Source organism: Acomys minous (assembly GCF_964271855.1).
Source record: "Acomys minous genome assembly, chromosome: 3".
In the NCBI taxonomy this organism is placed as follows: domain Eukaryota; kingdom Metazoa; phylum Chordata; class Mammalia; order Rodentia; family Muridae; genus Acomys; species Acomys minous.
In genome coordinates this window covers 124,755,120-125,043,477 of record NC_140485.1, presented here as the reverse complement: position 1 = coordinate 125,043,477, position 288,358 = coordinate 124,755,120, and the positions used below count along the sequence as shown (strand labels likewise).

The 288,358-nt window shown below is 42.2% G+C and overlaps 1 protein-coding gene and 1 pseudogene across 15 annotated transcripts in view; both read left to right on the top strand.

The window, feature by feature from the left end:
• The window catches only part of LOC311593840 (zinc finger CCHC domain-containing protein 9-like), an 849-nt pseudogene extending 731 nt beyond the window's left edge, over positions 1 to 118 (top strand). The window contains exon 1 of the transcript in view: positions 1 to 118. This exon is cut by the window's left edge and continues 731 nt beyond it. The product of the transcript in view is annotated as a zinc finger CCHC domain-containing protein 9-like (transcript).
• A 58,134-nt stretch (positions 119 to 58,252) lies between these two features.
• On the top strand, positions 58,253 to 247,458 carry HIVEP2 (HIVEP zinc finger 2). Of its 14 annotated transcripts, none has more exons than XM_084777038.1 (11): positions 58,253 to 58,662; positions 99,807 to 99,873; positions 115,780 to 115,823; positions 163,564 to 163,663; positions 223,921 to 223,965; positions 224,700 to 230,244; positions 231,220 to 231,374; positions 235,390 to 235,565; positions 237,867 to 237,968; positions 238,700 to 239,595; positions 244,993 to 247,458. In XM_084777038.1, exons 6-11 carry the CDS (start codon positions 225,088 to 225,090, stop codon positions 245,815 to 245,817), a joined length of 7,311 nt encoding a protein of 2,436 aa, XP_084633164.1. In that variant the 5' UTR covers positions 58,253 to 58,662; positions 99,807 to 99,873; positions 115,780 to 115,823; positions 163,564 to 163,663; positions 223,921 to 223,965; positions 224,700 to 225,087; the 3' UTR covers positions 245,818 to 247,458. The 14 variants fall into 14 exon arrangements, with proteins under 14 accessions (XP_084633164.1, XP_084633152.1, XP_084633155.1 ...); XM_084777027.1 differs by lacking the exon at positions 58,253 to 58,662 and adding an exon at positions 95,372 to 95,441; XM_084777026.1 differs by lacking the exon at positions 115,780 to 115,823.
• The last annotated feature ends 40,900 nt before the right edge of the window (positions 247,459 to 288,358 follow it).

Here is a 288,358-nt window from a genome sequence, read left to right as displayed (position 1 = left end):
CTGGACAAAGGGAAGGAGTGTAGATGATGAAGAAGTTCTCGATGTGCCCAAACCACTGAAACCTAAAATAAAGTGCCCAAGGTTGTCATTTTTTGATAAGAATCAGTACTGTTGTTAATTATCACCTTACTGTTACTTTCCAAAGTAGGCCCTTAGAGGTTACAGCGGGGCACCTATGGAGGCGAGCCTGGGTCACAAACTCTGACTGTAGTGGGGGCAAGTTGCTGTCCATCAAGGAGTACAGGATGATCAGTTGCACTCTCTAGATTCACACGCACATGTGCATATGCTGTGTGTGTGTGTGTGTGTGTGTGTGTGTGTGTGTGTGTGTATCTGTCTGTCTTGTCTGTGTATCTATCCGAGACAGATTGTATGTAGCCCAGGTTGGCTTCACACTAGGGATCCTGCATCAGTGTCCTGAGTGCTGAGATTAAAGGCAGTGAACCTAAGAACGTACTTTAACAGACAGAACATAGACATACCTAAATGGCTATATACCTGATTATGGATGTCATCTCTATAAATGTAAATTATGAATCAAAATTGACCACTTCTAAACAAAGCACATAACCTTGAGTTTGTAAATAAGTAAATGTTTTGTTATATGTTGTTTAAAACTTTTAAATATTATTAGATACATATTTCACCCATTGTGCATGTGTATACAGACTACTTATAAGACTATTAATCTGATTCCTATTAATAAACTGCTTAATATCCCAGCAGTGTGTTATTTATATAACACAGCCACTGAATAGAATGCTTCACACATATTTTGATTCAGAATGTATAAGTTCATAGAAAAAGCTCACAGTCAGTATAAGGAGGAACTTTTACAAAGAAAAAGAAATGATTAGATTTATAATAATTTAAAGTATATATCTATAGTTATATAATATATTTGTACAATATATAGTTATACAATAAAAAATAAATAAAATTATAAAGTTAGTATAATATAATATATTTCTTTGAAATTTTACAAAAACTCTATAGTAAAAAAATGGAAAAGTAAAATGTAATATAAGAAATAACTAGAAATCAAGAGGCAGTTATTATTAATACAAATTTTTCTATTTTTTGCTCATGTAAATATGGTTTTGTTTTATTTGGGACACTGATTATGTAACTCAACAGGAGATGTTCTTACAGTGATTTTCAAAAATATAATAAAAATATTATACAAAAATAAAAATACTGGACATATTAGTTATTTGTTCTCTTGTTGTGCTAAAAGACCCTGACAAAAACAGCTTAGGATCATCATTCAAAAGTACATCAGTGGCAGCAGAGAAGTCAGGACGGCTGGAGCTGGAGGCAGTGGTCATACTGTCTCCACAGTCAGGGAAAGGAGAGTAGTGAGTGGTCCGGCTTAGCTGGCCTCCTCCATTATATGAGATGTAGGAGGAGGGCCAGTGTGAGGATCCCACTCTCACCCAGGCCTGCTCTTTCTAGCTCACAAGCATAATCTAGAGCATCCTTCACATGGAGCCCAGAGGCTTATCCGAGGAGACTCTAGGTCCTGTCAGGCTGACACCTGTGTTAACCAGCACACCAGGTTCCACAGAAGCTCAGTAATGCATGAAGCCAAATCCCTGGAGGCCATAGGAGCAGAAAGTAATGCAGTTTACCAGGCTCCATGTGCTGCGGAGAGAGAAAACATGAGTAGATGCTAACCAAGGACACCAAACTTCAGTTAGGAAGAATAAGCTCAAAAAATTATATCACACAAAACATTGAGTGGAGTTAAGGACAGTATATTATATTATTGAAAATCACTGTAAGAGTAGATATTAAATGTTCTTATTGTCAAAATGGTATGTGACATAATGCTAGTCATTTACTGTATTCAGTCATTTTACAAGATGAATATATCTTTCAAAGTATCATAGGAACATGATACATATATATAATGTTTATTGATTTAAAATTAATTTTAAGGTGAGAAGTGCCTTTAAAAATTAAATCTAGTTTTGCTTTCAAAGTGCTTATTTTTAAAACAATATTTTTCTTATCCTAATCATATCATCTTCTCTTCCATAAGCTTCTCACAGCTCAAAGGATAAAATTGCTATGTAGAAGGCCATAAAAGGCATTCTTAGGAATCCAAGAAAGCTCAAAATTCAAGTGAAACATCACTATTCACACACACACACACACACACACACACATATGTCAGCACAAGAACCCAGTAAGCCAAACAAGGCATATGTCAAGCAAATAGGAGGATGACAACATAAAACAGGCATGTGCAATAAAACACTGAGAAAACTGATTCTTCAGGAGAAACTCGAAGTGTTTAACAAACAGGTTTTACCTTGGTTGGATGGAAGGATGTGAGCATGCCCAGGGATCTGCTAATCCAGGAATAAGTGATGAGGTTTCTGTCTTTTATACCAAGTCATCCTCATGTTTCTTAAAAATATAAAGACGGTGGGCCCATGAGAGGGCTTGGTGGACAATGGTTCTTGTTTTACACATTGGTGATCTAAGTTTCTACCCAGAACCCAAGAAAAAGTAGACAGAGAGAACTGACTCCATGGCATTGTCTTCGGACCTTCACACATGTGCCACAATGTATACACATGGCTGTATAATATACCCATCTGTAATAATGATGATGATGATGAGCTCATAATATAAATGCATCTATAAAAGGGAACAGTTAAGCTGATGAACACAGACCTTAAAGTTTATTGCTTCTTTGAAAATGTTACGCTTGTTCTTAGTGTATCTTGATCATACCTAAAGGGGCTCTGGCCAGCTGGAGCACCCCGAGATTGGCTCTGGCAGGCCTTGTCCTTCTCCCCCATTCCCTTCTGTCTTGCTAAAAACCATTAGATGGCATTCTTAAATCTAGCCACCAAAGTCTATTCCCTTATTTGGCCACTTCCTCCTTCTGAGGCTCATTACCAAGGTCCAGCTATCAAAGTATTGAAGTCCAACAATTAAATGTCCCCTTTTGGTTTGCTTAATTAACACGCCCAACTAAAATTGAACACTTCATCCTAAACCAAGTTTCCCCTTGTACCCTTATAAGGCTGCCATTTTCCTATGGGTCACAATGGTCTCCTCTCTATCCAAAGGCACTCCTTTGTCCCCTGGGACAAATTCCTCTCCTTCCTCTCTCTTGTTCCCTCTCCTTCTTCCTCATCCTCTGTCTCCTGTGTTTGTCTCTTATTCCCTGACCTCTGACCTTGACCAGGGCAAATAAATCTTTCTGTTGAGAACTTGGTCTTGGGGTGACCTGAGCCCATACTTTTCCTTCCAATACCCACCCTTTGCTTCCCACTGCCAGCTTTTGCCATGATCTCCCTGAACATCTCCCTCCTAACTCCTTATCCCCCTTTGGTGTTTGCTTCCTTGTTTGAATTCCATTGAATTCAAATAGCAATGCCCATATGCCCACAAACTGGAGTATGGAGAACCTAACCCTGGCCATACTCCTAAAGAAAAATGACCTTTTCTCTGTGCACGGAGGAAAGAACAAGTTTATGGTTTTTCTGGAAGAATAACAGTACATGCTTTTAACCATTGAACCATCTCTCCAGCCCCTTAAGTGGCATTCAGTGTAATGTGTTAAGATAAAGTCAGAATAACGTCAAATGCAAGCAGCTGGGTCAAAGCGGTGTCCACCATCACAAACGGAGGAGGAAAACAGGACATAGTAGATGAAGAAAGATAGTTGGGACAACTGGCGTGAGTGTATAATACACAAGGTATGGAATATTCATGATCTTAATTGTTGGGATTGCTTCCCAAGCCCTGAGACGTAATAGTGGAACCATGCTAAACATCACTCACTAGAAGAACAAAAAGCTGTCTGACATGCTCTGCTGAGTGAAAATCGTTTCTATTGGCATTTGAAAATACACTTCTCAGAATATCTTCCCTCCTCAGCATGATGAACGTGCAATTCAATAAACTACACTTGCTCTCTCAGGTCACCTAACCTACATTCTTCATTAATTTCTGGAAGGTTTCATTTAATATTTTTGTATGGATAGTTGATAGTTAAATTGTTGATAGTGGATAGCTGAAAGAGGCCGGCTAAGTTGTGGTTGGGGGCTAAGTTTTAAATTATTTAATCCGGTATGTGTTCAGCACTCTCCCGCTGGATGCTAGGGACAGACAGAAAAGAAAATTAAAAGAATTTCATGGCCATCCCTTACTCTTTGCATTTTAGTAATGGGTGAGAGAAAATGAGTAGTGAACAGAAAGATTTTTTTTTTCAGAAAAGCATAAGTACAGTGAATAAAATTAAGAAGACGGGACAAGAATAACTGGGAGTGCAAGGGAGAGACACTCTCACAGCATTGCATCGAGCCATGAAGATGATTGTGAGTGCTGCCCGGTGGGGCATCCAGGAAGAACACATGTCAGCTAGTGCAAAATGACTGAAGGCTGAACAAAAATAAGACCAGGGTGGTAAGAGTTGACTCAGCAAGGCAGAGCTGACTCAGCAAGGCAGGAGGTAGAGCACAGAAGGCTTTGGTCGTCCTGGGAGGGTATGTATGTTTTATTCTAGGGACAATGACACTTAGGTTTATTGACACTTAACAACTTGGCCTGAGCATCCCACTGGAATGGAAAATAGAAGTGAAGGAGAGAAGCCATAACACTAATTAATACATCTGACTGGAATCCATATTAAAATATATCTATAGGCCTGTATCTCTCTCTTCAAAAGAGTGTTTAGTCCAAGGAGAATTGTATCTAAACTCCTGTATTGTGAACAAAGGATCAGAATCCCTGAAACTCTTGTTTATAGGTCTGGTGTTGTTATTGGTAACAGAATTGCTTGTCCAGACTAGCATTAGCTTTGCAAATACCTTCAAATTATTTGAGTGGACACACAGAAGTAGTAAGCTAGCTTCAGGTAAGAGTAACCATCTCTTCTGCTAAGAGCTTGGCACATACAGTCAGGTTGGGGTAACATGACTTGGGTTTCTATACTGAACTAGTGGCAGGACACAGACACTCCCTCGAACTGGTCCTTTGTCTCTCTCTTCATTAATCCTGTGAAAAGATCCTCCAGAGGGCTGAGCAGCTGGCTTAATAGGTAACATACCTCCTACAGATGCATGAGGGCCTGAGTTAGAATATCCGGTATTCATAGAAAAGGTGTGACAGTGTGTTTTAGTAGCCACACCTCTGTGGGTCAACACCCTGGAGGCCTTGCTGGTCTTCCAATCTAGCCAAAAGAGCCCCAGGTTAAATGAGACACCCTATTTTCAAAACAAAGAGGAAGGTAAAGTGCCATAGGTGAAGACATCTGGTATCAACCTTTGACCTCCACACATGCATACATGCGAAAATGTACCTGTACAAGCGCAAGTACCACTCCTGGGACCTCACATATGTTATTCTAAAAAACTAAAGTACTGATTCAGGCATGTCACAGATTTTAACTCTCACTGCAAAGAAATCCAGAAGGCAAATAAATCTGGGTATCACAATCCTTTTAGTCACACACACACACACACACACACACACACACACACACACACACACAGAACCTCCTTCAAATTACTAAGATTTCAATATTCCAGTTTTCTCCTCAGTTTGTTATTATCATGAGGACTCTATGGACAACAGAGGGTTTTTTGTTTTGTTTTGTTTTGCCCACTATGCTACCAATTGCAATGCTGTGTTCAAAAAAATAATTACAGATGGCAATCTATTTGGCAAATATTATCTATACAAAATAAAGTAATAATTCTCTAAATTGATTTTCTGGTCCATCAGACAATTAAAGCAGATGAGTTTGGGGTTGTTCGTTTTTTTTTTTTTCTTTTTTTTTTTTTTTTTTTTATGCTTTGGTCAATTATGCACAGAAAGCTGGCAGAGGAAGCATCAGTACTTTCCATTTTGAGAAGACTGCCAAGAAAAATCCCTTTATTTCCAGAGTAACCTTGAAAATATTCCTTTAAATTTTAAGCAAAAGAAGTTTTATTGTGAAAAAAAGCACCTCTCTTAGTGAGGATCTTTCACTTGGATAGCATCCTTAATGCTTGTTTCCCAATAGGATTATAAATCATTATCACAGATCGCCATCCACTGATCATTCCTCTCCCCAAAGGGTGTGGCTCAGCAGGAAGAATGAAAATCTGATACTTGTCTGGAATGCCCATTTGAAACATCACCCTCTATGCTTCCATAAGTTTTCCTCTGGAAGCTATCGCTCTTTTCCAAAAGTGTTACACAGGGGACTCATAAAGGGCAAGTAGACAAAATGGTACTGAATGAAAAGTCTGTAAGAGGCATGACATGTGGGCCATGTAGGGTAGAGTGCATTTGAGAGCTTATTTAATCAACATCGTTTTGAAAGCTGCATGTGTATACAAATGTGCGAGCACACACACACACACACACACACACACACACACATGCACACACATGTATGGACAGTCAAATGCTTTGATCCTAAGTATTTATCCATTCTTGGTTACAAGGTGGAGAATGCTGCTAGGAGAAAAATATTCATGGCTTACTCTAATACAGAGTCACAGAGTCATCCTGAGGATAACGCAAGTATCATGTCACAACCCCATTACACTAACCTTGAGTGATAAATCAGGCATCTTTAGTTTTAACACTAAACAAACTTAAAATGACTTAGACACCAATATGCATATTGCATTGAATGACTTGAGTGACCACTGGTAACCCACCAACTTATCACGCCCATTATATCCTATAGGCTGCAATAGCTACCGTTAGATGCCCCCAGCCACTAATTCTACATTCTGTGAAGGGTTACATTTCACATTGAATAGGAACAGAAAATCTTAAATGAATACAAAAAGCATTACTTTTTTTTTTCAAAAAAAAAAACAAAAAACAAAAAACCAACAAACCAAATTGAAGTTAGGGGAAGAAAAATAAGTCAGTGTTTAATGGATGGAACAGAGAGTGGAAACATGTGACAGAACAGTAGGAAACTTCGCTCTGTTCTGAATGCCTCACCACTACTCGCACCATCTGTCACGCGTTTCTCATGAAATAAACAATTTCAGAAATGTTTTTAGCCACGGGAGAAGCGTTTTGCACTTACCCATCTATTTGTACTGTATGGGCTAATGATAACGGCCTTAAAGAAAAGAAAATCACTGTGAAGAAGATACTTTGACCCCGGTAATGAGTAGCACTTCTATTTGGAAGTGCCTGTGAAGGACATAAGCTGGAGATGGAATAGGAAATGGGAGGGGGCTCTTGAAGAGAAAGGAATTGCTGCCAAGAGCAAACACTGAATTTCCTGCCGCTTTTATTTCCCGAAATCAGAGTGGCAGCAAGAGTGCTGGCTGAGAGAAGGACCTGGGGATGGGAGAGAAATAATGACTCCTCTCTGGGGGGGGAGGGGGGGAAGGGTGTCTTCGTACAAATTTTGAACTATTTCCACAATCTGGCAACACTTTTATGCCAGAGGAAAAATGACACTCTCTTCATTATTTACAGTTTTTTTTTTTACTATGTCTTAGTGACTGTGCAACTAACTCTCTTCCCGTCATTCCATATGCAAAACTTAGCTTTTCCCCCTAGCATCCGCCCTTTAATATTCTGAGAGCGTTCCTTGTAACGCTACAACGTCACCTTTGAGTTTGGCCATTAGTGGTTACTGTGATATTTCAATACCACACTTGAGAATGTTTTCTCTATTTAATGAGTCACATTGAGTTTTTCTCCTATGCATCTTCTACCCTGGAAATGCACTCTTTCTCTCCTAGTGAGAACACTGGGACAACAGATGCTGGACACAGCTTCAGCTTCCGTATTCCTCTGTGTTCATGGCGAAGTCACCTTATCCCCTGTTTCTTCAACTGTCCTCTTTGTTTCTCGGGGCTATGGTAAAGGTTGAATGAGATAATATATGTACAGTGTCCAGTGTGTATTGAGAGATAAACATCCATTCCCTCTTGCACATCTTTCCTCCTTGTTCTCATTACTTTGTGCCTCTTTCCTGTCATGCTCCCTTCCCTGGAATTCTTTTTCTTCCCCCTCCTTATTGTTCTTGGCATAGACCGATCCAAGAGCTGATACAATAAGGGCACTTTAGGCTAAGAAGCTCCACCTCTTTTATAGTACACTACGGAGAAAAAAGAATTGCAAGTTTCTATAATTCATGCTTTATGGATCAATAAAAATAACGTTTTTATCAAATAGCTTTAGTGTTAGTTACCCCATATATAACTCTCTCCCTTTTCCCTGCTCTCCCATCTATCTTTACACTAAAGTTATTCCTCCATTAGTCTTTCTTCTCACTTCTGCCTAGCAGGGTATGCCCACTGGTGCAATAACGGCACAACCGTTACAGTGGTAACCAACCATTTCCTGCTTGAATTTAAGGCTCCACAGGAGAGAACTCATGTCTGGTACATGTCAAGAACCTGTGGCTTGAGGCTCATCATCACCAGAGGAGAACAAATTATTATTGCTTTATTAAATGTAGGTAGTATCAAGCTGCCTTTGAAAACCTTTGTTGTTGTTGTTGTTTGTTTGTTTTTGTTTTTGTTTTTTTAATACCATGAATTAGTACATCCCTCAGGCCTCATCAGAGATATTTTTGCAGTGAATGGAGGTTCATACAGACTAACACAAAGGTTAAAGTGAAGAGAATAAGTGATTGTAGAGTGTGTAGTTGTAAATAGCACATCATTGCACACACAGAGCGGCTCTCCCACCAACGCTCAGGGAATGCCAATGAAGAGACAGTGGAAAGGTTGTAATAATCAGAGTCAGAGTTTGAGGAGGACCTGCTAACTCTCAAGGCAGGAAAGTGGCCAGGCCCAAACCGGAAAAGCTCCAGCAGCCAGGCCCCACTCCCTAGACTCCCCTAACAGCCCAATGGTCTACTTCTAGTGGCTGTAACTGTCATTTCCCAGCTCAGAGTGGGAGAGTGCCCAGCCTCCTCCCTATAAGAAAAATCCCACCAATCCCTGAGCTTGCCTGTACTTGGGAATTAAAATCTCACCAATCTTCACCCTGGAAAACTCCACCCTGGAGAGCTCTGGCTTGTAAGAAATCCAATATAAAATCTGTCTAGTGTTCAGTTGCCTGCTGTCTTCTGGGAGCAGAGGTATCAACCCCTGGGTTGGTCCCTCCAAACCCTGGATTCGTCCTTCCAATAAGCCTCTTTTGTGTGATTTAGCGTCTGGTGTGATTGTCTACTCAGAGGAAGCCAAGAAGCAGAAGAAGGAAGAAGTGGGCGCAGGGCTGGGCTTCTGAGCTCCTTAGCTAGGCCTGGGATGTCCTCTCCTGGAGCTGCCGTGTTGAGGAAGTGGATTGGCAGAGCTGCTAACACTAAAGCACTCCACCTCAGCCAGGGAGATCCTCCCTCAGGGCTGCAAGGCCTCTGCTGAGGAAGCCTCCTCACACAGCTGTGTTCCTGGCCCCCCTAATCCCAGGATACTTTCCCATCTGAGCAGGAGCACCAACAACTGTCCCCTAATTGTGGACCCATCTGAGATTAAGAATGATTTTTTCTCTTTGTGTTCTACCTTGGCCATTGAGCGTCCCCAAAAGCCTATGTGTTAAAGGCTTGTCACCAGATGGTGCTATTGAGAGATAGTGGAACCATACAGGCGGGGCCTATTGTGAAAGGGGACACGCCCTAGAAGGGAACTGTGGGTCAGGTTCTCTTTCTGTTTGCTTTTCTCTTGGATTATGAGAGGTGAGCAGTTTTCACTCCAGTGCATGTTCCTGCCATGATGTGCTGTTTCTAAAGAACAATGGGACCCACTGGATCATGGACTGGAGCTTCCAAACATGTTCCAAAGCAAGCCCTTTCCCTTTGTAACTTCGTTACATCATGTGTTTTGTTATAGTAACAGGAAGCTGACTAACATATCCTGTTTGTCTAAATTTGCCTACATGTACTGATGCTAATGCTAGCTGCCGATTACACTTACCTGTTTCTTAGTGGGATAAAGCTCGCCTTCACACTTTTTACACTCATAGGTGGCCTACTTTCTAAAACACTTTTATAGCCACTACTTGACTGTTCTGCTTATTTCAAGTGCTTGAAAATCCCTCAACTTTATCTTTACCCATGAACCTTTTAATAGGGTCTTCCTCCTGGAAGTTCCTATTGGTCCTTCTAATCTTTCCCTCCCCTCAGCTACCCAGTAACAGCAACAATAATAAAATTGTAAAGATTAGTACATTGTTCAGAAATTTGCTTTGCAGTTGTTTGTTTCTGCTTCTTCAAGCTAGCAATGAAGTCGGGTTCCAAGTCTTCCCAGCCAGAAGAGTACTTTGTGTTTATTTCTTGTGTAGTCTCCTGTAATGATGCATGCTTCTACCTAAATAGAAAAGAATCCCCTGTGGTGATAGGGCCATTACTTTAGACTCACTCTGGCCAAGAGTGAGAGGTGGGGGAGCTTATGTAGTATTGCTAGAAGCCATAAAAGAGAAAGTAAAGAATACAGATTGCTTTGTGGCTCAGAATCGTGATTTACATCAAGATACCAATAAGCCTGCCTGTAAATGAGCTCACTCACTTTTTTTTTTTAAATCGGAGATTTGCTTGGGGCTATTTAAAAACATTAAGAGTGTAAGCTATTACTTCATACAAGCAAGATAAACCAGGTCCTGGCCAAGTGACAGTAACCCAGCTTTCTAGCTCCGTTTTATAACAGCACCAAAGCCAAGTGCTTCTCCCAATTACTTTCCAACCCCATCTAATGCACTCCACACTGCTTGTTGTGTGTGTTTATGACCAGTGAAGGTAACTTAGGACAGAGTAGCTTAGAAGCAAATATTCTGGTGTTTGCTTCAGTGTGCCACGATCCCCAAAATTCTGCCTAAGAACAAGGCTAACTGGCTCTTGTCCAGCTAGCTTTTAGAATGAAGCATTAAGGAGTTCTTTTCTTTTCATCTTTTTTCTTTACAGTGTGTCTTGAGCCTAGGTCTTGATGTATAACCCTGGCTTACCTGGAACTCACTGGTTACAATCCGCTCACCTTTGCCTCCCAAGGATGGAGATTATTGGTATGTACAATCATGCCTAGCAAGTCTTCCTATGTGTTGTATCATCCCACAGTCTCTTTATTGTCCTTTTTTTATTTTCAATAGTTACAGAGCATCATATGTATGCCTTTCCCTATCATGTTTGACTGGAAATCAATAAGTGAGCCTAGGAGTCAGGATTAGAGGAGAGTAGAAGATATAAACTGAAAACAGAGAGGCCAAAGATGCCTTGAATATAAAGCATTAAGTGTCTTGGGAACTGTGGGCACATGCTGGACCACTGTAGGACCCTGTTTGTGCCACTAATGGGATACAGAACAGAAGGGGTTCAAGTTCAGGAGCAGGTCAGCCAGCTCAGGTGTACAACAGCTTATCTTTCCCAGGAAGGTAAAGGATGTCTTGGTGACAAAGAGACCAGCCTAGCTCCCACAGCCAAACATGATGGGGGAAAGGCATAGAGATGATGCTCTGTGACTACTGAAAGGGGAGAACAGTAGAGAAACTGTGGAGCAATAGAATGCCTACGAGAACATGCTAGGCATGATGGTGCATGCCTATAACCTCAGCCCTTGGAAGGCAAAAGGAGGAGGGAGGGCTGCTTACAATCAGCGACTTCAGGCAAGCCAGGGCTACGTAGCTTAAACAGAGGCTCGAAACACATGGTGCATTTAAGCTTTCGTCTTGAAAAAGTATCTTGTACTGCTTTGATTTCTAATCATTTGCTAACAATCTCACTGATACAGGATTCTTTAATGCTCATGTCTGAGAAGCATATCTTGTTCCTTGTGCTTACCGTTTTGTCAGTGTTCCAAGGGCATTCACCAATTACAATCTTCTCGCATTTTCATCTACAACACTTCTTTTATTCTTTCCTAGTAAGCCATCAGAACAGGAATGATATATTAGGTTCACCTTGACCAGTTAAAATCTGGGAGTCAGGAAAAAGGAAATGGCAGGATGCCATGTATGACAATTGGCTAGGTGAACGTATTAAAGTAACATATTCAATTTAGCCTCCTTCCAAGCATTTCTTACTCCCTGTGAAGAGAACACAGGCACAAAAAATCATTACGATCCAGCCTAACACAAAGTCATACACTTACTTAAAGCATTATGAGATTTTTCTCAGCAATTTTTTTGGTACCTCAGTTGTATGGTTCTCAGATGTGAACTTTGTAGATGATATCATCACGTTACAACGTAAAAAATATCCCCCCTGTAGGCTGAGACCCATTGTACACACTGTGGCATGTGCACGCGTTCATGGCCTCATGTTGGTCTCTTATTCCAGCACTTGAAAGGCTGGTCATTGGTTTTAGGATGTGCAAATCCTTATATCAAAGGTTCTCAATCTGGGGGTTGTGATCCCTTTGGAGGATTGCATATCAGATATTTACATTATGGTTCATAACAGTTACAAAGTTACAGTTATGAAGTAGCAGTGAAATCAGTTTTATGGCTGTGGGCCACCATAACATGAAGAGCTGTATTAAAGGGTTACAGGATTCGGAAGGTTAAAAACCACTGCCTTAAAGGATCTGACATCTAGAGGAAGGACAGCAGGCTACCAAGAAGAGACTTGATACCCTATGAGCATATACAGGGGGAGGAGGTCCCCCTCAGGAACAGTCATAGGGGAGGGGAATAAGGGGAAAATGGGAGGGAGGGAAGAATGGGAGGATACAAGGGATGGGATAACCATTGAGATGTAACAAGAATAAATTAATAAAAAATAATTATTTAAAAAATTATTTCTTTATTTTCCAATAAAATATTTTTAAATTAAAAAAAAAAGGCTCTGACACCTATTTGTTTCTGTAAGATTCATTTTATTCATCATCTCACACTGGTTTATTTTAAATATTTGAAGAGTCTTTGCTCTCTTTATACCATTTCTTTTTTGAGACAGGGTTACTCTGTGTAGCCTTGGCTGTCCTGGACTCACTTTGTAGACCAGGCTGACGTTGAACTCACAGCGATCCGCCTGCTTCTGCCTCCCGAGTGCTGGGATTAAAGGTGTGTGTCACCATGCCCAGTGTCCTTTAAACCATTTTAATAGTTGTTATTGCCTCTGCATGATGTGATATGCGAACACTTTCACTGCTCTTCCTCCATAAATAATGCCAACATATTCTGTGGCTTTTAGCTTGGACCACATTTCTTATGGGAACCAACCTCTCCCCCATCCCCAGACTATTCAGAATAGGTATCAGAACATTTGCAAAATTCTTTTACCCTCCTTGTGTTTCTCTAGCATGGTTCTGTATGGCTACTGTCCATTTGTCACCACAATTCCCTCACCGGATTAGTTCCAGGAGGACAGGCCAGTACCTGTCTTGTGTGCTTATTGTAAATCCTAACACACCTTAAGTCAGTGCATTGGTGTAAGTAAAAATGTTGCCGTAAGGATCCCATACTTGAACACTTGGTCCCCAGTTAATGGTGATGTTTGGGGATGGAGGTTGGGAGTTCAGCTTTGCTGGGGGGAGGTATGTCACTTGTGAGGGGATGGCTTTGGAGCTTAAGGCCTTCCTGCTACTGTCATGTACATACATGGACATGTATATACCAGATGTGGTGACATGGTAGACACTCATAACCTTCAACACCACAGGATGCCTTAGACTAGGTTTCTGGAAGATTCCAGATACAATTCAGTTATATAACTTTCTTGAAAAGTTTTCACTTACATGTATAGACTATTTCATGTTTCATTCTAACTTCCTCCTTTAGAATTACTTTCATTATCGTCCTTGGGTATCATCCCTCGCTTTAACAGAATGCGCAGGTCATCCATTTCACACATCATCTCAGGCAAGTATTGTTTTCAAAACCACTTTGATTTGAAATAAACTGAACTGGAACGAATCTTTTCACGTCATCCATTCTGCCCTTTGTTGTTTGTGCATTCGGCATTTTACTTTTGCAAGCTCTCTATAGTCTTAAGCCCATCAGGAAATCACTTCTTCAAAGTCAGGTAAGTGTGGGCTCCGGGAGGTGGTGCCCTCAGCTTATCTCATGTGCACATTTTTGTGAATCTTTGAAGGAAGATTTGCCAAGACAAGTTGACACACACAAAAATAGAAGTGGTGAAAGTACTGTAAGGTATAAATGATGAACTTACAAATGATGCTTCAGTGCTTTCCTCTTCTCTTCATGCCCATCAACACAGAAGCCTTGAGAAGTCCCTGTCTCACTTCTTATCTCTCAAAGGCCAGATGATGCCTTTAAAAAGCCATGAAGCAATAACTAGGTTTTCAGCAAAAGCACATAGATCTACTAGCCCAGCCAACACAACAATGGGAGCCTGTGGCAGAAGGACTCCCACATTTTCTATCGACACGTGATCCAGCTCACTACACTGTCAGTCAACTACTCACAGTGACTCCCTCTTAGTGTGCTTACATCACTAGATTCTTCCCTGCCACTCCCCAGGCTTAAGGTACATTCTTTCCTTTCTGGTGTGCGAAACTGGAAAGGACAACAAGATTATTTGACGGCTTTTACTGGATAAATGCCCTTTTTCTCGTAGGAATTACCCTGGACACTGTTGCCTCTCCGGTTCTGGTTCTAGAGGGAATCGTGTCAGCTACTGTCCTGAATGTCTGTGATACCCACAGTGATAAGAAGAGTGGAAGACTTGCACTTTCATCAGTGTCACTGTTGGGCAAGAGAAAGCGTGCAATTGTTGAAGCTACTTTACATCACACGAGGCATGTCCCTTCCAGAATGTTTGCTGCAAGTGAAAATATTTATGATTTCCTAGGCTATTTCTCAACCTATCATTTCCTCTACTTAATCATAAATAATTTATAATATTTTTTTTCTTTTTGCAAGACAGGGTTTCTCTGCATAGCCCTGGCTCTACTGGAACTCACTCTGTAGACCAAGCTGGCCATGAACTCAGAAATTCCCACCTCTGCCTTTTGTATTGGGATTAAAGACATGAGCCACCACCACCCAATAATATGTTCATAATCCTGAAATTAAAAATATGGATATTACACATCATTAAATAAAACAATACAATGCATAAACAAATTTAAAGGAAGCAGAGAGAAAATTTTTTTTCCAGCAGGTTAGTACAGTTTTATGATGTAAATGCAAAGGAGTTGGTACCCTAGAGGCCATGGTGGTAGAATGAGGGGTCTGTCAGCTAAATCAACGTCTGACAACGACAGAAGCAGGTGGAAGACATGTTTAATTTGGAGAAATGCAGGATTGAAAATAGCATCAGAGGTATTCTGATCAGAATAATATTTTTATTAAAAATGTGACCAAGACCAAATAAAGTGTAGTACAGTCTTGAATAGGAAGCTTGGGAAGCATTGTATTGCTGTATAAAATGGAAGCCTCTTGTAGGCTCAAATAATATGAGCAAATTTTTCACTGACACAAATAACCACTGGAACATTGAAAAGTTAGATAGGATGCTGCTATTGTTTGTTTGTTTGTTTTATTGTCTGGACCTATCTGTTCATTTCAGGACCACTGCACTCTTGGAGCCAGGATAGATACACAATCGATGTCAGTAGCTTTTTATCATGATAATAACCAAACCAAACCAAGCCAAAACAAAACCAGAAACAAGCCAAAAATACTCTGTTGATTACTAATATGTCACAAAGGGGATGACGAAGCACTCATGGAGAGCCACTGTCAATTGCCAAGCAAGGAGTGTGGGCAGGGTGGCAGAAGATGTGGTAGACGTGATGACACAGGCTTAGTTTGACGTTGGTTGTGACCCATGATGTTGCAGTGCTGCTGAGGGAATGTAACGTGCTTTTGAGCTCCATCGCAGAAACCGGCCCTGAGTTAGGCATTCTGAAGAGGCTAAATAGCCTGCTGAAGTTCATACAGCAGGGAAGTAATGAAGTGAGTGGAGCTGGATTCCATAGCAGGAGCATTCTTGGCTTCCGTGACTGAAGAGAAAATGAAGAAATGGTCAGTACCACACACACAGCCAAGAGGCCCCTTCATGGAAATTTCGAGGGGGGTTCCCAGCTGAGCCATGCCAGATGCATGAAAGCCCAGTTTGGGCAGAGAATGTCAATCAAGCTCTTCAGAGGCTCCAGCTGAGGGAGGTCCTGTCCACCGCTGTGCAGCAGAGTTGGAATCTTGGCCCGAGACCCAGCCTGGAACAATGCCACTCTCTATGGGATTTTTTTCATTCTCTCTCTTTTTTCTTGAAAAAAGAAAAAAACTTCATTGTTTTCCCCTTTATAATAGAAATAAAAGATGTTCGTTGTAAAATGTTCCTACAGTGTAAAAAAAAAAAAAAGCAAGAAAAGAAAATTCTATAATTCCATTGCTTAAAATTAATTATTGCTTACAAGCTTTTGCTTTTGTTTTCTTTCCTGTGTGTGTAAAAAAAACCATTAATTTTAAAAGACATCATATGACAATACTGTTTTTAGCTTGTTGTATTTGTCTTTCAATGGATGTATTACGGCTCTCATCGTTGCCATCTGCCGCCCACTGAGTCCTCTCTTCTTCTTGGTGGATACAGCATATAGAGTTGTGTCTGCTTTCGGATTAAATCCATGAGGAAAACTGCTAAGGGGCATAGATTTCAGAAATAATTATTTTTCACATTTTTCCCATCACAAACAATTCTACAATATGCACCACTGGGTGTGAATCTTTGTGCAAGGATAAAAATACTTTTATTATTATTATTGTTGTTGACAAATAGCCATGAAAGACTAGCTTTGTCAATTTATATTCTCATTAGCAAAGTAAGCAGACTTGTCACTCACATTTTTTTTTATAGTTATTGTAGTTGTCCCAGTAGGGATTTATCCCCAAGCTAAGAAAAGAGGCACCCAGTGAATCCTTCTTACCCAGTGAGTTCTTCTTCAGTGCTTCTATAAAGAATTTGCCTTCTGACATCTTCGGTTTGAACTTCTCTTGCCTCAAGATCTGTGAGAGGATAAATTTATGTTGCTGTTTTATACCATGACATTTGCGGCAGTCTGTTTCAGCATGCTAGGAAACTGGCATGTCTCTAAGCCTCTGGCCCGCCATACGCACATGTACACACAGGTGGTAAATACGGCATTGTGTACCTGCTATTTTGCATAGTGCTTTTGTTTAATATAATAGTCAAATGTGAGCTCCAACTTTTTCAAACCTACCTTATTTGGAGTTCTTTAAATGCATATACCCACCAACCCTAGAAAGGAGAGAAAGGAAATTTAGGGGAACAGGAGAAGTAGATCTTGTTGGATTAAGTTCCAGGGAGCGATTCCCCTGGTGTACGTTGTCAGGATTTCAGCAGACCTGCAATTCCATCAAATTTTCTTCTGGAATCTGAAACAGAGCCGGAGCCTCAGGAGCCTCGAAGGCTTTGCTGGAACAGTTCTGTCTTGGAGCTTCTGGAAGTGCAGCGATGAACAGCCAAACAATACCAAGACCCAAAAGCCCCACCTCTTGGTGTGTGTATGTGTGTGTGTGTGTGTGTGTGTGTGTGTGTGTGTGTTTGTGTGTGTGTGTGTGTGTGTGTGTGTGTGTGTGTGTGTGTGTATTTCCTCTCAGAGTCTGTACTAGGATGTTTTTCAACTGGCAAAAACCAAGCCTCCACACGAGGTGGTTCGACCTTTAAGTGGATAAACATCACCTGCTCTCTCACAAGTCTGTTCCCCATCCCACACTTGGGATCAAAACAAAAATATGTTTACATCCATTACGTATCTCACACTTGGGATCACAACAAAAACATGTTTATATTCACTACATCAACATATCCCATTAGTTAAAAAAGAGTCACACAAACTATTTGTAAGCATTTATGTGAAAACCTTTTTTTAGTGAGATAGAACTCAGATGCCATAAAATTAATCATTTAAAAGCATATACCCAGTGAGATTTATATATTCACAACATAATAAACTATCAAGTAACTAGCATCAGAATGTTTAGAGGTTCATGGGAGTATGTGTATGGTATATGTGTGCACGTGTTGTTTTATATGTGTATGTCTTTGCTGGCATGTGGCTGTGAGTGCATTTAAAAGCTAAAGGAGGATGCTTAGTGGCCTATTCTGTCTCTTATGGCTTTGTTTTTCTTAAGGCAGGAGCTCTCACTGAACCTAGTGTTAGGTTAGAGGCCAGCATGTCCCAATGGTCCTCTACAGACTCTCCCATATATTTTTGATATTCCTTTACACAGTAGGCATTTCCACTAACCTCATAGATTCACCTATTTAACACTTGGTATTCATGGTATCATATAATATGTAGCTTCTGGTACTTGGCTTTTTAAATTTTAGATCAGTATTCTCAATAGCTATCCCAACTGCCTTTTTTAGAAATATTTCACTCCTTTTTGTGACTGGATAATATTCTATCATACCAGTATAACCCAATTTATCAGTTGGTGGTGTTTTTTTTTTACCACTTCCATTTCTGGCTACATGAATAGTATTATTATGAACATACATGCACAATTTCATATAATCACATGGAATTTCAAGGTCACATGACAATTCTGCTTAGCTTCAGAGAAAATGTGGTAGCTGTATCATTTTGTATTTCTAGAAATTCGCAGTTTTTCTCTTTTCCATTTGTCCTATTGTTCTAGGTACCATGGAGGGTATAGAAGTGTATCATATTGCCATTTTGATTTGCATTTGCTTATAACAAATTATTTTGACAAGAAAAATCACTTTCAATCCTTCAGAGTATTCCATTGTATATATGTACCATGGTTTTTCCAATGTTTATTTAAGTAGTTCCTTGTAAATGGGTATATTGTTCCCAAACTCTTTCTGCCAGCATAGGTAATTGTCAGGGCATCTGTTTTCTTTTATCAACAAAGAAGGCTTCTTGCTGTAGACCCAAGATTAAGATCACAGGCAAAAAGTCATCCCCACTCCCCACTTCCACCCCCGTGCCTCTGTCATATATGGCCACACAGTCTTCCTGAATAAGTGGGTTTGTTTCCTGGTGGTGTTCAATCTCTCCATAGTGATGAACAATGCACCAATTAAGCAACTATTCTAGGTTGCAGAAATATCACATTTCAGTATGGACTAACAATTTCTTTATTTGTTTTGAGACGAAGTTTTGTAAGGTGGCTCATGCTGGTCTTAAAACCAAGGTCTTCTGGCCTCTGGACGCTCTTAAATTTTATTTCAATGAAATGTGCTGGTGCATATTGTTCCCATTGTGTGGGGGACAGCAAGTCACAACCCAACACCATGTTTGGAAAATGTGAAAATGTGGCCAGAAGTTCACGCATTGGAATCCTATGTCCAAAATTCCGATGCTGTTGTTTAAACATGACGTTGTAAAGTTGGTCCTTCAGTGGTCTTAGGAGAGGAGAGATGCACTTTAACACACTTGCTCACTCTTTCCCATCGAGAAGGGCTGTATGGATAGCCTACACCGTGTGATGATCTACTAACAAGAAGGACCTAGGGGATGCCTTCACCATCCATTCTCTTGGGCCTCCCAGTCTTCAGAACTGCTCACCAAATTGCTTGTACTTTATAAATTGCTTGGTCTTGTTTGTCTTGTTACAAACCCCTAAGATACTCTAAATGGGAATTTTAACAGAATTTATGCTGGGCTCAAAGTCCCAAAGTCGTTCTTAAACGATGTCATGGAGCTTGCTCTGCTCACAGGGTGGACACAGGGCTGCTTATTTTCCATGTCCTTTGGATTTTTATGAGTATGCCCTTTCTTTGTCATACTAGAGAATCTTCTGAAAATTGAAACGCCTATGGCAGGGTTCTCACTGTGTAGGGAGTTGCTCCTAGGTAGGTGTTCTCTTGGGAGTCCCGCTCCCTCCCCACCCTGTGAATTAGAGCTCTCTATTTCAATCACTCTTTCTCTTCTTCTCTCCCTTTGCAGCTTTCCCCACCTCCCTGTGAGGCCAGGCATACATTTAGTTATGTAGAAAAGAAAGGAAAATTCAAGTAGACTTTCTATCCCAAAACCTAGACAAATCTATGGGCTAAGAAATTCGAAAGGTAATAGCTGGCTTAGAACATTTTTACATGGGGAATTAGCATAAGTTAATCTCTCTAATTGTTCTGCTTCTGTCTAATGGATGTTTGGCACTCCTTCATGTTTGCTAATTTGGCATACTTTTCTCTTTGCTCCTTTTCCATTGAGGTTCTTACTGCTTTGTGTCTTGATTGTAGATGTTATAATCTTTGTGAATCAGGTGAGTATTGCATGAATTTTTGTCTATCCTGCTAAATAATATCAATTGACTTTTCACCTTTCTTACTATTAATTTTATTTTGTAAATTACCTTTTTCATTTTTAATAACTTTGAGTTTTTCTTCCTTATGTGTAGGTGCTCACTATATTATAACAAAGACATTCAGCCTTCAAGCATATCACAATAATTTTCCCTCAGTTTGTTATTTCCAACAAACTTTTCTATTGTCTTTAAGTCTCTATATTTCTGTAGCCAACAATACTTTTTGTAGTCAATCAAAAACTTACTTTTTAGTGTTTCAGTTTCTTACGTTAGGGTCACAATTGTCTTTTTCAATACCAAGGAATACTCTTCCAAACTTAGTTGTATTTCCAACTCACTTTATTTTCTATAGCCTTGGAGTATTAATACTATCTGGATTAGTGGAGCGCTCTCCCTCCCTCTCCCTCTCCCTCCCCCCTCCTCTCTCTCTTCTCTCTCTCTCTCTCTCTCTCTCTCTCTCTCTCTCTCTCTCTCTCTCTCTCGTGTGTGTGTGTGTGTGTGTGTGTGTGTGTGTGTGTGTGTGAAGTAAAAGCATGCTTTTCCCAAAACTACATTTTGCTCATGCAATCAACTATAGGCTGGTTTAAGTTGATGCATTTACTCTGTTGTATTTCCTAGATTTTTAGGTCTGTATATTTTCATTATTTTTAAATGTCTTTCTAAAATCTGCTTATTAAAAGAATACCATATATTTCTTTTTGCTTGATACATATACATAAGAATAATAGGATTATAAAATAATAGCTTTTGCCTTCATATAAACTTCAATTAAATTTTAGTTTCTTTCATATGGGTTGTACACACTTCTTGTTACACTTATACTAAATGTATGTGAATCCTTGTTCTTATGTGAACTAGAATAAACATACAAGCCAGGTCTGTTTGTCATATGGCTCAGTAGGAACTCTTGTCAATAAAAAAGAAAAAGACTGCAGTAGTTCTGCTTTAAAGATATTATTTTAAGAAGAGATTTTAAAGTGGTGTATCTCTTTAAGGGGAGTACCCCTTTGAAATATGAGAATTGTTCTGTTGTTCTCTCTCCATTTTTTTGTGATTTATACTAACAGAAGAGCACATGAGCATCTGCACCCTACAATCATGTTGAGAAAAGGTTTCTAAATCCACATATACACGAATAAAACAGTTCCCTCTGTTGATAGCTGACCCATTGCTTCCCTGATGCCTGACATTTTTTTCACTATGTACCAAAATAAGGGTTAAAGTACTGTTCATGTCATAGACACCGTCTCTATTGAACTCACCAATTTCTAGCAAGTCTCTTCCTTGCCTTTTTTTGGGTAGTATGTTAACTCCGCACCAACTGTGGGTGATGCAGCTGCCATGATCAGTCAGATGCTGAGCAAGGAAAGCAGAAATATGCCAAGGAAGGGGCTTTCCAAACCAGATATAGAACTAAGTCTGAGTCTATAGCATGGAGAACAGAAGAGTCTGTGTGTAAACAATGGGGAAATCATGGCAATGCTGGATGCAAGCTCTAAACCCCCAGAGCAGCCAGCTCTAGAGCCTGTCAGACTTGTCTGATTTGCATGCAGACACAAGTCTGGCACTGGGATGGTGATTTGGTTGTACAAAGTCTCCCTGGACTACAAGTTCCTTTTGACTTTCTAGTCAACCATGCCAAGAGTCACTTTGCCTCACAACTACATAATATACACACTAAGCTAAGAGTCTAAAATATGTGACACAAGAGACCAGTAAGTGTCCTGCAAAGGTCCATATGTTCAAGTCTTCTTTACCAGCCTGTGACTCTAGTGAGACCTGGTGGAACCTTTAAGAGGTTAAGTCCTGATAAGAGGGAGGTGAAAGTTAGGTCACTGAAGATGCTCCCTTAAAGGAAAAAGTTAATGGTAACTCCCTCCTCTCTCCATCTCTTTAGCTTCTCCCTCTCTCTCTCTCTCTCTCTCTCTCTCTCTCTCTCTCTCTCTCCCTATTTCTTTCTTCTGTCTGTCATGAGGAGTTCGGGCTTCCTACACCACATGCCCTTGTTTGATATGCTGCATTAGCATAGGCCCAAAGCAACAAGGCCAAGTCAACACAGATGAAAATCTCTGAAGCCACAAGCCAAACGAAATTACACAGTGATAAAAAAGCAGATCCATGCAAAGGACTAACTGACAATCGGCCCGTGAGTTATGCTGGTAGTCGTACAAGGCAGAAATGAGTTATACATGCTGAAGTGAACTGAGACAGTCTTCAAAGCTGGCCTCATATAAATATTTTAGCAGCACCCTGCTCACTTATAGCTCTTGAGAACACAATGCCCATTTTCCCCTTTACTTCTTTCATGTCTCTCTCAGCCCAGATTGAGGGAATATGTGATTCTACCTTCTTACAACACTCGGTTTCAGGGGTCAAACTGTGAATAGAACTCATTTATACCGATACATTATTTATACATTTATGCAAATAAACAAAAAGAATACGCTACAGTGACTTGTTAATCTTTTCCTAGAAAGAGTCCCTCTAGCTTCACATATTTGGTGGAAATAGGCAAAGTGACATATAGCACTTGTTCTTCCAAAGATAACCTGAGAATCCCACTGCACGGCAGACAAAGTCTGGGAACCTTGACCTACAGGTCCTTCCCGTATCCCCACTCATTGCTTGACACTTAGGGTTCATAGGCTCCAGTAGCAACTGTAATCTTTCTATGGTCTAAGATTAGAACAAACAAGCAGCTCGCCTAAACTGGGTTCTCCCTCATGAATGAACAAGAAGTGCTGCTTCTTGCTGTGTGTGTGTGTGTGTGTGTGTGTATACTTACATCAATGAATGAAAGGCTCTTTCCTCCTAAGTTTAGATCCATCTGAAGGATTCTGCAAGCGCTTTCCATGCCCTGTGAATCCATCTGTGTCTCCGGTTGAGTCTACCTCCAATGGAAGATAGAAGCAGGTGCTAATCTCTTAGCAAGGGCCCTTCTGTGGAATCAGAGAGCAAGTCTCGGAATTAGCTCTAACCAAAGGGATGGGTTAGTTGAAAGGTAAAGGAGTGAAAGCACACACAGGGCTCATAAATAGCTCTGCCTAGTGGCGCAGACCCTCAAGTAAATCCCATGGGATTTCATTATTGTAATTCAATATGAGTAAACCTATGTAAAATACAAAAGCAGAAGGAAAAAGGTAAAGAGAATTATGAGGGTGATAGCCAAGGATTGATGCAAACTATTGAAAAGCAATGGCAGATTGTACTTGTATCTTGTTTTTATGGCTTGACTCTCCTCTGTTGGGCTGATGGATTATTTCTCTCTGGGCTTATTTAGCTGGCATCTTCAGTAGCTGGGTTAGGAACCACCAAGGGTGGAAGCAGGGAGGGGACTGGTCCTACCCAAAGATGCTGAGCTGAAGTGAAAATGACGACAAGGAAGGATGCAGTGTTCTTAAAGCTCTGAACTAAAGCATGGCAGGGAATGGAGAGATGCTTCAGCACTTACAAGCATTCCTTGCTCTTGCGAAAGACCTGAGATCAGTTCCTTGAATTCACATGATAGCTCACAACCATCAAAAACTTCAGTTCCAGGGGATTCAACACCTTCTGAACTCCATGGGCACCAGGCACACACAAGCAAAACACATACACACAAAACAAGATAAATAAATCTTTTGAAGAAATTATGGTAGCAGAGGAATGAAGTCAGGTGGTTGCCAAGGAAATAACGTCTAATGTCTTTAGTTAGTGGAAAGAAAATTTTCTCACTCTTGGTTTTTCCATTTGAATAAATGACGGCAAATTGACTTCAGTTTTCCATGGAGATTTTTGTTTGTGTGGCCATAGTTGTGGTAGTTCTCAAGCTCTGAATATGTTTCCATAATCTTCCCTGAAGACGGGTTGTTAAGAACTGGTAGATTCTAGGGTTCTAAATTTTTTGTTTTTATTTATGTGTACATGTGAGTGAATATCACATGTGGGAAGGTGCCTTTGGAGGCTAGAAGAGGCACCAGAACCCTCACAGCTGCAGTTACAGGCAGCGGTGAGCCATATATATGGATGCCAAAAACTGAGCTCAGGTTCTCTGAAGGAGCAGTAAAAGTTCTTCAACACTGAGCCTTCGCTCCAACCCAGGTTTTAAATTTTTGACTAAACAGCAAACGAATAGAGGCTGAAATAACATTTAACTTTGCAATCTTCGTGTGTCCCATTGGAGAGCCATTGCTGTTTCTATTGGACCAAAAGAAACTGAGACTTGGAGCGGGAAGGTGATTCTTCTGCTGGACTTTAGAGTCATTTTCTTCCCTGAAGTCACTCTCACAGCCTTCTTATATCCTGTATGTGACTCTGTAGCTGGCATTTGCTACTTTGTGGGTGCCGCACTCTCTTCCACCTTTCTCTACCCCCTAGTCCACCCTCCCAACACCACAACACTAGGTAGGATAGAAAGAAGAATAGAGGGGAAAAGGAGGCACCATTATCATTCTTGCTGATTAGGGGCATCGAGTTCCTTGGGGCAAGTTTGATCTTTACTGTCAGTGACCAGCCACCTGACAAACCACAACAATGGCAATCAGCAGCCAGCAGCGAGCAGCTGCAACAGGAGGAGCAGCAGCTGTAGCAGCACCTCTCAGGGCTTTAGTGTTTATATACCCGCCTCCTAGAGTCCCCCAAATCCCAAGTGTTATACCGTTTGCAGAAACTATCTGCAGCTGGCAAAAATCACGCCTCTGCTAGAGCACCAGGTAAATCATAGTCGGCTGCTGTGAACTATCTGAAGCAGCCTCATATCCCACACCTGGGATTAAAACAAAAATCATATTCCCACAACATTTCTGTGTCTTTAAAGAAACCAAAACCTCTCGCTACATGACTGTGCCTGGGCCACAGATTCTCCCAAGTTGTTGTTTGGAGGGAGATAGGGAGACGGGCAACGGGTTGACAGTCTCATGATGAACATCACATAGACTGTGATGGTGTGCCATTAACATTAATAACTATTGCTTTTTTCTCATTTTTCTGAACAGGGTCTCATGTAGCTCAGGCAGACCTAGAACTTACCATGTAGACAAGGATAACCTTGAACTTCTGATTCTCTTGCCTCTACTTCCCCAGGGCTGGGATTATAGGCGTGTGCCACCATGTTCAGTTTTATTTGGTTGAACTCAGGCTTGTGCATGGCAGATGGGCAGTCTCCCAATTGAGCTATATTCTTAGCCCCACTATTGTCTTCAGAGGAATACAGTAGAGAATTAGAGTCCTGAAGACCTGGCTGGACACATGTTTTTGCAGTACCTCTGGATGGATCTAAAGCAAAGCTCATCTTCATGTTGCTTTGGAAGAGAATGTCCCCTTATATCCTCGGATAAGTGTAGTCCTCAGACCGCATCAAGGAAACCTCTCTTTGCAACAGACACCATGACAGAACACCACAAGCAATCAAAATGCAGAGTTGTGGAGCCCAGTCACAGCTAATATAGCTACAATACAATGTCTGTACCTAAGGCTCAGGGAACATTGCAGAAGAGGGGGCAGAAAGTTATATGAGCCTGAGGAAAACAGGAGTATGCTATGAGATTGTGTCTCCTAGTAATGTCAGAAGCTCCAGCCCTAAAGTCTCACCAAGACGACTGTCTAAACATGAGCTGAACAAGGACACATGGAAAACAACAACACACATACTAACACGGATGCGAAAGGTGACCAAGGGGGGCCAAGGAGGCCTCAACTCTCCAGGAAGAACTACAGGTAATTAAGGAATGCCGAGGATGAGGGAAGTATTCTTACCTAAGGAACAGCATACCAATTGTTTACCCAGTACCAAATGGTCAGCCATGAAAACATACATACAGGTAACGTTGTACAAACTGAGAAGGTTTTACCTATGTATTTGGGAATGTGTGTGTGTGTGTGTGTGTGTGTGTGTGTGTGTGTGTGTAACAACAATTGGTAAAAGTAAAAAAGAGGCCATCAATTTAAAAAAGAGCAAGGAGAAATATATGGGAGAATTTGTAGAAAGGAAAGGGAAAACTGATGTAAATAATCCTAGTATTAAATACATAGTAATATATAATATATGATAATATATTTTACATAAATAACAAATGATGTTATAATCTCAAAGAAGAAACAAAAATGTAAAAGAGAAAATCCTTATCACTCCTTTTGAGATGTTGCACATTTTGCTTTTGTTTGTATGTTTTTCTTTTTACAGTGTAGGGAACTAACCCAGGGCCCCAAATTCTAAGCAAGTGCTCTGCCACTAAAAGTGTCCCCAGATGTCTCTGTATTGTTTTGAGATGATGCCTCACTACATTGTTCTGGTTAGACTTGAATTCACACCACAGCCAAGGCAAGCCTTGAACTTGAACTCCTTCTGCCTCAGCCTACAAGTTGAGCCAGCAAGCCTGTTTAGCTCTCTGATTTGTTCTGAAGATTATGGTAAAATCATCCACGAAGCAAACAGGATTGGTGAAAACAAAAGAACTCAGTGTCAGGCTTGAAACCTGGCAAAGACTTCTAACTCTCCCTATGCCTCTCCTTCTGCTATGCTTCTTTGGGTACGCTGAATTTTTGCAAAAAGTCAGGAGGTTTAGAAACCACACGGAGAAGCATTGCTTGGAAAGGGGAACTCTTCAATGGTCTAAGATTACAGGTCCTTGAACAGAATGGTATGCAGCTGAGTTTTCCATTCACAGTTCCAGGAAAAAATGGGATTTTTTTCCCATTAAGAATACTGTTATTTAGTTATTTTGAAGTATACAGTACATACATGTATTTTTTTCCAAAACCACTAGATTTCATAAGTAGCACACATCTGAGTATCATGAGCCTTCACTATTGATTTTTAGAACAGTCCTGGGCTCAAGTATAGAAAAAAAAACTGTGTTTCAAATACAGAACAGAAGCCGGGTCTTTCATCCTTTGGTTCATAAAGCACTTAAGTCTACTATTTGTTTCTTGAGAATGCCTCAGCCACTCGTATTTATAGTATTAAAATCTACAAAACAACTGCCAGTAAATCCTGAGAGGGCTAAATGATCTACATACAGTGTGTTAATTTTCTACCCTAAAAAAATTTTTTTTAAAAGTCTCATTTGAAAAGAAAAATGCTTTAGCTTTAAAAATCCTAATTAAATAAAATATAACTAAAGCACTGTACATTGTCATTTTGTCCCTTCCTTTTCTCTCAACTAAGTGGAAAGAAGCTGTGCTAGGTAGTTTTTGTCAACTTGACACAAACTATAGTCAGCTGGGAAGAGAGACCCTCAATGAGGAGCTGCTTTGCTTCTATTAGAGGATCCTGTGGGAATATCTGTAATGCTATTGTTGTTGTTGTTGCTATTGTTATTGTTATTACTGTTTGGTGTGAGAGGGCACTTCGAATAGTGTTACCCCTGGGCAGGTAGTCAGTCCCTGGTGGTATAAGAAAGCAGACTGAGCAAGCCAGTAACCAGCTTTCCTGCTTACATCTAACTTAGTCAAAAAGCATTTTAAAAAGGGGGTTTATTTCACAGCCGTGATCATAACTGTAGGATAATTCATTGGAAATAACCCCAGTGGGAATGACTTGGATTTTATGTTTATCTTTGAATCCTAGCAGATGTGAGATTTTATTGGCCACGTCTAGGCCATAGGCCAACTTGCTAAGTTGGAGGTATCTGGAAGGCGATCAAAGGAATAGAAGGATTGGGAAAACGAAAGTGGATAAAGAGGAAAGCCAAAGATAAAATAGACGAAAAGAAAATGTGTGGCCAGTGTTCCAGGTGAGCTCAGCCTATGAATCACCCCTCCTAATGGAGCTTTAAAAGGCTTGCGCCAGATCAATAGCTGCATATCAGGTGTCAGCAGCCACAATAATCTGGTTTAGGGAAGCTATCAGGCACAGCACAGCAGTTATAACTGAGACTATTGCTTGGTTATATTTCCAGGGGTTCACTGTAGTCCTCTGTGCTCTACTTCTATCTGGTGTCTTGAAGACGCCATAATGGTGAACTACACAGGAAGAGGAAAGCGATCGCGGCCCTCTGTGTTCTTCCAGCCTTGGGAGGCATAGTGAAGGGGATGTTGTACTGCTCCCAGTTGACTGCTGTGTTCAGTGGGAAGGGAGGTGATGGTGTCAGTGGTTTCTACGTGGCCTCTTCTTCTACATCACAAATCCTATGAGTCAGGAAAGCAATAAGAGGGCCCTGCCAATAGCTAAGTACGTCCGTCTTGTCTGTGCACTCAGCAGCTGGGGTCACATACACAGGTGGGTCCTGTGAGGTGGATTCGGGCCAAGCTTCTGTTACCATCTGTTCTCTGCTCTCAATCTAAGTGAGAGGATCTGCTCGCCTTTTAGGCTTTCTGGTACGTGGAGGAGCTGTGGTTTATTTTTCAAGTTCTAGAGTTTCACTTTAAAGTTCTGCCTTATAGATCTATCCATGGTATCACCTTAGCTTAGATCTTTCCCCAAGGCCCCAAGATAAGAATTAGCGTGCAGTGGTCCCAAAAGCAATGAAGGGATATGGAGGGAAAAAAAAAAAAAAAAAGGAAAACAAGGTCGAAGTGTAAATAAAAGATGATAAATCTGTTGATGAGTGATAAACAGGGGTGCAGCTTCACTGGGACCTTCTGAACATCTGTCTAGGTCACATCTTAGCATAAAGCCATAGAAGAACAACCACAAAGCTGGCAAGTTTCTTCTTATCTCTGATGTCACAGAGCTTGTGTCTGTCGGTGTTCTTGAGGCAGAGAGAACCTCAGCTGGAGGGTCCAGCTGCAGAGGTAGAAAGAAATGGAAAGGACCTAGTACGTCCACAAGAGCTTTGAAAAGAATACTGATAACAGAGCGCCACTTGTAATTTTCAAGATCAGCAGCATCCAAAACAGGGCAGAGCGGATGTCAAAAGAAATCGCTGAGCAGAGGATAGAGTAGACTATAATGAACAAAGCCCTCAGGGAAAATTCAACAAAGCAGGCAGGAGATGTTCCTCTCAAGATTCAATAGTTGTTACCGTAACGAAGTTCACAGGACACAAAAGAAAGTTAACTTGGATTTATTCTATATCTTCTACCTTACTCGAAAAATAACTGAGCAGATCGTAGAGCTAAATGCGGACCCTGAGATGTGTGTTTCAAACTTATAAAGACAATGTAATGGATTAGAGATTTGTTAGATGCCATGAAAAACATAACCCATAGGAAAAAAAAAGACTTCTATATTAGAATTATTAAAAACTGGAGTTTTCTAAAAAGAAGACAACCCACATGCTGGAAGAAAGCTTTTGTAAGCCACATGTCTGATGTAGTGCTTAGCCATGTGTGGAGGCACGCTGAGTTATCTGTAATCCCAGCACGCAGGAGGCAGAGGCAGGGCAGCTTCACCTACATAATTAAGTTAGAAGCCAGCTTGGACTACATGAGACACTATCCACAAAAAGCATTAAAAAAATTTCCCCCTAAACAACAAAAATCTTTCTATATATGACATTTAATGAATGTTCAAAATCCAACAGTAAGGAAAACTTTAACATTTTTAACTTGGACACAGATCTCAGCTGACCCTACAGAGAAGTAGATGGATGACAGCAATGAAACATATGAGATGATGCCTAACATCACTAATCCTTAGAAAAATGCAAGTTAAAACCACCATGTGACTGCTGCCTAGCTATTTGATACTTGTGTAGTAAGTGTGAAATGTGAATTCTCATTCAGGCTGGTAAGGATGTCCAAGGGAATATTGCCAATTTCTTTAAAAGTTAGACATTTATAAACCACATGGTCCAGCTATTGTTACCTGCATTATTACCCAGTGAAAAATTACATACATACATACATACATATCCACTCAAACACAAATAGTCATAGCAGTCATTTTTAGTGATCAGAAATTTCAAGCAGCTTAAGCGTGTTCATTCACTGGCAAATGGATTTTTATTTTTATTTATTTTTTAAAATATATTTTATTAATTTATTCATATTACATCTCAATTGTTATCCCATTCCTTGTATCCTCCCATTCCTCCCTCCCTCCCATTTTCCCCTTATTCCCCTCCCCTATGACTGTGACTGAGGGCAAATGGATATTTAAAACCCATATAATCAGCCATAAGAGAGAATAAGAAGAAAAACAGGAAGTAACCTTTTACAGCTTGCTAATATTCTACCTTCCATAAAGGATGCAGAGTGAAAGCTGTGATAAAGTGGTTTTCATTTTATAATGAAGCATTTTATAATGCGTATACAATCTGCATTAGGAGGTGGCAAATTGTTAATATAAAAAGCCATATGAGCCAGAGGGTCTTAGCCACAGACTAGCCAGTCAACTGTGAACTTAAAATGCATAAAGCTGCCATTAAGTAGATAGGCACACGAATGAATGGGCATAACACCTCAACAAAGCCTTACTTATAAAGACAGGTAGTGAGTGAATTTGAAGAACCAATCTTATTTTCAAACTTATCCATTTACTATGTTATATCTGTTTCCTGTCACCTATTGATCTTGAGTAGCAGTGGACAGCCATTTCTGTGGTGACAATTTGTTTGGGTACTTAGCACTACCTGGGGACTTTTCCAGTGACTAGAAGCAGATTCCTTATCTCACAGGATTCTAAGACGTGTGGAAGGTGTGATAGGCTGACTGCAACTATAAATTCTTGAACATCTCACCTTCTCCTGCTTCGTGGAAAGGTGGAGTTTATTTTTATTCCCACAGAATCTAGGCTGATCCTGTAGCCAACAGAATGTGACGGGATTGAGCTTGTACTCATGCTAAACCTAAACCTTAAGAAGACCTTAGAAACCTCTCAATTTTGAGCTTTCTGCTACTGTGAGCCAAAGATCATGCTGCACAGACACGGAAAGAGCTAGAAGTGCCAAGACCAGAAACCCAGAGAAAGGCCTAGCTGTGCCAACACTCAACCTAGCCTTTCAGTGTAATCAAGCCCCATATAATCTGCCCACTCAGGTAACTCTATGTGAGAAAGGATTGCCCAGATGAACTTCGTTAACCAAAATGTAAAACTGTCTTCTATTATGGAGTTTAAGCAGCTGAAACAAGAAAGCAAGCCCACCTAGTGATACTGTCAGTAAAGGAGCGTCTGGCTGAGTGGATGGAAGTTTTCAAAGTGAATCCAGTCAGTGGCACATTTCCCTTCTCAGAAGATCAAGAGTGGTGCTGCAAAAAAATTAGTTCATGACTACAGAACTTTCCAGAAGCTTCAGAATGACTGCCTAGCAATAGCATTTTGGAAACTCCGAGGAGGAGGTAGATAAGAGTTGTCTATGACTTTTCATTAAAGTGAGCTTAGTCACCTCCTGAGGATTCACAGCAGAGGTGACATAATGTCTAAACTGTGTCCTCACCAACGAGAAAAGTTTTGAATGTGTTGTATTTACAAGGTAGTTTGTAACTCCATGGTGCTGTTGTCTAGAACCCACGAGATGGTCTCCCTCATGGTGTGTAGCTCACTGATACCAGGTGGGGAGCAAATACGTGGAATTTTAGGGGAGTCCAAACTCTAACACAGCCTTCTCTCAGCTCTGCACGCTACGCAGACGCCCTCCCTTTACAATGCCCAGTTTCTTTTGCGTTCTAAACCTGATCATGCCTTGAAATGAATCAATATCACTGAGATTGAAAGGGAAAACCAACAAATCATGACTTCGTGGACTGAGACCTCAACAAACTTTTAAATTAAACCTGTGTCCCTTGTATCCTTTAATTCTGCCACATGCTGTCTTCTCTCTGATAACTCCTGCTCCTCAAGTTGAAAATAGGGTTAGCTGTTTTTCTTTCCTGGACTACTAAAGACAATAGTTAAAGGAGCAGGCCATCATCTAACTCAACAAGATCGTCACTGTCGCACTTGGAGTCTCAACATCAAACACTTGAATTACTGTGCAACTCTTGCTTCCTCCTTTCTCTTCGAAGTCACCCTGTGATCTACTGCAGTCTTGCCCCCTTTCAGTCCTTCTGTCCCTTTGCAAAATGGCACCTTTTCTTCAAAGGTTCTCACTGAATCCCAAACTCTCAACAGTTACCATTAGACTATGGGGCCCACCCCATTTCCTGCCCATAAGCCCAGGACGTGAACTCAACACACGTATTGGTATGGACTACTTTCACCTGAAAACCTTGAAGGATAAAAATCACTTGCCCTACTCTTTTACAATGACATCAAACCTGTGCAAGTATTCATTCTCTCACTTACCTGATATTTGTTAAGTACCTACTCAAACTCAAGAACTGCTAGGTGTTAGCTTCTGTGAGAAGCACTCAACTCTGAGAAGCTTAGATTAGAGTGGGGGGCACTATAGATAGTCGGCTTAAGTGGTTAAGAGCACTTGCTGCTCTTGTAGAGGACTCAGGTTCGATGCCTAGCACCCACATAGCAACTCGGAACCATCTGTAACTCCATTCCCAGGGGATACAATGCCCTCTCTGACCTCAGCAGGAGCCATATATACATACATCCAAGTAAGCAAGCAAGCAAGCAAGAAAAGAACTCATATACATAAAATGAAGATATTTTTATAGAGAGCCACATGGACTATATGGATAAATAACCAAACAATATTACGGGGAAATACAGGTTTCCATAGCAACACAAAAGCAAAGCACTTAATTCAAGCTGATAGGGATCAGAAGAGGATGGCACAAAAGGTCTCTCAAAAGAGAGAATGACTAAATCAAGGTGTTAGACTGGATACGGCCGGTGAAGGAAGTGAGACCAGCAGTCATACATTCAGGAAATAGTAGGGCATTCTTCATGATGGGTCAGGACAGAGGGAGGGATAGAGGGAGAGCTGGAGGGAGGGAGGGAGATATGCTGGGGTTGAAATGAGGGCATTGTCTGTGTATACCAAGGAAGTGCTCTATCACTGGGCTACAGTGCCAGGCAGAATTAGTTGTTATGGAACTCTAATCCGTTGTCCACTCTCTGTAAGATGCAACCATTGATGCTTTGGTTTTATTTTGTTTTTTTCTTCTTATAGATGGAATGTTAACATACAAGATCTTGATTCTGACAAAGCTCAATATGTGCCTATCCTTGGATGAACAATTTTATTTTCAGCTACTTACTCAAGAGAAACGAACATACATCTCCATACAGAGCTTTACACAAGAATTTCCAGCGTGGTCCTATTTATACCAGCCCCAAATAGAAAGAACACAAATGTCCACCGAAGGATACACAAATCACAGTTTATACAATGCAATTAAGCTTAGTAATAAAACAGAGCAAATCATACACACACACGGTTGTTCCTCCAATCATTTTAAACTAGGTAGGGAACATAAATGATTGTTTACTGCAGGATTACATTCATGTGAAGTACAAGCACAGGAAAAATGTTTTATGGTGGCAGAAATCATAAAGTGTCTGCTCGGGGTGTGGAGCAGATGAAGACGGAACTGGACAAAAGGAAGTTGCTGGGGCAGGGGAAATGTGTTCCCTCTTGTTTTAGGTGACGGTTACAAGGCCTTATTCAAAACTCATCAGATTGAAGACTGTGAAATGTGCATTTTATTGATTGTAAGTTATACTGCAGTTTTTAAACATGCTAACAGAAATATTTTGTTCATGTTTGCCTTTACTGATGTGATTGAAGACTTTTAAACCATGCACTGAAAATTCACAATTCTAAACTATATGTTCAAATATATATAATGATTGAAGACTTTAAAGTTATACACTGAAGCTGGGTGTGGTTGTGCATACTTTTAATCCCAGCACTCAAGGAAGCAGAGGCAGGGGCATCACTGTGAGTTTGATGTCAGCCAGCCTGGTCTACAAAGTGAGTCAAGAACAGTCAAGAATACACAGAGAAACCCTGTATCAGAAAAACAAACAAACAAACAAACAGTACACTGAAAGCTCACAATTCTAAACTATATATTCAAATGCATGAAAGAGAAGTAAATAAAATATTAAAATGCTTTCAAAAAGTTAATCAACCATAAATATTTTATCTTAATTTGTATAGATATAGTTCTGACAATAGTATGTAAGTTATAACAGAAGCATTTTCAGACTGTAGAAGAAACAGTAATTTGTGGCAAGGAACAGCTATGTACCAACTATTCGTTACTGTGATTATTCATGTAAGTGTATCACAAGAACTCACAGGAAATTTGTTTTCCTGCAAATTTGTTACACAATATTGACATTGATAGATACAAATGAAGCTAACAACATATTTTTGTGACAAGGGTGTCAAAAACAAGCTGGTTAATTAATATCATCAACTGAATGGGTACCTTAAATTTCTCATGCACAAGAAAATGTACTGTGAGTATATGCCCAACACTGGATAGCTGAATCATGTGATAGACCATTTCCAGCATTTTGAGGAACCTCCTCCAAACACTGCTTTCCACAGTTGCTGCACCAGTTCACACTCCCACCAGCAGTGAATACGTGTTCCTCTTTCTCACATTTATTTCAGCATTTCCGGTCATTTGTTTTTGTGATCTCAGCCACTGTGGTTGTGGTTAGATGAAATCTCAAAGTAGTTTTAATCTGCATTTCCAGGAGAGCTACAGGTATGGATCTGTTTTTGTTTCTCAACCATTTGTATTTTGTTTGAGAACTCCTTATTTAGTTTCATGATCCTTTTCTTTTTTTAATTGGGTTGTTAGTTTTCTTGGTGTTTAATTTTCTGAGTTCTTTGTACACTCTACATACTAATCCTCTGCCATATGTGTAGCTCATAAATAATTTCGACCATTTTGTATGCTGTATTTTGCCACTTTGTATTTACCCAAATAGTGGTGTCCTTTGCTGCGCCAAAGCTGTGCGGTTTCATGAGGTCTCATTTATTGATTGTTGGTATTCATGCCTGCAGTATCAGGATATCCAAATGCTGCTGTCTCCTCGTATAGAGAGCCCTGCTATCCACTTCTATTGCTGTTTTGTCCACAATAGCTAAGACATGAAAACAGCTTAGATGTCTACCAACTGATGAATAGTTAATGAGAATGTGGTCTATTTACAAAATATCATATTGTTTAGCTGTTAAGACAAAAATCATGAAATCTGAAAGTAAATGGGTGGAGCTGGAAGCATTATTCTGAATGAGGCAACCTATATCCACCAAGACAAATGTTGTATGCTCACTTTCATTTGTGGGTGTTAGCTTTGTATCTTCTGAGATGTACTTTTCACTTAGAATGCCCATATTCGGGAAAATAATAAGGGGCTATGAGTGATTTTCCAAGAGAGGAGAGATAGAAGGCAATGGTGCAAAGGTTTAAGAAGGAATAATGGAACAAGAAGAGTTAACTGGGAAGAGCGGCGGGAGGCAAAGGTGGAGGAGAGAACACTGGGAAGGAACAACTAACATTGAAGACATTTCAAGAAATTCATATGGAACCTACTACTGCAGAAGCTCCCTAAAATGTATACATACATGTGTTTATGTCTATAGAATGACCCTATCATAAGGCATAAATGCCATGACTGGACACCACACGCTAGTAAATAAAAATCCCAGTGCCCTAATGGGTTGTGTTACATGCCCTAGTGTATTGCCAGTGCCCATGGTTATCCTCTAGAACTTGCCAGAAAGATCCTGTTTCGGAAGAGAAACCAAGTTCTTGAGTTATCGAACACAGAGAAGTCAAGATGGTGGTCACCTGGAAGCTTTGTCCCTACTGGCTAGCTTTACATAGTGCTATAAGGTGCTGTGCAGCAAAGAGAAGAGCTGCCACCAATTTCCTTGACCAGCTGTGGAACATGTGAGAAGCAACAATGACTGGCCTGGCAAGACATGCCTATAAGTACAATACTTATAGGCAAGAATGTTATGGGGGTAACGAGCCACTTCTGCTTTGATCTAAGGCCCACTCTGTACATTGCAACCAATAACTGTACTAATGTTGGGACCAAGAACTTTTGGCTGAACAAGTCACAGGCCCTAGTGGAGAACCTACCACTGTGGTTCTGCTAAATAGACATAGCATTAAACCAGTTCGTAATGACTTATTATACCTGTAGACTAGTACAACTCTCATTAAGGAGGTTTTTGTTTTGTTTTGTTTTTCAGATTGTAGTTAACACAGAGATCCATAATTGGTCAAGGTGCAGAGAATAAGATTAATAAGAGCCAGAAGCAATAGATTACCACAATGAAAAAGCTTTTTTTCCCCTAGACACTACTGGGCAGTTGCACATATTAATTCACAGCAATGGAGTCAGCATGCACAAGATCAAGCCAGGAGAATTTTCAGCAGGTAGAAAGGAGGTGGCTGTACAGAAAATTCAAACCTTAGCTAAAGAGCTATTGGTAATCAATTACCACCAGGAGACAGAGGCTCGGTTTTTCTGTAAAGGTGCAGCCTCTGCTAGGTTGAGCATGCTTCACTGAGGACCACACATCCAAGAGCATGTTGGCAACTCATTTGTGGTTGGTGGATTTCAAAATAAGAGGTAAGTGGACACAAAACTGAGTGGGTAGAAAAGGGAGACACAGCAGGAGGATTGGGGTAAGGGGCAATATTATCAAAATACAATGCACATGATTAAATTTTCAAAGAACTAATAAAAATACAAAAATGCAATTAAATAAAAACTAATAGGAGGGGGAAGAGAAGAAGGGAGGAAGTGAAAAAGAAGGAATAAAAATAAGGGTTTTGTACCGTTCTGAAATCTTAGCAGCTTGGGCAATTACATACCAAAGAAAAACAATAGATGTTTTCCCTCATTTACCAAAAGACTTGAAAATATAATGCTGTAATTGTGAATAAATTTGAAACCAAAAAGAAATTGCATCTTTAAAAAAGAAATTCTGCCATAAGAAGATGACTGTAAGTATATTAGTCTTTTCTTTCTACAGAAAAAGATATAAAAATATTCTTGACACATGGTCAGCAATATACAATTGAAATGAGGAACAAAAGTGTAAATGCAGATCAAGCAATTAATAAAATATGTTTTCCTTCTCAGTTTTGTGATTTTTTTTCTGGTTTTAGAATTTTTGAAGTAATAGTTTATTTTGCTAGTCACTGTCACTGATTTGGTTGTTGTTTTCATTTTAAATAGCATCTTTAAAATTACACTAGAGTAAAACCCCAGGAGACCTGGGCTCATGGGTTTATTTTTTCAGACTGTCTTCCTGAAGGGCAAAGGCTGTGACTTTTTTCTCTCCATTGATAGAAAAGTTGGAAGCTTTCACAGAGGTGTGCAATGAGGAAAACAGTCTCACATGCACAGAGAAGTTCTGGGGATGCTGGGAGCCTTTCAGATGCACATGGACCCCAGACTAAGATCCCCTCAAGAGAACAAATATGTGTTTACCTCTAAGGATGCCAGAACACAGACTCAGGTTTTAATTAGGTTTACCCAATACAAACTTCCGGTAGTCCCCACCCCACTGGATCCAAACCTATACCATTAAAATAAAAACCTGACCATGGTGGGGTTGGATGTGTGGCTCATTGGGTAGAGTGCTCTCCTAGGATGCTTGGAGCATGGAGTTTGCTTCCTCAGCACCACATAACCCTATACGTGGTGTGCACAGCTTTAATTGTAGTTCTCTGGATGTGGAGGCAGGAGGATCAGAAGTTCACTCAAAGATGAGATATATGAGACAATGTTTCAAAAGGGGGAAAAAGTAAACACAAGGTTCTCTACAGTCGCCTTATTTTCAGCTTTTGTGTAAATGACATGAACTTGGTCCCTTACTAGTCTCTGAATATTTGGGGAGAAATGTTACAAAGAGGTAAGTGAGATTTCGCTTTTGCTAAGTCCCTGTCCGCATAGCCTGAATAACTCAGTTAGCTATCTTAGCATTGGAAAAAGCAATAAAAATGAGAGTATTGTCTTACGTTTTCCAGGTAATCTGAAGTTATGTTGCTCATAAAGTTAAAGGGAGACTCACCAGTGGGCAGGGGTTCTCAAGGAGCTGCCTAAACAGAGCTTCCCACTAGTGTCCCATCCGCACACATGGGAGCCTATTTGTAAAGTCTTCTGCGAAAGGGAGATTGTCTATCTCCCTTAGCAACGTTTCTGATGTTTAATAACATTTGCTGTTGGGGGTGAAGGTTCTTAGGGCTGGCTTGAGTGTTTTTTTTTTACATGTTTCTACATAGTAGCAGTTTTCTATTTGTCTTTCTCCCTTTTAGTATTAATTGCATCCTCTTGTTTCTTTGCCTCCTTCAGCTAATTTTGTTCACAGACTTTTTCCCCCCTTGAAAACAAAGAGTTTGAATGATCAAAATCTGAAAATAAAACACGTGGAGCATAATTTTAAATGATACATATTATCTGTGAGGCAACTAAGATTTTACACAAATAGTCCACAGACAGTTGATGTTCTGTCCCAGTGTGAATCTGTAGGAGAATGGGAGACATGCTGTTTATTGAAACATCACTTTGATTATCATTAAACTTGTAACCTGTTTGTAAACTTATTCTGGTTTTAAAATTTCTTTTGAATGCTCTGAAAAATATCCGTACTCATTAATTAATTTTTGTTTATTTTATGTGTGTGGGTGTGTTGCCCACAAGGTCAGATGAGGCTGTTTCAGTTTCCTCTGAAACTTGAGTTGTAACTTGAGTTGCGGGTGGTTGTAAGCCACCATGCATGTGTGTGGTAGCTATTGAATTTGGGTCCTCTTAATTGCTGAGCCATCTCTCCATCCACCATACATATTGGCCGTAAGTTGACAATTTTGGAACTAGCCTCGAAGATGCACTAAAGGTCTGAAGAGCACACAATATACCCATTACTTCTGCCTTGCTCCTTTACAGTGCTTTCTTCTTAATCCATCTGCACACCTATTTAATCAATAACGCTTAAACACACAGCTGGTCACAGCTCACAGATTTGCTAGTTCCAGGGAGATAAAGTGATTTGTAGTAGTTTTGCCTTTTTTTTTGTGTATAGGTGTTCATGCATGTGAGAGGGTGCACTTGTACATGAGTGTATGTGTATGTGTGCAGACCAGAGGATAATGTCAGGTGACTTTGCCAGTAGCTAATTTATTATTGTTATTTTTCTCCCATGTGTATGGATGTTTTGCCTGTATCACTTGTGTGCCTGGTACTTGTGGAGGCCAGAAGAGGCCATCACATCCCCTGGACCCAGAATTAACAGACAGTTGTGAGTCAGGCTGTGGTGCTGCACACCTTTAATCCTAGCACTCGGGAGGCAGAGGCAGGCAGATCTCTGAGTTTGAGGCCAGCCTGGTCTACAGAGCAAGTTCCAGGACAGCCATGGCTACAGAGAAACCTTGTCTTAAAAAATAAAAAACGACCTAACAATCTCAGAGCTCTCTGCCATTGGGCCATCCCTCCAGCCTCTTCTACCTTATATATTTGCGACAAATTCTCTCACTGAAACTGAAAGTCACCAATTTGCTTAGACTTGCTGGCCAGCAAACCCTGGGGAATCCTCCTATCTTGCCCTGCTCTAGCGCTGGAGCTGCAGGCGTTTGCTCACACCTGCCCAGCTTTTTACGTGAGTGCTGGGTCCTTGTGCTTGTGTGACAGCTACTTCACCAACTGAGTCGTGTCCCCAGACTGTTCGGAATACCTCTAATCATCAAACACTAACTACTGCAATTCTGCCCTTAGTGACTCACACATTGAACCTGTTCCCTTGCAGGAGCTATTAAAATGAAAGGACATTTTAAAATTACAAACTTTGATGAATACGGTCTAAGAAACCGGTCCAAAGCTTTCTACATTGGGTGCTGGGTGGCTGGACACTGGGAAACGTAGACAGAAGATGAAGCTATCCCACAGGTGGCCCTGGCCTATCCTGGTTCATGTCAACTGTTGAAATATATTTATTTGTATTTCCTTGCTCACTCATGCATTATTGGTCACCTTAGCCATGCCAACCAAAGGAGGTCATTATTAAGGGGCGAATCTTTGAGGGGTTTGAGGAATATCTTTGAAACTCTTAGCTCTCTTATAGGCTGGAGGGTCGTAAGCAGCATGCTTAACCTCTCCCACTCCCCCATTTGCCTTCTCACTGACAAATATTTGCTCTCTTTCTTTTTAATCTTTGAACTTTTTGTAACTAATTGATTTACTTTACATCCCGGTCCCAGCCTCCCTCTGTCCTCTCCTCCCCGTTGAGGAGCTAGTCTCATCCTCTCCCACTGGAGGGAGGCAAGCCAGCCTAGCTGGGGGAAAGGGATCCAAAGGCAGGCAACAGAGTCATAAGCAGCTCCTGCTCCCACTGTTAGGAGTCCCACGTGAAGACCAAGCTGCATGGCTGTTGCATATGTGCCGAGGGCCTACGTCAGTCCAATGTATGCTCACTTCCTCTTTCTTTTAATTACTAATTTTTAATTGAGTCTTTGTGAATTTTGTTTCATGCACCCCAATCTCACTCATCTTCCAGCCCCTTTGTATGTGCTCACTGCTCTTGTAACCTCCTCCCAAAAGAAAACAAGAAATGAAATAGAAATAAACAAAACAAAACAACAACAAAAGAATGCAACAATAACAAAACAAAAAAACACCTCATCTCATCATGGAAGCTGTGGTGTGTCACACAGTACACCCTTTGGTCTAAACATCTTTAAGTGCAAATGTTCATTGCAATGAGTCATTGGTCTGGTTCAAGGCTTCTGGCTTCCACTACTGACACTTCACAAGGACTCTTCTTGGATATCCTATTGTTGCCCTGTGTCATGGAGACCCTGCAGCTTTGGATTTGCAGGACTGGCCTCTAAAATATTTACTTTTATTTATCCTTTGAATGAACACAGCAATGAGGTAAACATTAATATTTGTACCTATCTTGTATCCACACTAAATATATCTATGCTATTAAAATATACTAAGCCAAGCCGAGAGCAGTGACACACTCCTGTAATCCCAGAACTCAGGAGGCAGAGACAGGCAGATCTCTGAATTTGAGGCCAGCCTAGCCTACAAAGTGAGTCCAGGACAGCCAAGGCTGCACAGGGAAACCTTGTCTCAAAAACAAACAAACAAACAAACAAACAAACAAACAAACCCAATATGTATTAACCTACAGATACTTTTATACTCTGGAGTTACTTTCTTGTCTTTTGAATTTTACTTCTAGCCATTTTCCTGAGTTTCACCTTTAAAATCATACTGTTTGTCCTCGTTCTGGCTGCCGGAAGGCGGTATCCATAAGCTGAGTGGCACATAAGCAATGAACATTTTGTTCTTCATAGATCTGGAGGCTGGACATCAAGGGTCAAGATGCCAGTGTTGATGGGTTCCAGTAAGAACCTTCCTGGTTGTAGAGGGCAGACTTCTTGTGTCCTCAAATGGCAGAAGGACAGCAAGCTAGTTCTCTGGCTTCTGCTGTTCCAGCCATATTCCTGTTTCCGAGGAGGAGTCCACTCTCCTGCCTAACTACCTCCCCATGGCTCTACTACCTGGTGCAGTCATCACCAGTTCAGGGATTTGGTTCCAATATATGACTTCTTGGGAAACAGACTCAGTTCAATCAGTTTCTCCCAAGAAAATTGATAACAGTTGTAATCTGCACTGCTTCTGTTGGCCCTTGTTTTTTTCCTTTGTCCACCTTCTTATTGATTCTCTTCTCGAACATAGTACAAGTTTGTGTGTGTGTGTGTGTGTGTGTGTGTGTGAGTGACTCATTTTGCCTAGCACAACATAAAACACAGTATTGCAGCACTCGTGCTATTTCGTTGTGTTAAAATCTGGGGCCCGCGCACACCACTCTCAGCTTCATTTTCAAATTGCTGTACCTGAGGACAAAAGGTGCTAAAAATCATTGCCATCTTGGAAAGAGTGCCAAACAACCACAGAGATTCACACTTTCCTAAAAAGTAAAGGGACTGTGTCCTTACGGACTGAAGTGCAAAATAAAAAGCCACTTCAATAGTGGCCATTTCTTTGCAGCACAAAGAAAGAAAATGAGCCCCACTTGACCTAGAAGGTTCTGCAGAGTTGGAGATGCGTCTTCATGGATCATTTGGTTCCTGGCCTTCTTCTTGCCAATGAAGACAGTTAGGAGAGTGCTTTTTTTTTTTTTTGGCACAGGAGCCCTGCCTGCCTGAAATGAGGCAGACATCACCCAGGCACATCAGAGGCAAGACACCAGATGGCATGACACATTTCTGCTCTTAGATATCTGGATCAAAAGGCTAAAGGTGAAGGCCTTATCTCATTTGTCCAATGATGTAAGTCATTATTAAATCAGGACCAACCAGTTGAAATCTGAAGTATAATTTTCGTTGCTATTTATAATGCACTGGCCAGTTCATTTGGCCTGCCTAGCTTATTTAATTGTGTGTGGCATTTTGCAGTTGTTAAAAGCTTAGGGAGCACAAGGAAATGACCTACACAGACTGCAGTTCAGGGTAATGCAAAACTTTTCTTCGCGCCAATTAAATGTTAGCAAATTTGAGTTGCTTGATTACTTAAAATAATGCAGACAAGTTAACTACAGGAGGCTCCTCAGGTAACCCTGGTAAGTTTTGACATCACTTGTAGAATTTGGTAGTGGTGGTGGTGGGTCTACATTTGCTTTTTAGAATAGAAGTTAGCACATGTGTGGACTCAGAGAGAAGGGGGGGGGGTGTTGCATGTAAATGAGTCAACCCACTTCTTACTACATTGATATCAAAAGGAAAACAAAAATGTATGCAGAAAAACACATCTACACTAGAAGATCTTAATATATTTTTTGCTAAGTGAAAGAGTTCAGTCTTGAAGGGCCGATAAAGGATAAAGTCTTGAGAATCCATTGAGCCCATCAGTGGATGTCTTAGGGTTTCTGTGAAGAAACATCATGACTACAGCAACTCTTACAATGGAAAACAGTTCGTTGAGGCTGGCTTACGGTTTCAGAGGTTTCGCCCACTATCATCATGGTGGGAAGCATGGCGGCATGCAGGCAGACACGGTGCTGGAGAAGGGGCTGAGGGTTCTGCGTCTTGATCTGAAGGCAGCAGAAGGAGACTGTGTTGCAATGTGCGTAGCTTGAGTATAGGCGACCTCAGAGCTTGCTGCCACAGTGAGCCGCAGTGACACACTTCCTGCAACACGGCCACACCTATTCCAACAAGGCCACGCCTCCTAGTAGTGCTACTCCCTAGGCAATAACCATTCAAACACATGAGCCTATGGGGGTTCATTTCTTTTCAAACCACTACAACTACACTGGATAAAGAGTGCTGTCATCTTCATCATTACGCTAGTACAAATAAACTTCTTCCTATGTACTAGACACTATGCTAATACAAATTTGCTTATCTTTTGTGTATGTGTATATGTGTGGAGTATGTTTGTGCATCTACGTATCTGTAAGGGTACAGGCACTTGCAGAGGTCAGAGGTTAACACAAGGATTTCTTCCTCCATTGCTTCACTACTTTATTGTTTTGAGACAGGGTTTCAGAGTGAACCGAAAGCTTAGTTTTCATACTGGATGGTCACCATTGGGCCAGGATTCTGCCTGTCTTCTTCCAGCACTGGGGTTACAGGTGTGTTACATGTCTGGACTTTTAGGTGGTTGCAGGGGATTTGGACTCAAGTTCTCACGCCTTCACAGCAAGTATGTTAGCCACTGAGCCATCTCCCCAGCCCTTTTGCAGATCTTAATTCCATCTCCTGAGATTGTGGTCTTTTCCTCCCCATTATCAGGACAAGGCAAGAATTCAGAGAGATAGCAAGAATTAAGCAGAAGGGTCGTCTGAGAGAGCAGAAAGAACTCTCAAATCTGTGCTACCGCAGAGTTTTAAACATGTCAGCTGACCTTCTAGCCGATAACTGTTAAGTTTATTTACATGTATCCATGTGACCTAAAATAGTATTTGCTAAAAATGTGTGAAGTGATTTAGGCATCTGAGATCTATAGTTCTATCTATGAAACTCTTAGTGCTTGATAAGTTAAATAGCACAGTTATGTATCACATATTTTGTGTGCTAATGCCCACAGAAAGAAGATGAAGAAGAGGAGGAGGAGGAGGAGAAAAAGAAGAAGAGAAGAAGAGGAAAAAGAAGAAGGAGGAGGAGGAGGAAAAGAAGAAGAAGAAGAAGAAGAAGAAGAAGAAGAAGAAGAAGAAGAAGAGATAATTAGGTTTTTAAAAGGGAAGTATCTAAGAACAAAGTAAATTTGGGAGTTGTTATATTAACACAGTGATGTGATTTGAATTTGCATCTTAATGTAGAGAAAGGTACCCTTTAGATATCCAGAAGGCTATTATTTTTACTCATCTATTCTGATAATACAATAGATGTTCCAAGACAAGGCGGGGGTGGTAACCAAGGGCTTCATTTATCTGAAATTAGAAGTGCCCACAATAGGTTGGCAGGGCTGTGGGCAGCATTGTGTGTTTCCCGGCTCTCTCTAATTAGTCCTAGAAAAATGTGCAGAGTAGCACCCACTTTCTGGAGGGCTTGTTACCTGAAGAACTATTTTCCCTTTGTTATGTTCAGTGTGTATAATTATGTTTTCAGAAAGCCCTCTGCTTTGGAATCCTTCCCTCGCTGACCTGCCACACTGCGTACCCAGCAGCCTCTCTTTATCAAAGTGCTAAAGCTTGAGTCTGGGGATGTGGGGGGTGCATGTGTGTGTGTGTGTGTGTGTGTGTGTGTGTGTGTGTGTGTGTTCATGCCTTCCTGCCATTATCCCCAAAGTCTGTATATTTCCCCTTCTTTGAAAGTGGCCTAGCTGGGCAATTTGGCGCACCCTTTTAATCCCAGCACTAGGGAAGCAGAGGCAGGTGGATCTCTGTGATTCAGGGGTCAGCCTGGCCTACAAAGCGAGTCCAGGACAGTCAAGGCAACACAGAGAAACCCTGTCTGGAAAAACCAAAACCAAAACCCAAAACTGGCCTGCCCAATAGCTGTCCTTGCCTCCACCTCCTGATTTGCTCTCTCGGTGACCTCCCAGGACCTTTCCTCCCTCCAGCTACCTAGGCCCAGCCACACTGGCCTCTCAGTTCCTTCTAATGCTGAGCTGTTTCTGTCTTGAGCCTTTGCACTTTCTCTGAGGGCCTCTCTCCTTGCTCTTTGCCAGTCAGTTCTCAGCCCCATGCCAACTCTGCAGTTCCCACTGCTACTGCTCACATCCTGTACTGTTCCAAAAACGTATCTTGTGCCTTTTGATGACATTGTTTGTTCTTGCCATTTTTCATCATCTGAAACTGTCTGGTTTACTTATTCTGGTTTCCTCGTAGACCCCAGTGTCTTTCTCTGCCTTGTTCTCCCCTTCACCTCTAGCCGTTAAACAATATCCAGTGTGTGGCATTCGAAACTAAGTATACACATCCGTTTACTCAAAAGTCAACCTATGGAGGTAGAAGTTAGAATACAGATGACTTTGGGGAAAATTGACAGGGAAAGGGCATAGAAGGCATCCTGGAGTGTTGAAAGTATTCATCATTTTCATCAGGATAATTAATGGTCATATGAAAACACACATATGCAAAAGTAATTTAGTTGTACACTTCTGGCTTGTCAGAACTTGGCACACTACAGACTCCTTTGCCAATTAGTCAAAGGATGATCTCCCCAAATAACATTTGGGGAAAACTTTTCACACCTGATGCCCAGGTCAGGCCTCTCTACATGCTTTTTAGAGAATCCTTGATTGTTGGAAACTCACCACTGTCTGCAGAGGAATTTTAATTCAGAACATGGCTGCTCTGGCAAGAGATCAATGCCAAGACCTCCTGGTCTGTGTGATCTGGCTGGAATACAGAGACACTTTTAACGCAGGGGACAGAGGCAAGCAGATCTGAGTCCAAGGCCAGCCTGGAATAGAGCAAGCTTCAGGTAAAGAGTAGTTTAGTGATTGTTGGTACATGCCTTTAATCCCAAACAGTAAAGGCAAAGTTAATTTGTGGTAGAAAGCACCCATGTTTGAAAGTGATGTCTAATTCAGTGGCTGAATAAGTGACAAGCCAAAAGATTTGGCAGAATAGGATACACTCATCTCTCATTAGAAGAGAGAGAAAAGGGAAGCTACTTAAAGGGCAGGGGGGCGGGGGGAGGCAGTTTTACCAGGGCAGTTAATAGAGAGATGGGTTGCAGAGAGGGAGAACTCAGGTGAAGACTGAGTGAGCCAGAGAATGAGAAGGAGCCTGAAGATTAGAAAGTATTGCTGGAGTTAGTTTGAGGCCAAGGAGAACAATTTGGGTGAGAGAAAAATCAGATTGTATAAGTCAGCTGGGAGAGGAGTTTGAGCCAGAACAGCTTAGTTGAACCAGCCAGACCAGAGCTCAGTTAGAACAAGAAGGGTGAGCTTATTAAGCAGTAAGTCTCAGCAGCTGAAAACATTCTAGGCCTAGGTTAGATTGTACAGAGGTTAGAAGCTTCCAGGACTAGGCCTTGGCTAGCAGACAGAGGCTGTAATCCTCTGAGACAACAACTGAAACAGGCGAATAAAAGTTCCTTTTACAGTTGTCTTAAAGGACCAAGCAAAACAAAGCTGGTCCCCAAGGATGCATACTGCTTCTTTTATGAGGGCCTGCTTTGAGTGTGGCTCTAACTGTATTAGGTAAGGTTTTATTTCACGGGGTGAGCCTCACACGTTTCAGGGGCAGTACCATGGCGAATATACAGAACCCTGAAAAAAAAGATAAGAATGGAGGATTAAAATACAAATTATGAGCTGGGCATAGTGGCATATACTTTTAATCACAGCACTTGGGAGTCAGAGGCAGGCCGACCTCTGTGAGTTCAGAGTTCTAGGCCAGCCTGGTTTACATAGTGAGTTCCAGGACAGCCAGAGTTACATAGTCAGATCCTGTCTTTAACAAAACAAAACAAAAATTCAAAGTATTTATTTAATATGGGGTATCATCAACACATCTGCTAGTTGAAGATTCTACGTCTCATTGAGAAGTGATTAGAGAGGAAAAAATTTGAGGACACTTCCTGGGTGTGAACTATATTAGTTTTTTGAAATGAAAAGTTTTGATATATTCATATATATGAATATATACACATGTACATATATGAATTATATATGAATATGTATACAACCAGAAAGGACATACTGAGTAAGTAGATCCTTAATTGTAAATATGCCTTTAAAAGATTTGCAATAAATGCTTCTAGTACTGAGCTAGCATGTGAAAACAACCAAGAGCTATCTCATCTATGTAAGTTGATTTTTTCAACTGCAGGGAAATCTTATCTCAGGGTACAAAGTGTTTTTTTTTTTTTTACAAATTTGTTTTTTAATCTCATGAAATCTTTCTAAACAGAACATGAATTTCCTTTTTGTTTTTGTTTTTTATTTATTTTTTGTTTGTTTCTGAGACAGGGTTTCTTGCTTTACCCTTGGCTGTCCTGGACTTTCTTTATAGACCAGGCTGGCCTCCAACTCACAGAGATCTGCCTGCCTCTGCCTCTGCCTCCCGAGTGCTGGGATGACAGATGTGTGCCACCGCACCCGGCCGAATTTCCTCTCTTCAGTATACAAAATGTATTGCTCTGGTACACTGAGATTTCCAAGTTTGGGTTCATGATCCACAGTGATGGGCACAGGGAAGGGGTTACAGGTGTTGCTGTCACTATCCTGGTAACTCCTGACTGCGTGTGTCTGCCCCTCTTCACTTTCTTCACATCTGCACAATGTTAACAGCCCTCTTTTTGTTGGGCATGTCCCTCTGGGTCAGAGTAATACTTACACCGCCACTTCTTCCCTGGATGAAGTGCTTTTCATTTTCTATCATAGTCTACATTAAGTTTCTAGCTAAGAGCATGTATTACTGCAAAGCTCAGTGGATTATCATTTAACCCCACCTCCTCCTCCTAATTCAGGGTTCAGAGCGATACAAAACAGCTTCTAGCTCATCAGAAAGCAGACCAACAGAAAGCCTAAAAGTAAATGAAGTCATTTTTATCAGAAATCCTGAAATAGTAAGTAAAAACAAAAGACTTAATTGGTAAAAACAACAGCAATAGCAACAACAAACAACAAACAAAACAAATGAATGAAACAAAACAAAACAAAACAAAAACACAGTACCATGCCATATCATGAAAAACAACTTCATCTCTGAGAAGGTAGCATATTGAATTCTTACTGCACTGCCTTGAGCCCAAATCTCTGCCTTCTGATCCATACTTATTCCCAACCACTCCATAAGTACCAATTTCTTTGAAACTGGGTATTTCTGGTGGATTGAACAGGAATGGCTCCCATAGGCTCACTCATGTGTTTGAATACTTGGCTCACAGGGAGTGTAACTAGTAAGAGGTTTGGCCTTGTTGGGGGAAGTGTGTCGCTGGAGGCAGGATTTGAGGATTTATCAGCTCAAGTATGGCCAGCATAACACAGTCTCCTTCTGCTGCCTGCAGACCAAGCCCTGGAACTCTCAGCTTCTTCTCCGGCACCATGTCTGCCTCATGCCGCCATCTCCCATCATGGTGATAATGAACTGATCCTCTAAAACTGTAAGCCAACCCAAAGAAATGCTTTCCAAGAGTTGCTGTGGTCATGGTGTCTCTTCCCAGTAACAGAAACCTAACTAAGACAGTATCCACGCTTTTCGATGAGAAGAGCTTGGAGGATCCAGAAGGCTAGCTATCTCACCTATGTTCTCATTTCTCTCTGATTTCTTTTTCTGAGTCTGTTCCTAGCAGTTCAGATTTTATAATTTCCTTATTGGGAATTCCTAACCTCCATGTTATCCAGATTAGAAGGTGGAAGTCTAACTCAGGCTCATTGCTGGTACCAATATCCTGATAATGCAGCCATCTTGCTCTTGCCTAGGAAGCCTGGATCCTCATCATTGCTCCATCCATCCACAGGTCCTGAGCAAAGGCGTTCTAAAAGACTGGATTTACTAACTGTGATAGCTAATCCTGTTTGTCAACTTGTCTATGGCTGGGTAAGATAAGATTGGGCACCTTTAGGGTAGTGTGGTTGTAGACTTGATTACATCTTGAATCATCTAAAACCCAAGGAGCTGGGAGAGCTTGGGAGGAATGCTCTTGACTGGATTGTTTGACCTTTCAAGACTCACCCTAGATCTGGGCCACTCCTTCTGGTGGCAGTCCATACAAGAGGACAGAGAAGAAGGACAAAGAGGAGGAGAGGAGCAGGAGGAGAAGAGGAAGGGGAAGAAGGAGGAGGAGGAGGAGGAAGAGAAGGAGAAGGAGAAGGAGAAGAAGAAGAATAATTTTGCTTTTTTCCTGTTTGACCTCACTCTCTGGTAAGCTCATCTCTCCTGCTGATGAAGCATTCCATTGCTGGTATTAGAACCTAGATCTTTAGGATTCCAGGAGCTTTGTAGGAATCCTCTAGGATCAGATAGGGACTGCTGAGGCATCCAGTCTCATGGACTGAATAGCTATCATATTCACAGTTTTCCCATCCAGATGAATTGGTTTACGTCATAAACTAGCTGTTTCTCTGGAAAAGCAATCTAAGAAAATCTCATTGATGCTTATGTTGAAGAGATTGCATTGCCTAAATTCCAAGAACTCTTTTTTTTTTCTTTTTATTTTCAGACAGAGACTAACAAAGTTGCAGGGACCTGCCTCAATGTAATCTGTAGATGACTATAGTTTTGAACTCAAAGTCCTTGTACTGAGGCCTCCCACATACCTGGGAGTACAGGCCCTGATACAAGCTCAGCTTCTAAGCAAGCGTTTGGCACAGCACAAGCCTGTGATACTAACACACTGGTGATAGAGACAGGCTCTCATTAAGTGTGAGACCAGCCTGTGTTGTACAGAGACCAAACTCCTGTCTCAAGAAAGATAAATATAAGCGTAGGATGTTATGGGATCAACATTTGTAATTAGCTTGTAAGGGAAGGTTTCTATAGAACAAAACATCAGTTCAATCAGGGACTACTGAAAGCATGAATCTTAGCCACAACTGATTCTGAAGCTGTTAAGAGTGTAGTAGAAAAGAGTTAATATCTAATTGTGTGTGTGTGTGTGTGTGTGTGTGTGTGTGTGTGTGTGTGCTGTTTCATAGTAGTTAATCCTAAACCACTAATATTTATCACAGGACTATGGTTTTTTTCCCCTAAACTTGACATTTTAGACATTAGTAATACTTTTAGTTGAATGGAAATCAATTTTATTTATTTTCCCCAGACTCAGGTAGTAAGCTGTGAGTGTGTCTGTGTGTCTGTCTGTGTGTCTGTCTATCTGTCTGTCTGTCTCTCTCTCTGTGTGTGTGTGTGCCTTAAGCATAATATTTATATGTTAGATTTACATAAAATGGTCATGTTAACTGTATGGTTCTCATATGGATGTGAGAAGAAAGATGAAGAGAAAAAAGAACAAGGAAAGGTGTTTAAAATTGTTTCATCTTTTGTAATCCAAGCTGACTGCTGGAACTGATTGTGGCCTCTGTGAGTAGTTATATGACGGACAGAGAATCCTTCGATGTCAGTTTTTTTAGAGTGTAGCACAAGTAGCACAAGTTTTTTTTCCTTTTATTGGAAATATTTTTTCACATACTATATCCTGATTATGGTTTCCCCTCCCCCTATTCCTCCCAGTACATCTACCTCCCATCTGGATACACCCTCCTTTCTGTCTCTCATTAGAAAACAAGTGTGGGGGGGAATGATAATATAGAAAACATAATATAATAATATGACAAAACAAAAACTAACAGCAGAGTTGGACAAGACAAATAAACAGAAGCAAAAGAGCCCAAGAGAAGACACAAGAAGCAGAGACCCTTCTTGTTCACACTCTCACAGAGCCCATAAAAGCGGCAGCCTTGAAGCCATAATACATCCACAGAGGACCTGGTACAGACCCGTTACAGGCCCTGTACCTCCGTCTCTTTAAGTTCATACTTTGATGACTTAGAGGGCCCTGCTTTTTTTATGATCTCCCTTCCCTCCAGCTCTTACACTCTTTTCTGCCTACTCCTCAGCAGGGCTACCTGAGCCCTGGAGGGAGGGATTTGATGGAGACATCCTTCTCGGGATCTGAGTGTCCCAAAGTCCCTCTTTCTCTACATAATGTCTCACTTGGATCTCTGTATTTGTTCCCATCTGCTACAGGAGGAATTTCTTTGATGATGGCTAAACAAAGCTATGAGTTTAGCATAATGTCATTTTATTGCTGGGTTTTATTTTTATATTCCAGAACAGTAGTATCTGCTTTTTTTTTTTTTTCTCTAGGTCCCTGGGCTATCTAGATTTGGGCACTTGGTCACCCAAGCAGTTTTGGGTATGGGTTTCCTCCTGCGGAGTGGGCCTTCAGTCAAGTCACGTAATGATTGCTTACCCCCACAAGCTTTGTGCCACTATTGCACTATCATATCATGCAGGCAGGACATCATTGTAGATCAAAGGGTTTGTGGCTGGGTTGGTGTTTACAATTCTCCTCTGGTAGTGTGCAGAGCACCTTCCTGCGTCAAGAAGTTAGCACATCGGGATGAAGGCTCTACGTAGGCACCAGCTCAACTTCTCTGTGTTTAATGTGTTGTGTAGCTGCTGTCTTCAGCAATGGGGCCTTGCTGTCAGTTTGTGGAGAGCAACGTATAGCCCAGGTTGTTTGGAAAAGACTGGGTTGTTTGGAGATTCCATGGGACCCTTTGGTCAATGGCTTAATTAGATGTCACCTGGTCCTGATCCTGAACTCTTCACTTCCTGGATTCACTAGGAGATATCCATTTGGGTGATCTGTCTCCTCCATTATTTAGTGACTTCATTCAGATTGCCTTCACATATGTATCTATTTTAGGAATCTTTTACTGTATTAGGTACCCACACTACCCCTCAAATGGCCTTTAATTCCAGCTGTCTCTCCCAGCATTCCCTCCTTGATTTCCCTCTTGCCTTTCTCCTGCCTTGATCCTCCTTTGCCCATTTTTCACTGCCAAGTTAACACAGCCGAACATCATCTGGGAATAGCGTCTCAGGTGAGGGCTTGCCTAGACCAGATTGGCCTGTGGTCTTGCCTGTGGGGGACTGTCTTACTGATTCAGGGCCTACCACTCTGTAAGTGGCACCAACCCATGGCAAGTGGTCCTTGGATATACAGAAAGACACTTAGACATGAACCTGCAAGTGAGTAAATGTTTTCCCATAGTTTCTTCTGCAAGCTGCTGCTTTAGTTCCTTCCCTGATGTACCTCCGTGATGGACGTATGACCCAAATAAGCTACCTTTCCGAAGCTGACTTGGGCCCACTCGTTTCACCACAGCTGCTAAAAGGAAACCAGAACTTGGTGGCTGCCCTTTCCATCCCTCCTTCTCTCAATGGCCTCCCCTGCATACCGTATATTTGTACAGATCAAGACTAACTTAAAAAAAAAAAAGCGAGACATCTTTTAGGCCGAACAAAAGATCCATTTGGTCATAAAGTATTAAATGGGACATAGGAAAATATGACCAAAAGAAGAGAGGGGTATTTTAGGCAGCCAGCCAACCCAGTTTCATCATATTCAATGTATAAAGGGTTGTCTCTCAAACTTTGATAGGAATTGGACTGATGTGAAGGTCTTATTCACCACAGGGCTTTCCAGACCCTAATCCAGGGGGCAACACAGACTTTTGATTAAACATATCAAGAGATGCTGTTGCATTTGAAAAGCACTTAGGGACAATCTAGGGCATGAAAGGACACACAGTTAGTTGAGTGTGGATATGTCCAGCCTGTCTTCTGAAGGCACGGGATAAGCACTTTAATATGGAGTCGCTTGGGAATTTGGGAGAAGGGCCATTTATGTTATTCTTTGGCAAGTAATTGATTCATGCACAGAGAGTTTGAGTGAGGCAAAATCTGAAAATACTGGAGTAGTTAGTTTGATAAAGAAAATTTTAAGTCAGCGCATGGCTCAGGTGGTGACAAGGTTATTATTAGATGCTTTCAGCCAGTTTATAATGAGAACTGGAAGCAAAAATGAGAGCCAGAAACATAGTTTTGTAATGAAAGTGAGAATAAAGTTAAGAGCTAAGGGTCATGTGGTTTCTGAAGAGATTAGCGCAAGTGCTGCGTGCACACACAAAGACACACAGACTCACCGAGACAATAGGGAAAAGACGTCCTTGAGGTACCTTAAGAATTGATCAGATGCCACCCAGGGCTGACTCAAAAATATTAAAAAGTCAGCTCACTTGATAATTTTCCCTTGAAAGGAGAGAGCCTTGGCGGTGCCCTGCTCGAACAGGGTCAGGCTGGGGCAGGCTAAAAGCTGTCTCCACTGGGCTCATTTCATCATGTCTAGTCCCCCAGGTGCTTAGAAGCTATTGCAGCTACGGCCAAAGGCGATCCAACGGATGGAATTGTCAGCAGACCTTGGTATACCCATGTGATGCCACTATAACAGAAAGAATGCAAGCGTTACAGGGTCATGAAGGCTTCCACCCTGATTTCAAAGGAAAGCCCCAGAGGCCGGACAACACGTGATAGGCTACTCTGCCCCATGAGAATAAAAGATGAAGCTGTAATGATGAAAGTGAATGGGGAACCCCAAAAAAGTTGTGGAGGACAAGATCATGGACTATCTATCAAGGACAAGAACAGGTAGCGAGTTGAGTCAGTCTAATATAAAAGTCACTTGGTTACAAAGCAGAGAGTTGGAGAATAGAGGTTACCTCAGGGGTTTGGGTCTCGTTTCATACCACAGCATGGCCAGTGTCTGGACACTGCTGTTTGTCCTGCTGGGTTTCAGTCTTGCCTAGGTCTGATCCTACCTTCCTGTTTTCTCAGTCTTCCTTTTTAAGGTGGGTGCATTTACTCTATCTTCAAGTATGTGATGTTCTTTTCTTTCTTTCTTTCTTTCTTTCTTTCTTTCTTTCTTTTTTAACTTTAGAGGCTCTTAGAGTTAAGAGTTTGTTGGTGAGTCTCATGGGAGACATTGAATTTGGACTTTCGAGCAAAGTATTGTACCTCTGGAGACTTTGGGGAATATTTTTTGGAGAGGCTAAACATCTTTTGCAGTATGAAATGGCCATGAACCTTGGGGCCCAGGGGTGGCATGTTCTTTTCTTAAGTCTGAAGTTCCATCTTCAGCTTACTAATTGAACACTTGTTCCCCAGACTGTTTGTGCTATTTGACAGGTGGTGTGGAAACCATAGGAGGCAGGAGGCTAGATGGCGGACACTTATCTCTGGAGGTTACATCTTGACGCTGCTCCTCTCTCCTTATCTTGGCAACATTTCTACTGCTGTGGTAATACACTACGACCAAGGCAACTTATGAAAGAAAAGGTGTAATTAGGAAGCGCAAAGGCACAGAAACAGGTGGCCACGGCCATACCTCCTAACGCTTTCCAAACATTACTTGAACTGAAGATCAAGTAGCCAAATATGTGAGCCCTATGCGGACCATTCTCACTCAAACCACCACAGGCCCCTTGCTGCTTCCTGTCCACCACAGGATGAATAGCTTCCTCCTTAGCATACTCTTGGAGGTGAGGATTTGACTCCAGGAGCCTCAGCTAGAAACCTGGCTGATTCTAGACACTTTCTGTACAACGTCCTCCTGGTGGTCAGGCTTTGTCCACTGTTAAAATAGGTCTTACTCACTAGAATGCCCTAAACGTCAACTGTGTTACCTGCTAGAAAAACCCAGAGCCGTGTACAACTTGTTCTTTGTTCCAACTTGTCCTAGAGGGAGAGAGATTCTTAGAGAAGTCTCTTCACTGGCTTCTCTCTCTCTCTCTCTCTCTCTCTCTCTCTCTCTCTCTCTCTCTCTCTCTCTCCATGCCTAAGCTTTTTTCCGTGAAGTCTACATACATTGCAGGTCTGGAAGCCTTCTGCTAGGGTTTCCTTTTTCCTGAAAACCTTCGTCCTCCAGATATCTGCCAGGCTAAACCATTCCTTTAAGCCCGGGTAGCAAGTTTCTTTCTCAGTGTTACTCTGACCCCAGTACCTGACACAGTGACAGGACTATCCCACTATCCCACATTACCTAGACTCATAATCTAGTTTTTTCATTTGTTTGTTTTGGCTTTCTCCCAGGATCTCTTTACCTTTCAAAGTCCCATACAGTTTGATCCTCATATTTAATCATACGCCCTACTTCTCCTCTTTCTTCTTACTAGAAGGCAAACTCCTTGAACTCATGGTTGTTTCATTTGCTCACTGATGGGTCAGAAGTTTCTCCAAGGACACAGCATGCGCGCAATAAGCGTGTTTTGAATGAAAGCAATTTTCTTGAGACAGGATGAAAATTTTAAGTGTGCCCAGATCCATTATTGTTTTAATTTCTTAATACCTCATAATCCAGGTTGCTAAAATCTCCTTTCCTTTGAAACTGAGAAGTGTTTAGAAGGAGTTGAGTGATGGAATGGAAGTTCTCTCTGGGTGCTCGGAAGGGTGCCCCAGCTGGGTCCCCTGCGCCTTACTTAGCCTCACATCCCATGGGGCTTTTCTCTGGGTAGCACACAAAGGAAGCTTTTCTGTTACTATACCATCTATCCTGTAAGCAACCAGATTTCCCCCGATAGTAAACAGCATGCATGGGACATACAATATGGGTTATAAGGGAGATTTACTTAGAAGGCACTGATGGTACAGCCATTCCAAGAGATGCGGAAACAGCAGGCCAGGCACATGAGACCTTCCAGGAGGAAGAGGCAGGAGCCCCAAAGTGCCTTTTAACCAGAGTCCCATGGGCATATGGCTCTGTGCATGTAGCTTGCACCCAGCAACTCTTGGGCATATTAGACAGGGAGCAATGACAGATGATAGATGTATTGAAAGACAGTGGGTGTTGGCTCCGTTCACATTTCACGGTTATTGGTGGTACACCTGCCGTAAAGCAGAACCATGGTTCTCTTCTTGGGCTAGGCATTCCTGCGGCTAACTTCCACCTCTCCCACAGGGTCACCTGTTAGCTTGCATTAGCATTAATACCTGTTTTTCACATCTCTTCTACTCAGTGCCAACTGTCCTCCTTGAAGATTGATAATTTACAAGATAATCACTTAAAAACTGTCAAAGATTGATGAGGGGCAACGTTTTCAGGGGTGAAAGCTATCCTTTGGTGTTAGCTTCAAACCTTCATAATTGTTTATATAGTTAAAGTACTTACTTCAACTACCCATTAATCTGAGTGTAGTAACAGGCACAACATACTACCTTATTTAGCCTTTTAAAGAACAGTTAAGTTTTCAACTAACATTCACTCCACTGAAGCAAATGTTGCCTGCTACTTTATTTGCTCAGTTTCTGAGTGCTTGGGCAGCTGCTGTGTTTTGTTTGCTGAAGGGAAATTGGATTCTTAAAGAAACTGAGTAATCGTCTCTATTAAGCAATTAAATAAAATGGGCTTTGGGCACATTTAGGAGGTGGGCTTGAAAGTGAAAAAAAAATGAAAATCACATTTTGATTTGAAATGGATATTTTAAAATGTACATGTAAAAGAAAATGATGCTTGATTTGTTTTCCTATTAAGGCTTTCCAGTTAAGACAAAAGGGGCTGAGTATCAAGGAACTTATACAATGAAAAGAGAAGCTGCTTAATGAAAGCAGGCCCTGAATTTAATTGAGATCCATCTAAAAAAAAAAAGTGAAGTTTTTCTCCATTTCTCCAGATTTTCTTCTCCCAAAAATGATTTAAAATGTATTACCGTTTTATTTTGTAGAGTCGCTCTACACAGCAATGCTGTCACAACATGAGGATTCTCACAATACTGTTTATAGGTTAAAAGCAAAACCAAAACCAAACCCAAACCGAAACCAAAGGCGTTAGTCTCTAACTCATTAAAGAGGCGGCCCTTCCTTTTTAATATATTCATTTTTTAATGGGAAGGGTAGCTGTTTTCCCCCCTATGTCTTGAACATTTGATAAGTGCAAAATCTGAGACTGGAGACGCAAAACATCCCATAGTTATTTGTGATATACCTGCTTTAAAAGCAGAACCACAGTTCCAGTCTCTGGCCCGGAATTCCAGAGGCTAATTTCCACCCCTCCCACGGAGTCACCTGCTCCGGGGGAACCCCGGCCAGAAAGCCGGGTCGCACCGGGTCACATCTTGTGCGTCTCTTGTTTACTCCGCCCCGGGCTGGGCGGCGGCGCGGACAAGGGGTGGAGAGAGGGTGCTACGGCCCTGGGGCGCTCCGGGACGCTTGGTTCCGATTGCCAGAACAAAGCAGCTTGGGTACCTGGGGGTGCTTAGCGCGAGGTCGGGCTTCGCATTGAGCCCATCCGGAGGAGGCGCTCCGGGCACCGGCGCCGCCCAGAAGCCTGTGTCTGCGCTCCGGCGCAGTGACCTCCTGGGAACCACCCTCGAGGGTGCACATGAGTCCACACACGCTGGGTAACGGCCCGAGGGAGCCCCGGTGTCCCCCGGGTGTTGCCGGGCTGGGGAGGAAGCCAGAGTCCCGGCCCCTACTCGCTTGGGATTCCCTCCGCCTAACCCCCCCACCGCCCCGCCCAGTTCTCCCAGGGCTGGGTGTGATTTCAGTCCCTACCAAGGAAACAGAAGCGCACAGCTGGAGGTGGCAGCTCGCCCCCTTTCCCCTTGCGGCCCCCCAGGAAGCCGGCAGCTGCTCCCCGCGCCGCTGCCTTGGTCCATTTGAATACCCGGACGAGGGCGGGTGGCTTCCTGAGCAGGGTGCACCCGGGGCGCCCTGGGGAGTGACCCCGGGGAAAGCAATTGGGGCGCTTGGAGCGCGTGAAAACTTCGTGCTTCCGCTGGGGCACGGAAAATGCTAGTAAAACACTTTGAGAGTTCCAGGGGCTGAGGCGTAATTTTGTTTTTCCTCAATTGATAACAAAATCGTGAATACAGCCGGGAGTGAAGAGGCGAGAGATTACTGGTACTCGGGCAAAATGTGATCGGGCCACAGAGATCACCTAATTCCGTTTCTTAGGAAGGCAAGGAACCGGTACGTGGGAAGGGGGTGGGGTGGGAAGGGAATGGGCACGAAGGAGGTTTCCACACCCTAGTAGGAAATTCGCAGACTGCTCCAGACGCCCCAGTGTTTCTGCGTGGCAAGCTGATGCCTGCTCTCAGGGGAGATCCGTGCTCCGAGTGAAGGGAGCGCGGCCGCGACCTTCCCTCCCCGAGTGCCACCACCGGGGCTAGTCCGGGTCGCAGGGCGCACCGCACTTCCTTCGCCCCGCTGGCCGGCTCCAGACTGGTTTTTCTGGTTCAGCCTCCCTCCCAGGGACGCGCTGGGGGATCCGATGACGTCGCTGGCTGAGTCTCTCCCTCTTCCTCCCTCCCTCCGCCTCCTCCCCCCTCCCGCCCTCGCCGCGCACTCCTCCTAGTAACTTCTGTTCGGGGAGGCGCTGCCAGGAATAACCCGGTGCGTCCACAGCCCGGAGGGGAGGCGGCCGCTGCGGCTCCCGCACGCCGACGAACTGCGGCCCGGGCCCCGCGGCTCAAGCCACAGCCTGGCGGCCCCGGCCCCTGCCCTGGCTCCATCTGCTTACGGTGTCCGAAAATAAATAAATATATAAATAAAGACGAGAGGAGCCTGGGCTGGCGGTGGGGATCGCCTCCCTCCCTCTTCCCTCCCTCCGCGCCCGCCCTCCCTCTGTCCTTAAGGAAATGCTACCAGACACCCCCCACCAGACACGCTCAGCCTGGGCGAGGAGCGGCCGCGGCAGCAAGAACAAGGGCATCGGGGGGCTTTCCCCTCCTCCTCCTCTCCCTCCTCTTCCTCCTCCAGCACAGCGGTGACTTTACAGGTGAGCGGCCGCCGTGGCTGCGAGGAACCCCCCAACGCCCGCCGCGTCGTGCCCTCCTTCGGCCGCTGTCACCCGGACTGCCGGGAGCTGACAGCCGCCCGAGGGGCTCGCGGCCGGGAGGCTGGCGGCCGGCGGGAGGCGGGCTGGAGGTGAGGGGGTGGAGAGCTGGAGAGCGGGGCGCCGCCGTGCGCTGTCTCTCCCCGGTGGAGGAGGGTCTCCGCAAAAAGAAAAAGAAAAAGAAAAAGAAAAGAGAGGGAGAGGGAGAGAGAGACATCTTCGGTGACTGTGGCACAAGTATTTGCCAAGTTGAGTCTTGGACATTGAAGCTTGCAGGGAGCCCGAGCAACTTGAAAGGTCTCCTGGCAGGGTAGCAGCCTCCCTCCACGCCTCGACTCTTGGGTACTGGGTGCAGCCCGGGGGTGCGTGGAGGGCGCACCGGCCACTGGCAGAGCAGAGCGGCGGGAATCTAGGTCCCTTCTCGGCTCGGTAAGTGGCCTCGGCGCTGTGTTTTTCCTGCCAGCTCCAGAGATCGAGCTTGTTTCACTTTACCCTGAAATCGCCGTCGCCCAACTCCATCGCCCCCTCCGCTGCGCGCGCTCCCGGCCGGTTTCCCGGTGGCCCAGGGGTGAGGGTCGGAGGGGGCGGGGATGGGGGAGACCTCGGCGAGGGGGGTCGGGCGCGTTGGGAAATGCGGGGAATACCCTGGCTGAGGATCTATGCAGATGAGGGGAGGCTGCTTTGCGTAATGTCCTGGGGGGGGGGAGGGGGCCGCGCGGGAGCGCTGGAGGCAGGAATGTGCCTGGTTACTAATGAGGGACGTGCACCGGCGCGCACCGCCCGGCCACCGCTGCGGCTGCCGCGGCTGGCGGCCCGTTTGTCAGGTAGCGGGGGAGGGGGCGCGGCGCGGGGCCGGGGGTGGCGCGGGCGAGCGAGCGGGCGGGCGGACGGCAAGGGCCGGGCCGCCGGCCTGCGGCCGAGCGAGCGCAGTGGAGGCACTGGCTGTGGGCATTTCGGTGACTCCTTTCTCCTCCCGAGCGAGGAAGGAAGAAAGGAGAGAAGGAAGGAAGGAAGGAAGCGAAGGAAGCGAAGAAGGAGGGGACTGTCTCCATGGAAGGTTCAGGCGGAGGCGTCCTCGCCTTGCGGGTGCACCGGCCGCAGAGCGGCTCTAGCCGCCGCCGGCTAGCCCCGGGCGCGTGGAGACGGGTGGGGGCAGATTGCATGCTTGTTTGTGCTTCTGGTCGGGGGATCGGGAAGAAACATGTGTGTTTGGGCTGTGCACCGTGAGGAGCTGGGTCTGCGCCTTTATGTCTGTTCCCTGAAGTGGGTGGAACGTTGGCCCGTTCCGGGAATGTTCCATGACGTGGTGCAGCCACAGGAAGGGGGTTAACGAGGGGCTCTCTGCCGCGGCGGCTCTGCTGGCTGCTATCAAAGCAGATGTGCTGCTGCCGCCGCACCTCTCACCTCTCTTTACCCCCAACCCCCCCTCCTCTCCCTTCTGTGCGTCTGGTACTGGTAGGGCTAAGACAGGAAAACATAGCTCAGTGTGTGCGTTTGTATGTACGTGTGCGTTTATATGTGTGTGTGGTGGGGGTGATGTGCGTGTGTGGTGTCTGTCGTATTTGGTGGGGGAACGACTCCAGATCTGCCCTGCCATCCCAGCTGTTATCACAGATCGGTGCGCGTTATACGCATGTGCCTCCCGCGTCCTGTCCCTCTTACATAACACATCCAGTGCAGCAGAGGACTGGAGAAAATGCGACCCCCAACCCTCCAAGCTCACTCTGTGTGGAGGCTAGAAGGTCGGAGAGAGTCTTTGGATGTTGTGCCTCAGCGATGCAGCTCCCAGAGGAGAAGAGACCTAGGGGAGGGAGGGTTTCTTGTACTGGTTCCTCACTCGCCTACTTGAAAGCATCTAAGTGCAAAGGACTGCAGGAACTAGTTCTCTGAATGCGAAAGCTTTTGACTGTCATCAGCGAGGGAAGGAAAGGAAAGTGGGTGCTCTTACTCCGGAGATGGAGAGAAAAGAGTCTTAATAGAGACCCACTGTAGTGTGATTGGGCTGGGGGCTAGCATGGAGGCGCAACCAGAGGAATCTCTTGATGATCGGTTACACTGCAAACCCCAGGACACCTGTAATGGTTTAGAATTCACACAGGAAGCTGTGTGTGCAACTGACATTGCAAAACCCTTATGCTCTGCACAGTTATTTAGGCCTAAAATGAACACATAGAGTCTTGCTTCCGGTATTTTCATTATAATAGAAAAATTGAACTGATTTTTTTTCCTCCTTCCTTTTCTGCCATTTTAAAAGTAACTCAATTTATTTAAAAAAATTATATTGGTACATTCTTCCACTCCCAACGCCAGGCTTTAGTAATTCATAGGAGGACTTGTTTTTTATTTTTCTCTCAGTTCAGAGTCCTTGTCAAGGGCTATTGATTTTTTTCTTTTCAGCACAGTTGTCGCTTTTGCGTGAATAACCAGACCCAGAAATTACTTGAAATATTAATAAGATTCATAGTAATTAAATTGGTAGTCATCTGTCCTTCTAGAAAAAGGGCCATCGAACTTTATTAGACACATTTTCTCTAGCGATAGTGATAATACTTGTCCTTCAGCAAACCAGGCTCTTTTAAATATGTGTATATACTATGACATACATATATGTGTTAGGATTTGCAAGTGCGCGTTTGCTTATAAGTCTTATAGACCATATGAAGATACAATTTTGCCAGTTTCCCAAGAGGACTGTATAATGACTATGTCGGGTTTGAGTATGTCCAGCAGTTTATGAAAACAGGAATGCTTTTCATGCGAGTAAGGTGGAAATCATTTTTTTTATTACTAAGAGAAAATTCTGGTGGATCCCTAAGAAGGCATGGCGCCAGATTACAGCTGCATTTTTATTCTGAGTGGGAAGGAGTTGTCTATCCACATGACTGCGCGCTGCAAGTGCCATAATCTCTTTGACCACTAGGTTTGAAATGGGCGGTATATTTATTCCTCCTGTGCTGTATCACAGAGCTGAATCTTTGGGGGAATTTTCTGAGAGAGCTTGTTGCCTTGAGAATAGGAGTAGAGCACAGGTTCGCTTATTGGCATCTGTAGTGTGTCTCAGTGATTGTGTTTTATCAGATTGACTGTTAGCAACAACTAACTGCATCTCAAGTTGTTTAAGATTAAATTGCTGAAAATTGGTTTACAGACAGTTGGGGGAATAGTAGCATATTAAAGCATTAACATATTTAGAATGTACTGCCTGCACACTGTAAATATAAGATACCTTATATTTTAAAACTGGTTAGATCCTGGGGGTGTGTTTCAAAAAATAGTATTAATGTAGATAAAACATTTCTGCAGTGCGTATCAGAATAATTTATTTTGAGTAACATACCACATAAGTACATGGTCCTCGATGACGACACTGGAAGGCTAGATAGCAGAATCTCTTGATCAGCTCCCTTTCCACGGGATGCGTTTACAAATCTTGTTACCATGAAACAAAACAGGAGACAACATACATGCAGGCGTGCCTTGGAGAATGGTGGTACGTGTGTCGGCTTGAAGTTTTGGCACTGTGACATTATTCAGAAACCAGGTTGACTGCCTGCCTTATGCTTATTCCTGTAAAATGATGAAATTATTTTTTATACTTTGGCAGTATTGTTTTTTTAAGATGGGAAGGACTTCATTTCAGCCACAACAAATAATAAGTCGGCTATCTGTGTTTCTTTGCAGTTCCTGACTTAGTGTCAGCAGTTAGCAGAAGTTCATTTGAGGGTTCCAACATAAGAAAGATTGGTAGAAAATATTTGGCACGGTGAAAGTGTATTGGATGCGAAATAATGGAAACCTCTGGTGTGGTGACTGTTGTATTAAGAGGAAAGTGGCTCACATCAACCCCATAGATGGCTGTGCCTCTAAGGGTTGCTATTCTCCTGTGGCTAAAGTACAGGTTTCCCATGTTAGTTCACACAGGCATGGGGAGAAGCTTCTCCTACGTTAACTCCCGCTTCATCAGTCCTGTAGGTGAAGCCGCCCTTCTGTATGCCTCTCTTGGAACATTTCAGCGGTAGACTTGGCCATTTATGAAGTTTCCTGTGAATTCACTCTGAGTTCACATTAACTGTTGTGACTTTTAGGGTAGTATCAGAGAGTGGAGCAGAGGAAGTTGGCTAACTCAGCTTCAGGGTGTTCGGGTTTCTTATGGAACCTCAAGCCATCCTGGGTAGGTGGGTTTGCTATAATCGCCGGAGGTCTTCAATAATACTAAGTAAATACTTTGGTTGTGAAACTGTGAGTGGGCATAGAGTAATAAAAACAGCAGGGAGACTTGATGGTCACATACTTGTACCTGTTTGAAGGCAAATGTCTGAGAAATAGTATTACTTTATTTGTCTCTGCTGTCACAGTGGAGTAGTGCGTGCGCCCTTTTTTTGCAAGTTATGGTAAAACCTATTGAGCTTGAAAATCAGGGTTTGCAAAAGGTCTTGGATACCTTTAGGTCCTTTGGAAAAGTATTGTAGCATTTAATTATCGTGATGTAAATCCAAAACTTCGCAAAGAGGATGTGTGTGTTGCCCTGTGCAATTGTGGCTTTTCTGAGATGAGCCAGCACTAGAGTGACGTAGGCCTTTACTAGCTACGTGTTTACATTAGACCACAACCAGAACTACTTGATATTTCATCCACCATTGGTCTGGACCAAAGATCTGGTCATCCTATCATGACCCATCATTTGAGGGATCAGCTCTGACAGGTGATCCATTTTCTGAGGTAATCTGTAAGTTTAGTTTTCCTTTTAGCTTAAAGCAGGGTGCAAACCGCTTAGACACGGAGAGGAAAAGAAAAGATGAAAACGATGCTTCTGTCCCCGAGGCAGAAAGCAGGTAGTGTCTCATCACTGTTGGTTCATAGGATGGTTGATTGCAGGGGCAGGAATACTTAGGACCATGTTTTTTTTTTTTTTAATTTTTTAACTCTCCACTCATAATCTTAGCTGTCATTTCAGAATACCATGACAGATGTTCTCTCATCAGGCTGATTATTTAGTCATTGTATTGTGTAAGCAATTCCTACGAGTTGGGCCTTTGTTAGCCACTAAAACATAATGATAGGTCAAATCAGAAAGGGAGTAAGTGGACAGACATTAGTCACTTGGTGAATTTATCTGTAAGACAGAATTTGTTTTCAGTGCTATAGGAGATATAAAGAGGTTTATATCATCCTGCACTAGGAGCTGAGAGTCAAGTAAAGAAAAATGGATGAGGAAGTGTTGAATGAACAGTGCAATTTTCAGGAGGGTGGGGGATCTCCATGTGCGCTGGGGCTGGAGGGCTGATAACAAGAGAGAAGTGATAACAAGATAAGGCTAGACCTTGAGGGTCAGGCCTCGGAGGCAGGTTGACTACATAAGTGATTATCCAACCAGGCATAAGGGAGGCCTGCTCTTAGCAAATCAGGCCATGCTAGAAGATGGCTGTGGAAAGTGAGTTTCCTGAGACTGGATGGAAATGTGTAATAGACATCTCCTTCTTTATAGTGCTTTTTTTTTTTAACCAATTGGTTCTCACCCCCTTTACATTTTTAGTGGCACTGAATGAGCTGACTTCAGTTTGTACTTGTGTTTGTAGTCATAAGGAATTTAAATTTCAAAAATACTTACCTGGGGATCTAGTAAACTGAATTGGCCAGTATCATTGATGCAATTGGTGGATAATTACCAAGTTGGAGTTTGATTGTTTGTTTTGTTTTCTTTAAAAAAAAAACAACAACAGGGTCTTTGTGTTAAATAACCAATTAATTTTTGGAGTCATTAATGTAACTGGACCTATGTATTTCTCAACAACTACTGAAGGATGAAACTTGCAATTCTCTAGAAAACATATTTACGTGACTGCAAATATCAGGATTTAATTTCATACAATTATGAGTTAGAGTAATAGGGTGTGGATGGAAAAGAACAGGAAGGAAAGGCTTGTGAGGATAGCTTTCCTTTCCTTTTTCCATGGATCACTTTGTTAAATTACTCTTCCCTCACATCTATAATGTTGGACATGTGAGTGGCAGTCCAAGCTTGGACTCTACAGACAAGACTCAACTGCAAGCCAACAGGGAAATTATCTCCAACTTCAAGATTTTTTTTTCTTTTCTTACAATCTTGTGATGTATCGTCTACCAGTAGACCTTATTATTTATATAGAGTTAAAGCTTCCAAGGCCCGGTCGAATATAAGGGGAAGCTTCCGGCTTCCTAAACTGGAAAGAACTGAAGGTCTATGCAGGAAAGGGGCGATATGGAACTGGAGCTTTGAGGGCCAAATAAAGGAAGTGACTGGTATGGTGGGGCAGAATGGTGGTACCAGGGAGGGGGAAGGGCCAGGAGAGCTTGGAAAGGTTGTAGATCCCCTAGGACAGTTAGAACGGTGTGGAGGAAGCTGGGATGCACTTGAGTATTGAGGCAGAGAAACGATGCTATGAATTGTGTTATTTTAGAAAGGCTATAGAGGTCTTGGTGGTAAGGAATTGGTCAGAATGCCATAACATATATTCATATTCTTTCCCCCCCTCTCATACACACACACACACACACACACACACACACACACACACACACACACACACACTATGGAAGCTGACTGTTGAAAATGCCATAACATCTAGTATGGAGGCTGACTCTGTTGTGTGACAGTGAGACTTTTTTTGGTCTTTGTCTTAATATTACCTTGACATGCAGTAAATAAACAAATGACTAAAATAGTTTATTAACCATTAATTGCTTACGCAGGCTGAGCAGCATTTTTAAGGGTGGTATGTCGTTATAATTTTAAGCAACTCTACAAAGTTGTAGAGAAAGCTGACCATCAACTACTAGTGTATAAAAGTGCTCATAGTTAAAATCATACAACATTCATAATTTGGGGTGGATTCATTGGATAGCTATTATAGAACATGTTTTTAAGTTGGTAACCAGTTTGTATCTAAGTCATGATAGCGTTGGACAGTGAGTTTAATGTTCAAAATGCAAAGCTTCATTTGGCAAAAGAAAGCAGATCATGGGAGGTTTTATTTGCATTGGGGAAGACCCACGTGATGTTAAAAGCCTAGCAAAAACCTGGGGCTTTGGCGTCCAGGCTTTCAGTAAATGTGGACACACCCTCATTTGTAGTAACTTAAGGTTCTGTAAGTATACATGCCTGCCCTCACACAACCATATAAAGCACCATAGAAAATCATATGTGTTCAGCGAGAGAGAAACTACCGATAGTTACAAAATAGCACTGTGAATTCTTACCTCGTTAGGAACAGAAAATATTTATTTTAAGTTAGAGGTATCGTCTGATTCCATGTAAGGAAGATTATTGAAAAGGTAATTTAAATTCTAAGTAGCTTAGTGCTCCAAAATGGGAGATTCGTTTGAAACTATGCTTTTATTTCTTTTGGAAGCCAGACAACTAGTTTAATAGTGTACATATGAAGCGCTAATTTGCCTTGTTAATTGGATGCAATTAAATTGAGGTTATTTTATACTTCTTAATTGTCTGAAAATTACATGTGTTGCCATGCCTGTGTAATGGGAGGCAAGAGCCAGGAAAGGTATAGCAAGAGTGCAGTGTGAGAGGACTGAAGGCCTGGCTCTGTGTCGGCAGTGAACGTTCTGTGACAGCCTGGAAGCCAGTCACCCCAGCTCTCTGGACTGCATTTGGAAACGAAAGAGATTGGAACAGATGGCTTCTAGAACCCTCTTCCAAAGCATATTCTATCAGTTTGAAATTCTACTTTGTCGTTACAGGGGATGCAGTGTCATTTTATTCTGCAGTTATGGTATAACTCGAATGAACACACCACTTAAAAAACAAATTGGCACAGGGACAATTTAGCAAATAAGTTAAGAGGAAGGTATTGGAAGTTTAAAGAACCCTTGGCCTATGACAGGGCCCACAGCAGGCACTACGCCCCACTTGGGAGCTCACCACCACCCCGAGAAGATTTGGAGTATTATCTCTGTGTTGCAAGTAAAGGAACTGAGTCATTAGTGGAGCAAGGTCTGAACTCCAGGCCAAACCGTGCCAAACCATGGTATGCAATTGTTCACGCTAAGACTCTTTCAAAAATTAAAAAAAAAAATTAGACTAACCATTTTTACCACCAAGTACATGTCTATGGGAATGCACCAGGCAGGTGAAGTGGGTATCCCTATGGGCCAGGAGCCTGGGTTTGAAATCAGAACAAAGGGAATGTACCTGGTGAATTCCAGTTTGGGGTTGGTGGTGTTAAAACTTACCCAACTGCCCCGAGGATATGAAAGGAGGGAATATCTGTTGTAGGGTCACCGTGACACTTGCTGTGGGGACATGGGCTCTGATCCCTGTGAGCTTGGTACCGGGCAGCTGTGATGCTTTTTGAGGGAGGGATTGCCCTGAAATAAAAACACAAAAGAACTCCAGTTGCTGTGACAGTGAAATATTCCTGAAATATTTTCAAATGGTCCGTTAAACTCTTGATTGAAGTGGTTTAGAAAACAATGTCATAATGTACAAGGCTTCAACAGTTAACAAACGGAAGCACCAATTAAGATCTTGGATATTTCTCATTCAGCCCCGGCAGTGTGCTGTACCAGTGAAGTGAACTGAATTCGCTGCTGTGGGAAGGTTTCGGTTTAAAAATAGCCCTTGGTGCCTGAATTACCCAACTTGAACTTTTGCCTAAGTCTCAATAGCCAGGGAAGCATTGTTCAGCCCTGAGGCCTTGGGTCCACTTAAGAGACACCATAGGGGCATTTTGGGGAATGCTGATTTTAAAATGGTTTCCTTATTAATTCAGCAAATATTGGTGATCTGAGAAAGATGGTGGTGCAGACATAGAGGCATCTCCAGTGAACAAAATAGTAAAAAGAGAGTCCTGGCCCTTAGGGACTTTGCATTTTATTTAGTACATGGATTTAGAAATATTTGCTGGCAAATTCAGTTACTATGATATGCTTTTTCAAGGTGTTCAAAAATTCCTAGTTATATAATGAGTCTCTTAGTCCTAATGGGATTTAAAGAAACAATGAAAAATACTTAAGTCACTACTGAAATATTTAAATATGTGCATTTACACACATATATGTAAACACATATATACACATATGAATATATATGCATAACACTATTTTTAAGTTTTCTTTCAGAGTTGAGGCTGTATGTAGCACAGCATGCATCAAACGCATAATTTCATCCCAAAAAGAAAAGAAAGAAAACAAACAAAGAAGGGATTCAGTAGTATGTAAAACTTCAGTGCTACCAGGCCCTGGCAGGGGAATGAAACACCATCTTTTATTTTCAAATGACAGATCACATTGTATTATAAAATGCCTTTATGAGTGTGCTGACATAAAGATTATATTTGGAACTTATATTTTAATCTTATTTAAATAAGTAACATTTTTAGTAGATTAGGCTGGCTACCACTTCCACTAAAGCATGCCGACCTCCAGTGTGTGACGCTGGGCACATGGTATAGATTAGATTTGCCGGGTTTCCAGAAGCGACCTTTGAAAGAAAATTTATCTCTCTGCTGCTTTGGGTATGCATACAGCCAAGTGAAGGATCCTTAAACGGACCAACATCTTGACTAGACTCATTCTCAATGGTCAGTTCACCAGCATGCTTTCCACCAAGTGTGTCTGGCTGTTTTCTGGTTTATTCTATGTTCTCTACTTACAAAGACCTCTTGAAGGCATGGTCTGACTTTCCTGCTTGCTTTCACCGGGCCATGGTTGAGAAAGAGACTTAATGGTTAAATTGAGATTCTTGTATATCGAGAGTTAGTTTTCTGTGCCCATTTTTCTGTTCAGGAGACTGAGAAAGAGCTGTGTGAAGGAGCTCTTGCTCACAGACTGGGAATATAAGGAAGTTTCTTGGTCAGCCAACTTGGATAAATCCAGTGCAAAGCAGGGAGTATATGCCTCCCCCCCCCCCCACCACTTACCCTTGCCCCATGGAGGCCAAGTGAAAAGGAGGAGGGTAGAATTGGAGTGAAACTTTGCCCCGTCTTACAAAGCTGGTGATGAAATTCTCCGTCTTGGGCACTGGGCAGTGTCCCAGGGGACAGTCCTGATGGCCAGCCCAACACTTTGTAGATAGGTCATGGGGAGTTCAGCTTCTAATTGCCCGTGGAGCAATGATCAAACTTTGTTTCTTGCTTCCCTTGAGTCTTACATATGGGTTAGTCTCCATTCCTTTAAGCAAGGAAGAAGACAAGGTAATAAACATTCGGTTTATTTTCATGTCATTAGCCACGTATCAAAGTTTATTCTAGAAATATAGAACTCCTGGGATAAAATGAGGATTTCAGATGCCAGCTCTACTCTTCTGAGGATGTGCTCATTAAACTTTATGCTAGGGCTGGAGGAGCCACCAGAATGGGTGACTCTAAACCCTGACCCCAGCACTTCATTCCTTGCCTCATTATTGATTTTCAAAATGACTCAGGCCAAGTGACTGCACCTCTATCATATTTTTGCTGTTTTTTTTTCATCATCTGTGAAAGCCAAGCTTTGCTGGTACCATTGCTCTGCCTCCTGGGAATAGAGCAGGGCAATACAAGAGAATCAGAGGGGCTATTTTTTAGAGGGCGAAGCAACACTAACTTTTGACAATAATTCAGTTGTGAGGAAAAAAAAAAGGCAACTCAACACGCAGCAATATGCTTGTGAGAAGCGTTGGCAGACCCTTCTTGAGGTGACTATTACTGCTGTGTTTTCAGCAAGAGAATGAGCAGACTCCACAGCTTCTGATAATGTCTCCTCATGGTTTTAACCTGGTGTAGACCATGACCACGCAAGGCTAATAAAATGTCCAGCTAGTTACAGCTGTATTCAAGCAGTAAAATAAAATAAGGAAACCGGGTGGGGGAAGGGGGGGAGGGGAAGAACACATCCAAAGGCAATTGTTTTTGGATGTGTAATCTGTTTACTTGTTAAAATGACCTTAGTAATATGCATGATGAACTTGGTCCCAATTTTAATCAAGTATAGCCTTTAAAATGGGCCAAGTGGCTCAGAATAGTCTAAATGACCTTTTGAAAAACACATCGCTCAACAGTATTGAATGTAACAAATAATTGGACCCGAAATGTGGATGGTAGATTTTTCTAATGGACAAACTCCAAATCTGTTAAGTCATCAGTTGAGTTTTGGCTGTGTTTGGGGCGAATTCGCCAGTGTTAAACCTAATGAAACCTGACAGTGGTCATTAGCAGATGGAGAAGTTTTACCCCTTAGTGGATAATCTCATGAATTTATGTCATGAAGAAATTGCCCTGACCACATTTTTTTTTATTCTTATTTTTTTATTCTGATACAAGAGGGGATAATTAAAGAAAAGGACATTTAAAAAATAACAATAATCACTGTGGTTTTGAAATTGGCAAAGATTATATGAACCTACCTTCTACCTATAAAAGCAGTGCCTCCCTATGAATCTAACACTTATGATAGCCTTTGAGCCAACTGATTTGGGTTTAAGTTCCTTATGAGATTTTTATGCTACACTACTTCATAGGGAAAATGACAGTTCTTCTTTATATTTGACATGTGAGTGTTCCTGGAGAATGAGACAGGAAATGGGAGAGAGATGAAGAACAGGTTCTTTTGGAATATGCACATGGCGTGGTGTTTTACTCCCTGGAGGGTAGTTCTTGGTGCTTTTGTCTAGTGGGTTAGTTTGTGTATGAGCCCCCTGTCCCTTTGAGGGGAGCAGAGCATCTCATAAGATGTTTGCATTCTTTCACTGTGATACATCGGGTACTAACTGTGGCTGGGGTGACTTGTTGAGCACATGTAAGTGTCTAAAATGACGGTGACTAATGTCCTAAGTATAAGATCTGATATATTGAGTTTGAGCTGTCAACTGGTGACAGGGTGCCTTGCAATGTAGTATTTCTTATACGATTTTAGGAGAAGATAAGACCATTAGAGGCATCGTTTAATCCCCAGCCATGGGCAAATTAATTCAGGACAGTTGACTCTGGACTGCCTGTATTCAGCCTCTACTTAGACACCATTTTCTTGGGGAGGCCTCACCCGCTTCCGGACATTTCTCTTCATCAGCAGCAATGCAGAATATGTTTACCCATTGTCTGGCAGACATTCCCTCAATTATTTAGATGATAATAGTCACCTTATTTACTCTCTTTCTTCCAGGCTAAATATCCTTAGTTCCTGCAACTTGTAGGACACTTTAATTTTTATTATTTTGCCAGTGATTGTACTGTTCATGTTTGAACCCACTCCAATTCTTTTTAATTTAAAAAAATTAAAAAAAAGTCAGACCTCAAGAATAAGTTCCTTAATTCCATTTACCTTTTAGAAGATGGCCCCAGCTGGTTTAGAAATGTTTCATAGAAAGGGCCCAGCCATGCTTGCTGAGATTTTGCAGATACCATATCTAGAGCAGAGAGAGGTGCCTTGTACAGTCGTACAGTGCAAGCTGATTTTTAGCAAGTCTCATTATACGATTCCGGTCTATGTAAGATGCATGGGAAAGTAAAATGCAATAGGAATATGAACTGGTAGAAAATAGAGTGTTTCACTGCTGTCATCAAACCCTGCACAATCTCGCGTGCTTCAGAGAAGAACTGTGGAGAGGAAGCTATTTTTAAAAGAGACGGGGTGAAGAAACAGCAGAGGGGCTGAGGCGCTACTTTAACAAGGTGCGAAATAACCCTTGCGGGAAGGTGCGGGAGAGGTTTCTTGGAAGAAAGGGATGCTTCAGTGGGGCCTTGGCTTTGGCAGAAGCACCGCAGCTCAGGAAAGTGTCAGCACTGCGCTCAGAAAGGCCTGCCCAGTGAGGGCAGCACCAAATAAATGCCTCTGCGAACTGAAAAGAGAGAGAGTGGAAGGGGAGGCTCTCAAGAACTTGCATTCCAATCCTCAAAACCGGGAAAAGGGAGAGATGTGCTGTGCCGAGCGCGGCCCTCAGCCCTGGCAACTTTACAAACCCAGTTGAAAAGGATGAGACAAATAGGTGAAAGAAATGTATCTAGCAATTCCTAGTCAGGAAATCCGATCGTGTTTATAAATAGGTGGGCATGTGAAGACATTGGTTCTGCTTTGCTTACTGCCAGTATAGACCGCCTGTCCTAAAAACGGAGCTGTCTCAAAATAATGACTTCAGTCTTTTTTTTTTTTAACAAGATTTATTTATTATGTATACAATGCTCTGTCTGCGTGTACACCTGCGGGCCAGAAAAGGGCATCAGATCACATCATAGATGGTTGTGAGCCACCGTGTGGTTGCTGGGAATTGAACTCAGTACCTCTGGAAGAGCAGACAGTGGTGCCCTTAACCGCTGAGCTATCTCTCCAGCCCCATGACTTCAGTCTTAAAGGTAGAGTGAAGTGTGGCTGATGGACCCATTGCTACCCACCCTGGTGCTGGTTAGGCATGAGCTTTTTACACTCTCTACCTTTTGGGCATATTAATGACGTGCTTAGTTCACATTGTTATCACTTTCAGAGAAGGTGAACTAATGTTTCCTGCAGTGTCTTTTTCTCTACTCCTTAAGAATGAGGGAACTTCCCTGTGTATGCATTAACTGTGCAACCTCCGTATAGCAGAGTATGATGTGTAGCTACTTTGGCGTATTTGCAGCAGCCTTGACAAATATTCTTGTTTTTAAATTATTTCTTGTTATTTTATGTGCATTGGTGTTTTGTCTGAACGGATGTCTGTGTGAAGCTGTTGAGTCCCCTGCTACTGGAGTTACAGACAGCTGTGAGCTGCCATGTGGGTGCTGGGAATTGAATTCAGGACCTCTGGAAGAATAGTGCTCTTAACCTCTGAGCCATTTCTCCAGCTCCTTGACAAATATTCTTGCTTAAACTCTCCACTACTTAAGCAGGCATGTATGTTAGAGAACAAATGAATCTATATAGAAATGTGATATATTAACCTCTTAATAGAGTTAATGATTATTATTACTAAAATAAGAGCTCTAGTTTCCTGAGTAGGTACGCTGATTTTGGATCTCTTAATGATAATGGAGATATATCATATTTTAATGTTCTTTACATTTTTTAGTTCTTGGAGGAATATACTTTGCCTGGAGCTGGTGTAAACACTAACTCTCAGAATGCTGATGTTCAAGCATCTTTATAATTTACATTTTATTATAACAAATATTATTAAATTTTATAAAATAAATTATAATGTAAATTTACCATTCTGATATAGTAAATGTTGCAGGTGGCCGACAAAGGAGGAATGCTGTCACACATTGACGTGCTTCCTAACTGTGATACCACTTGAAAATACGTTAACAGCTTTCCTGAGCTGTAAAGTTTGAAGGGAGAGGATGGTAAGGGCACCTCATCCTGCCATCACTGAAGGCCAGACAAACAGACCCTGGACCAGTTGTAGTTCTTGGGACTGTCTAGGTCACAGGAGCTTCGGTCTACTGGCTACCCAGTTTCTAAAGAGAAAGTGTGAAATAAGTTACCCTGCAAATTACCTTTCTAAATCTCCCATTCATTTGTTCTTTTTCACATACTAAGAAAGTACCATGAGCCTGAAGAACTCACAGTTTAGTATTATGGCCGGTATTTCCAAATGCATATTTATTAATAAGTTGATATATTTTATTGCTGTTATACTGGTCTTTATATCTTCAGTCTGTGCTAAATGTATAGTGGTATTAATTTTATTTAGCCTGTAATTAGGATTATAAAATAGAATTTGTGACCATCCAAGTCTCATTATCGGTAATGGAATATGAACCTGAAAACATGAGGATTAAATAAAGTTTTCACTGAGCCTAGACAGTATTTGGGCAGGTATTTGTAGTTTGTGGTGTGTTAATTATATACTAGTGACATAATTTGAAAGAGCATATAAAACTATGCATTCATAAAAAACACAAGAAATGTGTAGTGTAGACTTATGTAATAAAGCTGATTGAATGAGGGCGCACACTCAAACTAGTTGGTAAGGGATCACTCAGGATACAGGCAAACCAGTGAAGGTCTTCCTGGGTTTGGACGTATTAGAATCACCTTTACAATCAAGGACGTGTTGACACTGTTGGGAAGTTCACAGAAGTTATTTAAAAGTAGCTGTGTGTGTATTTCTGTCTGTGTCTGGGCAGATGGCTCAGTGGTTAGGAGCACTCACTGTTCTTGCAGAGGACTTTGGTTCAGTTCCCACCAACCTCCTGGTGGCTCACAACCATCCATAAATCCAATATCAGGGTATCCAGTGCCCTGTTGTGACTCTGTGGTTACTGTATGTATGTGGTGCAGACAGAACACTCCTACACAAAATAAAATGAACCCCAAACTTTTAAAAAGTTGTTGTGTCCATGCTAAGGACATGAGGCATTTGGACCGTTTATCTCTTAGACCCTTCCAGGATGCACAGAAAGGCATTGCCTCCCTGATGTACAGCAGGGGTAGCATCTGGAGGAACAAGAAGGATGAAGTCCTCCCTTCCCAAGCATTGATAGTAGCAGACCTCAGGTCTTCACAAGTCTGCTGGCCCCAGACTGAGCAGACATTTAAGTACCCAGAGCTTATTTGTGAATGACGGTATAAAATATGTGCAAAGTAAATGGAATGTTTTAATACTGTGTACATTTAAATTAACTATGCAACCAACTAATTTGTTCTTCAGGTGTTAAGGTAAAAAGACAAAGGCTTAAAGACATACTGGCTTTGGGTCACTGGAATGGCCTCCTGGGTTACCTTTAATATTATCTTAGACAGTAAGGATTGATTATGACAGTTGACGTTCACCAGATCATGTGGTGATGTCCCTTTAGCATAAAAAATTAGTAACCTTTTAAAAATGGAAGTTCTTGGACTGGACATGCGGCTCAGTTGGTAGAGTGCTTTCTTGGTTTGATCCCAGCACTGCAGTGCTGTAGTGGTGTATACCTGTAATCTCAGCACTAAGATGCCAGAGGCAGGAGGACCAGAAATTCAAGGTCATCTAGCCGGAGCACTTTTATCCCAAACAAACAAAACAAACAGTGGGTTGATGAAAGCCAGAGAAGTATTAAAATGGCCATTCTGCGTTGATGCTTAAATTCGTATACTCATGTTACAGTGAAGTTAACATTTAGGTAATATTATATATCTAGAACCCTAAATATGTTCAAGTACATGTCTTAGATCAGCTTTAGGTTCACAGCAAATTGGGAAGTCTAGAGAATTCTTACATATCTTACCAGTGTGTGACCTGACCCCCTCAATCTTGTATCAGTGAGAAAGACTTACGCCATCCAAGGACTTACATTGAGAAATGATCACTACACGTCACATACAGCTATAAACGTCTCTTGTCATGTCCTTTGAAGCATTGCCTAGCTGGAATGTTAGAGATGATGCTTCAGCACCTATAATACGCATTTATCACAAGAACAGAAGTCATCATTTTTCTTGTAATTAACAATCCACCTCATTAACAAGCTGAAATGAAACTATTTCCGTTTTTGTTTCATAATGATTATCCAATACCTTATGGTCTCATTTTTAACTACTATTAACCTGAACCCACTGACTTGTCGAATCACACAGGGTTATCACGGTTGTGGCTTGAAATGAGGTAGAAGGCTGGAAATTGAGGCTAAAGAAAACAAAATCAGTGGCTTACAAACTATACAGCAATCATTTTTTTCCCTTAAAATATTTTGGACTAGTATTTTGTTGCTATTACCAGGCATGTGTACAAGATTGAACAGATCTTAGGAGACTTAAGGCCTTACTAGGTGAACCTTTTTTTAATGTTGTGCAGTGGGTATTTAATGAAAATGTAGTATTTCTTGCTGTCTTTGACTTAAAGATTGGAGGTATGCCATGTGGATATATGCTGTCTCTTCTGCCATGTGACAATTGCCTAAGGAATCCATACAGGAAATAGAAAGTGGGACTGAGGGGAGGGTGGGGGAAGGCAGGCAACTTAGGTGATTTCTACTTTTGATGGTTTAAAAAGAGTGGAGAGTCCTATTAGGGAAACTGCAGTCAGAACTGAGCAGGGAAAGTGCTTCTTGGGCCCCTGAAGGTGCTAGCTTTTTTTTTTTTTTTTTTTTTTTTTTTTTTTTTTTTTTTTTTTTTGCTTGCTGGGAGAAGGTGAGCCCTGCTAAGCGAGGAGCCTCTGTGGAGGGCAGGGCATCAGGTGGCCTGGCAGGGGACAGCAGCCACAGAGGAGCCTGGCTGCTGTGGGATCCTCTGCAGGCTCCCTGCCTGCGCGCCCCAGCCCTGCCCACAGCTGAACTTTGGCCCCGGGGCGGCCACCAAAAGGAGCTGACTGCGATGACGTCTCAGCTGCTGTCAGTGCACAACAGGAAATGCTCTCCGCCTCCCCCCTTCCTGCCTGGAGAAAGTGGGGCTCGCTGCTCCCGGCGGCTGCTGAGACCTAGTTTCGGGGGCCCACGCAGAGCACCCTGGTTGCGCAAGGGCTCCGGGTGCAGGGCCTGGCAGGAGCCCGCCGCCTGGGCGGAAAGCCAGGGTGAGCACTGGCCACGGACCGCCCAGCCTGGGGACCCCGAGCATCCGGAGGGGTGCCCGAAGGGAGGTCCCTAGTGCTGAATAACGCTGACCTCATAGGGCCTCTGCTGATTCTCCCTTTGCAAAACCCTGACAGGAAGCCTCCTCTTAAACCCTCCTTCCAAAGGCCACCTTTTTACGTTGTCGTGGAAATACTGACAGGGACACCAAGGCCAAAGCATAAACATCATGCCTGACCCTGCAGGACAGAATCCTTACCGGCAATGGGCCTCAGTAGTCATCGAAGTCCTTGTTTAGGCAAAGTGAGGTTTGCAAACCTCAGGACAATACAGCAGTAGCTGTGGATTTATTATCTTAAAGCTGTAGACAATTTGCTGATTTCCTCCTCCCTGGTAGACTGAAAACAAGTGGAAACAAAGCACGCCGACCCTTATTAGTAAGAAATGTTTACATAATATCCGAGGTTGCGTTTTAGAATGATAGTATTAACAGTCTGTAATTGAGCACCACGGTTGGCTGTGTGGTACATGCTTGCAAGCACGATAAAGGGAAGAGCCATCATCAGCTAAGCAGGCTGTGTGATTATTTCGGTGGTTGACTCATGAATAGGCTTTGTAATGGTAGATTCTTCTTCTGGCCACACAGCCAAAATGCCAAAGTTCATTGGGAGGTCTACTGAGGTTTCTTATGCCAAACACTTGACAAGAGTTTTAGTTAGATGAGAATACTTTGTAGTAGTTTCTAGTAAATCTGAAAACGTTGTGGAACACACACGCTGTTTACTCTTGGTGTCCCCGCATCTTGTGAAACTTTACCACTGACTTAGGCTTTGGAAGCATGGCTTAAGTGTCCCCACACGGTTATTCGATGTGTGTAGCATATGATGTCATTAGCCTTGGGGAACTGTCAACTGATTTATGCAGTGAGGAACTGTAAGACTACTTGAGTAAATTTTTGAATAAGACCTGTAGACCTTGAAATCATGTCTTTTTTTTTGCGGGGGTGGGTGGGGTGGGTGGGGTGGGGTGGTTGGGGGGATAGCTTTTTGTTTTTCCTTTTGAACTTCAACAAAATATAGAAGGCTCTGTAGGGAAATAGGCTTGGAATGTAAAAACCAGGGGAAGTTGTAGTTGGGGGGAGCTGACTTCATTGTGAAGATACCATTACTACACACTGGCGTGCTTTATCAAGCAGAGCCTAAAGAATGTTCAGCAAGCTCACTCACTACCGCTGAGTCACACCCAAGAAACACTCTGAGTCGTTAAGTAGATTCAAGTGCAAACAAGATGAAGAATTGAAATGTCTTGTGGAGTTCAAGAATGTTATGTTAGTGAAAGATTAATTTTGGGAAGCGATTTCCTTGTCTTTGTACCTACTTAGGCAGAAGGTGCATTGGATATGGTGCAAACCTATTTAAGTACATGTCGGTTTCATCCTCGAGGTCACGTTATGTTTGAGTCCACTGTACTCTGTTCTCTGTGATGTAACTGCTTCTAAATCCAGCTTGTCCATTCATAACGTTAGCATTATGAAAGTGTTTATTTAGTAGTAGGTTTATCAGGATCAATTACTCCAGATTTGTATTAACAGTTAATCCCCGTTTTTTTATGCAGCTTCTTGTCGGAGGTGCTGCTAAGTAGGCTCCTCGGACGTATTAATCGAATCTCATAATCACCAAGAGAGTGGCATGCAGTTGTGTAAAAGCCAGTGTGTGAGGAGCACTTCTGGATGGCACCGGATGTGAATTCGTTATCACGCCGATCTGCACTCAACACTTGATCTACTTTTGTGGCTCAAACATAAGTGCTTTACTTCATAGACGAATCAGATACACCAAGTTTGGATGGCGTGCTTTCTATGCTGCAGAAAGGTCATGTGCCTCCCTAGGGCTAACCTACGGCTCTCAGGGGAACAGCAGAAAGGGTCTTTCTGACTCTTCAGCTGGGAAGTTGGATTCTTGGAGGGAAATCCTGAGTAAAAATAAATAATAAAAAATACTGCTGGGAGGACTTAGGATGGCAATTGGAAGTATTTTTTTAAAAGCTCCCTTGAAGATATTTTAAGTGATATATTGAAACCTTTTTATTTACTTATATAAAGGATTTTCTGTCTATCCTGTGCTTTCCCAGTGAACCTTACAGTCCAGTAGGACCAAAGGCTGAGCTCGCCCAGGCCCTTGCCTTATCTATTTCTAGAGCCTAGAGCCATGCCTGGGTCTGAGCTGTGGCTCCATGCACAGGTGCCGAACGGAGCAGTAGGAGGAAATGTCCTGGTCGTCTCCCAGACTTCAGATGCATTTTTACCTTCCTGGCCAGGTGTCAGAATTCTTTGTCAAGTGTTTTGAAATTCAGCAACAATGAGACAATACTTGAGGCCTCTGAAAATGAAATGTAAGCAAAATAGGCACACAATAGATGTTTATTAAATTGAACTTTCGAAAGACACTGGATGCTTGGCAGGGCTGCAGGCCCGGTGCTCTATTTACTGTTTTTGTAATTTATAAACTGCTTTTCATCTAATGAGAGTTATTTTTCATAAAGTCTCATTGCCGTATTGATTTACAAAAGGAGACATTTTGGGGGGTGGCAAGCAGTCCACTTAGAATAATTTTCACTAGCGCTTAACCCTTATGCTCTACTTAACAGTCTCAGATCCAAAGTGCCTTTAAGCGTTTAAACAGGCCTGGTGGTGGTGGTGCATGCCTTTAATCCTAGTGCTAGGGAGGCAGAGGCAGGCAGATCTTGTGAGTTCAAGGCCACACAGGTCTGCAGAGCAAATGCAGGATAGCCAAGGCTACACAGAGAAACCCTGCGCTGGAAAAACAAAGTAGAAAGAAAAATAGATATAATGTATATTTGACTTTTCACTGTATCATGCTTGCTGATGCTGCATTTAAGTTTTTCTGGATGTCAGGATAATGGATTTAATATCCTGGCTGTACTTCCAGTGCCTAGTAAAGTGCTTACAGAACAGGTTTCTCCTTCATCTGCCTGTACAATCACAAATGGACCCTAGAATCAGAAGGGCCCTGAGTTTGACTCAATGATCTCCTGTGCTAGCCTTGAATTCTTAAGTTCTAAGCCAGGACCTCTGTACATTCTTTCTGTCTTTTATCTTAGTCCGGCAATCCATGTCCCGATCTCGATGTTCCATCGGTGTCTGTGACAAAAATGTGTCTGGCCTGTAAGTCAGAAATGCAGATGTTGATCCAGAAAAACATTGGTTTTGGTTGTGGGATTTAGATTTCCTGTCTTGCTGAGGTGCAGTGAAGTGAAAACTAGGCTGCTGGGTTATCAGAGTTGCAAAGCTCCTCAGTGTCAGTGTATGTGAGGTTGAATACACACCATCTTAAAGCACTCGTGACAGCCTCTTGGCTGGACGCAGCTAACAGAACTCAGGAGAGCGTGGCAGTAGGAATGGCCATTGTCTGCGTTAACTGGCTCTTCCTTAAAATTAACTTGCTACCTTTTCTATCCTCAGCTATAATTTCATGTTCAGTGGTTCTCTCTACTTGTGGTTTTCATCACTGAGATTCTTCAGCCTGTTTTACAACCGCTTGTAATTAATTTGTTGTTAACAGTATGTTATAAATTGGGCAGCATTTTAAATGAAGCACCCCTGTTTTTCTGAAGAACACTGTGCATTTATGTGCTCAGACATGGATGAGACTTTCCTGTAAAAATATGTAAGTAAGTAGTTTAAATTCTATAGTTTTTACTAAGAGCTAGCATTGTTGCCTAATCAGATTCAAAGTGGGAAGAGAGAGAGACAGCACTTGGCCAAGAGTATGTGTGTTGTGGCATTGGCCTGTCTCACATTGTATGCTGCCTGGTGACTTCTCTTCATGCGATTTTGGGCAGATGATGCCATTTTGTGATTTGATGTGATTTTTGGACAGGTGACGATGTCATTTTTCTTAGCTTCAGTTTCTTGATCTGTAACATAGGTAAACTGCTAAAAATAAGACCCACGAGCATTAAATGAATTGAAACCCTTGGTCTTTGAACAACACTCAGTAAAGGTGAGAAAAGAAGGTTAGACCATTCTGGATTTTATTATTTAAGAAGCTTTATTTGTGTGTGGATTTTATTACTTGAAAAGGTTTAAAAAGATTTATTTAGTGTGTGTGTGTGTGTGTGTGTGTGTGTGTGTGTGTGTGTGTGTGATTTCTTTTGTTTTCTTTAATACAAGGTCTCATGTAGGTCAAGCTGGCCTTGAATTCCCTGTGCAGTAGAAGCTGACATTAAATTCCTGGTCTTATAGCTTCCAGCTCTGGAGCTCTGGAGCATCACGGACTCTGGACAGTTATCTGTAGTTATCCAATTCCAGATGAGATCATATGCCATTACTCTCAGAAACACCACGGTTGAGTGAATGAACTAACTTGTATGCAAGAACAAGAAAACTATGGAGTGAAAGCAAAGTCGGAGGGAGGCTGAGGGAGATGAAGAAGCCTAGAAAGAGCCCTCTTCCCATCCCTGAGGGTGTGATGAAATGGCTATAGCATCCTGGACATCCAGACAGCGTGGTGCTGGGGGACGAGCATGCGAGTAGAGGAATTAGCTGAGTGAGCAGAGTGGGAGACCATGATACACGGGCCTGGCAGCTGAGGCTGGAGCATGAAAATGTGAGCTGAGGTAGGAAGTTAACCAAGAACCTCATTCTAGAAACCATCAGAGCTAAGAGTTTCCCATGGAAGACTGTGAGCCTCTGAGGCGAGGAGGCTAAGGGGAGTTCAAGTCCGTGTAAGCATTGACAGGGATTTAGTATTTGTGTTGCATTTAGTTGTTTTTAATCTGTCGTTTCCTGGTTAGTGTGAATGATTGTTTTATGCCCTGCCTCTGGGTAGGTTATGAGGAGACATTTAAACTAGACACTAAAGTGTCTAAGAGAGAATAAACTTCTAGAATTCCCCCAAAGAGACCTTCCGAGCTTTCTTCTCTGGTCTTTCATTGTACATTTCACCCACCAATTTCTGATTAGGTCCTGGCCTTGTGTACTCCTAGTTTTCCGCATGAATGGGACCATTCACTTTATTTATCATCTTGACTTCAGAATTCCTTGGGATTTTTAATTCATGATGATTAAAAACAATTGTTAGGCACTTTTCGGGTTTATTACTTTATCCTTATGTTTAGTCGTCTTACACCCTAAATTCAGGAAGGTTGTTAATCACCTTAGTTTACAGAGAGAGAAAAATTAAGTTTCTTAACGAAGATCATGCAGCCTGTGGGTTTTAAGAGTTGAGCCCAGGTGGTCTGTGATTAAGATGAGGTTTCCTTTTCTGCGACCACATCACCTGCCTTCTTAGGGATCTGCTGTGTCAGTGGGTGAAGCAATACCCGAATTATGGAGACAGTGATGGATTAATATTGCCATTAAGCAGAGTAGGAAGTATGAGTTTAAAAAATGGTCTTCCTCGGCCAGCTGTGGTGGTGCACGCCTCTAGTCCCAGCATCTGCGAGGCAGAGGCAGGCAGATCGCTGTGAGTTCGAGGCCAGCCTGCTCTGCAAAGCAAGTCTAGGACAGCCAAGGCTACACAGAGAAACCCTGTCTCAAAACAAAAACAAAAACAAAAACAAAAACAAAACAAAAAAGGTCTTCCTTTTGATGAAAGTGCCTTTTATTTTTCCAAAAGAAATTTCTCTTCCTGTTACCACAAATATCCAACTTCTTAAGCACACTGCCTGACATGTGAGATACACTGGGAATTCGTTTCCTGGTGGTCGGGGAATTGTCAATGAGTTATTCCTTTCGGTGTTGGTCATGGGGTCTTGGTTGCTGGGGCTGGTATTGGGACTACAGCTGGTAGTCTGGACAGTACAAGATTGGGGTACCATTGGCATTGTTAGGAAGTAAAACCGTGAGCCCCTTAGCTTGTGATACAGGACTGGACCAGCCAGCCCTCAATGCCTTGACCTTTGCAAGCTAGCTCTTGGGAGATACCAAGCTATCTAAGAGACAAATAAGTATTTGAATAGACAGAAAGGACATTATTCTTAAATGCCTGTTATTTTCTTTTCAACTCTATCTCTGGACTTCTGTCAGTTATATAAAACGGGGCTCATGGATGCGTGGTATCATCACAGTGGACATTGACTTGAGACTGTAGAACTAACCTTCTGTTAAGTACTTTTTAAAAAGTTACCTTACGTTCTGTGGCTTAGCAGTGTCCTTAGAAAGCTTGGTGGTGTACACACCCAGGACAGGGCGTTTTTAATCCTATTGTTACATTATTTGAATAAGAGATTCTTCCAGACCTGTGTGTGTCCCTTGAGGACTCGGATTCTTCACTCTTCATCCACTCCTGTGGAATGGTAGATTCGTTTACTGCTTATTGATAATAACTTGAAGGTGTAGTGAAGTTGAGTGTGTGAGGAACAGAGGAGAGCCGTGTCAGGTCTAACTCATTTGAATCAACTAAATAAAGTTACAGTTGCCAATATTTTAAATGTTACTTTACTGGCCTTACATAGTTAATATAGATTCTGCCTTAGTTCCCAGAGCTCAGAGGATTTGAACAAAGAGTTTATTTTGTAATAGACAAAATAAGGAAACATTTATTAAAAATGGGCCTTTGAACGATAGAGAGATAGCTGTTTGTAGTGTGGGATGCACCAGGGCATGAGTCTCATACCGAGCAATTTGATCTGCAGAAACAGGCCTGGGTATGAGATGACTCTGGCCCCAGATTTGCATAGCATTTGTGGGCACTTCCTGGTTGAAGTCTGAGCTTGGGTGGTGACATCTAAGTAAGATTCAGCTTTTACTTTTCAAAACACCAATGAATCAAGGACTAGAGTGTATACCTCTCTGAACCTGGTGAAAAAGACAGCTGTTAAGAAGAATGCAGATGATTTCGTATTTTCACATAAATAAATGACACTCAAATAATTGTCTTTACTAACTTTGCTTTCTTTCTCTTTATTTTGACTTCGTTCTCATTGAAAAAGAAGGTTGAGGTGACGTGCCTCAGAGGTATTTATAGTTTAGAGGACTGTTCTGTTTTCATTGAGCTTCAGTGTACAAAAAAATACATTGAACACACAGTGAGATTAAGAAAGCTAATATGAGCCGTGGAAAGTGTCGGTGAGCTAGAATGGCAGGAAAGATCAAGATACTTAAGCCAAAGACCAGTGGTTGCTGGGTGGAGCGGCACACACTTTTGAGGCCGACTCGGGTGGGTTTCTGTTAGTTCTAGGCCAGCCTGGTCTACACAGTGAGCTCCAGGACAGCCATGGCTCTAAAATGAGACTCTGTCTCTCACAAAACCAAAATCAACCAACCAAACAGACGAAAAACCTAAGCTGACAATTTAAAAGTAATCTGTAGGGCATTATGTACTATGAAACAGTCCATCAATGTGTTAACTATTTATACAGTGGCAATGCTTTATTATGAGACTTTAGGCTCTCCCAGTTGGCTGCCTTTATGCCATCACCGTAAGTGATCAGAGCCCATATGTCCATTTGTTTGCATAGGAAGATAGATTTTTATAACTTGAGACTCTTTCATTCATTTCCTCTTGTATCTGTGTAAATTATGATGAATGTGTTAGTTCCCTAAAATCGAGAGAACATTCTGTTGTTTGCTGGTGAATAAGAAGTTGTTAGAGCGTGCTCTTATTTTTACAGCTGCGCTTTAGGGTATCACGTTCTGAAGAGGTCAGCTGGGCATGACCTCATGGGCATGAGACAATTCTCAAAGAACCGCAGGCTTGCAGCGTTGCAGAGAGAATCCAGCATGTCCAAGTGCTGAGACATCTTCGCTCTTAATGCTGCCACAGATTTCTCTTAGCAGAATCTATATTAAGTACTGAATCCAACGATAAGAGGATCCCCCTCCCCCTCCCAGGATGTAAGTCTCAGGAGGAGACAGCTAGAAGACAGCATCACGCACTGCCTTGAAGTGGCTCAGTGTTGTTTCAGGACTAAATCTGAGCTCATTTAATACACAACCAAATGGGAAGGCGAGGAGGAGGAGGAGGGGGTGAAGGAAACAGTCGTTGAGAAGGGAAGTACTGAGCATGGTCTAAGTTTCACTTCACCACTGACGTTGTTCTTGTTAAAATGATAGCAAACACTGTGGTTTTGAGAGTTTGTTAAGCTACGTGAGAAGGATTTGTTTATTGGCCACACAGATGTTAATATTTGGGAATGTGGCTTAGTTTGTCAGCCATTAATTTGCATTTCCTTGTTTCAGGGTTCAAGGCACAAGTATACTGATGCTGTATTGGCTGGTTGCAAATGTCACTTGAAGTCGTTTCTATGGTTCCTACCATCCCGGCATGCTCATGCATGCACGGTCCTTTTCATCCACCATGTGCACAAGCTTTATCCGGAAGTCACTCACACAGACACCCTGCCTCTGCAGAGGTTTTGTGGCTACTTTCCCAATCACGGTACCAAGATCTATACTCAGAAAATCTTTCAGTTGGGTTGGAGAAAGTAATTGCTTCATTTTGGTGACATAATAATCCCCTCCCCCCCCCCTTTTTTTTGGTTTATTACAAAAGTAAGTTTTTCATGTCAAGTAGACCGATCGTTCTAGAGGAGAAAGAATGATACAGCTAGTAATAGCACATCATCCAGAAAACTTACTATTTGACTTTCACTTATGTAGCTAGACTATTAGTATAAGAGTAGGAAAAATAATTGGCTTATCGGGTTGAGGTTTTGAAATAGTGATGTGAGTTAATAGCTGTTTTTGGCTGCGTAATTATTAACAATGCTGTAATGGAGAAGACGTTTACATCTAGTTAAATTACACAAAACTACTGCAAACAATGTTTATTGTATATTCATTGTGCTATCTTAGGGGCTTGCAGGAAAATGAAAGGCACGCCATATACTTCTTTCTAAGGAGTGGATTTGCATTACAATGTAGACAGTTAGAATGCAGTGTCGTCTTTCAATGCATTTACTTACTATTCCTTAAGTTATTTACAAGTGTTTGTTGAGTGTCTTTTCTGTGCCAGGCACTGATGTAAGAGCTGAGTGTGTAACAGGGCAAGATAGTCTGTCTCTAGTTTCAACACATCTTGAGGACAGTGGTCTCTATCATTACATTAAGGTGAAACACTGACAGAAGTGAGTCTGGTGTTTGGACACAGAATTAAGGACAGGTTGACAAGGGTAAGAGTGAAGTGAGCTGGCGGTTGCACCAGGTTGAAGGAAATACTTGCGCACAAGCCCTGTGGAGGGTGGAAGTACAAGGCAGGTAGAAGACACAAAGAAACATGGCTGTGGTCAGTCAGAGCCTCGGGGACCAGGGACGTGAAGCTGGGGAAGTTGGCTGGGTTGGCTCTATCCAGGCCTCATAAACCCACATTAGGATTTTGGTCTTTGCCCTAAAATAAGTGGAGATCTGTAGACATTGTCTAGACGAAGATGATAGGGTCATCCTTGCATTTTGAAATGGTCTTGGTATGTGGCATGAGGAATGTTTTCAGAGCGACTGTAGAACTAGTCAAGGCCTTTGGAACCCAGTGGCTGGATTACTTCGCTGGATTAATCTACTGTCAAAACCTAACTGGAGTGGTAGAGGTGGAGAATAGAGCAAGGTGGGGGATGGATACAGAGAGAAGCAGCCCTGGATGCACCCTAGGTGTATATGGCCGCTGCATTGGAAGAGGCAGAGATGCCATTCATTGAGATAGGGCTCATAGAAGGCAGAGAAGGCCTAAGAGTGCCTTGGCTTTCCGCATTGGCTTTACTGGGTTTAAGGTGACTTTGAATAGCTGAGTGGGCAAGTAGTTCAGTGTCAAGTGAACAAGCTGAGATAGAAACTTGGGCTGAGATAGAAACTTGGGAGCCGGCAGCCTACTGATGGTGGTAAATGGAAATGCAAGAGGCGTAAGAGAGGATGTGGGGGGCTGGCCCTCAGACACTCTGGCTTTAACATTAACCATGAGCTGAGGTCAGAAGACAAATTAGGCAACGCTGGCTAGAAAACAGCAGCAATGAGGGGGCTCAGTTGCAGTGCTTAAGTGAGCAGAGATGTACATCTGTTTACTAAAGCAGCTGCGATGAAGTGCTTCAAAGAGAGGCTGAATTCATAGGTTCCCACTGGCTTCTTCTGGGTCTGAAGAGATGAAGTCTGGGCTGTCAGCAGGTCTGAGGCCTTCTGAGAGCAGGGAGGAAGAATGTATTGACGCGCTTTCTCTGAGCTTCTGGTGACAGCTGGCAATCATGGGCATACCCTGGCTTGTCATCACTCTAATTTCTGTCTCTGTCTTCACACAACATTCTTGCTGTGGGTCTCTGTCTTCTTCTTAGGGTAGTAGGCATGTTGGGTTAACAGCCAGCCTCACTCTAGTATGACATCACCTTAACTAATTACATTTGTGATGGCTCTACTTCCTAAATATGGTCATATTCTGGGGGCCCTGGGCTCAGGACGTGTGTGTGTGTGTGTGTGTGTGTGTGTGTGTGTTTGGTGGCTGTAAGATACGGTTTAATGTAAATGAAGAGGACTCAGAATTCCATTTTTGAGAGAATTTCATCTTCTTTAAGGCCTTGTTTGGCATTTAGCTTCAATAGAGCAATAGAGGCACAACTACTGTTCTTACACAGTAAGGTCCAAGTCAAGTGTAGTGTATAACAATAGGAAGAAGACAGTATAGGCCAGAATGAAATGAAAAAATAAATTCCTTTCCTTTCTTCTCTTCTCCTCTTTCTTCACAGAGGACAGAATTCAAGTTGAGCCTTGATGGATATGGCTTAGGCCTTAAATTTCTGGACAATGGAAGTAGAGAGTTATGGTAGGAGGGAAATTCATTTGGCCATCAGTTACCTTCTGAGACGGTCTCATGTAGCAGGCTATGGTGCACCATGTCTGCATTAGGCATCCTGCTTCTCCACAGCTGTCTCTGCACCCACCACCATCTTTTTTTTTTTAAATTGGAAACTGGGTCTCTATGAGTTTTCCAGGCTGCCCTTAAACCCTTGTGCTTCCATGACCTTCCTTCTGTAGCCTGAAGAGTAGTGAGGTGTATCCTACCACTGCACCCTATGCCAATCTTTGTTTCAGTGCGCAATTTATGAGCAAAACTACGAGGATTGTCCCTTATGACTATATCCATGCGCACAGTCATTAGTTTAATAATAACAATAACTAATAGTAACTGAGTATCTTATTCAAGCATGGCTATTTTAAATCCTTTACTTAAATGTACACATTTAATCTTTACTTAAATGGCATGGTGCAGTGTCTCCCGTGTTTCATAGGTGCTGAAGTACCATCAAGTGTGAGATCTGATGTTGTTCTCAGAAGGAAGCACAAGGTTTGTGGTTAGCTGAAGGAAGCCATAGATTGCATGTTACATGTTGATTTCAGAAATTTAACATACAGAAAAGTGCTTCTGTCCTGGAATAGGTGGGCAACCTCTGTTCAGTGGCTTAAAGCCATAGTGGACAGCGGACACACTAGCAGTGCAAGGAGTTTATGCAGGCTGTGTACGGTCACACATTAGTCTGCAGTGGAGTCGGGAATCTCATCCAAGGGGCCACAGCAGAGCTCAGTGCTTAAATATCTGCTCCTCACCCCCTGTGTGCTATGACTACAAACACTGAGCAGTTCCTAGGAGCCTTTTAAAAATAGATACTGACACTAAGAGAAATTTCACACCTGACATTGGAGTTTTTGTTAGATAGTAGTTCTCTAGGGAGGAGCATTGTCATCCCAAGAGGTTTAACTTTATTTAAACCACACACACACACACACACACACACACACACACACACACACACACACACGGAAGCACAGACATACAGACACCCACATAGACACTTTGAAACACACACATACACAAAGACACACACAGACACATACAGACATACAGACACACACACATACACATACAGACACACACACACACACACGGACACTCACACAGACATGTAGAAACACACCCGCACACATACACACATACATGGATACCCACATAGACATGTAGAAACACACACAGACACAGACACGAACAGGCACACACAGATATACATTTATATGTGTTATCTGTCATTTTAGGTAAAACATAATAATAGGATTCTTTATGGTTTTTCAAACATACTTAATGTTATTTTTCCCTCATTTCTCCTTCTCTTTCTACATTGATTTTGTTCTCATTTTTCCAGTTAGCACCCTCCCCTGACAACACACACACACACACACACACACACACACACACACACACACCATAGACATTTGATTCTTTCTGATTTTTTTGGACACTCCAGGTGTAAGAGCTAGAGGACCAGGAAATCTGCCGTGAGATTTCACAGAAAGGACAGGGAGGCTCCACTCATTATGCCTCAACAGTGTGGCTGCCTAAGGAAGACTTGTACAAGTACAGCATCAGTAGCCCTGCTGACGTGGGAGGATGGATCTCACAAAGAACTCACTATGAACTATAGGCAACCACCGGGTGCTGAGAGCAGGGGCAATAGCCTTTGTCGGGGGTGAGCGCTCTGGTTTGTTACCTTGTACCAACTGGTTAGCCCTGAAGTCCTATTCATACAAATAACACCACACTTACTGAGAAGGCTGTATTTGTGCATTTATGCATGTCGCTGTGTAACAATTGCAAAGAAAAAAAAGGGGGGGGGTCGTGAATTTGAGAGGGCCAGAGCCAGGGAGGTATCGGAGGGAGGAAAGTGAAGGGAGGAAGTGATGTGACTATATTTCAATCTCAGAAAATAGAAATGTAGATATTGAAGGCAAGATAGTGTTTCAGGGCTCTCATCTGATCAGCTTTGGGGGTACAGTGCAGTGGTATATGCGAGTGGGGAGCTGCACTGGCGAGTGAGGCAAATGAGAAACTTCGCTGGATCCTTTGAGCCGTCAGCAGTGTTCACAGTGAAGATGGGCGATGACTAAGCCAAGAGATGCAGGTGTAGGTGGGGATGGGACAAGAGTGGGTGACTTCTTGTGGAAAATGAGGTGTCTTTGACCCCATTCTAGGTTTCACTTCCTCTGGAGGCTGCAGTAGGTCCCTCACCCCTAAATCTTTATCTTCAATCTCTCAGTTGGCATCAGAGCGCTTCTGTCACTGTGTTGCTTTGGTTTCATTTCCTGTGACGTTCCCTCCTAAGGTCTAAGGTGACCCTGTAGGTATCTCTAGCCTAAAGGCTTGTGGGAAACTGCCTGTGTACACAGCTGAGTATGCTGGGCCCAAGCATCAGTAAGGAGTGAGGCACAGTAGGCTCAGCTCCTGCTTCCATTGTAATGCTTTGCACCCAGCAGCTGTTGATGTGGGGTTTTTCACCCACTGTGTTTAAGACTCATATTAAGTTCATATTTCAGGTACTTTGGATCTATCCCATTGATATTACAAAGGGACTTTTCTCTTTCCGTGGTCTAGAAGCAGCTCGCGGAGCACAAGTTTTGGCATCTGGATCTTCAGATTTGGAGGTGATGTAATTGTCTGATTGAGGATCACATTGAAAACTCGCCTAAGCTATGGAGTCAAGTCCCTTAGGGCACTGTGAGCACCGGTTCTGCCACCCTTCAGCATAAGGGGCAAGTGGTATATAATGGTTAACAGGACAGTACTTTATAGTACTTTTCTGATTGACATGTGCCAAGTACATTCCCTTTCCTGCTTCTGAAATTACTTGGTTCCCTCTTCTTTAGATATGTAGACCAAGTAGTCTTTCCATTAAACAGTTGCCTTGTGTAATGGCCACCAAACTTCACCATGCTTCTGAGGTGTCTGCAGTCTGCAGCCTCCAGGCTTCCTGTGGACCAGGGTAGCTGTGACTACATCTGTCCCATCACAGAACTGTAGCCCGACTTGTGCTGCCTTGATTTTTGTCAACTTGACAAACTAGAGTCACTTGGGAAGACGAGACTTCAATTGAGGAATTGTCTCCATCACAGCGGCCTCATGTTGGAGGCCCAGGCCACTGTGGGTGGTGCCCTCCCTAGACCTGTAGGCTCAAGCTGTGTGAGGAAAGTAGCTGAGCGAGCAAGAGGAAGTGAGCCAGTGAGCAGCATCCCTCCCAGGTTTCTGCTTCAGTTCCTGACTCCAGTTCTTGGCCTGGCTTCCCTTCATGATGGCCTGGGATGTAGACGTTGAAGTTGAAATATACCTTTTGTTTCCCAAATTGCGTTTGGTCATCATGCTTAGAACAGCAAACAGAAAGCCAACTACTACATCGAGTGTGTGTGTGTGTGTGTGTACATGTACTCAATTGCAAGCATGGTCTTTGTGGGTGTTACATCATGTGACAATGTCTAAAGTTGAGGACGTCTTTCTTTTATATCTATATTTTTACTGTGTAGGTTGTTCGAGCATGGGCTCTGACCATAACCGTGGTAGACCCCACTGTTTTGGGAACATGTGCTCAAATATGCCTCCCCTGGCCATCCAGAACTAACCGTCGCAGGGCAGAGCAGCGTGCACTCCTATGAATGAGGATGAAAGGGATGGCAAAAGAGAGCTCTTATGACATAAAAGGACTAAGGAATTTGTTTCCTAGAGCGGCTTGGGAAGGGATTGGTGGAAGGAAGCAAAGTACATCTTTAGATATAAAAACCGTGTATACGTTTGGTTCTGTCATTGCGTTTCCAGGATGGAAGAGAATTCACAGCGTAGCTCTTCAAGCGCCTTCCTGTGATGATAGACATAACTTACCTCTGTTCTGGGTGAGATGAGGCTTTTAAAACCTGAGTTTTACTGCAATTGAGGAACTATATTTTAAATTTACAATTATTCAATACTGTCTTACGTTTAAAATATAAAGTCATACGGTATTGGTGGCTACTGTATTGGACTGCATAGGCAGATGAAAAACATGTAAAAAACTAAGCCACTATTATGAATTTGAATAATTTTCTTGATCATAAATCATGGATATTTTGACTGACTTTTTACTTTTCAATGTAGTTTGCTACAAATGTTAGCATGGAAGCATCCATACAAACAAATAGGAAAATGCAGTAGGTGGTTAACAAATGATGCACAGTCAGTTAGGGACATCTTCTGCCTTTTACACACACACACACACACACACACACACACACACACACACACACACACACTGCATACTCCATGTGCACTCACAGATGGGCAAACCCACTCATGAAAGTCTGAGTGTGGATGCACACATGTCAAAGCACTCTCTCTCTCTTTCTCCTGGGGATTCTTAATATGGAGAAAGGTATATATATATATGATGGTTTTGGATGCTCTACTGTTTGGAAGGAATGAGAATGACTTAATGATTTTTCTACTGGGGAAGTCAAGCTGGGCAAAGAGTTCACACTAGAAGGCAGTTTCCATCCCTGACCTACAATGACTCACATAAGAGTTTCAAATGAGCCTTAGTTTCTTTGCTATAGACTGGGGGCAACAGTGCTGCATGTCAGCCTCAAAGGATAATGTATATTTATAAAGCTTCTTTTTAGGATGTTCTGTCTAAGCCAGTATCTTAGCTTTTTATGATCCTGCGGGACACTTCTTTTTCTCTTTGTGTTGACTATGGTACCTAGAGACAAGGCTATACATATTTTCTCCTTGATCTTCAGAGTCCTCTGGCAATCTCCATATCTCTTCTAGACTTACTTGAAAATCTCCTTCCTCTTTAAATTCTGCTCAAGTCTCGCCTGGAAAATGTCTTTTCTGAGTCCTAAAAGCACTCTGCCAAGTTTTGGCTGTGCCCCCCTCAGTGTGTATATACCCACCATGCCCTGGGATACCCTGAAATGTTCCTTCTAGACGCTTTTAAGTTTTTGTTCTTATGTCTGTGCTTTGTGTGGCACTCATTAGAAATGGAAGCTCCCTGGGCAGAGACCGTCTTTGATCTTTATTTTCTTGATTTTTTTTTAGAGTTTATTTTATCCAGTGGCTGGCAGATACTAGCCTTCTGTGAAGACTGTGATGTGCTAGTTAAGTAGGGGACATGGGGCTTTAGGGCTTAGACTGACAGCTTTTGGAAGCCCTGGATGGTTGTTTCAATCAGAGGTTTTGAGCTGTGTTATGGCTAGCCGTCTATAGAGGTGCTTCTAGGATTTGGGTTTGCAGGTTCAACAGCACAGCTGATCTAGAGGGACTGAGTTGGGATGCAGGAATCCTCAGATTTAAGAAGTAAGCCAGCCATTGTGGATGCAGATGCTCTGAGGCTGCTCCTTGAGGAGTGATAACACTTCTATCCTATATGCCTGAGTGGCTTTTGGTGATAAGGAACATTACTGTTCAGACTATAGCAACTAGAGCTGGAGAGATGGCTCAGAGGTTAGGAGCACTGGCTTCTCTTCTAGAGGTCCTGTGTTCAATTCCCAGCAATCACATAGTGTCTCACAACCATCTATAATGTGATCTGATGCCCACTTTTGGCTTTCAGGTGTACATGCAGATAAAGCACTGTATACATAATAATAAATGAATACATCTTTTTTAAAAAAAGACTTCTTCATCCTCCTCCTTCCTCACTTCAAATCTCATCCTCCTCTTCCTCAAAGGAGGTAGGAGAAGAGGTGGAGGATTCTCAGGGAAACATCTGTACAAGTGGCATGATGCTCCATGCCTGTGAACTCAGCAGTGGGGAAGTAGAGGTAGGAGAATTAAACTTTCAAGGCCAGTGTTAGCTATCTAGGGAGTTTGAGACCAGCCTGGGCATCATGATCTCTGTCTCATAAAAACAAACAAACAAACAAACAAACAAACAAATCATTTGTTTAAATTATCATTAAGTGTCAGCTAATTTTAGCCAAACACTGGGCTGTCATATCAGAAAAGACTGCGTCAGTGTAAGATGGCTTCTCAAAGCACAGTGATCTAAAGCACCTCTCGAGCCTTTGCTCAGTTTGTTTGTCCTTTCTCCAAGATCAGTTTCCACGGGCTTCATGCTCTGGTCCTCAAGAGGCAATTCGCAAAGTGTATGCAAAGCAGCTGGAAAGAGTGCCACTGGCAGCGCATGGTACATTGGTTGCCCAAGGAACCACTGACAGAAAGTAAGAAATCAAAATCAGAAACAGGACAATAAGAAATAAGACACAAGGCATTTAAAAGGAAGAATACAAATGTCAAGTTGGTGCAACAACTGAAGAGTGAAGGGGCCAGCAAATGCACGAAGGGCTCCTTCAGCTGGCCCCAGGAGACAAAGCGATCTTCTGCCCCATCAGATGCTATATTCCTGGATCCTTATGGAGACTACAAGAATCTTGTAATGAATTGAAATAAAGTAATCAGATAAATAGGCAAACATGTAGGTTTCAAATGGTCATCTACATCCACAATTAAAGACATGGAGACATTTCTGACTAAAAAGATGGGCAAGCATTTTTTTGCATGTTAGTCCATATGGTCTCAAATATTTTAGTACATGAATGTTAATGTCTTGTTCATTCTTAGATGCTCATTGGTGTTGCTCTACTCCCACCTGCCTTGTTTATATTTAAATTATCTTAAAATACATAGGATATATTTTTTGGAGTATAAATTGCCATGTATATAGTTCTAATACAAAAGCATTTTGGATCATTATTCAGCACATAGCATACTTCCTTTCCACAAAACACAGCTTGCTTTAAAGTCACCAAAAAGTTCAGATAATATTTTTGCATATAGATCTGAAAATGTTTCTTCTTTTTTTTTTTACATAGCTAATGTTGGATCATGTTTTATGTGGCTAATTATCCTTTCATAGATCATAATGATTTCCCTGGAGTATGACACATCTATTAAAAGTAGATATTTTAGCATACATACTAATTAGGAAAACTTAACACCAGTGCTAGCATATACATAGGCTGCACATAGCAAAGAAAACCAAGGCTGGCCTTGAACACGTAGACTCAAGTGATCCTCTGTCTTGGCCTCTTTTAGTAGCTTTGAGTATTGTGTAAATAGGCTAAGTAAGTTGTTTCAGGTTACTCTGCTCCTCTTTGCAGAATTGTGTTGTCGGTGGTTATAGAACTTGGGAGTTTATTTTTGTCAGAGAGAGGAAGGAAGAGGTGAGGGGTCTTTTACTGTAGGTACACAATTAGGTCCTAGTGAAAAACCTGAAGTAGGCAGAGTGTTGTCCTTACAGTAACATCCTACCAGTTAGACTCGAGTTGGTTCACGGGACAGGAAGGACCTGGCTATTTAACACTAGGTCTTATATTTCAGTCAAAACTACGTGTTCAAACTTGCCTCCTGAATCATTTCTTTTCCTTTCTGATCTGGGACCACAATGGTAGCTAAGAATAATCAAGTACCTGGCCTGATTCTGGCAATAGTCTAGGAAGGATCCAGAAAGAATGGCGACTTTGGTGTTGTTTGCATTCTCTCAGACTATGCAAGCTTGCATCAGTGACGCATGCATAAGGAACTCAATATCCCAAAGACGGGAATGGGAAGCATAAAACAACTGCAAGTTCAGAGATAAAGACCAAGACCAGTTGAAGGTAGTGGGGTAGATTCTATGGAAGATATAGGCCTTGAAGAATGGTTAACATCTTTGGAAGGAAAAATAGGGCTGGAAGATGGCATCCCTGGAAGAGAGAATATTACAGGCAAAGTAGGATCACTTTATAGGGCTGAATAAGAGCTGAGTATTGTTGAAGTTCTCAGAGCACCCTTCACACTGACCGCTATATGGCCTCTGTAGTAGATAGCATCGGGGCCCTGCATGAAAAGAAGTGTGCAGGGGTCTGACCAGGGAATCATTTATAGCATAGGCTGGACTACTGAATACACTGGTGGACCTTCAGTGAAGGTCATTGAACTAAAGAAGGCCTTTCATGCCTCTGAACTTTATGATTCTGAGACTGTATTTCCTTGGAAAGAGGAAGCTGAGGAAGATACTTTTGAAGGCCAGCCAGAGCGACTAGGATTTTGAGGAGATTCAGGATAAGTTAACAGTACCCAGTATAAATGAACTGAGATGCTACTAGGCTTCAAATGTGTTTACAATGATTCATTAAAGCTATCCAAGTAAAGGCTGAGGTGCTCTTGGGGAGTATGTAAGACTCACGCCAAACCAGACCTAGCATCTACTTTCACCTTAGTCCCATGTTTGTTGTTTCTGTTTTACACAAAGGCCTCGTTTCTCTGGTTTCTTATATAATAATTATGGTTTATTAAATGGAGATCCCAACATCCAACTTTTGCTATGTGTGTCTGTCTCTGTCAACTGCTCTCCACCTAAACTTTGGCAAATATATGTCTGTGGATTGGTCCTGGGCTCAAGATCTCTCCTTTGTTTATCACAGCTATCTATCTATTTTTGGTTTGTAGTTCTTGAAGATCCAGTTCATGAATCAGTACCTAAGAAGGTTTGTTGACATGTAGTTGGAGCAGGATAAGGGTAAGCGAAGATGAAATTATGAAGATGAGCATGGAAATCCATCCACCCACCCATCTCCCCATTCATCCATGCACCCACCCTCTAGTCTGCCAGTCCGTCTGTCTGTCCGTCCGTCCATCCATCCATCCATCCATCCTCCCACCCACTCACTCACACACCCATCCACTCATCTCATCTATTCATCCATCTACTCACCCATTCACCCATTCATCTTCCTACTCACCCACTCAACTACTGATTCATCCTCCTACCCATCCACTTATCCACTCATCCACTCATCCCTCCCTCCCTCCATCCATCAAACCATCCATCCATCCATGGTTTATTGTGTAGTGCTGAGATGAGGCACCTATTCCGTGTGGTTTTCCTTTCTAGTCCTGCCTTTTTTGCTTCTATCTTTCTTCTGTCAACCTACCTTCAAAGGTTTACAATTTCTGCATGACAGACGGTTATCCCCAGGGGTAATAGCAAGGCCTGGGATAGTGTTTGCAGCAGCTGGTTTCATTTTTGGTTTTCGTCAGGTGTCTGTAAGTTGAGAACTGCCTGTATTCGAACAATGCGATTTGGTGGTGTGTTTGACCTCGCATGGAGCTAGTGGATGTGGCAAAGGATAAAACGAGCAGCCTTTACCATCTCATGCTTCTGTAAGCTTTAAAAGCATGGGTGTGGATGAATGGCTTGAAGGAGACGGCTGTGTGGTCTAACATCCATGCAGATTTGAGTTTTGCTTGGTTTAGAGATCTGGCCACTGATGAACTCTCAAATGGAATAGCCATGGTTTTTATGGAATTAACAGGTTGTTGCCCTGAGGGATGGGAGGTCAGTGTATGCTCCAGTCTCTCATATAGGGGAGGTAACATTTTGAAAGACAATGGAAGATTGCTGTTCTTTAAGTGATTTTTGAAAGACAATCTGAATTAGGGATACTATAAGCAAGCATGGTTATTGAGAGTGTTCGGTTAAGTTGATTTTAATAGTCATGAAGGAAGAAGAGCGATACCAACAATGCATGTGACATAAAGCCTACTACTATTAACACAGATCCAAAGATATGAAAACATGGGTTGTCAATGGTCACTTGACTGATAAAATACAGCATGGGGTTGTTGGGTACCACCTCTGAAACACATTGGCTGAGCAGTCTTTGAGGGTGGAGATAGTTATCTGCCCCCAGCAGAGTGTTACAGGGATGGTTGATTCTTTCCCAGTAGTGGCAGCTTGCGAGTATGAGTGAAGTTCTGATTTCTCACCTTCCTCTCCTCTTGGTCAAGAGAGGACTGTGTTGGACTCTGACCATGCAACCCAGTTTCACTGGGTTGTCTTATTTTAATTTTGGAAGAAATATGTGAGCTAAAATCCGTATCAAGTTAAGATTTCTACCCTAGCACACTGATATGAAATTAACTTTTTGTGCTTAAAAAATAATGTGTGGAATGAAATAATCATATCCATCTACTGTTTTTCTTATGTGTTTTCTTTGGCTTTTTAGCATTGAATGTGCTATTGTTCACATTTCTAGGGAAATACAAATTATAAAGGAAAGTGTATGTGACACTCAAACCTCTTTTCTCAGCCAGTTTTTTTTTCAAAGTGTTAGTTATGGAGTTTTCTGGAAATGACTCTTAAGGGAATGAATGAGATCATATTGAAGATAATTAGTTCAACACGTGGAAACAGAGGTGGGGACTGTATGTCCCTATTTTGCTTATTTATTTTTTCCTGTCATTTGGAGGTACTTGTCAAATACTAGTTGAAGTTCAGAGTTTGAAAGTCCAAAAACTTCTAGAAATTCAACTCTCATCCTGATGCAACATTTCGTATTTGTTTGTAGCCCTTGGGGAGTGAGTTTGCCCTGATGTGTAGCTGCCGGCAGGCTTTCTATCTGCTCCTTAGACATTTACCAAAACGACCAATGACTTTTAGGCCACTTCCCAAAGAACAGATCTTCCAAACCGCAAACTGCTGCCGTGATATGCGTCAACATGGGTGCTTCCTCCTTAGTTCTGTTACCAGTGAAACGAGGGGAGAGAGAAATCTGTAGGAGATAAGTACCGTGGACTCTAGGAAGGCATTGAAAATGATGGAACCTTTAAAAAGAAAACACAGTGCAAAAGAGTCCCTACCACACTGGTTCTCCGCCTTCTAGCAAGTTTTGAAATCACTTATCAGAATCGCTGAGTGATGTTGGGATGCCCTTGACTCAGCTCTCCTGGCTGGGGTCTCCATAAAGTGAAGTCTCAGGGTGAACACTGTATCCCGGAGGTTATGTGCTTTACCTCAGGTGTCTTGAATTCACTCCTGGCAAGGAAGCTCTTGAGCCCATGAGCGTTGTTATCGTTACTGATGGATGAGAGCAGAAGCCGTGGTTTTAATGTCCACACTTGGTCACCGGCAAGGCAAGGACAGATTTGTAGGAAGTATGCTCTGGCCTGAATGACGTTGATTTTCAAATTATTGTTGATGCACCCTTAATGTGTTGGCATAGAGTGGTTAATATCTAAAGTCTTAAGTCGTATGTCTGGGGGATATATTGCACAGTCTTATAAATTAAGGAGCTGATTCTTTGCTGCTCCCACTAAGTGATCATTAGAAGTTCTGTGTAACTTTGGTGGCCTTAGCAGTTGAGTATTCAAGCTAGTCTGTTCTCATTGCTGACATCCTGTTTCATCGCACATATTTTTTATTTTATTCATCCGTTTCCCACCTGTCTTGTGTGCTCTGTTGCTGTCACTCAGCCAAAAGATGGGAATGCCCATTTTCAAACAGTATGTAGTTCTAGCTAGGGTGCTCCGAAGGTCTTGAACCATTGTAATGGTAACAGGGTTATGCCATTGAAAGAGGGTGTGGACCTATTTAAATAGACACTAGATCCATCTATTTAAGGTGCATTGTCCCTATTCATGAAATAGGCTTACAGTTTGTGGTCAAGCAATCAAACAAACAACAAAAACTGGTGTGTAGCACTTGCAGATGTTATTCTGGGGTGATTTGGAGTCATTAAAATAAGAGAAAAAAAACTTACCATGTAACAAAATTCATCAAGTCACCATTGAGAAAGGCTGACCTAAAACTGGAGAATTGAAGGATGGCTGTGTAAGCTTGAGATCACGAGTTCAAATCTCTACCATCAATATAAAACCTTGGTATGGAGACATGCACCTGTAACCCCAGACCTGGGAGGGTAGAGACAGGGGGATCCCTGGGGTTCCTTGGCCTGCCATTCTAGCTAAAACAGTGAATTCAAGGTTCATCAAAAGACCCTTTCTTGGAAAAAGTTTTAAGTGGAGAGAGGGGGTGGGGAATAAGACACCTGTTAGATTTCTGGGTTTCACAGATGCATCCATGGATGAGCACACATATGTACATGTATACAATTACACTACCTACAAATAAAACAAAAGAAAGGAAAGAAAAATAGTGAGTCTTGTTGATTTGGATGGCTGGTTAACTCACTTGAAGAATTTGGTTTGCCTAAAAGTTTATTCAGTATTAATTAGGCATTCATTTATAGTGTGACACATGATAGTATAATTATATACCATGATGTACTCCACTCAGTTTTTATAGGAATGGCCATTTTGAAGAATATTGGCCAGGAGATTCATAGACTGAAGTTTACGGGTTTGGGTGTAGGATACTATGTTTTGTGAGGGGGATGTCACATTATCACGCCTGTGCCCTGGTGACATTGATCTTGACTACTTGGTTGAGATAGACGCTTTTTTCCCCACTATAAAGTTACTACCTATTTTCTCCCGAGCAACATGCTTAATTGTGTAAAAATGATGTTTTCTCTCTTGAGACGTTTGTGCAGAGGTGGGGTATTTATCAGCATATTTTATTGGTTAATCTCAATCTGGACTCACAGATGCCTATTTTATACTTTAGGTTATCATCCAACGCCATCAACATTTGTCTCATCGCTTTTGAGTATTTCCTTTCCCTCTTCTATCCCTCCCTTCCTCCCTTCCTCCTCCTCCTCCTCCCTCTGTCCCACCCTCTCTTTTTCTTTCACACAAGGTTTCACTGTGTCTCTGGCTGGCCTGGAACTCTGTGTGTAGTTCAGATTGGTCTTGAATTCACAGAGAGCCTCCTGCCTCTGCCTCCCAAGAGCTGGGATTAAAGGCGTGCGGCCACCGTACCTGGCATCCTAAGATGTTTTCTGAGTTAAACTTTTTTGTTCTGTGGAGCACTATGGTACTCCACCATAGCTTGACAGAGACAGGTGTTCTCTAACCCTCTTTTCTCCTTCCTCCACGTGTTTATGCTCTCGTAATTCAAACCTAGAGATGCCGTTTTCACAGTCACATTTTAATGTATGCACTGTAGATGGAGCAATTATAATATCAAACTTCTTGTCAGCAGATTGGTGAATTTACCTGAGACTCAAGATTATGAGAAGCTGTGACTAGGACCAGAAGCAGATGTCCAGGTAGGAAACCCAAACTTGATTTCCTTAACTCTTTTGAGCTTACTTTTGCAGAAGGCACAGTGCTAAGCCTAAAAAGGAGGGGTGGTAGAAGCACTATGTGTGCAAGGAAATCACCCTCCTCCTTTTCCAGATTCTGTTACTTAGCTTCCAAACTGCTGGATAGTAGCAGAGCTTTGAAATGGTCCAAAAAGAACTTGCAGATATATATGTATATTTGAAAATTTATTCTAGACATTATTTTGATTCTTGAAACTTACTCAAAAAGTCATTATCACAATATAAATAATATTTAGATTTATCATGCCCAGAGATCACAGCTACCGGTTATGAGATGTTTGATATGTATCTCAATAGCTTATTAAATATGGATTTATTTATATTTTCATTTCTCACTAACTTCCCTGGATGTTGTAAGGTAATAAAAACCGTCTACTAGAAGGGTCGGGCTGGGGGAAGCTCATGTACCACACATGCATAAGGATGCTAGAAAAGTGCAAATCAATCCGCCAGCTGTTTTTGTGGCGGTGATCATATGAAGTTGAGAAACACGAAGTCAAGAGAAAACCTGAAATGCAAGTGCAGTTATTGCTCACGGTGACTCGTACCTTTGCTCTAGGTGTTTAAAAGCAGGATGGTGCTTCTAGATAAACGACAGAGGTTTCAGCTGCATGGCAACATCTAGTCTGTCAAAGGGGATGCGTATACAAATGCATTCAAAGCACGGTGCTGGGGGAGGAGGGAAGTTTGTGGGAGAGAAAGCTGGCTCAGTTCTGATCAGTGTGTGTGTGTGTGTGTGTGTGTGTGTGTCTGTGTGTGTGTGTGTGTGTGTCGATCAGGTCCTATAATAGGGTCTTCTATATTTGCAAGCCTTGCCACTCTCCTCTGCCTCTTCTCTCTTCAACAGAGGAGAAGCAAGGGGGGACAGTTCATGCAGGTTCCTGCAAGAAAACTGCTCTTCTTCCCTCTGGTAATGCCAGCATGGGTACCGCTTTTCTGGATGTCTTGGAGGGAAGGGCATTTGTGTGCTGATGTCCTGTCTCATTCTAAAGAGCACTGTTAAATGGTAGCTTTACATGCATAGGGGCTACTGACCCTTGCGTTTGGTTTTCTCCTTTGTGGGAAGGGACGTGCACTGTGAATCTGCTGCCTTTTACTAAAATGACAAGTGTCTGTGGAGTGGTGAGCTGAGTAACACTGCAGTACTCTCCTGGCCTCTCATGCAAATCAGATGCTATTTCTTCTCTCACTGCTTCTCTCAGCCACCCCCACCACCATCCCAGCTGCCCTTTGCTTCATTTCTTCATCAGGATGGATGGCATCACTTCTTCACTGTTGACCTGTCCACATTCCTGGCCAATCCAGGAGAGAAAGAAGAGGCATTCTGCTCTTTGCTAGTTGCTTTGAGAATAACCTTATCAAGTCTCAGGGCGCTTTTGTTCTGTGGAAAACTTAAGCTAGGGTTCAGAGGTTAGGATAAAAAAGATAGCCTATTATACAGAACCCCACCCCCCAAGATAGTAATGCTATGTAACTCAAGCAGGACTGGAATTTGAAATCTCTCGAAATCCTCCTGCCTCAGCATCTCAAGTGTATCACCACTTCTAGCCCTAAATGGATCTTTACTATTTTTACTACTCCATTTTAACTTCAGGCCAGAATCTTGAATGGCCCAGAGTAGAAGGAGCAAAAGTGAGGCTGAAATGGGGTGGCAGGATGCTCTGAGGGTGCTTCTGCAGGAGCCAGATGTTGTTTTTACCTCTTACTTGAAGGTGCTTGCTAGCAGATTCACAAAGAGGGTTGTGAATCAACATTGTTTCCCTTGTGAACATTCTTGTTGGACTTACTTTAAAAAGAGACAAGGAATGTATATAGGCCTCCATTTGTAGAGTTCTCCAGAACCCTGTAAAGGTAGTGTGTGTCTTGGAATATATAAACAGTGCATTTCCTGAGCCAGCTGCCATATTATGGGAGGGGTTGGGGTGTGACTGACAGATCCCAACTTCATGTGCGCACAGCTGCAACCGCACACAGACATGCACCCGCACACGTGAACATACATGCATACACACAAACATGCCTACTACATGCACATATGTAGGAAAAGAAGAAGGAAAAGCCAGGTATGGTGGCATACATCTGTAATCCCAGCAATGGGGACGAGGATACCTGAAGCTCATTGGCCAAATACTCTTGCTCTGGATTCAGTGAGAGACCCTGCCTCAAAAGTAAGGTGGAGAGCAACAGAGGAAGACACCTAATATCAGGCTATGGCCTCTCCATGTATGTACACACATGTGCATACATACATGAACATGTGTACACAGATAAAATACACATAGAAATAAATAAAGATAAAAAGAAATTTGCTACAATGGGCTATTTAATACATATATAATGGGTTTCATTTATTAATTCATTTGTTCAGGTATTTTTGGTTAGATGTTGTGTGCTGGCCAAGGCACACAATAAAGACAAATATGTACCTGCCCCAAGACCTAATGTACTGTGAGTGAGAACTGCATGTTACAGAAGCAAGTAGACAAAAGAAAACAAAACAAACCACAACAACCACACATAATACATTATGAAAGTGCTGGCATACAGAGCACTGAGGCAGGAAGGCAGCAAGGCAGTTCTCAGGGTGAGCAGCACATGCGCACATGGTTGGATTGCAGAGTCGGTGGAGGAGGAATGGAGATACAAGGAAGGAGGCTTGAGGGAGAGCTCGCCTGTGACTGTGTCCATCAGGGTGTGCCATAATGGTGGAAGTGAGGACTCCGGTAGTGTCTGAATTTGGGATTTGGGAGATATGGCATGCAGGCCATTACAGTCTTCCTCCACAGAAACGTAGAACTTAGGGTCTGGACTAATGCTACGGTGTCAAGAGTCATGTAGACCGGATGGGCTGTCAGGCTTAGGAGACAGCATCGTGTGACTGAGCAGAGTCTGTGTGAAGAGTAGGAAAGAGGAGGTAGTCCCAGGGAATGCAGTTTAGGTGACAGGGAAGTGCAGTGGTGAGACTGCCGAGGAGAAGGAAGACAGGCAGGCCTTTGAGGAAAGCAGTGGCCCACGCTGTCCATTTGGTGAGTCGGTGCTCTCAGTCTGTGGAAAGGTGCGGCTTCGAGTTGCTAGTAACCTGATTTCCACTTTGTTTCCCCAACTGCCTCCTGTGTACTGGTATGGTCTGTTACTTTACCTCAAGTAGCCTCAGTTTCCTGTTTTATAAAGTGGGGGTGATAACTGCCTGCTGCTTGTGAGAGGTGAAAGTGCCAATTTATATGAATTTCTGGACTCAAAGGCAGTTCTTCCTCCAAGAGCCGATTATTGTTACTACAGTGCTTTCAGATACATTCTAAGCTCTAGAGCCCAGCAGAGAGGCTGAAGACATAGACTTAGCAATCAGGAGAACAGGACTGGCCAGAAGCAGCTAAGATAGACTCTCTCAGAAGTACTTGTTAAGAGTCAGTATGTACAAGATGATAGAGACTTAGCCCTTGGCCTCAGGATCTCAGTGTCTGCTGTGTAAGACAAAAGTGGACTCAAAAAGTTCTAAAGAGATGATCAGGACAAATCAAATCTAGGTAGGGGTGTGTGTGTGTGTGTGTGTGTGTGTGTGTGTGTGTGTGTGTAATAAAACATGGACAGGAAGGAATGTCAGTCATTTTAAAAATTGAGTGAGCATCAGTTCTGGCAAAATCTAGAGTGTTCTTAGCATTCTAAGGGCACCCTCTTGCCCCTTTTAGTCTTTGCAGAACCCCAAGGTAGCTAAATCCTGACTTTTCACACCATCTCTCTCAGTTCTGCCTGTTTTTTGTAATTGATAGCGATGAGATCATATGCTTTGGTTTTTTGTGCATCTGGCTTATTTCACTCAGTACATGTTAATGAGATTAATTCACATTGTATGTACCAGCCACTCGCTTTCATGGCAGTGTTGAATTCCATTGCATGAAGGTCATTTAGCCATTTTTACCATGCATGCATTTGGGTTCTTTGTACAACAAACAGTCGTTCTCTGCACACCAGAATACACGTCTGTAGGGTGTAGCCTAGGGGTGGAGTTACTGCATCAAGAACTTGTGTACATCAATTCTAGTACCTTCTTCCACTTGCCATTTGTTTGTTTGTTTGTTTTGTTTTGTTTTGTTTCTAGACAGGGTTTCTCTTTGTTATAGCTCTGGCTGTGCTAGAACCTTATTCTCTGTAGAGTAACCTCTAGTCTGATAATGGATGGTTAACTTCCTGCAGAGATTAGACCAAAAGGGGGGAAATGTGGCTGAAAGGTAGACTAGAGATTGGAAGGTTAACGGGCAGGGTTAAGGGCACAGTTAACTGGTGTGGAACAGAACCACCGGGCCTGAGGTAATTGTGCAGCCCCCGCCCCCAAGCCCTTCCTCTATTATTCTCCACTTGAGAGGAAGGATGGAGTTGACAGTTCAGGCTTTGAAGTCAGACCCGAATTAAGATCCCCTTGCTCTTCTGAGCTTCAGTTCTCTCACCTCCAAAGGAGAGTCAGTGCTTGCCTGATAAAGTTCTGAGTGTTAGAGATGATCCTGCAAAGCACCCCCCACCCCCAACTAGCAGCAGCTTTCTCCTGATTGCCCATTGTCAGATTTCAAGGCAAACCGAATCCTACACCTGCTGAGTAGGAAGATGGAGAGCCCAGGTACCAGCAACACTTTTCACTGAGGGGGATTCTGTGTGCGTGACTCCAGTCCCAAACATTACGTGTGTATTGATCTCATTGAATCCCCAAAAGTAGCCAATGAACTCTGGTGCCATTGATTCCCACTGAACTTCTGTCTGTGGCGCCATATTGGGCAAGGTCACCAGCAGGTTTGCAATCCTTGTCATTTATGACTCGATCTTACTTCCCTTATTCCTGGATTATTCCTGCTCCTTCATGGTCAGTATAGGGATGGGGGAATGGATGAGGGAAGGACCAGTTGTTCACTAGAGTTGGTTTTTTGAGTGGGTATTTGCTCTTGGAATCAGCACGCTATTTCTATTGAGAGAGTGTGTGTGTGTGTGTGGTGAAAGAGAGCTGCACTCATCGGCTACCCTTATTTTTTCTTTTAAAATAATATTTTAAATTTGTAACTCAAAAATGTGTATATGTATGCAATGTATCTCAATCATATCCACACCCAGTCCCTCCGTCCGGCCCATCCTGGGCTCCCTCCTGACACATCTTCCACCCAACAAGAAAGGCTTGTTTGTTTGTTATCATCTTACAATTCCAGGTCACAATTCGTTCCTGCGGGAAGTCAGGGCAGGAACTTAAGCTTGGAACTTGGTGGAAATGAGGCAGAGACCATGGGGGAACACTTGCTTATTGCCTTGCTTATCTTGCTTTCTTATACAACCCAGGTCCGCTTGCCCAAGGGACATCACTACCAATAGTGGGCTGGGCCTTCTGACATCAACCGTGAATCAAGAAAATACCCTCCCCGACCACATGCACCACATATTCACAGACAATCTAATGGAGGCAATTCCTTAATTTAGGTGCCTTCTTCCCAGGTGACTTTAATCTGTGTCAAGTTGACATAACAAAACAAACCTCTCCCCCAGCAGTGCTCCTGAGGTAAGGGTAGATCCTGGGAAGCTCCATCCACCCCTTACTCCATACTGGAATTTTATCTGACTTAATCTTGTACAGGTCTTGTGTAGGTAACAATGCTTGCTGAGTCCATGTATGTACCAACCATGTCGTGAGCTTTTGAACATGTTATGAACTCTAACTGAACTTTGCCTTTTTGTACAATGCAATAATCATACATCTTCTGAAAACCATACAGCCCATCCTGGCACCGTTTCCCACTCCAGTCTCTGCCCCATACTCCCAGTTTAAATAGCTGACCTGCACTGAGGACAAAGCCTTGGGCATAGCCTGCCACCTGTTTACACCTTAAGCCAATAGAATTCCTTGTTACTTACCATTTTCACATTCTAAAACAGTGATGCTTCTCCACAAGACACATAATTGATCCCTTTGAGAGGGCACTAGGACAGTCATACTGTATTCCTTCACATTCATCTGCTCTTTAGTTTTTACCCTCATTAAAAAAATGAGGAGAGGATTATGCCATTTCTCCTGTCATTATTTTGTCTCCCTTGTTCAGATAAGTGTACTCAGGAACACAGTCCCTTTAAGAACCACAAGCCATCAGCAAAAATAACCCAGAGGAGCTCAGGTTACTGCCAGGCACTAAAGACTGTTGAGGGGGTCAGGTTGCTCATGTCCAACCTCCACTGTAGGGATGCCGGGCAGAGCAATCTCTGTGCCAACGGAGGTACTGTGTGTTGATCTGTGCTCACATGTCTCGACCATTTACCGGGAGAGCCTCTACTGGACTTTTCTTCCTCTGGACCTGAGTGGGTTGCTTAAATTGCTTTATGTTCATTGTAGCCCTGCTCTAGAATCTGAGCCTAAGAGCTACTGTCTTCTGTAATCCGGGGTTTTGTACTATTTCATTGAAAACCGAAAAGAAAATGAGCAGAGCCCCTGAAAAGAAGTGTCCCCTATGCTCAAGGTGTAAGTGTGGTAGAGAGGTTACATGAGGACACACCCTTGTCCCTGGACCCCAGAACTTGTCTGTACATGCCTGCTCCTCATGGGGGCTGGGACTAGCTAAGAAAGCAAAGAATAAATTGGTTCTAACATTCCATAAAGACCAAACAAACGGACAGACAGAACAAATGCCTTACTTAGGTCCAGTTTTTCCATTGTGGAGCAGCAGGAACAGTCTAAGGGCCGTTATAGTGCATGGCATGAGACAGAGATCCAGCAAAAACCTCACCATCTAGGGCCTTGCCTCAGGGACACCGCCAAATGGCAAATTGCAAAGGATGGAATTTTAACCAGTTGGTGCAGCTGTGAGTCACTTAGTCCTTTTATGTAGAAGGAAGGTGAGGCCCAGAGAGGGTGGATGGCTCATGTGAAGTTACCCAGCTGAATGGAAGGTGACCTGAACATACAGCCCATGAACACGGATCATTCTTCTCCATCATGTCAGGACAGTCAGTAGTTGAGATGCCTCCAAACTCCGACTTCTCTGTATATATGGGAACTGTACTACACTTTCACACCTGCTTTACGAGGTATCATAAAGATTTGCTAAGAGACTGAGGCTGAGAACACTTTTCAAAATCATAATTTAATGTGTTAGTAACTATACATATATGCACATGTATACAGTGAGATAGATGCATGGTCCAGTCTCTAATAAGGACAACAAATACATGAAATCTGGGTTCTCTTTTAGAATCCTGAAATGCTGGGCAGTTTCTGTAATGTAGAGATAAGAGCTGTAAGCTTAGGGCAGCTAACCCAGTGGTTTTGTAGACTGACTGTTATCAACGGACTTTCCTGAAAGATGGAGATAATAAAAGTCTCAGCCTGTCTTGGTGTTGTCCTGCAGATGATGTTATGGATAAAGGGGAAGGTAATTCATGAGCTGAGAAGAATAGAACAGAGGTGAACTGTTACTGCTGCTCAGTGCTGTCGAGGGCTGATAGTCCTTGTCTGTATAGTGCCGCTGGTGTAATTAAGGAGATAGGTCATATACATAAGAGCTGATTTAAACAACTTCTTGTGCTGGTGACAGACGAAGATTGTACAGTGCAGATAATGACTACGGTGAGCCCATGTGTCCTTTTCCCGGAGTTTACAAATGGAAGTGTAACCATCCTTAAAATTATTTTAAGCTTGAACTTTCCCTATAGACATGTACTCAAATTGGTAAGACATATGCACGATGCTGTGCCTATTTGTAGGGCATTGTTCTCTGTAATAACACAGGGCTGGGGAGTTAAAAGCTATTTTTATGACTCTCGGTTATACCATTTGCATTAATCTTTATGTGTCTGGTTTATCTCACGTAATCATTATTATAGAAGAGTCAGGAGCTGTAATTAAAGTAGTAGTTTCTGACAGATGGGAGGTCAAATGTTTCTTTCCTGCAGAAAACAGAGCTGAGATGGGAACCTTGGAGCTGAGGTTTCCTCCTGGTTTCTGTGCACCTGCTGCTGTCGTCTGTGTCTCCGAGTCACGTTGGTCCATCTTCTTCAGTCACAGGGTCAGCCACTCTGTCATGGGTACTCAATTATGCAAGGGACCAAGACCCTTGGTGAATTCACAGCCTTAGGCAATAAGCAGAGCAAGTGCATGCCTATGTAGTTACCTAAAGCAAGAGACTGTATTAGCTTAGCAAAATACAGTTTTTTAAAGAACTTACTGGAAGGAGATACACTGGGCCTCTGTCACGTGATCCTCTGATGCTGTGCAGAGTTCTTTCTGGCCCTCTTAGAGCCACTTAACTACGATTTTTCCAGCAGAAGGGACCACATTGAGTAGATGAATGACAACACACATGCTGAGGAACACTGGAGTTTGAATGCTTATGAACATGACTGATGTGGAGAGCAGGGGGGAGTGCCAGGAACATAATGGGGCACCACTTGTGTCAGGCTGGTCGCTCTGCAGTGCTATGGGGCTGTTGGGCCTAAATTATTTAAGATGTAAAAATCAGCGCTTTCAAGTATATTGGACAGCACAGGTGTATAGACATGACCTGCTGTGCTGATGTCTGATAAACGTGTCTGTCTGTACATGGGAAGTAAGAATTCTGTTGTTGAGCGTTGCTGTGCACACCTTAATATTCCAGTACTCAGGAGGCAGAGGCAGGCAAATCTCAAAGTTCAAAGCCAGTGAGTTCTAGGAGAGCCAGACTAAAAAGAAAAGAAAGAAGAAGAGGAAGAGGAAAAAGAAGAAGAAGAAGAAGAAAGCAAGAAGGAAAGGAAGGAAAAAGGAAATTTTCTGTTGCTTGCTTCCATTGTAGACATAGTCAGTGCTTCCCTGCACTAAACACATTCTCCCGCTATCAAAACAGGCACATAATTTAGTGATTGCATTTTTGTAGATAGAGAACTCAGGATTTCCAGTGGTTATATCATTGCCCAGTGTCACGGTTAGCTCTCTATTGCAGTGATAGAAGCCATGATTAGAGGCAACGTGGGGAGGGAAGGGTCTATTTGTCCTACGTTTCACTCCACAATTCATCAAAGGAAGTCAGGGCAGGAGCTGAGGCAGGGCCATGGAAGGCTGCTGCTCAGTGGTGTGCTCAGCGTGCTTTCTTGCACACCCTAGGACCACCTGCCTAGGGATGGGCCTGGTTCCCTCCCACATCAATCACTGGTTAAGAAAATGTCCCACAGGCCTTGCATATAGACCAGTCTTATGGAGGCATTCTCTCAGTGGAGGTGTCAAGTTGACTAAAAAGCCGACCGGGACACCTACTTTAATAAATTTTTGGGGCGTGTCCTGTGAAGAGTTACATAGTGTTCGTCCGGAGCCCTGTCATTCTATCTACACCAGGTCCACAAATGTGTCATGTACTCTGCTGTGGGCTGGAGGGGAACTAATGGGTACAGTAGCCTCTGATATCAGGAAGTTCCAAAGCAAACAGGCAGTTCAGATCCAAGAGTTAATAATTACAACCGCATGAGTGATTGCTGACACAAGACTCCATACGGACAGGGCAGAATCAACGGAAAGGTCTCTACAAAACACTTTCTAGTTTGTGTGTGTGTGTGTGTGCGTGCGCGTTTGCTGTGTTGTGTGTAGGGGTGCTGCAGCCTCTGTGAGGAGATCAGAGTCCAGCCTTTCAAGAATCTCTTCTCGCCTTCTCCCAGGTGGGGTCTAGAGATTGAACTCAGGACCTTGAAGTCGTTGGCAACACCTTCACCTGCTGAGCTGTCTTTCTGGCCGCACTGAGGAATAGTGGAAAGCGCATCATAGTCAGATTTGTGATTCATAAAAGCCACTCATGGTTGATTCCGTACGTCTCTGTACAGCATGGTTTGGGAGGACTTAAGGATAATTGCTGTGTTTCCCCAAAGGGAAACAGCGAAAGTTACAACCTAGGTCTCTGCCGTGGAGTTAGAAGGCAGACAAAAGGGAGAGAGGACACTTGATAAGATTGGTGTGGTGATTAAGTGTGAGAGCTGAGGGTTAAGGCTGGGGTGAGGGTAACTCTCACTGTTTACCTTTGCTACTAGAATGTTGGGGCTTATCGCAGGAAGTGAGATACGTAGTGAAGGGTGCGTGTGCGTGTGTGCGTGCGTGCGTGCGTGCGTGTGTGTGTGTGTGTGTGCGCGTGTGTGCGCGTGTGTGTGTGTGCTGGTTCTTTAATAGGTACATTAGGTACATTTCAGGTTGTAAAAGACAGTAACTTAATTGAATTCAGCCCATAAAATGTCCAGTAAGCAATCATATTTGCCACATTAAAGGGGATGCTATTAAATAATAAGACATTTCAAGGATACAGTAAAACAAACAAACAAAAAAAAACAAAAAACAAAAAAACATGGAGAACAAAACTCCTGTCCTGAAAGTGACAGGAACAACTAACCCTATAGTATAACTTGGTATCTATCTGTTCTCGGTGAAGCTTACTATGTGAAGCTGGAATACGTTTTCCCACTTTCTGATATAATTAAGGCACGAAAAATGATTTCTTATCGTTTTCCCAACAGTGATATATAGGATACACCTAGCCTTTTGTCGTGGTGACGAGAATCAGGAGGAATACATCTACAGGAGGGGAGAGAGAGAGATTTTGTTCCAAATGAGAGGCGTTTTAGGCTGTCATGGCATGGAGGGTGTGGCAGAATAAAGTAACTGACATCATAGAGATTAGGAAGAGGGAGTAAATGACGTCATCCAGCATCAAGGCAGATCCCTCCCACCAGCTAATTGCCTCTGGAAACACCTCCTAAGAGATTCCCAGAACTATCTCCTACTAATCTCCTAAGCTTTTACCAAAGCTAACTGCTACAGGATGAACTCAAATGTGGCATCTGCAGAGCCTAATGCTCAAGAAGGATTTATTCCCCTATATGGCTTTTATGCTATACTGGTTTATGCCTGTTCTTGCCTCTGATTCTATATAGATAATTAAATAATCTGATCTTAGCTTAGAGAGCTAATGATTTTGGTTATTTTTAAATTTCAAAAGATAAAATCAATTGCTTTCTAAACTGTACATCAACATCTAAAACATTTCAGCTATACGTTATTTACTTTTATTATTTACTTATATATTTACTGATTTTTATTCTGAGACAGAGTCTCTCTATGTAGCCCCGGCTGTCCTGGAACTCACCATGTAGACCAGGCTGGCCTCAAACTCAACAGAGAATCTCCTGCCTTTGCCTCCTGAGTACTGGGATGAAAGGTATGTACTACCATGCCCAGCTAAAGACTTCCTTATTTATTTTATGCATAGGAGTGTTTTGCCTGCATGCATGCCTGTGCGTCACTTGTGCTCTTGGTGCCCTTGGTGGCCAGAAAAAGGTGCAGATCTTTTGGAACTTACGGATAATTGTGAACTGCCAGGTGGGAGCTGGGAATCAACCTTGGGTCACCTTGGAGAACAGCCAGCGCTCTTAACCACCATATCACCTCTCCAGCACCAGCTGTGTTTTTTCTAAGCTCTTAATTGTGCTACACAGTGTAGGAAATAATGTCACAAATTGAAGTATAAAACTCATCATGATAGTGTAGTTTCTAATCTAGGGTAATCAAGCTCCCCAACAGTTAAAAAAAAAAAAAAGGTTTTTGCTGGTAGCAAGCTTAATTCCGTAATGGATATGGAATTACTAAAACCGGGAATGATGGTGGACTAGCTTACGGGACTCAAGTCTTGCTTCCTGGATTGACAGTTGCTGTGTCTATGTGATTGGAAACAAGGCTTACGATGAACTTGTGGTTGTTAGACTTGTCCAAGCAGAGGCTGGAGAGAGTGAAGGCTATACCACGTGTGTGAGGTACAGTCAAACCCGCTTACTTCTGAGCAGTTCAGTTCATTTGAACTATTTACAAGGCAAGAGCTTGTGTAAAATTAGTGAAAACAATTTTGGATTCTGAGTCATTAATTTATAGAACATTCTATGTATTTAGTTTGCTGCTTGGTCTCTCCCATCTTACATAGTTGGCTAAGGCTTGAGCTGTTCGGTCAGCACAGGACTATGGATGAGTGAAATGGTCGAGGTGTCCTTGTGTTTCTTCAACTTTGCTTAGAGAGACTCAACTAGGGGGCACCATCCCACTTTTCTGTAAGAAGTCTGTAAACTAGGCCACATACTGTTGACACGTATGCATGGGAGAGAAACTCGAGCACTCTGTGAAATCTTTGAACTAAAAATAATTTCAACCTGTATTTATAGCCCTGCTATCATACTTGAGGAAAGTGGCGGCGAACTCACCAGTAGAGAAAGATGTCACCTTCCCCGTTACAGAGAAGTCAGACCCTCCTAAGCGAAAGCCCAGAATACGCTGTCAAACTGACAGCCTTGTTGCTAAGAGCTTTTTGCTAGTTGTGTAGGCAGGGCAGTCAGTAACATTAGGTACCAGAGATAAACTCCATCACAGACCTGTATCTTGTGGCTGATAATTGCATGGTAGCAACAGAAGTCTTTCCTTTATTCGGAGAGAATTGGCAGTTGAGGCTAACACGAAAGACATAGCAAGCAGGCGAGGTGTTCAAATCCTGAGGTTGAGTTATAGGTCCTGTTATCGCCAGCCAGGTTCCTTCATTGTTCACCATGGCGACACATTTGCTTAAAGGAAACTTGGACAGGAACAGTTTTAGATATTCAAATAGAAAATATGCCAAAATCCAGCCTTTGCTGATCTGAGAGTTCTGTGAGGTTCCTGTTCTGCCGGGAAGTAAGCTGTGCATATGTTTGAGTAGGAGGGGTGGGGGGGAAGAACAGATGACTTGAAAACTATTAAAATTATGACACACGTAAAAAGTTATTTTCCTCCTCATAAAATAATAGGAAAATAACCTAATAATCCAGGCTTTTTGTCTCCAGTCGCGTCTTGTCACTCGCTTGCCTAAGATATTTGCACATCTTACTTTATTTATGTACCCATTTGTTGAACAGTAATGATGCTTATTGTTATTAGTCTTTAATTAGCACATAATAGCCCGCATGTAGCAGGTGTATGTAACACACACCATAATTATTTCTATAAAGGACCCAACCACTTCTGAAAAATCATAACCACAAAGGCAGTGGGCAGAATGTCAGTTTCTTTGGTGCACCTTGTAATTAAGCTTTTATTCCACTTAAAAGCATGTTGTCAAAAGACAAAAGATGCAGAGCTGCAGTTGATGTTATTTTTCTGACGTTGTTTTTCGAAAGCAGCCATGACTAGGTTATCTCTGGACTGGTTGAGTGTCATGTTTTGGGGCCATGTGTGTTATAAGCGGGTATTGTGCTTCGAAGGTTATGAGTAAAATTAAACATTATGTGGCATTTTATCAGATGGGCTGGTTGGCACTGTTTGATGCTCATAAAGCTATGCTAAAATTTGCTAAACAGCTTGTTAATGGTGGGAGCATATTTAAGGCAATCCTTCCTGGTTGTGTCTGTTGAGCTTAAAACTTCAGCACTTCAGCCACTTACTGTGGCAGGTTGACTTCAGGTCTGTTGTAAGAAAGTCTAAATGTAGGCTGTTGAATAATCCCTTTGAGGGCCCTGTGACTATTTTTATGCCTGGATATGCGTCATCAGTGGGTACTTTCTCTGGTGACTCGCTTACATCAGGTCTCCTTCCATACATTCTAGCAGCGAGTGACTTGTGATTGATGGGAACCACGGCTGTTGTTTAGCTTTATCTGTGACCTCAGCGAATGGACAACAGGAATTTCCAGGCTGTTAAATTCCCTGCATGCCTGAAGACAGGGGCTCATGGTGTTGATCAAGGCAGGTAGTGAGCGATGTTATTCACCAGTGATGACGGGGGGAGGGACAGGAGAAGAAAGGGGAGGGAGAGAGAAGGGAAGGGAGGGGAATTCCTTTTGTGAACAGCAACCCTGGCTCAGCTCCTTCTTAGCCCTCCTCCGTGGCTGCCTGTGGGGAAAGGTGCATTTCCGGGACCTGAGAAAGTGGGTAGTTAGAACTGCGCTGCCGGCAGCGGGTGATAGCTCTGGGATGGGTAGCGCTGCTGCATAGGGTTCTTAATTAGTTAAGGGGTTGCTTTTTCAAATAGGCTGGAGTGATCCCTGAGCAACTGGATTATTTTCACCGTGAAGAGGATCAGAGGTTTTAAATTTTAAGATGTTTAGCAGGCACAGTGATAAGAATTTTGTGTTAGGTTTAGTCTGACGGTACTTGGGTATCCATCTGGCACTGTTTTTTTATTTTTAAACCTGCACCTGATTTTGACAAGCTACGGAAAGCAGAGCTGTGCAATTGTGGATATGTGTGGAAATGAATTCTAACTAACGCACAAAAATGATTTTTTAAATTTGCTTCTTCTCCCACTTTTTTTTTCTTTTGCACACGTGTAAGGTTACTGAACTGTAAAGAGATTGGTCCCAGTATCTAAGCAGCTATATGTACTTTCTTCCAAGTGGTTTGTCCGTCCATCGTCTGTCTGTTCGTCTCCCCACCGCTTCATTCCTTCTGTCACACCTTCCTTTCTTTATCATTTCCTTCTGCTACTTGTTTGCAAAAGAGTTTTCCAACTTCCTGTGCCTTGAAGGGAGGCGGGGCTTGAGCAGGTGGGTGGGGGCCACATGTGAGGCCAGGCACTCTGGGCTGCCTCTATGTATGGCAGGAGATCTTTCTAGTGAAGACTTTGGTTTCTTTAAATGGCAATTAGGCCAAATTAAATCACTCTTTACTGTAATGCACTAACAACATTTACTCATTTAGGTAGAATTAGTTTTCTGGTCGTATAAGACCATTTTTATTATGAAAAGAAATTACTGATTTTGCTTCCCAATTTTGTTATTTCCCCCCTTCCCAAATAAGGGCATTTTTCTCTCAATGTAGCATTACTGCAACAACTTTTTTTGATGGTTTGCCTCCTAGGAACCAAATTAGGAGATAATCCCAGACTCTAGTACCCTGAGAAGGATGTGTTAAGTGAAGAAACTGTCCTGGAAGTATTTTGTTCATAGCTCTTTTGCTTTGTTCTGTTCCATGAAATGGGCATGGGACATTTTGTAACTATTTTTGTCACTTCTTTTCAAATGTGCTCTCCTAATGGTAAAAATCTATCACCTGTCAAGTCATATTGTTTCAGTTTTCAACATTTAAAATTCAGATGACTGTAGGAGAAAGAAAGAGAAATGAATGTCACTGTAAACCTCACTTACAAAAACAATTTTCTTTCCCTTTGAAAACTCACTCCTGGGATGAGACTCATGACTCACAGCAAGCAATTTATCACTCAGAATTTGTGTGAGAGAGATTGAAATTTAGAGATAGGAGGTTTAAGCCACTGGTAATATCATGAGTTAAGCTTTCATAATGCATTTGCTTAGAAAGAAATCACTTAAACATACATAGGTGAAACCCATTGTTTGTTGATTTCATTACTTGTTGATTTCAAGGTCACTGGCCTTGAAGAGTGACAATATGTGGAAAGGTGCATTTGGGGCTTGGCTGATGCTTCTGTTCCCCTCTGCTCTGTGGTGGTGGGATGTTACAAGAAGGTATACACGTCTCCCTTTCTTTAAAATGAATTTATGCTTTTATGTGGAGGAATGCGAGGGCAGAACCAACACGGAGTATTATGTATTCTTCATTAAAAATATATTTCACAGAAGATTATAATCTGTGTGGGAGGGAAACGGCTGCCTTGAGTGCTTTATGCTTATTCCATAGGAGGGCGATTTGGGTTTGGGCAGGGTCGCCTCGTTCTGGTAATCTGATGGCTGCCTCTGTTTGGAAAAGAAAATATAGTTTTGAGGCTGCATGCTCATGAGTAAGAGTAATTGTTCTCTTCCTGGCAGACTTTAGCATGGAATCTGCTTTGGCATTTTTATAACTACATATGCAAATATGCCCTTCCACCACAGCCCTCTTTCTCTCTCCACGTAGGAGGAGGATTTCTGTAATCTTCAGCATCGTGAAACTCTAAAGGGGTAAGACTTAACGATACGTGTTTGATGTACAAAACCTAAGTTAGAGCCGGATCTTGGCTGTAAGTGGCCTTTTAGCTAGAGAGGATCCTACACCGGGAGTGGATTCCACTGTATACTTGGTTTACATGGAGACACTTTTATTGCTTGTAGATGATCAGTCTGAGTGTAGGCTGAGTATAAGGGTCACAGCAGCAGTTCCTGGTTAATGTGTGCTCTTTGCTGGAGGTAAAGCACAGTGGGAGGACGCCAGGAGGTTCTGTGTTCAGCCCATGCTTCCCCCTTGTCCCCAAAAGCAATCCACTGACTAAGTTTCCTGTTGTTTGTTCAGAACCACGAGAATGCACATAAACAGCCTACAACAGGTGGTATAACAACTTTGCTCTCTTTAATAAGGGCACGTGACTCGTGCTGTTTAAGGGATAAGCAGAAGCCCGTCTGTCAAGTACCTACAGTTAGATTGCCGCCTGGCTCAGAAGGCTGACGTGTCAGAAAAATCAAAAGACCTGCTTAGGATGGAGCTCAGTCTGAGGAAACAAAACATATTTTATTTGGTAAATGATTCTTCTACTTTCCTGGGACATGAGCAAATCCACTAGAAGGATCCTTTGGTTTTGTGAATTCTCCTTGGTGATTTAAGGTGCTTTTTGCGTCACATCAGTCACTACGCAGATGAGGACTAGAAGGCATTAGAGACAGAGGGACTCCCTTTCTGAAATGACTCGTTCTTTTGACAATGACTAAGGGGCAGGCTCACTCGTAGGAGCTTATCTGTGAGGGTTTAGGAGCTGAAGAGCTCCACCTCATATGTCTGACGTCACCGGTGAGTGCATCCTCCTGCAGCCCTGATAAACGTCACTAGTTGATAATTATTTAAGATTGGGTCTATAACCCTAAGTGCATTGTCTCAATTAACCTATGACAAGGATTGGTAGAGGCCCCCAGTGACTGATGCTTAGATAGATCAGGAAGCACTCAGTTTCTACGTGATGTCATCATTTGAGCCAGCAGGGTTTGGAGCTCTTGTCTATTGATGACTTTTGGGAAATTCTTTTCACAGGGCAGCAGATTGGAAGTTGAGCGAGAGGAAAGTATCACCTGGACAGATAGAGTAGGTGGTAGGGGCAAGTGCACTTATAATGGAAGTGTTATTTCGTACTTTTTTTCACTTGGAGAAAGAGGAATTGTATATAACAACAACAACAACAACCCCCTTGAGTCTAACTCTTCTGTGATTTGAAAGTGGGTTTTTAGAGCGAGTGCTGGGGTTCAAAGAATTTCACCAAAGGCATTCTTTTAACTTCACTGAAGTTTAATGACATTAGCCAGTCCCCTCTCATCCTGTGTGGAGGGGATTCTGGCCACATCTCAGGTCAAGTGACGTGACAGCTCTTTTCTCCACCCACCTTGCAGTTCACTTGCTGTAGAAAGCGATGTAAAACTTGCCCCTTCTAAGCCTCTTTCCCCCTTAACTGATTAAAATTTCCTGACATGTTGATTTATAGATATTTAAATAATGAATTGTCCACAAATATCTTGTTTTCCATAAAACCATAGCCTGACTCCTATGTGAAATAGATAAGGCCACATCCACAGTTGGTTTCCTCTGTTATTTAGACTAGTTCATGTGCACATAGAAGTATTCATAAGGTGACTATGGCATAGTTCAGTAAAGAATTTATCTTTATCCTGGGGGAGTACATTTAGGAAATGCTGGGAATATGTAATACTAGCTATGAAAAGAATCTAAGCATGTCAGGTACAAGACATAAGATGCACCATCTAACCTTAAGAAATCTCAGTCTAACAGAAGGAGAAAATGGTGACCACCTCACACTTGACTGAAACAGATGCCCAGGACTCAAAGCAAAGTTCAAAAAATGAAGAAGGGGATTCTAAAATGGCTGTGGAGCAGGAGATTTCATTTTGTAGCATCTCTGTCCACATGGGGATATGGAGGTGGGATGGCAATTTGGGCTTTGCCTTAATACTCAGTCAACTATGGGAAGATTTGAGGTGGAGATTTGAGATTTAAGTCACAGGTGTAAAGATTTAGTCAGTTCATGAAATGGGTGTGAGTAAGTGGGGCCAAGGTCTCACCATGCAGGTCAGCTTTTCCCATTTGTAATGATTAGCTGAAAGCAAAGCTTTCTCTTTTCTGTGGAAAGACCTGCCTCAAAGGGAAGGCACAGGGTGCTTTCACTGCTATAAGGCTCCTAGGCCCCAGAGAGCCTGCACCTTTAAAGGCCAGTCATGCTCCCTGAGAAGACAGGCCTCTTTGTCATCAATGTAGGACAAGTTTGGTGACTGTGTCTCTGGTGGCAACCGCTTACCTGCTAGTCCCACTTGAGTCTCAGCTGTTCCCACAGGGACGCTTGGATTCCTCTCTGACCTTTGTTCCTTCTCTGCAGTCTCTTTTTTGGGGTCAGGGTGAAGCCTCACCTCGCAGAGTGGGGTGCAAGCTGTGAGCTTCTGTGGTGGTGGTGTTGGTGGGCATTAGGTTTGGGTGCCTGTGAGTTCTTATCAGAAACTTTGTGACATTCTGTTGTTGGTGGGAACTCATCTCTCATGGAAAGAACTAAAAACGCAAGAAAGAAAAGAAAAGAAAGAAATCTATCTGAGTTTAGGATCCTGGGAAATGACCCATCCTAAGGTTTGGGAAGGAAGATAGAATTCATTAGGTACTAAGAGGTGGGGGAAGGGTGGAAGCCAAAGAGAGGGAAGAAATAGGATGGGTGCTTAATGGAGCTCTCAAATCTTACCAGGTTTATTTATTCACAGTACACGGAGAGTGTTCTGTGTTAATCCCTGTGTAGAACAGGGACCTGGACACAGTCAGCACCCTCAGAGTTCATTGGAAGTCAGAGAGCCAGGTCCTTGCTATGATTACAACATAATCCAGGAAACCAGAAAGGATGTGAGGTCAGCCTCAATGGAGAAGAACATGGGAGGGATCCTTAGAGAAACGAGATTGTGAAAGTCTGGAGGAGTGTGCCCTGAGCTCTTCGACCATGACGGCCATGGCGAGAGAGCTGAAATCATTTGATCTGAGATATGTTGGGTTAGAGACCAGAATTTCACGTGAGGAGGAGTACTTCAGAAGCTGTGAAGAAGTGGAAGACATTAGGGAAGAGGAATCTGGGGTCAGTTGGTGAACGCTTGAGTTCAAGACAGAGAAGGGAAGGATCCAAGAGGATGGTGGGGTTAAATATGGACTGTTTGTTGAGTGGCCAGGAGATGAGGGTTATTGTATCAGCAGCTCCTGAAATATTTATCTGGAATCCATTACTATCCCTTATGCTCAGTATCTGTGTTCTTTCTTGAAAAAAAAAATCTACTGGATTTTTCAATTGATTCAAGTCAGCCTGTTCCCAGTTCTCTTGCAAGGTTCATCTTAAAATGCTATTTTCAACAGGATGGTTTGTAGCCTTCACTAGTTACCTGTTGCCTGCGAATTAATGGCGTGCTTCTTCATAAAAATTTAGAAATCATCATTTTTATAGGATTTTAGAATTTACCAAGGACTTTCAACAAATAGTCTTGTTAAATTCTCACAGAGGCCACCTGGTAGATGGGCTGGATATTGCTGTCTCCTCTCTCTCACTTTATCAGACAAGTTAAATAAGTTAGATAACAGACTTAGCGCTTCACAGTGCAGGAGAGGCAGAGCCAATAATAGGTATCAGGTTTGCTGAGGTCAAGTTCAAGGTTTTTTGTAGCATCGTGGCCTCAGCTTGCCTGGAAGCCCTGTCTTTGTCTGAGTCTAGACGTTTTGAAGTTGGGACGCTGAGATGCACAGTGCCTTTTGTCCAGCAGCACTGCTGGAAGTCGCTGCTGTCACTGCTCAGAAGCTGTGATCCAGGGCTGCCAGCTGAGACATATTCCCCAACTGATTTTCTCTTAGAATGGGAAAAGCCTGTTTCTAGTTTCCAGGACATCTGGGGAGGCATAGAAAACACTGTGCCTTTGCCTGATGTCGTCCTCAGTGACTGCTTGTCTCGTTTAGAACGTGGGGAGAGCTGGGCTTGGTGGTGCATGCTGTTCAGTCCAGCACTCAGGGTGGCAGAGGCACGCAGATCCCTGTGAGTTCAAGGCCAGTCTGGTCTATAAAGCGAGCCCAGGACAGTCAAGGCTACACACCCCTGACTCAAAAAATCCACAGGGAGTGCTATGACTGCCTTCACATTGGCTTTTGCATGGGTTTTAGCCATCGGCAGGACCAGTTTTTCCTCCATAAACTCTTCAGGGAGGTGTGCCAGGGAACAAGGCATTGCATTTGATGTAGAGGAACTGTAGGTGTCAATCCTGGTTTCAGAATGTATGCTCGGTTGTGCAGTTAATGGACGTTGTACACAAGACTCACTCAGACACAAGCAGTGTTGTGAAGTATCACGTATGAAAGGGTGTAGGGCAGTGCTTTGAAACACACATTGTACCCGGGGACATTTCTTAGCAGTGCAATGATCAACGCATCTGCGTTACCATGATCGTAAAACACACTCCATCTCTACCAATTTCTCATTGTACCAAAGCTAAAGTCATTTAGGTTTTGAAAGGGTTTCTTTGGAAGCAATTTATTGCATCAGGAGTTTAAATGATAAAAATCTGCCTGACAACTAACCAGAACATTAGGAATTTCTTTTAGCCCTCTAAGAATTGGTGAGGGGAGTTATGTGTGTGTGAATTTCATGACCTACTTCAAGAAGGCTGCAGTGCCTGAGTCTGCATTAGTTTTCCCACCCCCAGATCCTGGCACTGGTTTGGATATGTGATTCACATCTCTTGAGGATAGGTGGGCTTCTAAAACTCGGGCACAGACGTCTTCATACCAGCCCTTGCTGTAATCCTTCTAGGTTTCTGACCCCTTGGAATGATGTTTTCCACCTGGGAGCAATTTCAGGTGGAATAATTCTTCTTTTGCTCTCAAGTGGATACACAAATGTGTTAAAGGACGCATAACTACTTGGAGATTGGATCCAAGAGTGTCAATGCCAGATTAGATTTTTTTTTCTCTTTTTTTTTCTCAAATGTAACCAAAGGTATCACGATTCACAGTGCACATGAGATGCAGTTTGGACTTTGGTAGGAAGGCATTTTAGGGAGGGAGTATTGGGTAAAATCCAAATACCATAGAGTGCAAATACTCCTGACGCGAGACTGAAAATCTGAATGTCTTAGTGGCACATCATTTAACTTGTAGATAAATAAAAAAAAATTCAGCGGAGTGATAACTGGAAATATTGATGGAGGTAGTCACAATAATTTCTTTACTGGGTCTTATTATTAATGAGTAATGAACGAGATTATTAGTGGATTGGATAAGACATACCTTTTGGACTTGTTATTGCATACATTGTACAGTGAACTGAAAGACGAGCAGGGCGTTATTAATAGAAGCCTGCGCATGACACGTGACAGTAGAGAGCAAGGAAGAGACCAAGTGGATGCTTTGGTGGATGGCACTGAGCATTCTTTAAAAGAGACCTCATGTGGCATAGCTTAAGATAGAATCCTTCAGAAGTACCTGGCCTTTTGTCTCTCACCATTCTTTCTCACTTACTTTTGGGATGGATGGCTTCAGGTATTTGAAACCATTTTGACTTTCCCTAGCCTTGGGCCTTTTCAGAGATGTTTGGTGGCTATTTAATCATTCTTGTCCCCAACTAATGCAGCCCTACTTTAGTGTACCTGAACGCCTATACTTTTTCCTGCTCAAATTGATCTTGTTTATTGTTATTTGGTCAATTTTTCAGCTCTCCAATGGGCACACATCCTTATCAATAAGAATCCCTGACGGGGGACAACTTCGACTCCTAATGTCAGCACAGGAGGTGGAAGGCAGAGGCTTGTGTTTCCATTCCTGTGCCCCCTTATTTGCCTTGTTCTTCAGAATGCCTCACATTTGCATGATGTTACCATCACTAGTTAGTTCCTCACGCACTGTGTATTTTGATCAAAGTCAGTGGCCATCGTTTTCTCCTTTCAACTCTTCATATCTAGCTAGAGTAGCTGGCTGCCAGAATGGAAACACTCCTTTCTGTGGATCCTGTGACTTTGGTTCCACCCGCCTCCTTGTTCTCCTTCCTGCCCTTCCCCTAAGTGTTTCAGTTGCCTAGGGGTCCATACTAAGCCCCCTTACTCCCCCACCTCTCCTGGTGGATGCCAAAGATGCAGGTGGTTTCAAGTATCATCAGGTTGCTGTCAAAGTTCTACCTCTATGAATAGATTTTCTTGTGAGTTCCCAACCTGCATCCTTGCTGGCTATGAGCAGTTGGACATATGGAAGAGAGTGGCTGATGTCCCTCTGTTCAACTCTGCTCCCCAGAAAACACTGCAAAGAATCCTTTCTAGTAAATAGAGTTACACATCCCATAAATCACAATTGGAGTATAACTACAAAATCATTTGCTCTGTGTGTGTGTGCGTGCGTGCGTGTGTGTGTGTGTGTGTGTGCGCGCGCGCGCTTTGAATGTATATGTTCATAGGCATGTGGAAGCCAGACAATCTCAGTTGGTACAATCAGGAACTCCATCCATGTCCTTTGAGAAAGGCTCTTTCATTTGCCTGCGTAGCCACCCAGTCCCTGGGGTTGTCTGTGTCTGTTTCCCTAGTACTAGAGTTAAAATGTGCACCACCATGCTCTGGCCTTCGTATGTAGGTTCTGGGGACCAGGCTTGCTTCTTCATTCTTGAAAGGCAAGCACTTTACTGACAGAACTGTCTCCCAAGCCTGAGAATTCATCCTTGAATATACTTCTTTCTTAGAGCCCAGATTAAGTCTGTGTGGGTCTTTCTACAAAATAAATGCCACATGGTGGGCTGTCTCCCTGTCTCTTCTGCTACACCTTCAGTAAAAGCCACAATTTAGTGGCACATTCTGCTCCAAAAGATGTTCACTGTCTGTCTTGACTCTGCATTCTCCAAATTAACCTGGGAAATAAAATTAATATAATATAATAATATACATATCATATATACATATATATATGTGTATGTATGTATATATATTATACATACATACATATTTCCTCAATAGGCCATTTTTACCCTCTTCAGATAAAATCCTGGCTGCTCCATGGGGGCCCATTTCTCTCCTGCCCTGTACCCTATTAGGCTGTCACCATATGCCTTCTTTCTGTTCCTCAAGTTTGCTAAGTTTGTTCCTGTTTGGTCTCTGCAGTGAAACGTTTTTCTTTTATGTTAGCTTCTCCACTTTCATCTACTCAGGCATGGCTTCTCCTTTTTTTTTTTTTTTTTTTTTTAAATCTTAATTTAAATGCCGTTTCACACAGGCCAAGTTTGAGCCATTGCCTCTTATCCTCAGTTCATCCTTAATTTTTTTTCCTCATTGTACACAGTCATTGTACATGGTGCTACCTAAGGGCGTTTTTGTGCAGATGTGTTGTACATTGAGGACCTCCTTGTCCCTCCTTTTCCATCCCCACCCTTTACCTCCCCCTTCACCCCACTGGGCCTCTTGTTTCCATACACAGTGTCACTTCTGCTTTCATGTAATATGTATTTATATATGTATCTTTCTATATATATGATCTTATGCATCTATTTAAAATCTAGGAATCACATGTGAGGGAAACAGCATTTATTTTTCTTTCTTTCTGGGACTAGCTTACTTCAGTTATTAATACAGTTATCCATTTTCCTGCAAACAACTTTGTTTTTTTTATGGCTGGAAAACATTCTGTTGTTCATACCCATTTCCGTTATCCATTCCTCTGTTGTTATGGACCAAGGTTGGTCCTATAACTTAGCTATTGTGAGCAGGACAGCAGTAAGTGATGTGTAAAAATCGATCTCTGATGTGTCTCCTTGGACTATTTTGGATAGCAGCTAGGAGGAGTATAGCTGGGTCATTGGTAGATCCAGTTTAGATTTTTTTTTTTGAGGATCCTTCATATCGATTTCCATGGTGGCTGGACTAGGTTCTTTTCCACCACTTGTCTCACCTTTTATTCCATTGTTGTTGTTTTGCTCTTTTCAGTAGAGATGACCAGGTAGGTGTGCCCTTGTGTGCATGTCTTCACACTGTGAGCTTGCAGGTTCCTGACGTGCTGTGATTATCCTCTGTGTCTCCTGAGATCCCCATGGGGAGTGGGCACTTACAGATTTTTGTTGACCCATTCACCTACTTCAGCTGGCCTTTCTTGTCTAAGACAAAGGTGCTGCTGCGCAGGCTACCTCAGTGACCTTACACACTACCCTGCCTCTCATTTTTTTTTTAATACTTACCTCATCTCCAAGTCCGTGACCTGTCCAGTTGACCTTAGTTCCTATAAATGGACCGTGTTTATTCAGGTTTGCACGCCTGTGGCTCATCCTTCCTGACGGCTCTTCCTTTTCTTCTCTGTTGGCCCCATTCCCTAACTGTTTTTTTTTTCTCCCTTCCAAGTTACTGTTCAGTCAGTCAGGCTACCCTCAACTTCTCCATCCCCCTGCCTCAGTCTTCAGAGCGATTTTATTTTAGCCACTCCCCTAGCTAGATGCGTTGAAGCATGGGCTGCAGCTCACAGTCATAGCGCTGGCTACGGTGGCTCTGAGGGCACACTGCATGCTTTCTTATTTGACGGTAAGCCCGTGCTCTCACCCCAAGCATGGATTTCAGACTACTAAGAATGCTTGCCCATTTTACTAGGGGATACAGATCAAAACTTTTTAAAAGCAACAACCAGAATTGGTATATCTTTAAGAAGCCTGAACTGGAGAAAAATCTGGACATTTAGATCAACGATGATGATGATGATGATGATAGTGTTTTGTAGAGATATGCAAATGAGAAGCTGGAGAGACGGCTCAGCAGTTAAGAGTGCTTGCTGCTCCTCCAGTGGACCGGGGTTCGACTTCCAGCACCCACATGGTGACCCACAACTGTCTATAACCAGTTCTAGAGGACCCAGTGGCCTCTTCAGGCCTCCGTAGGCTCTAGGCATGCTCTCGTGATGCATTGACTTACAGACAGGCAAAATATCCAAACACACTTTAAAAAGTAAAAGCTTTTGCTATAAAATGTGGTTCCTGCACGAAATGTGCCCATGGGGTGTGGGAAGGGAAACAGGCAGTGTTTCTCTGATGAACCAGGGTCATAGTTCGAGCTGGGCTTTTAGTTTGGTTCACCCTGTTCAGGTATTTGGAATCTTGGAGAAGGTCTATGAAAATATCCCGCCTACACACTTTTGACTCTCCTCTTCCTGCTTATCGTCAGAACAGCGTGCTGCTTTTAATAGCGAGTGGCTGAGTGAAGGGGAACCGTGTGAAGAGGGTAAATGTAAGTACAGTGTGTCCTCCCATTCCAAGGCGAAGTCATGAGCTCTGCTCAGGGCTGGGTGAGAGACTGGGCTGTGTTTTCTGTTTTGATGTTGGCCAGGCCCGCCCCCAGAACTCTGCTTTTCCAGAAGGATGCTGTTCATTCCTTAGACCCCTAGGAAAGTTCCTGGTGAGCACTGAAACACCCGGGAAGCAGAGAACACCATGCATATTCATTTTATTTAGATGAAGACTTATGATCCTCCTTTAGAAACTTTTCTGAAAATCCTCCTGGGTCTGGATAAGAAGAACAAGAGTTGAGGCACCATCACAGGCTTGTTTGATCAGCTGTAAGAAGGCAGTGCTGGGTGTGTGTGTGGCCTGATTCAGTGACCATGAATTGTGTGTGTCTCTCCTTCCAGAATGGCTGGGAAATGTGTGCTTTGAATTACGTGTAACTGTTTTCTTTTGCTTTAGTGGCACTGTAGACTCTACCCAGAGCCAGATAAATGCTGTACCACAGAGCTGCATCCTCAGGCTCGCCACTTTTTGTTTTAAAGGCATCCATTTATTTTAGAAAAATAGGGAGAGAGAAGCACTTACTTTTGTAATATTTCACTTGGATTTGAAATAAATGGCATTAAAAAAAGTAAAGAGAATAGATGCAAAGGATTTTCAGAAGATTCCATGGCTTAGCGTGGCAATTTGTGGAGTCCTGGTTAGATTCACTCCCAGACGTTGATGACAGTCCACTCTCTTCCATATTCCCTTGCAGTGTCCGCTTGCTGGGTCCCAGCTGTATGAAAGTACATGTGCTGTGTAATACTTTAGAGCTGCCATTGTGATTTCTTTCTGTGTAAGATTTGGTTCTTGTATGGAAATAAGGGACATTTCTTGGTGTGTGTGTGTGCTGTGGTTGCTCTTGTGCCCTTGTTGAAGCCCCTGAAAGGAATGGGAACTTGTGTATATTGGGCCCGGGACCTCAAGAATATAGGGATATATGGTAATGGGTTTGGAGGGGCTCAATCAAAAAGGGTGGAAAACATTGTGTTGGTTCCTTGAAAAGTATCCAGCGGGAATCACTAAGAAGCCCAATGCTTACGAAATTTTTAACCTTCGGTCTTGGTCACGAAAGGGTTAACTAATTTCTCCTGAGAAGAAGGGTAACCATTTAATTTGTGCCTCTCTGTGTCATTAAAAAAAAAATCTCTCTTAGCTTTCTTTAAGTCAGGGCCTTTGCACTTTCTGTCTTTAGGTAGTGATTTGAATGGCATTTAAATGGGGATGGATTCTGATAGTCTCTTCCTGGTGAGCTCACTGCTTTTCACCCAGCAGATGAAATAATACCTACCATTTCCCCAAGCAGAAAATGATGCGCAAATTCTTATTTTATAATGAAACCATTTTCCACTGTCGATTTTGATTGGTTATTTCTTCTCTCTCATTCTCTCACTCTCTTTTTTCTTGCTTAGCAGCTGTCTGGCTTAACCTTTGTTTTCAGTCGGTCATAACTGTTTAGGGAAAAAAAAAAGGTTGCTTTATGGAGGTGCTTTCAAAGCCTCATTGTCTCCAACATCCGGCAGCATTACGATACTCCGGTTCAGTAGAACTTGGTCAAAAGCGGATTAATTACTAAGCCATCAGTAAATAATTAACCAGCGACTTGTTCCCAAGTTAGACACTCACTGGGTCAGAGATGATTTCCCAAACTACTGCAGATAAGGGAGGGTTATTCCTGGTTTCACTGTGTCCCCATCATTAACGACTTGTAGCGTGGGAGACATCAGCTGATTCCCACACACTGATGCAGCCACCCAATCAAACCACTTCCTGGGGTTTTCTCCTGTCGTGGTGGCGGTGATTGAGAAGACACCACAGTCCGTTCTGAGGCCTGCTCCCTGCAAGAGTCACCCTGGGTCTGAGTGACAGGGAGCTATAGAGTTCAGGAGGAACATGTTGTTTAAGGGCCATTAAATCTGTGGTCCTCCTCCGTCGTTACAACACAGCTGAGTTTAGAGTAGTGTGTGTGCTTTCAACTCCAGCTGTAAAAGATACTTACTTAGGTCTGGCATGGTGGCACAGCATACCTTGCTTTGTAGAACTCAGGAGGCAGTGGCAGACAGATCTCAGAGTTCAAGCCAGCCTGAACTACATACGGAGTTTATAAGCCAGCCAGGCTAAACAGTGAGGCCCTGCATTAAAAAAAAAAAAGACATTTACTATACGCTAATGGTATAAGAGTCTAATTTCTACCTTCTAACCAGTCAGTGCTTTGCTCAAGTCTGAACTGTGTGCAAAGTTCTTCTGAGTCTGGTAGATACAGGTAAAGAAAGGCGCCATGGCTGGCTGCAAGGGTCATTAGAGTTTGGGAAGTAAGTGATAAAGGTGGATGGGACCAAATAGGGGGTCAGTGAGAACATATGCCTCACCTTTTTATAAATACGCATTTTTACTGATTGATTTTTAACTTCTGTTTATTTAGTATGTTCCTTAAGGTTATTTTTAGGATTTGATTTGTAATGTGAAGATGCAGATAGTATTTTGTTTATGAAGCTTTTGTTTTATCCTATTGTCTTCCTTAAAAGAAAATATTTGAAAATTAGTTTGGGATTATAAGATATATATGTTGTTTTTCGGTCCTTCAGAATGTTCAAAATTGCATTTTTGGTTCTAAAATAAGCAGTGAAGGTCCCAGTTTTTTTTTAATTGCCTGTGTGCGTGTGCGTGCGTGCGTGCGTGCGTGCGTGCGTGCGTGTTTATATTCCCATGCATTTGTAGAAGTGCGTGGATAATTTGTTGGAGCTGGTTCTCTCCTTTTACCTTGTGGATATGGAATCTAGCTCAGGTCACTGGGTTTGAAAACAAGCACTTTACCTGCTGAGTCCCCACACCAGCCACCAGCCCACCTCATCTTTTTTTTTTCTACTCACTTGGCTTGGGATTGCCTTTTCCTTTTTTTCATGGCTAAATGCTACACTCTTTGATAGTGAGATGATGCTGAGGTAGTTAGTGCAGGTGAAAGCTCCGTGTGAGCTGGGGGGATCAGGAGCAAGCAAGTGTTCTGATGGCCACAGTGAGCCCTATTTTCACTCATTGTTTTGTACCGCCACTACAAACACATCCATTACTTACCTCAGCCAAATCCCTGGTGACTGAATACACCCATGGAGAGGCCACAGTCTTCTTCACCTTACCAAAGGACGCACCGGCAAGCAAGTGATTTCACTGGTGTGACCATGTCCTGCTGGAGACAAGGCCAGGAAGCATAGGTGTTGGAGGCGGAGGGAGGGTTGAGTTGTTTCTGATGTGTGTGTGTGTATTGTGCTGAGCTTGGCCTCTGCTCATTGTAAGGCTGACCTCACACCCATTAGTGATTTGTTTTAGATGTAACTTTTATTTTTAAAATAGGGTGTTTTTCTTCATGGTGGTGCTGAGTGTAGACTTTGGGATTAGATGCCTCACTCCTCAGCTTGCTCCCCTTACTTGTAGCCAAGCGAGGGCTGGGACAACCTGTGATCTCTCTGTGCTCAGCTTTCAAACTCTAGGATCAGATGGTGGTTGTATGTGAGGGTTGTTGTGACACCTGAGGCATTGGGTACTCAATGTGGGTGGCAAGAGGACATGGTGTTCTCTGCTACTGTGGCGTCTACTGCTTTATGCCTTAGTCTAGTTCAGATGTTATTTGATAGAATTTATCTGAGGCTCTGTCTTTGTTGTTGTTTTCTTTTGAAACAAAGTCTCATGTAACACAGGCTACCCCTTGAGCTTATCCTATAGTTGAGGATGACCTGGCCCTCCTACCTGTTAAGTGCTAGGACAGCAGTTGTGCGCGTGTCCTGGTGGGAATCTGGTCCTGGGGAGGAAAGCCAGGGCAAGAAGTTTGAGGAGAATGAAGATGCGATGGAAGATTAGAGAAAGGAGGTTGAGCCCTTCCATAACCGTCTGAGGAACAACACCAACATCAAAATAAAACAAAATCCCTCCACCTACCAGCACTTGCTGGATGCTTTGGGCTGCATCTATTTTAGTATTGACTCCTCTTGACAACCCATACCTTGCAGTTATGAGCGTGTGTACCAGGAATTGGTTAGTGACTGGCGCACAGTGGTATAGGGAGGTTGGGGTGGGGGGTGGCTCCTGGCTTCAGGTCACCATTTCCTTCCTTCCCATTCATTCCATGTGGCAGCCTTGATGCAGAATCCTCAAGGGGGGCGTCATGTGCTGCAGCAGATACTGATGGACATGAGTGGGGGTGTGGGCCCTTCCTCCAGTAAGGTTTGAAGCTAGAATCCACAGCCCCAAGGCCTGACCTGGCTCCAGCTGTTGGATCATTGTTAAGCTCTCCTACCTCTTCTGGTCTCTTCGGAGAACTTGTGCGTAATGTCTGTAAAGTGCTGTTTGAGATCAGTGTTCTCAGGTACAAATCGTCAGTGTTGTTTTCGTGTGTGTGTGTGTGTGTGCGCGCGCGCGCGCACACACGCATGTTCAAGAGGACAGCCTCCAGAATTATTCTCAGCTGTCATCTACCTTGGTTTTTTTTTTTTGTTTGTTTTTGGTTTTTTTTTTTTTTGTTTTTGCTTATCTTTTGGATTTTTAATCTGGGTCCCTCAATTTTACCTGGAATTTAGCAAATTGGCTAAACTGCCTCGCCCAGCAAGTTCCAGGGATCACTTGGTTTGCATTCTCAGCAGTGGGTTTAGAGGCACAAGCTTGGCTTTCTTGTCAGTCTTGGGGATTGAATTGGGGTCCTTGAGCTTACAAAACAAGTACTACATTGACTGAACTGTCTCCCTAATCTCTGTCAGTCTTTTATTTTTCCTGTGAAGATAATGAGACAATACTCAGTGGATTAACATATGCTATGAAAGACTTCAGATTGGCACAGTTTTGGGGGTAACTGTGTGAGTAAACTTGAAGTGGAAATAAATGAATCCTGTCCATACCGTCAAGGCTCTATTTCAACTCAGCTGGGTCTTTTGCTTGTGCTAAGTGGATGTCTTAAGATGTTGGAGATGTTACGATGGTTCTTTGGTTTGTCGTTAGGTTAGAAAATAATAACCAGCAGCAAGAGCTGGGTTGTCAGCTGGGGCTGACACTCAGGGTTATAGTGTAAGTCTCTGGCTGTTAACTTGAATGCTGGACGACAACAACAACAACAACAACAACAACCCCACCACTACCAACAACCCCTAAACCAAAATACTGCATTGTCTTGTATGTCATATTCAAAAGTCAAATGGGTTAAGATGTGGGAAATTGTTAAGAGAAAATTCAGCGTAGAACTTTAGAATTTTTAGAATACTGAATACTAAATTTAAATATGGAAGAATTATTTCATACCTATTAAAGAGTAAGTTGAGCTCACTTTGGTTGTGCAATTATTGAATGCATTTTTCAACATATTTTATGTACATTGTTAATATATGTATATATATATGTCAAACATATATTTGTACAGTATTTGTGCTGGTTTAACTCAGTACAGTTTTGAGCAGCTGTGATACTGTTTTAAGAAAAATGTTGGCCTCCTGAACCTAATAGATGACCGGAAGGCATGGCACTGCCAATGATTTACATTTTCTGAAGTAAGATCTAGCTAGGATTTCTCAACTTAGGCATTGTTGACATTTGATTCCAAATGAGTCTTAGTTGTGGGGAGTGTATGCGATGTGGGATGTTTACTAACATCCCTTGTCGGTGAGCTGGTAAATGCCAGCAGTATCTGCCCTTCTCTCTTGGTGATCATCAAACGTGTCTCCAGACACTGCTAAGTTGCCCTCAACCAGACCAAAACCATCACCAACTGAAAACTACTGATACTGATCTTCTACATTATTCTTAAATCTAACTGTATGTGTTAAGTCTACAAATTTGAATATATTTATAGAAGCAATATTTGTCAATAGTTTTAAAAATGAGATTTAAAAATTCCAGCTTGGGTTGAGAATACATATTTTATAATTAACTCCCAATTACCATAAAGATCTCCATGTAACCGTAATACCAACCATTTTGAGTGTTCTGTCTGTTTTATTTCAAAATATATAGCTTCCCTTGATTTGAATGAAGTTATAATAATACTTTGCTTTCCTTAAAACTTAAAATAGTTTGGTAATGGCACTGTGGTTTGTTAAAAGATTTTTCTTATCAGAACATTTTATATATTCCTCGTGTGTCTCCTGAGAAATTTAATTACTGTTGTGGGTAGAAAACATGTCTTGATGAGTAAAATTTTGTGCTGAAAGTTTGGGCTTTAGAAATTTATTTCTACAAATTTTTTTGGGTGGGAGTTTTAGCATACAGTGACAAGTAAACTCACCTGGCTACTAACTTTGGGAGGGCTGCAGACAATCCTCTTGGCCCAAGAATTAAGGGGTTGCCTTTTAAAAACATGTTTTACTAATGATAAAGACATGCTTTCCGTGCTTGTGGCCCAGGAGTTGAGGCTCTAGCCAATCAGAGGAAGGAACTGGCCAGATGGTAAAAGGAAGCATTTGTTCCGTTATTGAAGCACATGGCCTCTTGCCATCTTTGATAAAGGACTGAGTACTGTGCACCCAAAGTCTGCTGCCCTCTTGACCCTTCATCAGTCATCAGTGAGCCTGTGAGGTGGCCTGAGCCAGAGTCCAGAGGATGACTATTGTTTGAGCGTTATGTAACTCCCTCAAGCGGAAATTACTGACACAGCACTATCACTCAGGGATGTCTTGCTCGTTTTCGGTTATGGGCATGTGTTTCCTTTCTGTTCTAAAGCTGTGCCAGGTTCCAGGTATAAAGTGGTGATATGTAGGGTTTGAGGTTGTGTTATATAGATGGGCAACCAAGATACTTCTAGAAACTTCTTTTTTTTTTTTTTTTTTTTTTTTTTGGCTTAGTAGAGCAATAATGTAAGGGCTCTTCTAAGAAGTACACACTTGCACATGAGATCTTACCTAAAATGCCGCTGTTTTAAAACCTCCACGGCAGGGGTTCTCAACCTGTGGGTCGAGACCCCCCTCCCCCCATTGGGGCCTGCATTTCAGATACCCTGCATGTCAGTTGTTTGCATTATGATTTTATAACAGCAGCAAAAGTACAGTTATGAAGTAGAAACAAAATAGGTTTATAGTTTGGGGATCACCGAACATGAGGCACTGTGTTAAAGGGTCGCAGCATTAGAAGAATGAGGTAGATGGGTTAGAACATCTTGCAGTTGCTGCCCGCTCTTCGTACTCCATTAAGGCATGAGTGACCTAAGAAGGTGACTAGTAGCCTGCGTGCGTTCTTCCATATATCCTGTTTGTTTTTGTTTTTTCCCTGACTCTCTCAGGCCGACTTTATAAGAAGAGCTATGTTTAATATTCACAGCTTCGTGTCATCTCATCTCTATATTTATGCCACTTTCTTGAGCAAAGCAACATATCAGCTGCAGCTGTTGCCGACCAGAGCCGCTGAGGAGTGGGGGGAGGAAGAGACAGAGATAATGCGTTCAGGTTCTGGGGCTCAGAGCCTATCTGTCGCAGTCAATCTGTGCGGATAGCAACTGGCTTGCAGAAGGCAGCTCAAGCCAGATACTTGTTTTATATTTGTCCACACATGCAGTCGAGTTGGATGCCGTAGTGACAAATAGCACAGACACAGAGTGGGTGGATGTCCGTGATTGTCAAGCTTTTTGTTAATGAAATGCCGTGAATGTATGGTGTTGATTAGTTCGGGCCACAGCCTTTCTGCAAAGCTTATTGGTCTGGGAACCTTGACTTTTAATAACATACCAAGAAAATAATTAGACAGATGACAATACATCACTATAAGAGAGGAAAATGTTTGCTTCTCAGTACGAACAAGCAGTGGTATTGTCTAAATGAGTGTATTTAGGAAAAATGACAACTACTTAGGGCTGGGAGATGGCTCAGTTGGTAGGCTGCTCGCTGCATAAACATGAGCATCTCAGTACAGATTCCTGGCACCCACATGAAAAGCCCGGCAAAGTGTCACATGCTTGTGATCTCAGAACTGGGAAGGCAGACACAGGAAGATCCCAAGGACTTGTTTGTCATCCATCTAGCCAGACTGACAAGCCCGATTTATTGAAAGACTGTCTCAAAATAGTGGCAAGTGAGGGAGGAAGATACCTTGTGTTGACCTTTGGCCTCCGCATGTGCATATGTGTGTGCACAAACTCATGTACATATAAACAGACCCATACAAACACCACATACTTGTACATCAATCTCTCTCTCTCTCTCTCTCTCTCTCTCTCTCTCTCTCTCTCTCTCTCTATCTCTCTCACTCTATCTCACTCTCAAAAATATGTTTGGATACTAGTGTAGAAACAGTCTGACCCTCCTTAGCAGAATTAGTTAGGCAGTCTAGGATCAGATCATCCCTGTGGAATCTACATTTTTTTGTTGTTGTTGCATCTTGTTCCTTGGTTTTTTATTCTTCAAAAGTCTCTACCAACATAATGCATAGTCACCCCAGGCTTATCCTTCCTGAACTTTAACACTGTTGGGTTTAAGAGAACTCTTGATGTGCTCCAGTCAGATCATGCAAAGGGCCACCTTAAAGATGAGAGGAAAGCCCTTTACACAGCCCGCTGCCTTAGTTCCTGTCTTAGTTGAGGTTTCTGTTGCTGTGCTGAATCGCCATGACCAATGAACAAGCTAGGGAGGAAAGGGTTTATTTGGCGTACACTTCCATATCACTGTTCATCATCTCAGGAAGTCAGGACAGGAACTCAACCAGGGCAGGAACCTGAAGGCAGGAGCTGATGCGGAGGCCATGGATGCTTGCTGGCTTGCTCCTCATGGCTTGCTCAATCTGCTGGATGGTTTTCTAACAGTCATCTAATGGTCATACACTGGGCACTTGTTGCATGTCAGGCAGAAGGGCTGGTGGTATTAAACTAGCGAGTATGAAACCTGCTGAGTTCTAACAGCTGGCTTTTGAGTGAGTTACTTTACTTCATCATCTACATTTTATTCCTGGGTCCCCAGGAGAAACTTTTGCCTGGGCATACCTGCTTTTGTGCCCCTTCATTAGGGGCAGAGCTAGGAGGGCAGGCTCACCACAAGCATCTTCTACGTAACTGAACTTCTACCACATCCTTTGGCAAAGTGGGTGTTTTATTCATTGAACAACTTCACAGGCAAAACAAACAAACAAACAAACAAACAAAAAAACAAAACTGAACTCTGGAGAGGTTTACCTTTGTCAAGGCTAGGGGCAGAGGGAGGAGCTTGAACCAAGGTCTGATTTACTCAGTGGTTTGCTTCTCACTATTTGCTTCTCACCAGGGGACGGAGGAGGTTGTCTTGGAAAAGCTCAGAGCTGTAGCTGTAGGGATGTCTGGCTCCCGCCTCATAAGGATGGTTAAGGCTTAAGGCCACAGCGATGCTTCATACTTCCCAATAGGGCAGTGGAGCCTCAGGTACGGAAGCCTGTGAACCCGTTTCCCGTTCAGCCATGTCTGACAGCGATTCTGTCTTTCCTGAGGGCTCTTCGTGATTTCATTAGCTTGTCTCTTTTCAGGGTACTGTGCTGTGCTTTTTCTGTTTATGAATCTTTGAAGCACGCACATTAAAAAAGTAATTAGGGTGCCACTATAATTTATAGCATGCGTGATGTCAGTTTCCTGGTTTAATGGTTATAGACAAGAGGTAGTAGATTCGTGGGCATTGATAAGGCAATACCGTATTAATTACATAGGGCTTTTGAATTCAGTAAAAGTAGCGAACCTTTTAAAAATTCACTTTTCTGTTAATTTCAGTTTAATAATTTACAACTATTATTAGTGACATGACTAATATATTTTTATCAATGAAAAAATAAAGATATTTTTCTTATTTTCAGTAAATGTTTTCTGTAATATTCCTGATCGCATTCATATACCCCATCTCACATCCTAGCTACATATATATTTATAAAATAGATGACTTCGTATTCAAAGGCTACCTGGGCAGCCCACAGCTTTTAACTTGGTAAAAATGGCAGCAGCATAGTGGAGGATTGGCTTCATTCACCGGAGATTTTTTTTTTTTTAAGAATCAAAAGATTCACATAGTTATTAGAGTTTGAAAAGCAATGATAACAAGAATACAATTCACAAATGGGCTGTGATGAAGTTTGTTGAAGGAACCTAGTTTTGAAGATTCCAGTATGTGTCTTTGAAGCCTGAGCACAGACAGGCGGAGTTAGATACGTTCATGGTGTGAGCACTGACGACCTGGGAGGTAACTGCAGTGTGTGTGATAGTTGGGTGTATCAACTCTTACACGGTTCGGGCCTTCACGAGTACAATACTGAAGGACCCAGTCTAGCGTCACCTGTGTGAATGGCATTTCTCTCTTAGGTGTGTTTCGTTGTTATTTTGTTTGGGGAGAGGTGTCTTGAACTGAATTCTGTTTCTGAAAGAAGCAATCTTAAAAAGAGATTGGGGCGGTAGAGGGAATAGAGGTGTTTATTTGAGATGTGCCATAGCAAACGCATATTCCACCTGCTTAAAAAAATCACCTTCATGTGCACGCTGTAGTCCTTTCTGTCCCTCTGTGGGCTTGTAAATGTCCTTGGCTTATAAGCATTTCTCTTAACTAACCTTTATTCTCTTTGTTAAGTCATAAAAGCTGACCTGTGACTTACTTTAAGTGTTATAGTAATGATGTATCCATAGCCTGGTTGTCAGATCCTTTGGACAAACGTGTTCCGTGCTGCTGGGGACTACAAACTTCTGCTGATGGCAGCATTCTCTCTCCAGCCTGTGTTCTAGGCCAGGGCTTCTGAGACAGTCTCTACGTGCAGCCCTAGCTATATCGACATATAAAAGCAGTGCACAAATTAAGCCTTTACTCATGATAAACCATGAAGACATTTATTTTAGGCATTTATTTAATACCCAGGTAATTTTATCATTGCTGGGTGTAGGGTTATGTTCTGCAGTCCCAGCATTTGGGAGGTAGAGACAGAAGATCAGGAGTTCAAGGCCAGTCTGGGTTAAATATCATTTATGAGGCCATCCTGGGCTATCTGATACCCTGTTTCAAACAAAACCAACAAAATAAATTGAATGTGAGTTGTTAAAGATAAAAACAAATTTGTGTGTTGAGGTGGCTGGGCTTATTTTTTTTTACATAAATAATTAAACCGTCACTGAATATTTGTTGTTATCGGACACAGAACGTAATTTACATTTTCAGAATTGATCAGTATTTTAATTTTATAATCGGTAATCTTATATATTTATAATCAGTATGTATAAAATTATAAATTTATATTTAGTAGTTGATGAGTAATTTAAATTTATAATTGACAATGCTGATGACTCTGATTTGTATAAATGCCCAGCACAAAATATTTAAGACCACTTAAATATGTTAGGAAATTTTATCCTAATTCCAACACAAAATTCGGAATTATTTTTACTGATCCAAGTCAGCAACTCAAGCTCAGTTTTAAAAATCAAATATTCTAAAACAACCCAATCCAAAGGAATGCTGCTTAGACAGACACTTCCATGCTGAAGAGCGATGGTAGGAAAATGTTAAAATTCTCTGCTTTTCTATAATTAACTTACATCTTTACAAGAGCACACATCTTTGTATATATAGGAAAAACATCGAAATGCATAGCAGACAATAGTCTGAAATCTGAGCCAGTGTGTTTTCAGCAGCTTTTCTAGACATTGCATGACGTGAGGGCATGGATGGTGCCAAATGTGCATGTTGTGTGTTCAGAACCAAGGCTGCAGTGAAGCTGCAAGATGCCACCCAGGTGAATATTGCCACGAAAGCCTTGGATCTTCTACACATTTGAGCTTGAATTCAGTTTTGCTCATGGAACTTCAGAAAGCTTTCTTTGTTGTTGTTGTTGTTATTGCTAAAGTTTTCACGACCACAGTATGGGGTTGTAACCCACAATTTAAGAAGCTAAGTCTTGGGCTCCTCCTAGAATTGGAAGAAGGGACCTACCTCAGGGCTCTGAAGCCTCACTGAAGGCTGGTGGAGGTAGACGTGGAGGAAGTAGAGTTAGAGTGATTGAAGTTAAGTTTTAGTTCCAGGCTGCAGAGCTAGAGAGTGAGGGTGGGGGGGGGGGAGGAGGCAGAAGAGGAAAACACTCAGTGAGGCTAGCTGAAAGAAAGAACACCCCACCACTGCCATTCCAGTTGATAACCAACAACCGCAGCCCTTTCTTTGGTCTGGCTTGCTGGGTGGCCTTCTCATGGAGGGGGCAAAGGTAAATCATGCAGGTTTAATTTGAAAATTGCTAACACATATATAGCCTTTCAATACAGTCTTCCTTCTCAACGCCAGAACAAAGCTGCATAAGAGCACTAGCATGACATTTAAGGAAAGAGGGGGCTTGTCAATATGTTTTAGGGACCTGGGGACTAGGGGTATTCCTTTGAGTCCTAGCTAATGGGATGTGAAGCCTCTTGCAGAGAGACCCATGTGTTAGTCCTCATGAGATTCAAGTCTGTTTCAGAGATGGAGACAGGGCAAAGGCTTTGACGTATTCAGCATGCAGAAGGCGTGGATAGCTGAATGTGGGGGTGAGGTACTGTACTGTGAAACTTTTGAGTTGGTTTCTTTCCTTTCTTTCTTTCTCTCTTTCTTTTTCTTTCTTTTTAAAACTGGAATGACATTTACTATTGAATTTAGCCTCTTTTGTGAAAGTCTAAGCTTACTTGATTTCCGCATTACTTCTGAGAACTCAATTACATTTGTAATAGCATTTATGACTTGCTATTTGCCGTGCGCTGTCCTTACATTTTATAATATTGAACCTTCTATGCTGTTGATTTTTCAGGAAGTGATAATTTAGAAACATTATTTAGTGCACGGTAAGTATTAAAATCCATTATCAATGTGAAGAAGTTTCATTATTTCTAAAAAGATATCAAGTATTAAAGCAAAACAATTCAGTTTCATGTGTGATGGTCAGGTCAAGACAGAGAAAAATGTCCGATGCTTATAGGATTTATATTAAAGTAATACAAGCCAAAATTATATAAAGAGTTTATTTAAATGTAAAAGAATTCTTCTGTAAGAAGTTTCCCATTATATTTTATGGTAGAAAATAGAGCTGTGAAAAAGGACATAAGAAAAATATAACCAAATCTGTTCTTTTCATAAACATATGTGCACATGTATTCAATACATAGCAAATCTATTGTTCTTGCTTTTTAAATGTTGTTGGGCGAGCTTGGACTGGAGATATGCCTCAGCTTTCACGTTTAAGAGAGTACACTGTTCTTGCAAGGACCAAAGTTGGATACTTTGCAGGCACAAGTAGCTCCTGCTCCTGGGAAACCCAACACCTCTGGCTAGCACTAACATTCACATACTTGAACACACACACACACACACACACACACACACACACACACACACACACACACACAGAGTTAAAGGCAATAAAAGTAAATCCAAAGATGTTGTACTTGTAGGAGCTGGCTGAGGAATGATGTCATTTGTCCTTCATTTCTACAACCAGCACATGACATTTACTCCCTTTTCTTTCATAATTTTGTCCAGTAGGATTGTTCCTCACTTTTAGAGACTGCTGCAGTGTGAAAGGAGAACGCAGACCTGCAGAGATTCCTCAATCACAATTCATAAACAGGGTCATAACAGAAAGTGCTGGTCTTAACTATCACCCTAGCTTTATGACTATAAATATTTTTAGAAAAAGTTTTTCAAGTTACAGTAGGGACAGTGAAGCACTGTCTCCATATTGCTGCTGCTTTCCAGTCATGTCAGAAAGCAAGCACTCACTCACTGTTGCCCCATCTTCCTGCAGCTGTCCGGGGCGGCCATCTGTTCTCTCAGGTGGACGGAAGTCTAATCTCCAGTGAGGCTGCCGTCCTGTCTGGTCTGCTTGCTCATCCCTTCTTTCTTAGGAGCCCTCTTTGAAATGGAATCCTTTCCTAAACAGAAGTTCCACACACCAAGTGGTATCTATTTATACTCTGCAAGTGTGGGACTGGCAGCTTAGAGCTTAGATGACGCGGCATTGTTGAGCAGGGCAGGACTCACTTTAAGGGCAGTTATTGAGGACTCGGAAAGAAAGCCAAAAAAAAAAAAAATACCCGTTTTTCTTCTTGGAGTATTCAAGTGACATCTGCATTACATTTTAACAATAGCTAATAAGGAAAGTGTGCGTATATGTTAAAACAGCACCTAACCCCCCCCCCCCCCAAAAAAAACCAGCTGGAGATAGAGCTCATTTAGTAAAATTTCTGCTTTGCAAGTATAAGGACCTGAGTCCAACCTGCAGCACTCACGTAGAACCCAGGTGTGGTGCCATGAGCCTATAATTCTAGTGCTGAGGACCCAGAGACAGGAGCATCCTTGGGGCTCACTGTCAGCGAGGCAGCCTAGTGAACCCAGGGAGTCCCCAACTGCCACGAGAGACCCAGCCAAAAGTAGCAGACTGGCTCCTGAGGCATGACACAGGATGTTGACCTCTGGCTTGTTGACATGCACACCAGGCTGTCACATACTCACATACACTTCTACTACAACAACAACAACAACAACAACAACAACAACAACAACAACAACAGAAAGCCCCAACAAGGCAAAATCTAACTGTTGTTTAACCGCTGTTTTTCCTGAATCCAAGGATGCCCACAAGAAATACTAATGTTGTTTGACTGGTCACGTTGCTAGCTTCCAGTTCATGGAATGTCGCTGTGTCAGATCTGGGGTGCTGGGCTGTGCTATCCTCTCTTCATGTATTAAAACTGGATTCCTCAAGTTTCAGTTATTTGTGAGTAAATGGCATTTCATAGGCAATCATGTGATGAGTCCTGGGAAGGCCCTTCTAACTGATGTCAGTAAGTGGGGAGGACTTGCGCAGTAGCACGTCAGATAGTGACCGTGCTCACAGATAAACACAGAAGCAAAGGTTATTATCAGCCCATCAGCATTTGAATACTTGATTTGGTTGCCATCATTGGTAACTAATTGGTAGGTAGTTCCTTTATGGCTTTTTCCAGTTAGCGGATGTATGCAAATGGAGTCTCAGTGAGTTTCAGTTTCCTTGATAATATAGCCAAGTCTTCTATGAAATGGCGCTTAACAACGCTTGTTTCTCTTATTCAAGTTTCAGAAGTTGTTAAGGATAAATCCTGGTTAACTGCCAGTGGTGGAAGGTACAGGAATGGATAAGTTATACAAAATTATGAGTATATGTACAAGTAATTATAAGATCCCCGAAGCAGGCAGTAAGTACTATATATTTATTTATCCACATCAAGGGCCCATTTCAGCGTTTCTCTTCTTGGTCATAATTAACATGAGTGGGTGTCACTCAAAATCAATATGTGTGTGTTTAAGTGTGATTGTGGCTCAGATTTTCTTCTCCATTTTCTGTTTAGAGAAATATAAGAGATCTGACGGAATAGAACTCTTTCTCTTTTAAAAAATAAACTTAAACTTTAAGTTTATAGGGGAAAACTGTTTATAAGTTTAAGGGGAAAACTATTTTTTGGATTTTCTAGTGTGCGCTTAAACGAAAGCGAAAGTGTGTGTGTGTGTGTGTGTGTGTGTGTGTGTGTGTGTTGGTGTGTGTTGGTGTGTGGCTTTTCAGTTGCATTCAGCCTGGCCTCTGGCCTCCCACTCTTTGTGACCTATGTCTCCCCTCATCTCTTTACATTCTCATGTACCTCTCTGGAAACCATCATCCTGCAATTTGTTTGGAGCTGCCTTCCTTATAGACAAAGAGATCTGAGAAGCTGCCTCTGCTCACCATACCTGTCACCTAACAAGAGCTCCGTAAACATGAGCTGTGGCAAGAAAGTCACTTTTGACTGACTACTTTGGAGTCAGGAACTAGGAAGATGGAATTAGGAACAGAGTTCCTCCTATAATTCCTTGATCTAGCTCTTAAAACAAGCTCGTGACCTAGGCGCAGCTTAAGATGCTGGTGGCTTTAGTGATGCACAAAGTGTTGTGCTCCTCCCCTAGGAGGCAGATACAGATCATCTTTCCATCTGCCAGTGTGTGTGTGTGTGTGTGTTTGTATGTACGTACACACATGCGTGAGTGTCTGTGGGGGGGGGGATGTCACTTAGGAGCAGCCACGAGCTTGCCTGCATACTCACTGATAAGTTTATGGAGGGTCTGGGAGGAAGAGACTTCAGAGCAGGGATCTGACTGAAGTGATAATGTCAGGTAGAACTGCCATGCTGTTTTTGTACATGTGGACCATGTCCTTAAAAGTCCCTGAACAAAGAAAATAACATTTCCCAATGAGGGTGAAGGATGTTTCTGTGGCTATAGGTAGATGCTAGGTTGGGATCTTATATTTACTTTTTTTTTTTTTTTTAATAGACAGCAGACTCTTAACTATGGGATTTGCTTAGCAAACCTGAGGTGTGGTTTCATTTGTAAGAACAGCCCCCAAGTCTTCTCCTCCAACCTGCCATTTCAGGTGTCAGCTACAAGGAAGGACCTAGAAGAAGGGAGCTTGCAGTACCTCCCTTGCCCAGGTCCAGGCCTACAGGCAACTTTCTGGGATGGTTCGGGCTAGGGGAGGCTCACTCCTAATCCTCCAATTCTGTCTCAACAAAGGTGAGGCCCTGGCTCTGGATAAACCCCACTTTAAATTAATTCAGAGCTTCAATATACATACGTACATACATACATACATACATACATACATACATACATACATACATATCCATGCCATGATTAGGTGTTTACGGCATCCAATCTTCAACAATTAAAGAGAAGTGTGGGTGGGGTAAAAAATAGCGATACCCACATACTGAAGTCTTTGAGAAAAACAGGAAACTAGTCTTTTTTAACCAGTGCTACCCAGAACTGGTTATTGCAAAAAAGAGCTTGTTTTCCTAATGTGATGTGGTCAGCCCAGCTGTGCCAGAAGTCAAATTCCGCTCATTATGATGGGCGTCTGTGGATTTCTTTAGCTGACAAACCTATAGACAGGCAGGCATAATTATCAGTGGTAACCTGGTCATTATGGCCGGATGGTGCTTCGAGCACAATTTGCCCCAGTCCTAAAAGGCTGTGAGAACATATGACATAAGAACATTTGACCAACACATGGTTATTTCCAGGAGTTATAAACGAACCAGGCCTGTGAGCCATAGAATAGTCGACCGTAGAAGAGTTTCCTGAGTTTCTGTTTTCATTCTTTTATTTTTGTTTTTTTGAAGTTGACAGACAGCACTGGGTGACTTGCTCATCCCCTCCAGCCTCATGTTACAATACTTTAGACCTCTTGCTGTTGCCTCTCAGTGGCTGGTTGCAGTGTTAGGTAAGCTGAAAACAAAAACTGGGGTCACAGGGATGTCATTTGCCATCCTTAGTCTCACGAAAGTTCCCTCACCACTGCCTTTGTGGACAATGTAGAGGAAACAAACAAACAAGCAAGCAAAATAGATTGGGGGGGTGGGGGTGGGGGAGGGGGGGCAGATGATTTAGACAATGGTTGGCTAGACTTTTGGCCTCAAGGAAAATGCAGGTTGCTTCAAAACCAAAACAAAAAGGAGAAGTGCCTTATCTTCACTGCAGGCTTTCACAGAACACCAGGTTAGTAGGCGAGGGGCTGAGACTTTCCCCTTGTTTGCTGCTGTGGGCTCTATGTCACTGGGGAGCCCCTTGCCACCAGAGCCCTCCCTGCAGACCATTTCTCTGTGTCACCTTAGGGATAAAGACGGCATTAGACCTTTGGAAGTGAAGTAATGCAACCTAGATTTTGCTACTTATTACCTTTTATTTTAGTTTATTAGGTTTTTTTTTTTGGTTGCCAAGCCAAGCATTCAGTTTGTGTAGTGAAGGCTTTACACTTGTCTGTTTGTATCAGACTTTACAGTTGTCTCTTTAATAAGTAAATTACTCACCCCCTCTCTGTTGTGAAGCTTGTTTTCAGCGCTTGATCCAGGCAATGTGCGCCTTAGCAATGCCCCCTCTCCAGCTGACTGCCCAGGCAGTTCCAAAAAAGGCAATCATCCCTGCTATTGATTCTGTGGTGCATCGGTCATGTTAGAGAGTTATTTACAATGAGACAGGAGCAAGTTTCTTGCATCTGTCATTTTGGTTTAGAAGAGGCCACTGTAAGGCAAGTCTGTCGCCGCTCTGATCCAAGGAGATGCTTTTCTGTCCTTGGAGGTAGCTTGTCCAGAGTCCTGGGGTGTAAAGGAAGCAGTCAATGGATCTGGGGGAGGGAAGATCTTGTTTTTTTTTTTTTAACCCCTTGCTGCTTCACAGTGAACAGGAAGGGCACTGGATGGATGGTATCTGCCACTTAGCCCTTACCAGGATGTGGTAAAGGTAATGAGATAATAGTTGCCAAGTGCACTCAAACACAAATGAGAGATATTTTAAAAGTGCCAGCTCTTTCTGGGAGGGAGGGAGATTAAAAAAAAAAAAAAAAAGAAGCTAACAACAGAACTAGCAAATAAACCTGTTTTATCAACTCTCAGATTTCAAATGCATGTTCAAGTCTGATGTTTCTGCCGGGTAAACAAAGCTCTCGGGCATGATGCTAATGTTGAAACGGCAGAGAAAGAGGTTCTTACTGCTTTCACTTTATACATGCTTCCACTGTGGTGTGTTTTCTGTACATCTTCATATTTTAAAATATAATTAAGTTTTTTTTTTCATACTCCCAAGAGTGTGCCTTTCACCACTACCCCATTTCACTAACTACCTTTAAGCCTATGAATGGAGCACAGTATAAAAAACTTGGGCAGTAGAGCTGAAAAAAAAAAAAGTCTGCGGGCTTCAAAGCACTTGGCACTCTGCTAGCCGACTAGGGGTCCACTCCCAGAATCTAGGTAGGGCAGCTCACGACCACCTCGACTCAGACCCAGGGGATCTAACGTCCTCTTCTGGCCTCAGTGGTTGCTCCCCCCCCCCCCCACACACATACATACACACCAGACACATGCACATACTTAATTAAAAGTTAAAAAAAAAAAAAAGTACTCAGGACAACACTTAGGAAAATGGTATTTTTCTTAGCATCGTGTGACCAGTCAGAGTGTCTCCATCTGCTGTTCCCATTACTGATCTTCCCACCAAGGAATGAGTAAACACAGAAGGTTTGTGTACGTCTGACCACAAACTCATCTTGTTGTTGCCCTTTCACTCATGTGTGCGACTTCACTAAGGAGACGGAGTGAAAAGAGCAGTTCTTCCCTGCTCACACACAGAGATTTCCTCCGATTTCTTAAGGTGAACATTTCTGCTACACCTCAGAGCTATGTGGAGATGTGGCCTATCTAGCTTGTTCAAAAAAATATTCCCTTTTAGGGATAACTCACTGCCTGGCAGGGGTGGAGGGGGTGGGTGGGGTGGGTGGGGTGGGTGGGATAGCTCATTGCCTGGCAAGGGTGGAGGGGGTGGGTGGCAGTCCTGCTCCGCAGATACCCACATAGTGGGAGCCTAGGTTAGGGGAAAATTCCCCAGCTCTCTTTTATTTCTGTTCTTGGGACCAACACCCTTGTCTCATTATCTTGTGAGAAGGAAGTAAGCCCCGTGGTGGGTGAGAAGTGGTAAAGGAAGTTGGAGATGACTGACTCCCAGCTGGACATAGTGGGGGTCAGGAAGAGCTGACATTCCCTGCCTTGGTCAGAGAGCCATTTGTGGCAGAGTGGACTTGGAGCCCGTGCCCGCCTGGAACCTATGCCCTGGCAGGCATCACTGTGTCCATCCTGCCTCACCCCTGCAGCCCAGGAAGACCTTTGCTGGGGAGAATTCATTGCTTTAATACTGATGGGCTATAAGCCAGCCCTATAGGAGCTTGCTGCCTGCTTCTGCTTTCATCTGAAGCTGGGTGTGGAATACAGTTGCACTTAGTGGACCAGCTTAAGAAGCAGCTGTGGCATAGTTTCTCTGCTTATAGTAGGACCAAGTACCTGCCAGAGAAAATGTCAGCCTGAACCAGACTGACTGCACAATTCCATCTGCTATCTGCCAGAAGCTGGCCTGTCTTGCTTTTTATATCCTTAGTTAAAAGACCAGATATTACACTTTTTGACAATTCTAGGCAGTATTTTGCTTCTGGTTGGCTTTCTTTTGGACAAGGGTGATCCTCATAGTGGAGTTGGTACTTCTTGTGGTGCAGAGGCTGTTTTGTACATTGGGAAATATTTCACAGCATCTCTGTCCTCCACTCAGTGGATGATAGGAGCCCAGGCCTGCTTTCTTGCCCGTTTTAGCAATCAGAAGTAGACCCTGCCATGGCTCAGTGTCCCCAGGGAGGCTAAATGTCTGAACTTGTAAACCACCATAGGCTATCAAGAAATCTTGAGGCTTGTCCATCTGTCAGCCCGATCCAGACATGTATCAACAGCACAAAACTTGAGCTTAAGAGGCCAGAGTAGGAAAGTAAGGATAGAAAGTTAGTTTTCTAAATAGTGAGTATTCGTAGTCTATGACTGAGTGAGTGTCAGCCCCAACCAGGGGACTTCCCCTGCTGGCTTGTGGCAGGAATTCCCTCTCCCTCTGGCCCTGAACTCCAGGACTCCCTCCTCAAGGACAGCCCTTGCTCCTGACTCACTTCATTCTTCTGCCTCTTCCTTTCCGCTTTCTGCCCCCCCTGTTGCTGCCAGGAACTGGACCAACCCTGCTGCCTCTGACAAAGGCAGGAGTCATTGAGAATGTCCCTGTCAGTGCCGTGCCAGGTCGCTCTGCCTCCAGACAATGTGTTTTGCTCTTCTTACTTCTTTGCTTATTTCGTGGAGTTCTTCCTGGTCTTTTGTGGCCTGTGTTGGGAAAGACAGTTCGTTTGTTTGTTTTATATATATATATATATGCTATTGACTCAAGTCCTCAGTTTGGCTGCCTGGCAAGAAACTGTGCCATCTAAGGTTGGCATGTTCTGTGGTACTCTTATTACAGTGCCCTGGGCTAATTCTAAATCCAGTTATATAAGCTTTAGGAGGGGTAGCCGAGAGTGCCAACTACTATTTGTGACATTAGTGTAGAGGGCAAACACAGTCCAGACTTCAGATGCTAGGTGTCAAAGTGATCTTGGGGTATGCGATTTCTTTCAAATAAGATGAGAAGATGAGAGATCGGCCAGCAGGTGGCATGGTCCAGCTGACACCTGTTCCAAGTGAGGCCTTCCATAAAACTACAATGGGTAGAGAGAGGCCAGTGTTCCTGCTCCCGTGGGACAGAACCTTTACGCTCAGTCCCAGGCTCAGAGGGCTGACAAAATGAAACAGCTGTGACTTGCTCCTCTCCCAAGCAATAAAGAAAGCACGAGATGCTTCCCTTGGATTCCACGTGGACCCATTGTGGTGTACAGTCTTCACCAAATGCACATAGGTGGCCAAGAGAAGAAAAGAGTATTAACTCTGTGTGCATCACGCTCCTAGCTCAGCAAAGACTGTAAGAAATAACTGGATTCCTTCAGTTCTAAAGACAAATGAAACAGAAGACGTACGCCCGTACAAGTCTGCAGTGACACTGAGATAAGCCTAATTACAAGACAAGCACAGACACCCGAGTCTTCACTTGTACATCAAATGACAAGTGCTTGTATGCAGTTTGTCAAGCTAGGGACATCTGCCACTGTACACTAGGAGAGTGTTCCTCTTGCACGTTAGACAGACTGAGAGTTCTCATTATCCTGTTTATTTCCCCAGTTTCCCTCTAAAGTTGTCACACTGCATAGGTGGACACTGTAGATAGGTGAATTTACCAAAGTGCGGTGAGTCAGCCACTTTTTGGGGAAGTTTCTAAAACACCATACTGATCATTCTGAAGTTGGGTTCAGGGTGCTCTGGGCCACTGGGTAGCTGTAGAATGACATGTAAGCCTGGTGGATAGTTTCAGTTATGTGCTTCAGGTCTTAAATTTTAGAGAGCATGACATTCAATAGGCATAGACACCAGGCACCTTTTGCTATGGGATTTAACCAGTAATAATTGGTTTTCAGTGTCTGCCCTTCACTGGCTCTGAGATCCGTGGGGGTCCGAACCATGCCATACAGCAGCATACATTTGTTTGTTGAATGAATGATTGGATGAAAAGGAAAGTTCAGCAGGAAGATTTTTAAAGGGTGTTTTTATTTATTTATTGAGAATTTCAAACAAATACACAGTGTGTTTGGTCATACCCTGTTCTCATTCCTTCCCTTCAACTCTTCCTGGTCCTCTCCCTTACTATACCCCCTCCAACCTCATGTCCTTTCTATTTATTTATTTTTTATTTTCTGAAGCCCAGTGAGTCCAATTAGTCTTGCTCATATATGTGTGGCCATCACTGGAGCACAGACAACCTACTCAGGAACATTTTGAAAAGAAAAGTAAATGCTATTTTCCATTGGAAAAATTAAAGACATTTTCTTTTTAATTTTTTTATTAAACTTTTTATTTTTTACATTATACATTTATATTATTACATATATACAATAAACTACCTATGGCAAGAAGAACCATGACACAATCAGGAATTCTATAACTGTTGCATTCTTAGTGTTTTGGCTGTTTGTATTTGACAGCCTTGAAGAAACCATCTTTCATATTTCAGTGAATGTAAATCAGTCTCCATCACATCTTGTCATTATCAACTTCAAACATCTATCTAGACCTAAACACATCTTAACTCCTGAACAACTAAGCTTAATTGTAAAACTAAACTATCTGGTCTTTAACTGCATCAGAGACTTGAGAAGGAATAAAATTGATTAACTGAGTATACCGAGAGTGTAGGTTAGTAGCTTTCCAAATGAGAAGATGTCAGAGACAGTTTGCTACCTGAATAGTCACACAAAACTCCCTATAACATTGGACCATCCTCTTCAGCTTTCTGGCCCAATATATCTGGCAGACATTTTCTAATAAAGAAGTTACTGCAAATTTTTAAAAAGCAGCATGAATTGAATATTTAAAAAAATGATTCTTATTTAAAGACAACAGAAAGAGGTTGTCATTTCTAGAAACAGGCATCCTCTCCCAGAGTCATCTAGAGGGACACAAGTGCAGAGAACCTCCTAAGCATGCTGATTTTTAGCTGACATTAGAGTAAGGATCACTTTTTAGAGCCAAAATAAAACAAAAAGACAATGAGGTAAAAAATTGTTTTGCACTAATAAAAAAATATTTTCATTTTGGAGTGCTGTGCTTTGTCCTAACCCTGAAAGCATCAACATGTAGGATCTAGTGACCTGCAGGGCCCTATATTTTGTTTCATGATGTGGCATTAATGCAGGCTTAGTGAGTGGCCAGGAAAGATCCCATGTCTTTAACTCTCCATGGTCTGGTCCCACTGCCACAGGAGTCATTAAAACTTAAATTTGAAAATGGGGTGCATATGACTGCAGAATGCTTTGTCTGTTTTCTTCCCTCCCTCCCTCCCTCCCTCCCTCCTTCCTTCCTTCCTTCCTTCCTTCCTTCCTTTATTTTCTTGTTTGTTTTTGAGGCAGGGTCTCTCTGTGTAGCTTTGGCTGTTCTGGAACTCACTCTGTAGATCAGGAGGGCCTGGAACTCACAGAGATCCGCCTGCTGCTTCTTCCTGAGTGCTGGGGTTAAAGGTGTGCGCCACCACTGCCCAGTTGTTTTGTCTTTCTTGAACCCAAGACTTTTCTTAAATTCCCCAATCTATCTATCCATTCAAGATAAGTTGAGAGTTCACCCCAGAGGGTTAAAAGACTTCTCTTTAGGGCCCTTGACATGACTCGATGGCTAATGGTGCTTGCAGCCAAGCCTGGAAACCTGAGTGCAATCCCAGAAACTTCCCTGCTAGAAGGACAGAAGTGACTGCTGCAAATATGCAACCCTCCAAATACATAAATGTTGTAGTAGTAGTAGTAGTAACAATAATAATAATAATAATACCACCAAATACATAATGTAATAACAACAATACATTCATTCATACATACATACATACATACATACATGTCTTCAGCTCTTCCTCTGTAGCCACAGACAAGTAACTTGAACTCCTGAGGCCCTGAGTTGGGCAACAGGGAGGTGGTGGTAGGAGATAATTTCACCTGCCTCCTAAAAACACTAATGGGAAACACACAGTAATCACTTACCAGCGTGCCGGAACCTATGGGGTCAGTAAATGGCTGGTGGCTTTTATTTTCCTCTGATGATGTTTCAGATCCCATTATTATTTCTAGATGTTTTATTTACTTAACATGTCCGGTACTTGGATAAAATTTTAAGCCTTTACTTTATAGAAACTAGAGTGGCCTAAACAGAGTCTGGACAATCAAAAGGAGCTGTTGCTTCTTATGAAGGTAATGCCTGGGGCAAATGTGTGAACCTGTGTGTAAACAGCCAGGCTAGAGGCAAGTGGACCTTATTCTTGGCTTGAAGTCAGAACCTGTTTCCAGGTCTTATGTGTTTTAGGCCCACTGGAGTTGTGCCCTCTTGTTGGTTTCATCTTTATTTTTTTTTTTTCTTGACATCTCTTAAGACTTGAAACAGCAAAGTGCTTAGAAATCTCCTAACTTGTAAAAGTAGAAAAATGGCTTCTGTAATTTTTATATTCTTCAGACATGAACCTCCTACGGCATGCTGTAAGGTCTGGAGGAACACACATCCTCTCCTGAGTTTTTCATCCCATGGATAAAAACCAGGGTTTCACTTAGCACCACACAAAACAAGCGACCGCACAGCAATGCTAGTGTTTTTCAAGTGGAATTGTTTCTTGTTGAACATTTCGATATGACAGCTTTCTTGTTACGACATCGCCTTCAAGATGTGAACATGGTAGGACCAGCTGTGCCTTTCTCTTTTGGTGCCGAATGCGAGGTATCCAATAGTGCTTCTGACCTCGGTCTTCCTCTGGTGCCTTAAACCAGGTTTAGGACTTACCTCCTCTAGAGAAATTATTTGATATGTTCCTTTTAGCTGGGCAGTTTGGCCTTCTTCTTTGTCTCAAATATTATCTTAAACAGTATAAACACTGGTTAGATTTTCCAATGGATGTGGTTGTTACTTTGTTAGTTTAAAAGCTGCCTTAAAGCAGGGGCTTCCCTGGATGGTCTTTAAAGTTGTTCTTAGCTTGGAAATAGCTGGTGGGAAGTCACTGCTGACCAGCCTTTCCTATGTACAGTTTCCACAGTTCTTTGTGACTTCTTACTGATTCCTTTTATGGCTGAACAGCTTATTCCTTTGATTAAAGGCTCCCCGAGTCCATAAATCAATATTAGTGGTTAGCTAATTGTTGAGAATTTGAAGTTTTACTTTAACACAATCAAGTCATAATTATTTCTTCACTGAGGCCAGAATTTAATCTTGTAAAATCTTGTTAGAACGCTGTTATTTTCTTCCCTCAGGCCTTTTTATTAAAGACTTCTCTCAACATGGAAAACTGAAAAATGTTGAAATCTCTTCCATCTTTGAAAAACCAAGCGCACGGTAATGCAACCACCCCCAAGGCGTTCCTAGCTACTACGTTATTTGTTTCTATGCCTTCATCATTTTGACCACCTAAGTTGGTATCGCAGTAGCTTCCTAATTTGGAAATTCAGTGACACATTTCAGCTAGTGGTTGACTTCAGCTGTTGCAGATTTGTATTTGACTCCTGTAAGTAACTCTTCTTCATTTGTTTCAGCAGCTCTGTGCGCTGGTAGCCCAGTCAGCGCTGTTGTTTTCAGCCTCTTTACACACCTGTCCTCATTTTATGACGTCAGCCAAATTTCAGCCATCGGACCTCTTACTGCCTGCAGTTTCTGAAGTGTTCTTTGAGGGCCCATTGTTCTGAGCACCACTCTATGCTAAGTGGGGCAGCTGAACTTTCCATGTTGTATGTATACACATATTCACTGGGTTCCAGGCCAGCAAGTGCATCTGCTCCCTTTTGGATATTTCTGTCTCAGATGGGCCTTTAGGGCACTTCTGAGTTTATTCTCAAACTGAACATAATAACTCCTCTCAAATTTGGTGTTCTCGCTGTCTCCTTGACGACGGTGTGCTGAGGAATGTTGAGAGTCTCCTCTTTCAGACCACCCCTCCACTAGCCATCTACCCTCCTGTGGGCTCTACTGTAACCTGATGGGTTTTACTTCTCATACATCCTTCAGTCATGTTATTTTTGAGGTCAAAAATGATACTTGTAACCTTCTACTGTCATAGGACACTGCGTAATAGACTGACAGATCATGGAAATAGCCAGTTACTGTTGAAATAGTGTTTTTTCTAGTTACATATGTATAAATAAAAATACAATATTTATACATATATAAATGCATGCAAATATATATTTATGATATAATACACATTTACAGAAGTAATATAAATATACAATAAATATAGCATATAATGTATAAATATATAAAAATACTTAATGTAATAATAAAATATATCCCACATGTGTATCTTTATATATAATCATCAAGCCTAGTTAGTTGAATTATGTAGCCTGTAGAACTGTGGAGGAGAATTCTCTTGCCTCTATGGACCAGAGTTCAGTTGGTACTTAGGCTGGTTTGATGGGATGATGGCAGCAAGCAGTTTTCTTCTAATTTTTTTTCCCAAGTATTTTGTAAACGCAGTGACAGGAGGAGAAAGTAGAATCCAACCACCGGCTTGAGATGTGTTCTAGACACCTCCTCCCCATTTATCCTACCTTCTCTGTGGGTCTGGAGTGGGGAGGGGAGCATGTGCACTTCCACTTAGCAAAAAATTGGATTTCCTTTAAGGAGGCCACTCTGGATCTGGATACAGATGGCGCCCTGTATGTCCTGAGATTCCAGTCATCTATTAAACTCATCTGTTTGCGCCAGTGGTTTCATCACAGTACCGTGTATCACAGTAACTTTAGGGGAGACTTGCTAGTGGAGTCCTCATTATGTTACACAAACTGAACTAGGAAGCAAATTGTATATTGTCAGGCAGTGAAGCCTGGTAGGCAGTTAGATATTAAAACAATGGTTTTTCTGGCGTCATAAAATAACAAAAACTGTCAAGCCTCATTGACTGGATGGTGCCGGTTCTAGCTACCTGGAAACAAGTCCCTGGTTTCTCCCCATTAGCCGGAGCTACCTTTGAAAACATGAAGCCTTAGCTGTGACGATGCAGCTGTAGTTGGGCCAGAATTCTTGGATCTAGGCTGTGAAGTAGTGCGGGGTGGGGATGGCCGGGGGCCGGGGGGGGGGGCGGGGAGCGGGAGGGGGGGGAGTCGGGTTACGTAACCGTCTTTCCCTTTCGGCATTCATAAAAACAAGAAACAACGCTTCCCGAGGCCATCTCGCATTGAGCAGAAATTTTTAAATACATGAATAAAAATTCCATTTGGCTTTCTGAATATTACCAGACTTTATAGGGCTCTGTACTTTGAATGTTTGGTGACTCTGATACAAGCTTGGGTTGTCTTTTATGAGGAACAACAAACCAAACATCCTGTTTTGAGACTAGTCAGCGCAAGTCCCAGGGGAATAATAACAGAAATAGCTAAGGTTCTTCCTATATCAGCTAGGAGCCTTAAAGTTTCCATTATTATTACGTTTTTCTTCAAAGTCCTCTTCAGAAGTGTGAGTAAGACAAAATCCGCTGGCGTCCTCTGGTAGGGTCCTGCTAAGTGCTGCTTGCCCACTGTCACTGTAATGTGACCATTTTCAATGGTAAATATTTGTAAACTCCTGCTTTTTATTTTTTATTTTTTATTTTTTTACCTCTTCCCTCTGGCAGTTTCATCTTTTTGGAGGCTTCCCAGGATTCCTTTAAATCTTTGCTTATCTCACAGTAAGTGAAAATTGAAGAGAGAAGACATTGTGAAAAGACTGTGGTACAGCTTTAGGATCGGTGAAGGAGCCAGATTGGTGATGCAGACGCTGAAAATAGCTCTCCATTTTATGCAATCAAGTAAAACACTGTACCTTGGCATCCCCACACCGGATTAGCAAAGGAGTTGGAAGTTCTTCCACCCCCAGCACGCCATTAGGGATGACAGGCGGAGCTATGACAAACTGCTGCTCTAATGGAGCCTATGCTGCTGGCTGGACAGCCGCGATGTACAGGCCCGGTTAGCACTGAGTGACCTCAACTCACATACATTTCCTTTGAAAAAGAGACCTGACAAGCCCTCTCTGTTCTAATGAGCATTCCTGCAGTGTGGCTTTTCACAGGGAACCAACTCATTTGAGGTGGCAAGGGTCCCGTGTCTCTGTTGCTTGCTCCAAGCTTTAGCCATCACATAGCAAGACCATGGAAGGAAGAGACGTGTTTCTCTCTCTCTCTCTCTCTCTCTCTCTCTTTCTCTCTCTCTCTCCCTCCCTCTCTCTCTCTCTCTCTCTCTCTCTCTCTGTGTGTGTGTGTGTGTGTGTGTGTGTGTGTGTAAGTGTGTAAGCTAGAGGTCAACATCAGGTCTTTGCCTCAGTCGCTTTCCACTTTATTTTTTTGAATCAGGGTCTCTCCCCGAATCTAGAGGTCTATTGTTTTGCAAAACCAGCTGGCTAGAAGGCCACCCAATGCTTGGTATCTGCATTTATATGTGTGCAGTGCCTCGGATCTGAACTCAGATCCTCTAGTTTGTGCTGGAAGCCCTTTACTAATCCAGACTAAGTTGTTTTCACAGCCCACCTACATGGGCAGGGGGCTCTGTCTCTTTTGGTCTCTGGTTTGTTTTCTGTAAGAAAATGTGAGCTTAAGATGCAGTCCCAGCTAAGTCTGTTTCTGTTGAGTAAGTGGCTCAGTCTCTCCAGTTGGATCTTCTTAGCAAGGAGCCCTGTCAGGCTTGTGAACTAGAGTTTGAAGCCTCACCTTAAATCCATGTTACCTAAAAGGGGACTGCTAGCTGTGCCCTGCCAAGTCATAGAGCTGTCAGGTTATAATTAACATTGGATGTGACTCTAATTAAACAGAATTGGTGGGAAATATCTGGGATGGTGTAGCAATGCAACCCTAGTGTTTGCATTTAAATGTTTGAGATTACTCCCTTCATTCAAAGTCCCCTTCAGATAAAGCGGGAGGGTGCCATATCTCACTTAGTTCTATTGTTTTGGACATTGGCTGCAGGCTATGGGGACCAGAGCACATTCAGTTTGCATTGTGGTGTCTGTCTTTCAGGCAGAAAAGTTGGAGAATGTACATTCTTTTCTTTTCTTTTTTTTTTTTTATTTCTTCAAAGAGATTAAATCACAGCTCTGACAGGAGAGGGCAGGATCTCTGAGGAGACCTCCACAGTGTTTGGAATTCATAGATTCTACCAGGTCCCTTTCTCCATTGTCCCAGGCAGTGCCCTCCCCAGCAGCTCCCAGCATCTTTGGCTGCAGGCCAGCCTCCCAGGGCCTCTGGCTTTGATGTGTGGTGCACGCTGTCCTCTGGCCAGGTTGTTGTTGCTGTGGCCTGGGCTTCACTCACACTGAGTGCCAGGAGGGATGTCCTGTCTGCAATATACATTTCCACAGCCCTAGTCCTGAAGGCTGAGAGAGCCTGCCTTTCTTGTCTGAGCTACAAGTGGCTGTCCCTGAGGGCTCTGCTTGGCTGCGCTTTCTTCTGGTGTCTGCTGCTGGAGACAGGTTTGCACTGTGCCTGTCACTTGGGAGGAGGACCCACCCCTTTATGTGGAGGAAGACAGCAGCCCTTTGCCAGGTCTATTGTTAGTGTGAAGGGTTTTCTAGGCCGGATCAGAAAAACCAACCCAGCTAGCTGAACAGCTTCCTCCGGACTGCACTGACCCTTCTTCTAATTCTAGGCCTGGCAGCCAGATCCCCAAAGACATCAGTTCTGGCAGGGGATGGCTTTCTCTGCTGAATCCTGTTTGAACCCTGGCACTATGCTTGTCGTTAGGAGCTTTGCTGTTGCAGATATAACTTAGTGACTCCTGATAGACACCTGAGCAGAGGAGAGCACAGTGGTAGCCACCAAGGAGTATAAACTGGTTTTGTAAATTCCATAACTAGCCCAAAGCTGTGCACACCTTATGGGTGTCCAGTAAGGGACACTTCAACTCAACCAAGTCAACTCAAACAGAAATTGCCTCAGAAAAAAACAAAAATGAAATCTGTCTTGTCCTGATTTATGTGACAAGAGTTGCTTGCTGTGTATCTTACCAGATTTTGTGGTGACATTTCCCACAGAGGGGAGTTTCTCCATCCTGTCCTTGCAAAGCCACACCTCCAAATGAAGCTTGCTTACTTGTTTATGTTCTGTTTAGAAAGTCCCAAGATTTCATGTTTGCTTTTGTTTTCTCTTAAATTCTTTTCACAAAAAAAAAAAAATCACTGTGGTTTGCTTTGGGGTCACCTCCAGGGAAACTCTGGCGCTCTTTTGTTGGCATGGGTTTGCTGCTGTGAGGTAGATGTGGTTGACTTGATCGCATCACTCACGTAAGGGAGGGTACCAGGAAGGGCGCTAAGGGTTCTGAATAGAAAGGTGAAGAGATTGTTGGGAGGCTGGCTTCTAGGTCTTACCAGAGCATGCCTGTTTGTACGGTATATCATTCCTACAACTCTTCATACGTTAGACTTAATTTAGAATCCTTACCCTGATGATCTTTTCTCTCCATTAGTGAGCATTTGCGGGTCTGGGCCTTGATGGGACTGATGGAGAGAAACATCTCACTGGAGGAAGCTGAGTTCCAGGATCCTGCCTACCATGAGAGTCGTGATAATGGGGATATTGTGATGTTCGAGCCTCAGGGTTTTGAAATGGAAGAATGTTCTCATCATGTGTCTCCTAAATTCTGATTTTTCTTGTGGGGACAGATAGCTCAGGGCAGTTGGGGGACAGTTAGTGCAGTAAGCCAGCTAACATTAGTATGAAGTATGATGCGTGGTGGCATCCTGTATCTATTTCTCAATGCTTTAAAAAGGGGGTGCAGTCTGTTCTGTGACCAATGGAAGTGGAATGGTAAGGTTGGTAACCTGACCTAGGGATGCTCACATGCCATAAGTTTTTTTTTAACGCTTCTTTTGTGTTTGCTTGCGGCGGTTAGGCACCCGCAGCCCCGTGCTACCTTCTTGAAAACAGTCTCACGATGGAAATTTTTACTTTGATATAGATGTTGCAGTTCATGCTTGCTTTTCTACAGAACCCATTGTGCAATATATACAATGTAATGTAGGCTAGCAGGGAAATATCTCAGAGGAGGTTTTTAAAAAAAAACCCCAAAGTTAGAATTCATTAATGATTTCACTCTGTTTCTGGGTATGTTTCTTCCTATTGTCAGTCAGTGTGGGAGGAAAAGGAAGAACGGTGCCGGAGTTGAGGGAGTTGCTGTGTGGGTATGTGCCACCCCAAAGTACTGTATAGGAGAAGAAACGTTTATTTTTGCAGTAGAAGTAATATTCAAACACTAACAGAAAATTATTAATTATGTTACAGTAAAAAGTTGTTGCCTAATGCTATTAAAGTTGTTATCAGTAAAGACAGATGTTAACCAGAAATACATATGCGTGCGTGTGTGTGTGTGTGTGTGTGTGTGTGTGTGTGAGAGAGAGAGAGACAGAGAGAGAGACAGAGAGAGAGAGACAGAGAGAGAGAGTGTGAGTGTGTGTGTTTTTTGCTTCCAGGCTTACACCTAAAATGTGATTTCTAACACTGTTACTGCTGCCAGTGGAGGGAATTTGCATAGGACTAAGGCGAGCTATTCAGTCCTGAAAAGAACTTTCAGTCCTGAAAAGATTAGACAGGGCTGCTGCGATTTCCCTCCCCTGGGTAAAAGTGAATTCTGGCTGACAGTCTCCAGTGATGAGATCAACGATTCAAAGCAGGTGTGCCATAGCTGTCTGAAAAAGTCTACCTTCTCCTGTGCCCCGGGAGCCCTTTCCTCTCTCCATGCCTGTCTACTTCCCATTCCAGAACAGAGCCGGTACCCGAGCCTGACTGAAGCCAGTGACAGCTGCTGTTTAGGAAACTCTGCTCTCCCTCCTCTCAGCAATTACTAGTCTTAGGATCCTCACCACAAATTTTTGCATTGAGTGCCTACTTTAAAATAATTCTCTCTCTCTCTCTCTCTCTCTCTCTCTCTCTCTCTCTCTCTCTCTCTCTCTCTCTCTCTCTGTGTGTGTGTGTTAAAGTTTTAAAAGGCACTGCCAAGGCTACATCTATTAGAAAAGTATCTGGCTATGGCAGGGAGCTGCTTGCCTTTCTTGTACCTACAATGCTGTTTAGTCTTTTAGAATAACTGGTCCCACTTAGGAGGCGGTTCCCTTGGCAAAAGCACTTGTCATGCAAGCATGAGGACCTGAGTTCTGATCCCCAGCACCCACTTAGAAAACTGGGTGAGGTAGAGACACCATGATCTCAGGGGCTAATTCACCAGGCAGCCTAGCAAAGTAGCAAGCTCCAAGTTCAGAGATACGCTGTCCCCCAAAATAAGGGAAAACTATTGGAGGAAGACACTTAGGGTCCACCTTTACACAGACACACACACACACACACACACACACACACACACAGACACACACACAGACACACACACAGACACACACAGACACACACACACACAACTAGATGTGACCAGGAGATTCGGTGTGAAGTCATATAACTGTATTTGCATTCTGGCTCAAACTGTCGTTTCACATAAATCATACCTATCTCCTCACATGACCAAGGAGCAGGCTTTATTTATCTTCCTTAGCTCCTCCCTTTATGCCCTTGGCCCCTTTCTCTTCCTCCTTCTTCCCTTTTCCCCTCTTTCTTTCTGTCTCCAAGTACTCACTCCCACTCAGCCTGCTATTTTGAACTCCAGGGAAGAAAATTTGTAGACATCTTGTAGTCTTTCAGGAAACTCAGTTTAGAGGAAAGATCTGCCACTTTCTCTGTGTGTTTCTTCAGTAAAACAGAGAAACATGTCACTCGTACTTTCACACAACTCAACACATAGTGTGGCTATTAAATTTAACACAAACCCAGCCTTGGTCCTTAGGAACCCTACTCTCACAGAGGTAGTTGACTTGCATTCTTTTCATGTTTGTGTGTTGAGTCCAAATGTATGGACCACTTAGATTAACTGAAATGTAAGATTACTTTCAAGTACCTATAGATACCCAGTAGATACCCAGTAAATCAAGGATGGTGACATATGGATATAATTAGCATGCACAGCAAAGTGCAGACATTTTTCAGTACCAAAAATTTAAGTTTAAAATATTTTCATTGTATAAGGATCTCATGTTGCTCAGGCTGGTCTCAAACTTGCAATGTAGATGAGGCTGACCTTATCCTCCTCATTTTCCTGTCCGTACTTTCTGAATGCTCAGATGACAGGCCTATTGTCACCAGGCCTAGTTGTTTGATTATAGGTCCAAGTCACTTACACTCTATTTCCTTGTCTTTGAGTCCAAACCTAAATGACAATAGTTTTCCCTTATTTGGGGGGGACAGGGTATCTCTGAACTTGGAGGTGTTGGAAAAGAAAGACAAGGAAGGGATTTTGTATTAGGCTGCCTTAGTTATTCAGTTTTGTTTTAAATGAGCTACTGCATTCTTCAGAAGAGACAATTAAGTAGGGACACTTTGGAAGTGGTAGTGTCCATGTATAGTTTGAATTCAGTTTTGTCAAGAAAACTTAAAAGGACTTAAAAGGACTTAAAAGTGCTTACCTTCTATTTAGTCACTGTTTGACCACATGTACTAGTGCTCCAGGAGATATGAAGGGACCTTACACCATTAGTTGCTGGGTAGGAATGATGTCTTTTTAGTAGGTGAAATGGGTAGAGGAAAAGAGGTGAGCCTAACAACATATGAACACCTATTGAATGTGAAAGTCAACATCATACACACAGAGATAATTTATAACACACTGTGTTTGGTTAACATGGAAAACTAAAGTGCTGGCAAGATGTTGCCATCCATCACACCTAAATATTGTGTTTATGGCACAGTGTAATTTTAACCATAATCCAGAATTCAGTGTGGTCGAAGTGAAGGGCATATCATATAGGGATTGAAGGCTCTGCAACCTGGAATATAGCAGTGGAGAATGTTGTAAGCACACATGTGTATCAAGAAATGCTTAAAAAAAAAAAAGGAGTAAGAAGCAGAAGGTTGTCCTATTACAGACTCAGACATACCACAGACAGTGGTGACCGATACAGCACAGCGTGCATGCCATGTCCATGAACAGCATGGAGCTGTGTAGTTGAGTGCCAGTTTGAACCAAAGTTGTATTTTTCAATATGAGGATTGAGATAACAGAAAGGGAAGCAAGAAACAGACTCCTGAGACTGCAGCATACATGTGCAAAATAGCCCAGCAAAAAGGCTGGAGAAGATCTCACTGGCTTCTGCTATAGAGGGCCAGATTTGGTTCTCAGCACCTGTAGCAGTTGGCTCATAACCGCCTATAACTACCAGCTCCAAGAGCCCTCTTCTGGCCTGCATTGGTATCTGTACACATATGTTCTCTCTCTCTCTCTCTCTCTCTCCCTCCCTCCCTCCCTCCCTCTCTCTCTTTCTCTCATACACACACACACACACAAACACACACACACACGCCCCAAATACTTAAATAAAAAATTTAAAGTAATCTTTAAAAAAGTTTTTATTTAAATAATTTATTCAGATTATATCCTGATTGTTATTCCCTCACTTGTATCTACTCTTTCCCCCCTCCCTCCCTCTTTCACTCTATTCCCCTCCCCTAGGGCTGTGACAAAAGGGGACTTCCTCTCCCACTGTATGATCACAGCCTATCAGGTCTCATCTGGATATCCTGTTTCCCTTTCCTCTGACTGTGTCATCAGGCCTCCCCATCAAGGGGAAGTTTTGAGGGTTATTTGTTTTTGTTCTTGTTTGTTTGTTTTTAACAAATCTGTTGAGAAATGTGTGAGGAATGAAAGTTTAGTAAATAGGATTGTAGATAATTTGGAATTTGTGAAAAATTTGACTATGTACCTCATGTTGTAGATCCAATACATGCTAAAGATATTAAATCATTAAGTATTTCAAAATAAACATAAAGTTTTATAGAAAAGTTAACAGAAACACATGTATGCCACATAAAAGACCATATCACTATAAAAGTAAAGCCAGAATCTAAACATGCTTAATTTATATGATTAGGCAAAATTTTCATTAAAGATAAAAGACAGTAAAATTATTTTAATTAGGAAAAGAATTACTGTTTCCATTAGAATAAAATAAACTGAGGTGCTTTTTAAGTATCAAGTACAATGTTAGGACATTTGCCGAATAGGGTATACTTTATTGTTAGCTACTTTAGAAGTTATTTAAATTATTTGATATGGATAAGTTCATAAAATAGTCCTACTTTTGGTTTAATAATATTTTAAGGAAAACAGTATTTTATTTTAGTGACACAGATAGAGGAATAGTGAAAAAAAGTGCTTCATACTAACTCTATAAAGCATTATGTGGCTAGTAACAGTGAGCAGTCTGAAACCGTGGGAATAAAGAATTGCTTGCAGAATAGTAAGGAAAGACCCAAAAATGCACATGCATGCAGGACAAGGGCATCTGTATAAGATACGGTCATGTTCCGACCTTCTGAGCCTTAGTTTCCCTGCCAGTGAGAGGAGAGTGTTGGCAGACTGCTCAGGTGTTTAAGGACATGGGGACTCCAGCTGCTGTGAGCTGTTTGAGTGCAGTAGTGGACTAGCACTACTAGTTCCACCCCCACCCCCCACCGCAGCATACCGTGAACTCAAAGAGCATGGTCCCACCGTATGGCAAGGGGAAGCCATCCAGCCATCTAGCCCCAGCGGTCTGCAAGATGAACTGTCAGTTCATCTGATTTATTGCATGCAAATAGCTGAAGCAGTCCAGTTGGTGGCTAGCATGGTCAAGTAGTAGCTAACTGTAGAGTATTCTAGTGGTTAGACAGTTTCTAATGTGAAACTGATAGAAACACAAAGTTTGGATGATCCTCCGTTTTCTGATGGGGCCTGAATGCCACTGGCTGAGAGCACCACCCTCCACACTAGTGCCAAGTGTGCTGAGGCAGCAGGAAAAGACGGCAGAGGGAAGGCAGGTTAGACCCAGTCCCTTCAGCTCGTTGTGAGAGCGTTTTTTATGTTTCTTTGCTTTGTAGTGTAGGATTGTGGGGGTCTACTGTAACACCATGTGTCACTGTTTATTTTGAGGGAAGTGAACGTTTCTGAAGAAATGCCTTACTGTTTGCCCACCTAGGCTTTACAGGCAACATAATTGTATCTTCTGTGGTAATCGCTGTCAGGGAACAAAGTCACTCATGGGCAAATAAGGTATTTTCCTTACTGCTCTTGGACTTTGACAGGAGGTAACTATACCACTTTTTGGCACTCTGCAAGCATTCAAAGTGTCCTTAAGTCATTTGAAATCACTGTTCCCTCCACAACACACAGAGAAAAGATGCTCGCAGCTGTGTAGGTGAAAAGGCTTTTAACATAGGAGCCTAATAACTGGTTGTAATCAGAAATTTAAGACGTCTTAGGAGACAAAAATTATGTAATTTAAGGAAACCGTACTCTATCTAAGAAATGAGTAAGACTGAAAAGGGATGTTAGATTCCCCCATATTTGTACAGGTATATAATGAAAATGTAATTTTAAAAATTTGAAAGAGTTTTAAGCTTGAGGGCTGAAAGATGGCTCAATGGTGAAGTATTTGGTGCACAAACATGAGGACCTGACTTCAGGTCCCCAGACACTTACAAAACACACATCAAACCAGGTGTAGCTGCGCACACCTGCAGCCCTAGTGCTCTGAATGGTGAATCTTGAAAGGTCAGTCTGGCCAGTGGGTGAGTTCAGGTGTAGCACTCCACCCTGTCTCAAACAACAACAACAACAACAACAACAACAGTTGAGACCCAGAAAGGAAGGCATTGACATGTGCATACATGGGGGCATGTGCCCACTTACAAACACATGCATTCACCACACACAGGCACACAAAATAGCAATAAGAAATCTTCAACGTTGTGCATCATGCAGCACGAGTCCTGGTCTACTTTAGGAAGTGAGCAAACCACAGAAGAGGTGTACTAGCTTCTGCACACTCCCACCCTAGCAAATACTCACAATTTGTATCCAAAGTCTTTGAAATGCTTGGGCAACAAAAAAAGCAAAGCTGTTTCCATAGCTTTAGATGTTCAAAGATGCAGTATGTTTGCATTGTGCCATTTTGGAGTTCATTGAACGGTCATTCTATTTGTTGATTCAGTAAAATAAAAAAAAGCATGCACACATGGGTGTGTGCATACACACACACACACACACACACACACACACACACACACACACACACACACAGAATGGCCTGCGTGTACTGGGCAGTGGTAGAGCTCTTAGCTTGTAAGTGCAAAGCCCAGAGTTGTATTCCAAACACCACGGAAATAAATGGGTGAATAAGTTAATAAGCAAAGCATATGACATTTGTCTTGTCACACTAATGGCAGGAACCCTGGAAAGATAATAAAGACTGTTTTTCTTTGCTAATGAAGAAGTCTCTTGAGTCCATGGCCAAGTGATCTTCCCGAATAACCATTCTGTGAACAGCAGTGAGGCCAGAATCTAGGCATTAGGTTTTCTTGAAAATTCACACACATCCCTTGACTGCTCTAGGGTCGACTTGACATGTGTGGCTGTTGTAATTTGTATTATCTGTTGTTAGCATTTTGTCATCTAAAACTTGAAGCGGACAGAAAATCGATTTCAAACATTTTTCTTTTAAATACTGATTTCCATTAAGATGTGTAATAAGATTGGGTAAGTGTATCCCTCATATTATCTCCTATTGTAAATTCTGCAGTAAAAATTGCCTACACATGGCTTTGGAATATGGGCTTGAGCATTGACTAAGTTGTGCTTGTGGTTCTGTCCTGGATTGTTTGAAAACACCAAGTCTCCTCCACGGAGACCTGATTCGGGATTGGCTTGAAGCTGTGCCATTTTCTGTCATCTGCTCTTCTGCTCGATCCTCTGGTGTCTAGTTTAGTCTCTCTCCAGGTGAGCTACTGCTCGCTTCCTCTTGGAACTTCTCCCAAAACGGAGATAGTAATTTGATTTGCGGAGCTCAGGATGGGTGTTGGGCTGACAGAATAAGTGGAATGAGCTGATGATGTTTATAATACAGTATCGATGGGGCCTCACTGCTGCAAAGAACCGTTTGCTGAGGGAAACAAGGCAGCATGCTCAGACTGATCTGGAAAGCCACGCTGCTTCATTACTTTCAAGACGGCTTGATCACTGTTAGGTGTAAGTAAGCAATCTAGGAGTTAGCGTGTGTCTCTTAGCTGGAGCTTAGGTGTAGTAGTGTGCATGAACTACAACCTGGTTGTGTCAGCCAATTGCAAGCATTAATGGAGTTAGTCCAGAACACCTCTTCCCATGCTCGCTCGGGTGTGATTTTAATGTCCTCACATCATGTATGTGGTCAGTTACTCCATGTACCAGTCAGCGTCGGAAGCAAACTCTTCCGGGTCACTCTGTGTCTTTAATCTCTCTTTGCATTCATTTTCCCCCAGTTATAAAATTAAATCCAGTTACCAGATACTTTTTTTTTTTGTTTTATAGTATGATAACAGAAAAGATGTTGTTCTGGTCTTGATTTGAACCTTGTATTGTTAAATTACAGATCCCATCCAGCCCTGACTTAAATGCTCTTCTGCTTGTGTTTTCACTAGGTCAAGTCTGTGAGTTTTGTCAAAGACGACGATAATCAGGTCTACTTGAAAGATTAAGTGAATTGATTTGATTGGAACATTCTCAGCAGTCAGCCAATAGGTAAGTGAAGACTCATATTCTGTAGTTTGACTTGATTTGCCAACATGTAATATCAGAAAGTGTTCAGTGAGATTTTGACAGGAATAATTTGGAGCCCTCTGTCCAAGCCATAGGCCTTGGGGATATTGCCTCAGTGATTGAACTTTGTGTCTTTAAAAATCACTCCAGGTATAAAATTGAGGGAGCACTTATGCATGTTTGTATGATGTGTCTAGGGATGATAGGGTATGTGCATGCATGTGTGCACATGTATGTATGACATGTGTGGGGGAGATAGTGCAGGTGCACAGGCCCATGAACAGAAAGCCCAGGTGAGACGTCAGATCTCCCACTCAGTCACTCTTTGCTTTATTCATTTGTGACAGGGTCTCTCACTCATTAGCAGACTAGGCTAGCATCCAGAAAACCCCCAGAGCACTAGTGTTACAAGCAAACATAAAGGTGTGCTTGGCATAATGTTCTTCTTGTAGGTTTCTAGGACCCTCTGGATCCTTCTGTTTCCCCATTCTCCCATGCTTCTCTCACCTAAAGTCCCAATGGTATGTCCTCCCCTCTGATCCAGGGGTCCTGTGCAACTATGGCACCAGCCAAGGACAATACATGAAGTAAACTTTGAACCCCTACCAAGATCTAGCCAATGGGCAGAACATTCTCCACAGTTGAGTGGAGAGTGGGGACTGACTTTCACATGAACTCTGGTGCCCCATATTTGACCACGTCCCCTGGATGGGGAAGCCTGGTGGCACTCAGAGGAAGGGTAGCAGGCTACCAAGAAGAGACTTGATACCCTATGAGCATCTACAGCGGGAGGAGGTCCCCCTCAGTCACAGTCATAGGGGCAGGGAATAGGGGGAAAGTGGGAGGGAGGGAGGAATGGGAGGATACAAGGTATGGGATGACAATTGAGGTATAATATGAATAAATTAATAAAATGTTTTTTAAAAGTGTGTTTGGCCTTTTATCTGGGTGCTCTCTGAACTTAGACCTCATGCCTGCTCAGCAAGTGCTCTTACCCCTGTGTCATCTCTGTAGTCTATGTGGTTTCATTTTATATGGACACTGGAAAACATCACTTGCTATTTGAAATTGCTCCTTCTGTCTACTATCCTGTTTTATTTCGTTCTATGATATTAGCAGAGAATTCAACCCAGGGCCCTTGAACGTGCTAACTTCAGGTTCCACCACTAGGCCACACTCACAAACCCCCTTTTATTTGCAGGTTTATTGATAATTTCTTTTTAATATTGAATTAATGTGAAAATATCACATTTTACTTTGGGGGAGATCTGTGTGTGTGTGTGTGTGTGTGTGGTGTGTGTGTGTGTAATCATATCTTACTGGTTTCAAATATAAGACATAATACACTTTTGAGGAAATTCTATATCTTGCCATATTAAACCATTCCCATTCCACCCCCCCACCCCCCACCCCCGTCTCTGCCTGTCTGTCTCTCTCTCTCCCCTCCCTCTCTCTCCTCCTCCCTCTCTCCCCCCTCTGTCTGTCTCTCTCTCTCCCCTCCCTCTCTCTCCTCCTCCCTATCTCCCCCCTCCCTCCCTCTCTGTCTGTCTGTCTGTCTGTCTGTCTGTCTCTCTCTCTCTCTCTCTCTCTCTCTCTCTCTCTCTCTCTCTCTGTGTGTGTGTGTGTGTGTGTGTGTGTGTGTGTGTGTGCGTGTGTGTGTGTGTGTGCGCATGTGAGTATGTGGTAAGAACAGACATTTAGGAAAGGGCTTGCTCAGTTGAACTTCGCCTGTTATGCTGGGTGGTACTGGAGGCTCCTGAGATAGAAAATCAATCAGGAACCAGGAGGAGGAGGAGGTTAGGCTGTTCCCAGATTGCTGGGGATTGCCAGAATTCAGTGGGAACAGGACTTTGGCTACTCTTAAAATGTCAGTGTAGTAAAAGCCTGCTCTCTCAAACAGATTTTTGGCATCAGAAAGACTAAATGGTACTGATTTTAGGGCTTGGTAATTTTTTTTTTTAACTCAGGCAAATTTATGTTTTAATTAACCCTTTGTATAGTTACAGAGAATTTTGGAGAAAATTCTTTTCCTAATTTAGGTCACAAGATTTGAATGACTAGAGATTTGCCTCTTTTTCATGATGCTAAAATTGTGTTCCATGCCATTAAATTTCTCTCAAATACATTGGAACTATTTTTTAAAAAATCCAACAAGTTCTAATGAATAAGAGAAGAAAATGTCTAACCCTTCAGGGAGACAGTTTCCAGCCAAACCAACCACTGGTATTTGTGTGGCTGTGAGCACCTACAGGTGCCATTGGTCAGCCGGCCTCTCACTGGTAAGACTGTCTAGCCTGTGGATGCCAGCAGCTGCCCAGGCTGTGGTCATGTGCCTTGAAGCCTCAGCCTGGGTCTTGCTTCATTTGTGTAGCCTTTGGACAACTAGGAGAGCAGAAATACATGAGCTACAAACTGCAGGGATGGTTTTCATCTTGACCTGTGAGGGAATTCTCACTGTTAGGCACACATTATGCCTATTGGAGACAGTTTTGGAAAATGCACGGTCTATAAGGCAGTCAGATGAAAAAATCCCACCAGGAAGAGAGATGATTAGAGAATTTCAAAAATCAAAGCTTTATTGTATCATGTAGTTACGCTGTATGTCAGGACATGAAAATTAATACTACAAACCGTTAACTTCAGTAGTGCTCATAGGCTTGGTTCTTACTTTTATTCCAAATGTGTGTTCCACAGAGCTAGCATTCAATTTCAACTTGTAACATGTAACGCCAATTATGTAGAAGAGACTGAAAGTGGACATGGCCTTGCTGTTTGAGCCCTGGGCTTCTTTGACATCAGAGCTTTGAAAATATTGATTGTTTTGAGTTAAATAAGTATGCAACTTAATCCATTAACATTCTCCGAGGACAAAGCATATGGTCCAGCAGGTAGTAGGAGCCATGACTGTTAGTGATCACATTGATGGTGGTTAGTGGTGACAGGCGAACAGCCAGTGCAGAAACCTTATGGGAACTACATTTTACCCACTACATGCCTGCTGGTTCTTTAACCTGCCAGCATGGGCCTAACTCACACGGATGGCATACTATACCAGTTCAAACACTGAAGGCCTCCCTATGGAATTCTTAAGTGTTTCTCATAATATGCACAGGCAATTTGGCCCAGTGACTTCTCACTTTATCTGTGAACTTGGCCTAGTCCCTGAAATGAAGTAAGACATTTTCTTACAAATAATAAAAATCTCCTCCATCACAAATTAGTGGCAAATAGAAAGGAGCTTGCAGAGATGGAAAATGTGCAACCGTTAGAATATTCGTTTTGTGGTACTCTTTGTTCAAGCATAAGATATATGAATTATTTTATCTTTATAATAATGCTAGTTTTGACACACTGCTGGATTTCTTCAAGTTGGAAATACTTTTTGCTAGTCCTTACATTTCTATATCTGAGACCTGTGTATCTGTAACCATGCGTTCTGGCCTACGTTCTCAGATGTATATGTCTTTCCTTGCGTGGGGTGGATTTATTTAGAAGTTTGACAAGAGGTGCATCTTCATTGGGGCAAGGGGAAGAATGTCCTAACCTTTACTGAGCAAGCTGTATGATTCAGAATCCTGGCCGTCGGCTCACAATCATTTAAAAGTAAGAGCTAAGAATCCCGAATCCGTTTGGTGGATATCGTAATTCAGAGTGGTAGCTACCTTGCCCAGAGTTACGTAACTACTACAGTTGTTAGTATTTAGAATTAGAAATTATTGAAGTCTTCTGTGAAGAAGTACCAAATGTCTAGATCTGATTTCTGTAGAAATCACTCTATTTTGTGATCTCCTCAGACTCACTGTTCAACCTTTATGGCTCCTTTATCTTCAGATATGTCCACGTGTGGTTTTTATTTCCTTTCTTGTTTCTACAAGTTCAGAGAATAAGAGAGAACATTTGGATTGTATTTGGACAACTTCAGCGCCTCAGATGGCACACATCAAACCTGCTGGACTTACTATTTCTTCTCCTGCCTTTGCAGACAATTCACAGTAGACCCTATAAGTTGTCAAGGTACAACCATCAAGCGGCTTCCTTTAGTAGAGGGCATTTTTGTGGATTTTCATGTGCATGGAAGTTGTTTCATGTGTTAAGTCCCTTCTGTTTTATTATAACTAAAGAGGGTATCATGCGTGTTTGAGTCTTGAGAAGGTGGTGTGAATCTAGACCTAAGCTTTTTAGAGCATCTATACTTGACTTCCAGTGGCCTCACTTTGTTTCGTTATTATAATAGGTCCGTAAGGAGCCCATGAGTGACTGGGTTTCATAAGCTATGTGGTTTCATTTTTTCAAAAAGTGCTTCATTCATTTATGAGATAAATAACATATCCATCATTTTAGTTAGCATTCATTAAGCCAGTCATGTGACCACTATGTTTCATTCTATGTCTGTGCTATAGCTATTTAACACTCTGATGGAAGGCTGCTTTCTTATTTCATAATAGTCTCTTCTGTAGAGTTATTTCTGCTTCTTTCCTTTGGTTTGTACTGTATGGTGGTTGTATGGGGGGACTTCTCATCAGTTACTCTGTATCATGCCTACAGAGTGAACCTAAGTTACTCTGTACCTTGTTTTTATGTGTATTGAATTTCAAGTGTAATAGTTTATCATTTACAAATAGTGCTCACCTGTGTTATTGTATGTGAGAAAATAGCTATAATATAGAAATTATACACACTTTATTTTGTGTACAAGGAAATGACATCTACTGCTGGGGTGGTGGCACTACAGCTACCAATTAGTCAAAGGCACAGCCCTAGTTATTCACAGATTTACCCAACATCAGATGGCATGTCACAGTCACTGTGACGTCATGGGTCTGGTTGACTGGCATTAGCCAATTATTGGAGCTTGGTGGATATGGTCACTACATTCTGTTTAATATGATTCATATGAAGAAAGAGAAGCCATGTTGAAATTATGATTTTGCTTTTAGGGATTCTTCTGTGAGCCCAAAAGATTATACAACAGCATGGCAGGTGTGATGGAACTGAAGATTCTGTAAAGTTTACACAGTCATTCCCCCGATCTGATAATCTTGCCATCTTTAAGCAATGCCCTCACAGATTAAGGCTGAGTTCTTGAATTCAAGTTCCTTGGGCAGTTACAGTACTTACTATAAGTTCTTAAATTGAATAATGGACAAAACCACCTACATAGAGATCCTCAGTTTATGTTTGAACTTAATACCGCTGTGACTTCTTATCCACGAAGATGCAAATGATAAATTAATTGCCCCATGCATTGTCTGCTTTGTCTATTGTTTACACTGTTGGCTGACGAACTATACTGATGTCATACGCTTGATAATCATCTCATTTTAGGGTTACGGGTCGTTTTGTTTTATCTTATCTAGTCTCAGAATCCACTCAGCCCTTCCTCTTTCTCTCACATCACCCCTTGACTGCGTTTTTGTTTTTACACATTATGGTGATGGAATTGGATTGAATTGTGTATTTTGGTTGTATCGCCTATCTCCAGGCCCCACTGCAAACTGCTGCAGAGCAACAACAGATCTTTATTTTTATCAGAATCTTCCTCAGCCTGGGAGGAAATAATGAGGATTGAGCAAATTAATAGCTATCCCATAACTGCTTGTTGGATTTCATTAAAATAGTTGTGAATTTCCTTTCAAAATTCAGACTGGAGTCTGAAAAATTGATACACGAGTAATGACTGACACCAGTGAGATGAGTCTGTAGATCTGCAGAGTAGAATCAGCAAATACATATCTCTAAGCTTTCAGCGCTCTCCTTTTATTGTTTTCATTTGACACTTTATTTTAAAAAGTAACGAATGAGAAAAATGACCCTCCAAACCCAAAGACTATATGCAAATGTATAAAAGGATATTTGATAGTGAAGTATAAAATCCGATGTGACGCTCGATAGCCTCCATTCTGAACGGCTGAGCGTGTTGTCTTTGGGTCTAGTAACCTCTTTAAATGTAAAACGCAAATGCTCTGAAAGTAAAACAAGCACCATGGCAACAATAGTAATTGTCTGTGAAAAGACTCAAGAGCTGAAATGACCTGAGGACTGTGAACCTGTGAACATGGAGGATGGATTCTTTTCTTACTCTTGATTTTTTTTTTCCGAGATAGGGTTTCTGTGGGTAGCCTGGCTGTCGTGGAGCTCACCTGTAGATCAGGCTGGCCTGAAACTCTCTACAGAGATCTACCTGCCTCTGTCTCTCCCTAGTGGGTGTGATACATTTTTCTCGTAGGTTCAGGGAATGCTTGCTTGCTTGCCTTCCTTTGTTGTCCCCTCAGTTCCTCACATCTCAGGGTTTGAATGCTGGGCCTTTCGTGGATGTGTTCAGCTCCGCTTTCTTTCCTTTAGGTTCTCCTGACACTGGCACAGGGCTCCGCCTCTGGTAACTGTTACTGTATCCTATATGCCCAGTACTGTCCTTCATTGGTGTGTCTCGTGATCTCCTGACTTTGTGTAGTGGAGGTGGGGCAGTTATTGTGGACCCTAGTCAGAATAGCATGGCGGCAAAAAGAACTGACAGGCCATGACAATTGGAAGGAAAGTGTATAGGAGGCAGTGAGGGACTCCTTATTGGATGATGATGATGATGATGATGATGATGATTGTGTGTGTGTGTGTGTGTGTGTGTGTGTGTGTGTGTGTGTACGTACACGTTCCTGCTTGTGCTCTGGAGGCGGGAAACAGGAGGCTTTGAGCCTGGAGTTAAAATATGATTTTTCACACAAAAAGAAAAAAGGAAGTAAGATGCCGATTTTGGTAGTAGTATGAGCAGCATGATTTTATATATTTTAGATAATACCGGACAAAATTCCAGGTATTCTGTTCTTCTCATTTTTTCTTTTTGTGAGGGTTCATGGTTGGAAACAACAATCTTCTAGAAAAGTCGAGTCTTTTTTCCCCTTGCGGTTCTCTCAGCTCACTAAATATTTCCCCAGAGCTTAGGAGGGGTCCAAGTTTCTCACCCCTAACCTTGCCAGAATTCCCTGTGCATACACCTCTTTGGGAACACATGTACTTGTCAGTGCTCCCATCAGCCAGAATGTCTCTTTCAGCTTCCCAGAATAAAGACAGACAGGGGAAATAGCTATCTTTTCCTTTTTAGGAGCATGACCCCGCCATCTCCCAATTTGCTGAAATAGCACAGCAAAGGAACAGGTTAGCCCCTGCAGCTGTAGGTGATGTGCTTCTCTTTCTCTGGGATATATTTCATTTGGCAATATGGTTCAGGGAAGTGGGGGTTAGTTACTGAGCAGCAAGATACAGAAAAGTATATTAGCTACACCAGTGAAATTACTCTTTCAGTTGGTGATGTATCTAACAATAAGGCATGGATTTGATGATAGCAGTGAGTTGGCTGGGTTGATACAATTCACTGATATTTCCCTATACAGAGGAGCATTTTAATCTCAGAAGAGATATTCCGGATTAAATCGGTTTCTGAGCATCCTATGATCCTATAATTACCATTTGCCATTACCTTGTGTGGTAGTGATTAAAGCAAACATGTAGTAAGTACAGGGCACTGGATGTATCTTAGATCTTATGCCATGAAAGATTTCCATTAAGAGAGTGATTTGTGCACAAATAAATTATTCATTGGCTGCAGCATAGCTTGACTCTGTCATCAGCCGTAAGTGGAAATGTTGAGAGCATCAGTCATCATAGCCGTCAATACTGCAGGCTTGAGCCCTCATCCCTTATTTTGTGGAACTTGAGCTTTTCGGCTACCTGAGAAATCTTTAATTTGTTAGGTACAGTGAACACTTATTCGGGGGCAGTTTTGCCATGTGCACTTTAGTGTTCTGGAAATACAGAGGAACACGGAGAGCAGAAAGCCTGCATATTGGTTTTCAGTTGCTTATAAACACTAAAACAGAGTGAGGAGCAGTATTTACCTGACTTGAATATGAGGAAGTTTGTAGCAGTGCCTACCTACATACACAGCAGTGTCTGAAGAGAATGCTTTGTGGCCACAAGAAGAGTCCACATCCATGCTCTTGTCCCTGCCCTGCTGTGGGGATGGGCTCTAGGGTTAAATAGGATTTTCTTAGAATCGCTTTAGAGAAAAGGAGGGGATCTTATAAGTGGGAAGAATTATACCCACCTAGAACAAGACATAGGATGACTATTATTGTCTATAAACGTGCATGGCAAGTGTTATGTTTGCGACACAACATTGATAAATGGGAAGATGTGAAAGAACAGCCATGAAAGGCAGTCTTGGGTGTGCTCATAACCTATGCTTTGCCTTCGAGAAGACTTGAAGAATGTTACTACACTTTTGAGCTAAGGAGACACACAAATGTCTTACTTGGGGGGGAGGCTAATTAAAACTTAATTAATGACAGCGTCGTAGAGAAAATTAAAAGAATTGAAGGTAGATTAGCTAAGAGATGATCGGGTAAGTCTCTGTGAGAAGTTAGACAGTTCTCAGCTCAGAGAGTTACAGGAACACAGTCGAGGAGACAAATCTGAGAGAGCACAGTAAATGAGTTACTTGTTTAGCAGGATTTTTTTTTTTGATCAGCTATGAGGGCAGAGGAGCAACAAGAAAAAAAAATCGAGCCAATGCCTTTAGTAAATGTCAGAGAATCGAGAATCGACCCAACTTATGAAATGCCAGCCGATCTCTGGCATTATCTATACATTGTACTGGGTGTTGGAAAACACATTGAGAAAAACCGAGAATCATTCTAGCCAAAAGAGCTGACTTTTATTTGGGGATTTCCCATAAGTACTCCTGAAATCAGGAGCAGACTGTGATAAGCACAGTAGGAGGAGCTGGGCGAAGGGTCATGAGAACTGTCGATTCTGGACCAGTAAGGTGGGAAGCGTGTAGAGCAATAGATGCTTCAACTTGGCCTTGAAATTCAGATCCACTTTGAAGTATTATGTAAAATTATGTGTTAGTTCTCCTCCCCTCCCCTCTACTCTCTTTTCCCCTCCCCCTCCCTTCCCCTCTACTCTCTTTTCTCTCTCTTCTTCCCCCACCTCTGTGAATGTGAAGCATTTAAAAGAAGCTATTGAAAAGGAGAACATGTTTATTTTTTAGCTTATAGTTACAGAGGCTTCATCTGTGGCCACAGGCACAGCACTGTAGGATTATGGTAGAATAAAGCTTATCACCTCATGGTGACCAGAAAGCAGGAGCCAGGGACAAGATACTCTTCAAAGACCACAAGCCTTCAGTTGCCTACTTCTGACCAAGCCTTCATTGTTCCTACCTCCCAGATGCCATTACATTATGGATCCCTTCATGAATGAGTCTGTTAGAGCAGTGCCCTCATGACCCAGTCCCATCTTGATGGTTGGCTCCTTCGGCTGGACACCAAACCCTGAGCATGAGTCTTCAGGGATGCTGTGTTTGTAGACTGTACCACGCTCTTGGAAATGTGATTGAAAAAAAAAAAGACAGGAAAGTGTGAGAAAAGGTGAGGGAGGAGGAGCTTGCTAGTGAGAGACCTCCTACTGAGAGGTGGGTCTTGCACTGGGTGCCCTGTTTAATGGATGGGGAGCAGGGGTATGCTAAGTGTGTAAGGTTCAGAGTGTTATCTGGTCAAAGAAGTAGATATTGCCAACACTAGGATCTATGAAAAGGCCAGCGGCTGCCACTGTGCATCCTAAGCAACCAAGACCAAGTTTGAGTGTAGAAGTGGAAGTTAAAATGGCCTGAAAGTTGTAGGAGTGAGGGTAAAAAGCATTTCGCAAGCTATTTCTTATCTTGGTGATGTTCCCCTAGACACATACGTGAGCAGAAAGGCTGAACTCTTCTCAGTGGTTCCGCCTTGTTGGGTAAAAGTTTATATAAAGCGGGGTAGATTTCTGTGTTCTGGCTGGTCTTACAGGCATCACTTGAGAAGTGTTTGTCCTGAGAGGTCTTTGCAGCTTTCAAAATACTGCAGAAGTGTTGGACTTCCTGCTACCAGCTCCCCACGCCCTCTCTGTGTCCTCCTCAGTTCCTCTTTCCCACAGGGCCCTCTGGGCACCCTGCTGACAGTGCCTAGTCCAGGGTTACATACACGCTTGGCTTAGGTCAGGGAAGTCCTCGGGCTCTCTCCTTGGCTCTTGGCCCATGGAGGCGGAGATTTCTACAGAGAACAATCTACGGAAGTGGGTGTGGGAGCTCACACACACACACACACACACACACACACACACACACACGTGTTTGCACACACGTGCACGCACACACTTACCAGTTCTTTTCCTGTTCTCAAGGATAGTCACGGGCTGACAGCTAGACAAACCACACAGTCGTGTACAAGAATACATTGTGTTACAGCCTGGAGGAGAGGGTAGTGGTGCAGCTACTCATATTACTAAAGTTAAAATATACCCATATTATTAAAAATATATTCAATTGTGTTGATACAACCTTGAATTTTGAAGAAATAAAAAAAAATACAGAACGGAAGAAAGAACATGCCTGTAATCCTGCATCCACTCGCTGACTTATCCTTTAAGTTTTCTGAACCTAGTTTTTATTCAGGCTGATGTCTAGGCAGTGTAACTGGGTTTGGAAAAGACTTGCAAAAATTTGAACAATGTATAATATGAGAAACCAGCCAATATAAGCAGGCCTCCCAGAATGATAGCAGTCGGGTTTGTATGAAAGTCGATTTATAAGGTGAATATTAGACAGTTGCTACCCCTGCAAGTTGTTTCGTGCCATTTTGAACCCCACAGTGTGTTCAGCCTGTTTAGGTCTCAGAAGGATGGCACTGGGGAAACCTCTGTGCTTCCGGAGACACCACTGTGCCTCCGCCCGCACTCTTGCAGATTGTGATTGTCTTCTGTGTGAACAAAACGCCTCACAGGGTGCGTCCCTCTAAGGCCTCAGGTGAGGCCCTGGCACAGGTGGGGCCAGTCTGTTGGTTTGGGTGCCCACGGAGGGGATCCCTGCCCTTTGGAACCACCCATAAGATGGCCGAGCTCAGAGCTAAGGCCCCTTGTGAACTGGAGACTGGTTTATTATCATTTTTATAATCCTTGCCTTGTCTCATTTTCTATTTTCCTTTTGTGAATGAAAAGTTTCTGTCTTAAAGGCCTCATCGTTTTTATTTTAGCCTGTTTATACAGTGCAGGAGAGAACAAGGCCCTCTTTCCCCTTAATTGTTTCATAGCACATACTCGTGAATGTTTGCTGAAGTGTAACATGCTAGCAGGTTCACCTCTATTTTAAACAATCAGAAATTCAAGTTTAGCCAAGAGACTAGCAGCCTTTCTTATATGACTCTTAATCTTTAATTCTTTCGTTTCCAGAGCAAATAAAATGTGTTTTTATGTTATAAGCATAAATGGCAATAATTTTCAATATGCCAACTATAAACTTAGAGTTTTATACTGAGTGAATACTAACATAGTTTTTACAGTAGCTAAGATATTATTTTTGAAGCATCCTCAGCATATTTGAAGAATACCCCTATATAGACTTGAAAGGGTTTTTTTTAATTAATTACGGTGAAATGTTTATGTGGATTTTAATTCTAGAAAGAAAAAAATTAATTTCATCTTGATATTATTTCTCTAAAGATTCTACATTTGTGCCTCAGTTGTCTTTTAAAACTTTATATCTTCTTGCATCTTATACAAGTGACTTTGGAGAAAAGAGAGGAACCAGCCTGGAACGTGCACCTTGATCTCTCAGTCCTTCCTCACTTCACGTCAGGGTTTAGTCAGTTGCTTTTGATTTATATTTTGCAAGACACACATTGTAGCCATGCTATCAGGGACACAAACGACAGGTTAAAATGGATGATTGGAAGCGAATAGAAAATTCCTGTCTGATCTAGAAATGTGTAAGAAACTGTCAGTCAACTACAAAATTCTCTTGGATCATTTACATGTCAGTGAGATTGAGTATTAGTGAGCCATGGTTCACTAAATTAATTTGTTTTTTTTTTTTGTGGGGAGAGTGAGGGCCTCATGTAGCTTAGGGTAGCCTTGTACTCACCATGTAGCCAAGGATGGCCCTGAACTCCTGACGGTCCAGCCTCCACTTCCGAGGGGCTGGGGTGACAAGCATGATGTGAGCTGAACCTTTTCCAGATGACAGAGACAAGACATAAAGTGCTTTGGCTACTTAACAGCTTTTCTTGGAGGTGACTGTAAATGCAGCTACAAAGTCCATATACCAGCTTTTTATTCCTACATTTCTTAAACATATGTCTAATGGGGGTGTCTTCTAAGCTAAGAATTAAGAAACAGGAATGCCATTTTCAAAAAGCCAAAATCACATCCTGAAAAGACATTTCTAAGTCAAATATACAAAACCAAATTTGCATTTTCTGAGGAAGCATTATTTTCAAGAAGTGTTCTATGATGTACAGTGTGTAGGATGTAAGGTCCGTTCTTTCCGGCTTCCCCTTAGAGTTCAGAAATGAACCAGTATACAAAGAAAGCTTAAAATGAAAGGGCATGGAGAATGGCTTGGCTGTCAAAAGAACTTCCTGCTTTTCCAGTGGACCCAAGTTCAGTTCCCAACCTCAATGTCAGATGCCAGTCAGTGCCACCAATGCCTGTAACTACAGCTTCAGAGGACTCACTGCTCACTGCTTCTGGCTTTCCTAGGATGTGTGTGAGTACACGAGCACTCACAGGTGAACACACATACACACATGTGCATGCACACACAAACACATAGATGAAAAAATTTAAATATATGTATATAGGTATGTATTTGTGTATCTGATCCAGGCATGGTAGCATGCATATTCTTTTAATCTCAGTATTTGGGAAACAGAGGCAGATATATCTCTGTGAGTTCAAGGCCAGCCTGGACTGCATATCAATTTCCAGGAAAGTTAGGGGAAAACAGTGAGACTTTGTCTCAAAAACAGAATAAAACAAAACTACACACACACACACACACACACACACACACACACACACACATTGTTTGTGCATATAGGTATGTGTGTATATGATCATTGTTTTATTTTAAATATTTATTAAAATTATAATCACTTATTTTTATTTTACACATGCTACATTTTGTATGCACAGGTTTGATACATTTTGGAAATCTGACAGAAGATTTAAATTGAGGTTAATTAATCTATTTTAATCTTGTCACTGTGAATTAATCTTCAAAACAGATGCAATTAGTTCACATTTTCTACAGAACACATTTCCAATTGTTTTTACTAATGATAACACTATTACTGAGGCCTTTCTTAAGAAGCCTAAGGGAATTAAGTCTGGAGATGTTCTGTATAATTTTTATAATGGTCATTAGAATCAGATACACTTAGAATTACATATTCAATAGTATAAACTGATATAAGGATCATTTTCAGTAATATAGAATTTCTATGTTTTATTTCCTAACATTTTCGAAGCCTTACTAATCATGTATTTGGAGTTAAGTATCAATATCTTGGCAGCAATTTGAGCTCACCAGGCTGGAGTTGGAGCATCCATTAACTGAAAAAGACATTGAACTGCAAAGAAGCCCTTGTTGCTGTTTTACATTATACAGAAGCTTACAGACCCAGGCAAGGAGCTCGGCTCTTCCCAGTTCAACCTTTTATGAGAGAGAGAGAGAGAGAGAGAGAGAGAGAGAGAGAGAGAGAGAGAGGGAGGACGAATACATGTACATTTATGTATCTGTATTTTTGCATGCATGTGTGTGTGTGTGTGTGTGTGTGTGTGTGTGTGTGTGTGTGTGTGTATGTGTGTTTAAAGCTAGACTTTAGGACTAGAAAGATTTCTCAGTGGGTAGGAAGACTTGCTGTGCATGCCTGAGGATCTAAGTTTAAATCCCCAGCTCTGAGTGAAAAGTTGGATATGTAACCCCAGTATTGTAAGGGAGGTGGAGGCAGGAGAAGTGATGTGGCTTGCTGACTGCTGCCCTACACCAGGTTCAGCAAGAGATCCTGCCTCCAAGGAATAAGGTGGAATGATGGAGCAGCATACCTGATGTCATCCTCTGGCCTCTGCATTGGAATACACAGCAAGCCTTCACATGAGCCAGCACACGCATACACACACACACACACACACACACACACACACACACACACACACACACACAGAGAGACGGTTTTATTATATATCTTCAAAGCCTCTAACATTCCTTCTGTGTTTGATACAAAAAAGTCAATACTCCTTTTACCAAAATTCATTACAGATTATTTTATGTCAATTCCTCAATCTACATGGTTAAGAAAAAACTTTCCCCAGCCTTTGAAATATATGAGACAATCTTGTTTTTAAAAAAATCCACTGTTCACTAAGTTGTTAAAATGCTCATTCCAAGATTTGTCCTCAGAGTGTAAGTAATGGATGATGAGCAAAACCGTGAGACGATGCTTTAGGAAGCAGCTGTGTCCTCATTGGCCTTTTTTCCTGGTGGTCGGTTTTCCAGACACACATTTTAAGAAGCCCGAGAGGGGTGCACCTGTGAGGTGTGAAGTGGCGTACATGGCAGCTCAGCTAAGTGCTCACTTTTGCCCATAAGTAAGAACTTTATCAGATTCCAGCTGTGCACTCCTGCCTCCTGACTCTTGGGAGAAGTTCCCACTCTCGGATCATCTATGGCTTAGTATCTGGTTAGAAAGCATCTGGAGATGCCCAGAGGAGCAATGAGGGACATATGTGCTGCTCGCTTAGTTCCTAGTCTGGAGCTGAATGATCATGCTACAAGGGAATAAAACACTGATGGAACTTATTTTCTGAGCATTGGAAGAAGAGAGTGGATTGTAAGCCAAGCCTTGGTTGAGTCTTAAGAACTTGTAACTGGGGAGAGAGTGCTAGCTGCCAGGGTTTGTTGGGTATGAAGTGTAAGGGTCCAAGTGGAGGCTCACCGACATTCTTAATTTAAGCAGGGGCGAAATCTTTATCTATAAAGACCACGAAGTTGCTAAGGGTGGCCTCTCAGTTGCTCAAGTTGTAGATTTCATGGGAATAATTTTCTGGCTTCTCTTTATTGTTTTGAACAGCAATTAAATCTTCATCATATAAAGAATTTGAAACATCCTGCTAGTGTATTTTATGTGGGTCTGTTTGTCAAGCTTATTTACTTTTCATTGTTTGAAGTTTTAAATTTTAAGCAGAATGATTCCTTTTAGGTTTTGTATGTGTGTGTGGAGGGGGAGGGGGGTTTGTGCTTTTTATATTTCTGAACATAAGAGGATACATATGCCAAGGTCCTCACTTAAACTCATTCTCAGTGACCTAAAAGATTTAAAACTAATTTCAGGAATGCAGCTCAGTCAGTACAGTGCTCTGTCTAGCTGTCTGAAAGCCCGGCTTCTGTCCTTGGCATCCTGTAAGCCAAGCACGGTGGTCCATGTACTCAGAAGTTGAAGGTCATCCACTGCCACACAGTGGGTTTGAAGCCAGCCTGGGATACGTTAAACCCAACCTCAAAACAGGGGTGGGTGAGAAGATGGCTCAGTGAAGAAAACTGAGGCACGCTAGCCTATGTCTGTAATCCCAGCATTTCTGTAAAGAGATGGGAAGCAGAGGCAGGAGAATTTCTAGAAGCCTTGGAGCCACCTAATTTCATGTAGCGGCAGCAGATCAGAAAATTTTTCTCACACAAGGAGTGAGGTGAGAACTGATACCTGAGGTGGTCTTCTGACCTCTACATGCAAACAGTGGTACTGTACCCCCACAGTAATGCACACGCACGTGTGTGCATGCATGCGCGCATGCGCGCACGCACCCCCCCCAGAGAGAGACATAGACACATACACACACGCAATGCGTATGTGAACACACATAAAATAAGTTAAAACTAAAATGTAAGTATATTTCATGTATACAAAATATTAATATATTTCATCAAAAATAAAGAGTATGAGAGTTAAAATTTAAACTCTTTCAAGAAGCTGTTTTAGTCAATATCCAAAATTATACATTAAAAGGCAAGTCTGCATATAAGACGGTTATCCAAAATTATTCTAACAACACAAGCTTATGTATAGTATATAAACCAATAAATTATTCTTGAGAGAGAGAGAGAGAGAGAGAGAGAGAGAGAGAGAGAGAGAGAGAGAGAATGAATTTAAATTTAAATGTAGCCAACTCTCAAGTTGTGGTGCACCTAAAACAATACACAGATTCAGTGTGACATGATGATTTCTATGTGGCTGTAAATAATTAACATCATGTTTCTTGTGGCTGTCATTTTTACTGATAGCGGAGTAAGAAGGAATGCTTAGTTGCAAAATACTCTTCTACTGTCATGAGCAGTTGTACTTAATATCACCTCAGTCCATCGACTACTGTGGGGCGGGGCCACCGATCAGACAGAGCACTGAGTGAAAGGAGTAAAGGCATGCTTGATGTGGCTGCCCTCTGTTAAGCAGGGGTCTGCTGTGGTCATGCTGAAAGCCACAGGTTTTTTGTTTGTTTGTTTGTTTTTTAGCCAAAGCGTTAGGCTGCTTGAACCTGTGCATTTGGAATGGTGTCTACCTATACAGTCTTCAGGGCCACAACCTGCAAACCTTCAGGGCATTCATTCCAAATATTTTGCTAATGGTGGTGGTGGTGCAAAGAGACTAGGCAGAAGGATCCCCCATGGGCCTAAACATTTGTAGTCGTCTTTTAGGATTATAGGCACCAGGATGCTGATGATAAAGGTGCCATGCGGTTTTCAATACATTTTTTGTATTGCATACAAGTGTGTGTGTGTGTGTGTGTGTGTGTGTGTGTGTGTTTGTGAGTGTGTGTGTTTATGGCATGTAGGCCTTCTACAGCATGAGACACGAAGAGTAGAACCTGTCTTGCCTGGGTGCTGGGCTCTGTTGTCTGGTGGGCATCTGGGCATTAGCATTCTTGCTGTGGGCACCATCTGCAGAGGCAGCAGAGGGCTACCTTCCTGAGGACACTAGGGGGAGCTGGCACAGGAAGGAGGAAGCAGCAGATGGTGTTGTGACTGGCTGTCAGAATGCCTGTGGGCTCTTCGAAGTTTCCCTTACAGGAGTCCTAGAAATACTTGGTTGGGACTTTTCAAGGGGACTAGAGGTCCTGTGTGAGCAGGTGGGGGCTGGAACAAGAATTGTAGTTAATTGGTGTTAATGTTGCTACATACGATGTACTTGCCTGTACGCTGGGATGGCCTGGCTGTGTCAGTAATTCTTGTCCGAGTCACTAAATGGCTCCTTCTATCTCTGTCACGGAAGTGGGGAAAGGGAGGAGGGCAGTCCTAGCAATGTTTATCTCCAATAGTTGCAAAGGAGAGAGTGGTTCTGTTTCTCTTCGTGAATATTCTCTACTGAGAGCGTAGGACACCACTCAGTGATCGGAGCTAGGTGGGACTATAAATGGGCTTATCGCTTACCTAGGGGCGGCTCTCACCTACAGATGGATGGGATTCAGTTAAGGAAAAACTAGGTAGGTCTCACTAACCTCTCAACTGTAGGCTAGCATCCCTGCTTTTAATAGAGTAAGAACAGGTGGTGGTAGTTGCTGTGGTGTCCGTGGCTTTGCTACCAGCAGAGGTCCTAGCTGCTAGCCTACTCCGTCCACAAAATGTCTTTATGATATGACAAGTTAAGACTCTGGAGACATTAGGCCTGTACTCTCTCTCTCTCTTGCGCATAATTGTTAGTAAAGACTTGAAATTTTGCTTATATTTTCGATGTTATCTCATAATAAATGTTTTTATAGTAACCCAATGTGTTTTCTGTTGCATAAAAATACTATGCTCTGGAAGGTCCAGAGACATCAGATGAGGAAAGAGAACAACAAAATCCTCTTCTGGGTGTCTATTCGGGGCCTCTCCTGAAGCCTACAAGCACTAGTGCCTTGGTGGCATCAGCAATTCATTTATAGACGTTCTCCTTACCCGGTTCCAGAAGAACTCTTAGGAGTCATCTAGAAATCCATTGGCTGGAGCGGGTTCGAATGGTTTTGTTTCTCTCTGTGACTTTTGTCTCTGGAGGAAGGAGAGAAACGGTCGAAGCAGCAAGATGATGGGGAAGTCTCAGGCCAGACAAAATCCCATGTGTTCAACCCTAAGACATCACGGCCTTAGAACCTGTTAGTTACATGAAGTCATATGGAAGAAGAGGAATTCAGTGGAATTCAAAATTCCTTTTTTGGCCATGTGGCCTGCTGGCACTTCACCCCTGATTTCAGTGTCAAAGGAATGGGTACCTTTGTCTGCATCAGTAAGTATTTGACTCTGATGGAGTGCGTGCCATCCTGCCCTTTCTAGGCATAGCAGTGGTGAGCTGTGTCTCCAGCAGTACTCGGCCCAGTGTCCCCTCACGTCATATGTTTGTCCTGAGAAACAGAAAATAAGCTCTCAACCCCAGGTTCGTTGATTCAGTTTTAATGGTCATGTTCAAAGCTATGCAAGTCTTCCCTTATGGTTTGCAGATCCTTTCCTCGAGGCAGTGGGCTTGCTTAGAGGAATTCAGGAGCTCTTCCCGTGTTTTTTAAAGATAAATCTATGTCAGAAACATCAACATACACCTAATGGCTAACCTTTGTGTTCATGTCACTTTATGGTGTCACTTTAAAGCGTTGAGTAAATCTAATGGCACCATTACAGTTATCCTCATTTAACAGATGAGGCAACCCAAGGCACCAGGAGGCTGGGTAACTCACCTGGTGCCATGATTTGTTCATCAAATGAGGGATATCATTGAAAGCTAATACTCTGTCTCAGAACCCCAAAGCCTGGCCAGGATGCTGCGTACCTCTCATGGTTCCTTCGTTCTGCACACTGTTTTCCAGTCCCTGTTGTTCTTTGGTTTGGGGAAAGAGTGTGTCTATAAGAAGAGAGCCTTTAAATGCTTTGTGTTGGTCTCAATGCAGTTAGTCCTAGGAGGACGTCTTCCCCTGTCTCTCAAAGCTACCTCTGAAAGACACTGTTGTCATTGGCTTCAAAGCCTGTTCCATTTTATTCCCTTTCAGGATGAGGGCAGGAAACACAGGTTCTTACCCAAAACTTGAGTCGTATTGGAAAGTGCCAGCTTTGGACTGTCTGTATTTCAGGAATATGACAAGCCTTTGCTGCTGAAGCCTTCTAGCTGGCTGCATTAGTACATACACTTTGAACATTTCTGTCTACATCTCTGTGATTTAGGGGCAAAACTAAGTTTGCCAGTGTTTATCTTCTTGAACACTACTTGACATTTTGTCAACTCATTAAAAAAAAAAAACCCTGAACATCTGAGTACTGGCTGGGAACCCAGGCTTGCTACATCCAGTCACCCAGATGGCCAGACTGGGTGGCGAACCTGCCTAAGAGGCACTCAGTGGCTGACACGTGGGGCTGTGAGGTGTGCTGTTCCTCTTGTGTGTGCCAGGCATGCACAGCATATTCTTTGATAGGGTGAGACAGATGGTACAGTGCAAACTAGAATGATGAGAGAGGAGAGAAAAGTTTTTTTTTTAAGTAGAAAAAAAAAGGGTATTTGATTTTCTAATTCACATTTCGGAAGTGAATTCAGAGCCCCTGTGATTGACTAATACATGCAGTGTTGCTGTAAGACATGAATCCATTAGCGTCTGTTTGAACAGATCTGAGTAATCGGCAGGAAGCAATCTTTTCCTTTATGGATACTGTCCCAAATTTCATGGAGTTGCCTCAGATCTGGAAGATTTGGGCCATTGGAAGACATCATAGATCAATCTAGAGTTTTCAGAGTAAGACCTCCCACACCACCCATATCAACCAACAGGGGACTTCTATCTTTATGCTAGGATATTTATTTACATATTCCTACGCATACACATATCAACAGGAAGGGGGTACAAGTGCCTGGCAAAGCAGCCATGATCAGGATAATTAATCAGTCTCCATGCAGCTGCTTCCTGACATTTCTGCAAATTGTTGTGGAAAAACTAATGAAGGTTAAATCAGGAATGGTCTCAAGCTTGGCCAGTGGAAAGTATGACAGTGTTTCCATCAGCATGTAAATTGGGCCGCTTTTCTTTCTTTCTTTCATTTTGTTTTTTTTTTCTATAGGGGAAGTGGTATGATGTGCATTCTCCACAGGAAATGGAAAAAGGCAACTGAACTGTGTGCAGCGCAGGTATGCAGGAGCACTCCAGGAGTGCTCCAGCGGGCTGCCTTTGATGGACACCACATATTTGCCTCTCGTACCGGAAGCATTGGCACTCTGTGTAGAACATGAAAGTGCCTTTAAAAAAAAACCAGTGAGACCTTTGGCCTTCTGTTGACCTGCCACTCAGAGAGGCTGATGCTCTGTGACCATGAACTTCAGGAGACAGAATGTGGAATTTATGACAAACAGAAAGTGAAACTCACCTAGCTCAGTTTATTTTTCAAGCTGAAGGTAATTCAGTCTGGGCCCTGTTCACATCCTGCATAACCCTTTGGGATTTTCCCCAGCAGTACTTAAAAATTTTCCCATAGGGTCATACAGGATGTGAATTAAGTAAACACTTAACAAGCCCGATGAAAAGGGAATTAGCTTTCTAAATGATCCTTTCACTGTTAGCATCCTGTCCTTACTAGAAACATGGGTGAGGGTCACTTGAGTGTCTTTTTCTCAAGTCATTACATTATTAACTGAGTATATTAATCTCTATTACATAGGAAATGCATTTCTTTATTTGTGTTTCAGTTGTGTGTGTGTGTGTGTGTGTGTGTGTGTGTGTGTGTGTGTGTGTGTGTGTGTGTGTGTGTGTAGTGGAGGTATGCATGGGTATGTGTGTGTGTGTAGAGGGCAGAAGGCAGCTTCAAGTGTCATACATACTTCAGGGACATCCATCCTACCTTTTTAAGACAGGGTCCCCCTCCCATGGGCACTCAGGCATGTCACCATCTCTCTCTATTAAATACATCTGTGAGTACCATTTATATTGTTATTGTCTATGCATCTGTGTATCTAGATTGATTGATGGGTGATGGGTAGATGATAGATTGGTAGATAGGCAGGTAGATATAATTTCCATCTACTGATATCTCCTCCTCTCTGTTTTGAAATCTAGTTTACATGTCACTTCTTTACACATCATTTTTTTTTGGAGTTCCTCAGGGCAGATCCCCCCTAAAATACACATGTACGTGCACACACACACACACACTTTGCTCATGCTGTTCCTCCACTGCTTTATGCTTAAATTGTGTTGGCTCTCACTGTTCACATGGGAAAGTATAAAGTTAGTGGGTCTTAACATTACTGGTAAAGTATTATTTACCTTTGTGCAACACACTCAACTCAAGTCCAGTTTAGTTCTGAAGATAACCAGGGACCTTCCCATGTACAGCTAGGAAGAGGCTGGCCCTTACTAGAAGCGAGAGAATTTAGGTCTGAACTTGGGCTTGTTGCTTCATAGTAACTGCCACTCATCTCTGAATGAACCAAGCAGCAGCAGCAGCAGACACGGGAGAGTGAAATTAGTAAGAGAATGGAGTTCTGAAAGTGTTTTGATTCACAGTCAGGCGCCTCTTGCGGGGAGGTACATACCTATGTGTGTGCATGCTTCGGTGGAGGCCAGAAGAACAGCCTCACATATCACTCCTCGGTGCCATCTACCCTGCTTTTTGGAGTTAAGGTTTCTTGCTTGGATCTAGGTTATACAGTTGGGTTAGGCTTACTGACCAGTGGTCCCAGAGAGTCTCCTGTAGTGGCCACCACTGTGAGCTTTTAACATGAGTTCTAATGAGTTCTAGGGGACAAATTCGGGTTTCCCGCTTGTGTAATAAGCGCTCCACACCTTGAGCTTATATACCCAGGCCCAAGTTTTGTTTTTGTTTTTGTTTTTTGTTTTTTTTTAAAGCTCAAGCCTCTACCATCACTCTAAACTCAAAACACAGTAGGCCATTTAGAATTTTCATGCTCGTTAATTACCAAGTGATTTTTTAAAATAGGCAATGTTAGGTTTCTGAAATATATAGACATGATACCTAACTTTCAGGAGACAGACAGGCCCTAGAGCTAAGTTCATGCTTTATTTTTACTAAGATCAAAGATATTTTGAAGGTCATACATTTTGAAGGTCAGCTTACTTTTGGATTGCCGAGCACTTCAAATGGCAAACCAGTACTTGTCAGCTACATTCCACAAGGACTTCCTGTGTCCCCAGCAGCCGTTCAGCTGCTGTCATTCCTCCTCCTATCTGCCCATCGTGCTCCCTCCTTCCCTCCTTTTCCCCTCCCCCTCTCCCTTCCCCTTTCTCATTCCATCTTCCTTGATGCCATGGAGACAAAAGTAGGGAGCTTAAATAAAATTTTATCTCGAAGCAGATGGTCTTAGTAATCCAACAACTGAATGGCAGTAAACTTTTTTTTTCCTTTGCTGTTGTAGATTAATGGTTTCCAAGCAGTAAATGATGATTTAGAGCCTCTCGAGTGTACAGAAATTGACTTGGAACCAAGGAAGTCTTGGAGGAGGGCGATGTGTACTTGGCTGTAGGAGGTCGCAGAGCCAGTTTGTGTGGGATAAATGGCAAGTTAGTACTAGGGAGAAAACTGCAGGAGGTAATGGATGGTGTTAGATGGTCTGAGTCTTTGACATGTAGAGAGAAGCTGTTCTAATGTGCTAGGAAACCATGAACACAACACCGGAAGAGGCGGTGTGTAGGCGGAGCATACACACTAATGGAAAGGACTTCAGAAATGAGGCTGAAAGTCTGTAGAAGTGCTAGGAGTGTTGAGTGAATCGGAAATGGGCACGAATTGAAAGAAGATATGCTTACAGAGGCTTGTGCCTATGCCATGTAAATAAAGCACTTAATTAAGGAAATTCAAGGAAGGGAAAAAAAATGCAGGATAGACATGGCTGAATCGAGGGCAAAGAGCAGCAGAATTGGAGATTTTGCTCATTAAATCATTGTCATGAGCTCCTTGCTCTCCTGAGATCCATAGCCGTTGTTGAGCTCAGGCATTTCCAAGTCTCGTCTCTGCCTGTCAGAATTTTCAAGCCCTCATTTACTACATCTGCCAGCTGCATAAATATTTCTTTCACAACACCAGCTCATAGCAACCTGTCCTTTGCTGTACATGTATAGTACTACTGTAAATGCAATGGCACTCAACTGGATCTTCAAGGCTATAATTCACATTTTCATCTGTATACCTACTTGTCTTCCAAAAGAGTTCCCAGAATGATGTAGAAGGTGTGTGTGTGTGTGTGTGTGTAAAGCAGAAGGCAAGACCTGTATGTATGTATGTACGTACGTATATAGTGATTTAAAGAAAGATTTAGCCTTTCCTATGCCCTCAAGGGATTGCTAGTTAGGACAAAGGAGAAGAGTCTTTAAGCTTCAATTAAGATAATTGAGATAAGTATTTTGTTTAGGAGATTAGCAATACGGTAGAAGTTTTGGAATTCTGAATTTTCTAAAAATAAGGTTATGCATGTAACTGGCACATTTCTCATCACTTATTAGGATTACAATTATTGTCCTTGGAGGTCAGAGGACAACTCCCTTGAGTCAGTGCTCTCCTGCCACCTTGTGGGATATGGGGATCAAACTCAGACCAGCCAGTTTGCCTGTGAAGGCTGTCCCTGGAGCGTCTCGCTGGCCCCTCCAATACGTCATAATGTAACAGGAACCAGTGCTCGTTCCTTGACAGGTTGAATCTGACACAGCACAGCTCACTAACCACTGTATAAGGGCAGCACAGAGGACATGTGTCAGTTCTCCTTGATAAGTGTTCTGTTGCCTTTGACTTTTCTCTTTGGACTATTTTCCACTGTTTTTTTTTTCTTAATATCTACCTGGGTCTTAAATGGACACACGTAGTAATGGGCATATTTTTGTATGTAGTTTCCTTTGGCTGAGTTTTCTTCCCCACTCATCCTTCTGTCTCCCCTTTCCACTTTCAGTTACATGTATTGTATTATTACTATCGCCTCCATCTCCTTCTCTCTTCATCACCTTTCCAGTTTCATGACCTATACTCATTCCCACATAAATGCAACACTATAAAAATTAAAAGCCAAGACCTGTGAGAGGAAACCCACGGTATTTGCTTTTCTGAGTCTAGGTTACCTTACTGAATATAATAACGTACACTCCGTCAGTAAAGTGCCAACAGTGTGAGCATGCACCGTTGTAATTATCACCCCTGTAAAAGCTAGAAACCACGGGACATGTCTGCAACCTCGGTACTGGGTGGGAGCAAGGTAGGTGGATACCTCGAGCTCTTTGGCCAGCCAATCTAGCTGATTCCGTATGCTCCAGGTTCACTGGGAGAACCTGTCTCTAAAATTAGCATGGAAAATAATTAAGGAAGACACCAGATGTTCTCTGGTTTCTGCACTCATGTACCACATACACCCACATGAATCTTTAAATGCAAGATACACAAATGAAAAGTAATAATTTCCAAGCTTATATGTTTTTCTACACATTTTATAATTTTATCTCTCTTTATATAGCTGAGTGAAATTCTACCGTATGTACCTATAATAGCTTTTTATTATCAATTGATCCAGTCTCTTTCCACATCTGTCCTTTTCTGAACATCAGCACCAAACATGGATATGCATATTTTCCTTTGGTTGAGTCCTTTAGCAGCACGTCCAGAAGTGGCACAGCTGGTTACATAGTGGTTCTACTTATATTATGGGTATTTTTGTTGTTGTCATTTTGGTGTTTTGTTTAGAAATCTCTACTGATTTCCATGTTGGCTGCACCAGCTTAGGCTCCTCTTTTACCGTAGCTTTAAGATCATTCATTTAAAAAAAATATATATATATATCATTAATTTTCTTTGTAATTAAAAAAAGATGCATGCCTATGGGTGTTTTGCCTGTGTGTATGTTTGTGTAGTATGTGCATACCTGGTACCCACGGAGACCAAAAGAGGCATCAGATCCTCTGCAACTGGAGTTACAGATAGTTGTGAGCCACGATATTGGTGCTAGGAGCTGAACCCAAGTCCTCTGGAAGAGCATCAAGTGCTCTTAACCACTGAGGTGTATCTCCAGCTCCATTATGTTTTTCTTGATTATAGACTTTCTGATTGTGGTGAATTAGAATCACCTCAGCATAGATTTTAATGTTAATTTGTATTTTCTTGAAGCCTAAGGATGTTCAACAGTCTTAAAAATATTTCTTGCTTATTTGTGTGTTTTTTTAAAAAAATAATTGGATCTGTTCATTTTATTTGCTTATTTATTGATGGGCAGGGTGTGTGTGTGTGTGTGTGTGTGTGTGTGTGTGTGTGTGTGTGTGTGTGTGTGTTTTCAGTTTTTTTTCAGTTCTTTTTCTATATTAGCTACTGACACCATGTCTGGAGTATGGCTGGCAAAGATTTTCTCCTTTCTGTAGGGCATGTATTTATTTTGATGTAGGGAAGCTTTATAATGCCATGCAATCCCATTTGTCAATCCTTGGGATTGTTTTATATTGGAGTTCTTTGATAAGATTCTTGCCTGTACTAACACCTTGAGGTGTTTTTAGTTTTCATCTAGCAATTTCAACATTTAAGGTTTTAAAATAAAGTCTTAGGCTTGTTTATACTTGCAATGTGAGAGTAAAGGTCTGATACCTGTGTGTGCAAATGGACAGTCCACTTGGCCAGCACTTTTTGCTGAATAGGCTATCATTTTCTCAGGGTATATATTTGACATCTTTGTCAAACCATGAGAGAGAAGGAGGCAGTTTTCAAGGAAGAGAGAGTGGAAAGAGTAATTAAGTGGTGTGATGTGTGAGAGGAGAGGGGATGACTCGGGCGGAAGGGCAGATCTGGAAGCAGGAGGATGAAAGGTGAAAAGAATCAACCAAAAACAAAGCATAGATGCCATTTTTCTCAACAATTAGTCATAGCAGTGTGAGCTTATCTCTGGGTAGAACTGTTCTGTTAGTCTACACGTCTGTTTCTGTGTCAGTACTAGGGTGGCTTTGTCACTATGGCTCTATAGTGTAATTTGGAGTCTACTATAGAGATAATACTAGCTGTGTTCTTTCAGCTTGGGATTGCATTGGCTATCCAAAGTCATGATTTTTTTTTTTTAGTTCTGTGAAGAATAGACTACAGAATTCTACCGAATACCAGCGTTTCTCAAACTATGCTATTGTTAGTTCTCTTGGTACCACTACCTTTGCTGCTTCTTATATGATCATATGATCATTCTTCATCCTTCTTTCTGTCTTTCCATCTGGCTCAGTAAATATTGGAATAGAGTTCTGCCCTGGGCCTTTACTATGATTTAAAAGTGATTTTTCCAGAAGCATGTATTGGAAACTTGGTCCTCAGTCCCATGGTATGTGGAGGGAGGGTTTATGAGACCATATGGGATTTGACATATTGATTGGATTATTGCTGTTAAGATGGAAGTGGGCTTATTGATAGGGAATGAGGTTCTTATCAGAGGATGTGAGTGTGCTTGTTCCCCCCAACCCCCCATGCACGTGCACACTCTTCTGCGCTCGTGCATGTGCAAGCATGCACGCACGCACGTACGCGCACACACACATTTACTTTACCCAGTGGCATGATGCAGCACGAAGGCCTACACCAGATGCCACTATTAGCTCTCAGACTTTCCATCTTCCAGAACTGAGAGCTAGTATTTTTGTTACCATACACGACTCTTTTTTCCCATCTCCTTCTTCTTCCTCATAAAGTTATTCTTCAGTAATCCCTGTGTTTATTTGTTTCCAAATGTACCTTTTTTCTTGTGGGTCTCTCTTATTTGCATTCTGGCCACTGCTGTTTCCCATTGTTGCAAGTAGGTGAACTTCAAGGCAGAATGGTTGATCATCTCTTGACACAGCGTGTCTAGCATTTCCCCGATCCCTCTCCACAGCACATGTAGACACTCATTCACTTTTGCTCTTACTGATTTGTCCTTACTTGACTGTTCATGTGTAAAAATATTTTTCATTGGAGATGGAGAGGTGGCTCAGCAGTTAAGAGTACTGGCTGCTCTTCTCTAGGATCCAGGTTCAATTCCTAGCACCCACATGGCAGCTCACAGCTGTCTGCAACACTAGTGCAGAGAATCTGGCACCTTCACACAGACATGTGTACAGGAAAAAAACAAATACACATATAAATAAATACACTAAAAATATTTTTCAGTTACCTGACCCTGGACCGTAGGTGTTTGTCTGCTAGGTAAGTTAACAAAGTAAAGCATTAGATGGTGAACCTATGGCTTATTTAAAAAACATCTGAATTGATGATGGTGCAGGAATATATAAATATCATATGATTCATAAATCATCAAATTTAAGTGGTTTAACAGTATACTATGTAACTGTGCCTTAGTTTACTACAGGGACACATTTAAGGAAATTTAAATATGTGGGATATATATTCATTATAGTAATAAAATCTTCAATGTGAATATTTTTGAGAATGCAGAATATTCAAAAACAGAAAATAAGAACTATGAATGATGGTTGATTAAGAAAGTAGATTTTGAAAAATTAAGAATACAAGTCTTTGATGGAAGCCAATGGGTTGAGTCAGCTTGTAAAGTCACTGACTGCTGTACCTGAGTTCAATCCCCAAGACCCACATGTGGAAAAACATAACCAACTCATGTAAGGTGTTCTCTGACTACCACACTTGTACATGTGTACACACATGTGCACACACATACATTCAGTAACTAAGTATGTAAATATAATTATCTTAAAAAGAATACTAATGCTTATCGTGAGCCCTGGTAACAGTTTGAGTTTTATTGATATCAAATTCATGCTACAGTTATTGGAAAACCATAGCCTGCCCTTTGATTCTGTTGCTACATATGTGTGTGCATAAATGTATTTCTGTATGTGTTTGGAGACTGTATATGTATGACTTAGGTACAGATGAACTTGCATGTGTACATATATTAAAGTCAAACTAGTCTGTTAAAACAGAAAAGTAACTCATGTTTTCTTGGTCCTAATTTAAGGATCTATAGCAGTAATAGATCTCATGAACAGTGCATATGCCTAGCAATAGAAATATTTTAAGGTAAGACACCAATAAATCCATACAACATCATTAACAGAAAGTAAGTACCTCATTCTTAGGGTGTTAAATTGATCTCCAAGTACATAATACTTTTAGCCTCAGAGCCACTGGCCTAATTGAACATCTACACTGTATTAGTGTGTTTTCCACTGCAATAATAAAATAACTGGGGAACGAAGGTGGGTTTTTGTTTATTGTTTGTTTTTGTTTTAGCTCATGCTTTAAGGATGGAAATCCAAACAGCAGGGTGCAGGTTCTGGTGCTCTGGTATCCTACATGGCATCTTAATGGTTGGCATTACAGTGGGAGTGTTTGTGGGAGGTAGAGATGACTGTGTGAGAGACCAGAAGCCAGAGAGTAGGTTGTGTGTGCCTCCAGTTTGCAACAGTTCAATCTATTTGAACTAGTTGAGGGAACTTTCTTAATTCCTTTCAATGGTAGCGATTCCTTTCAATGGCAGCCTCCTACAAGACTGTCCCCTCTCACATAGCTGCAGTAGGATTAATTCCAACATGTGAACTTTTTAGGGACACACTCAAACCACAGCTAAGCAGCATGGTTTAAAGGTAGATATGGAGTAGGCTAGGTATTTCAAATCTTCTGTTTCTATTACGTCTGCAAGTTCATTAACCTTTGTCTGTTGATACTGAATTTTCTGTTGTACATTTTTCTTGTCTTGACTTTTGAGCATTTCCTGTTAGTAGAGTCTGGGTCTTTTTTTATCCCCTACCATCACTACTTAACATGTCTCTTGTTTACTCTCTTGACTGTTTCAAATCTAATTAAAGTAATTATTATATCCTTTGCCGCTAATTCTGCCTTTTTTCTGTCACTGATAGGGACAATGCTGATTGACTTTCCTCTTCCCCAGGACAAGTTTTAACATTTCTTTTCACAGTTGAAATTTAGGGGTCAGAATTTTACCTTGTTGAGTACTCAAAACCTTGGCATTTCTAAAAGTCTGTTTCAGCTTTTTGTGGAATAGAGTTCAGATGTGTGGAAAGAGCTTGTTTCTTTCATAGGCATCATTTTGCCTTGGGATCTCTTGCCCCACTCTCAGGACAAGGCCCCTTACAGTCCTCATCCAACCCATGCCTCTTATATTAATTATGAGATTTTTCTGCTACTGCTTGTGGAAGCAAAACAGTCTAGCCCTCTGTGAACACAACATTGTTTTTTTGTTAATATGTTCAGGCCATTCTTCCTCAAGTAGCAGTGCCCTTATATGTACATAGAGATCAGTAGACAGCTGAGTCTCTTGTCCGGTGACCAAGGAGTTCTCTCTGTAGAACGCTCTTCTCCATAGTAGTTGACTTATTATTTGATCTTCTGTCTTAGAAGGCCTCCATGCGTGGAGATTTCTAGTCTACCTGAGTCCCCATTCTGTACCATGGCCTTTCTTTCAGTGACCACACTCCCTTGTCCCCAATGATTGATCATCCCAGAGAGCTAAGCATCCTATTTTCTACCTTTATTGTTGTGCCTAGGCTGGACTGCAAGTCATGCTTCTCTGACTCTATGCTGCTGTGAGGCTGAGTCAGAGCCTATTTTATCATTATTTACTTGTTTATATATTATCTGTTAGTCTGAAGAACTCAAGATGCCCTTAGCAATGGCTAAATATAGGGTTTAAGTTCACATACACACCTAAACCTGGGAGAGAAATCTGTGAAATCAGTGTGGAAATTTTCATCCCTTTGATCTATGAATTGTTCCTCACTACCTCCACATTTGTACGTTCTTAACCTAAAAAGTCAGATTATTTAAATTCAGTTCTGAGGTCATGGCACTTGAAAACAATAGCTCTTTCTTTCCATTCCCAATCTGACGTTCTTCAACATGGCTACATTCTATGGCCAGAGGTGCTTATAACATGCAAGAAACTTCAGCCATTGTACATAATGCTTGGGTTTAGAAAATACAAATGCTATGGTTTGGACAAATCACCTACTTAACCCTATTTCCATGAAGCTGGGTCTTTGGCATTGATCTTAAGTGATGATTTCTACTACAAAAACTTTTCTGCATCTACAGCAGAGGGGCTTGCATGTTGAATTTTTAATGATTTGTCTTACAATGCTTCTGAGGTCATTCCAGGGTGGAATGCTATCTCCCTCCACTTCCCTCCCTCCCTCGATTCCTCCCTCCCACTCTTTCTGTCTCCTTTTCTCCCCCCCCCTGCACAGGTGCTTGTGCACGCACGCGCGCGCACACACACACACACACACACACACACACACACACACACACACCTACCTCATACCCCTCATGAGAACATGTGTTTTCCAGAGAATGTTTTGATTTGCCTTCTTCGAAGCTAACAACATTGTTTACACAGGCAGACAGACACTTGAGTCTTATTGGGGGCTGGGTCATTGTAGACGTTCACAGGGAGGCTTGAGGGCTGAGAAAGGATTGCGGAAGAATTCCTGAGAGGTAGTGCTCTCATCGACCTACTTTAAATATTTAATGTTGAGAGGAGAGACCATTTTCATTGCTTTTTTTTTTTTTTCAAATCTCCTTGGAACACCATGAAGAAGGATTCATACTGAGGCAGGCTCTGTAATCTTATCTCTTGTGTCATATATTGTCTGTTTTTCTATAAATCAGTACATCCTGAATATTCCTTTCTGTCCTCAGGACAATTGCATCAAGATTACTAATTGGCAGCATGAGAAAATAATTGCTGCCAAAAATATGAGGACTACGTCTGTATGATATTACTGAATTAACTTTTCACCGTAGTTTTAAAGCATTCAAATTATTATCTATGTAGTAATTAAAGTATTTCATTTCAAAATTTACTTTTACCTGGCCTCATAACATGATAATTATGATTGCTATCATTATATAGCAATAACCAATTTCCAGTAACTGTTAGGTTCTTGATTTACATAATTGTCCTCTTCACAGTACCCTGCAGGATGGGCATTGCTATCCCACAAGGTAGGGGGTAAGAGATATAAAGAAATCAGCCTAGAAAGGGCAAGATGTTTCTTTAAGAGCATAGACTGAGTAAGCAGCAGAGGTGATGTTCCAGTATGAGTTTTTCTGACAGTGAGACCTAGGCCAAGCTCTTCCCTCCTACAAGATTGACAATGAATCTCTGTTTACTCCTAATGATTGTATGTAGTAGATAAAAAGACTTGCATACAGGGATTTAGATAAGTCCCTGTATTATTATACTAGGGAAATTAAATACTAGGAATTTCCCTTTGAGAGCCAGCTGTTTGTCAAATAGTGTTTTAGAGAGGGTAGGTTGCTGGGAACAACAAAAGTGACTCATCCACCCTCAGAGCTGCCCAAGAAAACTAAAGTTGCATGGTACGGAGTGTGCTCAGCGTTTGGACGGAGGGCCCAGTATCTTGGGGTACAGTGTAAAGATGGAAATATCCTTAGTAGACATCAAAAAGATATGATACCTGAGTGGAGTCTTGGCCAAGGGTGTAGTAGGTGATGACAGCCTTGGTTATCTATGGCAAAGAAGTAAAGGTCACACCTGAGAACTTGGATGGGAAGCCAACCTGGACAATGGGTACAACCTTGGCAGTGGCCATTAAAGGCATTAAGCTAAGCCAGTAGATCTTAATCTGTGGGTTGCATTTGGGGGTCAAGCAACATTTTCACAGGGATCATGTAAGACCATCAGAAAACATAGATATTCGCATTAGGACTCATAACAGTAGCAAAAATACAGTTACGAAGCAGCACCAAAGTAATTTTATGGCCGGAGGTCACCAAAACATGAGGAACTATGTTAAGGACCGCAGCATTAGGAAGGCTGAGAATCACTACACTAAGCAGTATGTGTCTTTACCCATGTCACCATATTACTCTTAAATATTTTTAATCATATATTGTGGAGATCTTAGATTTTTGGAGTGGGTACACAAAGACATATATAGTTAGTTCACCCTTCATGAGCCTTCTAGTTTTAATACGAAAAGGGGAAAAAAAACTGTATTCCTGTATTTGTAAAAGAATGCAGAATGTGGAGTTTCCTGATAAAACAGAAGAAATGTACTACGTCCCCCTGACAAGGGAGTGGTTACTAACAGCAGAAGGATTTACACACTCAACCACTCATCCATGCATCGGTCACACTTACCCATCCAGTGTGCCATGCAGGCAACATACACAGGGACAACAGTCATTAGCAACAGGTTTCATGGTGCAAACAGTAAGCACTAGAGAATCCTCAGGGGTAGACATGGGTTTTGGAATTTGTGTGAAAAGAGGGGTGTCACTGGAAGATTTTAAGCAGAAAAGTGATGACATCAGAGATTTGGCGTTAGGAAAGCGGCGTGGTTCAAAGAACAACACGGAGGTGGAGTCACGCTATGAAGTCAACCTGAATTATTCAGATTAGGTTTCCTAACTTGAACCTATGGGTATGGAGCAATTAGCAAGCATTGATGTTATGAAAACATTTTATTTTTATTATTTTAAAGTGTGTGTGTATGTGTGTGCATTGTGTGTGTGTGTGTGTGTGTGTGTGTGTGTGTGTGTGTGTATGTGTGTGTGTGTGTGTGTTCCCTGTGGGAGTCAGAGGCATCATGTGAGTTGTGAGCTTCCTAGTGTAGGCTCTGGAAACTGAAACCAGATTTTCTGCAAGAGTGCTATATATGCTTAACTGCTGAACCACCCCTCCAGTCCAGAAGTTCCCGACCCGTGTGGGTCATGACCCCTTTGGAGGGGTGTCAAAAGACCCTTTCACAGGGGTCACCTAAGACAATCAGAAAATACAGATATTTACTTTTCAGTTCATAACAGTAGTAAAATTAGAATTATAAAGTAGCAACAAAAATCATTTTATAGTTGGGGGAGTCAGCACAACATGACTAATTCTATTAAAGGATCATAGCCTTAGGAAGGTTGAGAACTGGTATTCTAGCCCCAACATTTATGTTCTTTACTGCATCTGTGTTCCAGATGTGGACATCCTAGTTGTGGTGTGGGCTCCCTCCAGCTTTGGACCCACAGTCCCTCAGTAATCCCCCATACTGTTGTTATGTGGCTGTGGTAAACCTTTTGTATATGTGTACACACCCAAGGAATTATTGTTTAGCATATACAATTCCAGTGCTGGATTTCTTATTAGAAAATGGGTATGGAGCCATAGATTTCAAATGTGCTTTTCATTCAGTGTATTTCCGGTTTTAAAAAAAAGGAAGGCTAGTTACGTCATTTTAATGCACTGGAGTGTTTTGAGGACAATGTCAAGACATGGTTTGACATGTGACTGTCTTTTTAAGACAGATAGGGCCCCTTCAGTCCAGCTGTATTAGGCACTGTGCCTATAAGACATCTCGCTCTGTGTGCACTGATGGACCCCAATGCAAATAAAGTGTAGAGTGTACTCAAAGCATGCAAACTGAAGGTAAATTTGAGCAAAGAAAACATGAAGGGAAAGTTGGCCCTAGCTGGTCTTTCTAGCTCATGGTTCTGATGCCTTAGGCAAGCTGATTGAGCCCACCACCTAGCCCTTGCCAGCTCCGGGCCATTGCTGCATTGTTCCACCACCTGGGCCTCTTTTTCCTTCACTCTCCACCTTTCGAGCCTTCCTGAGTCAGCTTCTCAAGGCTGTATTTAACATCAGTGTCCTTTGTTGAGCCATCCTAGAGTACTGAAACCAGAAATACACATGTGAGTGATTCTTGTAGTTCTTGTCACGAGTAAGAGCTGGGGCTTGTGGTGGGATATACCTGGTTCCAGTGCCAGCTCCTTAAAACTACTGTGACTTTAGGACACTGTTTAACATCCCTGAACCTTAGTTAAAATCTGGAGACAATACCATCTGCCTCCAAAATTTATTTTGATAATTAAATGAGATGATTCATTCAAAAAGTTAAACCTGATATTGCCAAATTATATGTGTCCAGAAAATATAATATTTATTTTTCTTCTCTGGGAATGCATTCTGAGGTCACATACTATCCCTTATTTATCTTTGTAGACTCTAGCCTATACCCTTCCCTGAAAGAGGCTATCATAGTTCATGGAACACAACAAACATTTTGTATATACATGTATGCCTAAATACAATTTATGAATTGGAGAATGAACGCTGGAAGAAAAGGCTTTATGACAAACATAATGGATGGTTACACAGCCCCAGGATGTTGTGTTCTGAATAAACTGTACCCCCAGAGAGGAGTAGAGGATCTCTTCCTGAAGAACTCAGCTCTGCTTGGCTAGCCCTGGAGGAGAGCAAAGGAAGAGAGGTTCTGGTGGCCTAGCCACTCCCCACTTCTATGGAGACGAAGAGCAAGGCCCGTGGAAAGATGCCTGTTTTAGGTGGAGAGTGTTCTGGCACCTAACCACGATGTTCTCAGAGGGTGGCTGCAAGGTCAGGGCAGGGAGGAGCTTGAGAAGGAAATGTTCTTGCTCCCTGCTTCCCTTGTTCTCTGTGAGAAGCACAGGCTGTCCTCTTTGTGCAGGGCCCAGCTGGAAGAAGTGGCCTAGGGCGATGCACCTTGTACGTAAAGAGCATCTGCTGACCTGAGCAGTCCACTTGTTAGTCTTCTGCTCATGGTCCTTCTCATCTCATCCCATCGGGAGTCTACTTGGCGTTTAATTCATCTTAAAAAGCAAATAACTTCACTAGTCTATTAGTGTGTTGTTAAAAGACTTTGTGTACCACATTTCTGCCTTACTTGTTTTCGGCTAAGGGCAACATTCTTAGTAGGAAGACTTGATGGAGTCCAACTGGAAGGATTCATCTTGTTAAAGTCTTTTCAAAATAAGTATCTTTACTTACCTATGCGAATTTCTCCACACGAAGGTAAGATCATCATAGATTCAGGTAAATGTTATTTTGCTGCTCTGTATTCTTTCCCCCCAGACTGCCTTTGGAACATTGAGCTTGTATGTCATTGATAGGCTAGAAAGACTGCCCAACCTCCAGTAAAACAGATTTTATCTTACTTTTTGATTGATACCTTAAACATGGGTCACTAGAGAGAATAGTGCATCTTGTAGTCACACCAGGCAGAAGTGAGGCGGGACCTTTAAGCCAGTCCAGTTTCTTCTTCAGTTGATTCACACTGAGGTCATACATTCATTTGCCATTTGACTGTTGGACTCCACTCTTCCTGTTTCTTCCCACAAGCCCCTCCCTCTCTTCATTACCAGCCTTGCCCCTGAAGAGAAGAGCCATGAAGCTTGATGTTCCGAGATTTATCTTGGGATCAGGCTAGGTCAGGAAAGCGTGAACTTCATTGTACTCTGCACCTTACAACCCTGTGTTCGTGGGCCCATGGGACTGTTTCAGCACCTGGGTAAATTTTTTTTTTTGGTCCGGAAATTTGCAAAGCTGGCCAGGCCATACCATGTGTGATATTCATTTGCCATCATTCATGCGTCCTTTGAACTCTTTGCTATTAAGGCATGGCTATTGGGGCTGTGAGCAAACTCTTCCAATTAAAATGCGTGCGTATTGGATAAAAATAAATGGCTTTATGCTCCCATGTATGATTAAAGGCTGGGTTTGACTTCTGTGCACTGCGTCGTGGAAAACTGGATACAAGAATGAAAAGGAATCGGAGAAACATGTAACTAGCTCTTGATATTCCTACCTTAGAGATCGTCCAGCGACAACATTAAAACTGTTGTGAGTGCAACAACAGGTTTGTGTGAAAAGGAGAAACTTTGGGTTTTTTCTGTCCTCCAGGAATCAGAGAAAGCACTCCCAGAAGCAGGGTGCTTAAAAAAGTGTAAGAAGAGGTCCTCTAGCCATCTTGGGAAGGCTATCCTGATCGTTGGCTCAGGAGGAAAAGCATCTGGCCTTTTCCTGTGTTCTGCCCTGTTTGGGCTGCACAGCTCTGGGGTTGGGATAACGACCGAGGTTATTTTCAGTCTTAAGTATCTGTGTTCACTTGAGCCCAGAGAGCATGTCTTCTGCTCGTGGCCTGAGGATTTGTGTGTGTGAGAACACATGGTTCTGGGGTATTTCCCTCCCAGTTGTTGGTTGTAACCATGAAAGATACAAACAGCAATTGCTTCACAGTTTAAGCCTAAGTCTTTGTGCCTACATAGTTTTAAGAGAAGTCTTCCTGCAGCCCTCGTCTTTAGCTAATTATATGCCTTGCCTATGCAACTGTGATTATTTCACCAGTTTTTTTCAAAAGCTCTCTTTAAAATACAGTTAGAAAGCTAGCAGAAATGAACCTATTTTGAGAGCTTGTGTGGTGAAGCAAATTCCACCAAAGGGAAGGGATCCTGCAGATTGGAGCCTGAATGATAGATAACATTCTGTCGCTTGTAAGTTCCGGTGATGGTGACATCTTGGTGATGCACCCAGTTTCCTACTGGGCCTGAAACATACGCTTAACAGATTCCTTTCATTAAGAATTAAATGCACTGCAATCTTTATCTTGTCAAATGGTGGCATTTTCTTTTTAAACCACAAAACTTTCCATGCGTACACTTTCTGTGACGCCCTTGGAAGACCGCAAGTCATCCTTGCTCTTTGTAAGTGATTTTGTGTCAAACAAACGTTTTAGCTGTCATTTTCATCCACACACTTGATCAGTTTTTCCTTTTTAGCTTGGTTGGTTTTCAAATCACATAGGTACTAAAACATCAGAATCAAGGCTTTTAATTGGCAGCGTCTAGCTCGGCTCCAGAAACATGGCAGGCCTGTACCTCTTGATATGAAGAGATGCAAGTCAACAAAGGTACACCTCACAGTAGGTGGACTCCACTCAGCCAACTCTCTACATTTTCCTTAAGCACAGCCAACAAGTGTGTCTCTGTCATGACTATTCCCTCTCTAGAGTGTTCCTTTATTAGAGGATGATTCTGTTTTGGAAACTTTAGACTTTGCTTATAATGCTTTGTGTAATTTTGTTTTTAGCAATGTCAAATTTCATCCTTAAAACTGGGCTTGAGGATATCAGGAAAAGGCAAGCAGGCAGTATTTTGTGAACTTCAGAGAATTAGAGCTGTGAACATTTTTTTCCATACGTGGTACTTTTTCCTTCATGACCACAGCTAAGATAATCCATGCATCCACACACCAGAAAGCATCTTTTAACCTTTAGTGTGTGGCAGAGATGCTGGCTGGCTGCTCGCCAAGCCCATGTCCTATCTCCTCAGGGCTCACAGACTGTGGCTCCTTGAGCCCACTGCTGTTGGAGGAACCACATGGCTGAGTGCTGCTCCCTGGAATGTGGGTAGAAGTCATGTGATAAACTTCCTGCCTGATTTCTAAAACTCTCCCCCAAATGACTCTCTCCCTGTTTCTCCCTTCTGCCAGTTTGAATCATTGATTGCGAGGGCGGGGCTTGGGATTTTCATTGTAGAATGTAAAACCCTAAGTTTGAAGAATACTTGATCTTCAAATTACCCCCAGGATAGAGCCATCCATCTATCAGGCTATGCATTTTAAGCCGATATTATGACAAAGCTATTATGCATTTCCTTTGGCTCCAACAGCTAGCAACATATTAAGAAATAATACAGACAGGACTCCGGCCTCCCAGGCTTCACACTCTTCTGTCTGAGCTAAATATGTCTATGTAACACTAGAAAATACATGTCTGTCCACTAGAATCACAGGATAGGACTGGAGAAAAGGTTCTGTGAGGAGGAACAGGCTGAGCAAGCTTATGTAGGGTCAGGCCCAACAAGCCCCCAAGGTGGACATAAAACCTGAAGACCCAAGTGAAGATCTTAAGTCTAGACATGCAGTCAGCAATGAGACGTGTCTAAAACTGTGAGTCACGAGTGTGCGACGTCAACATTCAGAGCTTTCAGTGATGTCATGGCTGTCATTTTAATACCATTTTGATGTCCACTCGTGTATTGCTTCCTGGTGGAGCCTGTAATGAAGATGTGCCCTGTCAGTTGATGTTCTATGAACACTGTAGTGTATCTGTCCACATACAACACCCCCTATACCGATGTTGCTAGGCAACGTGAGTTGGTGTGGCCACCATTGCAGATGGAGTCATCATTGATGCAGCCAACTTTATGTGGTACATAGATTCATTTAGTTTTACAGTAACCAAGGTTATCAGGGCTGGGAGGGTTGTACCTATTTTTAAATGAGGAGGCTCAGTCAGCTGAAGTGACTTAAGGATATATAACATGGAGAACAGAATCAGTGGGCTTTCAGGGACATTAGCAATCCTCAGAAACGTCTGAACGAGAACTGGCTTTGAACACTGTCCCTGACCTTGCTGTCTCTGTGGCCCTTGGTCTCATTTAACCTTCTCAAGTGAGAACTGTCAGAGATGAAACATTGTGGCGTCCTCTCCGAGTCGCTTCATTGTTCTTTTTCCACACGGCCACTGTTCCTCTTACTACAATGTTTTTGTGGGCTCCCTAGCTGCCACTTGTTTTAGATCCAACCACCCATACCTGGCCTCCTTCATGGTGAGAACCAGGGAGCATCCTTTCCCCCTTCCCCACCCCCCCCAATCTGAACTAGCATCAGAATAGCCTGTAAGTACTGGCAGAGGTGCTGGATGGGCCACCCTGTGACACTGATATGGGAGGGGCCATCTCAGCCCCAGTGAAGAAGGACATTTTCAGTTTTAGAAACTGAATGGCTTCTCTGCATTATTTCCATAGACATAAATTCTTTCCATACATTCGGAGAGATTTCTCTGCCTGAACCTCCCAATCCTCTTCTTTTTCATTCTCTTTTCCACCCACGGTTGATACTCAAAGAAGCCTTGCCTGAGGTTTCATCTCTAGATTTTAAATGTGACTCTCTCCACAGGTTAAAATCTTCCCCATCCAATAGGCACTAAATTTTTTTTTAGAAAAAATAATTTTAACAAATAGATTTATTCATTATGGTGAAGCCTTCCTTTTTTTAAAAAAAAATCTGAACATACTGGGAATGTATGAAAATGGAGGCTAAACCATTAGAAATTTGAACTCAGAAAGGAGTCAGGTGTTTCACAGGAGAGCATACATCAAGTGAAGATGCTGTCTGTTAGAGTTCCACCTTATTAAACCCCAGTTCTGCACTTCTCAGAGCAGAGGCAGAGGTGCTTAATAAGTGTTAATAATGACTAATATCATATCACAGATGTTAATTGAATGTTGATAAGTATCTAAAAATTACAGTAACAGAGATACTTCAGCAGCCAAGCATGGTGATGCTCTTCCTGAGTTGGATGATAAAGATTTGAGTGCGCCCGCGCACCGCACGTGTGTGTGTGTGTGTGTGTGTGTGTGTGTGTGTGTGTGTGTGTGTGTGTGTGTTTAATTAGGACAGGTTTTGCACACCAGTCAAATGCAGACATTTTCAGCATTTTTATGGCGCCACCCAGCTGAGCTGCAACCCAGACACCAAGTCTGAAGTAAGGGAAAATATTTGCTGCTTAATCTAATATCTGGGAAAATTCTTGGGCAAAAGTACTGAGAATAAATAGCCCTTAGCAATTTGACCTGGATTTGAAAAACATCTGGTATTTCTGGCATTAAGTAGTTTATATATGTGGGGCACTCATGCTTAAGGAGTAAGGTGAAACTCAGGCTAGCCCCTCCCAATGCTGGGTGTCTGGAGTCGTCATGGAGGTGGTAGGTCTTCACTCCTGCGCAGGGGGACTGGTCTTGCTAAGTAGCTGGATCCCGGCCCAGAGGCTTCTCTGCTTTCTGACATCTCCAGCTTGCTCCTTTTTCCACGTTGAACTTGAATTGCAATTGTATGTTGTGTTATAGAAGTTAGCTGAATAACTCTTGTTGAAGACTCTAAAATGTGTGGGATGGTAGGAAATGTTTTCCAAGGGGGGCTACATTTTCAAATAATTTGTTGAATTTGCGGCTGCTTGCTGCTGACTGATTCTGAGTTTTTAATTCTGTGGGGTGAGAACATTGGGTGGTTTTCAGTTGTCCCAAGGCAAGATGAGGTCTGATGGCCTCCTCCTTGCTCTTAGTATTTTAGTGCTATATAGAAGAATGGCTCTCCTCAAGGATAACAAAGTCCCGCATTCGTCCTTAAGCAATATCTAGGCTGGTACAGTAGTGCTGTATTTTTGAGGCAAACCCAGAATGACAAGGGCACTTTCCTGCCAAGAAGTTGAGATGAGTTATTTTATGGCTAGTGATCCTGTCATTTAAAAAATTCCCCAACAGAAATAATAACCTTATGAAATCTATTAAATATATATCTTCTTAAACATTTTCATAATTGACGTTACACACACACACACACACACACACGCACGTACGCATGCATGCACACACACACACACACATATATATATATCACATAAAATCAGATTGTCTTATATAAACACATTCACGTGGGCAAAATCCATTTCAAGTACAGATGTACACGTTATTCTTAGAGACCAGTGATAGCTTAAGTTTAGTACCTGCATTACAAGCTTTAATTTTAGGACATTAACTTTGCCACGGTAACAATAAGTATTTACAGCATTTTACGAGCGATAGGTATTGGTCTGGATGCCGTACACTGTGGTATCTCATTTAATACTCAAGACAACCTTCTGGTATCAGAACTATTTTAAGAAGACAAAATATGTTGTGGTGTCACTCATTTAGCCTGGATCTCATAGCTGGTGAGCAGGGTGTAAGGCTCAAGGACTAATTTTATTGTTACCCTCAAGGTCCACCACCTTCATGAGGTCGCACTTGATCCAGAGCAGTCAGGAACAGAATTTCTTTTCATTTGAGAAAATGAGCTATGCAGGAAATAATGAGCAAAACAAAACAAAACAAAAAAAAAACAAAAACAAAACTGTAGCTCGCTCCTCACACCTGTGTGGATAGACAGGAAATACGAGAAGGAGGAAGCACCATTCTACCTGTGTCAGGTGTTCTAGGCAGAGCATTTGTTTGGGTACCTTTGATAGCGAGAACGGAGCTACCATCTCAAAGGGGTGATGTTGGTTGCTAATTCTGCCTAGCCCAGGGCAAGGCACTGGCAGCCAAGGCTCACTCAAAGCCTTTGTTGTCTGCTTTTTTTTTTTTTTTTGAAGGTTCTCCTATTCTCTGCCCTATCTTCTTGGTTAGCAGATGTGCCATCAGATGCGGTGACAGAGAGATTCGTGACTTTGTCACCTCACCCACAGAGCCACATAGAAGATCATTTCCTGTATCTTCTTCTTGGGATAAAAACCTTCCTTCCCGTTTGACAGCTGTGGATCCTCAGAGCCCACTTGAGAAGTACTTCAAATATTCTTCCATGGTGTAAAACTGCCTCTTTTTTTTTCTTTTTTCTTTTTTTTTTTTTTACAAAACAGAGGATTTTCCAGAGATAGGTGCATAGCCGGCAGGTACGTAGGCAAGGAAAAACTGCTGTTCATGAATTGCCTTTGTTTTTAGCTTGGTTGTTTGCTGGGTTTATACCTACTAACTTAGAGTCATTGCTTTTGACACATTACTATTTTCTTTGGTATATATAGAGGTAATGAAGTAATTTAGAGTTAAATCACATTTTAATTCAGTTTGGTATTACCACTTGTTGAGATGAAATTTAATCTATTAATCCCTTAAGAAAAAGTAACCAAAAATGAGTACTGGGTTTGGTGCTAACTAGGCAACTTTATAATGAGTATAAGTTTGCTAATAGATGCCTTTAGAAGGTGGATAGTCTTAATTAGCTCTAGAATAATCACATTAGCCTATAGTATAAAGGCCTTGTAACTAGTAATTGTGTTGATAGAACTTTCTTGGTGCCTTCAGTGAAACAAGAATTATTACCTAGGAGTTAGTCCTTTGAATTTCTTCCACATTTTCCTCTGGCAATAAAACGACCATGCTTGTTAGTACCAACAACATCCACAATATTTATATGACATTTAAATTTCTTTTCGTTTCACTTAAATCAGAAGGCTACCTCATCATGTCGTCTCAACTTTAACTTACAAAGTATGAAAGTGAGGCCACAAACTTTTTTGTGTCTATTTTACATATTAAGAAACTCAAGCTCAAAGGAGATGAAGGAGGCTTCACGCCAAGATTGGTCCATATGAGAGGAGAGGGGAGGGGCTATGTCTATTGTGATCTATGGAAATAGTCCTGCTCTGGAAAATAGAAAGCCTGGGAAGCTACTAGTTATGTAGTCTTCCAGAAAGTAGACTGACCACTGCTTACCCTTTCTGAAACGCAGTTTCTTCTTGTGTTGTTATATTAGAAAGATGGTGAGGCTGTAATAAGCTTTGGATTATGGAGGCATTTTGATACTTTTTTCCTTTAGATCACATTTCTCAGTATGAAGAGAAATACTAACATCTACTTGTTCAAGTAATTTATACCCTTACTGAAAACCAAGGAGCAGATTAGTTTGGGCACCTTGTCTAAGCCTCTCAGCAAGGCACCTAGAAATTGGACAATGCAATTCTTGAATTCTGTGATTTTCTTCTATATTTGTGTGGGTTTTGTTACTTGTGGGATTTGGTCTTGTCTTGTTTTGTCTTAAGAGAGTGTTTTGCTGTATAGCTGAGGTTAGCATGGAACTCCTGACATTCTTTCTTTGCCTACAAAGTACTAAGATTCTCTGTCTTTATATTTTATTCATTTCTCTTTGCTTTGAAGAGAGTGTGTTAATGATGGTGAATATGGCTATTGAATGTTTTTTACAGTGCTGATGGTCAAACCCAAAGCTTTGCTCCTGTTAGATAAACACCTTTCTCCTGAGTGACAGACCAGCCCCGAAGAACTTTTACTATCATTGTCTCTAGCAACTTCCATTTCCTTCTGTGATAGATGAGAAAGAATGAAAGTGAGATTTCAAATGACATCAGTCAACGTGGAGCCACTGAAATTGTATGACCTGATGGATAACTGATGGTTTATGTAGGTGTGAAAAACACAAACATTACACCAGTAAATCCGTCGTGCCGATTGATCATTAATGTTGACTAAACTCCACCCAGGAATTCAAAGCACACACCCTCTAGTGTTTACAGTTACCTGAGAGGCATGGTTGCATTAAATCATGTGCAACTGATTAGTCATAATGACAGTTTGTTTTCAGACTCTTCATTGTTTAAATTTTTAATAGCACTTAGGATCATTAGTGCTTGTATGTTAACCGATTAGGCAGATTTGAGACTTGACCAGATGGATTCAAATCCGGTTAAAGTTAATGCATCTAAATCTGATTTTTAACCCCGCGGATGTTCAATTGACTCTCTATCCATCTCTAAAGTAAACTGCGGAAGGTTGGGGTGTGGGATCTGCCAGCATAAAAAATACATTTTCCATGCCCCCTGTTGAGACTTGACAGTAGCTGGAAACATAATATAATTTGACCATATTATTTCATGATATTCATGCCCAGTCTCTCAGAGAAGGAAAAATAATAAATGTTTCTATTGAGTTGTATTGTTTACAGGCACCTTTTCTGTTTCAATTGTAAAACGTTCTAGGATCAACCTAGTTATTTATAGCTAAGAATTCAGAAACAGGAGAATACTTGGGTGGTTTTTATTATTTTTTATAGACCTAGAACTAATTAGTTTTCATAGTTGTGTTGTCCAAAGATGATCATGAATTACAAATAGATTAAATTTCAGAAACAGTTCCTAACTATATATGTGATGTTTCTTATAGTAGTCCTAATTATTGAGATGTGTGTGCATATTTTTTATGTGGCTGAGACAATAAAAACAAAGGTTTTTATGGTGGAGATGATATTAGTGACCAAAAATATGCCTAGAAAAAAACCCAGATACTGTTTTGAAAGGGGACACAAATTTACATATTAGCTTTCTAAATCAATTCAAAGAGGGCCACTAAATAGGCTGGAAAATATAGTGTCTAGTTTGAAGTGAAAATAAAACTCTTGGGACTAGTGAGGTAGGTAAAGAGTCTTGCTCTTCCATGCTCACATCTGAGGGTTTAGAAGGTCCCTCTTTGGCTACCAAACAAGAAAGGGTTTTCTCCAGGTCTCAAACACTCACTCAGCCGTGAATTCATACCCATCCCTCAGTCCGTCTGTTCTTTGACATTTGTTTATCTAACCCTTAACTAATGTGAGACTATGCACCAACTTCATACTACGCTTACCATGGTAGTATGCTCTGTAGTACATCCAAGTGCCTCTGTGTGTCTGTGTATGTGTGTGTGTGTGTGTGTGTGTGTGTGTGTGTGTCTGTGTCTGTGTGTATGTGTCTGTGTTGCATATGTAGACTGTGCCATGCAGAGACTAGCCAGAGACATTAAGTATCTTCCCATGTTATTTGCTGCCTTATTTTCTTTAGACGGAATCTCTCACAGAACCAGAAGTTTGACATTTAGGCTAGGATGGCAGTCGAGAAGGTTCTCTGGATGTGCCCGCCTTTCCCACCCACTGCTGGAGTTACAGGCTTCTGCAGCTGTGCCTGGCTTTTTACTTGCATGTCCAGTGCTCAGAGTCACATTCTCGTGGTTACAGAGCCAGCACTCTTACCCACTAAGCAATCTCCTCGTTTCCACAAATGGCTTTGTAATTTTCAATGTGCTTCAGTAAGTGGTTGAGCACACAGTACATAGTTAATTTAATAAAGCAAAATAATTATATTCCAGATGATAAATAACGGCTTGTTTTAAAAACACACTTACATTTCTGAAAGCAAGATAGCCCAATTTTCACACTTAGACTATAAAAAGAAAATTGCCTCTGCTTAAAAGAAAGTAAATATAAACTTATAATATAATAATATATGATTTTTTAATATCTCAGATTTGTTTATAGATAGTGGCTTCTGATCCACTATCTTGATACTTTTATTGAAAGTAAATGGTAAGCTTTTGGATATATTAGGAGACAGTTGCATTTACCATCTCAGATAAAATTGGTGTATATTCTGAGGCAAAACCAAACTTTTGAAAATAGCCTTATAAGGGAGTTGTCTGGGACCTGAGGAGATTGCTCCTTCCGTGGAGTACTTGCCTTGCAAGTATGAGGACCTGAGTTCTGTCCCCACAGATAAAGCCCGGCAAGGCAGTGCAAGAGTTTGTAGTCTCACTTTGCCTTTGGGAGATGCAGTCAGAGACAGGCGAGCCTTCAGAAGCTCCTGGCCAGCAAGCCAGCACCTCTTGTTCTCGTCTGCCGCGTTCTGCTGTGTTCCCCTGCCACCTTCAAGCCCTCTTTGCGTTCCCACCACAGTGCTTTCACCATGTGGGACTATCTGTGTTTTCCTAAAGCGCTCCTCAGGCTCCGCTGCTTTTCCTGTTTCTTTGTATGCTCTTTCCTCCCACTGCACAGCAAGCTTCTTGAAGGCAGGGCAGATTCGACAGCTGTGCCTGATTCTTAATTCATATTTGGCGTAACTGAACTCAGTTCACACACACAGAATTCATATTTAGGGTAACTGAAATAGGTACACACTACACACACACACACACACACACACACACACACACACACACACACACACACACACACACACACCAGGAGTGCCAGTGACAACCAAATAGCCAACCCCAGATAAACTTGGGAAAGCAATGCACTGACATTATGTCTTTGTTAGGTCATCAAATAATCCTCTTCATCTTGTCCCTGTTCCTCCAAATATTTAATTAAATAGTTAATGCAAGGATGGTATAAAATGAAGTACTTGTTTACCTGCCACAGTAACACTGCAAGCTAGGATAAAGAAGAAAAAGAAAAAAATGAGAAAGAGTAATTACTATTTGTTTGGAGGGGGTGATTCGAGACAAGGTTTCATGGTAGAGCCTGGGCCAACCTTCAACTCTCAATCCTCCTGCCTCAGCCTCTTGAGCACTTGGATTAGAGGTGTAATCCACTATCCTCAGCTATCATGACATTTAATTAAGCTAATCACCATCTGCGTGGCTCTGCCCTTTTGCCAAGATACTGTAACCCAGAGAACCCCACAGCAGTGGGGGTTATCGCACATTCATGGGCTCCTTGGCAGAGTTGAGTGTAAGGAACCCTGAGGCTCACCTCTGCTGGCTGTATGAAAGGGGATTTCTCCTTAGAAGGTTTTTTTAATTATTTAGACCAAGAGTGGGCTGGGGACTGCAGGGTGGAGATCAGGTCACAAGATGCCGCCCCTGCAGGTTTGCAGCATGAATTAAATGCAGGCAACGTAAGGAGAACCAGTTCCAAAATGGGGGAAAAAAGAATTTAAGTGGAATGGAGAGAGAAGAAAAGCAAAGAAGGAAAGGAAGCAGAGCCGAAGAGAGCAGGAAGGAGGGGAAAGAAGCTGCAGCAGCAGCTCCACAGAAAAGAACTCATGCAGAAAGCTGTCTGTGAATGAAGTCATTGTTTCTGCTTTGGATACTAAGTAATGTCCTATCTGTAGAAGCTGAATTGAGCTGACATCTGAATTTGCTAACAGTGTTTCTTCTTTAGGGAAAATTAATTTTTTCATTAAATATTTTTTAATAAAACTGGAAGTTATTCAAAGACCATTGATCTAAAAAAATTTTTTTTGCTCTTGCCATCTTCCATGCCTGATAGATTTAGCATTAAGTTTATGGCTTATCGATATCTTCCTTGAAGGCGAAGATCATTTACTCTCTTGGGACCGTTCTTGTACTTACTCAGGTGTTTTATGAGATGAGGCCAGGTTATTGATGTTCCAATAATAAACAGTTTGGATAGTTACAAAGAAGAGGAGATTTGACTTAGTGCTTAAAGAACCGAGCCCAGTGTCTCAGCAAGACTAACTTCCATTTCTCACCATTTCCACCTCCTGGTTGGGCAGTGAATTTAATTATTTGGAAATTCATGTTTTATACACACACACACACACACACACACACACACACACACACACACGCTAAGCATAACAACCAGGTGATTAAAGAAGTTTATAATTATTTGATCCTAAAACAAATGAACTTGCCATGTGACTGACGACGTTAAATATGTTTTTCGGACCTTCGTTGTACCCGTGGTCTTGACAGACATTGCCTGAGCGGATGGGCTCATGTGGGAGAGTTGATGTTGCCAATACCAGGGGAGCATAGCACCTGGCAGGCTGACGCCTGTGGAGACACTGCAGGATCCAGTGCATCAGCCAGCCAGCCAGTTCCCTCCAGTGGACTGGAACTCAGTTTCAAAGGCACATCAGCCTAGTAACGTATAGTAGGCATTCAGTAAAGGCTGGAAAGTGTCATGAGATAATCAGAAACATTAGGAAAGGAGTCATAAATGGCACTAACTAATGCACATGTTTTTGCCTTTAAGAAAATACTTGTGGGGCTGGAGAGATGGCTCAGGGGTTAAGAGCACTGTTTGCTCTTCCAGAGGTCCCGAGTTCAATTCCCAGCAACCACATGATGGCTCACAATCTCTGTAATGTGACCTTGTACCTTCTTCTGGCCAGCAGGTGGACATGCGCATAGAGCTCTCAAATATACATAAAGTAAATAAATAATTGAAAAAAGAAAATACTTGTAATTTACTGTGCATGGCTAGTCAGCTTTTCTGAGCTCTAGAATAGTAACACCTCATAGATTATTTTAAATCAATCACCCAACCTTCCTTCCTTCCTTTCCTGAGTTGGATCAAAACTAGGTTCCTGCACATGCTGGGCAGGTGTTCTGCCACTGAATGACATCACCACCACCTAAGTTTATTTGATTGATAAATAATAATTGTACATATATATGGAATATAATGTGACACTTTCATATACATGAAAAGTGGGCATTTCTAGAACCAGATCCCTATACAAAATGACAGAGTAGGTACTTGGGTTCATTTGCCAAGCCTATTTTTTTGTGATAACTCAGGAAGAATCCCTCTTCTATTGAACCCTATTCAACTTTGTGTGCACATGTGGTGTGTGTGTGGGGGGCGGGGGTACATGTATGTGGTGTGTGACTTTTGTGTGTATGTCTTCATGTGTTGCTTGTATTTTCATATGCATGTTCATGCACATGAATTTATGTGTGTGTTGTGTATTTTTGTGTGTTATGTGTTTGTATGTGCTCATGTGTGCATGTGTGTGTATATAGTGTGGGTACATGTGTTTATGTATATGTGTGTCTTCATGTGGGTGCTTGCGTGTTTGTGTGTGCATGTGTTTATGTGTCTGTGTGAGTGCTTGGTGTGTGTATCCGTGTGTGTGTGTGTGTGTGTGTGTGTGTGTGTGTGTGTGCATTTACACTGCATGCAGATCTTCCTTAGCAAATCACAACCACTTGACACTTAACACTAGCACTCCTGACACTCCAAGGTTGAACAATGAGCTATGAGAGTCTTTCTTTTATTGACGAGGACAAATGTGTCAAAGAGAAGCTTGTGAGACTGACAGATTGCATCTCTAGTATCATTCTCGGGCTCCTTCTCTCATCTTTACCATCACTTCTAAATCTTCTCTCACAACTCAAGTGCAGCTCCACCCTGTAGCTGCGACGGAGCAACAATCCTTCTGTTAGTCATGCTATGCTCAAACTCTCCCTGGTCTGCTGGTCCCATTGTCATAGGAATTAATTAGAATGATGACCGATTTTATTTTGGAGAGTTCTTATCTCAAGGCTAAGGGGTTTGTCTTAATATTTTCTTAAAACTATGACTTAGCATATTTTTTAACCTGAAAGAAAAACAAAGATCATTGAAGGTTCTTACATGTCCCTGAGAGAGTTGTCAGTGAAATATTAGCCTCTTGCAAAATTCACTGAAGTCATGTGAAACTGCCTTTTAGAGAGCAGGGAGAGGCAATACTGCAAGCAGGGGATGATTTTCAAGTGCCCAGTTCTCTAATCTTCCATTTTGCTAATTTAGTGCAAACAACATGTTAGAATCCACTACTGAATATCTGATCCCAAGGACTGTTTTCTTCTATGACGAGAAAGGCCAAGAAACCACTTAGATAGAAACAGTGATACATGGACTATCTGAGTTTTTATTACACATTAGAGATGAATGATTGGAAGATACTTAAGGAATAACTTAAAAAACAGAAACTGCCTCCTAGTGGCAGAGAAATCAGCCTGTATGTTAAATGAAGCTTCATTCTCACCTCAAAGTAGGGAATCTAGTTTAAATGAGCCTGAGAGTCTTTTCTTCTTTCTTAATTTTTGAAATTATAATGTAATTACATCATTCCCTTTCCCCTTTTCTCCCTCCAAATCTCCCAATTACCATTCCTTGCTCTCTTTCAAATTCATGACCTTTTAAAAAATTTGCGTTTTTCTTACATGCATAAAAGTATATTGTATGTACATGTACACACACACATAATTCCTCAATAAAACCTGTTCCATCTATATAATGTTACTACTATGTATGTTTTCAGGGATGGCCATGTGGTACTGGATAACCAGCTCTCCCACTCTCTGTATTCCTAAGTTGCTATAGGTCTTTACACAAGGTTGAGGCATTGTGGAATTTCTCCTGTCCACTTTGGCACCTGTATCGCTGCTGTCCATGTTCAGCTCATGTTTAGCTCATGTTGGTGAGACTTTTATGGCTGTGGCTTTTGACATTACTAGAAGACACAGTATCCCAGAAGATTTTCAGGAGCCTCTGGCTCTCACAGTCTTTCTGCTCTTCTTCCATGATGCTCCCGAGCCTAAGATGTGGGAGTTGTTTTCCTGGACGTAGCTGTTCCGCAGGTCTGTCTTTTGATTGGCTGTACTTTTCTGTAATGGCCTCCATCTCTTTCAAAGAGAAGTTGCCTTGGTCTGGGATGAGGACCACACTCATCCATGGGCATAACAGCAAGTACTTAGATGTAGTTAGGGATTATGCTGGCTTAGCAAAATGATGGTCATATGTTCTCTTCCAAGATCCATGACCTCACTAGCCCTGGGTAGTTGACTGGGTTTCTGTGACCCAGAGGTTTGTATACAAGATATATAAGCACCATTTCTGATAAACTCTGTATTTACTAAACTGATTTTGTCACCTGGTGACTTCATATGAGTCTAATAACCTAAAACAGAGTTTTATAAAAATGGCCGTCCTCCCTCTTTCGTTGTAACACTCAACAATATGCCACATAAACTGTCACTTTCCTGGGAATGTAAACACGAACCAGCACTACAGGGAAATATTTTGCTCATATTTTGATGGAGAAGCCGAGCTTTAAAAAAAAACTCACTTAAAATTAATGGGAAAATTAATTTTCTGAGATGGTTCCACTGTGTCTTCATTTTAATACTGAGAATAATTGCCTTGCTTGCAGTTCCATAACTGATTGCCTGTCTGGGCACACTCACTCCAATCAATTCTGTGCTGTTCGTGTGAATCCCGTTGGAATGTTTGCTTTAAAAATCCCAGTAATGCCTGGGAAGGTTGTGCGAGGTCGAGACATGACAGCGTCGTCGCTAAGGTTTCTTCATTTTCAAGAGAAAAGCCAATGAGGAATAAGTCGGGTTGAGTCACACGGTTGCAAATCTGTTGAATCCATTTTCCTTTCCTCAGTATGAAATTCTCTTCCCAGGTGAAAGAGGATCCCTAATCTGAAACTCCAGAGATAAGAACTTGGCTGTGAGAAGAGTACACCTGCCTCACGCCCCACTTCCAGTAGCCATTGTACAGCTAGACCCGAGGGCGTTTCCATGTCCCAGCTTGTCAGACCTTCCCAGAATATGCCTGGTCTGTGGAAGAGGCTGGGAGTCATAGTGAGTTGGATTTTGCCCTCATCTTCTGAGCATTGAGCTCTCTGTTTCTTTCTTACCTCTTACTGTAGTGACTATTGGATGGCCAGTCACAGTGAAAACTGTGCAGAGTTGTTGCCTAAAATATCTCTATCTATGGAATCTTGGCCCATTTATGTCTTGGATGAATTTTACTTAGAATGCAAAAAAACAGTTCAACAATTTGTCTTCCTTTTTCCCCTGCAGAAACAATGCTTTTATTTTATTTTATTTTAGCATAGGCTCCTATTACCAAGGGACTTCATTTTTCCCTTTTTTAAAAAAATAAACTTTATTAGTAAAAAGAAAAATGCAAGTAAACAAAAAAAAATCGCCCACCATAATTAAGCAGACCCAAATTTATATGGTTAGAATAGTCATTTGGAATGAAAGATGTGGAGCTTTATATTAAAATTTACATTTTTAATATTGAATATATTCTATGCACTCATCCACCATCCAATCCTAACCCCCCCCCAATAACAGAATTAAAACTAGAAGAACAATTAGCTCTATATTATCGTTCATAACTCAAGTTCATCATCTGGATTCAGTTCGTTCCTCGCATCCTTATATTAAACTTTTCTTGTTCTCTTTTCTCCATGTGATACCATACTCATATGTGTATATGTTTACATATATACACATATTATTGGCTATATTCCACATATGAGAGTGAATAACTCTTTTTATTTCTGACATTGTGTGACTCTGCTTCTTTTGAGTTAATTAATTTTTTAAAGAGATGGCGTTTGAAGTGCTAAAATATATGCATATCCACCATATAGAGTATGGTGTAGTTTTGGGGGTTTGTTTATTTTGGGGATTTTTGTTTTTGTTTTGTGTTTTTTTTCCATAATCACTATTCATTATCATTAATGGTAAGCAGCCACATTCTTTGTCTTTGATTAATCTTCCAGTTAGAGAAGACTAGAGCTTGACAGGTGTCACTTTGAAAGTTAGCTATGGTTGATTTGAGGCAAGAAGACCCAAGTTTAAAAGAGAAAGTAAATCCAGCATTTGCTTAATAATTTGCTGTTTGCTGCAGTAGAATCTTATCTGGCCACCCACATTCATCTGCTTGCTGACGTGGCTTCTGCCTCAATCGCAGAAGCTATTTTCTGCACCTTTTGTGTCTTTAGAGGAACCAAGTGGGCCCTGCTTGCTTGTAGTGATTCATATCTTACAGTGCACAGGGTGTCCTCACGTTCTATTTCAGGGGTCCGATAAGGCGATGAGGGGCAGGGAGGAGGGGGCAAAGGCCCTTTAAATATTTAAAAAGAGGTGGTCCGGGGACACGGCCTATTTTGACTGTTGGGTCATGATTCTTTATTCCTTTTTGCAAATGTTTTAGAAGCCTCTTGTCGGTAATACAGAGCAGGTTGTTGCTGCTGTTGCTGCTGTCTTCATTAACGGATACACAGTGTACATCTCTGGGTATGACAGTCATTTTCCGCTAAGACGGTGTTTTCCTGTGCAGTCCAGATTGACTTAGAATTTGGTCACCCTGCTACCTCAGCTTCCTGATTCCTGGGATTCAGGCATGCTATATCACATCAAGATATAGAGTAGTATTTAATGTTGGCCTCTTAGGCATAGAGCCAAATCATCTCAGATTATTAATACATATATTTGGGTTTAGTATTTTGATCCTTCATGGGTTTCTTTAGATTAGACTTGGAAATTTTTAATTCAAAGTACAATGAAGTCCTTTTATTCACTCCTTTCTAGCATCTAGGAAGGCTCGAGGCTTTTTTTCTTTCTTGGTTTTGGATTCCTAGTTCAGAAATTAATTTTAGCAAGGAACATAGCAGCTGAAGAAGGAATTTTCATGAGGTTATCTAAGAATATGAAGTTTAGCTGATGACTCTCCAGAGAAACTTTGCAGGAAATCTCTGAAGCTGGGAGAACAGAGGCAGCATGGCATGCGGGGCCACAGCTTCCACATTCAGTGTTTTACATTTGATTTTATTTGGTGTTGTGTGTTGTAATGCACATATGTGTGCAGATGCACGTGCAAGTTTGCACATGCGTACATACATGTGGAGATGTGCTTGGGGAATCCTTCCTTTAGTTTTTGAGACAGTCTCTCCTGGGCTTGGAACTCACCAAGTATGCTAGGCTAGCTGGCTAGTGTGCCCTGGGCTATACCTAACCCTCCCAGCAGAGAGATTACAAGTGTGGACCACTTGTGGTCTCAGGGATCGAACTCATGACCTCATGCTTGCCAGGCAAGCACATTAGCAATTGAGTTATCCCGAGTCTCAATACATTAAGTTTTAACTATAACATTAAATTTTTTTCTCTTCTGCTCTGTTACAAGTAATTCTCTTTGAATACAAGTATGCATTCAAAGATCTGCATTATGTTAAAAAAATCAGTGTTTTTAATTAAGAAGTGATTTTTTTTTTGAGCGATAGAATCCTAAATTTTATTTCTTGAGAGCAGGCAGTTTTTGTGGGTGAAGAATAAGCATGCCTTTCAAGTTAAATGTCAGCACGACATCTAAAATGCTCTTGTTCATCCTTCAGAGTCCCAGAAGTTAGTTGTGTTTGAGCGTCATTGGAAAGTTGGAAAGCAAAGACAACTGTGTTGTGCAGTTTATTGATATGAGGATAACAGGTTAATTTCTAAAATTCATTATTCTCTTATCGATTTTACATGTAACTTAAAGAGCAATTTGGACGTGCAGCAAACACAGATACAAGCTTCCTCAATCTGATGGGCATACTCCATTTAGATAGAAGTTTGTTGCGCAACTTTTGTTTCTGTTGATTTCCATGATAGGCCCGTTTTAATCATAATTTTTTTCAACTGGCAGAGTCTCATTTGAGAGTACTTTTTTTTTTCCTGGCATAGTCTATTTCCATAGAAAGCTCTTAGTAATTCCCCAGTAGTCCGTGTGAGAATAACTGTCACAGTACGATGGGGAAAGGGGTCACCGCACACATGAAATCACAGATGTCCCAAGTTCCAAAAGTTTTGTGATAGAATGTTAAAAGTGCTACCCTAGAATCAAGTCAAGTCATGTGTCTTGTTGCCTGCACTGATGCCCACTTGGGAGAGATGTCTCTGTTTTCTCTGACACTCCTACATGTCAAGTTAGACTGCAGACACATCGAAGTACAGGGAGAGCTGCCATCACAGCGATCCGAGGTTCCCGGAAGTTCTCCCAGTTGTTTGGCAGGGTTCCCCAAGATACAGAGGACTTTTCTCCTATTGGCAACTCACCCATTTTTAAGAAAGACCAAAGGGATTGTGGAGATTTTTACTAAATGAAGCATTTTTTTTTTTGCATAATTTACCTTTGAGGGGAGAGTACCTTTTTGAAGTGATCTCAGGGAATCTGTGTTCATCTGGACATTGACACCAGTCAGTTTCTGAGAGGTCTCCTTTACGGCACCTTCTGGTATTTTCTGACTGTGATGCTCTCTGACAGATGTTCATCAATATTTCATAGTGGTGGTATGGACACCTATATGTAAGCAGTTGTGATCCTGTGTGTGTGTGTGTGTGTGTGTGTGTGTGTGTGTGTGTGTGTGTGTGTGTGTGTTGTCTCCTCTCTAGCCAGGACCTCTTGTAGCCCAGACTGCCCTGTGTAGCTAAGGATGACCCTTGAGGAACCTGCTGACTTCCCTGCCCCCTCCTCCTGAATGTGTGAATTACAAGTCAAGGATACTATACTTAAACTCATTTGTTTCTTTAAATATTTTATTAATGACCCATGGAAACAGGAAAGGCTGTATGCTTCAGTTATAAGTACAATGCCACGTAATCCTCCAAAACAACAAGAACAGCAAACAGCTAGGAGCTGGCCTGACTTTAAGATATGTCTTATTAGTGAAATATTGGAGGCAGGGAGCTTGCTTTCTGCTGTCATTTTGCTACTTACGATGTGATTATCTAGTAATGTTCACTTAACATTTGCTAGCACTTCAAGTAAGGATTATTTTCCACAGGTAAACCTTCCCCACCCACCCCACCCACCCCCGCGAGATAACATTTTTCCAAGCCAAAAGCAACCTGGTATGGTTGGTCTCCAGCACTGCACAGAGCCAGCCCACCTGTCTACCTGTCTTGCTGACTACTCACCGCCCTCTCTCTCATGCTGTCCTCTATTTGTGCTCTGGTTCCTTTATGCGCGCGCGCGCACGCGCGCGCACACACACACACACACACACACACACACACACACACTGGAATAGCCATAAAGAGAGGAGAGGAATATCTTTTTCAATAGTCATCCCTTGAAAAGTGCTATTGTTCGGCAGGATGGTGCCTGTCTTCCCCGATGCAAAGGCACCTTTTGGCTGTCACACCATCCCCAGGAACCTCTAAGCCCATATGCTCTGAATTTTATCCTCAGTTCACTGGAAACACTGGGGAAATTTCAAATGTGAATGTGAGACTGTGCTTGGATTATAGAGTCCTTTGTTGGCAGTGGGTGCCAAAAATGACTTTGTGTGGGTTTAGTTACCATAAAAAGAAATCTCAGTGAATAAAATGTTAACTGGTGGTTTTCTCTTCATATAAGAATTGCTCTGCTATTGAATTTTTTATCATATTAATCGATTGAGGAAAAGTGGTATTTACATTCAATATGCTTTTTGAAAATGTAAAAAATGGATGTATACGAGCATAAAAAATAATATTGCTTTAAGTAATCAAGTTGCTATAGAGCCTCATGGGTTTATGAAGACCTATGTCAAGAAAATTAAACCAAAATCCTAAAACATGCAATGGTACACTTGGTTATTTAAAATAATAATTGGTCTCATAATATTTTTCTGGACTCAATGATCCATTTGATGTGAGTTTTCTCTCTGTTATACTTTCCTCCCTAATATACTCTAATATAATAAAATACTTTACCATGCATGACCATCGTAATGCATTTTAGTAATAAAATACAAACCAAAGAATGTATGCTTCTTTTGGAAAATTAAACCTCTTAGTAAAAATATCAGTTAAGAATAACAAAAAAGATGTGTCTTTATCAAATGCTGGATTGAAGTTTGAAAGCCTTGTGGTTTTCTGGAGTGAATTCCTTTCCTTGGCTTAAGTGAGGGAACATAGCCCAGAAACCTTTGAATACACCCAGCGCCTGCCTTGGGTGTAAGAAAAAGCTACACCACATGTAGTCAATGGCCTATAATTTCTACTACGTTTTATTTTCATGGCCAAGATAAAGCAACTCAAGACAAGCAGTCCGTAAAACCCTCCATGTCTGTAGTATTCATCAGTGTGATCCTGGAATTCCCTGAAGTACCCAGCAGTTTGCCTTCCTACCTTTCCCTATCTCAGAAAGCCCCAGTGACTTATGAGTAGCAGTGAGCTAAGTGCTACCCCAAAACAGTGCCAGAAAGAAGAATGTAAATTCAAATATGTTTAAAATCGTATGTAAAAGTTTTATATGGAACCAAACTTACTCCTAAATCCGTAGGAGTGTGTGTGTGTGTGTGTGAGAGAGAGAGAGGGGGGGGGGAGAGGGAGAGAGAGAGAGAGGGAGATCCATGTTGAGTGTGCCTCACGTGCCTTACTTTTTACATGGATCCTGTGGGTAAGGGTTGACCTCAGGTTCTTATACCTGCCAAGCAAGGACTCTTAGCTATTGAATTATCTCCCTAGCCCCCTCCTTAGTTACACTCTCAAGCATTTCACTGAAATGCAAAGACTGACTCTGCCTGTACATGAATGTAGATCAGAGCATCCTTATACTGGGAGGTCTGCAGCAGCTCTTTCTGAAGGACCTGAGAGTAGGAATTAGTTCTGAGAAATTGTGTTTTTCTGGATTGAATAATGGAGCATCACAGAGAACTGATCCAAAAAGCTGTGTTTGAATTTATGTGGTACTTTCCTTCTGCTTTTTGGAGTCTATTTTCAGAACAAGATTATCCTTTGATAGGAGAATTTTATTTGGTTTGTCTGTTGGGTGTTTTGTCCTCAGTAGGGATGAATGGTATGTGTCTAGCTGCCGGTATAATGGTTTTAAATGATTTCTGTAAAGCGTAATGGGTGTTGTCTGATTTAGAAAGTTAAGTACCTCGTTGTCAAATGAAAACATGAGTACATTATAGTCTGTCTTTGTATGGAATTTTGTCCTTACTCCACTTGAAGTTTCTGTTATAGCAAAATTACATATTCTGTGTCATCTAAAGAATAGGAAGTGATAAATGCTAATTTTCACTTCTGAGGCTCGTATTTTCCTTTAATGATCGTCAAAGAACAAAGAAGAGCAATTTGTCTTGAAGGTTTCCCATGTTCTCAGAAGGAGCTGCCTATGTCATACTTAGAACACTTTTTAAGTGAGGGAGTCATTTCTTAAGAAGTCACATTTGTGGCTGTTTTCTTTATCCCCAACCTGGAAAGCTGAGATCCTTCCTTCTAGAGTCTTTGAAACTTTAGGGTTGTAAATAAGGGAATCTTTTGGGTTAGGTGGGAACACTTAGAGAAAACCAGTGAAGATACAGTGTTTTAAGTTGTGATAAGACAATGGAACGTGAAGATGAGATGTGTAGTACTCACGGGTCAGCCACACCTGCCTTGGGTTGCACTTCCCACACTCAGTCTCCTGATGTCTTCCTCCTGGTGGAGCAGATGTAATAATTCTATACACTGGAAGTGTCCTAATCACCGAGTGAGATAACATACGCAAAACCTTTTGCCCTTTAACTATATTAGTGTAGAAGAAATGTATAGCGAATGACAGCTAAGTTGTCACTGTAGGTTAAATTTTCCTCACTTAAAGTGCGTAGGATCAGTACAACAGTCTTAACTTTCTTTGAAATTCTGGAATATTTGAGTGTGTGTGTGTGTAAGTGTTCCAAGATAGATATCTGGGAATTTATGTACACTCATTTATAAAATTCACATATGCATTATACATATAGCCTGAAGATAGTTTTTTATAATATTTTTAGTGTGTCTGCCTTTGGGTGGAATTTACCATATGGCATCATGTTGGTGCTCAGAGGTTTCATATTTTGGAGTGTTTAAAATTTTAGATTTTTTTCCCAAGGGATATTCAAATAGCATTAGCATTGGAGCTGTAGTCATAGATCAATATAAATATAAAATATTAAACCTGGGAAATAAGTTGGATATCACTTCAAGCTGTAAATCCCAATTAAGGATAAGCATGCGTCTTGAATCACAGGCAAATTCCACTTCCATTTTAGAGGATGATACTTGCTTCTAGAAGTCCCAAACAGGCTGTTTGTACAGAAATCTTAAATATTGAATTATACACAGAATTCTGCCAGTTTAGGTGCAATGCTATGCACTTTTGTTGTTCTCAAATCTAGAATTGATAGGAGTAATTATCAATGATGTCCTTTAAGGCACAACTTTTTTTTAATTAGCAAAATTGCTATAAGGACACAAACTTCAATTCAGTGTTAACCTTTGCAACAAATCAAAATTAATGTATTTGTGGTTTAGTTTGAATACACATCATTTAAAGATCTCTTTATCACACCTCATAGCTACTAGTGGAAGGATCTTCCTGTTACGTCTTGGTACAAACATCTGGCTCCATTTCTACAAATGGACCACTATGAAAAGCTCCTGGAGGGAGGAGTGTGTGTGTGTGTGTGTGTGTGTGTGTGTGTGTGTGTGTGAGAGAGAGAGAGAGAGAGAGAGAGAGAGAGAGAGAGAGAGAGAGAGAGAGAGAGAGAGAGACGGAGACAGATAGAGAGACAGGGAGAGAGAGACAGAGATACCGAGAGACACACACAGAGACAGTCAGTTGAGAGAGGGGGGGGGGGAGAGATATCAGTTTGAAAAGACTTTGCTGCCCAATCGAGAACTTGAGTTTGGTCCTCAGAACTACATAGGAAAAAAGTCAGGCATGGTGATACATGCCCATACTCCCAGAGCTTTGAGGCAGAGACAGTCTGATCCTTAGGCTTTAAGGCCAGTGAGAGACCCTATCTCCAAAGAGCAGACCGATAAAACCAATAAAAACAAGTGGACAGCACCTGGTGACTGACACCAGAGGTCGTCCTGTGGCCTCTGCATGCATGAAGAGCAGTAAGTTTTTGTCCCTGAGCAAGTTTTTATATCAGTACCTCTACTGGGTTTTCATGGCTCTGTTTTCTCTGTGAGCCACATTTTAATAGTCCTTGTGTGTACTTCTTTGTGCGCGTGTACAGATACATCCTGAAGGATAGATTTTCAGTGAAGGGATTTTTAGCCACATGTCAGCTGTTTTGTTTCAATAAGCACTACCACATGGGCTATAGGGTTATCATGGAGACTGCACCACTTGCATCTGATTGGTGGAATTGACTTCAAAGCCTTAGGATCTGCTGGGTCCTACATTGATGATTCCTTGATGGGAATCCAGTATTTGCTTCAATTCTCAACAGTGATAAAGTTGTCCTTCCTTCTAAGCTGAGCTGGCCTTGCTCCTCTGAGGGACTCTCCCACTCTTCTGTAGCAAATATTATGAAATTAAATATTCAAGTCCTAGGTACTATTTTTGACATTACTATTTTCAATTTTTGGTATCTAAGGAATTAGCTACACACACATACATTAGTCTTAGGAAATATAGCAATTACTATTTAAAACTTTAATCACATTTAAGTTGTTATATAGCACAAGATTCATCCAATTACAGGCTCACCCTTTAATACTGTAAACATTATGCGATCTTTAAATCCAGCTCAAGATCATTTTTCAGGTTTGAATTGTATAGCCCATTGTGGTCAAGATTCTTTTTACTATATCACTGCACACTAAAACTTTTACTCCTAACCTCCCTTAGTACCCAGTGACCACCATCTCCTCCTACCTGCCCAGATCTGTAGTATACTCCATTCTCCCCTCGACCTCCATGAGCCTGAGACTGTTTTAGATTCACATAGGAGTGTTATTATAGGGCTCACATCTTTCCATCTGTGGCTCATTTCACTTCCTGTAATAGTACTCAGTTACATGGGAGTTGTTGCCAATGATGAAAGTCCATCTTCTGTGTGTATACGTTTGTGTGTGAATGTCTGCATGTGCATGTGGGTGCACATGTACATGTGTGCATATGGAGACTAGGAGGGCAACCACATGGTCATCATCAATCACTGGATCCGGAGCTTGCTCATTTAGCAGGACTGGCTGGCCAATCGTGTTCTTACTCCTCAACACTGTGTAGGAGCCAAATTCATTCCAGTGTCACAGCGCTTTTCCAGTTGAGCCATCACCACAGCACCCCACATTTTCATCCTTTTAAATGCAAAATTGTACCCCAGTGTGTGTAAATTCTAGAATTGTATATTTTTTCTAGATCTGTAAACAATATCGTTTGGTATTTTGATAAGCACTGCATCAAATCTATAGATTGTTTCAGGTAGTGTGGTTATATAACTATGTGGCTTCTTAACTCTCCATGACGCTGGCTTGTCTTGCCAATTTTTTGTGTGTATTCTCTTCAGTCTTTTTCATTAGTGTATCATAATTTCTGTGATAGAGATCTTTCAACCTTTTGGTTAAGTATCTTTGTTGTTGTTTTTGAAACTGTTGCAAGTGTGATTACTTTCTTGATTCATATTTCAGATAATTCACTACTGGCATATGCCTACCATAACTTTTTTTTATAACTTTGGACAAAATTTGTACCATCTCTCAGCATCCTGAGATTGTGCAGTTAAAGAAGCAATGGTTTACCTCTTCCTACTCCTGCCGTGGCTCAGCGTAAAGCCTAGCACTCTAGGATAGTGCTTGTAAAATAGCTCACTGTGGTTTTAGGGCATGTGGCATTGCAACTCTTACCCTTAGTGAACTGAACATTAGACTCTGTGTGTACAATAATGCTGTAGTTTGATGAAGTCGCTTTTTCTTAATGGCATCTGTTTGTACACAGGAAGCGTCGGGACAATCATGCCCATGAAAGCTCTCAGCTGTTCAGGTAATCTTTTCATTTTGAAATGACCCTTTAAACTGTCCCCAAAGTGGCTTTTCTTTCCAGGATATGAAGGCTTTAGGACGGTTCCGTCATGATGTGTCGATATTTCTCCACAGTCCTTTGATGATCTGTCTGTGATCTAGACCTGCTGATAGCTGTTTTCAAGCTGTAAACATACCTATGTGCTGTATTAACATACTAAATTCCCTGTTTTATAACTTATACATTATATAAAATTGATTGTTTATTATTTACTTTTTATGTTATATTAATACAGATATATAAGTACAATTTATTTTAAGCCTTAGCATTATGTAGTACACTTCTGCATGAAAGCCAGGAAACTTGGCTCTAAAGTTTCTAATTAAGGCTTTAAAAATCATATAGTATAAATAATATTTGATGATACACTGCTTTTTGATGTGTATGGTTGATGGAACCCAGGGCCTCGTAGATGCTAAACTTGCTGCTTTGTCACTGAGCTCAGGTACCACATACACTTCCTAAACAAGACTAAGGAGTATTTATCAACCGTGTCTGCACATTGGCCGTGAAAGAACTCAAGCCTTTCACATAATTTTGAGTTCAAAATTAATATCTTTTAATTGGGTAATTAGTGCCACAGCGATAAACAATTTATTGGAATGAAAGCCATTTTAATTTCTCCACTTTGGGTTGATGGTTTAGCACTGATCTTGCTTGTCAACCCTGAGGACAACCTGTTTCTTCCCCTCCAGGTCATTGCACTTCAGTGAAGCTGGCTGCTGAGCTTTGCTGCCCTTGATGGGCAGACGTTCTCCTGGACTCTCCATGATCCCAGCCTCATCCTAGTTGACAAGTACTCAAAGGCCATATGAAACCTTTGTAGCTTTGCACTTTGATTTTGAAGATGGACATTCCTAGGATGGAGAGAACTGTCTTATAGTTTGGTTCCAGGACATTGGCATCCAATGCCCACTGACTACATTGTGAGTGTGGAAGGTTCCAGAGAGTGGAGACAACCCACATGTTTTCAGACAACCAGGAACGCAGAAGCAACCCAGCTTTTTAAAAGCACAGCGTTGGAGACACTCCATGAGTCTGCTTGGCTTCCAGGCAAAGTAGCACTTAAGACCTTGTGTTAAAATGGACACTGGGGACACAGCTCTAGGACAAAAAGCTACCTCAAGGTCTGGAGAAACTGACAGCGTGTCAGGTAGATGGAGGCAGGAACAATCAGCTGTTATTAAGATGAGCACTTTCGGCAGTCAGGAAGGGCAGCGGCAACCACAAATAGATCCCGAGCAAATTGGAAATGCGGCGTCAGCACAGCTGTTTGGTTCTGGGAAGCTGGCTTCGCCTGGCGAGGGTGTACATCAAGTCACAGAGAAGCAATACCCACCGCACCGTCCGACTCCCTACCCATGCCAACACTCACTGTCTTTCCCTCAGCACTCATTGCCTCAGGGCATGATGCACAGCAACAAGCCTCATCAGAGCCTAGAAGGCCCTCCCTGGCTTTTCCCTGGCCCTTTGCCATCTGTTGCCTCCGAGGACTTATTTCCTTTTCCTATCCACGGACACAGTAGTGGTTATCCTAGAAAAAAGATCTCAACTCTCAACCCTGCTTACAGCCAATACTCCCAGAAAAGTATCGAACAGGCAGAAGATGCTCACAAAAAAGAGCACAAACCGAAGAAGCCGGGCAAATATATTTGCCCATACTGCAGCAGGGCATGTGCCAAACCAAGCGTTCTAAAAAAACACATCAGATCCCATACTGGTGAGCGGCCATATCCATGTATACCTTGTGGTTTCTCTTTCAAGACAAAGAGCAATTTGTACAAGCACAGAAAGTCTCATGCCCATGCAATTAAGGCAGGATTGGTACCTTTCACAGAGTCATCTGTATCTAAATTGGACCTTGAGGCTGGTTTTATTGACGTAGAAGCAGAGATACATTCAGATGGTGAGCAGAGCACGGACACGGATGAGGAGAGCTCTTTATTTGCTGAGGCCTCTGACAAGATGAGCCCTGGCCCTCCCATCCCTTTGGATATCGCTAACAGAGGTAGCTACCATGGGTCCCTGGAAGAATCCTTGGGAGGTCCGATGAAGGTGCCAATTTTGATTATCCCCAAAAGTGGGATCCCACTACCTAATGAGAGCTCTCAGTATCTGGGCTCTGACATGCTCCCAAATCCATCTTTAAATGTTAAGGCCGATGACTCTCACACGGTGAAACAGAAACTTGCACTGCGGCTGTCAGAGAAAAAAGGGCAAGACTCTGAGCCATCCCTCAACCTTCTGAGCCCGCACAGCAAAGGAAGCACTGATTCCGGCTACTTTTCTCGCTCAGAAAGTGCAGAGCAGCAAATAAGCCCACCCAACACAAATGCAAAGTCTTATGAAGAAATCATCTTTGGAAAATACTGTCGACTTAGTCCAAGGAATACACTTAGCGTCACTCCCACAGGTCAAGAGCGGGGCGCCATGGGACGAAGGGGCATCATGGAGCCATTACCTCATGTTAACACCAGGTTGGAGGTCAAGATGTTTGAAGACCCCATCTCCCAGCTGATTCCCAGCAAAGGAGAAATGGACCCCAGTCAAGTGAGCATGCTGAAGACCACGAAATTCAGCAGTGAGTGCAGGCAACCCCAGGCCATCCCATCATCCATTAGGAATGAAGGAAAACTTTACCCAGGAAACTTCCCAGGCAGCAATCCAATTCTCTTAGAAGCTCCTGTGGACTCTTCACCCCTTATTAGAAGCAACTCAATGCCAACTTCTTCAGCAACTAATTTAAGTATTCCTCCTTCTTTGAGGGGAAGTCACTCGTTTGATGAAAGGATGACAGGGTCAGATGATGTGTTCTATCCTGGCACTGTAGGCATCCCTCCCCAGCGCATGTTGAGACGACAAGCAGCATTTGAGCTCCCGTCGGTACAGGAGGGCCACATGGAGTCTGAGCACCCTGCCAGGATGTCCAAGAACTTCGCTAGCTCATCCCTGAAGGAAAAGAAATTGGTTCCTGGAGACAGGGTTGGGTATGACTATGATGTTTGCCGTAAACCATATAAGAAGTGGGAAGACTCCGAAACACCAAAACAAAGCTACAGAGACATCTCTTGCTTAGGTTCCTTCAAGCATGGAGGAGAATATTTCATGGACCCCTCGGTGCCATTGCAGGGAGTGCCAACCATGTTCGGGACTACCTGTGAGAACAGAAAACGCAGGAAAGAGAAGAGTGTTGGGGACGAGGAGGATGCGCCCATGATTTGCGGTGGCACAGGAAGTGCACCTGTGAGTATGGTGTCTTCAGAGTATGACCCCAAGCTGCAGGACGGAGGACGGAGTGGCTTTGCCGTGAGTGCACATGAGAACCTTCCTCATGGTCACTCAGAGCGTTTTGACCCAGCTCGACCCCAGCTGCCATCTGGAAGTCTGTCTCTTGGGTCAGAGGATTTGTCCTCAGCTGCTGATCCCGACAAGATGTCAGACCTGGGCAGGAAGCCTCCTGGAAATGTGATTTCGGTGATTCAGCACACAAACTCGCTGAGCCGGCCCAATTCCTTCGAAAGGTCTGAGTCAGCAGAAATGGTGGCCGGGACACAGGACAAGACCCCTTCCCCTTCTGAGACGTGTGACAGTGAGATTTTGGAAGGCCCTGTAAGCCCCGAGTGGGCTCCACCAGGGGATGGTGCAGAAAGCGGAAGCAAGCCAACCCCTTCGCAGCAGGTACCGCAGCACCCCTACCATGCCCAGCCTCGGCTTGTTCGCCAGCACAACATCCAGGTTCCTGAAATCAGGGTTACAGAGGAGCCTGATAAACCCGAGAAGGAGAAAGAAGCTCCCACCAAGGAGCCTGAGAAACCTGTGGAGGAATTCCAGTGGCCGCAGAGAAGTGAGACCCTTTCCCAACTCCCTGCTGAGAAATTGCCTCCCAAGAAGAAACGATTGCGCCTCGCAGATCTGGAGCATTCGTCGGGGGAGTCCAGTTTTGAGTCCACAGGCACTGGCCTCTCCCGAAGTCCCAGCCAAGAAAGCAACCTATCCCACAGTTCCAGCTTCTCCATGTCCTTCGAAAGAGAAGAAACGGTGAAGCTCACTGCACCTCCTAGGCAGGATGAGAGCAGCGGGAAGCATTCTGAGTTTTTGACTGTCCCAGCGGGCTCATATTCGTTGTCTGTTCCGGGTCATCACCACCAGAAAGAAATGCGGCGTTGCTCCTCCGAGCAGATGCCTTGTCCTCACCCGACGGAAGTCCCAGAAATACGGAGTAAGTCATTTGATTATGGGAATCTGTCCCATGCTCCAGTGCCTGGAGCATCTCCATCCGCATCATCACCATCCCGGGAGAGGAAGAAATGCTTTCTGGTGCGGCAGGCTTCCTTCAGTGGCTCCCCAGAAATTGCCCAAGGTGAAGCCGGCGTGGACCCCAGCGTCAAACAGGAGCAGATGGAACAGTTGCATGCTGGCCTCAGGGCCGCGTGGTCTTCTGTGCTTCCGCCTCTCCCAGGGGATGACCCAGGAAAGCAGGTGGTCGGTTCCTGTGGCCAGCTGAGCTCAGGGCCACCACTCCACCTTGCCCAGCAACAGATCATGCACATGGACAGTCAGGAATCTCTGAGAAACCCGTTGATGCAACCGACATCCTTCCTGACGAGCAAGCACTTACCTGAACAGCCACCTCTGTTTCCACATCAAGACACGGTCCCATTTTCTTCTATCCAGAATGCCTTGTTTCAGTTTCAGTACCCGACTGTCTGCATGGTTCACTTGCCAGCTCAGCAGCCTCCCTGGTGGCAGGCACATTTCCCTCATGCCTTTGCTCCACACGCGCAGAACAGCTACAGCAAGCCTTCCTTCCAAGCTGACATTCATTCTAGCCGTCCTTTAGAGCACATAGCAGAACACACTGGAAAGAAATCTGCTGACTATGCACATGCGAAAGAGCCGACTTACCCGTGTTATTCCGGAACATCAGGGCTACACTCCAAGAACCTCCCTCCAAAGTTTCCGTCGGATCCGAGCAGTAAATCCACAGAAGCTGCCAGTGAGCAGCTTCTTCGGGAAGATTTCGACTCCGAAAACGCTGGGCCTTTGCAGTCCCTACCAGGGACTGTGGTTCCTGTTCGGATCCAGACCCATGTACCATCCTACGGAAGTGTCATGTACACAAGCATTTCTCAGATACTTGGACAGAATAGCCCCGCAATCGTCATATGCAAGGTCGATGAGAATATGACCCAAAGAACACTGGTAACCAATGCAGCCATGCAAGGGATAGGATTTAACATAGCCCAAGTGCTCGGAGAGCACACTGGCTTGGAAAAATACCCTCTATGGAAAGTACCTCAGACCTTACCCCTGGGCTTAGAGTCCTCCATCCCCTTGTGTTTACCTTCCACCTCAGACAGCGCAGCCTCTCTTGGAGGAAGCAAGCGGATGCTGTCTCCAGCCAGCAGCTTGGAGCTCTTCATGGAAACAAAGCAACAGAAACGGGTGAAAGAGGAGAAGATGTATGGGCAGATAGTGGAAGAGCTCAGTGCAGTGGAGCTAACCAACTCAGACATGAAGAAGGGCCTCTCCCGCCCCCAGAAGCCCCAGCTAGTGAGGCAAGGGTGTGCTTCGGAACCGAAGGACGGTTCTCAGTCAAGGTCCTCTTCCTTTTCCTCCCTGTCGCCTTCCTCATCTCAAGACCATCCGTCTGCGAGCGGGCCTTTTCCTCCCAGTAGGGAGATACTTCCGGGTTCCAGAGCACCGCCGCGACGGAAGTTCAGTGGGCCTTCTGAAAGCAGAGAGTCGTCCGATGAGTTGGACATTGATGAGACTGCGTCAGACATGAGCCTGAGCCCTCAGAGCTCTTCACTGGCCACAGGAGGCAGTCAGCAGGAAGAGGACCGGAAGGCCCGCAAGCTGCCGGTGGGCATGCTAGTCCACATGACCACTGGCCCTGGGGGAAATGTGGCAAATTCCACTCTTCTTTTCACAGATGTGGCAGATTTCCAGCAGATCCTTCAGTTCCCCAGTCTGCGGACAACAACTACTGTGAGTTGGTGCTTCTTAAATTATACAAAACCCAATTTTGTGCAACAGGCCACCTTCAAATCCTCAGTTTATGCTTCATGGTGCATTAGTTCCTGTAACCCAAACCCATCAGGATTGAACACCAAGACCACGCTGGCCCTTCTGAGATCCAAACAAAAAATCACTGCAGAAATTTATACCCTGGCTGCTATGCAAAGGCCCGGAACTGGCAAGCTCACATCATCCAGTGCCTGGAAACAGTTTGCACAGGTAACAACAGACCTTGTGTTAGAAAGCACAGTGTGTCGTGGGTCTTATACTAAGCTGACTGTACAGTGAAGGAGATAGAAGTTCTATCTAAAAGTGAAAAAATTCTAGGGAATATTTAGTAACCTGGTCTTCCCCAGGGATGGACATACCATAGCCTGCACTTAGCTTTGAGGGCTCCCAGGAAAGCCTCAAAGATGGACGGGCCCACTTAAACCCTGACATGGGAAATTCTCCTACTGGGACCAATGTCCATTGGTCATTTTCCCTTGTGTCCTCTTGAGTGGTAGAACAGGACATGAGGAATTCAGGGGCTTATGAAATGGGGAAATAAAACATGTAATAGGTACTTGAAAAAAAGATTTGGAAGAAGTATGAAGGGTGTTAGATCTCAGATTGGCAAATGTCATCAATGGTATCAGGAGCATGTTTGACTAAAATTTATATTCTACGTATCACTTTCAAAAATGGCTTTCCCCGGTTATTGTTGTTGGTTGGTTTGTTCCTAAGCAGTTAGTCCTTCCATGTAAAAATTTAAAATACGAATAACTTTCAGAATAAACCAAATTAATAATGAAGAAAACAGATATTTAAAAAATGTATTTTTTTGTGTATGTCAGTGGTTATTTTCCCTTCAGTAATTCTTGAAATTACTTCCTTACTATGGGTTTCCTGGCTTGCTACTTCAAGTTGTAGAATATGTCTTTGAAGTCTCTGTGAGCATTGCACAGAGGAAGTGCGAACTAACCAGCGTCTGTACACTTAAACAGACGTTGAACTCACCGTATGGAAACTGTCAACTCCCCTCTGATTTTATCCCCAGTGTCATTTTTTTCTCCTGCAGTCAATCCAAAGCCTTTTTTTTTTTTTTTTTGTGGAATTTAGGCTAACTGTCAGAGATGGTAGGAATGTGGGATGTAACGGGCCAGGGTATCCTGGAGAAAGCATGTGAAATGATTCTCTCTTTTGATCCTGCAGATGAAACCCGATGCACCCTTCTTGTTTGGCAGCAAACTAGAGAGGAAATTAGTGGGAAGTGTCTCGAAGGAAAGGGGGAAAGGAGAGCTTCACGGAGATAAAGATCTTGGATCCAAACAAACCGAGCCAATCCGAATTAAGATCTTTGAAGGGGGGTAAGGAAAACATAAGCCCACATGTAAAACGTCCCATTGTAAGGCAGCGTGAATGGTGCTGAGTGTTGGCCTGTGGTTAAATAGTGTGTGCTCTTGCAGAAACTCAACAGGAAATTCCTTTTCCAGTCACAGTCCTGGCTTGAAAAAGATAGCAACCACATAGGTTTTCTTCTCGGACTTGCCCTCAGTGAGCGTGGTCCCCTATGCATGGAGTTTTCGCCTCTCTGGTTTTACATGGACTCTCCTACAGTGCATCTTCTTGACTTCATTTAAGTTCCTTCACTCTTTATTACTTTATGGGCATGTGGGTTACTACTCCATGGCCATATTTGTGTTCCATGTTGACCTACGTGGAAGCCTGCATACTTCTGTATATCTCTAAAAATAGTTTCTTTGAACTGCAGACTTTCATGGGACACTGACTTTTTTTCCCTCTTGATTAAAGTCAGGGCATCATACTGCATTAATTTCTCATAGCTTTTTGTCTTCATTGGTGTAAACCAACCTCTTTTCAAATTTTCTGAGCCATTGAAATCAAGTAATAAGGTTCAATAGTTTTGTTATATGTATAACTTAGTGTGTGTGTTTGTTTTACAATCAGTAGAAATATATTATTTGATATAATCCATGGAAGAAGTCTTGATCTCTGATTTTAGCTAAAAATTTTTTTAACTACATTAATTAAATTTTGGTGATTATATTATTAGTCTTATCTCACCAATCTATAAGTAAATTACACAGTTGCATGCACAAACGTTTAGTCCAATGTTATTTGAAGGATAAGATAATGTTAATTTTTACTATAAAAATCTTGACTGTTAGTGACATAAAGTTTCTCTTAGCTTTACCAGTGTAGAGTTTCCTTTGGATTTTTACCCCATTTATGCATTTAGTCTTTTTTTAAAAACTTTAAAAATTTATTTTTAATTTATTCACTTTGCAACCAGATCATAGCCCTCTCCCACCTCTCCTCCTGGTCCTACCCTCCCTCCCTTTTGCCCTTATCCCCCCCCCCATTCATTCCCCTCAGGAAAGGGGAGCCCCACAACCAACTCACCCCACCACATAAAGTCACATCATGACTGAGCTCCTCTTCTTCCACTGAGGCCGGGCAAGGCAGCCCTGTTAGGGGGAAGTGATCAAAAGCAGGCAACAGAGTCCATGTCCTAGACAGCACCTTATGAGGCAACTTATGAGGCAACCCACATGAAGATCAAGCTGCCCATTGGTGACAGATGTGTAGGGAACCTAAGTCTTGCCCAGGCATGCTCTTTTGGCTGGTGCTTCTGTCTCTCTCCAAAATGCCCCATGGGCCTAGGCTAGTTGACTCTGTTGGTGTTCTTGTCCCATCCAGATTCTTCTATCCTTCCCTTTCCCCCTCCCCCGACTCTTCCCCAGGACTCCCTGAGCTCAACCTAATGGCCCAGCTGTGAGTCTCACCATCTGATTTGAACAGCTGCTAGGTGGAGCCTCTCAGAGGACAGTTATGTTAGGCTCCTGTGTGTAAATATGGTACAATATCCTTAATGGTGTCAGAGGTTGGCTTTCTCCCAACGGGTGGGTCTCAAGTCGGGCCAGGTATTGGCTGGACAATCTCTCAGTCCGTCTTTATCTCTGCAAATCTTGTAGGCAGCATAAATTTGGGGTTGAATGTTTTATAGGTGGATGGGTGTTTCCCTTCCCACCACTTTAAGTCCTGCCTGGCTAGAAGGTGACCTCCCCAGTTTCCTTGTCCCGCGCTGCTAGGAGGCACAGCTAGAGTCATTCCCACATCCTCCCTGGATCCTACCCTGTTGCAGGTCTCCAGCTTGCCTCAGAGAAGGCATCTCGTCTTTTCACCACAGTTGTATGTATGCATGAACTTGGCCTCCATATTCTTTTGACGTCCTTCATATCATTAAGTAAATGGGAAGAATAAAGATTTTATCTTTCCTGAGAGATAGAGTGGTCTCTGCGACTCAGTCACCATACTTCTACTATGCAGCAGCCTTCTTCAGAGCAGTGCATATGTAGCACCGGCTTACAGAGGCCATCAGTATTGCTGTATGTTTTGGTGCACCCCTCTCAGCCAGTGAGGAACATTGGTGAAAACACCTCTGAGAACCTCTCTTGGCAGTGTTTTGATGATCCAGAAAAGTTGTACATACGTTTTATCTTATTTTCTCCTCCTATACATTTCATTTTGTTTTCTGTTTCTAACCGACTCATGTTTAAGTCTCTGAACTAATTCTCTATCCACTTCTGCTAACCAAGAATTTATTCCAAACAGTGTGTTTTCACTTGTTATGTTGTTGGTTGCAAACTGGTGATAGCAACAGTTACTGACTAGATTATTATCGTTATCTAGATGATTGAGTTAATATTTCTTTAAATGATCATTTTTCAAAATCCATTATGGATCAGGTAGATGTGTGGGTCTCCAGAAATGTTTAGAATAAATAGGCGATCTGCACACATTCTCCACATACACAGATTTATGGAGATTTTTTTGCTAAATTATTTCATTCTAAAAATAAATTCTTGTTTGAGGCTAACATGTGTTTCTTTTCAACTATGACAAGATATAGATAAGGCTAGAGTGTTCTTTCCTGAAGACTATTGGCTTTCTCTGAAATCCCAACACCACCTTAAGCAATTCACCCTTATTAGGAACAGAGGGTGAAATGAACGCAGATGGTTTTGCACGTTAAGAATTTTTCTCCGATGTATTACAAAATTCAAATGTGAGAAGAAAACAAGTTTGAAGGACAAGCCATAGTTGAAATGTTTTATGAAAGGGGAAAGGGCACACCAAATTGATGGCCCTGATTTTCCCCCTAGAGTAGGACTGACCAAAATGTCTGTGATAGAGTTGGTATTCCAATATGTGGATGGTGACTTTTCTTGAAAAGCCTTCTACAAATTGGACACTCAACTTTGAATTTGTTTCTGTATATGTTGGGTTATTAGCTAGAGCAAGATGGGGGATAGTTGCAAGTCTCTCAGAATGGAAAACTAATTGTAGGTCTAAATACCATTAAGGAAATCCACAACGGACAAGGAGCTTTGCATGTTCGCCTGCCTTTGGAAGCTATACAAAACATCCCCAGAAGTGCTATGGTGTAAGAGATCATACTATTCATTCAGTTGTGCAGTCGACTTCTATGGTGTTCTAATCTAAGTCTAGGTGACTTATCGTGTGGTGTTGCTTTCTAAGCAAAGTGAGATGGCTGAGCACCGGGTAGATTGCCTCTCTTCTATCTAAGATTGTCTTAATCCCCTCAAGTTTATGAAAGTAGCTGGCCTCAGATACCCTTTCAGACCTCTCTGTGCACTCCTTCCGGAAACAAATGCTAATTTTATTGGCAGTCTCTAGTTCTTATTATGCAACACTGCCTTCAAGAAGCCAGGCGAAACTTAGACTCCACGTTAGTACAGATTCATGAACCTGGGAAGAACAGATCAAATCTGTAGACAACAGTTGGTGAGCCGAGCTTAGCCTGCGTAAAGTCGAAACTTCTGAGGCACACATGTGCCAGGTCTGTAAAAATAGAGTGGAAACTTGCAAGGGAGACTTTTATTCTCAGTTATGCTTATTTTAGCAAATGTAGAGGAGTGTTTGCACACGTATATTGTAGATGATGTCATGGTAACAGGTTAGGCACAAAGCATGATTATTCTAATATGTTCATTTGGTTTTGGTGATGTCCCTTGATTGGAGGCAATACTGTGCCCAAAAATAGTAGGTCCAGGTCTGTATATTTTGGGGTCTATGTAAACTGATTGCAGTGTTTGTATATTGCATCTGTAAATATGTAGTTGCACATAGAAAGATATTTTGCTTACACTGATAGACCCATTATACAATTGTCTCAAGTATTTGCTTTATAAACTTCCCAGGGTTCATAGAAGTCGTCATTAATAATTGCAAAAGAACCTCATAAAAATTGAGGTCAGGCAATGATTACATTTTGGTTTGATGGATCACATGCTAAGAATGTTTAAAATCACCCTGGAATGCCTCTTCTTGAAATAGGTACAAATCAAATGAAGATTATGTGTATGTCAGAGGACGTGGACGTGGAAAGTACATTTGTGAAGAGTGTGGGATCCGCTGCAAGAAGCCAAGCATGCTCAAAAAACACATCCGCACTCATACTGATGTCCGCCCTTATGTATGCAAGTTATGTAATTTCGCCTTCAAAACGAAAGGTATGAACCTGATGTTTGCTGCTGCTGTTGTTTTGAGAGGAAAAGTTTCAGGATAACTTCCGGCTACTTAGGATTCTGCATGCTACTTTGTAACTCACTTTCACTAACCATAAAAAGTTGTTTGTGAAAACATGACCCCCCTGAGATAAATTTCCTTCTCCCTGTCCAGATCAAAGGATGTATATGAGACTATGAGACTCCTTTTATGACTAATTAAGAGCTACAGACTTAAGGGCCAGGCAGGTTGTCTCTGAAGGAAGTGGCTCAGAAGTGGCTGTAGAGCCATTACTTCATGTTGGAAATGTATGTGGGTAGATAGTATTTGTACCAATAATGAAATTCCACAGGGAGAACAATGCATGCGTCGCATTGGATAAGCAAGGAAAGCAACTGGGAAGAAAATATTGTCCATGGTCAGTTTCAAGGGTATAAATAATGTAAGGAGCCACAGACTCCCTGGTGGGCCCCCTCCATCCACAGCTGCATTAATTATACATGGAGATTTGATAGCTTCTACTCTGTGTATTTATCAGCATGGAGACAAGTCTTACTCTCAGACCTCAACAGTTAATCTCATCCAACGAGGACCTGCCTTGAAATAGCATTCTGTCATTGTCAAGGATCTATTTCAGCAGGCTGTTTGATATGGAAGTGTTTCATTCGAGGTCGCCTCACTTACATTTCTTTGATTCTGTAATAGGATGAAAATCTTAACACTGTGTGTCAGATCTAGCTAAGGTAGCCTGTAGACAGTCCCTTACCAATCACATTTCATTTCCTTGCCTTTCTGTTCAATTTCACGATCAAGTAACCTGTTCTGATATCAACAATTAAAAGCAGACATGGGTTATGATAACCTGTTAGGGAGATGTACACCTATCTCAGTTGTAGCTACAGTCTTAGTTAAACTGTGCCCTTTCAATGGAAATAAAAATGTTTCAAGTCACCACATATCTGTTTATTAGGAGAGAATTTATGTGTCTGTGATGCCTCCTTTGAAGCCAAAGAGAGAGGGGGGACATATTCATTTGTGTGTTTTTTTTTTCAAGAGAAAGAAGCATGCTGCTCTTTAAATACCCTTTTCCCTTAGTATGATCCAACACACTGAGATGCCCCTAGCAGGAAAGAACACTAAAGACAAGACTTTAGGACACACTGAAAGTTTACCACTCACTATAAAGGCTAAATTTTCACTGGGCATGCGGGTTTGCTGTTGGGAGAGAGGCATTAAATTGTATGATTGAACAGTAAATTTCTAGATAGGTGATTCAGTCTGGTTCTGAAGGACTGGGAGGACTCTCACCCAGAAAGAGTGTACTTTTGATCATTAATGGAATTCCTTGTCAGCCTTTGGAAGAATGCAGCCAGAGATCTAGGAATTTGGGGATGAGCAAAGCATTCTGGAAAGCCCCTCAGGGTTCATCTCTTGATGAAATACCTACTTTTCAGACTTGTTCTCTGAACACAAGTGTACTGTAAGGACCAGTCCCTCTCCCCCTTGCCTGTACTGAGCTCCCAGCACTCCTTGGCGCCCATGCTCTGGACAGCCACTTCAGGTGCTCAGGGCTTCTGCAAACCAAAGTCAAGATGGGATTAAAAAAATTTTTTTTCAACTGCTAGCTATAAATCTCATCTGAAGGTAGAAACCTACTGAGAAGAAGGAAGCCCACATGCATTCTCCTTGGATATGGATAATACATATGTATTCAAGAAACAGATGGCTTTCGTGAGTTCACGGAAGCTCAGTGAATTTTAATTCACTTATATCTTTAAGAATTAATGCAGTCAAAAAGTTTTTGAACTCTTAAAAATTATAGCTAAGATGTTGTGGTAAGAGCAATAAGTAGTAGAAATATTTGTATCGGGGGTATAAAATAATATATAGAATTATTGATAATATAAGCAACAAGTTAATAATGATGTGAGATAGTAATTTTTAAAAAGAGTGATTTATTTATTTATTTATTTATTTATTTATTTATTTATTTATTAGTAAACATCGCTCTGTTAGAAAAAATGCCTTCATCAGGCTGAGTTTCCACCTGGGCTTCTGCAGTGGAAAATCAGGTACATAATAGTGGTGTTGCTGCTACGTTATCAAGACAATAACAGACAGTAACAGGGTCATTTCATCGTGACCAAATGACTAGGCTCTAGACACCTGAATTGGTTCCTGAGGCTCTTTTGATAGGCTTTATGGTGTAAAAATGTTTATGCTCAAGTCAGTGCATCGCACACACTTGGCGTCAGTCATCACAGTCCGGTAGGTAATTCTTTTGTTTCCTTATTTGTGTTTTCTAGGAAACCTAACAAAACACATGAAATCTAAAGCACACATGAAGAAATGCCTGGAGCTGGGTGTCTCAATGACATCAGTAGATGACACAGAAACTGAGGAAGCCGGTATGTAGCCTACTGAATCGAGTGGGACACTTTATGGCCCAGTGATTGTATGTTACTTTATTAAGTACTCTTTGTAGGAAATAAAATGACTCACTGAATTGCTTGAAAACCAGTAAGGAGAAAGAAAAACATTTCTAGTGTCACCTGTTTTAGAGGTGGGGAGGCCTCACCAGCAGAATCATTTTCATCTAAAACTGTGAAGGGGTATGTGCATGTGATGGGCGATGGGGCTGTGATTTATGTGCTGTGAAGCGTTGGGAGGAAATTGAAAGCATTTTAATGCGTTAGTATCCCTACTGAGCGGAAATGGAGTAGAAAACATATCCATCATTAACCTCAGTTGAGAACCTGGAGGTCGGCAAACCTCCTGAGGTACCCCGCGTATATTTACCATGCACCTGAAACAGGAGAGCCAGGCTGTCGCTTCCCTTTTTTTCCCCCCCTCCAGCATCAGTCATTAGCAATACTAGCCACATCCATTTGTTTCAAGTTGTGTAATGAGACTTCTCTGAAGTGTGAAATACGAGATCCTATTCTGGAGTTCTCAGGGATGAAACCAAAATAGGCAGGGACAAGTAAGTGTCCAACGGTAGTTCGGAGACATGATTGTTTCAGAGAATCAAGGGGCTAAGGAAAGCTATTGGGGGGGGGGAGAATGTTGGGGCAGATACAACCCCCTTAGCCTTGGAACTGGCATCTTCATGACTGTTATTACTGTTGGGCTCTTTCAGAAAATATGGAAGATTTGCACAAAACATCCGAGAAGCATAGCATGTCCAGCATCTCAACTGATCACCAGTTCTCGGATGCTGAGGAATCTGATGGGGAAGATGGAGATGATAATGATGATGATGACGAAGATGATGATGATTTTGATGAGCAGGGAGATTTGACACCTAAAACCAGATCGCGAAGCACCAGTCCTCAGCCTCCTAGGTTCTCCTCCTTGCCTGTCAATGTTGGCGCTGTACCCCACCGAGTCCCTTCAGACACCTCCCTGGGACACTCTTCACTGATCAGCTACTTGGTCACTCTGCCTAGTATTCAGGTTACTCAGCTCATGACACCCAGTGACGCCTGTGAAGACACCCAGATGACAGAATATCAGAGGCTGTTCCAGAGCAAAAGTACGGACTCCGAACCGGACAAAGACAGGTTAGATATCCCGAGTAGCATGGATGAAGAGGCCATGTTGTCTTCAGAGCCGAGCTCCTCCCCAAGAGACTTTTCCCCATCAAGCCACCATTCCTCACCGGGCTATGATTCTTCACCCTGTCGAGATAATTCGCCAAAGAGGTATCTGATACCCAAAGGAGATTTGTCACCTAGAAGACATTTATCACCTAGAAGAGACCTGTCACCCATGAGGCATCTGTCACCGAGAAAGGAAGCTGCCCTGAGGAGAGAGATGTCCCAAGGGGATGCTTCACCACGGAGGCATTTGTCCCCAAGGAGACCACTGTCTCCTGGAAAAGACATCACAGCAAGGAGAGACCTCTCTCCCAGAAGAGAGAGACGATATATGACCACCATCAGAGCACCATCTCCCAGAAGGGCTTTATATCATAACCCACCATTATCCATGGGACAGTATCTGCAAACAGAGCCAATTGTATTGGGGCCTCCTGTAAGTATAACCTGAGCTCGCTTTCCACCAAAGCTTCAGGACATTGGTACCTCCCATAGCATAGTAATAGGCATTTATTATAATGTAGGTGTTTCTCAAGAGGAGGGGTGAGCCTGTTAGCACAAATAGCAGGGAGGCACTTTTATTACACACGGTGTTAGTGACATGGCTGTGGCATTATTCCAAGTATTGCATCAGAGCAGGAGTGAACTTCCAGGTGGGAACAGGTGAAGCCTTCTGAATGTTTTCCGAGCTTAACTAATTCTGGGCATGAGCCAGCACTCTCAGAGGAAGCCCTGGAAATGCTAGGCCTGCATGGACAAACAGGAAGACAGTCAGCTGCTAGTGATAGGCTCTCTTCAGCTCCTGAGGACTCTGATGCTGTCCTTATCCTTGACTTCCAAAATGATTTGTATTATACTCATTACATTGTCCAACACGAGTGCACATGAGGAAAGTCGGGGCCTGGGAATAGGCAGTGTGGTACTGTACTACCTCCTAAGTTAAAGGCATAAATGTCACTGTTGTTGCTGTTGTTTAACACACGGTGCAGATGCTGAGAGAGAATGCAGGCTGGAGAATGAGTGGTCAGGGACCTCGGGAAATACCCCGAAGCTTCTATTTTCACCTTTACTATAAACCATGGTGGCAATGGTAGTGGCTATGGACCACGCTGAAACCACAGATTTACTAAAACGTCACCAAAGGCCTTCTTTTATTTTATTTTATTTTTTCTCCTTTATTAATTTATTCTTGTTACATCTCAATGGTTATCCCATCCCTTGTATCCTCCCATTCTTCCCTCCCTCCCATTTTCCCCTTATTCCCCTCCCCTATGACTGTTCCTGAGGGGGATTACCTCCCCCTGTATATGTTCATAGGGTATCAAGTCTCTTCTTGGTAACCTGCTGTCCTTCCTCTGAGTGTCACCAGGTCTCCCCCTCCAGGGGACATGGTCAAAGGTGAGGCACCAGAGTATGAGAGAAAGTAATATCCCACTCTCCACTCTACTGTGGAGAGTGTTCTGTCCATTGGCTAGATCTGGGTAGGGGTTTAAGGTTTACCACCTGTATTGTCCTTGGCTGGTGCCTTAGTTTGAGCGGGACCCCTGGGCCCAAATCTGCCTACCATAATGTTCTACTTGTAGGCTTCTGGGACCCTGTTGCGGAGTGGGGTGAAGGCCTTCTTTTCACCGCATTCCACAACACAGCCCAGCATATCATGGTGTCTCCTTCCATCAGGGTAGGATTGTCAAAACACAGGCAGAGAGCACAGAGGTAAGCTGCCTCCTGAGTTTGTTTGCTTTAAAAGTGGCTTTTCATTTCCGGATCTTCACACCTGCCTGTCCTCTCTCTCCTCTGGATTCTGTCTCACGTAGCATGAAGGACCTGCCAATTCCTAGCTCTGTCTGTAGCTGCCCTGGTGCCCAGTTCCCTCTCTCTCACAACTTACTGCTCTCTTGTTTCAGATGCTTATGCTATCATTCTCAAACTCCAGAAAAACCTCCAGCTTTGCTCCCTGTGCCCTCATGACCCTTTTTCGTAACCCATCTACAAAGTTGATCTTGATGTTGTAGTCCTGCAGAGACATGCGCAGCAGTCTGGACATGACTGACTTCAGGTTAATGCACTAGCGAGCTAAGGAAGAGCACCACATTTATGCCAATTTATCTTTTGCAGCACAAGTGAATGGGATATTGTGAACAGGAAGCTAGAATTCCCTGTAGCATGGTGTCCAGCACTTCCTCTGATGGAGACATGGCGATGCTGGCAGAGTGCATTAAACCAGTCTTGACCCATCACCCCTGAAGCTTTTGATGCAACATTTGGCCAAGTAGATAGTGACTGGTCTATATGAAGTGGTGGAACTCATTTAGGCAGCAACATTATGAAAACAGAGGCATTGATTTAACATGCTGTTAAGCTGTGGCAAATTAATTAATTAATTGACTGATTAATTAAAGGAATTAAACAGAATAAAATAATTCAACCAATTTTTGACTCTGACTACAAGTAGCTAGAAGAAAATTAGTTTCATTAGTTACTGAATTTTTTCCAACTTTTGTGTGGTGTTTTGTTTATTTTGTTTTGTTGATGTTTCCTTTTTAAAATATCTGGACATCTCACAGAGCTGGTAGACTTCACCACTGACAAATCCCTTGGCTTACTACCCGGGCCAGTTATCTTATAAAAAAAATGTCACCCACTGCTTCTTAGGACAGGAGGGAGCAGAGCTGCCCCCTCAAGCTGGAGCACTCTCTTGAGTAGTCATTTTATGTTGGCTCCTCCCCTTTGCACGGCCAGGGAGAATTGCAGCTTTCCATGACATGTGAGCCAGACTAACTTGGTCAGAGCCAAATAGAACTTAACTGACTGTGCCCTAACCAGTGTTTCCTGACTGCTCTGTCGGAGAAAGCCTTCTGTCTAAAAATGTATGGAAATATCAACATGGAATATGAGCACCCATTGTCCCTTTTCACACAAGTTCTGTTACCTGTACCTTGTCATTTTGCAAACACTGATGGAGGTTTCACAGGGCAATGACTGTGGTGTGAAGGGACCCTGGAACCCAGTATAAACACAAGATATACTTGGTTTAGTCTGAACTTAGGGCCAGAGAGAAGATTAGTAGGGGGCAACACAGACCACCGGGATTCCTTCCCTAACACCTTGTGTTTCATTTTAAGATAGAAAATAGAATTTAACAGTGTGTGCATTTTATTCATCCAGTTGCCATATTTCAGGATCTGAGTATGGCTCAGAAATACTACAGTTTGGCTTTTTTTTTAAATGGGTATCGGTTTCAGTATGTAGTGTAGATGAAGATTTGTCTTAAGTAAAGCAGTCAGTGATGAATCTCTCCCTTGTCTGTGTGATTTTGGATACGTTGTCTTGCCTCAGGACCCCCTCTTGTAAGTCAGTCTTTGTCAGTCAGAGACAGACCTTACATGAGTGTGTCTGTCCCTAAAAGGCCATGTCACACAGCTATAATCAGTACAGTGAGCTGGTGCCTCAATCACAACCCCTTTCCCTGTCTGCTGTTCCTCTGTTCCCAGCTGCCCCCATGAAGTCTGGCTCTCCTACCTTCTCCTTCAGCCCGCTGAACCCCTACCAGACTGTGGACAAGATGATCAGGGTAGCAGTTCTAGTGCCTGGCACAAATGCATGTACAGAAATATGTACCGTATGTACATGCAAACGGAAGTGTCCCCATAAGCCTTACATAACTCACAGTGGAACTCGGTATTCTTTTTTTTTTTTTTTTTTTTGTATGATTGTAGTGTGGACACTTAAGTCACTAGGCAGTAGGAAGGAGTGGAATAACCTAAAGCAATTCAAAAATTTATAGGAGTTTATTTGCAGGATGAAAGACTTTGGTAGATAGAAGGAAAGCATGGAGAAATATCTGGCTCCTAGGTACCTATGGACATAGCCAATTGTAGAAATTTTGCTTCTGCCTTTACTTCCGTGGTCATCACTTCATTTCTGATCAGTGACAGTCATGAAACATCTAGTGAGAGCACACGTTTTGTTGGCTTTAAGACTAGTTCCAGAGGCCAATTCACCGCCCCACTATCAGCCTGGAGAGTCAGGGATTCAAGTAGCTTTGTGTGATGCTGTTATCTCCTCTCATGCCTTCTGCTGACCCCTTCCCCAGGAACCTTAGAAGATCTGTACCCTGATGAAGTATATGCAGCAGATGGCACAAAGAACAGACAAAAGTCAAATGGAGGAGTATCCAAGTCACAGTTTATTTTAAGCCTTAAGTCTGTGATAACTATGGTTTACAAAAAGTTCATTTGCTTCAGAGATGGCTACCACAAGCATTAGGGTTCCTCTGCGCTACCAGCTGCTAGAGGAAGACTTGATCTGCTCAGAAGCCAAGTGAAGGGAGGGTGTCCGTGTGTCCACAGCAGTTCTAGGATTGGTCTTGAGTCCTGCAATGTTCATGCGTCCTCCTTTGAGAGGTCTGGGTGGTTCCAGGGCTGGTGATTGAACTGTTTCATCTGTGTTACCAAATACATCACTTGTCTGCTGCAGCTCGGATAAGATGTAGTTCAGAGCACGGTAGACAGTAGCATACATATACATAATGCATAGTTCCTCAGCCAGGCTCAAATCTAAATAAAGCTGGGTGACTCCTTCATAGTAGGATTTGGCCCTTGAGTCTGAGAGCTGAGGCATCCTTGAGAGGAATGACAAATTTTGAGATTGCTTTCCTAGATTACAACCATACTCGACAAGTTTTAATCTACATTGACTTCTCACATAAACAGTGGAGTCCGTTATTAATGAGTCATAGCAATTACAAATCAGTCAAATGCACCAGATCCTGAGAATCTGGCAATCTGAGTTAGGTTCTGCTACACACACACACACACACACACACACACACACACACACACACACACAGAAAGAAAGAAAGAAAGAAAGAAAGAAAGAAAGAAAGAAAAGAAGTATCACAAATAAAATTTCCATTTCAGACCTAAAACGATGAAATCTGGAATTCTGGCTCTAAATGTTAAATACTTTTACTTCATTAATTTCCAAGGAGACATTCATGTTTTAAGTATCATTAACAGGGAAATTGAGGCATAATTACCTTTCAATCTCAGTGATGAAGGTAAATACCTGTAATTAAGTATTAAACACATGTGATCATTAATGACGCCTTGCTTCCTTTCAAACACTGCCATTTCTATAAGAGTTAGCTTTTAACTGGAACTTAAAGAAGCCTGCATTCTTGGTTGGACCTCTTCTTAGTAGGAATGTATCCTTGTAAACCAGTGCCTTGCACAAAGGGATCTTTCCTGAGTAGGGATGTATTCCTGTAGTCCAATGACTTGCGCAGTAAAGGAACAGGTTTGTGTTTTCTTACAACCACCTAACCATCCTTTGTGTGGAAAAGTGGTTCGTAAAAGCCTGTTAACCAACTTGTCATTTCTACCAAGTCTCAGGAATATCTTTCAGTGCAGCCTAATACATCAATACTTGGTAATCCTATTTCCTTTTCATTTAAATCCCATCAATACTTACAAGTAGTTTTTTTTCCCTTTGTTGTATCGTGTGACTTTGCTTTGTTAGTTGTTCTCCTGGTGAATCTAGTTCTTTTCATTAGCTCTTATGAAGAAAATAGCCAACACGTGAGTTTGTGTCTAGTGGGAAATACACTGTGTGTTTTAGCACTTTGCAGTTTAAAAACAGGAGCCACTGCCATAGGCCAGCACTTTTATTAAAGAACTGGAAAAAGCTGAGAAAATGATTCCGTTTTGAGAAATTCTCCAGTTCAAGGTGTGGAGCATCCTGAGGGAGGAAGGGGGAAAGAAAGTGAGAGAGGAACTTTAGTGCAGAGTGAAAAATGAGCAGATCTGAACTCTGTGCTCTGTTTTCCCTGTAGAATCTAAGAAGAGGATTACCTCAGGTTCCTTACTTCAGTCTCTATGGAGACCAAGAAGGTGCTTATGACCATCACGGCTCCAGCCTTTTCCCTGAGGGTCCTACTGACTATGTCTTCAGTCATCTTCCACTCCACTCTCAGCAGCAAGTACGAGCTCCTATCCCCATGGTGCCAGTTGGTGGGATCCAAATGGTTCACTCCATGCCGCCGGCCCTTTCCGGTTTACATCCTCCGCCCACATTGCCTCTGCCCATGGAGGGCTCTGAGGAGAAGAAAGGAGCACCTGGGGAGATCCTTACTAAAGATCCCTACACCCTTTCCAGGCGGCATGAGAAACAAGCCCCTCATGTTTTGCAGTCATCTGGTCTACCTAGTTCTCCCTCCTCCCCACGACTATTGATGAAACAGAGTACTTCAGAAGACAGCCTAAATTCCACTGAGAGGGAACAGGAGGAAAACATACAGACTTGTACAAAAGCCATCGCCTCACTCCGGATTGCCACAGAAGAGGCAGCTCTGCTTGGGCCTGATCAGCCCACGTGGGTGCAGGACCCCAACCAGAAACCCTTAGAAAGTGCACATGGCAGCATTAGACACTTTAGCGGGCCTGAGCCAGGTCAACCCTGCACCTCAGCCGCCCACCCTGACTTACAAGATGAGGAAAAGGACAGTTTTGGTACATCACAGACTGCAATAGCTCACTCCACGTTTTACAGCAAGAGCAATGTGGATGAGAAGAAGGCGGACTTTCATAGCAGCAAGGAATTATCGTTAAGCACAGAGGAAGGCAACGAACCTTCGTCAGAGAAGAATCAACTACACTGATCTGAAATGCATGGACACATTCATTTCCACATTTCTCCCCTTTTGTTTCTGTTTTTCTAGGAATAGAAGTAATCAAGTTGGTAGCATGCCTGTCCTAAGTTACAGTACTTGGCTATTATAAATACTTTTGTTATTTTGAAAACAATTAGGTAAATTAACAAGTCATCTTGAGCCTGACCAAAACAAAATTTGAAATTAACCTATTGGGTCTGGTACTTTTAAAATTGTACAGATGTTTGTGCCTTTTCTTTACTTTGCTTATATTCTTATAAGCATTTTTTAGCAGTAATTTGTACATATTTTAGAATTTGTGTATCTGCTTTGTAATAAATGTAATTTCTTTCCTCTTTTGGACACTTGGATCTAAATGGTGTAAAGCAAAACAGCATCAATATATATGTGAGGTTGCACTAAAACATATTTTTATATGATAAAAACTGAACAGCTTTTATGTACAGCTCTGATTCTGTAATACTAATATTTATTTTGTTTCATAAATTGTACATTTTTCTTAATGTTGTGGATTGCTTTTCTATGTGAAGCATGGATTTACCGTTGTGTAACTAGAACAGAAATGTCCATTGTAAGCAAGATATTTAAATTAGAATATCTTATTCTGCACTTATGCATTAGTTACAAAAAAAAAGATACAGGACGCATCAGTCAGTTCTTAACTTGTAAATTCTTTTTGTCTCTTGTTTGCTGGATTGACAATAACTTACGTGCTGATTGTGATTTTAAATGGATAGTACCGTAAAGCATTAAAGTAAACAAATGTGCTATTGTGAGTTTTTTCAAAGCTTTATAAATCAGTTATAAATAATATTAAAAAGTATTTGGTCTTATGTGAACATGTTGATCTATATACTCATCTAAAAATATGGGAAAAAAACATTCCGCCCCATGTAAATATGTACAAGTGCATCACTGGTACAGTTTTGTGTAACTCAGTTGGACACTAGGTTGACACAGACCTATGCTAGGGTGTCTTTAAAAATTAAAGTGACAAAGCACATGGGCCTGTGTAGAACTTGGTTATCGGCCGGCCCGGTGGCTTGGTAGGCAGTGCTGTGCGCTGCCTGTGGAGAAGACCTGGGCTTTAAAAAAAAAAAATCTTGGTTCTTGCTGCGCAGGATGGTGACTGGAGCTAAGGCTGCACGGAGGGTTCGCACTTGGACTTGAGGGTTGGGTGTGGAAGTGGGGAAGGGGGGATAGAGACCTGCTCCCCAGCTCTTCCCATCAGCCTGTCTGTATGGTTACAGGGTTAACATCAGCATTCGGGGATGTCACCTTACCCTTTTGTACAGGGAAAAGTGTCACTCCTGGCTGTCTCAGGGGGAATGAAGAAGAGAAGCCTTCAAGAGAAAGCAGCTCTTGGGAGGAGGAAGTTTTTGTATATAGCCTTCAGAATGGCTTTTGATCAGTGTTGAAGGTGGGAAGAGCCTTTGCAGGTCCAGAAGAGCAGAGTAGAGGGAAGGGTACAGCAACATGTGCACACGCACGCACATGTATGTGCATGCGCACACACAATCTGGATTATCTTTGTGCTATATAGTGGATTATAATTCTGTGAAACCAAGTTTGTATATTGAATTACATTAAGGAGTGTTCTTTAAAAAGAGAAATAAATATACAATTACATGCTTGAGGTGTCTAGTTCTTGTGTGTGTGCGTGCGAGTGAGTGAGTGTGTGTGTGTGTGGCATTTCATTTCTGATTTTGTTTCTTAGAGGATTTTGATGCTATTAACCACACTCTGTGATTTTAATGGCTAGGTTCTATCCATCCTGAAGTGTGCCAACTGCAGATAGTCTTTAACAAGTGATGGATATTCATTGGCTTCCAGGAGCCATCTGATTAGGCCAGATTGCAGGTAGTTTCTAGAGTGCGGGTCTGAGAAATGGAAAATCTTGAGCCTGAGGAGCATGGACCATATTTGAGTAGAATCATATTCCCATCTCCTTCTCAGTACACAGACACACATGCAAATGAAATTCCACAAGGAAAAAAATCTGCTGATTTCTTTTAATTCAAAAACCTTCAGAAATATACCATAAAAAGAATCTACGAATCACAGGGATTTTAAAGACCAGAATATTTTTAGTAATAAAAATAATAAAAATGACCATAAAAGGTCAAAATCTCTTTATTTTTGTTACAAAAATTTCAAGTGGGTAGATTCACACCATCTGTTTAAGTCATACTCTGTTTCACAAGTAATGTCTTTACAAAGGTGAACTGAAGGTGAGCACAACAGACCAACTAAGGCTATCCAAAACATTTTGATGCTATCGGGAGAGTTTTGTTGTAGTCTGTGTGTGTGAGAGAGGGAGATGGAGAAAGAGATGAGGGTGGAGCATCCTGGGCTTTTGCTTTTACCCAACACATCACTAAAGTTCATCATTAGTTCCTGAGCACTGCTTGAGTACCTGTGATGAACTGAGATGGGCATCTAGAGTGGAGGACTGTGTGTGTTTCCAGAAGCTTACAGAAGTAGTACAGATTTATATGGGAGCAAATGTTAGAACTAAAGCCTATACTTGGGCATTTTGTAATAAGATTAATAGCCAGGCGTGGTGGTGCACGCCTTTAATGCCAGCACTCAGGAGGCAGAGGCAGGCGGATCATTGTAAGTCGAGACCAGCCTGGTCTACAAAGGAAGTATAGGACAGCCAAGGCTAAAAGAGACCCTGTCTTGAAATACAAAACAAAACAAAACAAAACAAAACAAAACAAAAAATATTAATAATCAGTACCGCACTTTTGCAAGTAGGTAGAGAGAGACTGTCACAGCCTTGGAAAGCAGGGTGAAAGTAATATATTGACAAACTCAACATAACTTTTCATTACCTACAATGGAGCATCATTCTGTGTGCTGAGTGTTCATTACGGAGTACAACGTATTCTTGTCTTTCTATAGTCTTTATTATTTAGTGGGGGTACATTAGAGGGGAAATGAAGCAGGAAAGCACAGGTATCATGATTAGGTTGTGTGGCTCTGTACATGCATAAAAAGTGAGCAAACAGAAGCAGGTTCTGTGGAGATCTGGCAGAGTGGTACATGTCTACAGCAGAAGCCAGGATCGAGTCTTGTTTCCTAGTCCATTGTTTGAGTGTGCAAAGCCAAGAAACAAAGACTAGAAAAAGAAAGTAGCCTTTGCAGTGTGTGTATGTGTACACATATGTTTATATGTTCTCTGTGTGTGTATATGTGTGTGTGTGTGTGTGTGTGTGTGTGTGTGTGTGTGTGTGTGTGTGTGTTTGTAAAATTTAGAGGGGGTCATAAGGTAAGGGAGGAAAGGAAATAATGATAAACTTAAATACAGCCTGCTCACATATGAAGTGATCAAAAACCAAATTCATTGTTTAAAAGCTGGGAGTGACAGTACATACTGGTTATCTTTGTGCTGGGGAGCAGAGGAAGGGAGGAACCCTGGCACTTGCTAACCAGCCAAGCTACTCGTGAGCTGTCAGCTAAATAAGACACTCTCAAAAGGCAAGAGGATGGACAGCACTTTAGGAATGACACTCAAGCTTTACCTCTGGCCTCCACAAGCATGTGCACAAACATTCTCACCCCCACACTTACCAATACATGTATACACAAATGTGTGTATTACATGTGTGTATAGATATATGTATATACACATATAGCATATACATGCATACACATGCATATACATATTTTTGTATGTGTATACACAATTTTAAGAAGCAACACTGTATAATGACTGAATAACAGTATTTCCTTAGAAGCCTTATTAAACTAACCATCTTTTTGAAAACATGGACCAGTGATGGTAGAAACAGTGTTTATTGCAGAAGTAAGGTTCCCATTGCAGCCTTCCAACTCTGACTGACTCTGCTCTTAAAGAACAAGCAACTTGCTATTGTTGCCTCTCAATTTCCAGTGAAAGCTGCTATGGTCAAAGAAGTTCAGAAGGGTACAAGAAACACAAAGGCCTCTCCGTGATGAGTAACCAAAGTTCTTAGTTTAGAAATGTTACCAAATGTATGTCTGCCTCTAGTTCCATTCTGACAACAAGGCATTAAGGACTTCAAAGATATGAATACGCTTTGCCATGGCCTCAGTTTGATGGCACTGATGCTCAAGTTGTTATCCTCAAGGCAGTCTCTTGCATCTATAGGAACAATTACAAATAGAGAGCACATGGTCCAAGGACCATACCACCTTGATCGAGCCAACCATCTACAAAAACATTTTCAGTAAGAAGCTAAAGCACGGTGGACTAGCCTCACTGTAAGAGCTCTCAGCCATTCTCTCTGTTAACAATCACTAAAGGAAGCCATTTTATTAAGTTGGCATGCCTAGTTAGTAAAAGGGAAGGCAATTAGATAAAAAAAACAAAACCTGTGGGCATGTGTGCGTGATGTGTATATGTAATATGGATACCAGCTTACACATGTGGAGACTAGATATCAATTGGATAGGGTCGGTCCTCTCTTTCCACTTTTACATGTGTTCTGGGGGTCAAACTAAAGTCCTCCAGCTAGCACGGTGGGCAGCTTTACATGTTGAACCATATTTTGGCCCTGGGTAACTCATTTTTAAAGCATTAAAGACCAATAAAACCTTCAACAGTGATGAGATCATTTCATATTTGCACTTTCCAAACACAAAAATACCCTTTAGCTACACATGGCTATTAAATGCTTGAAGCATGGTGTGTACAACCAAAAATTTAAATTTTTTAATTTGTTTCCAATTAAATTTAGCTTAAACGTCAGCAGCCACATGTGCCTAGTGGCTCCTGAATTGGACAGCTGTCTGTGGAATCTACATGCCATCCTTCTTGAATGTTGTGACACACATCAATAGGTGTATTCATTTTCTTGACAAAAACTGAGCACTTGTCACATGCAGACTCTATTCTCGGTCCCGGGGAAATAACGATGGACTACAACAAATAAAACCAAACACCTATCATAGAACCTGTGCCATGGGCCCAGCATTAAGTGTCCAGTTAGGGATTTGCATCATTTAGGCCCACTGTTGGCTCCTCATGCAGTCGAGTTTTGGGCCTTATTAATCATGCTAATAGACAAAGCATGCTCTTAATCATGCTTATTAATATTAATAAGTATGCTTATTAATCATGCTAATAGACAAAGTATGCTCTTATGAAAAGACAGACTTGCTGTTGTCACAGTGGAAATGTATCATATTTTGCAGACTTGTGTGGATTCTCTCAGTCTGTCTCAGTGTAAATGCGCAGGCCAAAGAGGAAGGGCTGGGCCTGGGCTCCGAGAAGGACTGACTCAGTCTGCTGCTTTTGCACATGGAAGGCAGGTCTGTGAAGAGAATCACCTGCCGCTGACCTAGAAGTCCTGCCTTGTTCCTTTTTCAGGCAACATGTAAGTGAACATGTAAAACAAAAGACATGCATTACTCCTGCATTCAAAAGTGCTTACTGACTCGGTGTTCTGTGCTACAGTGCTAAGTAGACAAACTGCTATGGGGACAAGAGACAGCGCTGCAAGACTTCAGTAAGGGAGTCATTGTCATAAAATGAACACACGTATGAGGTTAAGTCAGTCCAAATGAGGAAAAGGGACTGACTTCTCATCCTGATGAAGGTGTTGGGGAGAAGCAAGGATTTTAGGGGTTTGAAGACAGGTCCCAAGTGTGGTAGAACACAAACAAGACAATAGGCCCAGGGAACCCCCTAGCAATGATCACATAGGACATGCGGGCCATAGTAAGACAAACTTTACCCAGAAGTTAAGACTGAGATGAGAGATTGCCTAACTGAGAGCTCTTCCTGTCACTTGAAGTCAGTTATGGCTGATATGTACAGTTGGACTTCATCCCCATGCAAATGTATGCAATTTGTATGCATAATTTTAGCTATAAATCCTATGTCAATATATGGAATATCAATGTAAAAATAATGTGTGTACTTATATCTATTAAGTTGATATATTGGAGAGACATTAGAAGAGCTTGTGAGAGAACTGCCATTGAATTGTATGTATACATTTAGAATATATGAATAAAAGTTAAAGTGAAATTGCTTCTGCCTGCCAAGTGGTTTTAAATGCCTTTAAATTCACTTTACATAGAGTACAGCTGGAATGCAGGGGCTTGGGGGGCTGGACTTCAGTCCCCTGACTGACTGGCTGCATCTCCAGCCACAGACTTCTCCAGAAAAGAGAGGTAGTAAAGGTATGCCACAGAACAAGATGGGAAATGGATGTTGAAATTAAAGTATTTGAAGTGTTGTGCATCAGTTTTTACGGTTATGTTAGTTTCTCGGCTGACCAGCCCTCAGATTCCACTGTTGAGATGACTTTTCCATTCCATGAGGAGTGTCTAGGGTACAGGACAGCAGAAACAACCAGTTAACAATACAGTCACAAAGCAAAGGCAAAGGACGTAGTCATTCGTAATCATTTGTTCCTCTCTAAAGATTTGGGTTCAGTCTATAAATAGATTTCATAAATAGAAATAACTTCTCTGTCTTATCTCTTGAACAATAATAGTAATAAAAAAGCAAGAACTCTAAGGAAAATTCTGCAATGAATGCTTATTAACAACTTTATCCTTAAACAGCCCGCTTCTGTGTTAATCATCCCCCTGGGTTGGAGATGGGGAGGAGAGATTAATCAGCTGCACCTTAATTTTAAGATGAAATCATCACCACAGAAACCTCCTTTTCACATTCCTTAAGCATGAGTGAGACCTCAAAATTAAAATAACTGTTCTGATGGCAACCAGTTACTATAAACACCAATATAAACAATGCTGCTGTGAGGGGAAAGATGGCAAGAAGGAGCAGGCATGGTATTTTGGAATGCTAATTTCTTTATTTTCAAATGTATACCAAGAATCTCCCATCCCTCCCTCCCTCCCTCCCTCCCTCTCTCCCTCCCTCCCTCCTTCCCACCTTCCTTCCTTCCCTCTGCTATAAGGCATCTAACATTTTGGGTCTGATCATTCAAACCAAACCTACTGACATCCTTTCATTTTCAACAAACTTTCAGAAACATGCCCTTTGCTCTTTCCTTGGTTGTTTTAAATAAACTTTCAAAAATCTTTACAGGAGAGAGATGTTCAAGACTGTAGGATTATGCCCCAGCTGTGCCTTCCAAATCTTTCCATTCCATCTCCTTCCCCCTGGCTGCTGCCTGCTTCCAGATGTTTGGGCCTGTGGATCTAGAGATGTACCTGGTAAGGTGGCAAACAGCGTCTGAGTTATAGAGGCACTTGAGAATATGAAGTATGAAATTCTGGTCACTAGGGGCCTGTGCTCCTTGGAACAACACAGAAGCTCATTGCCCTCAGTCTAATAGATAATATTTTTTTTGTTTATGCTATCTAGACACCTAGTTTTCAAGGGGTGTCTGTTCAAAATTGAACCTCTAGTTCTTGCCATCTTTCACTCTTTGAGGAAATTTTTTTCAACATACCATAGAAGGTTTCTTTTTTTTTTTCCAGCTAAAACTTCCTGGTGAAACCCGGGCATGCCCACAGCATCCCTGCTTATCATTTGACCCTTTTAAAATGTACTTCGTGATCTTGAGTTGAACAAACACCAGTATTTATTTACCAAACTGTGACTTTGCACAGAGCATGTGCAGGAATGTGCCCATCCTTGCAATGCTTGGCACTAGGAATATGTTTAAGTCCCCTAGTGGCATCCTCATTCTTTCTGTGTGTAGGGAGACCTTTGCTTTGGAGTTCATTCTTAGACCGCCCCCCCAACCTGCTTCTGGTTATGTTTATCTTTCCAACATTTACATTGTGTTCTGTTATGCTGTTAACTCAATATCTGTCCAGGGATGGTAACTGCAAGTCTAAGAACTGTCTCAGTGACTTTCCAAGTGTCTGGCAACTATCAAGAATCAAACTTTATGCCTTCCTCTAGGACAGTGGTTCTCAATCTTCCTAATGCTGAGAACTTTTAAAACAGTTCCTCAGGCTGTGATGACGCCCACCCATAAAATTATTTCATTGCAACTTTGTAACTGTAATTTTGCTACTTTCATGAACGTTAATGTAAATATTTGATATACAGCGTATTTGATATGCAACCCCAAATGGGTCATGACCCACAGGTTGAGAAACTCCGCTCTAGAGGGAACATTGTATGGTGCCAGTGAGCAGTGCTTTAGAACAAGATGCTGTGGGTTCAAATCTGAGCTTTGCTACACCTTAGCTGGAGACCTTGACACATAGGCCCAGACACAAGAGCCTTAGTCCACAGAAAAAGTGTTCGAGGTCAGCAAGTTTCTTTAGGACCAATATAAGCCATCAACTAGATGGGATTTACAATCACCCTGAAAACATATATCTAGATGTGTCTGTGAATGTGTTTCCAAAGAGATTTAAAGGAAGAGGAACATGGTTAGCATCCTCTCATGAGTTGAGATCATGGACTGAGTGAGGAAAAATCAAGCTGAGTATCAGCCTTCATCTCTTTCTGCTTCTTGACTGCTTGCACCATGTGACTAGCTGTCTTATGCTCCTGTCATCCTCCCTACAGTGGACTGTATCCCTTTCCACTGTAAGCTAAAATAAACCCTCCTTTTCTTAAGTTGCTTTGTCATGTATTTTCTTGTCACAACAAGAAAAAGAATAATTAGTGCAGTTATTATTTTTGCCCATAAGTGATAATTTGGCTCACTAAATGTTTTATTTGCATAACCAATAAGCCAGGAGTTGTTTTACATGTTTCTTGACAGGCTCTCTCTATGTCTCACTGGCTGATCTAGAACTTGTTTTGTAGACCAGGATGACATTGAACTCACAGATATCTACTTACCTCTGCCTCCCAAGCACTGGTATTAAATGTGTGTACAACCACTCCCAGCCCACCAACTTTTACATTTTAAAGTGGAAGATTTTAGATAGGTAGAGGCCTTCCTAATAATGTTTTAATTCTACCTTTCAGTGTCTTAAAAACTAACTACTTACAATTTGAAATTCTAAAACAAATCTTTTAATTCCATATATATATGTATATGTATATATATATGTACATATATATATATACACATACATACATACATACATACATACATACATATATACATACATATATTACATGGCTCTACTATCTTCACAAAAGGAGGGTATGGTCCTGATCCATCTTCGTGGAAGGCAGAGTGAGTACTTTAGATTACAAAGAATAGCACATGATATGTTTTCTGACCCAGGTCTCATGCGTCATATATCAATTTTAGCATGTTCTGATAGCCAAAAGTCAGCCAAATACAGCCAATCCCAAGGGAGGCTAGGAAATGGAGCTCAATGAACAGCCAAGAAACAAAAGTGAGGCATGAAGGAGCAGTTAGCTAGCCTTTGCCATGAAAGATCTGTTATATATACGTGAAAGATCTGATATATATATGGCTTGCTAGGAATTCTGAGTCATCAGTTGAAACAGAGGTGCAAAAACCCCGAACATCAACCCCCCAAACAACTCCAAACAAATGATAAGAAGTTGGCAGCTGTCCTGGGGCAAAAGCTATTGCTGCTGTTGCTGAACTCCTGAGCTGCTGGGGATCTTTCCTCTTTACCCAGTGGGGCAGCACACCACGGTTGTATTTAACTTGCACATCAGCCACTTGGCTTCTTTTTTTCCGTTCTCTGAAACGACCTACTTTGGGTTACTGATAGATTATGTCTCATATTTGGTAAGCATTTAGGATTCCTTCTTTGTTCAGTAACACTGTATTGGATATGTGGAAGAGAAAAACCCAGTCCGAAGGGATTTTTCTCACTACTATTTCTATCAATATTTTTAATTTTGTTTCTAAAAATGGGGCTTACCAAAAAGAGCTAAATGGTATATACTCACTTATATCGAGACACTAGTCCAAGGTGTACGTCCCCATGAAAAACTGTACCTACCAGAATAGTGGGTAAGAGGGGAGGACATCCTATTGAAACTTTAGGTGTGAGAAGCCTGGGAGAAAGAGGAAATGGAAGGACCCAGTGGGTCCTGGAAAACTACAGGCGAGTCTGGGCCCTGGGGCCCTCCGCAAACTGTGGCAACAGCCAAGGAAAAAATAGGCAGTAAAAACCTTGAACCCCTACCCGGACTAGCCGATGGACATTCTCCACTGTTGAGTGGAGAAGGAGATCTAACTTTCACACAAACTCTGGTGCCCCATATTTGAACATGTCCCTTGGACGGAGATGCCTGGTGGCACTCAGAGGAAAGATAATAGGTCACCAAGGAGAGACTTGATACCGTATGAGCATATTCAGGGGGAGGAGGTCCCCCTCAGACACAGACTTAGGGGAGGGGAGGGGAGTAGGGGGGAAGTGGGAGGAAGGGAGGAGTGGGAGGATACATGGGATGGGCTAACAACTGAGATGTAATATGTATAAATTAATAAAAATGTATTTAAAAAATGGGGCTTACAGACACATAAACCTTTGTTTGTTAAAAATATTTCCTTTGGACTTGCTATACGTGCTGGGCAAAGTTTTAGATATTGAAGAGATTACAGTGAATAGGATGGTTGAAGGCTGGCTGCTTCAACGTGTTATCAGTAAGGTAACAGGCAAACGAAAGAGTGGTTCTTCAGGTGAGTTCAGGCAGCAGGGACTAGGGAGAATATGGCTGAAGCTGTGTTCCTTTAGCCCGACAGTCTCTCTGGTGAAGTTTTGGTACATTGGAGATCGGGAGACCCCATTGGTACAGTCTGGAGAAGACATTTGCTATGTCCACACAACGTGTGTAGGAACAAATGCTCTTACCCTGATGCAGGAAGGGAAGAGAGGGGGAGGAACTAGGCTGCCTGCTTTCTGGAGCCAAGCTCCCTTAAGAAGCACCCCCCCCTTCATTACCATCTGCCAACACCATCATGCTTGTAAACAAGCCTCAAATAATAAATGTTTGGAGGAAAACTTGACAAGGCACAGCAGGGGGTGGACAAGACCCTTGGAGATGGGAATTGGACATCTGCATTCTCTTGACACAGGTTTATTTATTGTTAATAGGTCTCTGTTTGTCTCATTTCTGCAATTTAAGAATCAATTTGCTATAGTGTGCCCTTTAATCTCTGAACACGTGAGTATGCATTCCTAATTTTTTTTTTTTTAGAATAGGCTGTTTCTGTATGTAAGAGATCATTTTATGTGTTGAATTTACTAGGCAATAGAGTACCAGCTTTTCCACATACCTCATGCTAAGTGTTTCTGTGATTGTGTTTTAGAGGAGATAAATGTTTAAACCTGTGGACTGAGTAAAGTTCCTAGAGGAGATGGGCCCAGAACAATTGGCAAGAAAATCCCTGCTCTCTCTTCCTGTAGGAAGGCTTAGAACTGGAAGGGAGATTTCTGTATGCCTTTTGGAGCAGGTAGAGACATGGCCTTCTCCACCACAAGACCATCTGCCCTCGGAGTGGAAATGCTCCACAGGCTTCTTCTCCTGGGTTTCCATTGTGCTGACTCCCCCTGAGCCCACCAGATCCTTGGGCTCATCAGTCTTCACACTGCCATGAGCCAACTGCTTATCAGTCTCCTTCAAGAGATGTATCTCATTGTTCCTGTTCTACTCTGCAGAACTCAGTCAAAAGCACCAAATCTCACGTACAGTCACGTAAGGTGTCTAGCTTTTACGTCTCTTCGGGGTTCCTTCATCATCATTAAGTCCTTCTTTTAGGCACCTCAGGAAAGGGTTTGGCATGTAAAACTGAACGCAGAGATTAGGTGGTCAGTGAAAATGTTTCCCTAAGGAATGACTTCTGGGAACATGGCAAGAAAGCCAAGCTGCTACCCAGCCTTTCCTCCATTTTAAAGTGTTCCTGCCATCAACACACATTCAATGCACATTCCAAAGAAATGAGAAAGCACTTCCTTTGCCCACGGTTGCAATGGTTGTATGGTCCAGCAAGAATATAATTGCTTCATGTCTTTATGCCCTCCCCGCCCCCCCCCCCCCCCGCCTATGCATGGGTGCACTTTCTGCACAGAAGTCCTCATTCCATGCTTTGTTCGTTTATCTTTTCATTTCTGCTTTTATTTCTGAATACCTTCAAGTTTCTGGCTATCCTCTTTGAAACTATTTGTACTTCCTTCTTATTTTGGAAGTGTTTACTTCCATATCTCCTTACTCCATTCCTCTACCCACACATGCATACCTTCCCACAACACCCCTCCCTCTAGAGCAATTCTCAATATTTTCCTTATTGCTTATCTTTCGCTTTGCTCCAGGGTGGGAACGTATGCCAAGTCACATAAAGAAAAGTGTTCAATAATTTATTAAGTGATCAGTAGTGGCTCGTATGATTCCCTAACAGACACTACGGGGTCAAATCTACTGCTATATGTTTATTCAGATGACTAAGCACAGTTTGATCTAGTGAGGCTAGTCTGTCCAGTGTTGCTGGGAACTAAGTCCTAGAGAGTGGTAGCTAAATCTGTCCTAGACATAAGCCCGCCTACAACCCGCACAAGGCACAATCCAAGTTCCTCTAGGCCTGCTGGACAGTTTCAGTGAGTGGTGACACTGCAAGGATGGCTTCCTACCTCCTCTGTGAGGGCTGCCATATTCTATATCGAGAGTGAAATGCCAATGTCTCTCTAAAAACTTTGAACATTGCTAACCTTCCTTATCTCTGAGAGCACAGGGGCCCGTGGAAACAGCACTTCCTGCATTGCATAAATAGGGAGCACAGCTGATATGATTTATTGAAGACATGCCCTGATGTAGCGTATGCATGCATCCCTAAATCCCCAGACAGTCTGCATGGCTGTGATCTTTCTAGAACCTTTAAGGTCTTTATTGGGATGCAGCATAAGTGCTAATGATTGGGGCTGGCTGATAAGAAGAGAAAGCTGAGGCAAAGGAAACGACACAGACCACACAGCCAATTGTTTTGCAATGGCTGAGTCTGTGGGAATGTGATTTCCTTCTCGGTTTTTCCCATTGCTACTTTGTTCCCTGCCTATCCTCCTTATTCTACCACTCTCTGGGGCATAATATAAGGCAAGAAATTCCAACATGTACTTTAAGGGAATGCTATCAGACAGATCAAAATTTAAACCTTAGAAGCCTCACAAATAACACAAATAATAAAGAACTTGCACTGGGGACAGAAGGCTGTGATTTCCAGCTAGGATCCATTGCTTTTCTTGGTATTTTATCAGCCATTTCCTGGTAGTAGTTGTAAGGAAAGTGTTACCTGGAATTCTGCCAAGTCTTTCTTAGGCGATTTGTTACAATGACTGCAGGTCACAGTCCTTTGCTGTTGGCAGGTGCTCTGGCCTTGTCTTCACTCAAGAAGCCCCGGTTAATCCAGTTTGGTACAAGTCCTTTCTGTTTATTTCTTGAAGATGCTTTGTTTTTTAAATACTCATGGGCTTGAAATGTTAGCTAGCATTGCTCTCATACACTCAAATCCCTGTAGTGCCGGTTCTAAGGACTGTGGGAAATTTTGGAGAGCTCTTCACATATCTGCGTTTATTTGCAGAGGACTTTTCAGTAGGTTGGTGAGAATAAAGGGAAGGCAATGTGCAACAACTCATGGTCAAGAGTTACCTGACCCGAATGCACTATAAATGTGTGTTCTTTTTATTGGTATAGTAGCATATAGCACTATAGATCTGCTTAAACAATAAACAGGTTATTTCTTGTACCTCTAGATGCTAGAAGGTTTATGGTCAAGGTGCCTACAGAATCAATTCCTGATGAGGGTTCTCTTCCTGTCCTTGAGAGGGCTGTTCACCATCACTGTGTCCTTTCATGGCAGATGAGCCCTGGTTTCTCCTACTTTTCATAGAAAGGGCACATATTCCGTCATGAAGACCCCACCCTTGGGAACTCATTTAACCTAATTATTTCCCAAAGATCTTCTCTTTAAATACTATTACATATGTTAGGGGTTCAATATGCTATTGTTTTTTAGTGGGGAATCTTGCTTTCTCTACAGCACTACAGATTTTCATAGGAAACTCAATCAGGATTGGATAAAATAACTAGTTCAAAGGACTGTCCTCCCTACTCTAAGCAATTGTAATTCTAAAAAGTTAAAGAGCAATAGAACAGCTCTCTGCCCTTGACTAAGAAAGTATTGGGAGTGCCCCCAATGTTAAAGAAAAAAAGAGAGCATTTTCTACAGACCTTCTGCACTTGACTCATTCCAGAAACCACTCAGCCCATGCCACACCTTCAAGAATCTGTCTCTCCATATGTTAGAACTTCAGACCAAGGCGCAAGAAGTACTTCCCTAGGATAAAACTTCCATATGAGGTCCCAACTAACATTCGGTTCCAGGGCACAGAGAACGTGGGAAAACCATCGTGCCAGGTCTTGCTGCTTCTCTGACTGTCATTATCTAATAACTTCTAGGAGGAAGATGAAAAAACTTTCCTACTTTTACATCTTGGCTTAAGTATTCCAGGGGCCATTGAGGCCATAAAGTTCTATTTTGGGCTGTCATAAAAAGTGTTCAAATATCAGGAAGGGAGCCACAAGGAGGAGACCAGGAAACAACAGGAGAAATGAATCGAGCCTAAGAGGTGATTTAAAACTTCAAGAGCTGCTTCTTCTTCAGATAGTGAATCTTGGCCTTTTTTTTTTCCATTTCTCCTCCAGAATAGCTGTCACTGCCTGGTATTTCCACCTGACCTCATGAACTAGATGATCTAGGTTTGAATCACTGGGGCTGATTTCAGGAGAAAACCCTTGGGTACACGCCTTTCATCTCTGATAAGTCTAGGTCTATTGATCTGTAATTAGATTTGAATGACTATGGGCTAAGTATTTGCATTCACACATCAACACTTACTAAGAAAAATGTTATTGCAAGATCTCCTACATCTGTCTTTCCAGACAGTGTGTGGAATATTGAACTTTGACTTGTCATGACCACACAATATAGTACCCAAGGCATCATACACCCACAGTGGCTATGATTGCTTGAGCAAAGTAACATTTGAAGGATATGGTAACTTCAGCAACACTGAGAAAAGTAGACAAAACACAGAGAGGATTTGAGAGTGCCTAGGAGTAAATATTTCTGGCTTTCCTTTAGAGATGGTCAATCTGAGGGAAGATGGACATGTGTCTAATGTGAAAAATAGGCCAGATGCTGAAAACAAGTTCATAATATAATTATTTAACATGGTGCTAAGAATCCATCTGAAACAACTGTCAAAATACAATACCCTGTTGAAATATTTAGCACCTAAAAGGAGCAGGTAAAGTGAAAATATGCTTTAATTGGAGTTATCATTAATTGTACTTTATTATTGATATCTGATTAAAATTCATGGCAGTGCCCTACACAATTCTTAAGTATTAAAACAAGCAGAACTACACACTCAGACAGACAGACAGACAGACAGACAGACAGACACACACACACACACACATAGCATGAGAGAGAAAGAGACACACAGAGAAAAACAGAGAGACAGACTGACAGCGAGAGATCATACAAACTCAGAGAAGGTGAGGAGAAAGACATATACACATACAGAGAAACACGCCCAGAGAGACATAATTACACAGAGATACACATGCACATTTAATAAAAGAAAGACAAATATATACATTAATATGTATGCAGAAAGAAAGAAGAGAAGAGACAGAAATACAGAGACACATTTGTTAAAGATTTATTAAAGATTAAAAAGCACACTAAAACACACAAAACTACACTCATACACAGAAATGAAAAAAGAAGAAATTGGAGAGGAGAAGGAATTATATACCCAATAGGACGTACAATATAATTTAAAAGAAAAGAAGAAAAAACCTTATCCCATCTAAGATTGCCATCCTTAAAAATCAGGTACATGCATGTAATCAGATAATCTCAATTATTTATTACAATAAATGTTTATTATCTAATGAGACAAAAACGGTTTTTAAATATATCTGAATGTAAGAGAGGAGAAAAGTTTCAGGATGCTTCTATGTGATTTATTTAATTTATAAATCATATTCCTTTAAAAATTAATGTTACATAATTTACCTAGACCATACAGTTATTGATGGAATGATAAAAATAATCTCTTCAACCATTATTTAGCAAGTGCCTACTTGTTGTTGCTTGTTGCCTGTGTAACCATCTTAAATGTGCTAGCATTTTTCAAAAATCTCTAGCTGTTTTTACTACTGATAAAATAAAATCCAGATACCTGGGAAAACTTTGTTAACATAGTCATGGCTTTCAGTATTCGAGAGGCAGAGGCAGGCAGATTGCTGTGAGTTCGAGGCCAGCCTAGTCTACAAAGTGAATCCAGGACAGCCAAGGCTACACAGAGAAACCCTGTCTAGAAAAACAAAACAAAACAAAATCTTCCCTTCACATCCTTAAACTTATGCTTTGTTTTTGTTTTTTACATGAGGAGAAGACATTGTTATGTGTGAATAAATAGGGAACCCTAATCGGGGTGCAGTGCTCCTGATAAACAGAAGTCACACCCAGCTTCCTTAGCCGGTGATAGTATCTAAACACAAGAGGTGGGTGCTACGGAGACTGTGAAGGGCATCAGCGAAGTCATGGTGTTTCACAGAGCATAATGAAAAACCACAGGAACCAATATCCACCTACTCTCAATTTTGTTAAATTCTAACCAAGTGCTCTTTTCCAAATATTTCTCAGGCACATGTGCATATATTGCATATATTTCTTCTTCTTCTTCTTCTTCTTCTTCTTCTTCTTCTTCTTCTTCTTCTTCTTCTTCTTCTTTTTTTTTGTCTCTTATTTTTCTTTGCAGCAGTGGGTACTGAACCTAGGTTTAGCACATGCCAGGCCATTTCTTTGTCACTCAGCTGTATCCTCAGGGCTGATAATGTCTCTAACTCTCAGTTTCTCCACCTGTGAAGTGAGTTGTTGAAAGCATCTCTGTTCTGACAGCTTTGCTCTAGGTTTTATTCCTGCTCCGCCTGTGTCTGGAGACTCTAATTTTCAGTTTTGCTTCCATCTGGGATGCTAACCTTCAAAATAGGGCTTGTTCCTGGTGAGATGACATCTCTCTGTGTGCTGCACTGAGGGGTGGACACCAAAGCCCCTTAGCTATTGCTCCTGTGGCTGTTGAAAGAGGAAGTAACTCGAAAGAAGCCTAAATTCTGAGAATTGACTCCACGGGAGCCCGAAAACCCCAGTAGAAAGAAAGAAGGAAGGAACTCCAGGAGGTCACTTCTGGGGCATGACCAGGGAATCTGTGGGGACATGTTTGTATCTTGGGGAGGGTTTTCAATTCCTCAAATATCTCTTTCCTTCTCCTTAATTCTTCTTCTATCCAAATCTTTGCCTGTTTGGGGAGAGATTTTTCTGCCACCTAGGAACAAATGATGCAGAATGGACATACAAAGCTACATCCTTCAGAGCATCTACCTGAAAGAAGAGTTCTCTCGAGGTGGGGGTGGTGGCTTCTCTGTGTAGCCTTCGCTCTCCTGGAACTCACTTTGTAGAGAAGGCTGTCCTTGAACTTGGAGATCCATCAGTCTCTGCCTCACGAGTGCTGGGATTGAAAGCCACCATACCACCATGCCAGGCTAAGTACACTTAAAAAAAAAAAGCTTTTGTTTCTGGGATGATTTCTTTGGGTAACAGAGAAATGGCTGTCCTGGGCTTGCTTTGTAGACCAGTCTGGCCTCGACCTCACATAGATTTACTATCTGCCTCTACCTCCCAAGTGCTGGGATTAAAGGCATGCACCATCACTGCCCAGCTAGAAGAGAGTTCTTAATAATTATAATCTTGCTATCTGTTGAAACCTACTCCAACATTCATGCACGTTTTCTTTCTTTCTTTCTAATAAAGCTCTTTGCTACTCCATGCTGTCTTTGCAGTTTGCACCCTTGTGTGACAGATAAAGTGAGATCAGCAAAGGCGAAGTAGGTCTCATACTTAAGAGTAATGGTAAGTGGCAAATGTTTACATCAATACCAGGACCGTTCAGGTTGCTCTCTCCTCTTTCTTCTAATTGAGAAGGCATCATGATTCTTTCTTTTTTTAATTTTAATTTTATTATTTATTCAGATTACAACTCAATTTTTATCCTATCACTTGTATCCTCCCATTCCTCCCTCCCTCCCGCTTTCACCCTATTCCCCTCCTCTAGGTCTATGACCGAGGGGGACCTCCTCCCCCACTATATGGTCATTCTTATTCTTTCTTTGAGTGCCACCAGGCCTCCCCACCAAGGGGAGGTGGTCAAATATGGAGCACCCGAGTTCATGTCAGAGTCAGTCCCTACTCTCCATATAACTGTGGAGAATGTCCTGTTCATTGGCTAAGTCAGAGTAGGGGTTCAATATTTACTACTTATATTGTCCTTGGTTACTGCAATAGTTTGAGCAGACACCCCTGGACCCCGTTCTACCCACCAAGGTATTCCTTTTGTAGGTTTCTAGGACCCTCTGGGTCCTTCTATTTCCCCATTCTCCCATACTTCTCCTACCTAGAGTCCCAATAGAAGGTCCCCGAATCTATCTCAATATCCTGATAAGTAAAGATTTTCGTGGGACATGCCTTTTGGGCTAGTGCCCAATTATAAGTGAGTATATACCTTGTGAGTCTTTCTGCTTCTTGGTTAACTCATTCATTATGATCATTTCTAGTTCCATCCATTTGTCCACAAATTTTGGGGTTTCCTTGTTTTTTAATAGCTGAGTAGTATTCCATAGTATAAGTGTACCACAGTTTCTTTATCCATTCTTCAACTGAGGGACATTTAGGTTGTTTCCAGGTTCTGGCTATTATGAATAAGGCTGCAGAAAATGTTCTACCACAGAAAATATGCTCAACCATCATGATTCTTTTTTAATCTCTGTTTTCACCTTGGACTCATGTAATCAACCTTAAGTACTTCCTTGTCTTAACCCTTGGAATGCATTGTTGAGAGACAATAAACTCAAATGGCCAAAAGCATGAATTCTGGAAGCACACTTCCCAAGTGAGCATCTTAGAATTGCCATATATTAACTGCTCAAGTTTGGATGAGATTATTTAATCACTTCCTGATTCAGTTTTCTCATCAGTAAAAATAAAATTTAGATGACATAATTAGCTCAAAATGTGATTTGGTGCAGAAATTAAGGCAAACAAAACAGGAAATTCCTAACAGGTCCTAGGTATATAATAAGCATTTATTTTAAAATTAAGTATTATTAGTTTCCCTGCTTATAAGGAACACAGCTAACATGAAGGCCTATGGCTATTATGTGTACCTAATTTTCATGGCAATCACAATGGTTTACAAGGAGATGTTGGTAATGCTGGTGCATTCTTTTGGAAATTTGTGCTCACCTTTGTTGGAGCTATGTATTATAATGCTGTATACTGGCACCCAAGATCTGGTTGCAATTGGGAATATGGTGTACATCCTCATGTACAGTGGTCTTTGTTGTATAAACTTTGCTCTACCTAATTCAAAGTTAATTTGTTAATAAAGTTGCTGAAACTTGTGACTGGGCAGAAGAGAGGAAGGCACATCTGAGGTTCCCAGGCTTGGGGTGAGATGGGGTCTACAAGGCAGGAGAGAGGAGAAGAGCTGAGAGGAGGAGTGGAGGAGCAGAGGAGCTCGCCAATGGACAGGATGGACTAGGAGCTTATGGCAAAAGGAAGTGTGCCCTGAGGACAGACTGATGGAGCAGAAACTGTCCAGGAGTTATTAGGTTGACAAGTGATGAGCATTTACGTGTGTCATAAGGGTACTAGGATTAAAATAGCTCAGAACCTACCCAGCATAGTGCCTACAGCTTAGTAGTAAATCACAGTCTCTCTGTGTCAATCATTGAGGAACTAGCTGGTTAAAGAAAACTGCCACCATATTAATTTCTTGCATACATTATTATAGTTAATCATTTGACATGACTCCATTCCTTTTGAAGACACATGCTCCATGCAGTACAGCAAAGGTTGAAGTTGGTTACAGACCTGGATTCCGTGTCACTAGTCTTTCCATGACTCACTGAGCCAGAAGAGGGAAGCAGAGAAAACTGACCACACAGATTACCATAACCCATCTGCATTTCTGGACAAATGAGCTATCTGTGTCCCAACCATTTCCTTTTTTTTTATCAGGAAACAACAATCCTTGTACAATCCAATATACAATCAAATGCAGCAGCTCGAGTTAGTGTTGAGATGTGCAGTAGGACTATTTCATGTGGTAAACTTTGTTTCTCTCCCGGGCTTTAATAAAGACAAAGAGAAATCTTTAAATAACCATATTATTATTGCTCTTTTTGTTCATAGAAATAACAAGAACACCACGCAGTAAAACAACAAGTTTTCACATTCACTTTCGTTGATGCTTATGACAACCCTGTGAAGAAAATAAGATAAATGCATCATAACACTCACTTCCCCCACCTCCAATGTATGAAGTCTTCCCTTTTGCTTTTATTACTTTTATTTTTAAAAGTGAAATGTTGGTACCATCAATGACATTTTTGCTGCATCCTTTGAGTTTTATATATTTGACCCTTAAACTCCTCCTGTCCTCTCTGTTCTCACAGCACTCATCTTTCTTTAGAGCCTCCAGTAGGTCTCTTTGGCTCAGTTTCAAACCAATTGTCACTCGTTGCTGTCAAAATACTTGTCAGCCTTTGAAGTTAATGGAGTTACCTGATCTGAATTAATACCCCTGTCAATCAAATTTTGTGGCCTTTATTTAAAGATATCTTCACTAGACACACAAGACATGTTAGTTTAGCAGTACCTCTGAGTGTGTCTGTCTCCTTAATCACCAGGGAAGTCCTGGAAAGTCGAGAACATGTGCTTACTAAATTATGCAGCTGCTCTGCTCTCTGATAAGACCTTCCAATTAGTACTACTACATTGTTGAAAGGATGTAAGAGTCACTCTAAGACAGTTTACTGACTTATAAGACCAATCACTCTTTCCGTATAGTGCCATCAATGTGTCTTTAATGTCAATTGTTTAGTGAATTCTTTTTATTTTTATTTTTTAATTTTTTTTACAAAAGTCATGTTGTTTGTCTAAGGATTTCAGGTTGACACCCATGGAAACCCATTTGCATGGTAAGTACAGAACTCAAACAGTTCTAGACCTTTAGAGAAAGATTTAGAAGGAATAAGACGTTGAATATAAATTGGAGTACTAGCATTCCTGGGCCACCTCAAATTAAGCAAGCTGTGGTTAGCTTTGAAAGTTGTGCAAGGTCACTCTTGGAGAAAGTTCAGGCTTTTAACATGCAGTCAATACAGAAGAAAACTATCTTGATTCGTTAGGAGTGTAAAAGTGTGTGTTTTAAAAGAGTGCTTTAGAGAACATTGGTCGTTTTCAAATTGTGTATAGAACATTTCAGGAGAAGTGAAGTACCACTCGATGGCAGTGGGTACGAAATGCGTCATCAAGATGTCTTACATCTCTCATTTCCCTATTTTGATAGCAGTAACCTGATTTCTTGCAGATAGCCTATGTGAAGGTTGTCCATTACTAAAAAACAAAACAAATCAAAACAAAACAAAACCAAGCAACAAAACCAAAGGTGCATATAGAAAATATTGTGTGTATACATACATACATACATACATACATACATACATACATACATACATACTCTATGTACTTATATAGACATATCTGCCTTGGCTTTCAAAAACAGAGAATAGACCAACCAAGCAACCAAGCAACCAAGCAACCAAACAATCAAAGCCCCCATAAACCCACATATGGGAAAGGCTTAATGTGCCAGGCATGGAATAGCCAAAACAAACCATGCCAAAGCACATCCTATTGTTAAAAGCATGTTTAAAGAAAAAAAGTTTCAATTAAATACAAACCCATACATTATTGACAGAGAAACAATTGCCTCAATGACAATAAGCTTCTAGTCAGAGCCTACGAAATCCAAAAAAATGAACTGATACTGTCAAGTGAAGAGAGAAAAATCACTGTGTCAAAAATCCTCTGCCCAACAAAAATGCCTTTCAAGTATGAAACAAGATGAAACGTTTTTGGCGAGAAAAACTCAAGAGACTTCACTACCATCAGACCTACACTAGAAAAGAAGTCCAATGAAAGTCTCTAAGCAGCAGAAAAACAAACAAACAAACAAATACACATTGGATTTTGTAAAGGATCATTGAAACTGGAAAAATATACAGGCATATTAATTAAAAACATTATTTCATTTTTAATCAGTTTAAAAGCAACTGACCCAGTTAAAATAAAAACCAGCCATTCTTGTTCTGATAATACATGCAAAAATACATCATATAACAACAATAGTACATCCATCCAGGGCGTGGGAGAGATGGGACAGATTGCTGTAAAGTTCTCAGGATATTTCTAAAGCAGTATACTGTATTATCTAAACTAGAATGTGATGGAGTTAGATATTTGTGTTAAGGCAACCATTATCAACAAAAACAGTTGAAATTTCATGAAGATCCTTTTCAAAGCCAAGCATGATTGTGGCAATTTGAATAGTTATAAAAAATCCAATAGTGATGGCATATTGCTTAAAAATATGTATCACTAGGCAGTGATGTGTGTCTATGCATATGTGTGTGTATGTGTGTGTGTGTGTGTGTGTGTGTGTGAGAGAGAGAGAGAGAGAGAGAGAGAGAGAGAGAGAGAGAGAGACTATGTTTATAAACTTTTAAAATATATTTGCAAACCCCAGAAAATAAATACTAAATAAGCAAATAGCCCATTAACAGAGTAGAAAGCCACTACTTGAATAATTTCTTTCTTTCTTTCTACTTATTTATTTATTTGGGTTTTCGAGACAAGGTTTCTCTGTGTAGCCTTGGCTATTCTGGACTCACTTTGTAGGCCAGGCTGGCCTCGAACTCACTGGTGCTGGGATTAAAAGTATGCACCACCACACCCAGCAATTTGAATAATTTCTAAAGGGCTGAATTTCATGATATTTTAAACTTTGGGCCACTGGATAATCTTTATTGGCCATAAGAGAAGATGTTCCCTTTAAATGGAAAGACCTGGTAGAAATCAACATAAATAGTGAAACTTGGCATCCTCTGTGAAGGATCCACATGACACTCTGTGCTACTGGATGAGATACCATGAGCACCTATGAAGTTTGCCTCCATCTTAGAACAAATCTAGTCATGAAGAAATAACAGAACAAATTCCAAATGTGGGTGTTCTCCATGGGTTGTCCTGAATGTAGGATCTCCTCTCTCTCTCTCTCTCTCTCTCTCTCTCTCTCTCTCTCTCTCTCTCTCTCTCTCTCTCTCTCCTCCCTCTCTTCCCCTCTCCTCTCCTCTCCTCCAGGCCTTGTGCATATAAGGCAAGCATTAAACCACTATGCTGTAATCATCGGTCCAAATTTCCCTATGTTAGTAAGAGACCCTTAACTGGGAAACAGAGATTCCATAGTTGTAAACACTGTTGTCCATGGTCACAGCTCACAAGAGGCAGAGAGAGAAAACTCATCTGGGTGTTTTCATTTCCAAGGCTAATATTTGTGATTCGTCACAAACCTCTATGGCCAGCTTGTTGGAGTAGGAAGGGGAGAGAATTGGGAGGGGGATATAGAAAGAGTTGCAGGCAGTACATAAGGAGCAAATATTTCATCGTATACATTGAGAATATAGAAATAAATAAAATAAAAATAAAGAATATTTTTAAGTTAGATAAAAAACATTAGTTTCCCAGAAATGCTGTTTCACAAAGTCATTAATTTCTCCAGCTGACCACCAAACAACAGGTGTCACCGATGTTAAGGAGCCTGTTTATCTCAGATCACAGAAGTGACGGGTGGCTTCTTTTAGGCAAAGAGAAAGCAGCTATGCAGAGGCACTCTAGGCCTGAAACTAGCTCTTAAATACGAGGTCTGCTCTTCCTCTCCGGACTCCACTCATAGGCCCCGAGTTTTGAGGGAACAGGAAACCAGGAAGTGGATGTGAAGCATCCCGCAAGAAGCAGAGCACTTAACAGGAACAAAACGTGCCTGTAACCCTGTCTCCATATTTAGCTCAGCCACCATCCCTCATTTGCAGAGGAAAGCATGAAAAGTGCCAGGTCTGTGTTGAAAGGAGGAAAAGTGTGTGAGTGGCATCCTTGCCAGCGAGGGTTGGAAGTGGGAGGCAGCGAGGGGCTCTATATTATACCTGAACTTGGATGCACCGATGCCAGCTTCAAAACTGGATTGGAGACTCGGAGCTAGAATTTTAACAGAAGCTGAAGCCTTTTGAAGTGCGAGTGAATGGAATGAGATGTGTGAACATGCACAGACCCGGTCCTTCTGTTCATCCCACGACGCTCTCCGACTGCAGAGCCTGCAATACCCACAAAAGGAAGACACCTTCTGAAAAGGGGCACGCACGATATGGGGTTCCCTCTATGAACAGTCTGGGGGGGGCGGGTCCTGGGGGAAGATGTCAGTCTCCTCTTTGGACAGTTTTAGATCTCACGTGGTGGGGCTTCCTGGGGTCTGTGATGGAGCAGCCAGGGATGTCATGGACACCTATTGCCTGGCACGTTCACAGTGTTGGTTATATCTGTGAGACACATTTGGCTCCTTGGCAATCCCTTGACGCTTGCCTGCATTTCTGGGCACTGCTGCAGGAGCGCGAAAAGCTAGCTACAGCCGGCTCTCTACAAGCGTTGCCTGTGGGGGCTTCGTTTAGATGAAACCTCCTCTTGGGAATTCAGTTCCTGGGGATCCAAATTGGAAGCCAAGTTGTTAGATGCGGAATCATCCCTGTTCTCCAAGATATGGGCCTTCTGGGTGATTTTGAAGAGAAGCGAGAACACAGAGCGCAGACGTAGCGTATGGAGAACAAAGGCTCCGTGTGTTTAGTAAATGAGAACACTGAATTCTTTTCCGTGCAACAACTGATTGAGTGTTCGTAGCTGTGTTTCTTCCTGCAATTCAGTGCCTCAACTCTTTCATGAAGGAATAATATAATGATTCCTTTATTTCTTTCTCAAGGCATTAAACATAGCATTTAAAAAAAAATTCTTGTAGGTTTCTCTGTAACCCTTTTTAAATAATTGCCCCAGTGCTACCGTTGTTTTTCTGTGGCGGTAATGTCATCGGCATTCACTTCCATTGGTGACCAGACCTAACCTTTGAGATGCAAAAACAAATACCTGCTGTCCATCACACGCAATCCAGAGCTGAAGTGACGTTAAGATGTCATAATTCTGGGCTCCTGGAATCACTTTTTAAAATTGCTGTGACATTTATTTATTTGTTTGTTTGGTGTTTTAGGTGCATGAGTGTATATGTGCCATGGCACACAGGTAAAGGTCAGAGGACAAGTTGTGTGTGTGCGTGTGTGTGTGTGTGTGTGTGTGTGTGTGTGTGAGAGAGAGAGAGAGAGAGAGAGAGAGAGAGAGAGAGAGAAAGAGAGAGAGAGAGACATGGTGCACATGTATGGACAATTTGTGGGAATCAGTTGTCTCCTTCCACCTGTGGGTTCCAGGCATCAACCTCAGGTACTCAGGCTTTGTAGCAAGTACCTTAACCTGTTGGTACATCTTGCTGGCCCAGGAATTATCTTGTCATTGTTTCAACCCCCACACAACACAGACTCATACACATACACACACACACACACACACACACACACACACACACACACACACACAGAGGGCCAGAGCACAAGTGAGTAGGTAAGGGGGTGAGAGACACACCCATTGAGCATACCTTAATGAACTCCTATAGCAAATATATAGTGAAAATATAGAATTTGTGTGTGTGTGTGTACATGTGTGCATGTGTGTGTGTGTGCCTACATGTATTTGCATGTGCATGTATATAAGGAAACCAAAAGTTAACCTCAAGTGTCATTCCTTAGGTGCTATCCCCCATCGTTGTTATTGTTGTTTATTTATTTTCTTGAGGTGTTTTCTTTTCATTGGCTTGGCGCTCACTGATCATGTAGAGCGGCCAGTCAGCGAGTCTCAGAATCTTCCTGTCTCTACCCCTAGCATTGGGACTACAAACAGGGACTACCACCCTGGCTTTTTACCTGGATGCCAGAGCTCAAACTTAGTTCCTGACACTTATGTGGCAAGCACTTAACAGCCTTCGCCATCTCCTCAGCACTAGAATTTTTGTGACTAGATGCAGTTCACATTCTTCTCATGAGCATGGTCTCATCTCTTTGAACATGTAACAGAGATCAAATTGCGAGAAGCTCTAAATTCTGCTCTGAAATACATAGTTTCATTATAAAGTCCTTTCTGCTCTACCATTCCCCAAGTAGACATGCACAAATATGTGAACATGCACTTGCACAGGCATATGTACACCTCTGTAGTCTATTAATGTATGTATGTATGTATGTATGTATGTATCATCTATCTACTTATCATCATACATCTATTAATCTATATCTCTTTAGCATCACCATGATAATTTACTACTTATCTATCTATATGTCTAACTATTAATCTATCTTTCACCTTTATCATCACCACCACCATCACCTGTCATATATTATCTACCCATAATCAATCTATTAATTGGTCTATCTCCAGCAGAAGATGTTATTTATTATATATTACTTATCTGCTTGCCTGGCTATCTGTATATCATCTATACACACGTACATACACATATAGTTTGATCAATGAAGCTGTGATTAGACTACGAGTGATCAAGACATGGAATCTAGATACATTCGCTGGATGGGGCTATGCAAAGTGCAGTGCCAGCCTCCCTCTAGAAAGATGGTGTTTCTAGAATTAGTGTTCCTGCCCAGTTATCTTAGAGAGAACTTTAACAGAAACAGACACAATGAACAAGGTCCCCTGGCAGGTGGTGTTGTTGGGTGGATGTGCCACAGTGGCTGATTCCGTGGCAGGAATCTGGTCTCACAGACCCTTCCCTTGACATAGTGAGGACTTCTGGTGAGCAAAATTTCCTTTTTCTCAGAGAAGTCAATCTCTGTCTTCTTAAGGCTTCCACCACCAGCATGAGGCACAAAGACACTAGAGAGGATCATTCATTGAAAAGTTATTAGTTTAAGGTTGATACAAACCCACACAGCCTTCAGGACACGTCTGACCACGTTATCTGCCTGTCATAACCCAGCCAAACTGATCTAGAAGAAAATGAACATAGATCATTCCTGACTTGTTTACTGTGGAGAAACACCAGAATAAGCCCACCAGCCTTCAGTTGAATCATAAATCCCAAATGTACTGACCAGGGGTGGCTTATCATGTGTGATGCTGGCTTAGTTACACTATACTTTGGACTGATCATGTAGGGCTGAGTGAGGGCTGTGCTTGGGGGCTGTGGCCTGATGTCACCCACCCTGCATCACTAGCTTTGGGAAAGGTAAAAATGCTAAACTCACAGTACAGCTTCTATTGAATGTACATTGCACCATGATGCAGCTGAACCATTGTAACTGCAGAGTATCAGTCAGCTCTCTGTGGTTGCCTTTTCTTCCTTCCACTCCCAGGCTGGAATTGATCATGCTCAGGAGTCCTCCTCCAGTGTCTCTGAATAGAGGGTTGATGTTTAAAGCATTTTACCTGAATTTTTATCTTGGTCTTAATAATTGGTCTGGCAGATGCTTAAGTCCACCATTAATTTTGAAGAGAGCACTGCATATATTTTTGCCTGTTTTTGATCAGTTACCTACAGTAAAACACAGCACTTTGCTTTAGACTTGCCATGCAATATCCGTTTGAGGAAATTATAATGTGTTTGGTAACCTTGGAAATGAGAGCCTTTCTGATATGCGATGGAAACACTCAGATTTGGAGAAGGCCTTAAGCACTTAATTAAGTGAGTGGTTTTTATTGCTGTGGTAAAACACTATGATGAAAAGCAACTTGGGACATAAAGGGTTCATTTCGTTTTCCACTTCCGTATTAAAGCCCAACACTGAAAAGTCAAGGCAGGAACTCAAGGCAGGAACTGGGAGGAAACTGAAGCAGAAGCTGTGGAGCAGCACTTTGCCTGCCTTCTTATACACCCCAGGCCCCCCTTCCCAGGGGTGCACAGCCCCCAGTGATCTGTACCCTCCCACATCAATCTTTAGTCAAGGCACCCCACAGGCCTGTTTAGAGAAGCACGTTTTCAATGGTGGTTAACTCCTCTCAGGGGAGTCTGGCCTTGTGTTGTTAAGTTGATAAACACCCTAACTACCGCACCCTACCTACCTAAACCATCACAGTTGAATTTTAAAAGCACCACAAGGAGTAGAAGAAGGTAAGTAAGGAAACGGAAGAGGAGAGGGAGGTCAGATGTTCCGCAGAAGCCATTGTGGGAGGAAGGAGTTGCCCTTCTGATGGAAAGGGTGTGGACAGGCTGTGAGCCGGTTAGGCACCAGTCATCCTTATAACGAGGACTGTTTGTCCTACTCTCATCCCAATAGACTGGAGTCTCTCAGCCTCCTTAGTGGGAAGAGTTTGCTCCTAGACATTTGCTATTTGGCCTCAAAGTGTGTGATTATACCCAGTCTGGCACCCTCAGAACCTGCAGTTTGTTTTCATCTCTGCCTTCCTATTTTTCCATATTTAATGAGCCATTATTAAAACAAATTACAGCTAGTTAGCTTTCCTGGTGTTTCTGTGTTGATATGAAGCTTTCTGTTGTTTTGTTTGTCTTGTTCATTTGTTTTTTGTTTTTTTGTTTTTGTTTTTGTTTTTGTTTTTGCTTTTTTTCTGGTATCTTGGTCTCTGAACTTCGCTCTGTTTGTCCACCTCTAGAGCACGGCAGTTTTGTTCCACACTTCTGAAGAAGTTTGTTTCTTCTTGCTTACAGCCCCCTGCTGATAGCTCTGGAGTGAGTGCCTAACACAGGAATATGGTAGTTTTTTTCTTACTTTTCAACTAGAACCTTAAATAAAAACCCCAAAGGCCAGGTCCCAGAGGCATCTCTTTCTCTTTTATCCCTAGCAGTGGGACAACTCCACAGGGGGTGACCTACTTTTCTCACACACCATTACTTTTATATCTCCATGCATCTAAGGTACAAAGTCTCTGCAATGTTTTCTATCCTGAAAGCATGATCCAAAAAGCGGTCCCCCAAAACTCCCAATCCACAAAGAAACCACTTTCACAATTTTTCTTACTTACTCCATGTACTGCCCCAGCATGTGCCTAGTAATTAATTACATTGTGCATATACTGCATATGTGTAAAATCTTAGAGGTGATTGTTATTATACAAATAGCTAATGTCAGCTAAAGTAGCAATATTGCTGCCCAAAAGAAAAAAAACCTTGAGTTCAATGGAACTGGCATGAAATAATTTCATTGTATTTATTCCTTGGTCGTTATTGGGACAGCGAACACACCTACTGTATGCTAACTGTTCCTAAAAGTTCTTCACTCACTGAAAGGGGCCTAAGCATTAGAAGAAGGCTTACAGGGAAATCATAGCATCATGCCAAGTGGATAGCTCATGAGGGAAACAGACACCTTCTTTGGAATGACAGGGAGATACAGAAGGTGACAGTGAAGAGAAAAGGTAAAAGGAGGTTGGGGCTTACTCACCAACAGCCACCTTAGCAGAAAACGGAAGTAGTTCTTCCTGTGTGTAGACTGAAAGTTGAAGGAGAGAGGCCGTTGGAGAGCTAATAATAACCTTAATGCACCAGAGACACGGTTCTTCATGTCACCAGGATATTAACATTTCTTTCGAGAAAAGAAAAAGCAACCAAAGTAACAGGAAACAAGTGGGAGTTGCACCTTGCACCGTGTGTGGTCATTCCCAGGGCAGCCAAAGGGCTGCATGACAAAATAAATGTAATTTACTCACAGGGGCTTCATTTTTAATGAGGAAGAGGTTTTCTACTTCTCAATTTATTCGTCCCAGAGAGGGAAGCCAGTGCTGGTGGAAGCCTGAAACTAGAGTAGGGTCGTGAACTTGTGTCCCAGAATTGGACCACCTGTTACTCACCCATTGTGTTTGATTCTTCTTGTTGTCCTTGTACACTTCTCACACTCAGGAAATAGCGTGTAAGAATACAGAGGGGCAGGTGTACTCCATTCTTTACCTCTTCCACCTTTGAGAATTTAGAGAGACTAAAGTCTTTTCAGCTGGTGAGTGAGTGATATTAGTGGTCCTTAGTTAAGGGGTCCAGCTCCAAAGCTAATATCTAGTTCCTGCAATGTAATTGCTGCTCAGCAAAGTTTTATTGAGTCAATTTTCAGCACTGAAAATTCTAAGTAAGCTCGGCAGTGGTGGTGCATGCCTTTAATCCCAGCACTTGGGAGGCAGAGGCAGGTGGATCTCTGAGTTTGAGGCCAGTCTGGTGTATAGAGGGACTTCCAGGATACCCAGGGCTACACAGAGAAACACTGTCTTGAAAAAAAAAAACAAAAAAAAAATTAAAAATACATAAATAAATGTAAAATTCTAGGTAATAAGAGAGAATATGAAACCAATTTTTCCAAGATTGTATTCCCAGTGTGCTGATGGCAGTTTGTTCTGTCAGTGTTTGGGAGAAGATATGAAAGTCTATGAATAAGACTTCTTGACACTTGCTTTATGAGTTCTTGACCAAATATGGAGAGGCTGAGAATTTCATACTTCAGGGGCACCCTGTTGAATTGTCACTATTCAGAGAACTTGGTGACATGAGTCTCAGGTGACACAATGCGTGCTCACTATCAGCAGACAAGCCTTGCAGCCTCTGAAATGAGTTGAGATTAGCCATTGTCCTGAGTCCAGACAAGGTCAAATGTACTCAGTAATTTTTTTTATGGTTTCCAACCCAAGAAAAACACAATGTGCAACTCTGCAGTGTGCCTGTTCATTTCATACTTTAAAGGACATGGTGTCGAAGGTACCACACTGACGATGGACACGGGAAGTAATATTTCTCTGTCCTCAGTGCATTTCGCAATCTGCAGCAGGGCCGGACTCTATCTCATGTGGTCAGTGTTGATCATTTACATGTTTGTTTGTTTGTTTGTTTGTTTGTTTCCCTTTCCAGAATTTCTCATGCTGACTCCCAACATCCGCAGCAGCCACAGGGCTCACCTGGAGACAAAGGGGACTTTTTTCCTGACACTTGTAAAGAGTAGTACCCAGCACAGTGGCACACAGAATTTGTAATGTTGGCACTTGGAAAGTGGAGGCTAGAGGTTTAGGGGTTTAAGGTGATGCTTGGTTACTTAGTGGGTTCAAAGTCATCTTGGGTTTCACGTGCACCTGTTTCAAAAAACAATCAGCTGTCAAGTCGACCACTCTCCTGCTCATTTCCTGGTGAGAGGCGCATGCCACGTTAGAGGCAAATATTTGATGATTACTATCAGAAGTGAAGGGTCTCTGATCGTCTCTTCCTGCATCTGAGACTCACTTAGTTCCCTGTCTCTCTTACAGTTAAGTACCTCCAAGATCCTCGTTTAAAACAGCACCTATGCATCCCATTATGATCCAGAGGGAAGATGTCCCACAGTTCTCTCTGGGGTGAATGAAGGTATTCACAGGACTTAGAAGCTCTGAAGTGGAGATTTTTTTTCTTTTTTTTGCCTTTTCATTCACTAAAGGATGCATGTATCCCTCTGCTCATGGTCTTACCATCTTCAAAGCCATCACTGTTGCCTTCTGCCCACCTCTCTGATCTCAGCAGGAAAGTTTGTCTAATTTGGAGGGCTCACATGATCAGAGTAGCTCTGTCTCTATAACCCAAAATAGTCTGCATAACTCAAGGCCCCTAATGGCCTCTTTGCAATGTCTTCTTTGCAGAACTAGGTAAGATACCCATGTGGGCTTCAGAAATTAGAACTTGAGTACCTTTCTTAGAAGGAAGATGTGCCATTGTTTTGCCCACTTTAAATAATTAGTACCATTGGAACTTTGAGCACAACCTTTTAAATTACCTACATACTTCTGCAGAGCACAACCATCTTCTCCCAGAGAGAAGCTGGCGGAGCTCCTCTGAGTGGACACTGCAGGAAGGCCTTGATCAGATGCTGTGGACAGAGAGAGATTACCCTTGCTACCTCATGCATTCTGTCACTTCACAGGAAATAATGCCAGGGCATTACCAAGGACAGGAAACAATTCAGAGCATCGAGAGGAAGAGAGAGCATCGAGAGAGCACTGAGAGAGCAAGAGAAGGTGAGAGCACATCGAGAGAGAGGCAGTGCATCAAGAGAGAGGAGAGAGAGAGAGAGAGAGAGAGAGAGAGAGAGAGAGAGAGAGAGAGAGAGAGAGAAGGGGGGGAGAGAGAGAGGGAGAGAGCGCAAGTGAGAATGGACTGGGAAGTGTCTAGAAACTGAGGTTTTCCTAAGAAAGAGTCTGGGAGGACAGAGAGTTCTTATCATGTCCCCAAAGCTTCCTTCTAGGAAGATGGCTTTGCCAGAGTTACTGACTGCGTCCAGTCCTCTGAGCATGATTACACCAGAAACAGGATAGTGTAGCTCAGACTAGATGGAGAATTGTGTAGCAGAGTCAGAAATCCCAGTGGTGAAAGTAATAGGCAATGAACTCAATTTCCCTAAAGGTACTGCCCCTGGGCGAGTGTCCTTGTGGCTGAGTCTATGGCAGGAAGTTGATTTCACACTCTGGCCCTGAGAACCTGAGTGATGTCAGTGAGCATCTGATCTTGACATAACAGTTTTCCTTAGGAAGCACCCTGTCTAATGTGCTCTAGGGTTTGCCTTGGGCTTCTCCAGCATGTCTTCTTATGTTGCCGATGAGGAAATGAACCACTAGAGAGTAAAGCTCAGAGTGGAAGCAGGAGGGAGGAGAGGGAAGTTGAAAGGGTGATGAGGGTTTTTTTGAAGCCGTTTAAGATAAGTTTACTCTCCTCCCTCTCCAGTCACTTTCTGTATCAGGGAATGTTTCCCGGAGCTTGTATCTGGGGTGGGTCTGTGTATTGATCAGAAGTCCAAGGGAGGAAGATAAACAGTAATGGCGGCGAAGAAGAATGTGTTATAACTGTAAGGCTCTGGGGTGTGAACCAGAGTCTGTAACTGTTTTCTAAAGGGAGGACAGTTTTATTTTGGCTCATGGTTTCAGAGGTGTCTGTAGTTCGTAACAGTGGAGAGGGTGTGACACAGTAGCTCACCTTCTGGCTGCCAGGACACAGATCCAGATAGATAGATAGATTGACAGGGACAGAAACACAGATACACACAGAGACAGACAGACAGACAGACACACACAAACACACACACAAACACACACACACACACACACACACACACAGAGAGAGAGAGAGAGAGAGAGAGAGAGAGACAGAGAGAGAGAGAGAGAGAGACAGAGAGAGAGAGAGAGAGAGAGAGAGAGAGAGAGACAGAGAGAGACAGAGACAGAGACAGAGAGAGAGACAGAGACAGAGAGACAGAGACAGAGACAGAGACAGAGACAGAGAGACACAGAGAGACACAGTCTGCAGAGGTGATCTTCTCCCCGTCAATCATCAAACACTCTCAGAGCCTTCTTCATTCATCTCCTGGGTATCTCTAAATTCAGTGAAGTTAATAAAAATTAGCAACCCCTGGATTTTTTTCTATTAAAAATGGAAGCAACCTCAGTGTCATAATCACTTGAGATGATTTACTTTCACACCTATGAAAATGTTAGGGCCAGGCCTGGAGAGATGGCTGAGTGGTTAAGAGCACTTACTGATTTTGTAGAGGACTCAGGTTTGATTCCCAGCACCATATGGTGAATTACAACCATCTGTAACTACAGTTCAAGGGGATCTGATACCCTGACCTCTGGCTGCAGTAGGCACACATGTAAATCATATATACATGCAGGCAAACACTCAGATACAGAAAATATTTTTTTTTAAATCTGTAAATATTAGAACTAAAGTAGCAAATGGAGAAACTGAAAGGAAGAAGCAGGAAGTCTTTTGACACTGATCTGAGGAAAGTACTATTTCAGTCCTTCTATACATCAAAGCATATGCATATACAGAATATACACATTTATTATTGGTCAATTATCCTTCATAAAATCTGGGAAAAATCCAAAGTAAAGTCAGTCTCAGTGATCATTAGTGTGCTCTTGGGGAAGTGATGTTTGCTTTGCTGTGATTTGTATCACTAACATCCAGGGAGACATAGCTCCATTCCAGATAAAGACTACAGGCCTGTCATTCTAATGACCTGGATCCAAACCCAGAATTATCATCATTACCAGGGTGACACTGGACAACTGCCCCAAACCTCTTCCCTCATTCCTCCCAAATGGGATCAATATAACATATGGAGTTGTTGCGATTTAATAAGATGAAGCATTTAAATGAGTGTAATATCTAACTTTTCACACACCCCCAAAATGTTTCTTAGTTGGCATTTTACAAATACCCTTTAGTGAATGAGTTGCTCAAACCAGCTCTCATCTGCCAGTACCCTGATACCAAGGAGAATAATGGGGAACTTTGATGATGGGTGACATGATAGGGGATGGAAAGCAAGCAGAGATCACTGATGAAGGCTTTGGGATTCCCCTGGGCATTAAATAGTTTTGGGGGAGCAGAGCACATGTTACTCTTTTACCTAATCCATGTGTACAAGTCACCCAACAGAAACTCCCGTGTATAGCTTAGCAATGAAACAGATTCCATTTTCCAAGATTTAGAACCAAACAATATTTACTTATGAAGTAAAAGACTGTCACTTGAGGGATTTCATTAACATAGCTCCAAACTCTTGTGCTCCTTAACTTTAAGAAGAAAGTTTAGGGAAAAAAGCATCTTCAGTATCCCTGATCTCACATCCCAGGGCTATAAAATAATTCCAGGGTCCAATTTTAGATATTTCTTTTTATAGGATTTCATTCTGCCTGGGGAGAGTAAGACCATATGCCAAAAACGTTGAGTAAGTCAGGTAAATTAAGCTGGCTTGCTCCTCCGGCCTCAGCTTTGCTTCAGAAAAATCTTTAGAGCTGGCTTTTTTTATTTATAACTCTGTAGAAGAGCAAAACAAGCCTGCATCTGATGAGGGTGCAGAGAAACAAAACTTAGCTGAGATGCATTCCTAACTGGTGAATTCTTATTGACGTACGTGCTGTCACAGACAGTGCAGCTGTGTGTCACCGGTTTCTCGAGCTTGACTGCAAACATCCTCTGAGAGACTTCTCTTGGAGAATGCTGAGGGAACTGTTCCTTTCACACACTCTAATTCTCTCCTCCTGGAACAACAGCTGGCGTGTCGAAAAACAAGTTTCATCACTACTCCGTACCTGAGGAATACTGAAAGTTGTTTGGATACATGTTGAAAATCTGAAGTATCCGTAATCAGTTATCTCCATTGGAGCTTTAGTCATTTTTCCCTACTGCAGTCCCTAAGGGTCTTATTCTCCTGACACCACAAAATAACAGGACTTGGAATGAAATTGTCTGTAATATTTGGATACTTGGACGTCCTTGACTTTGGACTGTCTCGTAACCTCTTTATAGCTTCCTCAGGTGTGTCCTTTGTATTTTATTAGTGTCAACAGCACTCTATAGGCTCTTTGATTCAGCTATCATTAGGGTCTTGCAATTTGCTGCCCTGTGTACACACAACTTACTTCAGAGTTCAGCTATAGCTGCCACGATTGGGATAAATGCTTCTTTGGATGGGGCTATAATCAATGACCTATGCTTCCAACTTTGGAAATACTTCCCATGTTTATTAGTGGGATAAGCTTTATAGGATAAGCTTCTTGAGGGTAGGAGCTGATGTGACCTCCCATAATGCACAGAGCCCTTAGGGTATGGAGCACATATGAGTGATGAGACAATTTCTCAGATACTAGATATTGAGACACCCAGAGATGTCCAAGCAATTGTAGACCCATTGTGCTTCCTATCCTTCTAAGGCTTCTTCATCCCAATGGACTACCCTACCCTCTTAGTACACACGCACACACACACACACACACACACACACACACACACACACACACACTCCAGTGTCATCATAATTCTGCTTTGTATACAAACTTCATGCAGCTGGTTTTTCCTCCTTAGCTTTTTTGCATATGATGTGAAGACAAACATAGATATTTTTAGAAAGTCTGTAATGCTCATTTAAACCCTTTTCTCAACTGAAGATATGCGGTGCAATAATTAAGTTGTAATTAGTTCTCCGTTTAAAAGAAGGACATTTATCCATTTAATGGTTGCTTAGTTTTCTGTCTTTTGCATTAAAGTGGCCATATGATTTATATTCGAAACTTGAGCTGCAGTGAGAGGTAATGAAGGAAATATTCGTAATGACATAGGTCAACGGAGGTAAAGCTGGACACTGTGGAGCACAAGAGGACATATGGTCACTGTATTTATAGAAGAAGATGCTGCTGACCTGTCTCCAAGAGACCATGACCCCAGGACAGTAGTCCCTTAGCTGTGATATGAATGTAAGGACACAGGATGTTCTGTCACTGATACTACAGACAGGTCAAGGTGGATTTCTATCTAGGTGGATGACTGGCAGAAGATGATACCATTGGCAGAGGTATTCATTACTTATAGTTCCCAAGAGAAATGAGGCATGCTGTTTCCTTCCTATAGGGCCACCGGGAACAGACTGGGGTGAATGACGAGTGAAAAGAAGACATGACCCAGAGCCCTCATGCCTTTACCCCTGTTTGTCCTGTCTACAATGGGAGCAAAGCAGAGTTTGAGCCATAATGGATGGCTCTGAGCTAGTGCCTCCTGTCAATTGGTTCCTAATCTGAATGGCTTAGTGTGTGTGGAGGGGCATGTCTTAGTTAGGGTTTCCATTGCTGTAAAGAGACATCATGAGCAAGGCAACTCTCATAAAGGACATTTAATTGGTAATGGCTTACAGTTTTAGAGGTTTAGTCCATTATTGTCATGATATAAAGCATGGCAGGATGCAGGCAGACATGGTGCTGGAGGAGCAAAGAGTTCTACATCTGTATTCCAAGGCAGCCAGGAGGAGACTCTTGGGCAGAGCTTGAGCATGTATACGGCTTCAAAGTGACACACTTCCTCCAATGAGGCCACACCTACTCCAACAAGGCCACACCTCTTTGTGGCGCTACTCCCAGTGGGTCAAGCATTTAAATGCATGAGTCTAGGGGACCAAACCTATTCAAGCCACCACAGGACATTGCACTAATTTGGTTAAAAGAGACTGTTGTAGATAAAACTCAGGCTTGGTTGACGAGTCTGTAAATGAATTTCATAGGTCCGTGCACTATGACTTGGCGAGCATGTGGAGATGTTCAACTACTTGGCTTTCGTTTTGCCTCTGTGACTGATGGATACCAAATAGACGAACATACATCACAAGGAACACAGAAGAGAGATCCTGCTTGGTGGGGAGGAGATTTTTCTGGATTTGGACTTTGAAATGCTTCTGAGAAAGCCAGCAACCAATGAAGTCTGGACATGTTAGCTTGAGATCTAGTGCAGGCAGCTCCCTAGCTCAGGGATGACAGCCCCCCACAGGGACCTAGAATGCTCAAAGGCCCTGCAAACAAGGGCAGTTCTGAAAGAATCAAGGCTCATTTTTGAAATCAATGGCTTGAAGAAGGCTTCTCTTCAAGTTGGCCTAAAGATGTAAACATTTAGCAGTTTTTTACTTCTTTTAATTTTTTTTTAGTTTATTATAATTTATTTAGATTACATGCCAATTATTATCTCTTCTTTTGTATCTTCCCATTCTCACCCTCCCTCCCTCCCTCTATCTTCCTCCTTATTCACCTCCTTTAGACCTCTGACAGAAGGGGACCTCTTCTCCCACTATATGACCACAGCCTATCAGGTCTCATCTGGATAACCTGCTTCCCCTTTCTCTGTGTGCCCTCTGGGCCTCCTCACCAAGGGGAAGTGATTCAATTGGGGGGGGGGCACCAGAGTCAGGAGCAGTCCCCACTCTCCCCACAACCATAGAGAATGCCCTGCAAACAAGGGCAGTTCTAAAAGAAGTGGGAGGGGGGGTCATTTTTTGAAATCAGTGGCTTGAAGAAGGCTCCTCCTCAGCTTCGGTACTTTTTACTTCTTCTCAAGAGTGGTCAAAGCTGCCTGGATTTTTCTTTAGGAATTGACATGATTTTAAATATCTTCTCAGTTTTACATCAGGGAGTGGACAGTCAAGAATAGATGACACTGAGCTGTGTTATCCAAGGGTGTGGTGAGCCTAGAAAGGGCTAAAACCAAGCCATCATGCTGGGTACCCTCTTGTGATCCCTAAAGAGAAGACAGAGAGGATGGTAATAACTTCATTTTACAGCCAGTGACACTGAGTGGAGAGAAGACAAGCAGGCAAGAAGCATATAGTAGCTTGCTCTTGCCTGCTTAAAAACCTGTGCAAACTCTCCTAGGACTGAGAAGCCCTTCCTTCCCTTGTTCTAACAGCGGGTTGGCTTTTGCATATCTCCCAGCATGTTGCCATTTATGGATTTGGGCAAAATAACAGAATTGCATAGCTACAGAGTGTCAGACTCCTTTCCCCCCCTTTTTTTTCCTTCCACACTGAGTTTCCTGTTTCTATGGCAATGAATAGGATGTTTTGCACCAAGAAACACTTTAAATGCCACTGGGGGAAGGTAAGAACCACACATAGCTCTCTACAGAGCAGGAAGGTGAAATGAGATGCTAAGAACTGATTGAAATAAGAAGAAAAAGGAAACAGGAAGGCTGAAGAGAAGCAGGAGGAGGGATGTGAGAGGTTACAAAGCAGGTGCTGAGGGGGAGAAATGTATGGCAATGACACGACATCTGAGTGCTGAGACCTCTGAGTAGGTTGCTATGAATATGGGATTATCCTTGAACACACTATAAGAGCTTGTTCACTTTAAGGGAGGATCAAGTAAAATTTGCCTGGAGACAGAACTCCCAGATGCAGGAAGGATACCAACACAGTTTCTTAACATAGGGCCCACATGAAGGTAGTTTTTAAGGTACTCTATGGCAGGGGAGTGACAATAGGACCCCTTCAGACCGTGCATTCTGCTCCAGCATTCGGCCCCTGGACTTCAGCTTTCCTGCCCACAGTATTAGAACTAGAATTTCCCTCCAATCTTGAATGCTTGTGGATAAATGATAGTGTGGCTTTTCCCGGTGAGATATGAACAAATGTGTTCATGGTACACGGGATGATAGACCAAAGTAATGGTCCACTCAAGCATGGCTTAGGAAACCAGTCAATTTATTGAGGTTAGTTACAGGAGTTTGGAGAAGGGGTTCCTTACAGGAGCTTTGATGACTCAAAGGCAGCTACACTACCAAAAGCCCTATCCCTCCATGGACAATGAAAAATGACAAATGAAACTTCAGAGCTCCCTGTGTACCATGACAGTTTGGCTGGTCAGAGACTCTCTTCTATGTGGAATTTGTACTGTTTTCTTAACCCCAGAGAGAGGCTTTGGGAATCTTGTGAGTTTCAGGATCTTCCTGAGACATACATATTGCTTTCCTGAGTAGTAAAGAGCCTCTTCGTAGGAAAAAATGTTTTACTTAGGAGCAAATACCCACACAGCATCAATTTCCTAGGGTTCTCTGTTCTCTTCATTTTTGTGTTAGCCTGCTTTCCACTGCTGTAACAAATACTTAAGATAATTACCTTATAAAGAGAAAAGGTTTACTTGGGGTCAGGGAGTTGGAGGTTTTTGCCCATGGTTATATAACTCCATTTCTGGCTTGAGGGAAAGTATAAGCTTCTCATTTTTATGGCTAGGATATGAAAGAGAGAAGGAGGAAGGGATTTGGGATTCAGAGTCTCCCTTAAGAGCATCCCATCATGATGTGAAGACTTCCTGCCAAGCCTTTCCTCTTAACTGCTCTGAATCCCAGTATTCCCAAACCTCTACCACATAAACCTCAGGGAAAGTTTTCAGACCCAAACCGTAGCATATCATTTATTTGTATGGGGCTGCCTACATATGCTCCCCAAAGGGCAAATCAAATCTTTCTAAGGATACAACATGAGGAATACAGACGGAGAGGCACACACACACACACACACACACACACACACACACACACACTGTTTATGATTTTCTCTTATAAATATGCAAAAAACCCAACTAAAATAACAACAACAACAACAAAACTCAGAACACCATAGAATGGTGCTGGAAGTTGTGGGTGGCACATCAGGAGTCTCTTACTTTTACATCTGCTGACTTCTGTTGTTGCTACATCAAAACAGACCAAGCTCCATGTAGTCCCCAGTTACTGATCTGAAGGTATTCCAGGCAATGAGCTGCAAAATTTAAGTCACATTGTAAGAATAACCAAAGGATAGCCTTAAAATAACAGGTCCATTTGGAAGGCCAAAGCCGAAATATTGGTTCAACTGCTTGATGGAGACTCCAAATCTCCCTTTCTCTTTTATTTGTTAGAGACCTTTGAAATCTGTAAAAGAGTCATCTACAGCTGCTTATGAAATTGTGCCTTGTTAACAAAACTCTTTTAGTAGTCATATAGGCCAATAGCATCTACACAGAGAGTACCACGGTGCCAAACAGAACAGGAAATGGCCAGAGGCTAGGGTCAACAACTGGAGAACAGGCGTTGAGGTGAGTATCTGTCCTCAGATTGCTTGGCAGGGCTCTGCTTTCCAAGGCCTTGGCCAGGACAACCCAGTTTATTTTCAGTTAATCTGGGTATGCCCTAATTTATTATGGAAGCCTCAAATTTGCATGTCTACTTTAAGAGACCCTAACAAGTACACATAATAAAATGTTAATTTATGCCTTCTGTGAGGATTGGAATCGAGTGTGGCTTTGACGCAACTGCAAAACAGAACAAATCTGGAAACTCTGGCGCCGGAGAGGAGGGTGGAGGAGGGAACACGTGTTTCTCTGGATTTTAGAAGGGCAGCTGAGAGGAGGTTGGGGAAATGTCCCAGCATTCAATTCTGTTTAGAATCCCAGAGGGACTTTCTACAATAACGGAGGGGAGCCCTTTTGTCTCAGATCCCTGATCAAACACAGTATCGAATAGCTCCAAGCATAAAGTAGGCCAATGGTAAATACTTAGTGAATTCATTTATAATATTGGGAAATGTCTTGAGCACAGACATTTCCTTCCATGGTTCTGTAATTGCCAGGTCTTGCTTAGCTGCTTCAGAGCCCCACACCCAGCTCCATCCTAACAAAGACAGCCTGAATGTGCACATGTGTGGTGTGCATGGCAGCTAAAAAGCCACCCCCACAAGGCATTCTTCAGACATCACCCAGTGCACACTATCCTGGGTGATCGTTTACATGCTGTTGTGACCAAATCATCTTCTTCTGGTGCCACCCCGATGGCTGACACTCTAGACCAATGGTTCTCAACTTTCCTAATGCTGCACCCCGTTAATACAACTCCTCATCTTGTGGTGACCCCTAAGCATAAAATAATTTTCATTGCTACTTCATAACTGTAATTTTGCTATTGTTATGAATTGTAATGCAAATATCCATGTTTTCCGATGGTCTTAGGTGACCCCATGTGAAAAGGTTAATTGACCACCCAAAAAGGCTGTGACCCACAGGTTGAGAACCACTGCTCTAGAGTCTCTTAAATTGGTTCTATTATTTTCAACAAGGCTATTTACCCTACTTCTTTTCATTCACACTGAACTCAGGATGACCTCAGGATTAAAACACACCAACAGACTCCTAGTGGATTTATGTAAACAACTTTTGGAGCCCCTGCCAATCCTGTGATACCACATTCCTCTGAGAACTATTATTCCTTTCTCCACAAAAGGGAATCCCAAGTAACCATGCATGCCACAACCCGTCTACCACAGTCATGGTTGCATCAGGGTACCCCGTGACCTGCATTGGGTAAGCATTATTATTTTCCTCTTAGGAATTTATGACTGGATTTAAGAAAGATGAGTAGAGGTTAGTAGCGGTGCTTGGCCCAGGGATGGAGTTTGGAGGTACCGAGGCCATCTGCTTGGAGAATGAAGACAAGCCAGTACATGAGGCCAATAGGAAAAGTGAAATAGCATCTGCATTGGTTTGGGTATTCTTCCTGCTGGGTCCTGAAGAGGATTTGAGATCCTGGCCAATGGTCTCTATTTCCTATTTGTTAATTGGGCTTATTTGGCTAGATTTTTAGTACTTGTAACCAAAAGGACTTTCGAAAGACATTAATTTTCACCATAGACATCTGTTTCCCTAATCAGGTGTACATGACTCACTGGATTGTCACACTGCACTAGATTGACTGCTCAGCTTCCAGTGGTTTAGGACACCATTGTTACAACCCATGCTTAGACACGGGGTGCTCTGCAAACTGTCCATCCTTCACAGATCACTTTTCTATGTCTCCTCCATATGGCTCTTTTAAAAAAAATCTTTTCACCCTCCCTTCTCCCTCCCTTCCTTCCTCCATCTCCTTTCCTTGCCCCCTCTTTCTCTGTAGTGTGTGTGTATATGTGAGTGGAAAGGTGTGTGTGTGTGTGTGTGTGTGTGTGTGTGTGTGTGTGTGTATGTGTGTGTGTGTGTGTGCGCGCTCTCTCTTTCTCTCTGTGTCTCATATGTGCACATACTTGCACACATTTCATACTGTAGAGCATAGAGATCATCCTCTGATGTCACTTCTGGGCCATTCATCTTGTTTTTAAGATAGGTTAACACCAGCATGAAACTCACCAAAGAGGCTGGTAGGCTGTTGAGCCTCAGGCAGCTGTCTGCCACCTTGTCCCCAGTGCTGTGACTCCAAGCATACCATCCCGTCATTCTTTTTACATTGGTTCTGGGGACAGAAG

What these genes read in the sequence shown, in the direction of transcription:
- HIVEP2 (XM_084777029.1), top strand. Translation starts at nt 225,088, where the DNA reads ATGGACACTGGGGACACAGCTCTAGGACAAAAAGCTACCTCAAGGTCT. An exon ending in TTTCGCCTTCAAAACGAAAG is followed by an intron (nt 235,566 to 237,866) that starts GTATGAACCTGA and finishes TGTGTTTTCTAG; the next exon opens with GAAACCTAACAAAACACATG. An exon ending in CACAGAAACTGAGGAAGCCG is followed by an intron (nt 237,969 to 238,699) that starts GTATGTAGCCTA and finishes GGGCTCTTTCAG; the next exon opens with AAAATATGGAAGATTTGCAC.